We start from the raw sequence: 288,358 nt of genomic DNA on the forward strand, positions 1-288,358 counted from the left end.
GAGTATAAATAAAACACCTTTTATTTATCACCATATCAATTACTCATTATTTGTTGTTTCGTGTAATCAACTTCTTACTTGAATTATTACTACACTTGTCCCATGCTCCTAGAATGCACATAATGTTTACCTATGGTTCTTACTTTGTGAAATAGATCAAATGAACACATTTCCAATCATACTCATTTCACAACACCTAATCCTTTTCACAAGTGAAAGAATATCAAATTCTTGCCACTTATAAAACATGCTAGATTCTAATATTTTTATGCAATGATCCTTTCGTAATGTCACAACACAAAAGTCACAATGACTATTGCCAATTACAAGGTTCTCTATTTGCGATTGTTACAATACAATTCCATAGACGTGATGTCTCTCACTCAAGGTACATTCCTTGAACATCCTTTTGCATAAAATTTCTAATCCAGACACAGACTCTCAATCTGCAACTACCAATATGGAAACATTTCCATATTTTCCATATGACAACTCATTCTTATTAGAATCTTATCTATTCATAATAATGTCGATATGGTCCATCCAACACTATACTTCCAACTACTCACAAGCGACCAATCCTCAGCGAACTTTGGATCGTCCTTTGAAAGTTGTCTACTTATCTTAGTCAAAAACCGATTCTTGTCCTTTTTCCCTCTAAATGCGCTAGACATTTGGAAAATTTTAGAATGGTCAAATATTATAGCACTTGCAATCGATCCTATACCCGAAGCGTATGGGACACGATGCATAATGTCTTACATAAAGATATGATAATTTATCAATCTTCTGCCATAATATTTAATGTGTCACGTTCTCACAATTCGAACTATGAAGAGGGATGCAATAATCATAATCGAGATTTTGAGAACGCACTATGTATCTTTGACTAAATTTTTTAACATTCCACAACCTAAGCCTTTATATTTGAAATGAAGCATAATATTCTCTCCCTTAATTATAGCAAAACAACTTTTCAACCCTTGCGACTTTGCAATGTATAACTCTTGTTTTCTATAATTAATATTGCTAACTTGCAATACTTTCCATAATAATCATACAAGCACAACATTTATGCTTCCACTATCATGATGATTATTGTTATATAAGCATAACACTTATGCTCCCACTAGCTTTGACATTTGTTCAGAAACCTGCTTAACTTCCAGAAAAACAATACTTATTGAATTTCTTAAGTTCATGTTTCTAATACTTAATGCTTTGATAATCCTTTATCTAAGCTTATACACCTTTCCCTTAGATAGCTCATATGTGTGTCTAAACCATTTAGACTAATTGCCAAATCTCACAATTCGAATCATGGAAAGGGATACCGTAACCATAATCGAATTCGTGAATCCAATTATCACAATCACTATTTTCTTAAAATCTCTTTTAGTGAAAGCATTTCCTCACAGTCATTATTCATGAAGGAGGGAAACTTATGACACTTAGATTTTAATGGTGTATATGTTCCTATCCATGTGAATTTGTCAAAACCAAAGTTTGCAACAAATCCAAACTCATATGGACCGAACTTTCTCAATCTTGATTTCTTGCCTCATGGTAACACAGCTGCCCACCATGTCTTCCAAGTAGTTAAGCAGCACACCCTTTCCTATCAATGTACTTTTCATTGATCAAGGTCCTTGCCTTTTATGCATTCAAATGAGAACTCATAGTACTCACATGTATAATTAACTCAATTGGAATGGCACAGAAACAAGATAGTGTCAACACGATAGGTTGTAAACCTTAACTCGTGTGCTAGTAATGTTCAATAAGGTTTATTTTGATTTGTTCTTGAAACCTTTCAAGACCATTTAAGACTCCCACTGACTCCTTGACATATAATATTCTCTTGTCAATAAACATTTCTTGAAAAACAAATATTCAAGAGTTAGTGTAGCTTTTATTAAGACAAAACACTTCATAACATTAGTCCTAGATGGTCATTGTCTTATCCAAGACATCACAACTTTCCAATTTCAAATGAGAATAAGAAAATTCTTTTCCAAATTCTACATTTGATGAATGTTATAAACCTTCTTTAGACTTGTCACTCAATGTCACAATCTTAACTCTAAGACTTGTTTTGGAACGAAGTATGATTGACTTCCTGATTTAACCATTTCTTCAATTCTTGATTCCTCTTCTTAGACATACAATTGCACTAAGACCCACTTAGAGGATCAATTGAGATATCATAAAACATAATAAAAGGTACTCTCCCTTTTTCTTAGAATAGAGAAACTTTTATCTTTCTGCCTACTTGATTCTTTTTATTCGTTCTGCTATTGATTTAAACCCTTTTCAATCAATTTAGAATTATGCTTAATCTTATAAGTATAATCATATTTACTAAACCTTTAGTAAATCATGACGAATATCTTTGTTACTCTTGTGGTGGACTTGATCAACACACAACTTTGTGTACTCGATCTCCTAGTCTTTCACTTGACACTTTGTTAATGAATAAGTCTAATTTCCAAATATGAAAATTCTCATTCATCGTGCAACCAAGTTGCATGATTCCATGTTTCTATCCAATTGAAACTTGGGTGATGAGAAACTCTCCCTATTTGGTAAATTCTCAACATTTCCACAAACAACATAATTAAGAATCACATCCACTCGTTGTAGAAATATACGAACATCAATTTTTTCATAACGATTTCATTGCAAGGAAATAAATAAATAAATAAATGAGTCAAACCAAAATTTATTTTATTCATAAAAGCAGCGGACAACATTTGTCCTTACAATGCAAAATCATTGAAAAACTATGCTAATACATATTTCTTAGCAATCTTGTTGTAGCTCAAGAATCTAATCCATTTCTTCACGGTTAGATTCTGCTTACTTCTTCCCTTAAGCTTCCTCTCTTTTCTTCGATCCTACAAGACATGAATTGTAATCTTATCACATTATGTCTTAAGAATCTAGAATAGGAGCTTAAAAAAGTTAGTCAATGGATTTTACCTAAAGCAGAGCCATACTTTGACTCTCCCATCTCTTAGATCTCTTAGGTAAATAGGGAAGCTTCGTCTCCTATGCCCCTTCTCTTGGTAATAAAAGCAAATTGACTCTTTTGGAACAGCACATGGAACTACTTCAGACATTGCCTATCTCTTATGATCAAACTTTTCGATCATGGCATGCCTTTCGTTGCCATTGCCTATATCCATAGAGGTCTGGAAGGCAGATTCACCAATTAACTTTGCTTTTCCAGTGTGCCAAATCATTGCTGATTCAGCAGCAATAAGCATGTAGGTGAAATCTATAAGGGTCATGTAGTGGTTCATCATATAGTACTCTCTTACGAACTCACTATACGAGTTAGGAAGTGACTGAAGAACCCAGTCAACAGCCAGCTCCTTACAGAGAATGGATCCCAACATTCTTAACCTATCAATGTGTGACTTCATCTCTAGGACGTGTGAACACACCGACTTTCTTTCTTCATGTTTACTTGCCAAAAGGGCTTGAGTGGGCTTGAACTTTTCAAGCCTTCGAACTTGTGGGTTAGGGAGAATAATTGGAGGAGGTGGAGGTAGTGAAGCATGATCTCTTGTTCCTCCATCAAATCGTGGAATATCATCTTCATGTGGAATGCTTGTTCCATGGGATTTGGGAAGACCATAGTTGTCGTACTTCGACATCTACAAAACGGGAGAAAAATAAATTCAAGTTAGTTGATTGATTGAGTCCTTAATAAATCACCCAAATGAGATATTAAGGCTAGGACCCAACACAATATTCCACAACTCGGGAGAGGGATGCCGTAACCCAAATTGCAGAACATTTGAAGGTAAGTGAATGACGATTCACTAATTTTCCTCCATGAAAAACGAAAAACAGATTATGTTTTAAATGCTTTGAAAACTCCTAGATTCTTTGAGATTCATTGAACTTTTCAATGACATGTTTAAATCTCGATATGCCCCTCTAGTTTGTGACTGAGATGCCGAGGATCACAAAGTGGGTGTGAATAATCTTGCAAACTTACATGGTGCCCCCACATGTTATAGTCACCTATTTGATGTGCCGGTAAACCACACACTCTCCACCGAACTATGACAAACATTGAGTCACCCTTTGCTACCTTTGCTAAGAACCATTTAGTGTGTCGGTTAACCACACACACTCCACTAACGTCTTCGCAATGGCACAAAGTGTAATTTCATGGAATTGCATCAATTCACTTTTGCCTAAACTAACTAAGATTGGGAATTTGTAAACCATTTAGTTACTTTTGTACTTCAATATACTTATAATGGAAGGTTTCTATCCTATCCTACCCGTTTGGCTAACGACCCTCCACTAGTCAACAGTGTGGTGGGTAAGAGTGGATACCCCTTCAATCGCCATTTTATAGGCAATTTCCTGAAACACCCCTTATAGACCAGTTTCGTGAATGAGGCCTACTAACGGTAAGACTGACTTTTACTCATACATATATATAATGTTAGACTTTTAATGTTATATACATATACTATAGGGTGTATTTTTACACTTTTAAAATACTAGGTGGTCAAATTTAACAATTATACTTTTAAGTCAATTATATTGTAAACCAAAAACTATATGGATTTATTAGATCTCTTTTAATTATACACCTTAATTAATTAATAAAACCATAACGGTGTGATTTGAACTTTTCAAAACAATACTAGGATTTTAGAATTTAACATTCCTAAATTAAACTTGTAATTAACTTTTAAATTCCAAAAACTTGAGGGCAAGTTTTGAAACATTTCAAAACATTAGGGTTTCAACTATTTAAATTTCAAAAAAAAAACTTTTGAGTTCAAATTTAAACTATAAAACCTAAAGGGGAAAATTGAAACTTTTCATAACACAAGGAACAAATAATAAATAATATAAATTAAACAATTAATTTTATCATTATCTATATTTGACCTAATTTCAATTTCTTGCAAAATAAGTTACCCAATTAATACAAATAATCAACTATAATCATATAAGGAAGTTATTATCTAATCAATTGGTAATTATCTTTTGTTTAATCAAGGATACACTCATAAATATGTATAAAATCGGATTTTAATGATCTAAAACAGATAAGGCAAGTATCCATGAGTAAAACAACAAGAAATCCCGAAAATAGCTCCATCTGACGCTCGAACTCGCCGAGTACCACACTGGACTCGCCGAGTTGAGGCCTACTCGCCGAGTACACTGTGGTACTCGCCGAGTTCATTAGGCAGGGAGCTCAAAACTCGATTTTGCAACTTGAACAAACATACAAGGCATCAATACAATAGAAACCAATCAAGGATCTGATACCACTGATGTGTTTTTGGCCATAAGAACATCCGATGTGCTCATACAAACCCTAATGCCTGGATCTAGGTTTCTCTATTGTAAATGCAATTCATCCAAGACAATAAACCCTAGATCTAGCATACAAGTAATCATATTAACGTAAGAATGGGTTTAAGATATTACCTTGATTGTTATGTAGCAATAACAATATCAAATCCTTCTTGTATTGACTTTAGAAAGCTTAGAGTCACAAATGTCACTCCTCTAATTGTTCACAAACACCAAGAGCAAGAGGATGAAGAAGAGAAGAGAAGGAGGCTGCCCAAAATGTGTGGAAACCCTAGACAACAAGTTCACCACGTTTTTGAGCCTTAAGGGTCCTTTAAATAGAGAGGCTATTAGGGTTATCTAACAAGGATACCCTAATTTGGATGCTTAAGCCCTAAGCAACCCATGGACTCCTTCCTTAACAAGCCGTGGACGATTTCTAATGGGTTTCCCCATAGAATTCGTCCAACCTTATTTTCTAAGGTAATCCATAGCCCAATTGCAATTATCTTATAATTACAATTCCAGTCCCATAAGTTTAATTAATCTCTTTTAGCCACAAACTTAATTCTTATTAATTCTTGACTAATATTAATTAAACAATATGATTTCTCCTTTAATATATTATTCTCATAATATATTAATAAATCATATTTAATCCTTTCTCTCCATAATTCATCCTATCAAGTTGCTTTGGTGAAGGCAACCCAAAAGGACCATGCACCATCGGGTCAAGTACATACCAAAATAGTTATGGACTTAGACACTAATCCAACATTAAGTTGATAAATTGAAACATTATACAATGAATAATGAGTAATCATCATGGTGATTAGATAAAAGGGTTTTTATTTAAACTCAAAGTGTCGGGGCCATATAGGATTAATATTATTCTTATTTTCACTTTGCATGTTTTGACTTACCGAATAAGTCGGTTATTCAAACCGTCCAGAGTCAATCATACTTTGGAAGTAGGTATTGAGGCAAGACTGTCATGAATGGGTCTGTAGTTTGTCTAGGTGGCTAGACTTAGTTGCAGTGTTCATGAGTGCTATTGAAATAAGATTCGAGTATTGGATTAAATCCACACACATTTGTATCACTTCATGGATTTTATCACCAGTGAATCATGAGTAGATAATATCTTATATTCTTCAAACCTAGAGATTTGAGTGGTTGACTATGAGTTGGTTATACATTGATTGTATGAAAACGAATCAGTAAATTGATGTTATAAAACGTGCCTTTGTGTATGATTCAACAAGTAGTTAGTACAAGAATATGAGTCGGAGTTTATCCATTCCTTTTACCTCAGAAGTATAAAAGCGATATATGTGGGCCTCTCAATGATTTTGTGATGACATCCCTAAGTGCTTGGGCAAGTCTAAACTGATTTGATTTGTTCAATTAGTTTGTTGTCATAAATCAAAAATAGGGAAACAACAAATGGACAGAGAGAATGATTATAATCAATTTCTAAATCCATATGATATCTGGAATGGAGGAATATATGATCACTTATCTAATGGATGCATCATTGCTTTGTTCAGAGTTCGACAACGGATTTAAGAGCTACGATTTCTAGTTGGATTATAAAGACGTACTTGCAATAATAGTGTTAGACTTATCCAAGTGGGAGACTGTTGGATTAGATGTCTAAGCCCATAACTATTACCGGTATGTACTTGACCCGAGAAGAACATGGTCCATTTGGGTTGCATATAATCAGGACAATTTATTAGGATGGACTCTTGAGAGAAGGTTATATATAATTTATTAATATATTATAAGTACTAATATATTAATATGAAATCATATGGTTTTAATTAGTATTGATCAAGAATTAATTTCCCGCTACTAAGAAAGACATTCACTTCTTAAAATATCCTATATACGTAGGCGGAAACAGGGGTAGGGGCAAGATTTATCCTGACGGGAGCTAGAATCCTCGGGGCTTGACGTTTTACAAGCGGCTGCATTGCGTGTGCTCGGGGTAGAAGTTTTGTATAAATGTATCGCCATGCTATTAAGTATTTTGATTTATGTTCTTTTCGAATTGATTTAGTACCTTGGAAACACCATTACATGTATAATTAGTGAAAATATAAATCTAAGGTATTTAGGGTTGCATGAACACCTTAGGAGTGTTAGAACGCTCAAAACCCAACAAATGGGTCAAAGGCACCATTTTCAATCCATGGTTTATACGTTAGGATGGTAGATGTCTTTGTGACTCTTGCATGTGTTATATGTTGGTATGCTTATCGGGCGAGGCCCGATGCCAAACGAGGCCTGATGAATATTTTTTATGCTATTTATCTTTGTGATTATTGCATGTGTTTGTGTGTTTAAATGTTTACATGTTTATATGTATACTGGGAGGGGCCCGAAGCCAGGCGGGGCCTGATGACTGACATATTTGTATACTGAGCGGGGCTTAAAGCCCAGTGGGGCCCGATATCAGGTGGGGTCAACTATATGTTTGCTATGTTTGGTAGTGGTAGGGGTGAAATAGGCCCAGTATCCAGTTGAAATAGACCGAAGGGAATTGCAAGCAAGCAGATATGCTTCACTGTATATATGTATGGTATGTGGTATTTTAGGGAACTCACTAAGCTTTATGCTTACGACTTTCAGTTATGTTTCAGGTACTTCTGGTTTCAAAGGGAAGAGTTCGGCTTGATTGCAGCACATCTACCCTTGTTCCGCATCATGATGATTTTGGGATTGTACTTAGATAACTGTTTTCTTATAGAAGTACTTTTTGAATATTTGGATAACCAAATATTTAATGTTGATAACTAATCTTTTGGTTAAATTAAAAAAAATACCTCATAATTTTGGGTTGTTACAGGCTAGATCATGGTCTTTCATGCAAGTATCACAGAGAGAACTAGCATTCCACATAACAAGTAATGGACTGGCATTGGTGTCTTCGACCAATGGATATAGTGATAAAACTCACCTCATAGTATGGAACAATAGCTGCATCGATCAACGCTCTAAAAGCTATCTCTACCGGTCACCTATACAATTAACAGGAACCCAAATCTCAAACTATAAATCCAATTACCGAAAATGCCCTTAGGTCAAACTTGGTCAAAATCCTGGTAAAACTCAAAAGTCAACCGAGTTAGCCACGTGAAATCAGTTGCGTACGACGCCTTGAGCAGAAGTCGAGGGGCTGACTACGTATGCATAGCGTACCCTTTGGTACACCTAGTGTATGCAGCTATCATCCTCCCAATCCATTAAGAGCTTAAACCTTTAAGCTCTTTCGTCCAAAATCCAGATCTAACCCTTAAATGATATCCTTAACCATATTTTTTCCAACTTTATAGTCTTGTATGGCTATTAAGTCTTCAACATCAAGAAACCCTAATTTCCTAACCCATTAAGACATCCGAGACCATGGATGGAGGAAAAGTAGGGACCAAGGTCACATTTTTAATGTTCCTAATGACTCCATAATGGATGAATTTTCCATCTTTATCCATTAGAATGGTCCGAACAACCAAGATCTAGTCTTTAAGTCTCAAAGGGACCAAAAGTGCATCTTTTTCAAGTTAATCAATTAAGTCCAAGTCTCCAACCTTTAGATTTGAATCAATATGATGTTTAGATGGATAAAGTTTCCAACTTTATCCATATTAAGGTCACAAACTTTAATGATCTAAACTTTATGCACTAAAGTGACCAAAATCTCATAACACCCAAAACTAGCGAGATCTAACAAATGTATCATCAAGATTCAAGATTTTTACCTCTAGAAGAAAGATCATGGTGAAGAAAGTCTAGATCTACAAGCTCCAATGTAACCAACACATCTCTGATGAGCTCCTTCTTCTCCAAGATTCACCAAGAACACTCCAAAGCACTCAAGAACACCTTTTTTTTTGCTCACAGGGCTCAAACTGGTGTACGGGTTTGAAGGGAGGTTGTTGGAGAGGTGGAGGCTGAGAATGGAATGGTTTTGGGGAGTTAAAGAGCTTAAATAGGGATTAAACCATGAAAATAGTGTTTGGGATTTGATCGCGTATGCCCAACATACTCCTGGTACGCCCAACGTACTCCATGTATGCCTAGTATGCCAAACGTACATGTTGAGTACGCCCAACATACACAAATTAACCCAAAACTGCCCTAACTTCAAATGGTCATAACTTCTTCGTTTCAACTCCGATTTTGACGATCCTTATATCCACCAAAAGGTAATGAGACGATATATAGTCCTATCAATTCTCCTTTTCCTTAGAACATTCCAAAATTAAATCTAAAATTCATAAAGGCCTGAAGTATCACTTTACGGTTATACCCTTGGGCTCCAAAGAACCGAACGAACTCTCAAATTATCTAATCTACGTTACCCACATCCAAAGTGGTGTAAATCTCTCTTTACCCTAAGGCTCAAATCCTTATGATAACTGATCTTTGGGTCATGGCCCCGAGTTATGAAACGATTAAAAATAGGATGTTAGAACTTTCCCCAACTTAAATTAGATTTCGTCCTCAAAATCATGTCTTACCACCTTCCTTGTAGCTAGACAACCCAACCAATCCTCTAAAACCCCGCTACATTAAAGCGGCTGACTCATACTCATAGCGACCTTCCAATGCTACCACCGAAGCCTAACTTTAAAAGAACACGTACACCCTAATGGTGAACAACTGTTGACCCACTAATTAATAAACCAACACCTCATTGCTATAATCCCGAAACCCCCCACGAATTTACTTGACCTCCACACAGGTAGGACCATCTCAAAACACAATCATTAGAACATCTTACTGCAACTGAATTGAAAAACATCCTTTTGATCCTTAACTATCCAACTGATACCTTTGGTAGGTAGATTCCTTATCCATAACTTGCTGATAAAAATCTCTTTTATATGCATACAAAGACGACTCCCAATACGAATCTTGATCATTTTCTAACCCAGTGCATACCTCATATCCTAAAATCCAAAGATCAACACTTGCATTCTATCCGGAATTTTCCGATTCCATGGTAACCTTCCACTAAACCAAGATATCAAATCCCCAATCGACCGTTGAGATTGATAGTATCACACCTGGTCTCACCACCAGGCTCCTACTAGGAGTCTTATTGATAAGGGCTACCTTATCCTAAACATGATAAGGATACCAATTACTGACGATAGAGTCATCCCCTTTTAAACGTGATCGAATACCTTGCTCCAACAAATTTTCATCGGGTCTCACCCACCCTTATCATAATAATACTGGCCTCGCCCACAGGTTTCACCTAATCGAGTGTTCTTACAGGCCTAGCCTTGCCTTGCCTCGGATTCGACGATCCTTATCCCAAACAAAGATTAATCCTCCGATAATACTTTCCTCCTTGACCCAGGCATGTAGTGATCCTCTTTCAACACAACGACCATGGAACGTCCACAAATTTGGGCTAGAAAATTTAGAGACAATGAGCATCAAAATTAAGTTTTGATGGAAGATTATTTAGAAGGATTAATCTTAACCAAGTTATAGTATTGTTAGATAAGGTTTCTAAGTCCGTAACTATATTTGGTATTGTAACACCGAGAATTTTCAAAATAATTTTTCGCAATTATAAAAACATTTCTCATTTAATTTCATAAAAACATTAAGTTTCAAATTCCAATCCGTATCATACATATCCCAAGATCACATAAATATATCAAAAGTCCCCCGCGTGTGTACAGATCAAGCCGGCGCCTTCCCACGGTCATCGCTAGTACCTGAAACAACAACACTAACACTGTAAGCACGAAGCTTAGTGAGTTCCCCAAAATACCACACATAAAACACATATTAGCTACTCGAGGCTATAACTCTGTGGGTCCGTGCACCCAAACTCTGTGAACCCTTAGGTTCTAACTCTAGGAACCTTCCGGTCCCAACTCTGTAAACATGCACATCATAAATCACATAGAAATAATGCAGTACAACACATAGCATACACATAACATACATACACTAACACATAGCTCTGATTACCTACTCAAGGTAAAGTATAGTGAGAAGACTCACCTCGCGTATCTCGGTATCTCACGAATCCTGAAAATCCCTCATGCTCAATCCTCCGAGCTCTAATCCTCCTATAACATCACATGACTCTAATTAACACTTTTTATCTCTAAGGTTGACTATCCCTAAGAAGTCAACACATGTCAACTCTGGTCAACGGTCAACGGTCAACTTTTGCCGGACTCGGCGAGTGCACAAGGGCAACTCGGCAAGTCTAGACGTTTCCACCAACTGTCAAGGATTCCCTTTTTACACGTCGAGTACTCCCCCTGACTCGACGAGTTCCTCCTGGCAGAATCGCGGGGCCACCCCGACTCAACTCGCCGAGTCTCAAGAACAACTCGGCGAGTCCCAGCTCGACTCAGTCCCCCTGACAACCCTCTAACTCGCCCTGACTCACTAAGTCAACCCATGACTTGACTGGACCACTCATTGGCCGATTCAAGGCAATCATCAAGCTACTCGCCGAGTCTGCTCATCGGACTCGGCGAGTCCATGCCATGAAATCACTCAAACTCGCTTCTAAGGTCATATCTTGGTGTCCATAACACACCCCATGGCTCATAGATAACATTTTGACCTAAGGCATAAGGGTTCCAACCCAAAACCTCCATTGATTCCCAAAAAGGCTTGGGCAAAGGGACACTCTGGATCTACAAGGGTTCAGATCTATGGTCTAAATCTCTTAAAGGACCAAGGGAGCACAAGATCTAGCCACAAAAAGGGTTTAATAAACCCTAAATCAATGTAAACATCAACATAGGAGAGGATAACTCGAAAGTATTACCACAATAGTGATGCTCTGGACTCCAAACCTTCAGAAGATGGCTCCTCTTGCTTTCCCCTTAGCTGATTTTCCCTTTCCTTGCAAAATGACACCTCCAAGATCAATAATGGCCTCCTACTTTGCTCCAAACGCTCACACTCGATTAGGGTTTCACTCAAGGGACTGGTGAGCACAAATGACGGCCATAAGGCCCTTTAAATAGGTCCCAAACCCGAGAAATTAGGGTTTCATTAAACAACGCAGACTCGCCAAGTCCATATCCTGGACTCGCCGAGTCCAGACGAATCCCGCGTCCAGAATTGCGACCCTACTCGGCGAGTCTGAGCTCCAACTCGCCGAGTCCCCTCTCAAAACACCAAAAATCAAAACAATAAAGGATACCTGGAAATCCGAGCTGTTACAATTCTCCCCCACTAGAACTAGACTTCGCCCTCGAAGTCTCGCTCTGAAAATAGCTCCGAATGCTGCTCCCGCATCTCGCGCTCCGACTCCCAGGTCATCTCTGATCCCTTCCGGTGTTGCCGCTGAACCAACACCAGAGGTACCTCCTTGTTCCTCAGAACCTTGATCTTCCGATCTCTGATGGTCACTGGTCTCTCGGCATAATTCAGGCTCGCATCCACCTGAATATCCTCTAATGGAACCATTGCTGACTCATCGGCTATACACTTCCTCAATTGCGACACATGAAAAGTGTCATGGATCTGCCCCAACTCTGCTGGCAACTCCGAACGATAGGCTACCTGGCCTACCCTCGCGATCACACGAAAAGGCCCAATATACCGGGGCCCCAACTTGCCCCTCTTCCTGAATCGAATCACTCCCTTCCAAGGAGAGACCTTCAGGAGAACGAAGTCGCCGACCTGAAACTCAAGCTCAGACCGGCGTCTGTCTGCATAACTCTTCTGTCGGCTCTGGGCGGTCAATAACCTCTGTTTGACTTGTTGAATCTGCTCTGTCGTCTGAAGCACGATCTCTGTACTGCCCATCAATCTCTACCCAACCTCTCCCCAACAAATGGGGGTCCGACACCTCCTACCATACAACAGCTCAAATGGTGGCATACCAATGCTCGAATGATGGCTGTTGTTGTAGGAAAACTCTGCCAAGGGTAAATATGCATCCCAGCTACCCCCGAAATCCAACACACATGCTCGAAGCATGTCCTCAAGCGTCTGAATCATCCGCTCACTCTGACCGTCTGTCTGGGGATGATATGCAGTACCAAAATGCAATCTAGTACCCAACTCCTCATGAAATTTCTTCCAGAATCTGGAAGTGAAATGCACATCACGGTCCGAAACAATCGAGATCGGCACTCCATGCCTAGATACCACTTCCCTCACATATATCTCCGCCAACTTCTCCGCTGAAGAACTCTCACTGATGGCAAGGAAGTGAGCACTCTTCGTCAATCTATCCACAATCACCCAAATTGCATCAACTCCTCTGGCAGTCCTCGGCAATTTGGTGATGAAATCCATAGTGATCTGTTCCCACTTCCACTCGGGAACCTCTAATGGCTGCAACTTGCCATGCGGTCTTTGGTGCGCAGCCTTAACCCTGCGGCAGGTCAAGCATCTCTCAACAAACCAGGCGACTTCCCTCTTCATACAGGGCCACCAATACTCTTTCCTCAAATCCAAATACATCTTCGTAGCCTCGGGATGGATCGAAAATTTCGACCGATGAGCCTCCTCCATCAAAGTAGTGCGCGTACCACCCACAAACGGTACCCAAATCCGACCCTGAAAAGTCATAAGCCCTCGACCATCCGTAAAGAATTCTGAAACCAAACCAACGACCCGTTCCCTCTTCTGCATCTCCGGCTGCACAGCCTCGGCCTGTGCCCCACGAATGGTATCCAATACCGGAGCTATCACGGTCAATCTCAAACATACATCTCGCAGTGGAGTGCTCTCCGCCCTGCGGCTCAATGCATCGGCCACCACATTGGCCTTGCCCGGGTGGTACAGGATCTCACAATCATAATCCTTGACCACATCCAACCACCTCCTCTGACGCATATTTAGGTTGGGCTGATCCATCAAGTACTTCAAGCTCTTATGGTCCGTGTATATCGTACATCGAACCCCATACAAGTAGTGATGCCAAATCTTGAGGGCGAACACTACTGCCCCCAACTCTAGATCATGCGTGGGATATCTCGTCTCATGAGGCTTCAGCTGCCTCGATGCATAAGCTATCACATGTCCCAGTTGCATCAACACCGCACCCAGCCCCAAAATCGATGCATCACAATATACTACAAAATCCTCCATCCCTTCCGGGAGAGCTAATACTGGGGCTTCGCACAACCTTTGGCGAAGTGTCTCAAAGGAGGTCTGCTGCTCGGGACCCCATGAGAATGCAACACCCTTACGGGTCGATCTGGTGAGTGGCACTTCGATCTTGGAGAAATCCTTGATAAATCTCCGATAATACCCTGCCAATCCAAGGAAACTCCTGATCTCAGAGGGTGACTTTGGCACCTCCCAACTCATCACCGCCTCAACCTTGGCCGGATCGACCAATATCCCTTCCTGATTAACGAGATGTCCAAGGAACTGGACCTCCCGCAACCAGAAATCGCACTTGGAGAACTTTGCATAAAGCTTCTCCGATCTTAAAACCCCAAGGACCTCCCTCAAATGCTCCTCATGCTGCTCTCTAGATCTTGAATATACCAGAATATCATCGATAAATACAATCACCGACCGATCCAACATCGGCCTGCATACCCTGTTCATGAGATCCATGAACACAGCTGGGGCATTGGTGAGCCCAAAAGGCATCACCACAAACTCATAATGCCCATATCGCGTCCTGAACGCTGTATTCTGGACGTCCTCATCCCGCACTCTCACCTGATGATATCCCGACCTCAAATCGATCTTGGAGAACCAAGATGCTCCCTGCAACTGATCAAATAAATCGTCGATCCTCGGCAACGGGTAACGGTTCTTGACCGTCAGCTTGTTCAACTCCCGGTAGTCAATGCACATCCGGTGTGAACCATCCTTCTTCTTGACGAACAGAATAGGTGCTCCCCACGGCGAGCTGCTCGGCCGAATAAATCCCTTCCCCAGCAACTCCTAAAGCTGCGAGGATAACTCTTGCATCTCTGGAGCTGCAAGACGATAAGGCACCTTAGCGATAGGCGTGGCCCCCGGAACCAAATCAATACCAAACTCAACTTGCCTCACAAGAGGCACACCCGGCAACTCCTTGGGAAAAACATCTGGAAACTCACGCACCACCGGTACCTCCTCAACTGAACTCGGTCTCTCAGAAGTGGCTCGCGTATCCATCACATACGCCACAAAACCCTTACAGCCCTGCTGTAGACACTGCCTCGCCCTAGCGGCCGAACAAAAAGCTACTCCTGAACGTGTACCCTCGCCGTACACTGAAAGAACTCGTCCACTACGGTTTCGTATGGTCACCAGCTGACGTTCACAGTCGATAACCGTGCCGAATCGGCTCAACCAGTCCATGCCTACAATGACACAGACATCACCCATCGCAATAGGAATCAGATCAATCGGAAACTCAACCCCGAAAATCTCTAACACACATCCCCGGAAAACCTCCATGGCACAAATCACTCTATCATCAGCTATGGAAACTCTCAGAGGCCAATTCGATGCCTCACGACTAACACTGATATGTTGACTAAAGGCCAAAGATACAAAAGACTGACTCGCACCCGAGTCAAATAACACTAAAGCAGGTACAGAGTTCACAAGGAAAGTACCTACGCATAACATAATATAAGCATAATATCTCAATCATCAAAATAAATACATGAAAAGGAAACATACCAGCCACAACATTAGGCGCAGCGCGGACCTCCTCCGCAGTCAGCTGGAAGGCTCTCCCTCGAGCTCTCGGCGCCTCGGCCTTCATAGGCCGACTCTCTATAGCTCTGATGGCGGTATGAGCAGACCCCTGAGATGCTCCGCGCAACTGCGGACACTCGGCCTTCCGGTGTCCGGTCTGGTTGCAGTGAAAACACACTGCAAACCCCTTGGGGCAGTCCTTGGCCATGTGCCCCTCCTTGCCACATTTGTAGCAAGACCCCGCTCGGCAAACTTCGTCATGACCCTTGCCGCACTTCCCGCAAGTGCGACCCTTCTGGCTCCCTGGTTTGGGATCAACGGGCTTGACCCGCTTGGCTGTCGGCTGAGACTGTGCCGGTCGCCGATCCCTCCCCTGAGACTCCGCCTCCTCCCTGGCCTGAGTCTCAAGCTCAATCTCCCTCTTCCGGGCATTTGCCTGAAGCTCAGCAAATGTCCGATACGAGGAGTTCGCAGCGAACTCCCGAATATCCCGCCTCAGAATGCTCAAGTAGTGGCTCATACGTGCCTGCTCAGTGGACACGTGCTCAGGGCAGAACATCACTCTCTCATGGAACATCCTCGTGATCGCTGTAACTGACTCAGTACCCTGCTTAAGGGTCAGAAACTCCTGTGCTAAACACTCCCTCTCCACCTGGGGAACGTACTCATCCCGGAACATGGTGGTGAACCTCTCCCAGGTCACCGCAGAAAGCTCAGCAGGCATATAATGCGCCGTCACGAACTTCCACCAGTCCTTCGCTCCCAAGCGAAGCTGGTTCAGCGCGAACCGAACCTTCAAATGCTCAGGAGACGAGCAAGTGAAGAAACACCCCTCAGTATCAGATATCCACCTCATAGCTGCTACCAGATCCTGAGTACCATCAAACTCTGGTGGTTTTGTGTTGCTGAACTCACGGAACAGCAACGCATCACCACCCTGCGGCCTCGCAGCAGCAATCGCTGCGGTAGCCGCTGCAGCAGCAGCCTCAGAAAGGGCGGGATAACGCTCGTCAAACGTCTCAATCAATGTGGTCTTTATAGACCCAAACATCTCCGGTATCTCTGCCCTGATGGCCGCAGCCACCTCCTCCAGAATGATCCGGCGGATCTCCTCCTCACTGGTACCACTGCTCTCGGGCATCAAACGTGTCCTCACCATGATCTACCTATGAAATATAACATATGAAAAATTAGAATCCACACGAGCATGCTCACACTCGTCAACTCTTTCCTCCTTGTTTCCTGGCATTCCAAAGATTCTTACTTGGGCTGCACACCGCTCCGGTGCTTCCAGTAGTACGGGTTCAATACTACTGTCCGCACCGCACCAAAATACACTCCAAGTCCTCCTCTTCGGATCCCAAGTCTCAAGTACTCTATCATGCGTAGACCACTGTCTAATAGATCTCTCATAAGCCCCTCGCTGCTACCTACTCACTCTCAAGCATCTCATAGCAGCTCATATCTCCCTAGGCTAAGGCATCGCAAATCAGGCCACTCTAGTCCTAATAGCAATACCTAGCCTACTCTAACATGCAGATACATCATATCAATATCAATATCACATAATATAAAGGTATTTTGGGAAATCACCGTTCGGGCGCTGAGTGATCGTACACACATCTCTTGCTCTGCGTTTTTTTTTTCAAGAATCTTTTACTCTTTTTGAAGATACATCTTAAATCCTTAGTTTGAGTTCAAATACGCCCGAAGGTGTACTCGAATCCCTCAAACCAAGGCTCTGATACCAACTTGTAACACCGAGAATTTTCAAAATAATTTTTCGCAATTAGGAAAACATTTCTCATTTAATTTCATAAAAACATTAGGTTTCAAATTCCAATCTGTATCATACATATCCCAAGATCACATAAATATATCAAAAGTCCCCCGCGTGTGTACACATCAAGCCGGCGCCTTCCCACGGTCATCGCTAGTACCTGAAACAACAACACTAACACTGTAAGCACGAAGCTTAGTGAGTTCCCCAAAATGCCACACATAAAACACATATTAGCCACTCGAGGCTATAACTATGTGGGTCCGTGCACCCAAACTCTATGAACCCTTAGGTTCTAACTCTAGGAACCTTCCGGTCCCAACTCTGTAAACATGCACAGCATAAATCACATAGAAATAATGCAGTACAACACATAGCATACACATAACATACATACACTAACACATAGCTCTGATTACCTACTCAAGGTAAAGTATAGTGAGAAGACTCACCTCGCGTATCTCGGTATCTCACGAATCCTGAAAATCCCTCATGCTCGATCCTCCGAGCTCTAATCCTCCTATAACATCACATGACTCTAATTAACATTTTTTATCTCTAAGGTTAACTATCCCTAAGAAGTCAACACAGGTCAACTCTGGTCAACGGTCAACGGTCAACTTTGACCGGACTCGGCGAGTGCACAAGGGCAACTCGGCGAGTCTAGACGTTTCCACCAACTCTCAAGGATTCCCTTTTTACACGTTGAGTACTCCCACTGACTCGACGAGTTCCTCCTGGCAGAATCGCGGGGCCACCCCGACTCAACTCGCCGAGTCTCAAGAACAACTCGGCGAGTCCCAGCTCGACTCAGTCCCCCTGACAACCCTCTAACTCGCCCTGACTCACTGACTCAACCCATGACTCGATTGGACCACTCACTGGCCGATTCAAGGCAATCTTCAAGCTACTCGCCGAGTCTGCTCATCGGACTTGGCGAGTCCATGCCATGCAATCACTCAAACTCGCTTCTAAGGTCAGATCTGTTCCATCAATTCATAGATCTAGCCTTTCTAGACTGATTCACCACGTAAAGCCCCTATCTTGGTGTCCATAACACACCCCATGGCTCATAGATAACATTTTGACCTAAGGCATAAGGGTTCCAACCCAAAACCTCCATTGATTCCCAAAAAGGCTTGGGCAAAGGGACACTCTGGACCTAAAAGGGTTCAGATCTATGGTCTAAATCTCTTAAAGGACCAAGGGAGCACAAGATCTAGCCACAAAAGGGTTTAATAAACCCTAAATCAATGTAAACATCAACATAGAAGAGGATAGCTCGAAAGTATTACCACAATAGTGATGCTCTGGACTCCAAACCTTCAGAAGATGGCTCCTCTTGCTTTCCCCTTAGCTGATTTTCCCTTTCCTTGCAAAATGACACCTCCAAGATCAATAATGGCGTCCTACTTTGCTCCAAACGCTCACACTCGATTAGGGTTTCGCTCAAGGGACTGGTGAGCACAAATGACGGCCATAAGGCCCTTTAAATAGGTCCCAAACCCGAGAAATTAGGGTTTCATTAAACAACGCAGACTCGCCGATTCCATATCCTGGACTCGCCGAGTCCAGACGAATCCCGTGTCCAGAATCGCGACCCTACTCGGCGAGTCTGAGCTCCAACTCGCCGAGTCCCCTCTCAAAACACCAAAAATCAAAACAATAAAGGATACTTGGAAATCCGGGCTGTTACAGGTATGAACTTGACCCGAACCGGCATGGTCCATTTGGGTTGCACTTCACCTAACAAATCTATGGATATACGTTTCAGAATAAGATGATTATGATCTATTAATATATTATAAGTTATAATATATTAATATGAAATCATATTACTTAATTATTGTTGATCAAGAATTGATTTTTGGAATTAATTTAATGATCAAAAGAAGCTAAGTAAATATGGACTCTTACATATATATGGAATTAGCTAAGATTTATTTAGGATGGGCTAATAGTATATGGAAGTCCATGGATATTCCATGGAGCTTTTAACCCATGGATCGTAGGTAAATGAAGAGTCATGGGTAATAGGGTGTAACCCTAATCCTCCATAGTATATAAAGAGGTCCTTAGTTCTAGAATTGGCACTAATGTGTGTATGAAACAAGGGTGGACCGATTTTAGCAAGCACCATATTTTCTCAAGTATTTCCAAGTTGTTTTGGGTGATTTTTGACAACACTTGAGGCATCCACAATGTTGGTGCTAGGAACTAAAACTTCAAGCAATCAACCACAAAAGAAAAGTATGTTATTCTACTTAAAGTTTTATATTAAAAGTATACGATAACATGCTAGTTAGGTTATAAACCTTGGAAATCGAATTTTCATGTATTTTAGAGAAAACATAGATCCAAGGTTTTCAAGGGTTGCATGGACACCATAGGAGTGTTAGAATGCTCAAAACCCAACAGTGGTATCAGAGCCTAGGCTTGTTTTCTTAATAATTGATGCAAACTTGTTGAAAAAGCTCAAAAATCTACTATCTGCTGCATGAAATTGCCGAGTCCATGGGGGGACTCGACGAGTGCATGTGATAATTCATCCTACTCATCGAGTAGGTTCTTGCACTCGACGAGTAGGAGCCCCTGATTGCAGTTTTTTGAGTTTTGCTACTGGAAATGAACTAGAAACATTACCCTAAACTGTTTTGGTGTTTTAAAACTTGTTTTAGATGGTGTAATGGTTATGCAAATTCATTTAAAATGGCTAATGTCAAAATTCCATGTTTTATATGTGTTAATATGATTCTTCAAATTTTGATACGAATGTTTGAGTTCTTATGAGTTATTGTTTGATCACAAGAATTATTTTCTGAATTGTTTAATGATTAATTCTTGATCAATTATGTGTTTTAATGGAATCCATAATTTGTCCTCAAGTTATAGATTACCAAAAGTATCTCTGTTAAAGTCCATATTAAAAACACATAGGTTACATAATATGAAAACTCACTCACTTTAATAAACCATTAGCTCATAAGTTATGAAGTTGAAAAGTCTTGAATAGTTTCAAAGATTTCCCTCAAGTTTGAAATTTGAAAAGTCTCACACATTAATACTTTAATTCCAAATTGAACCTTAGAATTTTAAAATTTTAAAAGTTTAAAATTCAACCCTTATACTTCTATAATATTAAAAGTATAATTATTATATATATGTATAAGAATAAGTCAGTCTTACCGTTAGTAAGCCTCATTCACGAAGTCGGTCTATAAGGAGGGTATATGATTACTTCCTATAAAATGGCAGTTTAATGGGTGTCCACTCTCACCCACCGCTTCGTCGACTGGTGGAGGGTCGTTAGCCGAATGGGTAGGATTAGATCTTAATCCTTATTAAAAGTATAATGAAATGATAAAGTAACTAAAATGTAATAGCCCAAAAACGGAACAGTGGAAACGTTCGGGGGTGGAGGACGTCATGTTTAGTATCACAAGACATGCATCATAGTAATCAAAGTATTAAACAACCATTTCATTAGAAAGAAAGTGTGTACAAAGTACGTGGTTTACATAACATAGACAAAAGTAAATAACAAAACAAGACATGAAGCTATATTGCTCCACCTTCTGAATCCTAGTGCACGTACCTGTCTACTGGTCTCCTGGGAATACAAGTTATTTTGAAAGAGTAGATCAGCATTTAAGCTGGTGAGTTCATAAGATTTTAGTGATGTAAGTAAGTTGTAAAGGGTTGTAGTAAGTTGTAAGTTCTTTTAGAAATGTTCGCTTGTTCCTCCAAAAAATCCTATATGTCTGCATTGATGAAAGATAAGTAAAAATGACTCTACAATCCTTTCTATGAGTACTAATTGGATACAAGCTATATAAAACCCAGAGTAAACAAACAATTGATTGTGCGTATCTGCCCTAAGCCCACAACCAAACAAGGAAAAGGAAGTAAGGCGGAAAGCACACATCCCATTATTTGTTAGATCATCGTTGTGTATAACCCTGGCATATTCATTTGCTACTCATGGAGTTAACTGTAATAGTTCCTTTATATTTGATGAATAGATTCTTTAAGAAAACCTTTATTTCTTTTAGTGAAAATGATAACCACAGTGGTTTCTTCTATAAACACTTAGTTTATACTAGCTATATATAATCTAATATCGAATAGATTGTTAATTGTGTGGATCTACCCTAAGCCCACAACCAAACAATGAATAGGAAATGAAGCAGAAAGCATACATCCAACTACCTATCAGGTATTAATTATATATAACCTTGATGTATAAACTAAAATATTATAGATTTAACTACCTAAGGTCCTTTAAGTTTATACTGGTTTAATAAAATGGATTAAACCCTTTACTGGTAAGTTTCTAGTTTTGTATATCAAATGTTCTTATTGAAAAGTAGGTTTTGTACTAGAAAACGGTGCATTGAATTAGTGTCCTACGACCCGGCCCATACCTGGTACTCCTTATGATTACCTGGTGTATATGGAATATATATAAAGCTAATATCGAATAAATAGTAGGCTGGGTGAATCTGCTCTAAGCCCACAACCAAACAAGGAACAGGAAACGAAGCGGAAAGCACACATCCTTCTACCCGTCAGGTATTAATTATATATAACCCTGAATGAATACACTAAGGAATCATAAAGTTAGCATTATAGGCCCCCTTTTATACTGAATGTACTAGACTTAACTGTTCCTTTTGTCATTTGTAAAATATAAGTTTTCCCTAATTTATAATTATCTTGACTCGAAAATAGTTTGTATTAACTTTCAAGTGGAACTGTCATAATATGAATGTAATGGGAAAATGTAAGTACACATTTGTCTTTTGAATTGACATCTTGATATACTGATTACTTTAAAACATGTATGTTTTATTAAGGTCATAATGTGATGGATAGTACCCATACTATACGCTCTCCCTGCAAGAGATTCTGGGGACCAAATGTGACTTCCGCAAAAAAAATTCTAGGCCGTGTAAATTCACATTAAGGTTATATGATCAGGTATACCCAATTTACTATCACCTTTTGTTTAGAACAATGAGTTATTGATTATTGGTATAGTTAGATCATGTAGTGTTCTCCTGCTATATCATTTAGTATGCTCGTTCTGTTATAGTATCTCAGTATGTTCCTTCTGTTATCATGTATAGTGTATAGTATGTCTCTCTGATGTATTGTTACCTCCCTGTACCTCATTATAGTATGCTCTAGTATCTAGTATGAACTGAACCTCTAAACTATACCCCTTATAGTTTACTAATGTTTTACTTGAACTGCTATTGAAAAGACTCATTTTATTACTATGTTATCCTTGTAATTTTAAAAACGGGGTTTTGTTAAACTATAAAGTAACATAACTTTAAAAGAGTTGTTGAAAAGTTTTGATCACTTATAAAAGACAGAAGTAATCTTTTTGAAAGATGTTTATAACAAAATTTTAAACAATTAAGTAAAGCATGTAATGCATACCATATAAACGTGTATTAAACATGCAATGTATTCATAACCAACACATCAAAACATAACCATACATCATATTTCAAGTAACTTAAGCTAACATGTCGTCTACATCAAGTACATCAAAGTGTAAAGCAACATAGCAATTAGGTCATATCATGGCATTAGCACAAAGCGTATTTTAGCATCACAAATATCATATCATCATCAAGCACAAGTAACGACATGGTCATCCTAAAGTGAATCAAATCACCATCTACGGATTGCACGTTTCAATAATGCAACCTTAGTGACTTAAAACTATGAACTTACCTTTAGCCTTGATGAAATATTCCTTCTATTCCAAGTCTAGAACTTACTTGAAGTTCTCAAGGCTCCACCTAAACACCACACATAACATTCAATTAACAAATAAAGTATATGTTTCAAAAATACAATTGTATTCTAACATTTATATTAATTTTTATATTTTCCCTGCCTGGCCCCCGTTTAGTGTTTTAGTTATGAAAACTAATATACAACTCCAATTGGGATGAAATCTGACATTCTGGAAACTATATTCGATTTCCTATAACTTCATTAGATAGGAGAATCTCACAATTCTACCCGAATTAGCAGCTATAGCTCTCGCAAGATGGGGAAAAGTTGTTGTGCAGAATTCTAACATTAACCAAAAATCACTATATGATTCAAGACTTTAGGTAAATGATTATAGTTGCTCAATTTTACACACAGGATGATTGCATGGTAGTATTAACACATAAATTATGTACTTTTATGAGAATATCAAACAGATGACACAAAAACATTGAGAGTAGAATCCCTAAACATATAGACGAACGTTTAGAACAAAGTTCAAGATTTTGACCCGTAACAGCCACCTGTTCAAAGCCATTTTAACACCACCAAGAACTGTAATTATCACAATATTTTTGTATATTCCAGTATCTTATGCTTTTGTCTTTTCAAAAAGTACTTTTAAAAGTCCAAATGGTTTTTCTACAATTTTATAGAATTTTTACAAAACAATCTATCCGTACAGATAATTTCCAACTAGTCAGAGAAAAAGTTGACTTTCACCTAACTTGGAGGAAACAACAGGTGCTGCAAAAACTCATGGACAAACTAGACTCAAAATGAAAACTTTGAGAGTTCACAAATCACTGATGCGTGTTCTGATGATTTTTCTACGTTTTCTCAAAACAGGGGAAGAATGGGAAATTTTTAGAATTTCCCAGCAATGCATTCTAAGGACTTTTTGACTACTTAACCTATTAAGTCATAACTAAAAACACCCATAAAGATAAAAATGAAGTTCTTAACAGTAAAAACTTGTCAAGAAATATTAATAGCAATTTCATCCTCACACCAAGGTTCAAATTAGTAATCAACAAAGAAAACATGGTGTCCAAAACATGGAGTAATACATGAACATGAACTAAGAATTCTTGAGGGTGTTCATAACTACGTTTTGACAACAATAAACCATCAAAATACACCCAATAGAATTAGAATTAAACATATGAACTTTCAAAGGTTTCTAGGAAGAAGAAGATGAGATTGTAATCATCAAAAAGAAAGAGAATTGACAACCCTAGTCTTCAACTGAAAAGGAATTTGACATATGAACACAACAAAAGAGATTAGAAGGGAATTTTTTTACCAATTGTTGGCCAAAATCGCAGCCCTCTTTCTTCTCTCTATGATCGATCAAGCAAGGTTTCTTTCCTCCTTCCTCCTCCATTGTTGCGTTGATGTCTTCTTCCCCCTCAAGTCGTTTTTTCTTCTTCGTTCCTTGCAACTTGCGTCGCACGATCATACACACAAGGAGGGCCGATCGATCTCCTTCATGAATAAAATGTATATTTGAATTTTAGCATGGGGGTTATATTTGAATTTTACCATCTAGCCCCTTAATTCTCCATATTTTACCCTTTTATCCTAACCCTAGTTATTTTGCCAAATTAGATTTCTATAAATGACACCTTAGCCCCTTAACTCATAATAAACCCTAAAATGAATTATTTTTCCCCTAATAATTCCATAAATCAATTTCATTAATTCACGCACCATTTAATTTTTATTAATTGTTTTAGATATTTACTAATACTACTTTTAGTTAATTAATTACATTTTAACCTCAAGAAAGTAAAATACTTTGCATAAATAGTTCTTCGAGTAACGGAACAACTAACATTGTTTACGATAGGATTTTCGGGCCGTTTCAATTCTCCCCTCATTAAAAAGATTCCGTCCTCGGAATCTCTATTTTTGTGCTTCTTATTATTCCTATGTCGCCTCTTTGTTTTATACTCCATCACGAATCATTGTCAAAGTAAAAGTGTGTTCACCAAAAGAGATATCACACAAATCAAACTTTTCACTCATTATGACTAAATCAAACATAGCCACAAGAATATCTACATCGTCACTAATGGAGTCCGAGACACACCATAAATGACTACATAAATGCGATGATAGCAACTACTTACTATCACTAGAATCAAATAACACAAAAGCACAAATAACACATAAACATGTATAGAATTAAGTAGGAGGGTTCCCAAAAATTACATCATCAGTTGTCATATTGAAAGCACGAGCTTTCACCTTTAACGCTTCATGTTTCTTCTCACCAACTCCCATCTGAACCTTGGGGTTGGGACATTGCGTACTGATATGTTCCATTTGGCGACAGTTGTAGCATATAGGTTCAACACTCTTACAATCTTCATAACGGTGCCCCACTTTACCATATCACTTGCAACTCTTAGTACTGCTACTACATGGACCTCCATGAAAAGAGTGACACTTCTTACAAAATGTTGATTTTGCACCATTCTTCTGAAATTTCTGCTTCTTAGGGGACCACGATTGACACTCCCACTTGTGTTTTTCCCCGGACCTCGTTGTGGTACGATCCCGAATAGCTATATCATTCTCTATCTTGCGGGACTCATCCATGGCCTCGACCAAAGTGGTCTTCAATCTCACAACTGCACGGTACACAAATGGTAAACCCTCCACATAGTGACAAATCAACTTCTCCTCGGTCGGGTAGTAATCAGTAGTGAACTGTGAGTTCTCAGTAAAGGTGGTGTTATACTTAGCAATCGTCATGCTACCATTCTGAAGATTCAAAAACTCCCGTTGGGCCTGTTGTATGCTACCTTCACTACAAAAGTTGATTCATCTTCTTACTAATAATTTCCCAAGTCATAGCCCTCCGAGTGACCTCAGTGAGTCGTGCGTCAATATTGTCTCACCACTCGAATGCTTCCTTGTCAAACGTTCGCACCGCATAATTCACCTTCTGGTCCACAGTAAACTCACCGGATCAGAAGGTTTGGTCCATCTTTCTAATCCAAAGAAGGCATGCCACAACACTCTCTCCTCCCTCAAAGGTAGGCGGTTTATAGTCCATGATGGTTTTGAATGAACTCCCTAGGCCGCTGACAGCTCCAACGACCACCTGCCTTGGCACGAAATGACTACGTGCCTCCTCATCAAACGATTGATCTCCACCCTCGTTCTTTCCATCAGGTGGCAATAGTTCGATAGCATGCATCGTCTGTCGCATCTGCTCCAATGCCCTATCCTGCTCTTGGAGCTGCTCCTGAAGGTCAGCAATGATGGTGGCACTCCTTGTTCAGCGTGCACTCTACGATGGTTGGGCTTGTGGTTGGCAGTTAATGGGTAGGGTCTGAAACAAGAACAGCAGTGTCCTAGGAGTACGGTTGCTTTGGCTACCTCACGCACCTTCAACATTCACATTCTCCTCAACGTTCGACATTATCCTAATTTATAAAGATTTTCTTTTTAAATGCATATACAAATATTATAAAGGGAATGTTTATAAGCAATTATCCTACAACGCTCAACACACACCCTCCCCCCCCCTTAAGTACCTAAAGGTCCTAATTGAGTCTGAACACCAACATTTATATTTAGTTCCCTCACAACATGGCTCTGATACCAACTTGTAACGTCGTGATTTTTATCATAATTTTTGTTTTCTTATTAAAACATTTATTTAACAGAATAACTTTGCGGAAGACTTAGTTTTTTTTATTCAAAACATTTTCGAAACCAGAACGTTACTTCAAAAATTCAAACATAATTCCAAACCATTTAAAATGTAAACAATAGTACTTTAAAGTAAAAAATCAAAAATGTGTCCAAGATTGGTATCATTAATATAAATCTACTACCCATAAGAACCCCTCTCACGAAGGCTAATCTTCTAAACTGCCTACACCAATCATAAGGCACAAGAGAGAAAAGATACAAGTGTCAGCCCTTGCTAGGTGAGTTCAAAAAGTTGCACATAAAACATACAAAGACCAAATGGGTCAATCATTCATTTTATGATGAAGCATAAAAATGATAGACAAATACCACTTAGAAAACAACTGCATACATGCATATATGTTTAATCACAATTCTACCACATAACATATATGATCAACCAAATACCACATAAGCAACCACATAGCGTATAATTAATCACATTTCATATATAAGCAACCTTTAAATGTTCAACCTTTTATTAATAAGCAACTTTTGATATATATTCAACCTTTTAATATGCATCTAACCTTTCGTTACATGTTCAACCTTTTGTTAATAATAAACCATTGTTATATATTCAACCTTTTAATATACAACCAACCGGTTGTTACACTTTCAACCTTTTATTATATCTATCAAACCGATTGATAGAAAAGTGTCTCTTAGTGCCACCTAACCCAAGAGAAACACCCCGTTCACTACTTGTGTGCACAGCCAGCCGAATGCTCTAAGTGGCTCATGACTTCCACCCGAAACACCAACCCTGTGACTCCACTTTCGCTACTCTGACTTTGCAAAGTACAAGTAACCCGCAATGTCGTTCAGGATCAGTAGAAACGGTGCCAATTCCAACAATACACCTCCCGATTCCCACGTGATATTTGTGTTGGCCGTGAACGAGGGACCAACATCACTCCAGCCCACGAACACCGAAGTGCCCGCAAACCATGTGTCACACAGTCATCTAGGAAGACCGGCAACTAATCACCGTTGTGGCTATAGCTCTTCCTATAGGTACTTTTTCAACCTAGTAGGCACCCTCAATGATCCAGATAAGATTTTAGGCAAAGATCATCAAACTACCGAAATCCATTACGCATAACCCCGCAATGTCATTTATACATAACGTAAAGGATCTAATGCATACCATATATATCTATATTAAACATGCAATGTATTCATAATCAACACAACAAAACATAACCATACATCATATTTCAAGTAACCTAAGCTAGCATGTCGTATGCATCAAATACATCAAAGTGTAAGCAACATAGCAATTAGGTCATACCATGGCATTAGCACAAAGTGTATTTTAGCATCACAAATATCATATCATCATCAAGCACAAGTAACGACATGGTCATCCTAAAGTGAATCAAATCACCATTTATGGATTGCACGTTTCAATAATGCAACATTAGTGAGTTAAAACTATGAACTCACTTTTAGCCTTGATGAAATCTTCCTTATATTCCAAGTCTTGAACTTACTTGAAGTTCTCAAGGCTCCACCTAAACACCATATGTAACATTCAATTAAAAAATAAAGTATATGTTTCAAAAATACAACTTTATTCTAACTTTTATATTAATTTTTATATTATCCCTACCCAACCCCCGTTCAGTGTTTTAGATATAAAACCTAATATAAAGCACCAATTGGGATGACATCAGACATTCTAGAAACTAGATTCGATTTCCTAGAACTTCATGAGATAGGAGAATCTTCCAATTCTACCCGAATTAGCAACTATAGCTCTCACAAGATAGGGAAAAGTTGTTGTGCAGAATTCTAACATTCACCAAAAATCACTATATGATTCATAAATTTAGCTAAATGATTATAGTTGGTCAATTTTAAACACAAGATGATTGCATGGTAGTATGAAGACATCAATTATGTACTTTTATTAGAATACCAAATAGAAGACACAAAAACATTGAGAGTAGAATCCCTAAACATATAGACGAACGTTTAGAACAAAGTTCAAGATTTTGACCTGTAAAAGCCACCTGTTCAAAGCTATTTTAACACCTCCAAGAACTGTAAAATATACAGTATTTTTGTATATTCCATTATTTTACACTTCTAGCTTTTCAGAAAGTACTTTTAAAAGTCCAAATAATCTTTCTACAATTTTATATGATTTTTAGAAAACAGTCTATCCGTACAGATAAGTTCTGACCAGTCAGCGAAAAAGGCTACTTTCACCTAAGTTGGAGGAAACAACAGGTCCTAGAAAAACTTATGGACAAACTAGACTCAAAATGAAAAACAATGAGAGTTCACGGAAGACTGATACGAGTTTTGATAATTTTTCTACATTTTTTTCAAAACAGGGGAAGAATGGGAAATTTTCAGAGTTTCCCAGCAATGCATTCTAAGGACTTTTTGACTAGTTAACCTATTAAGTCATAATCAAAAACACCCATAAAGATGAAAATGGAGTTCTTAACAGTAGAAACTTGTCAACAAATATTAATAGCAATTTCATCCTCACACCAAGAATTCTTGGAGTAATACATGAACATGAACTAAGAATTCTTGAGGGTGTTCATAAGCATGTTTTGACAACAATAAACCATCAAAATACACTCAATAGAAGTAGAATTAAACATATGAACTTTCAAAGGTTTATAGGGAGAAGAAGATGAGATTGTAATCATCAAAAAGGAAGAGAATTGACATCCCTAATCAGCAATTGACAAGGAATTTGACATATGAACACAACAAAAAATATTAGAAGGGAATTTTTTTTACCAGTTGTTAGCCAAAATCGCAGCCGTCTTTCTTCTCTCTAGGATCGTTCAAGCAAGGTTTCTTTCCTCCTTCCTCCTCGTTTGTTTCGTTGATGTCTTCTTCACCTTCAAGTCGTTTTTTTTCCTTCTTTCCTTGCGGCTTGCTCGCATGATCATACACACAAGGAGGGCCGATCGATCTCCTTCATGAATAAAAGGTACGTAGAAAACGCACGCCCCTTGGCAATTGTCGATCCCTCTACATGGGTGTTATATTTGAATTTTACCATCTAGCCCCTTAATTCTCCATATTGTACCCCTTTAATCCCAATCCTCGTTATTTTGCCAAATTAGATTTCTATAAATGACACCTTAGCCCCTCAACTCATAATAAACCCTAAAATGAATTATTTTTCCCCTAATAATTCCATAAACCAATTTCATTAATTCATGCACCTTTTAATTTTTATTAATTGTTTTAGATATTAACTAATACTACTTTTAGTTAATTAATTCCATTTTAACCTCAAAAAGATAAAATACTTTGCATAAATTGTTCTTCGAGTAACGGAACAACTAACGTTGTTTACGATAGGATTTTCGGGTCATTACAATCCAGACACATTGACATAAAATATCACTTCATAAGACACAAGATAGAAGAAGGACTCCTCGTGGCAAAAAGGGTATCGACAGTAGAGAACCCAACAGATCCCCTCACGAAGGGACTGACTAGGGTTAGGCATTTGCAGCATGCGAGAAGCATCAGGCTAAGAGACGATATTTGTTTTAATAATTAGATAGCTATTTCTGAAACTTGTAAAATGTAATTGACATTTGATGACTAAATAAAATTTTTTGTTTACTTATAAGTGAATTGTTACTATCTTATGTTAATCATTTACTATTGTTTCAACTTTGCATGTTTTGACTTCCAGAATAATTATTTTATTCAAAACTCTCCGCAGTCAGTCATACGTTGGAAGTAGGTAGTGAATTAAGAATGTCATGAATTTGGCTTGTAAGATTTGTCTATGTTGCATTAGACATTGCAATGGTTGCTAAAACATTTATGAGTGGTCATAAGTTCTGAGAATTGGATTAAACCCATGCTCACTTGTATCACTTCATGGAATTTATCTCGAGTGATCATGAAACGGTAATATCATATATATCTTCAAACCTAGAGATGTGAGTTGTTGATTATGAGTTGGTTATCCATCAATTGTACGAAAATGCATCAGTAACTTGATGTCATAAAACTTGCTTTTGTGCATAATTCAACTAGTAATTAGTACAAGCATATGAGTCGAAATTTATCTGTTCCTTCTAGTAATAGAAGTGATATCTGGGACCCGTGCTGATTTAGTTTTGACTTATGTGTCGGGCCCGGTCAGAACCTAATTGATGTGTTATACTTAGTTCTATGTCAAACAAATTTGGGATCGAGAAACAACTGCTGGACAATAATGTGACAACCCGAAATTTCCATTCAAATCAAACAATTTCAACCCAATAGAAGTAGAGCAGTATAGTGAAAATTCAGACTTATGGAATAAGTTGGCAGTTTTCAGGGTTTTTACACCTAATGAGTTATTAGGGGAATGGATGCACTAGGATTGTGTGCAACACTGAAATTCCATTACTCTAGGTCATTAGAATCCATTCCGAGAATAGAAATATTTTCTTCCAAAAATCTCAGGACTATAAATAGAATTTTGAACCAAATTGGTTCATTAGTTGAATTCCATTTAGAGAAAAGCCAATTTCTCTCTCACGGATCTTCGGGTTTTCATCCCAGATTGTGAGTCTACTTTCATAGATGTGTTTTAATACTTGTTATATGCTAAATAACATTATTTACATGTCCAAAATACAAGATCTGGGAGTTTACCACCCAAGAACGTTCTTGGGGAGTAAACTCCAAAATCAAGCCTAAAGGCCATCTAGTCCCATTTCCGAGTTAGGCATCTAGCTAAGGACTTTATGTATGAGCATTAGAGGCTAGAAACAAATCAAAACCATTTAGTTTGAGGAGTTTACGGCCAAGGAAGATCTCTTGGGCCGTAAACTCCAAGTAAAGGGCACAAATGAGTGCCTAATGTTCCTTTAGCCTTAGAACAAAAACCTAGAAGACTTAAACTCATGATTTATGCCACCAAAACAATTAGAAATCAATTCTAGAAGGGAGTTTACGGCCAATAAGCTCTTTAGGCCGTAAACTCCAAGTTTAAGTGCCAAAATCCCTTCAAACACTTCCTAAGGCTTGGACTCTATTTTAGGCAAGTACCTTAATGTGTTTAGGACCTAGAAAACTCATTGAAAGCTCAAGTGTTGAAGAGTTTACGGCCAAGAGTATTTCTTGGGTCGTAAACTCCTTTAAAGGGGTCAAAGGACACCCTAAACACTTCCTTAGGCCAAGAGACAATTAGGGCATGTACCTAGATGAGTTTTGGACTAACTAAAACATTTAGAACCCCTTGTGTGAGGGAGTTTATGGCCCAAAAGATTCCAAGGCCGTAAACTCCATAAAATGGTATCATTTAGTGCCATAAAACCTTCCTAAAGCCAAGTGCTAAAGCCTAGACTTGTTCCTAGAAATGTTGGAGACTTGAAAGAACAATAAGAACCCTCCCAAGGGATTTTACGGCCGTAAACTCCAAGGGAAAAGGGTCTTTGGGCCGTAAACTCCCCAAAGGAGTCAATATGGTTCCCAAACACTTGCATAGGCCTTGAAACAATTCCACTCTAAGGTTGTAGTACTTCTAAGCTCCATTTCATGTCTTGGTTGAGAGTTTACGGCCAGGAGCTTACTCCCCTGGGCCGTAAACTCCAATGAATATGGTCTTTTGACCTTAAACATCCATTAGGGGCATTGCACTTCTTTGTTGCAACCCATTAGCCTCCTAGCACTTGACCAAAAGTGTTATCCTCGCGCTTAAATGTTATTACTTGTATAATTAGTGTTATAATCACTAATTATTTATATACATATGTTTTCATATGTAATTAGGATCATTGTGTGTGTCTAAGTCTCCACTTGACACCAAGCACTTGTCCGATCCTTCCGTACGATAACAGCCATTCAATTCCAGTCACATACTGCAGGTGAGTTCATACCCCGTAACTAATGTTTTAAACCATGCTACTTATTATGTCAATCACATGTGATTAGTAAGTAGGATTATATTACTTATTACATCAATCACATGTGATTAATATACAGCATCCAAAAGATTTGGCTACTCATTAGCCGTTTTACCAAACAGTTTCCTTCAAATGATTTTTATAAACATTTTATATGTTTCAAACTACTTATTACACTGTACCTCTTACTCTGTTTATCATATTTCAAACTTATTTACAACTGTGTTTTCAAACAAATGTTCCTGGTACTTATATTGTTTTATCAAACTTATGCTTTCAAATTGTTTTGTAGATTGAAATCAAGTTGATCTTTCCTTAAACTAATATTTATGTTTCAAATGTTTTACCAAACTTATTTATGCTTTTATATTATAAATTGCATGCCTCTATATGTATAGTTATATAAGAAATGTTTAAAAGACTTAGGAAGGCTATCCACCCTATTTCCTTTTCGCGCTTGAGATGTGGTCTGGTGGGATATCGGATACTCGTCCGAAGGTCGTTTAAATATTAGTTATATATCATGTGTACATATAAAGTCATAAAAAGGTCCTTCCAGATCATCCTATGCCCTTGGGTAGCAAGGGTATACATCCACGTGCATACGTACCACTTAGATTACTAGTAAGCTACCATATGGGTAGTTCAGGAAGATACTAGAACCATTACTAGAACGCAATATCATACAACGAGTCAGTTCATTCATGAGTCAATACTTTCTAGAACATTACTGTACATTACATATACGGCTATACTAGGATGAGAACATATACAACTATACTAGGACGAGAACATATACGACTATACTAGAACGATTACATTACTATACTTGCTAGATAGAGAGAACACACATTACAGCTAGCACACGTAGAACCTTATAGTACTCTACTATATTATTTACATGATCATACTTATAGGAGTACTTTTGCATAGATATATCAGGAGGAGTCCTATTACATTTTACATGTATCGACTCTGTTATCAAATCCACATTCTTACCTTTACCTTGTGATACAATCACATATTCGACGAGATAGAATGGATTTATTATCCTAGTACCAAAGGATACGATTGTGGGATTGACCATTCCTAGAACCTCTGTTAGCTACAGAGGTAAAAGCACATCCACGGATGTCAAACGGTTGGTACCATTACATGTATACGATTAATGGATTAACTATTCCTATACCCAGCTGTTAGCAACAGAGGTAAGAGTACGTCTACGGATGGCTTAAAGTTAATAATGATAGTTACCCTAGTACCAAAGGGTATTATTCGGATTAGTTATATTATTACCTATATTTTGTGACTCATTCACATAACCAATGAGGTAAATTATATTTAGGTATCCTAGTACCAAAGGATACAATTTCTTGTAATGATAATAATAGTAACATAGTTAGGTCTTGGTAGAAGATTACAATGAGAACAGTTAAGTCTTGGTAGAAGACTCCTTTTGTTACTAATAAGAATCATAGGGATTCTAGGGTTTTTCAAAACATTTACAGTTGATCTACAAACATTTTCATACTTATATGAGCTTTCCTTCAAAACAATGTCAAGTCTTAAAAATTATAAGTTTTAAAAATTAAGACACATTACTACTTATGATCTCACCAGCTTCAAAGCTGATACTCGCTTTCAAAATTACTTGTATCCTCAGGTCATCATAGACAGGTACCGATGCAAGGAGAAAGGAAGATGGAGCTTATTCAAGACTTATCTTTCATTTTGATTTATGCTTTAGTGTTTATCAAAATTTGACAGAACACAATTGTATAATAATTATTTTATTAATGCAATGGATGATGTTGTTGCTTGTTTACTACTTTACATTGTTGTTGATATTATACATGACGTCCTCCGCCCCAGAACGTTTCCACCGTTCTTGGTTTTGGGGTGTGACAAATAAGTAAGACATTGCTCCATGTGTTTGTCTGACTGATATCTTGAGAACAGAGGGTTATATGATCACTTATAAAAAATGGTGCTTCATAGTTCAATAGAGTTTTAAAGAGCTACGATTGCTGGTTGATTCCTGAAGTTGTACTTGCAACTATAATTATCAAACTTATCCAAGTGGGAGACTGTTGGATAAGGTATCTAAGTCCGTCACTATATTTGGTAACAACTTGACCCGACCCGGCATGACCCATTTGGGTTGCACTTCGCCTAACAATTTGTATGGATATACTTTTGAGATTAAGATTATGATCTATTAATATATTATAATTTATAAAATATTAATATAAAATCATATTATTTAATTAGTGTTGATCAATAATTGGTTTTTGGAATTAATTAATGATCAAAAGAAGCTATTTAAATATGGACTCTTACATATATATGGATTGGGCTAAGATTTATTTATGATGGGCTAAGAGTATATGGAAGTTTGTGGATAGTCCATGGAGCTTTTAACCCATGGATCCTAGGTAAATGAAGAGTCTTGGGTATTAGGGTGTAACCTAGTCATTGTTGTTGATATTATACATGACGTCCTCCGCCCCAGAACGTTTCCGCCGTTCTTGGTTTTGGGGGTGTGACAGATTTGTATCGGAGCATTGTTTATAGTGAATTAAGTATATCAGCCCATAAAAGATATACTAACTATAAATACATAAGGGATTAAAAATACTCTAACCAAGAGTTTATACTTTAAATAGTAAAATATTTAAGTAAGTATACGTGCTGCATTCATACTAAAATCAGTGTCATTAGGACAATACAAAAGAATTACGATTGTTGGGCAACACAAGTGGGCTTAGAGACATATGGTCAAAACTGGGAAGATATAGCCTGATCACCTATATTATCCAAGGGTTGACTAGCATGTGCCTAAGTTTAAGTCTGTGGTTGCAACAATGCTAAAATCTTACCAACCCTACCACAATGAGAATAATAGAACATAACAATAAATTTAAAATACTATAGGAGTATTTGGTGATACTATAAGTACTTTATCCTTGAGAATTAAAACGGGATCTTCATTACTAAGTTGATAGTTGCTAAGTGGATACACTAAGGCTACATGTAATTAGGATGTTATAGACTTAGAAACAGTGATAATTTTGCCTTACCTCTATTCTGTGTGAATTTGGAAATAAGGTCACTTATTCGAAGGTCTATCCTGTTTAGATTACACATAGCTGGTATGCACTTCACAAATAGCGATGTAACTAATGAAGGTTTTCTAAAATAATTATCTAGATAGTTTGTCTAATAATTATCCTCTTACCCTAAATTCTCGCATAGAAATCATAGCTGGACTCCATCCCCTTGACAACCAGTATCTTTCGAAAGAAGTCATAGCTGGTTGGTTTGGAGAAGAACCAGAAAATGATCATCCTATCCCCTTGGATGATCACCATGATGAAGACCTTTCGTATGATGCTAACTCTGAACTAGAGGTTGAGAACCTACCCCAAGCAGCTCCTTTCAAATTCCTAACCCTCGTCCGGCTTTTCGTCGCCCGACCCTGAGTGAGTGGAATGCTTGGAAACAGGGAGCCAAGGACAAGATCAGTTTATGCTATATGGTGGCGACCGAAGCTTCTACGACTTGAGCAATGAGGGCTTAGCAAATATGGTTTTGCCAATCTTGGTCCGCAGAGAGGCCCGAAATGAGATTCAAGGCAGGACAGCCCTACATCAGATTACAGAAGTAGTCGCCTATGCTAGAATGCATACCCTCCACGCCATTCATCTATAATATACTCACGAGAGATCAGTGAGAAACCATGAAACCCTGTTACAAGCACTGGCTAAATCACGAGCCGAAGTCATAGAGCTCCGAGTACGCCAGATGGTGTGCGAAAGACACCTACTTGACATGGAACGTCAATTGGTTGAACTAAGAGTTTACCAGAAGGATGACCGTCGCCAGTAGTAGATGTTTTACTTTATTTCCCTTATAAAAAGAAATCGTGTTTTCTGTCTATGCCCCAGGTGGCATTTTCTATGAAATTATATTGTACCGTAAGTACTTTAGTTAGGTCTTTATGCTGTCAGGAACTATCTTCTGTGGATATGATGTGAGACCTTTAAAAGGTCATTTTCCAGAATCGTTACATCGTGAATATCAAAGATATTGACAGCCGGCTAACTTCATTGTCATTCTTCATCCAAGTACTTTTATCTTACTTTCATTGGAGTCTATCTGAATCATACTTTAGTCAAGTCATTGGACTACAGTGATTTATCTCCAGAGGCATTTCCATGTCTCTTTTAGTGGTTGGATCTTGTTATTCACCAACCCACGATACCTCAGCTCGAACGAAAAACGTCTTGAGACCATCCTACGAACATACTCCCATTCCGTACTAGGACTGCATCATAGAGATGTAGGTCAAACCTTCGCAAACATACTTTCATTCTTTACCAGGACTGCATCATAGGGATGTAGGTCAAACTTTCGAGAACATACTTCTATTCTTTTCTTAAACAGTTAAATTAAGTCTAGGTTCAACCATGCTCTCTCACAAATTCGTTTTCTTTCCGTGAAACAGAATCATGTCGCCAAAGAAAGACGAACAACCCATCAACCAAGCACCAACCCTCCAGATTGATGCAGCTACCTTTCAAGCTGTCACACCCCAAAACTGAGAACGGCGGAAACGTTCTGGGGCGGAGGACGTCATGTATGCATCACAACAAATGTAAAGTAGTAAACAAGCAATAACATCATCCATTGCATTAATAGTATAATTTTAGTTACAAGTGTTTTCTTTCATAGTACAAGACATGATGATAACTTATCAAAATAAAAGACGAGTCTTGACTGCTCCGTCTTCTCTGAACCTTGTATCGACACCTGTCTATTTGTAACCTGAGAATACAAGTTATTTTGAAAGAGTAGATCAACATTTAAGCTGGTGAGTTCATAAGTATTTAATGTCATTGCTTTGATTAGTTGATATGAAAGACTGGTAAATGAATGATGAAACATTTAGTATAAGTATGAAAAGCTCTAGAAAATCCCATATTTCCTACTAGTATAAAAGTAGTCTTCTACCAAGACTCGAATGTTTTGAAAGTACGCATCTCTTGAAAATGTGATGGTTTTTCCTTGTTTAACTCTTAGTAGTAGTCCCTTAAGTATACCTGAAATGGTATCAACTTTAAAACATCCATAGATTGTTCATTTACCTCTGTTGCTAACAGCCGGGTTTAGGAATAGTTAGTCCCTTATGTATACCCACGATGGTATCAACCTAGAACATCCATAGATTGTTCATTTACCTCTGTAGCTAGCAGTGGTTGTCGGAATGGTTAGTACCTCAAAGTATGATGTGGTACTAGGAGATAAAGTCCCAGTCTATCTCGTCGATGATGTGATTGAATCACAATGTAAAGATAGAAAGGCGAACAATATAACCGTATCTAGACATATAACATGTAATAGTAATTTGCCATATAATGTCTATGTAAAAGTATTCATGTATAAGTATTCATGTAAGAGTATTCCTTCATATAACATGTAGTAGTAATTTGCCATATAATGTCTATGTAAAAGTATTCATGTATAAGTATTCATGTAAGAGTATTCCTTCATATAACATGTAGTCTAGACTCATGAATGAACTGACTCCAGTGTAATTTCTTGTAGTAGTGATAATGTTTTGTTTACTCTAAACTATTCCTATAATAGTTTACTAAAATGTAATTGATGAGTGTCCAAGTAGGTTTATATACCTTTGCTACCCAGGAGTATCGAAACTAAATTAACTGGTGGAACATTTATGACCATATATGTATACATGATATATAACTAATATTTAAACGACCTTCGGAGGAGTACCCGATATCCCACCAGACCACATCCAAATCGAGGAAAAGGAAACAGGGTGGATAGCCTTTCTAAGTCTTTTAAACATTTCTTATATAACTATACATATAGAGGCATGCAATTTATAATATAAAAGCATAAAGAAGTTTTGTAAAACCGTTGAAAAGTCTAATAAAGATTTGTGACTTGATGTCAGTTTATAAAATGATTGAAAGTATTTTGTTTGATAAGACAGTTTAAGTACACGTAGAACCATTGTTTGAAAACACCTTTGTAACCGATTTTGAAAGGAAGCTTACAGTATGTAAGACAGTTTCATAATGAGCTTTAATCATGTAAAAACGTTTAAGAAAGTCATTTGAAGTAATATGTTTAGTGAAACTGTTAAACTTGTAGTAAATCCATTTGTATACTAGTTATAAATCACATAAGATTGATTTATTAACAAGAAGTATCCCAAAATATTAATGTTTTTCGTGCCAAAATAATTGTATGTTTGTAGTATGATAGGTGGACACATATACATACAATATAAGCAGTGTGTTTGATTTATATATTGATAACAACACTTTTCATTTCAAAAGATATGATGTTATCGTGATACATTTTGCATACGTAAGTTTCTTTATAATAATTATAAATCACATGCGATTCCGTTGATAAAAAGTATAAAACGAAACTTTATATAACATACGATAATCATCGTGTGTTTTACTTGTATTCCCCCCCTTAAAAGCATATAAAAATATTTATAAAACATTTAAAAGTGTGGATTATAGGGGTATGAACTCACCTGAAAGTTTGAAGATAGCGAGATGGAAAACCGGACAGAGTTTCGTCTCGGGAAATGGATTTTTCTCGGGATTCTCGGGAATCTCGGGAGTAAAATCGACCCTCCGGACTTGAGCAAAAAGGCCAGAGCTTCGGGTTTGAACGGGCACGGAAAACGAGGCAAGACGCAAGAGAAAAGAGAAGAATTTAGCAAATTTCTCGGAAGCCCTCGCATCCCTTTTATAGGGGTGCTGAACCGCCTCGGTACGCTGGGCGTACGAGGGTACGCAGCGTGTACGAAACGTCACTGCTTACGTATTTCGGATGGAGCGGGTCGGACGGCGGGTCGGATGGCGGGTCGGTAGCTTCGCATAGGGCGACGTGGATGATCTGAGGCCTTCGATCTGAGTACGCAGGGCGTACTCCGGCCCTATCCGATGACTCCCCTTCGGATAATACCGGGAGTTGTTATTTAAATTTATAATTATATTAAATAAACTTCAAAAATTCATATCTCCTTCATACGAACTCCATTTTCGACGTTCTTTATATCCACGCGAAGGTGAGACTATGATCTACAACTTTCGTTTAGATTCCGTTGGCAAATTATGAAATAATTTTTATTATTTATTTATTAAAATGACGTGATTAAGGAATTTCTTTAAAAATTCATAACATCTTTATCTGACGTCGGTTTTTGCCAGACTTTTTACCGTTGAAATACCATTGACGAGACCTTCAATTCTCGTTTAGGTCATTTCGGCCAAAAGTCGCTCGATCTCCGATTCGAGTTTTTACGTAACTTCGTATTGTCGTTTTTCTTTTGGAAAACTTAGAATGGTCATAACTTCTTCGTTATAACTCGGATTTTAGCGTTCTTTATATGCTTGGAAACCTTTGTACGATTCCTTCTACATTATTTAACCCAACTAAGATTTTAGGAAAGTTAAATTTTGACCTTAATTTTACTTGCGTCCCAACATATCGTCTTGAAATATCGGGTTGTCACACAAGCTGCAGTGTCGGCTGCCGTGTCAGCTATTCTGACCCACCTTCACGCTAACGATGCGAATGTTAGCGGAGCTGTTAACAACAATGCCACTCTAGGTGACAATCCAATACCTCGACAAGCAACAAACTACCACAATACCCCGAGTGCCAGGACCAAGAGTAACAAACGGAAGTTTTGGGATAGAGAGAAGGACAAATCACGAAGAGGAACGAACAAGAAACAACCACCGGTAACGACCTTTATAGCTACTACATCTACACCTCCTACTACCATTCCTTCTGGTGTCCCAATTGTCCCTACACCAGCCAGGCAATATGCCGGAAGCCTACCAAAATGCTATAAGTGTAGCTTTCATCATCTGGGTAGTTGTCGTCCGTTACACTGTTTTAGGTGCAACAGGAATGGACATACTACCAGCTGCTGTAGGATTCCGATTCAACACATTACATTAACCACCAATGTCCAAACCTCTCAGATATGCCATCTATGTGGCGTCATGGGACACTTCAAGAGGGACTGTCCAGCAGAGAAGGACAACAACAAACCTGACGGAGTTTGATTGTAGAGTGGAAAGAGACGGTTAAGGACCCTAATATAGTATAGGTTCCCTCTAAATCGTCAGTTTTGTATGATCAAAAACATGTTTAAAACTAGTGCAACTAGAGTCTTACCTTTTGCGAGATCCTGTCTGTATAGGAATCCTCGTGCTGCGTATACTTGCCTTTTGTAGTATATCTTATTCGCAGCAATAGTCTGGTGGTAAATCTAAGTACTGTAACTCTTGTTCATGGTTTGCACGGTTGTGTTTAGTCTGTAAACGTATTCTATTCAAATCTAATGTCTTTAAGATTCAGTATGATTTCAACATTATCATACGACTCGATTTAATTTGATCCTCACAAAAACAACTTCATGCGTACATCTCCTTCTTCTAGATCACTTTTCCAGCGAATCTGTCATGTCAGAACACCGAAGTACTCATGCCAGGAGTACCTTATAGTTATTTTCTTTCCGAAGAAATCCCCGAAGTACTCATTCCAGGAGTACCTCCTAGTTAATTTCTTTCCGAAGAAATCCCCGAAGTACCACTCGTGCAGTACGCCAGGTTCAATCCAGGAATTCATGCGGATGATCTATCACTGAGGAAGGTATACGTAAGAGTTATATATAATCAAGCTTCTACAGGTTTAGAATTGATGATTCCACTTTAACTTCTTTGTCCCTGATGGGATGTGAGCTTAAAGAAGAATCAGTTATTCGACTATGTGACAACCGTCAATTTTCGGTCAAGTCAAAGTCAACTAAAGTCAACAAGTCAAACCGGTCAACTCAATTTGCCATGAGTACTAGAGTTTACGTTATGTAATTCCTAAACAACTATCTATTCTAATGAGAGATCGTAAATCGAAAAGTGCGTACATCTAGATCTCCTTAACCTAAAACGGTGGTACGTGGCGAGCCAAACCGATAAAACAATGTTACATACTCATCGGGAGTATGCAAGATCCCTAAACAAGGCTTAACGGGGTTTACGGACCTTGCAGTGCGTAGCCGGACACTCAAAAAGGTCACCAATGAAACCTCTCTCAATCGTTTTCACTCCATCTCCAAGTATGTCAAATCTCTCCCAAATCTCTCTAAGTATGTGAAATCTCTTCCAAATCTCTCTTTGTATGTGAAATCTCTCCAAGTATGTCAAATCTCTCCCAAATCTCTCTAAGTATGTGAAATCTCTCCCACATATCTCTTTGTATGTGAAATCTCTCCAAGTGTGTCAAATCTCTCCCAAATCTCTCTAAGTATGTGAAATCTCTCCCACATATCTCTTTGTATGTGAAATCTCTCCAAGTATGTCAAATCTCTCCCAAATCTCTCTAAGTATGTGAAATCTCTCCCACATATCTCTTTGTATGTGAAATCTCTCCAAGTATGTCAAATCTCTCCCAAATCTCTCTGAGAACGAGGAATCTCTCTCAAATCTCTCTTGAAATCTCTCCCAACTTTCTATAATCACTCGGGGCATCCCGACCCTCGAATTTGGCGAAAACGGCCCAAAAACGGAAGTCTACGCGAAAAACGGACCTTAGGAACCGAAACCCCTCTTAGGAACCGAAACCCCTCTTAAGGAACCGAAAGTACTATTCATCAATCGAACCGAGAGTACTGTTCATGAACCGAACCGAAGCTGCTGAGCCATGAACCGAACCGAAGGCACTGTTCATCCGAGCCGAACCCCGCATAGAAGGAAGGTCCGAACCGAAAGTACTGTTCATTATTGTTCACAACAGTTCCTTCGGTTCTGGCTTCTCTTCGGACCGAACTCCTGACCTTCGTTTCTGACTGCTTCTCGGACCGAGCCTCCGCTTCGCTTCCCGCCTCCGGATTCAGCCTCTCGCTTCCAAACCATGCCCCCTTCTGACCGAACCTCGGCCGAGATCCGAGGGGTCTCGCTGGAAAGTTCATTTTTCACCCGGTTTCGCGTAATTTTGCGTTTAAGACCTGTTTTTAATTGTTTGAACATGGGATTTTCACCCAAAACTTTATTTTAAAATATAAGACCCCTAAATTAATAATTTAATCATATTTTAAGGGTAAAATCTTATCCAAATAAGAGTATGTAAAGTACAAAGGTAGAGTGTTGACTTTACCTTATTTTATGACACAAGCAACCCCATACCCACTCCATGATTAACCCACACTCCTCCCCACCATACATTGTCACTTCCTTGTACTTTTTACCTCCCTCACAAGCCATCTCCACGTTTTGATAGCTGGATATTCATCCTCTCTCCTCATTTTCTCTCATTTGCTCTCATTTCACAAGAAGATCAAACTCTTTTCTCTCTCACTTTCTCTCTCTAGAAATCCGAGATTCAAGGGCTGATCTTGAGTTTTTTCCTCCACCTTTGGTAAGCATAATCCATTTCCTTTATGATTATCTCAATTATTTCCACTCAAATTATGGATATCTTACACAAACTCCATTATATTTGTGTTAGAGCTTCGAATCTTCAAGAGATTCTTCAAGTGTTCTTGGGTTGAACACTTATCTTCTTCAACACTTATCTACTGAAATCACACAAGGTGAGTTCATACCCCTACATTTTCATATTTTCTCAAGTTTTTAGGGGGGGAATATAAGTTAAAACACCAAGAACATAACTAAATTTTCTAACAGCTTTCATCAGAAAAGTTGAACTCCATTCACGGACTGTTTTGGACATCTTAAACATTTTAGTTTTCAAAACTGTTTTAGGTTCATGTAGTTCCACTTCTTGGCTTTAAAATGACTACTTGCACATCTCCATACGATTTTTCTACAATTTATGGTGATTTTTACAAAACTGCCTATCATTTCAAACACCAATCCGGACCAGTCTGTGATTATGGACTTTTTCACCTAAGTTGCAGGTCATTTAAAATCATGATAAAAATTAGGAGTAAACTAGACACATTTTGGGAACTCCCAGAATTTACGGATTTAGTTTTTGACTTCGTATGATTTTTCTATGAATTTTCAAAAACAGTGTAGAAAGGCTGAAAATTTGTTAACAGCTTGTAATTTTTATAACACTTTGTATTATGTTGAGCAAAGTGTATAATGTCAACTTCTAAGTATTGAATGTGATACGTTGTAAATTTTATCATCATAAACTGAAAATAAGTCATTCATGATAAGATTATTCATTCATTTAGAACACGCATATATATATATATATATATATATATATATATATATATATATATATATATATATATATATATATATATATGTAAACTATAATAAGCATAGTTTAATGGATTTCATAATCCTAACGCTTTTACATAAAAGAGTTCTTATATATTACAAACGTTTTGGATAAAACTATAATAGGTATAGTTTATGTATCATTACTTCTCAAACTTATTTATCGAAAGTTTTCCGTTTAGTTCACGTAAATCTGTTAATGAATAAATTTGTGAGTCATTCCCTTCGGGTTACTTCCAAAGTAACAAAGCCAAAAAGTCCTGTAAATTGTAACCAGAGCCTCTTGTAAGGAGAACATTATAGTTGTGTATAGATCTATATTGGGTTTGACAAACCCACACCAGAGCTGCTCGCTACAGCTAGACCGGCAGATCTGTGGTGACAAGTGTCATTTAACGGCGACGCCTGAAGAACGTCGCATTACGAGGCCACCCAAGTCAAGTATGGTTATAATAGCTCACATGTGGTATTAACAATCATAAGATTTACGGGTTCTAACTTTAAATTAGCGAGTTATGTCTATTTAGCTCACCGAAATTACTTTAAGTATAGAAAAAAAATACTTATACGCCTTCATATTAAAAAGGGTTTTATGTCGATTTAAAATCACTTTTTACATCAACAATTACATACTTTATTGTATACTTTTGGTCTTGGTATATAAGACTACACATTATTCATTACGGAATTTTTCTCACATTAGAAAGGGTTTTATGCCAATTTAAAACCACCTTTATATTTTTAAGTATGACAAATATTTGTTCATTTTCGGTCCTGGTATTTAGGGCTACATAACTTTTGTAAGGAAAATATTGGATTTTCCTGGTAACATACATCTCTTTACAAAGATCGATTTTCAAACTCTTACTGTCAAAATCTTATGAACTCACCAACCTTTGTGTTGACACTTTTCAAAACTACTTGTATTCTCAGGAATTCAGTGAAACAGGAAATCAACCACGTTTTGAGGATGGGACGATAAATCGTCGAACAGTTCATTTTGTATCATAATGTAATTGATTTGAATCATGTAAACATATACTTTGGTGTGACTTTTTCAATTATATTTATGATGGTTGTATTTACTTTGAGCACTATTATACTCGTTGTTGTGATACTTTACATGAAGTCCTCCACCCCTGGACGTTTCCGCCATCCTTGGTTTGGGGGTGTGACAGACTACCTTTTCAATCTTAATTATATACGACTCGTATACCCGAAGTTGTGATTGTGAAACCATGCATAAATTCTAAAATGGACTTCAGGATGGAGAACTGCCTAAGTATATGAGTAATCACATCGTCATGTGAACAAACCTAGAACCCAATACGACTCCCGTAAACAGATCACCCTATAGTTTAAACACCCACGGAGATACAAGAACAGTACAAACAACTTAGCGAACTACACGGAAATAGAATTAGAAGACTAGGCTTCTCACCCTAGAGAACCCTGGTCATATTCTTCCAAAGATCGACGGATCGCATTGTATGTACCTCGGATATCGAGGACTCCGTCAAAGATTTCCATAGAAATCGTTATTTCAGCCTCGCACAGACAAAATGGTTGAGCAAATGTAAGGAAAGAAACTACTTCCAGGAATGGACTTGAGATCCGAATATCACCAGTTCGATGTGTTAGGGAAGGATGTCTGGAAGACTATCTTCCGAATTCGATGCGGACACTTCGAGTCCGTAGTGATACCCTTCGGATAGGACCAGTACGCCCATGGTTTTCATGAGCTAAATGAATAGGGTTACGTCTTTCTTACTTGGATCAATTCTTCATTTTTCCATGAAATGACTTACTTATCTACCCTCGTAGTAAGAAGAAAGCCCATGGGAACATTCCTTCAGAGGAACTTCTCGTGAAGTTCTCTAGGCACGAGTTTTGAAATTGAAGAGTCAAATTTCTATGGCACACTATTAGTAATGTGAGAAATTTTGAGCACTCCTTCAATTTGCCAGAACCGTTGAGCATTTATCAACACCAGAGACACCGACAGTTTTCGCCAAATTCTAGGTCTTACCGACCTACCGCCTTAGTTCATTCAGAACTCCTCGCAAGCTACAGAGACTCGTACGACTTTGACCCAACAAGGGGTGGCCTTTGACTGGGAAGTTACGCAAGAAAAGGAAGCCCTAGAAGCCTTTGAAATTCCAACTGAGTGACCAAGATCTTTAGGATAACTCACTCTGGGAATGGCTTAATACGCTTTGTAAAGCGTGAAAAGCTAAATCCAAGTTAGACAGGACCTCCGAGATTCTTATCAGAATCGGTTCTGTGCCTCGCACAAACTAGACCTACTTCGCGAACTCAGTAGCATACATTCTACCCTTCGCATCTCAATCGTGAAACCATACCTTTCCATTAGGACTCTTGCAAGTCCACTCATTAAGATCCTTGCCTTCGTATTAGGACCGTAGTGACCCTCAACCGAGTGGTCAAGCGGACGAAGCAACGCCGTCGCCAGTTAGTGAAGGTTCGTTGGGATACCAACCGAGAGCCCGATTTCACTTTAGTGCGCTAGAAACAATCAATTAGGAGGTTTCCTCCTCACGACTCGATCATTCGTGCATACTTCCTTGCCTAAATTCTAATTTCGGGACGAAATTCCCTTTAACAAGGGGATGATGTGACAACCCGAAATTTCCATTCAAATCAAACCATTTCAACCCAATAGAAGTAGAGCAGTATAGTGAAAATTCAGACTTATGGAATAGGTTGGCAGTTTTCAGGGTTTTTACACCTAAGAAGTTATTAAGGGAGTGGATGCACTAGGATTGTTTGCAACACTGAAATTCCATTACTCTAGGTCATTAGAATCCATTCCGAGAATAGAAATATTTTCTGCCAAAAATCTCAGGACTATAAATAGAATTCTGAACCAAATTGGTTCATTAGTTGAATCCATTTAGAGAAAAGCCAATTTCTCTCTCACGGATCTTCGGGTTTTCATCCCAGATTGTGAGTCTACTTTCATAGATGTGTTTTAATACTTGTTATAAGCTAAATAACATTATTTACATGTCCAAAATACAAGATCCGGGAGTTTACCGCCCAAGAACGTTCTTGGGGAGTAAACTCCAAAATCAAGCCTAAAGGCCATCTAGTCCCATTTCCGAGTTAGGCATCTAGCTAAGGACTTTATGTATGAGCATTAGAGGCTAGAAACAAATCAAAACCATTTAGTTTGAGGAGTTTACGGCCAAGGAACATCTCTTGGGCCGTAAACTCCAAGTAAAGGGCACAAATGAGTGCCTAATGTTCCTTTAGCCTTAGAACAAAAACCTAGAAGCCTTAAACTCATGATTTATGCCACCAAAACAATTAGAAATCAATTCTAGAAGGGAGTTTACGGCCAAGAAGCTCTTTAGGCCGTAAACTCCAAGTTTAAGTGCCAAAATCCCTTCAAACACTTCTTAAGGCTTGGACACTATTTTAGGCAAGTACCTTAATGTGTTTAGGACCTAGAAAACTCATGAAAAGCTCAAGTGTTGAAGAGTTTATGGCCAAGAGTATTTCTTGGGCCGTAAACTCCTTTAAAGGGGTCAAAGGACACCCTAAACACTTCCTTAGGCCAAGAGACAATTAGGGCATGTACCTAGATGAGTTTTGGACTAACTAAAACATTTAGAACCCCATGTGTGAGGGTGTTTACGGCCCAAAAGGTTCCAAGGCCGTAAACTCCATAAAATGGTATCATTTAGTGCCATAAACCTTCCTAAAGCCAAGTGCTAAAGCCTAGTCTTGTTCCTAGAAATGTTGGAGACTTGAAAGAACAATAAGAACCCTCCTAAGGGAGTTTACGGCCGTAAACTCCAAGGGAAAAGGGTCTTTGGGCCGTAAACTCCCCAAAGGAGTCAATATGGTGCCCAAACACTTGCATAGGCCTTGAAACAATTCCCCTCTAAGGTTGTAGTACTTCTGATGGGATTAAAACAACTTTTAATCTATGAAGATCGATAAGATCTTGAACAAGTATATGAATATGAAACAGCAAGAACGCAATAAAAATAACAAAGCAGAACGCAATATTAAGAACAAAACAGCTTGAATCAATCGTGTCGAATGATTAAATGAAATCCTTAGAAGAGCTCGATTAAGAACATCAACTGTAAAGGATTAGAAGATTACAAGAACGATTACAGGAAATACAATACTCTTGATGAATCACTAAATCGATAATCTCTGCAATCTTAAATCTGAAATCTTAACCTAATATGCATGCAAGCATTTAACTTATATACAATACATAAAAGGCTCACGGTTGGACAGGCCCAAACCGGAGAATACAAGGCTAATCTAACGAGCCCAAAAGACGCAACATCAAATAAAACTTCAGCCCAACAATCTCCCCCTTTGCGTCAATTTGGAGCGAGACCTTCACTTCTTACTTGGGCCGGCAGCTGAAGCTGGTACCTTCTTCTTCACGGTACTAAACAGACACTTGGTTATTGAGAGGATGGTATGTCTAAACCGGATGTACCAAATGATCATATCATTGAAGTACTTGATGTCATCAGCCGAATTGTCCTTACACCGCTTGATGATTGATAAGACGTGTTCCAAGCAAGCTGTGGTGTAAAGGTGCTTGTCAGCTAAAGCGAATAGACATTTCTGTCCTTCGGCTCTGGTGAACATCACTGAGTTTCGCCTCGGATCTATCTTACCCATTTGCATTGTGTTTAGATCACTGGCCGATCCCACTAGTGCTACTTTCGGTTTCTTCTTGAAAATAGTGGCGACCTCCTGATCCATTTGGGCAACCTCCATGATGTAGCAAGCCAACATCCTTTTGACATGGTCTAAGATGGGACCATATTCGGCTTCGTTTTTCAGCAGGATATTGTACAAGACTATCCAGTCATGAGGATTCAGATTCGGCAGATCCGCCAGGGTGATGATGTGAGCAGTTCTTGCTGATCCTCGGATAAGCTTGAACTTGACATTTGTAAATTTCCCCACGGCAAAAGGCTTCAACACCTGAACATTAACAATCTTCTGGGCGCTCCATGTAAGGTATTGAGGGCGAGCGGCCTCCAGGTAGAAGTCAATGAGCTCCCTGTCAAGCTCATCGTTCGGATGCGGGACTTCAAAGATGTTAGAGAAGGCGTGGAAGATGAACGCCTTTCGAGTCAGTGGCATATTGAATTGCAAATCGATAGTGTTGTTGCAGTCGAACGATATCACCGGCTCGAGCCATAGTATGCTTGGAGTCTCTATGGCCTCTTTTATCAAACGATCCCTGGTCCAGGCAGGGAAGAGCAACTTTCGGCTCTCAAGGAGATCGTGGGCTTCTTTTTGCTTTCGTTCGGCTTCTTCAGCCTCACGCGCCACACGACTGGCATCGTCTTCAGCATTGCGACTGTTTTTCCGTTTCAACATGTCGGCAATGGTCTCCTTGTCTTCATCTTCATCTTCATCTCCTCCCTCAGCTATGTTTTTACCCTTGTTCTTCACACCCGAACCCGAGGCATGACCAGTTGGGGGTGGTTCGGTTGTGTGAGTAGCTTTGGAGGAAGGAGGTGGTTTCGATCCTTTCTTCTCATCTCCCCCTTTTTTCGGAATGGACACGAAACTCGGTAGGCCTTCAATTTTGCTTAAAAGGTCCATGACCGGGGAGAGCTTTTCAGCGAGGGTACGCCTCACTGAGTGGTTAAGGATGGGGTCGTGTGCTTCCAGGATGTTTGAGAGAGCGGCGTGGACATCCGAAACACACGTCTTTATGACCTCCCTCTCGGATCGAAGAGCTTCCAATTGTTCTTGAGAGTTGGAAAGTTGTGTGATCTTCACCTTTAGGGCGGTTGTTTTACTCGCCAAAACATCCATCAGAGAGTTCTCAGCTGCAAGATCCTCTTGTAGCTTTGCCAGGCGGGCATCAATGGAGGCACGAAGTGCCGAGTTGTCGTCGCTAAGAGTTTGTCTGAGAGTAGCGAACGAAGTCAACTCCGTCGAGACGAACTTGGCCAATTGCTGAACAATTGGTTCCAGAGTTGTCTTTGTGGCGTCGGCGCTTTCCTGCAAGGACTTCAGCAGGTCAGAAGCGTCTATCGCAGCAGTTGCTGAGGCCACTGAATCATGTTGAGCCCGGGAGAAGGCATCAACTATCTTCTGAAGGGCAGCTTCAGACAAAGATGACTGCTGGTTGGAAGAGGAGGCGAGAAGTTGATCAATCTTCTCGTTAAGCTCACGAAGATGCTTCTTTGTCACTGAAGCATCATCCTCCTCATCACTCTGAACTTGAAACGGACTATAGTAGACCGAGTCAAAATTCATGTGATCACCACCAAGGTATTGATCGTCGCCATCGGAGGCGTCTTCTGGAGATTGAGGTGGTGGTGAAGCTGGGGGTGTTATGGGTTTGGTTGGTTGAGGTTGAGTGGGTGGGGGGTTAGTTTCGGGTGGTGGTGATGTATGGGTTTCGGTTTGTGGAGGTTCGGTTACAAGTGGTGTTTCGGTTGATGTGGTGAATATGGGTGGAGGTATAGGGATGGAGGTTGGTGGAATAGTGGGGTTTATGGTGGGAATGGAAATAGCTATTGTGGGTGGAGGTGAAGGAACTGGAGATTGATGAAGTTCCATCTCCGGGGTTGGGGACCGAGGGGGCGTGTTGCCTCGTTAAGGAGATTCGTCTCCTTGTGATCCCTCAGAGTCTGAACTCCCACCTTCGGATTCGCTTGAAGAGGAGGGAATAAGGAGCTTTCGCTTCGGTTGGGTTTTCCTCCTTTTCGGTTGTGGGGACGGAGCAGCCTTCTGTTGTTTTCGCTTCTTGGGAGAAGGTCCCTTTGGAGCTTTGGACACTTGCTTCCCCTTGTCTGCCTTTTTGCCCCTGGCCAACGGTTTATCGGCATCATGAATTGATCGCAGCATGTCCGGTGTCAGTTCCCTCAGACCAGTTTGGCGAAACTCTTTGATCGTCCTGATCAGTCTGCTATCGGCGGGCACATCAGCATACATCGACTCTGGGATAGAGCCAATGAATGTGAACTTTGATGCATCGGATATGATGATCTTCTTGGTATGAAACGTACCAATAGAAGACATCGGTGCACCGTCGGCTGTTGGAACGTTAAACTTGTCCATGGCCCATCTTGTGATCAAGATCCAGAACCGGGCCAGCGACACCTCGGAGTGTCGGGAAGAGGAAGAGAGGCTCTGAATCAATTGTTGCCAAAGGACAAACCCATAGTCCAGATTTATCCCGTTGTACACCCCATACATAATCGATAGGAAAAGACGACTGGCCCCGTCCGATCCTGAGCTCCTCTCTGACAGTCCCTTGAAGAGAACTGTAGATAACCCATTCCACTGAGGCGGTAGGCAGGACTTCTTGAACTTGGCGACGGAGGTGAGAACCTCGGTGTAGCCCATGTTGTAAAACATGTTGTACAGCATACCAACCGGAATCGTCTCCGGGTGAACTCGCGACGGGTCAGCAGCAAACCCTAACATCGTGCAGAAACGGGGGCGAGAAATCGACGTCTTGTGTTCTGCCAATTCGAAGAATACCCTGTCGACAGCCTTGTCGTAGTAAGCCGTCGCGTAGACCTGAGATAAGGCCACCATTGGCACTGTTTCAATCCGTGACAGTGCAGGAGCAAGCTGGGAGTACTTGAGACACTCGATGATCGGCGACATGTAGGAGTCATACGCCAGTGGATTCAGATCAATGACCAGGCATTGCTGAGGTCGGATGGGAAGAATCTGAGAAGTTGCATGAACAGATGAAGATTCAGCCATTGTTGCAGGTTTGGTGAAGAAGATGACCGGGAGAGTGTTTAGAAGTATTTTTGCTTTGGAAATTATGGGAGCAGTAAAGAGGTAAAAGGTGGTGTTGATGGGTTTTTATAGTAGGTGATAGGAGAGAGAAAAATCGTTTCATATCTCTTATGGAAATACGAAACGGGTTTTTGAGTGACTGATTGGTGACAGTTGGGACGTGCGATGATCACGTAGGAGAGAGAGTGTCAGATTCCTAGGATCACGCCGCCCAATAAGCGCCGGTTCAGAGAGAGGAACCGTTTCCATTTCCACACGCGCCATTAATGCCAGATGGATGACGCTTCAATATCGCACACGCGTCCATAAGTGTCAGAAAAAGTGCGGCCGTTTCAAATTCACGCGCCCTCCTTTTTACCGTCGTTTGAATTTCTATCCATTTAACTTCCACCGAGTCAGCAACTTTTTGTCTTATCCCCTTGTAAACAACTGTTATCAATTAAAGACCCATGTGGCTAATTTTTGACCACCACTTCATTTGTAACCATCCAGTAATTATCCAGCCTGTAAAATAATTAGTAACGGAATTTTTGAAAATCAAGGATTTTCGTGCAAGGAGTGTAAAAGATAAAGAAATAAAGCAACTCTTTTTAGGATGATCTGTGATGTGAATAATGACACGAAATTGATGATCCCGGGCACGAATCTCTTCCTTCAAGGTCAAGAGAAACCCCGAAGTGTTAGTGTGGAATCCCGTTGAATTACGATCAAACATTTATTAATAAATGTTGAAAGGTTTCTTTTAATAAGGCTAATTAAGGGTGGCTTCGCTTTGATTCAACAATTCAGTTCTTGATATAAGAACGAATGTGAACAAAGTACTTGTGAGACCAGTGTAGTCTGTTGAACAAGTAGGTTGGAGTTGATTTTGTAGTGGCTTGGATTATTATGAAATCTCAAATAAAAATTTAAAACTGGATCCCCTGGGAAGAAATGTTATGGTGTGTAACAATTTCATTGGAATCACGCAAAAACAAAAAAAACTTGAGATTCCATGAAGGTACATTCGTCAATTCATTGGTGAAAACTTGATCAATTTAATCGGTCACCGTCAATTCGTTGGTATTGAATTTTGGGTTTCACTCAGCTCGTAGTGGCACGAAACTAAGATCATAAACACAGATGTTGTGTAACCATAAACCTCAGTGGTAGATTCTGAGAGTCTCAAGGGTTACAGTGATGAAACGAATGTAATGGAGAAGTGTAGTGGGGATGGTGAAAGAAAACATAGTACCTCTGTTGCGAAAATAAGGACCAAGCAGGAGACTCTGAACTCATGTGAGAAGAGAGTGAGGTAGCTCACGATTAGAATAAATGAGTTAGCCTTATTGGGAAGACAAGGTTTGTGTTTACCACGTCATGAAGGCTATTATTCAAAATCTTATGAGGCTTGGGACACATACAGCAGCATGCTTCTAGGGACACTTAAGTAAGCCATCAAATATATATCCCCATAAGCGAATGAGCACACGAAAAGAAAAAAATATTTTTGAAGTTTTGATATTTAAAAAATTTAAAAAAATAAAAAAAATAAAAAAAATAAGACTAAACAAACATTGAAAAGATGGGAAAGAAAAAAAAATACGATTAAAAAAAACTTGGAAAAAGATTGAAAAACCGAACCCGAACGTTCGGTTGGTTTCGGTTGGAGAAATTTTTGAAAAACCGAACCCGAACCTTCGGTTGATTTCGGTTCCACAAAATTTTGAAAAACCGAACCCGAACCTTCGGTTGGTTTCGGTTCCACAAAATTTTGAAAAACCGAACCCGAACCTTCGGGAGGTTTCGGTTTTGGAAAATTTTGAAGAAACCAAGGAGTTTAGATAAGCCATTTGGAAAAACTTTTTACACAAAGAAAAACAAATTTTGCACAAGAAATATACAACACAGAAAAAACTACCTTTGAAGTAATGAGCGAGTGAGATGGTTGAACCGAACCCGAACGTTCGGTTGGTTTCGCTTCTTACGTTTGAGGTTGAGTGGTAGTGTGAGGAACTGACTCTGATTCCATCATTCCTAGCCCTTGCAATATTTTATTAAACGATGCTTCTGGAAGAGCTTTGGTAAAGACATCAGCCAGTTGATCAGTGGTTCTTACGAAGTGAACTTCGACATTTCCATCTTCCACATGATCTTTGATGAAGTGATACCTCAGTGCTTTGTGTTTGGTTTTGGAGTGTTGCACTGGGTTATGACAGATCCTAATTGCGCTTTCAGAGTCACAATATAGAGGGATCTTCTTCATATTGAGTCCATAGTCACGAAGTTGACTCTGGATCCAAATCACTTGGGATATGCAGGATGCAGCGGCAATGTATTCCGCTTCGGCAGTAGACAGCGACACACACGTTTGTTTCTTGGATTCCCAGCTGACCAACTTCCCATCAAGAAATTGACAGCCACCAGTTGTGCTTTTACGGTCGAGTCCACATCCTCCAAGGTCAGCATCAGAATATGCTTGAACGAAGAAGCCTGAATTGGATGGATACCATAGACCTAAGGAGGCGGTTCGCTTGAGATAGCGTAGGATGTTCTTCACTGCCAGCATGTGAGGTTCGTGTGGGTTAGCCTGAAATCGAGCACAATAACACACAGAAAACATGATATCAGGCCTGCTAGCAGTTAGATACATTAACGAGCCTATCATTTGACGATAGAGGGTGATATCGACAGCCGGTTTATCTAGTGAAGGGGTAAGTTTGGTGCCGAATGCCATTGGGACTTTGACTTTTGAGTCTCCCATCATTCCAAACTTTGCTAGGAGAGTGTTCGTGTAAGCTTCCTGATTGATAAAGATGCCTTCGGGTCCCTGTCTTATATTTAAACCAAGGAAAAAGTTAATAGGACCCATTGAGCTCATTTCAAACTTAGTCTCCATCAACTTTCGGAATTCAGCTGTTAAGCTGGGATTCGTGGAGCCAAAGATGATGTCATTGACATAAATTTGAACTATCATAAGGTGGTTACCTTCCTTTTTGCGAAAGAAGGTTGGGTCAACCGAACCTTGTTTGAATTTGGACATCTTTAAAAATTTTGTAAGCGTTTCATACCAGGCTTTCGGAGCTTGTTTGAGGCTGTACACATCTTTATCCAGAATATAGCAATGATTTGGATACTTTTCGTTCACGAACCCAGGAGGTTGCTCCACATACACAGTTTCTTCGAGTTCTCCATTGAGAAATGCACATTTGACGTCCATTTGGAAAACCTCAAAGTTTTTGTGAGCAGCATAGGCCAGAAATATTCTAACCGATTCTAGCCTAGCTACTGGAGCGAACGTCTCTTCGTAATCTATTCCTTCCTCCTGACAGTATCCCTTGACCACCAGACGAGCCTTGTTCCTTATGACATTACCTTCCTTGTCCATTTTGTTTCTAAAAACCCATTTAAGACCAACAACCGAAGCATCTGGAGGAGTTGGAATGAGGCGCCAAACTTTGTTCCTTTCAAACTCGTTCAGTTCATCTTGCATTGCTTGAACCCAATCAGAGTGATCGAGGGCAGTGTTCACTGTCTTCGGTTCAACTTTTGAGAATGAGTTAAACATACAAAACCCAACCTTTGAAAATAAGGATGTCTGTTTTGCCTTCAGTTGAGATCGGGTCAGAACCTTTTCAGATACATCACCAACTACTTGAGAGATGGGATGATCTCTGGTCCATTTGGTAAGAGGAGGGTAATTTGGATCGAAGGTTGGATCTAGTTCAGCGTTGATCATCTCTTCTGGCTCAGATTGGCTATCGAAATCAAGCGTCATATCATCATGCTCCCCCTCAATTGATGAGTCTTGAGAAACATGAGGTTCAGGGGTTTCTTGCGGTGCTGGACTTTCAGGCATTGAAGCACCTTCGTTTGGAGGGGCATCTTCGGTTGGAGAGGTACCTTCGGTTGGTGAAGGACCTTCGGTTGAAGTAGTAGAGCTTGGCTCCCCCTGGACTTGTGAGCTTGGCTCCCCCTCGACTGAAGCATTGTTGGTTGGAGATTCAACAGTAGGCGTTTCTCCTTCATGCATTCTTCTTGTAGCATCTTCGACAATCTGCTTCATATGATCTATTTTGTTGTCAGCTGCACCTGCCTCTGAGAGAGAAGCTTTTTCCGGTTCGTCAAAGAGTTCCAGAAAATTTTCGTACAAATTGGCGATCGAGACTGTGACTTGGCCAGTTTGAGGAAAGATTTCCCTGGCAGTGTCATCTATGGCCTGTAGCTTCTTGACATAGCTATCATCGAAGGTCACATAGTATGTCTCTTCAATCCTCCTTGAACGTTTGTTGAGGACCCTGTATGCCTTGGATGTGAGTGAGTAACCCAGAAAAATTCCTTCGTCGGCTTTGACATCAAACTTGTTGCGGTGTTCTTTAGAGTTAAAGATGAAACACCTTGAGCCAAACACGTGGAAAAATTTCACATTGGGCTTCCTGTTGTTTAATATCTCATATGGTGTGAGTGTGAAGCGCTTGTTGAGATAGGACCTGTTTTGTGTATAACAAGCAGCAGAAATAGCGTCAGCCCAAAAATAAAGAGGTAAGGAAGCGAAACTTAACATAGTTCGGGCAGCTTCACACAGAGATCGGTTTCGTCTTTCGACTATTCCGTTCTGCTGTGGTGTGTATGGAGCTGAGAAATTATGACTAATTCCCTTTTCTGCCAGAAACTCTTCAAACTCCCTGTTCTTGAATTCGAGACCATTGTCGCTCCTGATGTTACGAATGACCTTCTTGAGCTGGACTTCAATTTGCTTGATAAACACTTTCAGCCTTTGAGTAGCTTCAGATTTGAGCTTTAGAAAGAACACCCATGTAAATCGTGAAAAGTCATCAACGATAACGAGAATATACTTGCTACCACCGATGCTTTCTATAGATGAAGGACCACACAAATCGATATGAAGCAATTCGAGTGGTTCAACAACTTTTGTGTTGATTACAGATGGGTGACTTTGACGACTCTGCTTTCCCATTTCGCATGCAGCACACAAATGTTCTCTGTCGAACTTGAGCAATGGAAGACCCCTAACATGACCTCCAGTGACAAGTCGGTTGATATCTTTGAAATTGAGATGAGAGAGTCTTCTGTGCCACAACCAGCTTTCGTCGGATTGAGCTTTTGATAGCAGACATATGGCTGGGTTTCCTTTGATGGGTTTCATGTTCAGAGGAAACATTTCACCCTTTCGCTCTGACTTCAGAATCACTTTCTTTGTCTTTTTCTCTATGATTTCAGAACCTTCATCATCGAATGAAACTTTGAGACCTGTACCTCCAACAAGCTGAGATACACTCATGAGGTTGTCTTGAAGTCCTTCCACATAGGCCACCTTCCTTATGGTAAAATCACCATTCGTTATCATCCCATATCCCTTTATGGTGCCGAAAGAGTTATTTCCAAACTTAACGTTGCCACCATCTGCAAGTGATCTGTATTCCCTGAGCTCCTCTTTCCTCCCTGTCATGTGACGCGAGCAGCCACTGTCGATGTACCATTCTTCATCAAACTGCTCGTCACTTATAACTTGCAAAAATTAAGCAGATTTAGGAACCCAAAGTTTCTTGGGTCCATGTGAGCTTTTCATGGGAACGGGAATAGTAAGAGAGATGTCAACTAGATATGTTCGTTTTATTAGAGTTGTTTCATCTTTCTTTTTAATGGTAAAGACTTTTATTTTGTTAGGATTGGGTTTGTTCGCTTTGGACTCAGGTTTGGATTCATCGACCTTCTGCTTTCCCTTCTGTTCAGCTTAAGAAGGAGGTTTTTGAGAGCATGCGTGATTAGCTTTAGAGCAAGATGGAGATGAATGAGTGGAAGTAGATGAACGAGAAGAATTAGAGCGAGATAAGTTGGATGGGGAGGACTTCCTGGCTGATAACTCTAGGTGACCCTTTTGCTTTTGATCATTGGAGGGACTAACCTTCGAGTCTTGCTCTCTGTTGACGTCAGAACCGAACCTCTGCGTTCGGTTGGAGTTGTTCTTGGAACCGAACCTTTGGTTTCGGTTGAAATCCTTTTCAGAACCAAACCTTTGCCTTCGGTTGGTATCTTCTTGTGAACCGAACCTTGGCTTTCGGTTGTTGGATCTTTCATGCTTTCTTACAGGATTGTTTTGATACTTCAGATTCTTGTCTTTGTGTGAATAGTATGCATTTTGGGAGTGCCAGAATTGTTTCCTTTCTGAAAGGTTTTTCCTGTATCTTTGGTTCCTCTCTATCTTCTTATCCCTCATCCGCTTAGGTTGATGATGAACATTCGCTCTCATTTTTGTTGTCACCTTGGCTGGTTCCTTTTGAACTTCAGGAGTTTTTCTTTGAGCCGAGGGAGCAGATGGAATATCTGAAGAAGATTCAGTTTGCCCTGAGGAAGTGGAAGGAGTATCTGATGAAGTTTTACTTCGAGCTGTAGGTGTTGAAGGAATGTCTTCTTTTGTTGAACGATCAACCTCTTGAGGAATATCTTTTGTACCACTTGTGCTTGGTTCACTGAAATTATCAGGCTTGTTCAAGGGTTCAGGAATGTATCTCCCTTTCTTCATCCAGGAGGTTCTTTCAGATAGGCCTACAGTTTCGTTTCCATTATCAATAGGAGCTTCCCAGAAGTACTCATCACAGCCATCAGCATTGTCTTCATTGACAATAGCCGTGAGTTCAGCTGTTTGATGTTCGGTTACTCCAGTCACCTTGTATACCTGATTCGGAGTGGTCCTGACCTTTTGATACACAACAGCTTTTTCTACTAGTTTCGGGGACTTTTGTTGGGACAATCTAGCGAATTCCACAGAGTTTTCAGAAATAAGATTTTTGTGGTTTTCAGTTTCGCTTTTAACAAATTCTGAGCAGTCAACCGTATCCTCTACAGAAATTTCACTCATGTTTTCGTCCTCGTTAAGCTCAGATGCATTTTCAACATCGATTTTATTTTATGAGCTTACGTTGGCGTTTAGAGAGTCAAACTTTTGTATGGTTTCGGTTCTCAGTTTAAGTCTGTCATTTTCGTCCAAAAGATTTTTGAGCATGTCCTTGTGGTCTTTGGATTTGATGAAGGACTCAATTTTGTCCAGTCCAATCATATAGGTTGGGTTGACATCATCAGACGATATTACACTCTCACAATTGTAGGCTTCGGCATCGATTTCATCCTCCTTAAATTCTAGGAAGGGCAAAATCATGCGATGGATCTTTTTGCCTATCTCACAGTCCAAGTGAAGTTGAGTAATATTGGAATATAAACGTTTAGCTATTAAACAAAAAACATTTCGTTGTTTTAACAATTTCAAATTGTCTCTCTGCAAATAAATGTTTTCGTCTTTAACTTTAACTAATTCCGACTCTTTTAACTCAATCCACATACGCCGCTCCTCACTCTTCGACGCCACCCTGCTTAATTGATCAGTTAGGTTAGAATTGGTGACTCGAGTTTGAGTTAAGCTACTATCTAAATGAGAAATTCTTGTATTAACATTTTTTAGTTCTTTCTCATATGAGGATGATGGTACTTTAGATGAAATAAAAAACAGATTGTACCTTCTTTATCAGTTCATCGAGTTCATTGAACTGCTGGCTGAGTGGTTTTGCCGTAAAGCACATATCCTCCTGCACCTTCGGTCCATTGCTTCCTCCATCGGTATTGTATCCCCTCATTTGAGATACGCCAGACACAATGAAGCATTTTCCACCGCTGCTTTCCTTCTTAGCCATATACGCCTTTCCATGGGTAGGCTTCCTCACTTCTTCGTCTTCTGAGTCAGTAGACCAAACTTCTGTGCTACCGAAATCATCGTCATTAACCGAACCCTGCACAATAAGAGCATTAATAGAAGGGTTAGCGGTAGACTTCTTCTTTCTCAACTCATCCAATCTCTTCTGCAGCACGGCTTCCTCATCCTTTCCATCGTCCTTTTCAGCCATCTTCTTAAGAACACAGTCCTTAGCATAGTGGTTCTTGCCCACACAGTAGAAGCAGCTTACTCCGGAATCGCCATCTGCTTTCGGTTCCTTCTTGGGCTCATCAGCCTTCGGTTCATTGTTTGCCTTTTTAGAGCTATAACTCCCCTGCCAGTTTCGGTTTTTGTTGCTGGGGAATCTCTTCTTTATGAATCTCTTGGGATTGGATACCATCATGGCATAATCCTCAGTTGTGAGGTCATACTCTTCCAAGTTGAGCTCTTCATCCTCCATCACAGCTTTACTTTTAGATAGGAGGGCCAACGAACCAAGACTAGAAACAACGTTCTTCTCTTGAACCACAATCTTCTCTTGGGACTTTAGAATACCCACCAGTTTCGCCAAAGAGTATGATTTAAACTGTTCATGGGCTTTGACTGTGGAAACTACTGCTCTCCATTCAGATCTCAGTCCGTTCAAGAAAGTAACCTTTTGTTCGATGAACTTCCTTTCAATGTCGTGTTTGATCATCTTGCTGAGAAGATGATTGAAGCGATCAAACGTCTGGGTCACAGTTTCTTCGGCCCCTTGCCTGAATTCTCCAAACTCAGATAGAAGCAAGGTTTGGATGGAATGTTCAAGATCTTCGTCTGTGGAATACAGTTCGCGAAGTCTATCCCATACTTCCTTCGCCGTAGTGCATGAGCTGACCAGTCTGAATGTGTCGGACTGAAGGGCGAATCTGATCAACCTTAGCGCCTTAATATTGCACTGGAATTTGTCTTTTTCATCTTGCGCAATATTCGTCACGTCCTTAAGCAGATCATTGTACTCTTTTTACGTCTTAATGATTCTGGATGTCGCAGAATGAGAAAATGGTCCATTGATGATGGCTTCCCATATGAGAAAACCATTGTCCTCCGATACAATCACGTAATCTTCAAAATGATGCGCCCATACTTCATAGTCATGGGTGTATAAGATTGGAATCTTTGTCGTCGAACCAATGCTGTTGGAAATATTAATAGGGTTTGATTGCGTCGCGTCCATAATGATCGTAAAACCTGTTCAAAGATCAGACTTGTAATAAAGCAGATTAGGGCAAAACAATAAATACTAAGATACATCAATTAAGATGATGGCTCAATAAATATCGATGATTGCGGAAAACCCTAATTGAAATCTTTTTCACAGAAAAGATGTGTATCGATTACACAGCCTCCTGCTCTGATACCAATTGATGGGATTAAAACAACTTTTAATCTATGAAGATCGATAAGATCTTGAACAAGTATATGAATATGAAACAGCAAGAACGCAATAAAAATAACAAAGCAGAACGCAATATTAAGAACAAAACAGCTTGAATCAATCGTGTCGAATGATTAAATGAAATCCTTAGAAGAGCTCGATTAAGAACATCAACTGTAAAGGATTAGAAGATTACAAGAATGATTACAGGAAATACAATACTCTTGATGAATTGCTAAATCGATAATCTCTGCAATCTTAAATCTGAAATCTTAACCTAATATGCATGCAAGCATTTAACTTATATACAATACATAAACGGCTCACGGTTGGACAGGCCCAAACCGGAGAATACAAGGCTAATCTAACGAGCCCAAAAGACGCAACATCAAATAAAACTTCAGCCCAACAACTTCAAAGCTCCATTTCATGTCTTGATTGAGAGTTTACGGCCAGTGTCACACCCCAAAACCATGAACGGCGGAAACGTTCAGGGGTGTAGGACGTCATGTACAGTATCACAACAGTGTAATATAATAAACAAGCAACAACATCATCCCTTATATTATAAGTAAAGTTTTATACATGTGTGTTCTTTCATTGTAATAAGACACCAAAAATATACAATCAAAATAAAAGACGAGACTTGTCTGCTGCGTCTTCTCAAAACCTGTCCTCCGTACCTGTCTACTGGCGACCTGAGAATACAAGTTATTTTGAAAGAGAGTATCAGCTTTAAAGCTGGTGAGTTCATAAGTATATAAGTGTCATTGCTTTGTTTGTGAAAACCTGCTATGAATGCCATGAAAACCTTTAAGTGAAAATGTTGAGGTAAGTAATGAAATCCCTAGAAAAACCCTTATTTTCTATAAGTATGAAGTGTAGTCTTCTACCAAGACTCAAATGTTTTGTATGTATGCAGTGCATTCTTCTACTAAGACTCGAATGTTTTGTATGTATGAAGTTCAGTCTTCTACCAAGACTCGAATGTTTTGTATGTATGAAGTGCAGTCTTCTACCAAGACTCAAATGTTTTGTATGTATGAAGTGCAGTCTTCTACCAAGACTCGAATGTTTTGTATGTATGAAGTGCAGTCTTCTACCAAGACTCGAATGTTTTGTATGTATGAAGTGCTTTCCTTTGTGTAGACTAGTACTAAAAGTGCTTAGTCTCACTCATCGTTTATGTGAATGTGTCACAAAATAAAGTAAACAGGAAAAATATGATATGGTAAGTGTTGTCACTGGGTACTAGGACCAACACTACATCGCATGAAGCGAAAGATAGACCCTGAGGAACATCCGAAGAGTGTCCCCTCATCCTCTGTAGCAGCAGCAGGATGGAAGGAGGGTTAGTCCCTGCATCGATCTCTTAACGTAGATCGTCAACCTAATGATCCTCCGAAGATTCACATCCGTAGACGCCATCTCTCACTGGCGCTAATCAGTGAGATTCGGAATGGTAAGTCCCGCTGAAAACATCCCCTCGAACGGGAATAGGAAAGACAATTTATACAGTAAATACTAATAAATCATCCTCTTAGATCTAAGTTCAAGTATCCAAGGTAAGTAAGTATAGAATAATATACTTATTAAGAAGTGTCCCTGTCTAGAATTCATGTAAGTGTGTTCATGTAACAGGTAAGTATATGTAAACATATTCATGTATCATATAATCCCAAGTACGTGTAATCATGTATCATGTAAGGCATTAGTATAGACTCATGATTGAACTGACTCTTGTTTGATATTCTCTGACTATCCCTATGATAGTTAACTGGAAAGTATGTTGTTGTTCAAGTAGGTTTATGCAAGGTATCTAGGAGCTTTGAACAATAATATAAAGTGACTTGAAGTCATTATACAATTCAAAACTAATACTTCTGTTGTCCAAGTATTTTAAGATAGAAAACCAATTCACGTGACTTCTTTTGAAATATGTGAAATCTACTGAGTGAAAACATAGTTATAAAATACATGAAACTGATTTAATAACATGTTTGGTTCTACTTGTATTCCCCCCCATTAAAGCATTTAAAATCCTTTAAAATATTGATTACGGGGTATGAACTCACCTGTAGTTGGTGATTGGAATGAACTGAACGGTATCGGATTGCTAGGTGTCAAGCGAGGACTTGTGCACACACTACGATCCTAATGAACATATAATCACACATATATGCACTCAATTAGACAAAAAGACTAATTGATAATGTTTAAGACATCTTAGATATAGATAACACTTTATGTAAGTGTTTTAAGCCGTAAGGACTCCATCTAAACTATTGTGGGACAGGGTACTTGAGTTTAGGGTTTCCAAAGGACCCCATATGAGAGTTTACTCTCCATAAACCATAACACATGGAGTTTACGGTTGTAAACTCTTGAGTTTACGGCCGTAAACTCCCAAACATGTGTGTTTGGTGTGTTTTGAAGTCTAATATGCTTTCTAGAATTATTCTAACCTAGTGGCTATGTTCTTGGAAGGGTTTAAGGCCTAGAAGTACTCCAAATAGGAGTTTACGGCCTAAAGGACATTTCCCCTTGGAGTTTACGGCTGTAAACTCCCTTGGGGTGATTCCTTGGTTGCTTTCAAGCCTCTGGTACTAGTGGGATGTGTTCTAGACTTTTAATCCTAGCATATGAAGGCATTAGGCACCACTTAGTGCCCTTTATAGGAGTTTACGGCCCAAGAACCATGTCTTGGCCGTAAACTCACTTGTTTAAGTGATTTTGGTGTGGTTTGGTCCTTCCATTTAGTGTGTACAATTTCTTGTAAAGGGCTAGGGCCTTAGGTGTCATGAAAACACCCTTTGAGACCATTTAAATGGAGTTTACGGCCTAGGAGAGTTCTGGGCCGTAAACTCACTTTCTTTTGTGTCATTTGAAGTGTTTAAGACCTTAAGCTACTTGGGGAATTAATCTAGATGCAAGCCTTAAAGTCCTTTAGTCCAAAAACCACCATTTAGCCCTTTGAAATGGAGTTTACGGCCTAAGAGAGTTCTGGGCCGTAAACTCCCAATCTTGGGTGGTTTTGTGTGTGATTTCATGTCCCTAATGTGTTTACCTAATGTCCTAAGGCCTTATCCTAGCATCAATGTCCGATTTGGCTTTGTTTTGGGAGTTTACCGCCCAAGAACACCTTGGGGAGTAAACTCCTAGATCTCATGATTTAGCCCACTAAATCATGTTATAAGCATCAAATATGTATTCTAGCACTACGAGAAAGAGTTACTCATAATCTGGGATAAAAGCCTGAAGATCTGTCAGAGAGAAAATGGCTTTTCTCTAGTTGGAATTGTGAATAATGAATTAAATAAATTCAGAAAACTATTTATAGTCCTGAAATATTTTGACAGAAAATAGTTTCATTCTTGAACTTAGGTTGTAATATTATGAAACTTGAAATGTCCAAATTTCACAAACTCAGGAGCATCCACTCTCCTGATATCTCCTAAAGTGTAAACCCTAAGGTACACTAATTGTTCGGAAAAGTCTGAAAATCACTGAAATTGGACTGACTTCTATTGAATAGATATTGTTCGTACAAATGGAAATTTTGGGTTGTCACATCATCCCCCCGTTAGAAGGAATTTCGTCCCGAAATTAGAATGTAAGCAATTAAGAAATTACAAATAACTAAGCAAAAAGGTGAGGGTATTTCAGTTTCATCTGATCCTCACGTTCCCAAGTGAATTCCGGTCTACGCTTTGCGTTCCAGCGCACCTTCACTATCGGGATACGGCTCTGCTTTGTTCGCTTGACCTCTCGGTCCATGATTTCTACTGGTTCCTCCACGAAGTTGAGGCTCTCGTTGATCTCTATTTCGTCGAGTGGAATGACAAGAGTCTCGTCAGATAGACACTTTTTCAAGTTTGACACGTGGAAGGTAGGATGTACGTTACTGAGTTCTTTCGGTAGATTGAGCTTGTAAGCTACAGGGCCGATTCTTGCGAGAATCTCGAAAGGCCCTATGTATCTTGGATTGAGCTTCCCACGCTTTCCAAAGCGTATCAAGCCCTTCCAGGGTGAGACTTTCAGTAGGACTCGGTCGCCCACCTGAAACTCCAATGGTTTCCTACGCTTGTCGGCGTAGCTTTTCTGTCGGTCTCTAGAGGCTTTTAGTCGTTCACGAATTTGAACGATCTTCTCTGTCGTTTCCCGAATGATCTCCGGACCCGTGAGAGTGCTTTCGGGAATGCGTCCCTTAGCTAACTGGGTATCACCCACTTCAGCCCAACACAAAGGGGATCTGCACTTTTGGCCATAGAGGGCCTCGAATGGAGCTGCCTTGATGCTCGTGTGATAACTATTGTTGTAGGAAAATTCAACAAGAGGTAAATGAGTATCCCAAGCTTTTCCAAAGTCTATCACACAGGTGCGCAACATATCTTCTAAGGTTTGGATAGTTCTCTCACTTTGCCCGTCGGTCTGTGGATGGTAGGCTGTACTCATGTCCAGCCTAGTTCCTAGGGAATTTTGTAATGACTGCCAGAACCTCGAAGTGAATCTACTATCTCGGTCTGAGATGATAGATAAAGGAACACCGTGCAGTCTTATAATCTCCCTAATGTAAGTTCTGGTAAGTTTCTCTATCTTGTCTGTTTCCTTGATCGGTAGGAAGTGTGCAGACTTGGTCAGTCTATCGACGATGACCCATATGGAATGAAGTCCACCCGTCGTCTTGGGCAACTTGGTTATGAAGTCCATAGTGATCCGCTCCCACTTCCATTCTGGTATCTCCGGTTGTTGTAGAAGACCGGAGGGTTTCTGGTATTCGACCTTGACCTTTGCGCAAGTAAGGCATTTACTCACGAAGGTAGCAATATCTGCTTTCATTTTAGGCCACCGGTATAGCTTTTTAAGATCCAGATACATCTTATCTGAACCCGGGTGGACGGAATAACGAGTGTTGTGAGCTTCCGTCATGACCAAGTCTCTGAACCCACCGTGTTTCGGTGTCCAGATCCGATCCATGAGGTATAAGGCTCCGCCACCCTTGGCTTCCAAGTTCTTATCCATCCCTCTAAGGGATTCACCCGCCACATTTTCAGGTTTCAAAGCGTCGAGCTGAGCCTCCTTTATTTGTGTGGAAAAGTGCGAATGGATGGTTAGAGTCAAAGATTTGACTCTACGACCAGTATATTCTTTCCGACTTAGGGCGTCGGCTATTACATTGGCTTTACCCGGATGATAACGAATTTCGCATTCGTAATCACTAAGTAGCTCGACCCACCGTCGTTGTCTCATGTTGAGCTCTTTCTGGTCGAAGATGTGTTGTAGACTCTTATGGTCTGTAAAGATCGTGCTTTTGGTACCGTATAGGTAATGTCGCCAGATCTTCAGAGCAAACACAACTGCTCCTAGCTCGAGATCGTGGGTTGTGTAGTTAACCTCATGTTTCTTCAGCTGTCTCGAGGCATAGGCGATTACTTTACCTCGCTGCATCAGAACACATCCTAGTCCTTGATTGGATGCATCGCAATAGACAATGAAGTCTTCTATTCCTTCGGGAAGGGATAGTATCGGGGCGGTGCACAAGGCTTGTTTGAGCGTTTGGAACGCTCTTTCCTGTTTCTCCTCCCAGTCAAAGGCCACGCCTTTCTGGGTCAGGGTTGTAAGAGGTTTCACTATGCTGGAGAAGTTCTGAATGAATCTGCGATAGTAGCCAGCTAGACCTAGAAATTGACGAATTTCAGTAGGTGTCTTTGGTGCTGACCAGTTCTCGATGGCCTTAATTTTGGAAGGGTCCACGTGTATACCTTCTTCGCTAACCACATGGCCCAAAAATTCGACTCGCCGAATCCAAAATTCGCACTTCGAGAATTTTGCGTATAGCTTCTCCGCACTCAATGTTTCTAAGATTTTTCGGAGATGTTGACCATGCTCCTCCTTACTTCGAGAGTAGATTAGTATGTCATCAATGAAGACGATGACGAACTGATCCAAGTAAGGACGACACACCCTATTCATCAGATCCATGAATACTGCGGGCGCGTTCGTTAATCCGAATGGCATCACTACAAACTCGTAGTGCCCGTAACGAGTTCGGAAGACTGTCTTGGGAACATCTTCCTCTAACACTCGTAGTTGGTGGTATCCGGATCGCAGATCTATCTTCGAGAAGTAGTTGGCTCCTTGAAGTTGATCAAATAAATCGTCAATGCGGGGCAAGGGATAACGATTCTTAATGGTAAGTTTGTTGAGTTCTCTATAGTCGATGCACATGCGAAACGATCCATCTTTCTTCTTGACAAAAATGACCGGTGCTCCCCATGGTGAGAAGCTTGGTCGAATGAATCCCTTCTTGAGAAGTTCGTTAAGTTGACTGGAAAGTTCCTGCATTTCAGCCGGTGCAAGACGGTAAGGAGATTTGGCTACGAGGGTAGCCCCTGTCACTAAGTCGATTCTGAACTCGACTTGGCGTTGTGGTGGTAAACCGGGAAGTTCTTCTGGGAATATGTCGGGAAAGTCGCGTACTTCTGGGATTTTCTGGATGTCTTTCTGTTCTTGGCTGGTATCGACGACGTGTGCGAGAAATGCATGGTACTCCTTCCGCAAACACTTTTGTGCTTGAATGCACGAAATGATGCGAAGGCTAGTACTAGGTTTGTCGCCGTAGATAGTTAAGGTTTCGTTGTTAGGAAGGTTAAGACGGACTGCTTTTTCGAAGCACATAATGTCGGCACGCAGAAGACTCAACCAATCCATACCGATGATAACGTCGAAACATTTAATGGTAACTGGCATAAGATCTATCTTGAAAGTATGGCTATCTAAAGTTAAAGTACAACCTATGTATATGCAGTTTGTACTTTCTGTTTTTCCGTTAGCCATTTCTACTGTGAATGAACTATCTAATGCACATGGTTTTTGTTTAAGCAAGTGTGCAAATTTGTGACTTACAAAACTTTTCTCGGCTCCACTATCGAAAAGTATGCAAGCGTAAGAGTTATCGAGGAGGAACGTACCAGTAACTATCGTTGGATCAGCTACTGCTTCCTTGTGGCCTAGAGCCATAACTCTTCCCACTCCTCCAGCCATCCCTGCTTTAGGGCAGTTCCTCTTGTAATGGCCCACTTCGCCACATCCGTAGCAAGCTTGGCCCATACCGGCGTTAGGAACTTGAGCAGCTCGAGCTGTTGGAATTTTGCAGAAGCGGACGATGTGTCCCTTCTTGTTGCAGTTAGAGCAATGCATCTCCCTGTAAGGTCCGAGGTGATGGAAGTTGCACTTCGGGAGGGTTCCAGCATATGCCCTTGCTGGTAAGAGGTTGGCAGGGGCAACAGGAGTAACTGTGGCAGCATTGATTGCCACATATTGTTGTTTCTTGGAGGACCCTTGCGGAGCCCCTCCTTTCCTCTTATTCCACCCCTTCGTGTGGTAGTCGGGGTTGGACTTTTGTGGTACAGGGGTAGGAATGGTTATGTTCTGAGGTTTCCGGTGATCGATAAGAGATTGTGCCAGTTCCTTGGCACTATCAAAAGTAATAGGCCTGGAAGCGATCACACTTGACTGGATCTGGGGTGACAGTCCCCAGATATACCTCTCGATCTTTTTACTCTGGAGAGCAACCATGTCGGGGCATAGGTTTGCCAAATCACAAAACCTATTTGTGTAGGTGGTGATGTCGGATCCAACCATTTGAAGACCCTAGAATTCCTGCTCGAGTTTTTGTACTTCGCCTCGAGGGCAGTATTCTTTCATGAGCATCTCTTTCAACTTGTCCCAGCCAATGGAATACGCCACCATCAGAGTTAGATAGTTAACATGGCTGTTCCACCATGTTAGTGCTCGGTCAGAGAAGGTACAAGCTGCGAACTTGACCTTGCTGCCTTCTTGGCATGAGCAGATCTTGAAGACAGATTCCATCTTCTCGATCCATTGTCTCGACACCATAACACCTCCAGTTCCGTTGAAGCTGCGAGGTTTGGCGTTAGTAAAATCCTTGTAGGTGCATTCCCGAGGGTATCCATGGCTTTCGCCGTGGTTTGAGGGTGGTGCACCTGTTCCTGATCCACTGGGGGCAGGAGCGTTGATTGCTGACACAGCAGCTGCAACTACTGCTGTGAAAGCTGCCTGGAACATAGTGGCATCAAAAGGATTTGGTGGTTGAAGAGGTACAGGTGGTGGTGGAGGTGGTGGTATAGGTGCTTCGTTGTTTGGATTCCTCCTAGGATTCCTGCATGGCGGCATCTTTAACTATACGTTTAAAAGATGACCACATGGATAAGAATAAATGATAAATGGATGTGTCTCATGGACTAAATCGCCATAGCCCAACAACAGAAAGAATAGCATGACTAAATGAAGAAGATAGCAGTTCGATATTAATTTCCATAAGATTAGATATCTGTCAATAAAACTGGAATTACAGATGTAACAAGTTCGGGAAAAATGGCCTAGAAGTAGGCCTTACATCAACCAAGATGGAAAATTTCGACAGACTTAAGATTAGACAAAGACCTAACAGTTCTAAGATTTATATAGACAGGAAATTAGACCATAGTTTTACATAACTAGGTTATATCCAAAAGATGAGATAACGGTATTCTATCGGCGACGAGAACTACTAGCATGAGTCCTTGATTCCGACAGTAGACGTTCGATGTCCCTTATACGCCTGTCCGACCTTGCTTGTTGAGCTCGAAGTTCTCTAACTTCAGCTCGGGTTTTAGCAAGTTCCCTTTGCAGATTTGCATTACGGACCAGAGTCCTTTCATGAGTAGACTCTAGCTGGCGAATGTGGACAGTGTTAACACCTGAGTTGGTGTCAACTTCCAAGACTTGATTGACAGCCGTCTGGGCTATTATCGAGTTCCTAGACATCCTACGCACCATGATTGGTAGGACTCTATCGGCAGAACCTCCTTCTGTGAGGTTGTAGAAACTTCGGTCTCCGTTGTAGGGAATGGGCTGACCCTGTTCATGACTCCATGTTATCAAGTTAGTGGCCCACAGGGGTGTGGGTCCTTGAAACACAGGGCAAGGGTTCAGGTTTGGGTTTTGAGCAGCCGGGGGTAGGTTATTGACTTCTGGCTCCGAGTCGGAACTATCGGAAAAGCCCTCAGCATGGTGATCATCCAAAGGGATTGGGTGATCATCTTCTGGCTCTGCCTCTAGCCAACCAACATTGCCTTGGTTCGGAAAGTACGGATCGCCGTGGTGAAATCCAGCCATCTTAATCTACGCGAGAAAAGGGATATAAGAAATAGCTAAAATAGACGAACTAACTAAAATAGTTATGGTAAGATCAAATACCCATATGGTATTTCTTTATGGTTGTGTTGGTAAGTTTTTAGACTTGTTGCCACATCACAACCATTCTTGGGCATATGCTAATCACTCCTTGGACCAGCATAGTTGATCAGGCTATGCCATTCCCAAGACTGACTATATATCCCCAGGCTTACTTGTGATATCCAACAATCGTAATACTTTTGTTCTTGTCGTTCTGACACTGATTTTAGTATGAATGCAGGCACGTATACTTTGTTAAATATTTTATTATTTAAAAGTATAACTCTTAGACAGAGTGTTTTAATCCCATGTATTTATAGTTAGTATATGTTTTATGGGTTGATATACTATATTCACTATAAACAATGCTCTGATACCAATCTGTCACACCCCAAAACCACGAACGGCGGAAACGTTCAGGGGTGTAGGATGTCATGTACAGTATCACAACAGTGTAATATAATAAACAAGCAACAACATCATCCCTTGCATTATAAGTAAAGTTTTATACATGTGTGTTCCTTCATTGTAATAAGACACCAAAAATATACAATCAAAATAAAAGACGAGACTTGTCTGCTGCGTCTTCTCAAAACCTGTCCTCCGTACCTGTCTACTGGCGACCTGAGAATACAAGTTATTTTGAAAGAGAGTATCAGCTTTAAAGCTGGTGAGTTCATAAGTATATAAGTGTCATTGCTTTGTTTGTGAAAACCTGCTATGAATGCCATGAAAACCTTTAAGTGAAAATGTTGAGGTAAGTAATGAAATCCCTAGAAAAACCCTTATTTTCTATAAGTATGAAGTGTAGTCTTCTACCAAGACTCAAATGTTTTGTATGTATGCAGTGCATTCTTCTACTAAGACTCGAATGTTTTGTATGTATGAAGTTCAGTCTTCTACCAAGACTCGAATGTTTTGTATGTATGAAGTGCAGTCTTCTACCAAGACTCAAATGTTTTGTATGTATGAAGTGCAGTCTTCTACCAAGACTCGAATGTTTTGTATGTATGAAGTGCAGTCTTCTACCAAGACTCAAATGTTTTGTATGTATGAAGTGCTTTCCTTTGTGTAGAATAGTACTAAAAGTGCTTAGTCTCACTCATCGTTTATGTGAATGTGTCACAAAATAAAGTAAACAGGAAAAATATGATATGGTAAGTATTGTCACTGGGTACTAGGACCAACACTACATCACATGAAGCGAAAGATAGACCCTAAGGAACATCCGAAGAGTGTCCCCTCATCCTCGGTAGCTGCAGCAAGATGGAAGGAGGGTTAGTCCCTGCATCGATCTCTTGACGTAGATCGTCAACTTAATGATCCTCCGAAGATTCACATCTCGTCCACTGTTGCAACAGCGGGCGGAGGGATAGTTAGTCCCGTCACTGACCACAAATCAAGTGACTACCTTAGACATCCGTAGACGCCATCTCTCACTGGCGCTAATCAGTGAGATTCGGAATGGTAAGTCCCGCTGAAAATATCCCCTCGAACGGGAATAGGAAAGACAATTTATACTGTAAATACTAATAAATCATCCTCTTAGATCTAAGTTCAAGTATCCAAGGTAAGTAAGTACAGAATAATGTACTTATTAACAAGTGTCCCTGTCTAGAATTCATGTAAGTGTGTTCATGTAACAGGTAAGTATATGTAAACATATTCATGTATCATAGAATCCCAAGTACGTGTAATCATGTATCATGTAAGGCATTAGTATAGACTCATGAATGAACTGACTCTTGTTTGATATTCTCTGACTATCCCTATGATAGTTAACTGGAAAGTATGTTGTTGTTCAAGTAGGTTTATGCAAGGTATCTAGGAGCTTTGAACAATAATATAAAGTGACTTGAAGTCATTATACAATTCAAAACTAATACTTCTGTTGTCCAAGTATTTTAAGATAGAAAACCAATTCACGTGACTTCTTTTGAAATATGTGAAATCTACTGAGTGAAAACATAGTTATAAAATACATGAAACTGATTTAATAACATGTTTGGTTCTACTTGTATTCCCCCCCCCCATTAAAGCATTTAAAATCCTTTAAAATATTGATTACGGGGTATGAACTCACCTGTAGTTGGTGATTCGAATGAACTGAACGGTATCGGATTGCTAGGTGTGAAGCGAGGACTTGTGCACACACTACGATCCTAATGAACATATAATCACACATATATGCACTCAATTAGACACAAAAGACTAATTGATAATGTTTAAGACATCTTAGATATAGATAACACTTTATGTAAGTGTTTTAAGCCGTAAGGACTCCATCCAAGCTATTGTGGGACAGGGTACTTGAGTTTAGGGTTTCCAAAGGACCCCATATGAGAGTTGACTCTCCATAAACCATCACACATGGAGTTTACGGTTGTAAACTCTTGAGTTTACGGCCGTAAACTCCCAAACATGTGTGTTTGGTGTGTTTTGAAGTCTAATATGCTTTCTAGAATTATTCTAACCTAGTGGCTATGTTCTTGGAAGGGTTTAAGGCCTAGAAGTACTCAAAATAGGAATTTACAGCCTAAAGGACATTTCCCCTTGGAGTTTACGGCTGTAAACTCCCTTGGGGTGATTCCTTGGTTGTTTTCAAGCCTCTTGTACTAGTGGGATGTGTTCTAGACTTTTAATCCTTGCATATGAAGGCATTAGGCACCAATTAGTGCCCTTTATAGGAGTTTACGGCCCAAGAACCATGTCTTGGCTGTAAACTCACTTGTTTAAGTGATTTTGGTGTGGTTTGGTCCTTCCATTTAGTGGGTACAATTTCTTGTAAAGGGCTAGGGCCTTAGGTGTCATGAAAACACCCTTTGAGACCATTTAAATGGAGTTTACGGCCTAGGAGAGTTCTGGGCCGTAAACTCACTTTCTTTTGTGTCATTTGAAGTGTTTAAGACCTTAAGCTACTTGGGGAATTAATCTAGATGCAAGCCTTAAAGTCCTTTAGTCCAAAAACCACCATTTAGCCCTTTGAAATGGAGTTTACGGCCTAAGAGAGTTCTGGGCCGTAAACTCCCAATCTTGGGTGGTTTTGTGTGTGATTTCATGTCCCTAATGTGTTTCCCTAATGTCCTAAGGCCTTATTCTAGCATCAATGTCCGATTTGGCTTTGTTTCGGGAGTTTACCGCCCAAGAACACCTTGGGGAGTAAACTCCTAGATCTCATGATTTAGCCCACTAAATCATGTTATAAGCATCAAATATGTATTATAGCACTACTAGAAAGAGTTACTCACAATCTGGGATAAAAACCCGAAGATCTGTCAGAGAGAAAATGGCTTTTCTCTAGTTGGAATTGTGAATAATGAATTAAATAAATTCAGAAAACTATTTATAGTCCTGAAATATTTTGACAGAAAATATTTTCATTCTTGAACTTAGGCTGTAATATTATGAAACTTGAAATGTCCAAATTTCACAAACTCAAGAGCATCCACTCTCCTGATATCTCCTAAAGTGTAAACCCTATGGTACACTAATTGTTCGGAAAAGTCTGAAAATCACTGAAATTGGACTGACTTCTATTGAATAGATATTGTTCGTACAAATGGAAATTTCGGGTTGTCACAGCCAGGAGCTTACTCCCCTCGGCCGTAAACTCCAATGAATATGATCTTTTGACCTTAAACTTCCATTATGGGCATTGCACTTCTTTGTTGCAACCCATTAGCCTCCTAGCACTTGACCAAAAGTGTTATCCTCGCGCTTAGATGTTATTACTTGTATAATTAGTGTTATAATCATTAATTATTTATATACATATGTTTTCATATGTAATTAGGATCATTGTGTGTGTCTAAGTCTCCACTTGACACCAAGCACTTGTCCGATCCTTCCGTACGATAACAGCCATTCAATTTCAGTCACATACTGCAGGTGAGTTCATACCCCTTAACTAATGTTTTAAACTATTTTAAATGTTTTATGGGGGGGGGAATACAAGTAGAATCATGCTACTTATTATGTCAATCACATGTGATTAGTAAGTAGGATTATATTACTTATTACATCAATCACATGTGATTAATATACAACATCCAAAAGATTTGGCTACTCATTAGCCGTTTTACCAAACAATTTCCTTCAAATGATTTTTATAAACATTTTATATGTTTCAAACTACTTATTACACTGTACCTCTTACTCTGTTTATCATATTTCAAACTTATTTACAACTGTGTTTTCAAACAAATGTTCCTGGTACTTATATTGTTTTATCAAACTTATGCTTTCAAATTGTTTTATAGATTGACATCAAGTCGATCTTTCCTTAAACTAATATTTATGTTTCAAATGTTTTACCAAACTTATTTATGCTTTTATATTATAAATTGCATGCCTCTATATGTATAGTTATATAAGAAATGTTTAAAAGACTTAGGAAGGCTATCCACCCTATTTCCTTTTCGCGCTTGAGATGTGGTCTGGTGGGATATCGGATACTCGTCCGAAGGTCGTTTAAATATTAGTTATATATCATGTGTACATATAAAGTCATAAAAAGGTCCTTCCAGATCATCCTATGCCCTTGGGTAGCAAGGGTATACATCCCCGTCCATATGTACCACTTAGATTACTAGTAAGCTAACATATGGGTAGTTCAGGAAGATACTAGAACCATTACTAGAACGCGATATCATACAACGAGTCAGTTCATTCATGAGTCAATACTTTCTAGAACATTACTGTACATTACATATACGACTATACTAGGATGAGAACATATACAACTATACTAGGACGAGAACATATACGACTATACTAGAACGATTACATTACTATACTTGCTAGATAGAGAGAACACACATTACAGCTAGCACACGTAGAACCTTATAGTACTCTACTATATTATTTACATGATCATACTTATAGGAGTACTTTTTCATAGATATATCAGGAGGAGTCCTATTACATTTTACATGTATCGACTCTGTTATCAAATCCTCATTCTTACCTTTACCTTGTGATACAATCACATATTCGACAAGATAGAATGGATTTATTATCCTAGTACCAAAGGATACGATTGTGGGATTGACCATTCCTAGAACCTCTGTTAGCTACAGAGGTAAAAGCACATCCACGGATGTCAAACGGTTGGTACCATTACAGGTATACGATTAATGGATTAACTATTCCAATACCCAGCTGTTAGCAACAGAGGTAAGAGTACGTCTACAGATGGCTTAAAGTTAACAATGATAGTTACCCTAGTACCAATGGGTATTATTCGGATTAGTTATATTATTACCTATATTTTGTGACTCATTCACATAACCAATGAGGTAAATTATATTTAGGTATCCTGGTACCAAAGGATACAATTTCATATAATGATAATAATAGTAACATAGTTAGGTCTTGGTAGAAGATTACAATGAGAACAGTTAAGTCTTGGTAGAAGACTCCTTTTGTTACTAATAAGAATCATAGGGATTCTAGGGTTTTTCAAAACATTTACAGTTGATCTACAAACATTTTCATACTTATATGAGCTTTCCTTCAAAACAATGTCAAGTCTTAAAAATTATAAGTTTTACAAATTAAGACACATTAATACTTATGATCTCACCAGCTTCAAAGCTGATACTCGCTTTCAAAATTACTTGTATCCTCATGTCATCATAGACAGGTACCGATGCAAGGAGAAAGGAAGATGGAGCTTATTCAAGACTTATCTTTCATTTTTATTTATGCTTTAGTGTTTATCAAAATTTGACAGAACACAATTGTATAATAATTATTTTATTAATGCAATGGATGATGTTGTTTCTTGTTTACTACTTTACATTGTTGTTGATATTATACATGACGTCCTCCGCCCCAGAACGTTTCCACCGTTCTTGGTTTTGGGGTGTGACAAATCAGTACGACATTGCTCCATGTGTTTGTCTAACTGATATCTTGAGAACAGAGGATTATATGATTACTTATAACAAATGGTGCTTCATAGTTCAATAGAGTTTTAAAGAGCTACGATTGCTGGTTGATTCCTGAAGTTGTACTTGCAACTATAATTATCAAACTTATCCAAGTGGGAGACTGTTGGATAAGGTATCTAAGTCCGTCACTATATTTGGTAACAATTTGACCCGACCCGGCATGGCCCATTTGGGTTGCACTTCGCCTAACAATTTGTATGGATATACTTTTGAGAATAAGATTATGATCTATTAATATATTATAATTTATAAAATATTAATATAAAATCATATTATTTAATTAGTGTTGATCAAGAATTGATTTTTGGAATTAATTAATGATCAAAAGAAGCTATTTAAATATGGACTCTTACATATATATGGATTGGGCTAAGATTTATTTATGATGGGCTAAGAGTATATGGAAGTCCGGGGATAGTCCATGGAGCTTTTAACCCATGGATCCTAGGTAAATGAAGAGTCATGGGTATTAGGGTGTAACCCTAGTCCTCCAGAGTATATAAAGAGGTCCTTGGTTCTAGAATTGGCACTAGTATGTGTGAGAAACAAGGGTGGGTCGAATTTAGCAAGCATCATATTCTCTCAAGTATTTCCAACTTGTTTTGGTTGATTTGTGACACCATTTGAGGCATCCACACTATTGGTGCTAGGCTCTAATACTCCAAGCAATCAACCACAAAAGAAAGGTATGTTATTCTACTAAAAGTTTTATAGTACAAGTACTCCATAACATGCTAGTTAGGTTGTAAACCTTGGAAATCAGATTTGCATGTATTTTAGAAAAAAACATAGATCCAAGGTTTCTAGGGTTGCATGTACACCATAGGAGTGTTAGAATGCTCAAAACCCGACAAGTATATTCTACAAGGGTTCCGTACAGATAAAGAATGCCGAAATCCAAGTTATAACGAAGTAATTATTGCCCGTCGAAGTCTTACGGCGAAACCGGCACGACACCGCATAACATAAAAAGTGAATTTTTGATAAACTAATTTTTTGCTTTAGATATCTAACTGAAAGTTATAATATACGTTAAACCAAGAGTGTACATAAAAAGAATGTCAAAATCTGACTTCGTATGAGGAAGTTATGATTTTTCTAAGATTTGGGATAGAAGTTCCCAGCCCGAAATTTGAATTTTAGATCGATCGATTTTTGGCCAACGCAATCTAAATGAGAATTGAAGATATCATTAATATTAGCACAATGGTAAAGAGACAGATGAAAACGGACGTCAGATGAAGAAGTTATGAATTTTTAATGGACTTTACATGTCCCGGCATGTTAAATATATAACTTTAAAAATAAAGTCAAAATTAGTCGATGGAGTCTAAAGGATAGTTGTAGAGTATGATGGGTTTTAGCCATAAGAACTTTCATATGTGCGCATGCAAAACCCTAATACTTGGATTTAGGTTTTCTAATTAAACATGCTTTGAATCCAAGACTTCTAATGACTAATTAGGTATAAGAACAATACAAAATCAGATCTAGAAGTTTACCTTTGAATCTCTTGTTTGATCTTGTTGTCTTGGAGCTCTAGAGTCACAATTGTCACTCCTCTAATGGCTTACAAACACCAACTAGCAAGGAGGATGATTTAAGATAGAGTGGAGAGGGAAGATTCGGCAAGGGTTTCCTTTTTTTTTTCAAGAGATGCCGAATTTCCTTGCTCTAGGGGTCTATTTATACTTGTAGACTCCTAGGGTTTCACCTTTAAACCCTAGCTGGATAATCTTTCCTTAAAGCAATTCATATCCTTACCATAGATATGCCTTGGACGATTTTGAGCTATCCCAAGCCCTAGAATCCGTCCAACCCTTATCCCTTAAGGATTTACAGTCTAAAGTGTAACTATCAAACAATTGACAGTTTATACCCTCTTATTTAATTAATCTCTTTAAGTCACCAGATTAATTCTAATTAATTCTATGACTTATATTAATCAAATAACAATATTATTATTCCTTATATTATTCTCATAATATACTAATAATATTTATTCTCTCATAATAAATCATCCTATCAAGTTGCTATGGTGAAGGCAACCCAAAAGGACCATGCACAATCGGGTCAAATACTTGCCGAATATAGTTGCAGCCGTAGACACTATTCCAACAGTCTCCCACTTGGATAAGTCTAGTAACTATATGCACAAGTGCAATCCGATTTGCAATCATAGCTCTCAAAGACGCTGTCAAACTCTGATCTAATCAATCTTGTCCTTTAGATAAGGGATCATACAGTCCTCTGTTAGATATCATGCTGACAATTCTATGGAATGATTAGTCTGTTGGATTAATGTCTAAGTCCATAACTATAATTGGTAAGACTTGACCCGACCCGGCATGGTCCATTTGGGTTGCATGGCATCATGCACTTGGATAGACTAAATGAGAGAAATAAGACACTTATGGTTATTAATATATTATAAGTTCTAGTATATTAATAATAAGAATAATAAGATTATTTAATTAGTATTGATCAAGAATAAATCTAGGATTAATTAAGTGATCAAAAGAAGACTAATTAAATATATGGGTTGATTGTGCAAATCATCCATACTTATATAGTGGGCTAATGCTCCATGGATTATCTAGTTGGGCTAAAACCCATATGACGCTCCATGGATGCTCCATGGTGTATTTGTAGCCATGGATTATGGAAATGAAAGGCCGTGACAATTACGGTTTACATGGTGTAACCCTAACTATATAAGCATATTATTATTGACCAAAATCAGCCACTAGTGTCATTCTAGAGAGGGCTAGCCGATTTATGAAGTGTAGATTTCTCTTAAGTTATTCCAAGTGTATTTGGTGTTGTGTGAACCATTTGAGGTGTCACACTTGGGGCACTAGGCACTCAAGCTTCATGAAGACTTCCAACATCAAAGGGGTATGTATTCTATCTTGTTATATTCATTATTTTATATGCTAGATTAGGATAATACCTTGGATGTTCATATTTGTATGTATAATAGAGAAAACATAGATCCAAGGTATTTAGGGTTGCATGTATACTTAGGAGTGTTAGAATGCTGAAAACCCAACAGTGGTATGAGAGCCTAGGCTTGTTTTCTTGTTATACTTGCAAAAGAAGCTGGAAAATCGAGTTTTGATGCTGTCTGCCCAGCAGACTCGCCGAGTCCATGAATGGACTCGCCGATTCCAAGGCAAAAAGCATCCAACTCGTCGAGTTGGTTCGTGCACTCGACGAGTTGGACCCCCTGACAACATAAATTCGACTTTTTTGGCTGGAATTGGACTAGGAACATTACCCTAAGATGTTTTTGGACTTATAAACTTGTTTTTGATGTGGTAATGTTCATGCTAATCCAATTTCAAAGATAACTGTCAATATATTCATGTTTTTTTATTAGTTTAAGGTTTAGACTAATTACATGAAAAAGTTTGATTTGAATTATCTTGTTCTTATGAGTTTCTTAGATTAATAGAAAAGTTGAGTGAAATAGTTTTTTTCAATCCAAATTAATCTAAGAGTTGATTCTAAAATGTGTTTTTGTAACTTGTCCTCAAGTTATATGAAAAGTCACATTTAAGTTTCATAAAACTCATAATTGTTGGCAAAGGTTACAAAAATGAAGAGTCTAGTTCTAATTAAATGGGTTTATGACTCCATAATGATGGGATTAAAAACCTTCAATCTATGAAGATCGATTAGATCTTGAACAAGTATGTAAATATAAAACTATAAGAACACGTAAATAAGAACGAAACAAGATTGAATGAAACGAGTCGAATGATTAAAACAAAATCCTCAGAAGAGCTCGATTAAGAACATTAACTGTAGAGGATTAGAAGGTTACAAGAACGATTAAAGAAACCTGCAATGCTATCGTTAAGCTCTAGAATAATTGCTAAAATCGTTATCAATCCTTAACCTAATATGCATGCAAGCATATACTTTTATATTAAACATAATGGGCTCTCGGTTGGACAGGTCCAAACCGGAGTGTAAACAAAATAACTAAACAATCGAGCCCAAAGGACACAATCTTCAAAATAATCTTCAGCCCAACAATCTCCCCCTTTGCGTCAATTTGGAGCGAGACCTTCACTTGTTACTTGGGCCAGCAGCTAAAGCAGGTACCTTCTTCTTCACGATGTTAAACAGACATTTGGTGATGGAGAGAATGGTCTGTCTAAACCGGATGTACCATTGGATCATGTCATCGAAGTACTTGACATCATCAGCCGAATTCTCTTTACACCGTTTGATGATCGATAACACATGCTCCAAACAAGCTGTGGTGTAAAGGTGTTTGTCAGCTAAAGCGAAGAGACATTTCTGTCCTTCCGCTCTAGTGAACATAACCGAGTTACGTCTCGGGTCGATCTTGCCCATTTGCATTTGGTTGAGATCACTGGCCGATCCCACAGGAGCTATCTTCAGTTTCTTCTTGAAGACTGTGGTGACCTCCTGATCCATTAGGGCAACCTCCATGATGTAGTAGGCTAACATCCTTTTGATATGGTCTATAATGGGACCATATTCGGCTTCATTTGTCAAAAGGATATTATACAGGACAATCCAATCATGAGGATTTAGGTTCAGTAGATCTGCCAGGGAGATAAGATGAGCAGTTCTTGCAGATCCCCGAATGAGCTTGAACCGAACGTTTGTGAACCTCCCTTCGGCATAAGGCTTCAGTACCCAAACACTTACAATCTTCTGGGCGCTCCAGGTAAGGTATTGAGGACGAGCAGCCGCCAGATAGAAGTCAATGAGCTCCCTGTCAAGCTCAGCGTTCGGGTGAGGGACTTCAAAGATGTTAGAGAAGGGGTGGAAGATGAACGCCTTTCGAGTCAGCGTCATGTCGAACTGCGAGTCGATAGTATTATTGCAGTCAAACGAGATAACTGGCTCGAGCCATAAGATGCTGGGAGTTTCTATGGCCTCTTTAATTAAACGTTCCCTAGTCCAGGCAGGGAAGAGAGTCTTTCGGCTCTCAAGGAGATCGTGGGCTTCCTTTTACTTGCGTTCGGCTTCTTCAGCCTCTCGCGCCACACGACTGGCATCATCGTCAGCATTGCGACTGTTCTTTCGTTTTAACATGTCAGCAATGGTCTCCCTGTCTTCATCTTCATCTTCATCTTCATCTTCATCCTCAACTATGTTTTTGCCTTTGTTCTTCACACCCGAACCCGAAGCATGACCAGACGGAGGTGGTTCGGTTGTGTGAGTTGCTTTGGAGGAAGGAGGTGGTTTCGATCCGTTCTTCTCATCTCCCCCTTGTTTCGGAATGGACACAAAACTCGGTAGGCATTCGATTTTGCTGAGAAGGTCCATGGCCGGAGAGAGCTTTTCAGCGAGGGTTCGCCTCACCGAATGGTTTAGAATCGGATCATGTGCTTCAAGGATGTTGGATAGGGCAGCGTGTACATCCGAAACACATGTCTTGATGACCTCCCTTTCGGATCGAAGAGCTTCCAGTTGTTGTTGTGAGTTTGAAAGCTGTGTGCTCTTGACCTTTAGGGCGGTTGTTTTGGTCGCCAGAACGTCCATCAATGAATTCTCGGCTGCGAGATCCTCTTGTAACTTAGCGAGGCGCGCATCGATGGAGGCACGAAGGGCCGAGTTGTCGTCGCTTATGTTTTGGCGAAGGGTAGAGAACGAAGTCAACTCCGTGGAGACGAACTTGGCCAATTGCTGAACAATCGGTTCCAAAGTTGTCTTGGTGGCGTTGGCGCTTTCCTGCAAGGACTTCAGCAGGACAGAAGCGTCGGAGAATAGTTTATCGACTTTTGCGGTCGCTGCCTCAGAGGCTCTGGTGGAGGCGTCAATCGCAGCAGTTGCTGAGGCTACCGAATCATGTTGAGCCCTGGAGAAGGCGTCAATAATTTTCTGAAGGGCAGCTTCAGAGAGAGAGAGGACTGCTGGTTGGAAGAGGAGGCGAGAAGTAGATCAACCTTCTCGTGAAGCTCTTTGAGATGTTTCTTTGTCACTAGAGCATCATCCTCCTCATCACTCTGAACTTGAAACGGACTATAGTAGACCGAATCAAAGTTCATGTGTTCACCACCAAGGTAAGGGTTTTCGCCATCAGAGGCATTTTCTAGAGATGGAAGTGGTGGTGAGGCTGGGGGTGTTGTGGTTGGGGTATGTTGAGATTGATTATGGGGTGGGGTAGTTTTGGGTGGTGGTTGGGTTTCGGTTTGTGGTGGTTCGGTTACAGGTGGGGTTTCGGTTACTGGTGGTGTTTCGGTTGCAGTGGTGAAAATGGGTGGTGGTATAGGGAAAGAGGTTGGTGGAATAGTGGTAGTGGGGATTATGGTCGGAATGGAAGTAGGAATTGTTGGAGGAGGGGAAGGAACTGGGGAATTATGAAGTTCCATTTCTGGGGTAGGGGACCGAGGTGGTGTGTTGCCTCGTTGTGGGGTTTCGCCTCCTTGAGAGCCGTCCGAACCCGAACTCTCGCCCTCAGAATCACTTGAAGAAGAGGGAATAACAAGCTTGCGCTTCGGTTGTGTCTTCCTCCTCTTCGGCTGTGGGGACTGTGCAGCCTTTGTCGGTTTCCTCTTCTTGGGAGAAGGACCCTTAGGAGCTTTGGTCGCTTGCTTCCCTTTGTCAGCCTTTTTGCCCCTGTTCACCGGTTTGTCTGCATCGTGGATAGACCTGAGCATATCCGGTGTCAATTCCCTAGGACCAGTTGCCCTGAATTCCTTGATCGTCCGGATCAGTCTGCTGTCAGAAGGCACGTCGCCATACATTGTCTCCGGGATGGAGCCAATGAAGGAAAATTTCGATGCATCTGAGACGATGATCTTCTTGGTATGAAACGTACCAACAGAAGACATCGATGCACCGTCAGCAGTGGGAACTTCAAACTTGTCCATCGCCCATCTTGTAATCAAGATCCAGAACCGGGCCAACGACACCTCAGAGTGTCGGGATGATGAAGAGAGGCTCTGGATGAGCTTTTTCCATAGGACCAACCCATAGTCCAAGTTAACTCCGTTGTAGACCGCGTACATGATCGACAGAAAGAGGCGACTGGCACCGTCGGACCCTGAGCTCCGTTCCGACAAGCCCTTGAAGAGGACTGTGAACATGCTGTTCCACTGTGGCGGCAAGCATGACTTCTTGAATTTTGCAATGGAGGTGAGGACCTCCGTGTACCCCATGTTGTAAAACATGTTATACAGATACCCAACCGGAATCATCTCCGGATTTATTCTTGATGGGTCAACAGCCAACCCTAGCATTGTGCAGAAACGCTGGCGAGAAACGGATGTCTTGTGTTCAGCAATCTCGAAGAACACCCGGTCAACTGCTTTGTCATAATAAGCAGTCGCATAAACTTGCGATAGGGCCACCATGGGAACAGACTCGATCCTGGAGAGAGCGGTGGCAATTTGAGAGTACTTGAGGCACTCGATTATCGGCGACATGTAGGAGTCGTACGCCAGTGGGTTAAGGTCAATCACCAGACATTGCTGTGGACGGATGGGGAGGATCTGTGAAGTAGCATGGACGGAAGAGGATTCAGCCATTGTTGAAGGTTTGGAGAAGATGATGAACAGTGAAGCTGTTTGGGAGTATTTGTGCTTTGGAAATTTCGGAGGCAGTAAAGAGGTAAAATGTGGTGTAGACAGCCTTTTATAGTGGGTGATAGGAGAGAGAAAAATCGTTTCAAATCTCTTATGGAAATACGAAACGGGTTCTTGAGTGACAGATGGATGACAGTTGAGGCGTGCGATGATCACGTAGGAGAGAGAGTGTCAGATTCCTAGGATCACGTCACCCAACAAGCGCCGTTTCAAAGAGAAAACCGTTCCAATTCCTCACACGCCTTTAATTGCCAGAGGGATGACGCTTGGATTTTGCACACGCGTCCACAATGTCAGTAAAAGCATGGCCGTTTCAAATTCACACGCGTCCACTTTTTACCGTCGTTTGAATTTCAATCCGTTTAACTCCCGCCGAGTCAGCAACCTTTCATCTTATTGTTTTAAATGGCTCCTTTGAATTAAATGCCCACGTGGATTGTTTTAGACCACAGCTCCATAATTAACCATCAACTAATAATACAGCCTGTAAATAATTAGTAACGGAATTTTGGAAAATCAAGGATTTTCGTGCAAAGAGTGTAAAAGAAAAAGAAATAAAGCAACTCTTTTAAGGATATTCGGTGATTTCAATAATGACACGAAACTGATGATCCCGGGCATGATCCCGTTGAATTACGATCAAACATTTATTAATAAATGTTGAAAGGCTTCTTTTAATTAGGCTAAATAAGGATGGCTTCGCTTTGATTCATCAATTATATTCTTGATATAAGAAAGAAAGTGAACAAAGTACTTGTGAGACCGGTGTAGCCTGTTGAACAAGTAGGTAAGAATTTATTTTGGATTGGCTTGGAAAAATATAAAATCTCAGATAAAAAAAAAATTAAAACCTGGATCCCAAGGGAAGAAATGTTATGGTGTTTAACAATTTCATAGGAATCACACAAAATAAAATTTGAGATTTCATGAAGGTACATTCGTCAATTCGTTGGTGAAAACTTGAGCAAATTAATTGTTCACCGTCAATTCATTAGGTGTTGAATTTTGGGTTTCACTCAGCTCGTAGTGACACGAAACTAAGATCATAAACACAGATGTTGTGTAACCATAAACCTCAGTGGTAATTTCTGAGAGTCTCAAGGGTTACGATGATGAAACGAATGTAATGGAGAAATAAAATGGAGATGTTGTAAGAAAACATAATACCTCTGCTGCGAAAATAAGGACCAAGCAGGAATCTCTTAACTCATGTGAGAAGAGAGTGAGGTAGCTCACGATTAGAAGAAACGAGTTAGCCTTATTGGGAAGACAAGGTTTGTGTATACCAGGTCATGAAGGCTATTATTCAAAATCTTATGAGGCTAGGGACACATACAGCAGCATGCTTCTAGGGACACTTAAGTAATTCATCAATTATATCCCCATAAACAAACGAACGTACAAATTTTTTTTTTGAAGTTTTTGAGATTTATTAAAGAGATAAAAAAAATTAAAAGACATAAAAAAAGAATAAAAAAAATAACAATAAGTAAGGAAAAAAAATTAAGACTTAAAAAAAACTTTGGAAAAAATATGAAAAACCGAACCCGAACGTTCGGTTGGTTTCGGTTGGGGAAAAGATGAAAAACCGAACCCGAGCGTTCGGTTGGTTTCGGTTCAGGAAAATTTTAAACAACCGAACCCGAGCGTTCGGTTGGTCTCGGTTCCAGAAAATTTTGAAAAACCGAACTCGAGCGTTCGGTTGGTCTCAGTTCAGGAAAATTTTGAAAAACCGAACCCGAACCTTCGGTAGGTTTCGGTTTTGGAAAATTTTGAGAAACCAAGGAATTTAGACATATAATTGGAAAATGCTTTTAACATAAAGAAAAACAAAATTGTACAAGAAATATACAACAGAGAAAAACTACCTTTGAAGTGATGAGCGAGTCAGATGGTTCAACCGAACCCGAACGTTCGGTTGGTTTCGCTTCTTACGTTTGAGGTTGAGAGGTAGTATGAGGTACTGACTCTGATTCCATCATACCTAGCCCTTGCAGTATTCTGTTGAATGATACTTCAGGAAGAGCTTTGGTAAAGACGTCAGCCAGTTGATCAGTGGTTCTTACGAAGTGAACTTCGACGTTTCCATCTTCCACATGATCTTTGATGAAGTGATACCTCAGTGCTATGTGTTTGGTTTTAGAGTGTTGCACTGGGTTATGACAGATCCTAATTGCACTTTCAGAGTCACAATATAGTGGGATCTTCTTCATATTGAGTCCATAGTCTCGAAGTTCACTCTGGATCCAAATCACTTGTGATGTGCAGGATACAGCGGCAATGTATTCCGCTTCGGCAGTAGACAACGACACACACATTTGTTTCTTGGATTGCCAGCTGACCAACTTCCCGTCAAGGAATTGACAGCCACCAGTTGTGCTTTTTCTGTCGAGTCCACATCCTCCAAGGTCAGCATCAGAATAGGCTTGAACGAAGAAGCCTGAGTTGGATGGATACCATAGACCTAAGGAGGTGGTTTGCTTGAGATAGCGTAGGATGTTCTTTACTGCAAGCATGTGAGGTTCGCGTGGGTTTGCCTGAAATCTAGCACAATAGCACATAGAAAACATGATATCAGGCCTGCTAGCAGTAAGATACATTAGTGAGCCTATCATTTGACGATAGAGCGTGAAATCGACAGCCGGTTTGTCTAGAGATGGGGTAAGCTTGGTGCCGAATGCCATTGGGACTTTGACTTTTGAGTCTCCCATCATGCCAAACTTTGCTAGGAGAGTCTTCGTGTAAGCTTCCTGATTTATAAAGATGCCTTCGGGTCCCTATCTTATATTTAAACCAAGGAAAAAGTTAATAGGACCCATTGAGCTCATTTCAAACTTACTCTCCATCAGCTTTCTGAATTCAGCTGTTAAGCTGGGATTCGTGGAGCCAAAGATGATGTCATCGACATAAATTTGAACTATCATAAGGTGGTTACCTTCCTTTTTGCGAAAGAAGGTTGGGTCAACCGAACCTTGTTTGAATTTAGACATCTTTAAAAATTTAGTTAGCGTTTCATACCAGGCTCTCGGAGCATGTTTGAGGCCGTACACAGCTTTATCCAGAATATAGCAATGATTTGGATACTTTTCGTTCACGAACCCAGGAGGTTGTTCCACATACACAGTTTCTTCGAGTTCTCCATTGAGAAATGCACACTTGACGTCCATTTGGAAAACTTCAAAGTTTTTGTGGGCAGCATAAGCCAGAAATATTCTAATAGATTCTAGCCTAGCTACTGGAGCGAAAGTATCTTCATAGTCTATCCCTTCCTCCTAACAGTATTCCTTTACCACCAGACGAGCCTTGTTCCTTATTACATTACCTTCCTTGTCCATTTTGTTTCTAAATACCCATTTGAGACCAACAACCGAAGCATCTGGAGGAGTTGGAATGAGGCGCCAGACTTTGTTCCTTTCAAATTCGTTCAGTTTGTCTTGCATTGCTTGAACCCAATCAGAGTGATCGAGGGCAGTGTTAACTGTCTTTGGTTCAACTTTTGATACAAATGAGTTAAACATACAAAACTCAACCTTTGAAAATAAGGATGTCTGTTTTGCCTTCAGTTGTGATCGGGTCAGAACCTTTTCAGATACATCACCAACTACTTGAGAGATAGGATGATCTCTGGTCCATTTGGTAAGAGGAGGATAATTCGGATAAAAAGTTGGGTCTAGTTCAGCATTGGTCATTCCTTCTGGCTCAGATTGGCTATCATAATCAAGCGTCATATCATCATTGTCCCCCTCGAGTGATGAGCTATGAGAAACATGAGGTTCAGGGGTTTCTTGTGGTGCCGGACTTCCAGGCGTTGAAGCACCTTCGGTTGGAGAGACACCTTCGGTTGAAGTTGTAGAACTTGGCTCCCCCTGGACTTGTGAGCTTGGCTCCCCCTCAACATTTGAGCTTGGCTCCCCCTCGACTAAAGCATTGTTGGATGGAGAGTCATCAGTCGTCGATCCTCCTTCATGCATTCTCCTTGCAGCATCTTCGACAATCCGCTTCATGTGATCAACTTTGTTGTCTGCGGCTCCTGCTTCTGAAAGAGAAGCTTTCTCTGGTTCGTCAAAGAGTTCCAGAAATTTATCGTATATGTTAGCGATCGAGACTGTGACTTGGCCAGTTTGAGGAAAGATTTCCCCAGCAGTATCTTCTTTGGTCTGCAGCTTTTTGACATAGCTATCGTCAAAGGTCACATAGTATGTCTCTTCAATTTTTCTCGAACGCTTGTTTAGAACCCTGTATGCCTTGGATGTGAGTGAGTAGCCCAGAAAGATTCCCTCGTCGGCTTTGACATCGAACTTGTTGCGGTGTTCTTTAGAGTTAAAGATGAAACACCGAGAGCCGAACACATGGAAAAATTTCACATTGGGCTTCCGGTTGTTTAGTATCTCATATGGTGTGAGCGTGAATCTTTTGTTGAGATAAGACCTGTTATGTGTAAAACAAGCAGCAGAAATAGCATCAGCCCAAAAATAAAGAGGTAAGGAAGCGAAACTTAGCATAGTCCGGGCAGCTTCACACAAAGATCGGTTTCGTATTTCGACAATTCCGTTCTGTTCTGGTGTGTAGGGAGCTGAGAAGTTGTGACTAATTCCCTTTTCTGCAAGAACCTCTTCAAACTCCCTGTTCTTGAATTCCAGACCATTGTCGCTTCTGATGTTGCGAACGACCTTCTTGAGTTGTACTTCAATCTGCTTGATGAATACTTTCAGCTTATGAGTCGCTTCAGATTTGAGCTTTAGAAAGAACACCCATGTAAATCGTGAAAAGTCATCAACAATAACAAGAATGTACTTGCTACCACCAATGCTTTCGATAGATGAAGGACCACACAAATCGATATGAAGTAATTCGAGTGATTCAACAACTTTTGTGTTGATTATAGATGGGTGACTTTGACGACTCTGCTTCCCCATTTCGCATGCAGCACACAGATGATCTCTGTCGAACTTGAGGAATGGAAGACCCCTGACATGACCTCCAGTGAAAAGTCGGTTGATATCTTTAAAATTGAGATGAGAGAGTCTTCGGTGCCACAACCAACTTTCGTCAGATTGAGCTTTTGATAACAGGCATATAGCTGGGTTTCCTTTGATGGGTTTAAGGTTCAGAGGAAACATTTCACCTTTTCGCTCCGACTTGAGAATTACCTTCTTTGTCTTTTTCTCAATAATTTCAGAACCTTCATCATCGAATGAGACTTTTAGACCTGTACCTCCAACAAGTTGAGATACACTGATGAGGTTGTGTTGGAGTCCTTCCACATAAGCCACCTTCCTTATAGTAAAGTCACCATTTGTTATCATCCCGTATCCCTTTATGGTGTCGAAAGAATTATTTCCAAACTTGACGTTGCCACCATTTGCAAGAGATCTGTATTCCCCGAGCTCCTCTTTCCTCCCTGTCATGTGACATGAGCAGCCACTATCGATGTACCATTCTTCGTCGAACTGCTCGTCACTTATAACCTGCAAAAATTAAGCAAATTTAGGAACCCAAAGTTTCTTGGGTCCATGTGAGCTTTTCATGGGAACACGAACAGTAAGAGAGATGTCAACTAGATATGTTCGTTTTATGAGTGTTGTTTCATCTTTCTTTTTAATGGTAAAAACTTTTATCTTATTAGGATTGGATGCGTTCGGTTTGGACTCTGATTTGTATTCATTGACCTTCTGCTTGCCCTTTTGTTCAGCTGACGGATTAGATTTTTTAGAACGAACAGAATTAGCTTTAGAGCAAGATGGAGATGAATTGGTAGAAGAATTAGAAGAAGTAGAAGAATTAGAAGAACTAGAAGAGGTGGGTTTAGAATGAGAGGACTTTTTGGCTGGAAACTCTAGGTGACCCTTTTGCTTTTGATCATTGGAGGGACTAACCTTAGAGTTTTGATCTCTTTTGACTTCAGAACCGAACCTTTGCTTTCGGTTGGAATCGTCTTGTGAACCGAACCTTGGCTTTCGGTTGAAATCTTTCTCAGAACCGAACCTTTGCTTTCGGTTGGTATTTTCTTGTGAACCGAACCTTGGCTTTCGGTTGTTGTGACTTTCAGACTTTTCGACAGGATTGTTTTCATACTTCAGATTCTTGTCTTGATGTGAGAAGTATGCATTCTGGGACCGCCAGAATTGTCTCCTTTCAGAGAGATTCTTCCTGTATCTTTGGTTCCTTTCTCTCTTCTTATTCCTCATTTGGTTTGGTTGATGATGAACATTCGCTTTCGTTTTCGGTTTCTCCTTGGCTGGTTCCTTTTGAACTGTAGGAGTTTTACCTTGAGCTGAGGGAGTAGAAGGAATGTCTTCCTTTGCCGAACTTTCATCTTCCTGAGGAATATCTTTCGTACCACTGGTGCTAGGCTCGTCGAAATTGTCCGGTTTATTCAAGGGTTCAGGTATGTATCTTCCTTTACTCATCCAGGAGGTTCTTTCAGACAAGCCAACGGTTTCGTTTGCATTATCTATTGGAGCTTCCCAGAAGTACTCATCACAGCCATCAGCATTATCTTCGTTTACAATAGCTGTGAGTTCAGCTGTCTGATGTTCGGTTACTCCAGTCACCTTGTATACTTGATTCGGAGTAGTCCTGACCTTTTGATACACAACTGCTTTCTCTGCTAATTTTGGGGACTTCTGTTGGGACAATCGAGCGAACTCCACTGAATTTTCAGAAATAAGATTCTTGTGGTTTTCAGGTTCGCTTTTAACAAATTCTGGGCAGTCAACCGTGTCCTCTACAGAAATTTCACTCATGTTGTCGTCCTCGTTAAGCTCAGATGCATTTTCAACATCAATTTTGTTTTCTGAGCTTACGTTGGCGTTTAAGGAGTCAAATTTTTGTATGGTTTCGGTTCTCAGTTTAAGTCTATCATTTTCATCCAAAAGATTTTTAAGCATGTCCTTGTGGTCCTTGGATTTAATGAAGGACTCAATTTTGTCCAGTCCATACATGTAGGTCGGATTGACATCATCAGACGATATCACACTTTCACAATTATAGGCTTCGGCATCGATTTCATCCTCCTTAAACTCAAGGAAGGGCAAAATCATGCGATGGATCTTTTGTCCTATTTCACAGTCCAAGTGAAGCTGAGTAATATTAGAATATAGACATTTTGCAATTAAACAAAAAACATTTCGTTGTTTTAACAATTTTAAATTATCTCTTTGCAAATAAATGTTTTCGTCTTTAACTTTAACTAATTCAGACTCCTTCAACTCGATCCACATTCGCCGCTCCTCACTCTTCGACGCCACCCTGCTTAATTGATCAGTTAGGTTAGAATTGGTGACTCGAGTTTGAGTTAAGCTACTATCTAGATGAGAAATTCTTGTATTAACGTTTTTTAGTTCTTTCTCATATGAGGATGGTGGTACTTTAGATGAAATGAAAACCGATTGTACCTTCTTTATTACTTCATCGAGCTCATTGAACTGCTGGCTGAGTGGTTTGGCAGTAAAGCACATGTCCTCCTGTACTTTCGGTCCATCGCTTCCACCATCGGTGTTGTATCCCCTCATTTGAGATACGTCAGACACCATGAAGCATCTTCCTCCACTGTTCTCCTCCTTAGCCACATAAGCCTTTCCATGCGTAGCCTTCCTTACTTCATCGTCTTCTGAGTCGGTAGACCAAACTTCCGTGCTACCGAACTCGTCATCAGCAACCGAACCCTGCACAATAAGAGCATTAATAGAAGGGTTAACGGTAGACTTCTTCTTTCTCAACTCATCCAGCCTCTTCTGCAACACAACTTCCTTATCCTTTCCATCATCCTTTTCAGCCATCTTCTTAAGGACACAATCCTTAGCATAGTGGTTTTTCCCACCACAGTAGTAACAGCTTACTCCGGAATCGCCATCCACCATCGGTTCCTTCTTGGGCTCCTCAACCTTTGGTTCATTGTTCACCTTTTCTAAGCTGTAACTCCCCTGCCAGTTTCGGTTTTTATTGCTGGGGAATCTCTTCTTTATGAACCTCTTGGGATTGGACACCATCATGGCATAATCCTCAGACGTGAGGTCATACTCCTCCAAATTGAGGTCTTCATCCTCCATCACAGCTTTACTTTTGGATAGGATGGCCAACGAACCAAGGCTTGAAACGACGTTCTTTTCTTGCACCACAATCTTCTCTTGGGATTTGAGAATACCCACCAGTTTCGCCAAGGAGTATGATTTAAACTGCTCATGGGCTTTGACTGTAGAAACCACTGCTCTCCATTCAGACCTCAATCCATTTAAGAAAGTAACCTTCTGCTCGATAAGCTTCCTTTCAATATCGTGTTTGATCATCTTGCTGAGAAGATGATTGAAGCGATCGAACGTCTGGGTCACTGTTTCTTCGGCTCCTTGCCTGAATTCTCCAAACTCAGATAAGAGCAAGGTTTGGATAGAATGTTCAAGATCCTCGTCTGTAGAATACAGTTCACGAAGTCTATCCCAAACTTCCTTCGCCGTTGTGCATGAGCTGACCAACCTAAAGGTGTCGGATTGAAGGGCAAATCTGATTAACCTTAACGCCTTGATATTGCATTGGAATTTGTCCTTCTCGTCTTGTGCAATATCCTTAACATCCTTTAGCAGATCATTGTACTCCTTTTGTGTCTTAATAATCCTGGACGTTGCAGAATGAGAAAACGGTCCATTAATGATGGCTTCCCATATGAGGTATCCATTATCCTCAGATCCGATCATGTAGTCTTCGAAGTGATGCGCCCATACTTCATAGTCATGGGTGTATAAGATTGGAATCTTTGTCATCGAACCGATGCTGTTGGAAATATTAATAGGGTTTGATTGCGTCTCGTCCATTATGATAAAAAAAAACTTGTTCAAAGATCAGACTTGTAATAAAGCAGATTAGGGCAAAAGAATAAATATCAAGATACGTCAATTAATGAGATGACGGCTCAATAAATATCGACAGCTGCGGAAAAACCCTAATGGAAATCTTTTTCACAGAAAAGATGTGTATCGATTACACAGCCTCCTGCTCTGATACCAATTGATGGGATTAAAAACCTTTAATCTATGAAGATCGATTAGATCTTGAACAAGTATGTAAATATAAAACTGTAAGAACACGTAAATAAGAACGAAACAAGATTGAATGAAACGAGTCGAATGATTAAAACAAAATCCTCAGAAGAGCTCGATTAAGAACATCAACTGTAGAGGATTAGAAGGTTACAAGAACAATTAAAGAAACCTGCAATGCTATCGTTAAGCTCTAGAATAATTGCTAAAATCGTTATCAATCCTTAACCTAATATGCATGCAAGCATATACTTTTATATTAAACATAATGGGCTCTCGGTTGGACAGGCCCAAACCGGAGTGTAAACAAAATAACTAAACAGTCGAGCGCAAAGGACGCAATCTTCAAAATAATCTTCAGCCCAACACATAACTTGTCCTCAAGTTATGGAGAACCAAGAATCTCTTCATTAAATAATAAAAAAAAATTAAATAAAAAAATGTGTAACCTTAATTAATTCCATAAGTTATAAAATAAAGAAAAGTTAATTCTTTTATAAGTTGAAAGTCTTCCATAACATATCCTCAAGTTATGGAACTTGAAGAGTTTTTGGATTAAAACTACTTTAAACACATAAGTTATGGAATTAATTAGTTTTGCAGAGTTTCAAAACTTGCCCTCAAGTTTTGGAATTTGTAAAGTTTTCTCTTATGATTACTTTAATTCCAAGTTATCCCTTAGAATTTTAAAAGTTAAAATTCAACCCTTATACTTTATAATATTATAAGTTAATAATATTTATATATATGTATAAGAGTAAAGTCAGTCTTACCGTTAGTACGCCTCATTCATGAAGCTGGTCTCTAAGGTGGGTATAAGGTTGTTGCCTATAAAATGGCACCTTAATGGGTGTCCACTCTCACCCACCGCTTGCTTGACTGGTGGAGGGTCGTTAGCCGAACGGGTTTGACAGGACTATAATTCTCCCTTCATTAAAAGTATTAATGATAAATACTAAGTAGCTAAACTCTTAATAATACCCAATCTTAGTTACTTAGGAAAATGTGAAACAGGTGCTAATCCATGAAATTACACTTTGCACTTTGTTTAAGTCGGTTAGTGGAGCGTGTGTGGTTAACCGGCACACTAACTCGTATTTAACATGGTAGGCAAATGGTAACATAATTTTTATCATAGTATCGATGGAGCGTGTGTGGTTAACCGGCATATTGATTGACGGGTAAATACTTAAGGGTACCAAGTAATTTGCATGGTTACTTCACACCTTGTTTTGTGATCCTCGGCATCTCAGTCACAAAACCTGAAGGGCACACTCGAGATTGAAACATGCCATTGAACAGTTCAATGAATCTCAAAGATCTTGGAGTTTCAAAACCAATTAAAACCTACTAATACATTTTGTTTATCTTGGTGGAAATTGGTGAATCGTCATTCACCTACCTTCAAATATTTTATAGCTTGGATTACGGCATACCTCTTCTAAGTTATAAAATAGTTTGTTGGGTCCTAGCCTTAATATTTCATATTGGGTGTCATTTTAAGGACTTAAGATCAACTATCTTGAATATCTCCCAAAAGATGTATGGTTTAAACATTTATGATCTTCCCAAATATCTTGAAACAAGCTTTCCTAAATGAAGATGATGTCCCATGGATATCATACTTCTTTCACCTCTGCAAGTTATTCTCCCCAACCCACAAGTTCTTGAAAAATTTAAGGTCACTCAAGCCCTATTGGCAAGGCAAGGTCTAGGTGTGGTCACATCTTGGAGATGTAGTCACATATTGACAAGCCGGGAGAGTTGGGTGTCAAAGTCTTGAGAAAGTTGGTGGTTCAACTACTTTCTAAGTCACATAGTGAGTTTTGTTGGAACACCTATGAAACAGACTATGACAAGACCCTTAATGATCTTATCTATTTGATAAGATCAACTTCCTAAAACTTTATGGACATTGACAATGATGACATTGGGTATGTAGTAAAGCATTCTCTTCCCAATGGAAAGAGATCGGCCATAGTCAACTCGGTTGACCAAATGGTAAAGAGAAAAGCTAAGTCTGTGATAGTCTCGTGTAGCATTATCAAAGGGTCCATATGTTTATATTGCCAAAGGAAGCGGCATTGGTTGCGAAGCTGCCAAATTTACCTAAGGATGTTAAAGTCAATTAGTTGGACTCTACTTTAGGTAAAGTCCACTATCTAACTCTGTTAAGTTTCTATTATGAGATTCTTGATACATGATGTGACTGGATCACATGGTGATATTTTAAGAATCAAAGAAAAGTGAAGAAACTTAAAGAAAGAATATGCTGAATCTGATCGCGTAGAGGGATTTCTATCGCATAGTTTGAAGATCGGATTTGTGAGCTACTTCTTAGGAGTTATGAGATATTGCTTAGGAATAGATAACAACAAGTTTTCATATGGATTGTAAGGACAAATTCTTCCGCAAATCCTTACAATGGCATTTGTGAAAATCTGTGTTGCTTATAAGATTCCATTAATAGCAAGAGTGGAAATATGAAATTGATTCTTTCAGTTGTGGTAATGTCTAAATTTACCAAATAAGGAAAGATTCTCATCACCTAAGTTTCAATTGGACCGGAACATGGATGAGAACTTTCAAGTATTGGAAAACATTAAGACTAATTACTCGGTCACATGGATGTGTGAGTCAAGTAAAGGACTGATGGATCGAGTACACATTCTTGTGCACTGGTCAAGTTCACTACAAAAGATCAATAAGATTATTCGTCATAATTTACTAAAGCTCAGTAAATATGATTATACTTACAAGCTTAAGTGTAACTCTGAGACATTGGAAAAAGGTTGCAATGTATGACAGAGCGAATAAGAAGAATCAAATTAGGCAGAAAGATAAAAGGACTGTCATGGGTTGGGTTGTAGAGGTCTAAGGTGTTGGAAAAAGGGCTACAACACTCATGAGTGCTCATAAGTTCTGAGTATTGGATTCAACCCGCGCTCATTGGAATCACTTCATGGATTTTATCACGAGTGATCATGAGACAATAATATATTATATTCTTCAAACCTAGAGATATGAGTTGTTACTATGAGTTGTTTGTACATTGATTGCACGAAAACGCATTCGGTAACTCGGTGCTATAAAACGTGCCTTTGTGTATGATTCAAAAAGTAGTAGAACAAGCCATATGAGTCAAAGCTTATCCATTCCTTTTACCTTCGGGATAAACGTGATATTTGTGAGCCCCTCGATGATTTGATGATGACAAATGGAAGTGCTCGGCCGGGCTAGGACTGATTTGATTTGTTCAATTAGTCAGTCGTCATAAATCGGAAATCGGGAAACAACAAATGGATAGAGAGAATAATTATAATCCATGTCTCATTCCATATGATATCTAGAATGGAGGAATATAAGATCCCTTATCTAATGGACAAGTCACTAACAAAGGTCAGAGTTCATCTACAACGTCAGAGTTCGACAGAAGCTTTTGAGAGCTACGATTGCCAGTCGGTTCCTGAAGTCATACGCAATATTAGTTTTAGACTTATCCAAGTGGGAGACTGTTGGATTAATGTCTAAGTCCATAACTATAATTGGTAAGACTTGACCCGACCCGGCATGGTCCATTTGGGTTGCATGGCATCATGCACTTGGATAGACCAAATGAGAGAAATAAGACACTTATGGTTATTAATATATTATAAGTTATAGTATATTAATAATAAGAATAATAAAATTATTTAATTAGTATTAATCAAGAATTAATCTAGGATTAATTAAGTGATCAAAAGAAGATAATTAAATATATGGGTTGATTGTGCAAATCATCCATACTTATATAGTGCGCTAATGCTCCATGGATTATCTAGTTGGGCTAAAACCCATATGATGCTCCATGGTGTATTTGTACCCATGGATCATGGAAATGAAAGACCATGCCAATTAGGGTTTACATGGTGTAACCTCAACTATATAATCATTTTATTATTGACCAAAATCGGCCACTAGTATCATTCTAGAGAGGGCTAGCCGATTTCATGAAGTGTAGATTTCTCTCAAGTTATTCCAAGTGTATTTGGTGTTGTGTGAATAATTTGAGGTGTCACACTTGGGGCACTAGGCACTCAAGCTTCATGAAGACTTCCAACATCAAAGAGGTATGTATTTTATCTTGTTATATTCATTATTTTATATGCTAGATTAGGATAATACCTTGGATGTTCATATTTGTATGTATAATAGAGAAAACATAGATCCAAGGTATTTAGGGTTGCATGTACACTTAGGAGTGTTATAATGCTCAAAACCCAACATAGTCAAGCTTTTAGGATTCTCGATCTCCGATTTATTTGACATAGAACTTAATCGAACACATCAATTCAGTTCTGACCGGGCCCGACACATAAGTCAAATCAAATCATCGAGTGGCCGAGATATCGCTTTTACCCTCTTGGGATAAAAGTTACAGATAAACTTCGACTTATATGCATTTACTTATTCATTAATCAACTATACATAACAATGCGTTTTATAACACCGAGTTACCGATGCGTTTTCGCATTATCAATGTACAATCAATTAACAAATAACAAACCATATATCTAGGTTTTAAGACTATATGATATTGTCGTCTTGCGATTACCCTTTTATATCATATTCCATAAGGTGATTCCAGCAAGCACAGGTCTGTTCCAATGCTCAAAACCAGTTCATAAGCACTCATGAACGTTGCAGCAACCCTTTGCTTTGTCTAATACCATTTAGACAATCTACACACCAACTCATGACAATCTTCATTCATATCTACTTCCAACATATGAACGATTGTGGACAATTTGAATAATTTGATTATTCTTAATAAACTCAATTATTCTGGAAATCAAAACATGCAAAATGAAACAATAGTTAAACAATTAACGTAAGACAGTAACATTACTCATAAATAATACTCTTTTATTTATTCATCAAATGTTAATTACATTTATCTATTACACGTTTCTACTACTATCTAATCTATGCTAATATCATCCTTCAGCCCAATACTCCTAGCATGCTACAAGTGCTTAACCCTACTCAGTCCCTTCGTAAGCGGATCTGCTGGGTTATCTTCTGATGATATCCTCTTCACTACGAGTTGTCCTTCTTCTACACGATGTCTAATAAAATGATATTTTTTGTCGATATGTCGTGATCTACCATGATCTCTCGGTTCCTTGGTCAAGGCAACCGCTCCTTCATTATCACAGAAAATCTCCATGGGCTCCTTTATGGCAGGTACAACTCCAAGATAACCAATGAAGTTCTTCAGCCATATTGCCTCCTTCGACGCTTTGCTCGCTGCAATGTACTCTGATTCATACGTTGAATCAGCTACGGTTTCCTGCTTGGAACTTTTCCAAGTCACTGCTCCTCTATTCAGGGTAAAGACCCAGCCCGACTGCGAACGGTAGTTGTCCCTGTCGGTCTGAAAGCTGGTGTCACTATACCCTCGCACCTTCAATTCATCACTCCCTCCGAGGACTAAGAACCATTCCTTCGTCCTCCGAAGGTACTTAAGGATATTCTTCACCGCAATCCAATGGGCTCTGCCAGGATTCCCTTGATATCTGCTAACCATGCTCAAAGCAAAGGCTACATCAGGGCGAGTACAAGTCATAGCGTACATGATTGAGCCAACTGCGGAAGCATATGGTACTCGGCTCATTTCTGTTATTTCAGCTTCGATACTCGGACTTTGAGTCTTACTCAACTTGGCATTACTTTGTATCGGTAATTCTCCCATCTTCGAGTTTTCCATACTAAAACGTTTTAGTACCTTCTCTAAGTAAGTGTTCTGACTAAGTCCTATTAGTCTCTTACTTCTTTCTCTCACTATCGTTATTCCCAAAATGTAAGAAGCCTCTCCAAGGTCCTTCAGAGCGAAGCACTTCCCGAGCCAGGACTTAACTTCCTGCAGAGTCGGGATGTCGTTTCCTATGAGTAATATGTCATCGACATATAGAACGAGGAAGCTAACTATACTCCCACTGACTTTGACATATACACATGATTCATCTTCGCTTTGTACAAATCCAAAATCTTTGACCTTCTCATCGAAGCAAAGATTCCATCTGCGAGATGCTTGCTTAACTCCATAAATGGACTTCTCAAGCTTACATACTCTATTCGGATGCTTCGGATCCACAAACCCCTCTGGCTGAGCCATGTAAACATCCTCAGCCAACTTCCCATTAAGGAAAGCGGTCTTGACATCCATTTGCCAAATCTCATAATCATGAAATGCGGCAATAGCTAGCATCACTCTAATAGATTTTATCTTCGCAACTGGTGAGAAGGTCTCATCATAGTCAACTCCGGGAGTTTGAGTAAAGCCCTTCACAACCAATCGCGCCTTATAAGTGTGTACGTTTCCATCCACGTCGGTCTTCTTCTTGAAGATCCATTTGCACCCAACGGTCTTACGTCCGAGCACATTATCAACCAAATTCCAAACTTGGTTATCATACATGGATTAGATTTTGCTATCCATTTCCTCTTTCCATTTCCCAGACTCCAGGCCTGCCATGGCTTCCTTATAGCTATTAGGTTCATCAAGGTTTATTAGTGTACCATCACTAATATACGTGTCCCCTTCGGTAGTAATATGAAAACCATAAAACTGGGGTTGAACTCTAACTCTTTCAGAACGTCTAAGAGGTAAGGACTCGTCAATTGGTTCAACCGGAGTTTCCTCCTAGGGTTGAGTGCCAGCGGTAGAGGTTCCTTCATCTATCGACTCTTGAATCTCTTTAAGCTCGATTTGCCTCCCACTGTCTCCTTAGCCTATGAGTTCTCGCTCGCAACAAAGACAACAATGTCCTTCGGTCTATAGAAGAGATATCCAAAGGATTTCTGCGGGTAGCCGATGAAAATACATCGCTCACTACGAGGTTCGAGCTTGTCGTGAGTATCTCGTCTTACGAAAACCTCGCAACCCCAAACCTTGATGTGTGCTAACGAGGAAGCTTTCCCTGTCCACATCTCGTGAGGTGTTTTGGCAACCTTCTTAGTAGGGACTCAGTTAAGGATATGGGAGGCAGTCTTTAAGGCATACCCCCAAAAAGAGATAGGTAGTGAAGCACGACTCATCATAGAGCGAACCATGTCCAACAAGGTTCGATTATGCCTTTCTGCCACACGATTCAATTGTGGTGTCCTAGGTGGCGTCAATTGTGAAACTATTCCACACTCCTTGAGATAATCGTGGAATTCAAGACTTAGGTACTCTCCTCCTCGATCGGATTGAAGCATCTTGATTTTCCTGCCCAATTGATTCTCCACATCATTCTTGAACTCTTTGAACTTTTCAAAAGTTTCTGACTTTTGCTTGATTAAGTAGATATACCCATATCTACTATAGTCATCGATAAAAGACACGTAGAAGCGGTTCCCATCCTTCGTGGTTGATCTAAACGGTCCACATACATCGGTATGTATTAGGTCCAATAGACCCTCACCCCTTTCGCAAGAACCAGCGAAGGGTGACTTAGTCATCTTTCCAAGCAAACAAGACTCGCATGTGTCATCTTCCCTAAGGTCGAATGACTCCAACACTCCATCCTTTTGGAGTTGGGCTATGCATTTCTTGTTGACATGTCGAAGACGACAATGCCACAAGGATGCTTTATCCATACTATTGGAAGAATCTATGTTCAAAACATCATTTCCTAAGTTATCAACAATCATAACAGTTTCATAAATTCCATTACACGGTATTGCTTCAAAATAAAAGACACCATTTAGATAAGCTAAAATAGAACCATTCTCATTATTAAAAGAAAATCTAAAACCTTGTCTAAACAAACCATGAAATGAAATGATGTTTCTAGCCATTTCCGGCGAATAGGAACAATTGTTCAAATCTAAACTGAAACCATTCCTAAGCACTAAAGAATACACTCCAATCTTGGTCACAGGAGACGATCTTCTGTTCCCCATGATTAGATTTATTCTTCTAGCCTCCACATCCCTATTTCTTCTTTGTCCCTGCACATTACAACAAATGTGGTAACCACAACCGGTATCAAGAACCCAAGAAATAGCATGAAAATGAATCGTTAGATTTAATTGTGTATATACCTGCGAAAGACCGCTTGATCTTTCCTTCCTTGATGGCTTGCAGGTACTTTGGGCAGCTTCTCTTCCAATGTCCTATTGTGTGGCAGTGGTGGCACTCTGCCTCCTTTGGGTTAGGGCAGGGCTTAGCAGGATCAACTTTGGTCCCACTAGAAGAGGCACCATCTCGGCCTTTAACCTTACGATAGTTCTTAGACGAAGCCTTCCTCTTCTTTCCCTTTCCTTGTCCAATAGCCAAGACAGGAGCAGCGGGTGGATTGGGAGTTGGTGCAGCAGACTTGTCCTTGAAGTTGCTCTCAGCGACCCTTAAGAGACCTTGGAGTTTGCTTAGGGTGACCTCCTCTTTCTTCATGTGGCAGGTCATCCTAAATTGATTGTAGCTTGGAGGCAAAGAGTGAAGCACCATTTCGATCGCCAAGTCTTCCCCAAAGTCAACATTCAACTTGCTAAGATGGTCGACATACCTTTGCATCTTTTGCAGGTGCACGGTAAGAGACTCTCCATGACCCATCTTAGCGGAAATCATGTTAGTGAAAATCTCATAATGCTCTTGTCTCGCGTTTTGGTGGTATCTTTCCAATAAGTCTTGATGCATCTCGTACGGGTACATATCCTCATAGGTCTTTTGGAATTCGGAGTTCATGGTGGCTATCATGATGCAATGTACCTTCGTTGCATCGCGCTCATGAGTTTCAAAAAGTGGTCATTTCAGCCGGAGTAGCGATTTCAGGGTTAATCTTCTCGAGCTTCTCATCGAGGACATACTCCTTATCCTCATAGCGAGCAATGGTGTGAATGTATCTTATCCATTTGCTAAAGTTCGTCCCAACGAAAGTGACCTTTTGACAAAGGCTCATCAATGTGAAAGAACTAGCAACAGCGTTGTTTGCGTTCGACATCTACAAATAGAAAGGACAAAGATAGATTAGAATATGAATCCCTAATTATCACCCAATAAGAAAAATTAGGGCTAGGATCCAACAACAATATTTACATATTAGAAAAGGGATTCCGTAATCCAACATGCAAATAATATGAAGTTAAGTGAATGACAATTCACTAATTCTCCACCATAAAACATAACATTAAGTCCTAAATGTATTGAGAATTCCTAGGTTTGGAAGAGATTCATTGAAACTATTTAATGGCATGTTTAAATCTCGATATGTCCCTCTTGTTTGTGACCGGGATACCGAGGATCACAAAGCGGGTGTGAATTACCATGCAAATTCACATGGTGCCTTCATTGTAACGATCACCTATTCGATGTGCCGGTAAACCACACACGCTCCATCGAACTATGATAAACAATGAATCACCCTTTGCCACCTTTGCTTAGAACCAATTAGTGTGCCGGTAAACCACACACGCTCCACTAACTTCTTAGCAAGCGTGCAAAGTGTAATTTCATGGGATTGCATCAATTCACTTTTCCTAAAGTAACTAAGATTGAGAAATTTTAAAAACATGTAGTTACTTCGTATTTCATATTATAATTTTAATGAGAGGATGAGGTTGCCGTATCCTACCCGTTTGGTTAACGACCCTCCACCGATCAAGCAAGCAGTGGGTGTGAGTGTACGCCCATTAAGCGTCATTTTATAGGCCGCAACCTTATACCCACCTTATAGATCGGCTTCGTGAATGAGGCCTACTAATGGTAAGACTAGCCTTTTAGTTATATATATATATATATATATATATATATATATATATATATATATATATATATATATATATATTAATCTAGTAATATTATATTAGTATAGGGTTGTATTTTAAACTTTTAAAAATCTAGGGTTTTAAATTTAAATTATCTAAATTAAAACTTTTAATCACAAAACATAAATTTCAAAACTTGTGGACAAGTTTTAAACATTTAAAACATGGACGATCAAATAACAAATAAGTTTAATTAACAATTAATTCCATAATTATCCATATTTGATTTATTCAAGATTTCTTGCAAGATAATTACCAATTTAATCAAAATAATTAATTAATTATCATATAAGGAAATTAAATATTTTATTAGTTGATAAATATCTTTAATTAAATCAAGATTATAGTCATATATATCAAAAAATCGGATTAAGGTTGATCTAATATGATAAAGGCAAGTTTCCATAAGATAAATACCAAAAAATCCCGAATCTGGCCCTTCCTGACGCTCGGACTCGCCGAGTACCCACTCTGGACTCGCCGAGTAAGGCCAACTCGCCGAGTCCACTATGGGACTCGCCGAGTCCATGACTCAGAAACACAAATTTCAAATTTTGCAAGTAAGATTCAAACAATCAAGTAGCAATTTAATAGAAACGAATCTAGGCTCTGATACCACTAATGGGTTTTAGCCATGAGAACTTTCCTATGTGCGAATGCAAAACCCTAATACTTGGATCTAGGTTTTCTAATTAAACATGCTTTGAATCCAAGACTTGTAATGACTAATTAGGTATAAGAACAATACAAAATCAGATCTAGAAGTTTACCTTTGAATCTCTTGTTTGATCTTGTTGTCTTGGAGCTCTAGAGTCACAATTGTCACTCCTCTAATGGCTTAGAAACACCCACTAGCAAGGAGGATAATTTAAGAGAGAGAGGAGAGGGAAGATTCGGCCGAGGTTTCCTTTTTTTTTTTGAAGAGATACCGAATTCCTTGCTCTAGGGGTCTATTTATAGTTGTAGACTCCTAGGGTTTCACCTTTAAACCCTAGCTGGATAATCTTTCCTTAAAGCAATCCATATCCTTACCATAGATAAGCCTTGGACGATTTTGAGCTATCACAAGCCCTAGAATCTGTCCAACCCTTATCCATTAAGGATTTACAGTCTAAAGTGTAACTATCAAACAATTGACAGTTTATACCCTCTTATTTAATTAATCTCTTTAAGTCACCAAATTAATTCTAATTAATTCTATGACTTATATTAATCAAATAACAATATTATTATTCCTTATATTATTCTCATAATATATTAATAATATTTATTCTCTCATAATAAATCATCCTATCAAGTTGCTATGGTAAAGGCAACCCAAAAGGACCATGCACAATCGGGTCAAATACTTGTCTAATATAGTTGCAGCCTTAGACACTATTCCAACAGAGTACGTCTCCCCCTGTGCGTGGATATAAAGAGCGTCAAAAACAGAGTTCGTATGAACGAGTTACAAATTATAATAGCATATTTTAGTTATTGAAATAAAGTATAAATCATTTATACGTATATATATATATATATATATATATATATATATATATATATATATATACATACATATATATATATATATATATGTATATATATATATATCATTATAAAGGTATTGATGATGCGGTCATTATAAGACTTAATGTTGAATACTTTCGACATTAGTTTTGTGTAAATATCGTTAAATCTATTTAAAATAATATTATAAAGAGGTGTTTAGTTGTTTATATAACTAGAAGGTCATTAAGTAACTATGATGGTAGTTTTTGAAAATTTAATTACAATAAATAAGAGCCTTGGTCTCTCATATTTCTTGCACCATTCTCTTGATTCAAGAGTCTTTCTTTTCTTATCCCACGAGCATTTCAGTCCCTCGTGATTCGACTTCTCTTTCTGGTGAGCGCAGAAGCGCTACACGAATCTTTCTTAGAGATATTCAACAATGAAGTTCTGCCCCTACAGAGCTCGGATCCTAGCTAAAACCCCCTTGTAAGTACGTTATCCTTACCCTATTTTAAATATAGCTTAGATTTAAAATTAGTATTGTTATTATGAACTTATAATAAATAGTTTGGCTATTATTATGACTTATATAAGTGTCGTTATAATATCTTTTTAACTACTCGCGGTACGGGGAATCTGGTTTAAAAGGCCGCATTAGGTTGCTGTATTTTAGAAGTCTTATATGCCAAAATGGTCCTGTCCTCCGGTGTTTTATGTCTAGCCCTGTCTGTACATAGTGGTTGGAAAATATTGTATAAATGTTTATATAATAATCATAATAATAATAATAATAATAATAATAATAATAATAATAATAATAATAATAATAATAATTAGTCACAGTAAATATTAGACTAAAATCTAGTGGTAATAATACTGGGTTTCGTTAAAAGAAATTATGTTTAAGAAGCGAAGTGCTGTCTGAGTTCGGAATCACTATCTTAACAAGTGAGTGCACATTTGTCACACCCCAGAACCATGAACGGCGGAAACGTTTTGGGGCGGAGGACGTCATGTACAGTATCACAACAATGAAAAGTAGTAAACAAGCAACAACATCATCCATTGCATTAATAATATAATTTTAATACAAGTGTGTTCTATCAAATTATGATAAACATTAAAGTATAAATCAAAATGAAAGATGAGTCTTGAACGAGCACCATCTTCTCGAAACCTTGCATAGGTACCTATCTATTGTTGACCTTAGGATACAAGTTATTTTAAAAGAGAGTATCAGCTTTAAAGCTGGTTAGATCATAAGTATTTTAGTGTCTTAATTTGTATGTAAGTATTTTTATGTATATGAACTGTAAGTATTTGTATGTAGATGAACTGTAAGTATGAAAACATTTTGAACATCCTAGAAAACCATGTGCTTCCTACTAAAAGTATCCTTCTACCAAGGCATCTAGTATCTGTGTGGGTGTCTCTTGTAAGAGTGTGTATATTCCCAAATCCGACTATCATTATTCAAAATATAGCTTCCACATTACCGTGCATCATGTGAATGTTCACGAAGTGAATGTAATGGGAAAAGGAAATAGTACTATGGTGTAGTATAAAAACTACAACCGTACTAACTACCTTAAATCTATTGTAATCTCGTAAGTACTGTAGTATTTGTAATAAGTGACTACTTATGTATTAATTTTGCCTTATTTGAGGGATAAGGCATAATGTGAAGGCAAGATCCTAGGCTAAACGCTCCCGTGTCAAAGAGATTTTGGGACCCATACACGACCCCTGCATGTTTGCAAGCCGTGAACATCCAGATTACTATGATCATGTATACCTAATATAACTATCACAATGCGTTGTGATTCATTGGTATAGTTAGATCCTGCAATTATCCCGTGTTATAGCACCTAGTGATGTCTGTCATATTATCGTATATGTAAACACACTCATGTAAACATACTCATGTAAGCGTAATCATGTAAACATAACCATGTAAACGTAATCATGTAAACATATCTATCTAATAGTATAATAATGTACTGTGTGTACTAGTTGTGATGTGTGTTCTCTCTCTATCTACCCTGTATAGACTCATGAATGAACTCACTCGTGGTATGATTCCACATTCTAGTAAACGTATTAGTATCTTCCTAAACTACCCATATGGTAGTTTACTAGTAATGTAACTGGTACGTATAAACATGGAAGTCTACCCTTGCTACCCAAGGGTATTGAAATGACTAGAAGAACCTTTATGACTATATATGTACACATGATATATAACTAATATTTATACGACATTCGAACGGAAACCCGATACCTTACCAGACCACATCCCAACGGGGAAAAAGAAATAAAGTGGCTAGCCTTCCTAAGTCCTTTAAACATTTCTTATATATCTATACATACATAGGCATGCAATTGACAATATCAAGGCATCAAATAAGTTTTGTCAAACCTTTGAACATGATTACTATCTAAGAAAAGATCGACTTGATGTCAATTAATAAAACGGCTTGAAAGCATTTGTTTGATAAAACAGTTTAAGTATAAAGAAACATATGTTTGAAACACAATTGTAAATGAGTTTGAAGTGAAACATACAGTGTATAATGAATAGTTTAATAAGGAGTTTTAAACATATAAAACGTTTATGAAACTCATTTGAAGACAACTGTTTGGTAAAACGGCTAATGAGTAGTAAATCATTTCAATGGTGCTTATTAATCACATGTGATTGATATAATAACTAGCATGATTCTACTTGTATCCCCCATATGAAAGAGTTTTAAAACATTTAAAACATTGATTAAGGGGTATGAACTCACCTGTAGCAAGTGGTTGGAATTGAACGGACTGTATCGGATGCTAGGTGTCAAGTGAAGACTAGGACGCGCACAATGATCCTAATAACATATGAAGACATATGTATATAAACAATTATTGATTATAACACTAATTAAACATGTAAAAACATCCTATTGCGAGGAAAACACATTGGTCAAGTGCTACGATGCCATCGGGTTGCAACAAAGGAGTGTAAGGCTTTGTAAGTGAGTTTATGGTCCATAGACCATACTTGTTGGAGTTTACGGCCCAGGGGAGTTTACTCCTGGACGTAAATCTAAAATGGGTCACCAAATGAAGCTTAAAGCTATGATATCTTAAGTGGTTAAGTGTTCCAAGGCTTAAACAAGAGGATATGTGAGTTTAAGGTCCAAGAATGACCTTAACTTGAGTTAGCGGCCCAAGTACCACTTCACCATGAGTTTACGGCCATAAACTCGTGGTTGGAAGTACCATTTGATGGTTTGAGGTTCCTAGCTCATTGGGGATTGGTTCTATGTTAAGTTCTAGCCATGTGGAAGCATTAGGGGCATAATATCACCCCTTTATAGAGATTACGGCCTAAGGACCAATGCTTATGAGTTTACGGCAGTAAACTCTATGGGAACATGGTTTTTTGGATGCTTAAGGTCCTTAACACTTCAAGGATATGATCTAAGCTGGGTTCTTGGCATAAGGAAGGAGTTAGGGTGCAATTTGCCCCATCTATAGGGGTTTACGACCCAAGAACATGTCTTGGCCGTAAACTCCTTTGTTCTTGTGTTTCCTTATGATTTCTAGGCTATCAACATGTTATACCTAGTGTACCACGAGTTAGAACCAGAGCACTTACGATCTAGAAGTTTGAATGGTCGTTTCTGGCCAAGAACACTAGTGTGTGTTCTTGGTTTAACTTGAAAATCTACAAAACGGAATGATTTCACGGATGAAATCATGTAAGATCACTAGGTCATCAAAGATATCAACTAGTTAGGGCAAGATACTTACGAGTTTTGAAGATCGGGATGATACTTGAGAGGATTTGGGCCAAGGGAATGAATGAAATGACAAATGACCTTCATCTTCACCATATATGATGAGTTTACTGCCCACATGGAGTTTACGGCCGTAAACTCCCATGTGGTGGCCGTGAACTCATGGTTAATGTGCTTAAGGCCATTTCTTTGTGCTAGAACTTTAGCCGATTAACCTCGACACTTATTCCTTAAGTGTACAAGGCTCAGAATGCTCAAATAAACTTCTAATTGTGCTAAAAGATAACAACAATGAGTTTGACTTTCAAAGAAGTGTTAGGCTGAACTGGATGGAAAAATTTCGGGTTGTCACATCATCCCCCTGTTAGAGGGAATTTTGTCCCGAAATTAGAATTTAGGTAAGGAAGTAGGTATGAATGATCGAGTCATGAGGTGGGAACTTCCTAATCGATTTGTTTCTCTCGCTCATAAGTGAATTCGGGTCCTCGGTTGGTATCCCAACGAACCTTCACTAATGAGCGACGGTGTTTGCCTCATCAGTTTGAACATTCGCTCGAGGGTCACTACGGTTCTTTCACGAAGGCGAGGATATCGTGAATTTCGATCTCGTCGAGTGGACTTACGAGAGTCCTAATGGAAAGGTATGGTTTCAAGATCGAGAGGCGAAGGTTAATATGTATGTTACTACGCTCGCGGAGTAGATCTAGTTTGTGAGATACAGGACCGATTCTGGTAAGAATCTCGGAGGTCCTAGCCATCTTGGATTCAGCTTCCCACGCTTTACAAAGCGTATTAAGTCGTAAGGGTTTCTGTAATTTGCGAGGAGTTCTGAATGGACTACGACAATAGGTCTGCAAGACCTAGAATTTGGTGAATTTCTGTTGGCGTCATCGGTGTCGACAAATTCTCAACGGTTTTGATAAATTGAAAGAGTACTCAAGAATTTCCACATCACTAATAGTGTGTCTTAGGAATTTGACTCATTATTTCCAAAACACGTGTTTAGAGAACTTCGCGAAGAGTTTCTCCGAGGGAAATGTTTCCATGGTTTCCTTCTTACTAATAGAGTTGATAAGTAAATCATCTACAAAGAGGATGACGAACTGATCCAAGTAAGAATGGCGTACCCTATTCATTAAACTCATGAATGCTATGGGCGTATTGGTCCTATCCGAGGGGTATCACTACGGACTCGAAGTGTCCGCATCGAGTTTGGAAGGTAGTCTTCCGGACATCCATCCCTAACACTCAAACTGGTGATATTCGGATCTCAGGACCATTTCTGAAACTAATTCTTTCCTTGCGTTTGCTCAACCAATTCATCTATGCGAGGCATAGATAACGATTTCAAATGGAAATCTTGACGGAGTCCCTGATAGTCGAGGCACATATGATGCAATCCGTCTACTTCTGGAAGAATAAGACTGGAGCTCTCCAGGGTGAGAAGCCTAGTCTTCCAATTCTATTTTTGTGTAGTTCGCTAAGTTGTCCGGACTGTTCTTGTATCTTCGTAGGTGTTTAGACTGTAGGGCTATTTGTTTACAGGAGTCATACTGGGTTCTAAGTTTGTTCACATGATGATGCGATTACTCGTAGTCTTGGGCAGTTCTCCATCCTGAAGTTCATATTAGAATCCATACATGGTTCAACAATCACAACCTCGTGTATACGAGTCGTATATAATTAAGATTGAAAAGATAGTCGAATAATTGATTTTTTTTAACGTTCACATCCCCATGAGGAAAGGAAGTTAAAATGGAATCATCAATTCTAAACCTGTAGAGCCTTCATTATATATCATCCTATGTATACATTCTTCGACGACAGATCAACCATATGGATTTTTGGATTGAACTTTATGTACTGTACGAGTGGTACTTCGGGTAGGTTTGTTTAGTTTTCTTCAGAAATAATAAGAGACATGAGGTACTCTATGCATGAGTACTTCCATGTTTTGAAATGACATCTTCATTAAAAAGACATTTACGGAGAAGGAGATGTACGTATGAAGCTGGTATTGTGCGGATCAAATTGAATCTAGTCGTATGGTAATGTCGGAATCATAAGGAAACTTAAAGACATTAGATTTGAACATAAGGCATTACATACAAAAGATAACCGTGCAACCGTCAACAGACTTACAGTACTTTAGACTTACTACAAGACTATTGCTGCGAACAAGGTATACTACAAAAGACAAGTATACGCAGCATGAGCATCCCCTTACTGATGGGATCTCACAAAAGTTAAGACTCTAGTTGCACTAGTTTTGGATGGTTTATAAGTCTGTTATAATGAACCGCCTTAATTACATTAACGTGGGTCCGTAGTAGGTTCTCCTACAGCTGTGATCCTAAGAATCTTCCCATCTGTGCCCAAGTTCTTTGTTATTGGACAGTCCTTCTTGAGATGTCCCATCTCTCCATATAAATGACATGTCTGGCTAGTGCCAGCATCCGTTGAGTACGAGTTAAGGGGATGCGGGTTCTTTCCTTGATCTCCCTTTTCGGGAAATTTCTTTTATAGTGCACAATCTCACCACAATAATAGCAACCCTGGTTGGCTCTAGTGGTGGTGGTTCCACAGAAACGGGCAATGTGTCCCAGTATGTTGCAATTGATACATTGCAATACTGGGCAGGCTCCATCATGATGATAGCTACACTTGCTACACTTCGGAAGCGTTCCCTTATATTGCTTTCATTCTTTCTAGGCTTGGTGCTATCGTTTCTTGTTCTCTGTTTTTTGGCTTTGCGAGCCTGCGGCTGTTATCACTTGACTTCCTGGATTGCTACTACGATCGGCGTTTTCAACCCCATCATCAGTATTGCTTGTGATGATAGCGCTACGATTTGCAAGGACAACTGTCACGGCAGCCATCACGACAGCTGTAACTGCAGTTTAAAAGGTAGCGACGTCCATAAGAAAGGCAGGGGTTTCGTTGTTCAGCTGACTGTTTCCGGATGACGACATGATTCTGTAACACGAAAGATAAGGATTTTGTGAGCGATTCTGGTTGACCCTAGAGGTACTTCGATTGCTCAATTAAAGAGTAAGAGTATGTTCTCGAAAGTTTGACCTACATACCTATGATGCAGTCCTAGTACGGATTGGAAGTATGTTTGCGAAGGTTTTACCTACATCCCCATGATGCAGTCCTAGTACTAAGTGGAAGTGTGTTCATGAAGGGTTGACCTACATCCCTATGATGCAGTCCTAGTAATGAGTGGGAGTAAGTTCGTAGAATGGTCTCAAGACGTTTGTCGTTCAAGCCGAGGTATCGTTGGTTGGGGAATAACATGATCCAACCACTGAAAAAGACTTGGAAATGTCTCCGGAGTTAAATTAATATAGTCCAATGTCTTGACTAAACCTGTTTCAGATAAACTCCAATGAAAGTATGATGAGAGTACCTGAATAAAGAATGACATAGAAGTTAGCCGGCTATCAATATCTTTGATATTCATGACGTAAAAGTTTGGGAAAATGACCTTGTAAAAGGTCTTACATCATATCCAGAGAAGATAGTCCTTGACAGCATATAGACCTAACCAAAAGTACTTACAGTACAAGATAGTTTCATAGAAAATGCCACATTGGGCATAGATAGAAAAACGATTCCTTTTTAACAAGGAAAAGTAAAGTAAAGCATCTACTACTGGCGACGGTCATCCCTCTGGTGAAGTCTCAGCTCAGCCAGTTGACATTCCACATCATGTAGGTGTCTTTCGTACACCCTCTGGCGTACACGGAGTGCTATGACCTCGGCTCGTGATTCTGCCAATGCTTGAAGCAGGGCTTGATGGTCTCTCTCAGATCTCTCACGAGCATCTTCTAGACGAATGGTGTGGAGAGTATGCATTCTCTTATTTGTGACAACTTCTGTGATCTGCTGTAGGGCTGTCCTGCCTTGAATCTCATTTCGAGCCACTCTGCGGACCAGGATTGGCAAGATTCTGTCTGTTGAGCCCCCATTGCTCAGGTCATAAAAGCTTTGGTCACCATTAAATGGAATGGGCTGATCATGTCCTTGGCTCCATGTTTCCAAGCATTCCACCCATGGAGGCATCGGGCCATGAAAAGTCGGACGAGGGTTAGGATTTGGAACGGGAGCTGCCTGGGGTAGGTTCTCAACCTTGGGTTCGGAGTTAGCACCATCCGAAAGGTCTTCATCATGGTGATCATTCAAAGGGATAGGATGATCATTCTCTGGTTCTTCTCCAAACCAACCATCAACGACTTCATTTGGAAGGTACTGGTTGTCGTGGGGATGGAGTCCATCCATGTTATCTATGCGAGAATTGGGGTAAGAAAATAATTATTAGACGAATTATCTAGATAATTATTTAGAAAATATTCATTAGTTACATCACTATTTGTGAAGTGCATACCAGTTATATGTAATCGAAACAGGATAGGCCTTCGAATAAGTGAGCTTAACTCCAAATTCACAAAGAGTAGGGGTAAAGCAAAATTTTCACAGATTCTAAGTCTATAACATCCTAGTTACATATAGCCTTAGTGTACCTACTTAGAAACTATCAACTTAGTAATGAAGATCCTTTTTAGCTCTCAAGTATAAAGTACCTATAGTAACACCAAATACCCCTATAGTATTTTAGGTTTATGTTATGTTTTTCTCATTGTGGTATTGTTGGTAAGATTTTAGACTTGTTGTAACTACACTACTACACTTAGGCACATGCTAGTCAACCCTCAGAATATATAGTTGATCAGGCTATATCTTCCCAGTTTTTACTATATGTCTCAAAGTCCACCTGTGTTGCCCAACAATCATAATTCTTTTGTACTGTCCTAGTGACACTGATTTTAGTATGAATGCAGGCACGTATACTTAACTAAATATTTTATTATTTATAGTATAAACTCTTGGTAAGAGTATTTTAATCCCATTGCATTTATAGTCTGTATATCTTTTATGGGTTGATATACTTAATTCACTATAAACAATACTCTGATAGTAATCGGTCACACCCTAGAACCATGAACGGCAGAAACATTCTGGGCGGAGGACGTCATGTACAGTATCACAACAATGAAACGTAGTAAACAAGAAACAACATCATCCATTGCATTAATAATATAATTTTAATACAAGTGTGTCCTGTCAAATTGTGATAAACACTAAAGTATAAATCAAAATGAAAGATGAGTCTTGAACGAGCACCATCTTCTCTAAACCTTGCATCGGTACCTATCTACTGTTGACCTGAGGATACAAGTTATTTTTAAAGAGAGTATCAGCTTTAAAGGTAGTGAGATCATAAGTATTTTAGTGTCTTAATTTGTATGTAAGTATTTGTATGTATATGAACTGTAAGTATTTGTATGTATATGAACTGTAAGTATGAAAACATTTTGAACATCCTAGAAAACCATATGTTTCCTAATAAAAGTATCCTTCTACCAAGGCATCTAGTATCTGTGTGGGATTCTCTTGTAAGAGTGTGTATTTTCCCAAATCCGACTATCATTATTGAAAATATAGCTTCTACATTACCGTGCATCGTGTGAATGTTCACGAAGTGAATGTAATGGGAAAAGGAAATAGTACTATGGTGTAGTATCAAAACTACAACCGTACTAACTACCTTAAATCTATGGCAATCTCCTAAGTACTGTAGTATTTGTAATAAGTGACTACTTCTGTACTAATTTTGCCTTATTTGAGGGATAAGGCATAATGTGATGGCTAGATCCCAGGCTAAACGCTCCCCTGTCAAAGAGATTTTGGGACCCATACACAACCCCTGCATGTTTGCAAGCCGTGAACATCCACATTACTATGATCATGTATACCCAATATAACTATCACAATGCGTTGTGATTTAGTGGTATAGTTAGATCCTGAAATCGTTCCATGCTATAGCACCTAGTGATGTCTGTCCTATTATCGTATATGTAAACGCCCTCATGTAAACGTATCTATGTAAACGTACTCATGTAAGCGTAATCATGTAAACGTAACCATGTAAACGTAATCATGTAAACATATCTATGTAATAGTATCGTAATGTAGTGTGTGTACTAGCTGTAATGTGTGTTCTCTCCCTATCAAGCATGTATAGACTCATCAATGAGCTAACTCGTGGTATGATTCTGTATTCTAGTAAACGTATTAGTATCTTCCTAAAGTACCCATATGGTAGTTTACTAGTAATGTAACTGGTACGTATGAACATGGAAGTATACCCTTGCTACCCAAGGGTATTGAACTGACTGGAAGAACCTTTATTACTATATATGTACACATGATATATATAACTAATATTTATACGACCTTCGAACGGATACCCGATACCTTACCAGACCACATCCCAACGGGGAAAAGGAAATAAAGTAGCTAGCCTTCTGAAGTCTTTTAAATATTTCTTATATAACTATACATACATAGGTATGCAATTGACAATATCAAAGCATCAAATAAGTTTTGTAAAACCTTTGAACATGATTACTATATAAGAAAAGATCGACTTGATGTCAATCTATAAAACGGGTTGAAAGCATTTGTTTGATAAAACAGTTTAAGTATAAAGGAACGTTTGATTGAAACACAACTATAAATGAGTTTGAAGTGAAACATACAGTGTATAATGAACAATTTAATCAGGAGTTTTAAGCCTATAAAACGTTTATGAAACTCATTTGAAGACAACTGTTTGGAAAAACAGCTAATGAGTAGTAAATCATTTGAATGTTGCTTATTAATCACATGTGATTGATATAATAACTAGGATGATTCTACTTGTATCCCCCCATGAAAGCATTTTAAAACATTTAAAACATTGATTAAGGGGTATGAACTCACCTATAGCAAGTGGTTGGGATTGAACGGACTATATCAGATACTAGGTGTCAAGTGAAGACTTGGACACACACAATGATCCTAATAACATATGAATACATATGTATATAAACAATTAGTGATTCTAACACTAATTAAACATGTAAAAACATCCTATTGCGAGGAAAACACTTAGGTGAAGTGCTAGGATGCTATCGAGTTGCAACAAAGGAGTGTAAGGCTTTTTAAGTGAGTTTATGGTCCATAGACCATACTTGTTGGAGTTTATGGCCCCGAGGAGTTTACTCGTGGCCATAAACTCTCAAATGGGTCACCAAATGAAGCTTAAAGCTATGATATCTTAAGTGGTTAAGTGTTCCAAGGCTTAAACAAGAGGATATGTGAGTTTAAGGTCCATGAATGACCTTAACTTGAGTTTGCGGCCCAAGTACCACTTCCCCATGAGTTTACGACCGTAAACTCATGGTAGGAAGTACCATTTGATGTTTTGAGGTTCCTAGCTCATTGTGGATTGGTTCTATGTTAAGTTCTATCCATGTGGAAGCATTAGGGGCACAATATCACCCTTTTATAGAGTTTATGGCCTAAGGACCAATCCTTATGAGCTTACGGCCATAAACTCTATGGGAACATGGTTTCTTGGATGCTTAAGGTCGTTAACACTTCAAGGATATGATCTAAGCTGGGTTCTAGGCATAAGGAAGGAGTTAGGGTGCAATTTGCCCCATTTATAGGGGTTTACAGCCCAAGAACATGTATTGGCCATAAAATCCTTTGTTCTTGTGTTTCCTTATGATTTCTAGGCTATAAACATGTTATACCTAGTTTACCACGAGTTAGAACAAGAGCACTTACGATCTAGAAGCTTGAATGGCCGTTTCTGGCGAAGAACACTAGTGTGTGTTCTTGGTGTAACTTGAAAATCTACAAACGGAATGATTTCACGGATGAAATCATGTAAGATCACTAGATCATCTAAGATATCAACTAGTTAGGGAAGGATACTTACGAGTTTTGAAGATCGGGGACGAAGATCGGGATGATAATTGAGAGGATTTGGGCCAAGGGAATGAAAGAAATGAACAAATGACCTTCATTTTCACCATACAAGATGAGTTTACGGCCGTAAACTCCCATGTGGTGGCCGTGAACTCATAGTTAATGTGCTTAAGGCCATTTCTATGTGATAGAACTTCAGCCGATTAACCTCGACACTTATTCCTTAAGTGTACAAGGCTCAGAATGCTCAAATAAACTTCTAATTGTGCTAAAAGATAACAGCAGTGAGTTTGACTTTCAAAGAAGTGTTAGGCTGAACTGGATGGAAAAATTTCAGGTTGTCACAATATTCTCTTTCATGAACATGATTTTAATACAAGTATTAATTGAAGTATTAAGTAAATGTTTATGTGCGAGTTATTTGATGTTGCCCGAAATACGTGTTAAACAACATTCCTTATTATATATGATGATTTAGGATAAAGAGTAAACCTAAATTAATTATGTGGAATATTGGGTAGTATCTTCTTATGAGTACGAGTGAGTTATAGGCAAATAATAGAACTTTAAAATATGTCATTGATCTAGGGGGATGGATTAGACTGTCATTGTCCCTAGTTCGAGAGTATGGATTGGACATAATCAATTGTCATTAATACGGGAGTATGGAAAAAGACATAATCAATTGTCCTTAGTCCAGGAGTATAGATAGGACATAGTTATTTCACATTAATCTGGAAGTATGGATTTAAACATTTGTCCCTAGTTCGAGAGTATGGAATGGGCACAATTATTGATCCGAGAGCATGGAATAGATCCAGGAGTGAGAGGTAAAGTGTAAGGTCCGAGAGTATGGATAGTGTTGTCGTGAGCATTGAAGGGGTGGGGTAATAGATGATTATATATGTGGGAAAATTGTATATTTTATGAGATATAAATTATATATATGATATAACATTGTGGGATTGAAATCCCTATGTACTCACCAGGTTTCCCAACCTGACCCACTCAAGCTTATTTGTATCACAGGTGTTGATATGAAGCTACTTTACACTGAGAGATTTAAAAGAGATGTGGATCACTAGTGTAAATGAATGTAAGTTTTGTTTATGCTTTTGTTTATGTATTGACAATGGCATCCTAATGTTTTAAAATGAATAAAATACATTTCTTCGGAAATGATTTGATAATGTATTTATCATGTTTTTCTGGGAACAAATTCCGCAACACATTTCTTTAAAAGATACTCTAATTTTCAAAGTAAAGCATAAACAAATCGGTCTTTTCTGGACGTGAAAATGGGGATGCTATAGTTGGTATCAGGGCATTAGTTTAAGCGAACTATGAATAAGGATTTATTTCTAGACTTAAACTTAGAATGCTAAGAGATGATCGTGAGGAGTGTGTCTAATATATTTTAGGTAGCACACTTGAATATACACAAGAACTAGCTTATTTTAGGAATGATGCCTAAATTACTTTCATGTGCTAGATGATTTGTGATGCTTTATGCTATCGTTTGATCAGATCTATGATCTATTGCCGACTAGATCTGGAAAATTTATGTGTTCAGATTTGTAAACATTTAATTACGGTATTAGAACCGACATGTAACTTTTTGGAGTAATAAGGAGGATTACACGTCTAAATATTCTTTATCTAGATTCTCGTCTTGATGCACTGAACGCATGCTTTCATGAACAAAGCATCATGGTGAAGACTCATTGAGAATTGAGTAAATTGAGGAAATGAAAAGGATTATGATAGTGAACGACACCTATCAGAAGATGTCATAAGAGTGGTATCTTGCCTCTAGAATATATGATAAGATCACAGTACATTCAGAGGAGTATGGTACGTCTGAGGTACACCTTCGATTGGTGGGATGATGGAACGATTAGTGTAATTCCTAAAGTTGTCCCATCGTATGGCATTTCCACCACCAACCGAGTTGAAGCAGAATTGATGATTGAAGATACGCATGAAAGAAGTCCTAGTAGAGTCTAGGGAAAATTATATGATTGTTTGGACACATTTGTATGAGTTAAAATTGTTTTTGTGATAATAACTTGGAGAACTGCGAGACAATACTTGAGACGAGTATGAGTAGATGTGAATGGTAGTAGAGGCATATACTATCGGAAGCACAGAACTTGCACTTGGATTAGGGAAAGCCACAAGGTTACCAAGAAGCTAGTAATTGATTTTGTTTTATTCAAGTATGTCGTTACCATTTTATTCGGTAATGATTTAGAAGATGATTGTTATTTCGACCCTAGTGCTCATATCAAATCGAGTCTGACTAAGATGAGTATATTATGTGGTTCAGAGAACTAGGTTCGATGTCACATTTGACTTAATCCGGAAGATTGAAATAATAGATAATCAAAGCGATCATTAGAGGTATCGTGATAATTTCTTGTAGCTAGAAATGCTACCTTTTAAAGTGTGATTATATCACAATAGAACATGAAGGAAGGTATAGTCTATTCTGGAAAATTGACTCTAAGAGACCTAAGTATAAGCGTTGCAACATATGATGATAGGTCATTAGAAGATGAAACATCCATCCATTGTAGTAATAGAAGAACTTATCTTAAGTTTGTCTCCAATAAGGATCAAGATTGTGACTAGAAGGTCAGAATTATGAGTCTAACAATAGGTAGAGAGCAGGTGCAAGATTGAGCAATACTTGCAGTCAAGAAAACCAGTAGTTAGATAGTCATTCAAAGAAACATAGAGTTACGATTATTACCTAGGATAACGTATAAATTCATTAAACAAGCTCTGTTTCGTTGATGATTCCGGGACGTAATCATCCTAACGGAGAAATAATTGTAATGCCCACAGATCTGGCCTAGTCAATTTAGAGACAATGAGCATCAAAAATAAGTTTTTAATGGAAGATTATTTAGAAGGATTAGTCTTAACCAAGTTATAGTATATGTTACAAGGGTTCCTTACATATAAAGAACGCTGAAATTCGAGTCATAAAGAAGAAATTATGGCCCATCAAAGTTTTACGTCGAAACCGGCACGCCACCGTGTAACATAAAAAGTGAATTTTTGATAAACTAATTTCTTGCTTTAGATATCTAAATGAAAGTTGTAACATACATTAAACCAAGAGTGTCCACAAAAAGAACATCAAAATCTAACTTTGTATGAGAAAGTTATGTTTTTTCTAAGATTTGGCAAAGCAGTACACGGCCCGAAATTCGAATTATATATCGATCGATTTTTGGGCAACTCAACCTAAATGAGAATTCAAGATCTTGTTAGTAGTAGCAGAAAGGTAAAAAGACGGACGAAAACAGACGTCGGATGAAGAAGTTATGAATTTTTAACAGACTTTTCCTATCCCGACCTGTTAAATGAAAGTTGTAGAGTACGTATCTGCCTACGTGTGGATATAAAGATTGTGAAAAACGGAGTTCGTATGAACGAGTTACATTTTATAATAGTATATTTTTGTATTTAAATAAAATATAAATCATATATACGTATATATATATATATATATATATATATATATATATATATATATACATATATATATATATATATATATATATATATATATCATTAGAAAGGTATCGACGATGCGGTCATTATAAGACTAATATTGAATACTTTCGACATTAGTTTAGTACAAATATTGTTAAATCTTTTTAAAATAGTACTATAAAGGGGTGTTTAGTTGTTTATATAACTATAAGGTCATTAACTAACTATGAGGGTAGTTTTTGAAGATAGTATTATAAATGGGTGTTTAGTTGCACGATTATCTTGATTCAAGAGCCTTTCTCTTCTTATCCCCCGAGCATTTTGGCCCCTCGTGATTTGCCTTCTCTTTCTTTAGTTTTAGTATTCTAAAGTGAGCGCTACACGAATCTTTCTTAGAAAGATTCAGCGACGAAGTTTCTGACCCTGTAGGGCCCGACTCCTAGCTAAAACTCTCTACTAAGTAAGTTGTGCTTACCCTATTTCAAATATAGCTTATATTTAAAATTAGTATTGCTATTATGAACTTATAATAAATATTTGGGCTATTGTTTTGACTTATATAAGTGTCGTTATAATGTCTTTTTAACTACTCACGGTACGGGGAATCTGGTTTAAAGGGCCGCATAGGGTTGTTGGATTTCAGAAGTGCTATATGCCAAAATGGTCCTGCCCTCCGATGTTTTATGTCTGACCTTGTCTGTACATAGTGGTTGGAAAATATTGTTTAAATGCTTATATAATAATAATAATAATAATAATAATAATAATAATAATAAGAATAACAATAATAATAATAATAAGACTACTAATTAGTCACCGTAAATGTTAAACTAAAATGTAGTGGTAATAATACTAGGTTTCGTCTAAGGAAATTATTTTTAAGAAGCGAAAAGTTGTCTAAGTTCGGAATCACTACCTAAACAAGTGAGTGCATAGTCTCTTTCATAAACATGATTTTAATACAAGTATTGATTGAAGTATTAAATAAATGTTTATGTGCGAGTTATTTGATGTTGCCTGAAATACATGTTAAAGAACATACCTGATTATATATGATGATTTAGGATAAAGAATAAACCTAAATTAATTAAGAGGAATATTGGTTAGTATCTTCTTATGAGTACGAGTGATTTATACACAGGGAAGAGAACTTTAAAATATGTCATTGATCTGGGAGCATGGATTAGACATAGTCATTGTCCCTAGTCTGAGAGTATGGATTAAGACATAGTCATTTGTCCTTTGTCCGGGAGCATGATAGGACATAGTTATTTGACATTAATCCGGGAGTATGGATTTAGACATTTGTCCCTAGTTCGATAGTATGGAATGAGCTCAATTATTGATTAGAGAGCATGGATTAGATCCAGGAGTTAGTGGTAAAGTGTATGTAACAACCCGAAATTTCATGTCACTTCTTGTACCACAACTTGTAATCCAATCCGATCAACTAGACGTCATTTTCAATTTCGTTTCCAATTTCGCCATTGTATTAAGTCATTTGTTTATATTGACCTAAAATGACTTAATGGGTGTCTTAATACATTTAGAAATCATTTTTAACACCCCACTTTAATAATCGGAATAAGTATAGAATCGACCGTATCGAGTCACGACAATTTGGTCGGGTATGACCAAAAGCCTCACTTAACGTAGGTATTGGGTAGAATTCCATCGTGTCCAATTCCCGAGCACTATATAAAGTGTTTTAAGACTTCATTTGAAGCCTTTGGCCAATTTCTCATTAAACTTTCACAACCTCTCTCCTCATCCCAAAATCAAGGTCCAAAACAATGATTTAAGGCTTGAAATCAAAGAGGTAACTCCCCTAACTTGTTATTCAACCTCTTTAGCCTTCAAATTGATGTTTAATTTGTGTTTTGGGACCAAGAACATGAGTTTACGGCCAAGGAACAAGCTTGGGCCGTAAACTCCTAAAGATGGGGTTTTTAAGCCCTAAAACCCCTCCTAAGCAATGTTGGACATTAGATATGGCTTAATGACTTAATGGAAAGGACTTATAACATTTGAAACATTAATTTTAAGCCATTTGAAGGAGTTTACGGCCAAGGCATAAGCTTGGGCCATAAACTCATATTCAAGGGGTTTTTGAGCCAAATAACCCTTCCAAATCATAGTTGGGACTTAGATATGACCTTAAGGCTTACTAAACTAGGCTTGGAACACCTTAAACATGATTTTTGGGGGACAAAAGTGAGTTTACGGCCAAGTCATATTCTTGGGCCGTAAACTCCACTCAAAAGGGGATTTAATGCCTTAAAACATGTCCAAATGCCTTAAAACTCAACCAATGGCCTTGTGGTAAAACCTAGATGCATCTAAAAATAGTTTAAAGGTTTGAAACATATCAAAAATGTCATTTATAGGAGTTTACGGCCTAGGAACACACCCTTGACCGTAAACTCATAAAATCATGTTAATGATGCATCAAATACACTCAAATGTCTTGTATAAATTTCTAGAATCACATGTGATTGTTTTAAGCATCAAAAACTATGTTTTTCAAGGGTATAAGAGAGTTTACGGCCTTAGAACATATCTCTAGGCCGTAAACACCAAAAAGTGTGTTAAATGGTGTTCTAAATTCATTTCAAGGCTTGGAAAATTAACTAGAATCACATGTGATTGTCCTTTGTAGCTTAAACTAACCATTCTTGGCCATGGGTGAGTTTACGGCCGTAAACTCTAAGAGTGTGGCCATAAACTCATGTTTTAAATGATGTAAATTCATTCCAAGTGTTCCAAGGCATTTTAGATAATCCATTCTAGCAATCCCCATGTCCATTTAAGCCCTTAAACCATCAAAATCACACCAACATCAGTTTACGGCCGTAAATTCATGTGTGGGTGTGTTTTGTGGTTGCAAACTCATTTAAATGTTTACTTATGGAGAGTAAATTCAAGTCCCAAGTCCCTAGTGCCATTACACGTCCGAAGATGTCACCCGGGTCACTCCAAACGCTCGTTTTGAGGTATTTAACCTCATTGGAGTGTAATGTTCCATATGATTAGTGAATGTATCCCTAATTGTATATATATGGACATTATTGCATTTTACATAGGGACATCGCGAGTAATCAAACCCCGAACCAACGTCTAGTATCCAAAACCGACACGTTTCCGAGTCCGGTGAGTTCATACCCCTACCCTTTTTCACTGTTTTTCACTGTTTTCAGGGGGAACACAAGCAAAGTACAAGGGTTTTCTTGTACTCAAAACATATTTTCATGTGTTTATTTCACATTTCATATGCTTTTAATATTGATTACACAACTGATAACGAGTTGAATACACAGATTACTTAAACATTTATTTGTGAAATGAGTTTTATAAACTGTTATGTTATATATATATTTCACAAATGGTTTCCACACTTTGTCTGTTAAAAGCATGAATTTATAACTCATGAACAATATATTTAGTACACTGTCTTGTCCTCGGTAACATTCCACAGAGATACGCGAATGGAGGATTATCCTATTATTACTAGTAAATTTGTTATTCTGTATGATTGGAGACATGTCCTCGGCAAACACTCCACAGAGATACGCGAGTGGAGGACTACACCCGTAACCAGAATCTCTGGAATTTAGAGAGTGTGACTTGAGTGTATAGATCTATACGGGGCTGACTACCCCACACCTGGCTGCTAGCTACAGCCGAACCGAAATGGTTCAAGGGTGACGAAAGTCATAAGGATTGTGGACTACTTATTGCCACAAGGTTGTGGACTACTTATTGCCACAGGTTCAGTCTTTAGTATGGTTATGGAACTCGCAACTAGGAATACAGAGATTTACTTATAGTAATAATGAACCACATACTACATTTTATAGATAACCAGGATTCAGTTTACATCTTTTACATCTTTTACATCTTTTACAAATGATAACCTACATTCAGGAAGGTATGGGACCTTCCTGGGGAAAACTTTGTACATAACCAAGTTTAATAGAATACATCTTTCACATTGAAAACCAACATACAGGAAAGCATGGGGCATTCCTGGGTAACATACACATAACCAGAAAAGTGTAACCAACTGAATAACATTACAATTTATACAGTAACTAACAATTCAGGAAAGTATGGGACTTTCCTGGGAATACACTGGTACATAAAAGGAATAGAACAATAAAATGGATAATCTAACTATACTTTAGTTTTGTGATTCAACAACCAACTTTTAAGAAATTATGGGATTTTCTTGGCGTGTGTTACATTTTCAGAAACAGAAAGGAAACATAAACATTTTCAAAACTACTTATGAACTCACCAGCGTTATGCTGATTTTCAAACTGCTTGTGTTCTCAGGTCATCGATAGTACAGGTACCCGAAGACTTACTTGGTTCAGGATCGTGTGCGTGCAAGGCTCGTTCATTTTGTTTATACCTAAATTATGTATCACAACTGTATAAACTGTGTCTTTTGAAACAAATTGTAAAACTTTTAATATGTAATGTAATGTTTGTTTCGCTTTACTTACTATGTACATTGGATTTGATACTCAACGTGGATTCAACCCCGGAAATGTTTCCGCCTCCGGTTTTCGGGGTTTGACAGTGTATGGTCCGAGAATATGGATAGTGTCATCGTGAGGATTGACGGGGTGTGGTAAGAGTTGATTATATATGTGGGAAAATTGTATATTTTATGAGATCTGAATTTTATATATATATATATATATATATATATATATATATATATATATATATATATATGATATTGTTGGATTAGTGTCTAAGTCCACAACTATTTTGGTATGTACTTGACCCGATGGTGCATGGTCCCTTTGGGTTGCCTTCACCAAAGCAACTTGATAGGATGAATTATGGAGAGAAAAGATTAAAAATGATTTATTAATATATTATGAGAATAATATATTAAAGGAGAAATCATATTGTTTAATTAATATTAGTCAAGAATTAATAAGAATTAAGTTTGTGACTAAAAGAGATTAATTAAACTTAAGGGACTGGAGTTGTAATTATAAGATAATTGCAATTGGGCTATGGATTGCCTTATATTATGTCACACCCCCAAACCAGAACGGTGGAAACGTTCGGGGGCGGACGACGTCATATTCAGTATCATAACAGTTCATAGAAAGGAAAGTACACACCACCATAATATAAATATATTTGAAAAGTTTACATGATTGTATATGTTACATGTTTGCAAAAGAAATCAAATACAATATGGTGATCCAAAATATGTTACTAACGCCAGCGCGTTAGTCTTCAAAAGTAGTTGCTACCTGGTCTAGCGGTTTCCTAAGAATACAAGTTATTTCAAAGAAAAAGTGTCAACATTTAAGTTGGTGAGTTCATAAGTGGTGTTTTGAGAAAATGTATGCCATTCGAAAGTGCTTGTATGTTTTCCAGAAAATCCCTTATTTTCTATTAGAGGTATGAAATGAGTTTGAAAGATTGTTGTATGTACTATATGTATTTGAACCAGGAAAAACCCTTATTTTCCTAAAAGTGAAATGCAGTCTCAAATGACCAAGACTGTAAGCTATAAGAAACTATGACATGCTCAAAAGAATGATGTTGTAAATCGTTATTGTACAAAATGAATGTATTTGAACCAGGAAAACCCTTATTTTCCTAAAAGTGAAATGTAGTCTTCTACCAAGACCCGAATGTTCTGTACGTATGAAGTGTAGTCTTCTACCAAGACCCGAATGTTTTGTAAGTATGAAGTGTAGTCTTATTGGTAAGTAAAACTAGTTGTGGAAGTGTTTTAACCTGAGTTTTGATCATGCCGATAATACCCTAGAATATAGTTATTACCCCTTGAGCATGATTGAGTTAAGTATTACTACGTGCACGAGTCATTGTTTCCGCGGGTTGTGAGTTCCTCATAACCATACTAGACGCAGTACCTAATGTTGACGTTTGTCACCCCAAATGACGGACTGTAGCTAACAGTCAGGGTGCGGAGTTGTCAGCCCCGTATAGATCTATACACAACTTGTCACACTCTCCCTCCAGGAGACTCTGGTTATATGTGAGGACTTTCGTTTGGTACAAACAAAGCCATATGCCATCACATGATTGCTAACAACAAGTTCACGAGTAATATGATGAAAATCGTTCGTATGAAATGATTCCGTTTTCTACCGTGTTACAAAAACGTGATGATGAGTTGAGTTTTCTTGTAAAAGCATCATGTTATATTTGAAATGGTTACTCTTGATATGATGTAGTATGCAAATGTATAAATAAAACCTATTTCTATTTATAAAACATATTGTATCCCAAGAGGGTAAAGTTGTGTTGTGAGGTGTTTTGCATGATAATAACTTCATAAGATAGTTTAAAACAACAGTATGAAAAGTATATCAAAAGGTCGATGTTTCACACGATTATAGTTGTGTGTTTACTCGTATTCCCCCCCTTAAAAGTGTTTCAAAAGCATTTAAAGTGTGGTTGTAGGGGTATGAACTCACTTGATTGAAGTGGTTGATTTGAAGTAGTCGAGAGGAGAATCGAGCAGAACTTCGACAGGAAGAGTTGAAAACGCGGGAAAATCTCGGGATTCTCGGGAATCTCGGGGACCTCGGGAACACAAATCCTTCCTTCGGGACTTGAAGGTGAAAACCGGGGCTTTGGGAGGGTCTCGGGGTCTTAAACGTAGAGTTTCGGCGCGAGAAAGAAAGGAACTGAACAATGGAACTCGGAGCCCTTGAAATCTACTTATAGGGGCATTTTTGGGGTGTGCCACGTCGTGGCAAGTGATGGCCACGTCGTGGGGAGTCAAACCTATCCTCTTCCATTGATTGGACGCCCTCAGTCACTTGCCGGGTCGCGGCAAGCTTGTGCCAAGTCGTGGGGCCTGACAGCCTCGGATTTTGGACCCCGAACTTGTAAAATCCATAACTTTCGCATACGAGCTCCGTTTTCGACGTTATTTATATGCACGCGTAGCTAAAAATATGATCTACAACTCTCGTTTAGACTTCACCGGCAAATTTTGACTTTATTTTTAATTATTTATTTTTAACGGTCCGGGACACGAAAAGTCCGTTAAAATTCCATAACTTCTTCATCCGATGTCCGTTTTCGTCAGGCTTTTCGCCGTTGCGCTACTAATGTTGAGACCTTCGATTCTTATTTAGGTTGTTTTGGTCAAAAGTATCTCGAGCTCTATTTCGAGTTTTTAGCTGTCTACTGCTATACCCGAACCTTGGAAAAATCATAACTTCTTCATACGAAGTCAGATTTGGACGTTCTTTTTATGTACGCTCACAGTTTGATGTTATCTATAACTTTTATTTAGATACTTAAGGCTAAAAACTATTGTATTGAAACTTCGCGTTTTTCGTTTTATCGGTGTTGTCGGTTTTGTCGGGAATTTTAGAATGGTTATAACTTCCTCGTTATAACTCGGATTTTTGTGTTCTTTATATGTATGAAAACCTTATTACAATATTTACCGCCTAGTATAATCAATTATGGTTTTATAAAAGTTTAAATTTTGACCTGAATTTTGCTGTTGTTACATATTATAAGGTTGGACGAATTCTATGGGGAAACCTATTAGAAATCATCCTAGGACTTTAAGGAAAGGAGTCCATGGGTTGCTTAGGGCTTAAGCATCCAAATTAGGGTTTCCTTGTTAGATAACCCTAATAGCCTCACTATATATAGAACCCTTATGCTCCAAAAACATGGTGAACTAATTTTCTAGGGTTTCCACATGTTTTTGAGAGCGTCCTTCTCTTCTCCTCTTCATCCTCTTGCTCTTGGTGTTTGTGAACCATTAGAGGAGTGACATTTGTGACTCTAAGCTTTCTAAAGTCAATACAAGAAGGATTTGAGATTGTTGTTGCTACATAACAATCAAGGAATGATCTAAACCCTAATTATATGTTATATTGATTATCATATCATAGATCTAGGGTTTATAGTCTTGGATAAATTGCATGTATAATAGAGAAACCTAGACCCAAGCATTAGGGTTTGTATAAGTACATAGGATGTTCTTATTGTTGGGTTTTGAGCATTCTAACACTCCTAAGTGTACATGCAACCCTAAATACCTTGGATCTATGTTTTCTCTATTATACATGCAAATAAGAACTTCCAAGGTATTATCCTAATCTAGCATACAAAACAATGAGTGTAACAAGATAGAATACATACCTCTTGATGTAGAAAGTCTTCATGAAGCTTGAGTGCCTAGTGCCCCAAGTGTGACACCTTAAATGGAATCACAAACATCAAAACACTTAGAATAGCTTGAGAGAATTCTACACTTCATGAAATCGGCTAGCCCTCTCTAGAATAATACTAGTGTCCGATTTTGCCAAGAATAATATCTTTATATAGTGTTACAATTAGGGTAAACTCTTAATTATCATGGCTTTCCATTTCCTTGGATCCATGGGTTCAAATACACCATGGAGCATCCATGAACCATCCTATGGCTTTTAGCCCAACTTGATTATCCATGGAGCATTAGCCCACTATACAAGTATGGATGATTTACACAATCAACCCATATATTTAATTAGTCTTCTTTTGATCACTTAATTAATCCTAGATTAATTCTTGATCAATACTAATTCAATAATCTCATTATTCTTATTATTAATATACTAGAACTTATAATATATTAATAATCATAAGTGTCTTATTTCTCTCATTTAGTCTATCCAAGTGCATAATGGTATGCAACCCAAATGGACCATGCCGGGTCGGGTCAAGTCTTACCAATTATAGTTATGGACTTAGACATTAATCCAACAGTCTCCCACTTGGATAAGTCTAAAACTATTATTGCGTATGACTTCAGGAAACAACTGGCAATCGTAGCTCTCAAAAGCTTCTGTCGAACTCTGACCTTGTAGATGAACTCTGACCTTTGTCAATGACTTGTCCATTAGATAAGGGATCATATACTCCTCCATTCTAGATATCATATGGACTGAGACATGGATTGTAATCATTCTCTCTGTCTATTTGTTGTTTTCCGATTTCCGACTTATGACGACTGACTAATTGAACAAATCAAATCAGTCCTGGCCCGGCCGAGCACTTTTATTTGTCATCATCAAATCATCGAGGGGCCCACAGATATCGCTTTTATCCCGAAGGTAAAAGGAACGGATAAACTTCGACTCATATGGCTTGTTCTACTACTTGTTGAATCATACACAAAGGCACGTTTTATAGCACCGAGTTACCAAATGCGTTTTCGTGCTATCCATGTACTATCAACTCATAGTAACAACTCATATCTCTAGGTTTGAAGAATATAAGATATTATCGTCTCATGATCACTCGTGATAAAATCCATGAAGTGATTCCAATGAGCGCGGGTTGAATCCAATACTCAGAACTTATGAGCACTCATGAGTGTTGTAGCCCTTTGTCCAACACCTTAGACCTCTACAAGCCAACTCATGACAATCTTAATTCATATCTACTTCCAACATATGACCGACTGTGGATGGTTTGAATAACTTAGTCATTCCGGAAGAATAACCCAGTTTATTTGGGAAGTCAAAACATGCAAAATGAAACACAATAATAATAGAATCCAATAAGGTATCAAAACCTATCACCATATGATTACACATTATTCATTGTATACTGTTTCAGCTATCAACTTTATTCTTGAATTTAAAACAATAGTTGTCCCATGCTCCAAGCATGTACACTATGTTTTCTAAACACTAGTTATGCCATACACCAAGTATGCATACTATGTTTGTCTATGACCTTTACTTTGTGAACTAGATCAATTGAACATAACTTCAATGATTCTCTTTTCTCACTCCCAAATCCTTACCGCAAAAGCAAGAATTCCAAATTCATGCCATTTACTGAAATCTGTTAGATTCTAAACTTATATGCATTGAATCTCTTGTAACGATTATGCACAACCTCACAAAGACTTGGCAACAATCATTACAGAGTATTCCAAAGGAGATCAGTTCCTTGGAAACATCCTTCTTGCATTAAGTTTCCTTAATCTTACACAGATCGAAAATTCTAACTTTGAAACATTTTCAGATTCCATTTTGACTATCACTTCTGATCAAGAGTTACCTCCTTACAGATTATGTCAATATGGTCCTTGCAGAATTATCACTATACTTCCAACTGTCCTTGAGCAACCAATCTTTGGTAAACCTTAGATTGTCCTCGACAGTTGCTTAATCATTTTAGTCATCTCCAGTTCTAGACCTTTTCACTTCTTAATGCCTAAGGCATTTGGAAAATTTTAGAAAGGATGAATAGAGCACATGTAATCGATCCTATATCTGAAGCATATGGGACACGATTCATGATGTCTCACATAAAGACTAAACCAGTCTTTTGCTATAATATTTCCATTTCAATTTGCCAAGTTCTCATAATTCAGATTATGAAAAGGGATGCCGTAATCATAATCGAATTTTAGAACGCAAATAATGGACCCATATACAGAATTTCCTTATGTTGAGCCATTCCAACATGAAATTCATATATATATCCTTGATTAAATGATTAAAACCTCACGATCTAAGCATATAGATTTGAGATGAAGTATAATTTCCTCTCCCTTAATTATAGCAAAACAACTTTTCCCAATTGAAACCTTTTGTTTTCTATAATTAACATTGCTAACTTGCAATACTTATCATAATTATCATGCTCCCACTAACATGATGATCATTAGCAGAACACTTATGCTCCCACTAGCTTTGACATGTTCTCAAAAATCACCTGGACTTCTAGAAATCAATACTTCATTGACTTTCTTACCAAAGTTCAGATTTCTGATGCTAGATTGTTTTGATAAAACTTTATCAAAATCATACACCTTCCCTTAGATAGCACACTTGTGTGTCTAAACAGTTATGAAGAGGTTTGCCGTAATCATAATGGTTAGACCTTTTTGCCACTTCTCACAAGTCCATATTAGTGTGTCGGTTAACCACACGCGCTCCACTAACGACTTTGAGAATGCAAATATCACAATTGCTATCTAGCTAAAATCTACTTAGTGAAAGTGTTTCCTCACCATCATTTTCATGAATCGGAGAGAAACCTTATGACACTTAGATTTAATGGTGTATGTGTTCTTATCCATGTGAATTATCAAAACCATAGTCACAAGACAAGGATAATGACAAATCCAAAACCATATCGATTGAACTCAATCTTAATTTCTTGCCACCTGGCAGCTCAAGGGCCTGCCATTTCTTCCAAGTAGTTGTGCAACCAATTGAGAACTCTAAGAACTCATATGCAAAGCCAACTTTAACTTGAATAGGCACAGAATATGTCAACACGATAGGTTATAAACCGCAAGTCGTGTGCTAGTGAAGAACTTCAGGTTCTATTCTTGAATAGTTCTTGAGACTTTCAAGACCTTTAAGACTCCCACTATCCTCTTGACCTATAAGACTCCCTTGTCAAACATCCAGGAGATAGTGTGGATTCAAATCAAGACAAACACTTCACAAAATTGGTCTTAGTTGGTCTTTGTTTTATCCAAAACATCACAACTTACCAATTTCAAATGTACAAGAGTAGAAAACTTTTACTCTTACATTTGACAAGTGTTTTAAACCTTCTTTAAGACATGTCACTCAAGTTACAATCTTGAAGTATGACTCTAAGACTTGTATTGGAACGAAGTATGACTCATCTTCTTGATTTAACCACTTCAACAATTCAAGTTCCTCTTCTTAGTTATAAGAATGCACTAAGATTTACCTTAGAGAACTAATTTTGATATGGTTTCTTAATCATTAAGATGATCACAAAACTGATACTAAAGTACTCTCGCATCTTTTCAGATTTGAGAATCTTTTATCCTTCTACCTAATTTGATTCTTTTTATTCGCTCTGCCTTACATTGGAACCTTTTTTCCAATGTCTCAGAGTTACACTTAAGCTTGTAAGTATAATCATATTTACTGAACTTAAGTAAATCATGACGAATAGTCTTATCAATCTTTTTGTGGTGGACTTGACCAGTGCACAAGAATGTGTACTCGATCCCTTAGTCCTTTACTTGACTCACACATCCATGTGAACAAGTAATTAGTCTTAATTTTCCAAAACTTGAAAGTTCTCATTCATCATGCTATACAACTTGCATGATTCCAAGTTCCGGTCCAATTGAAACCTGGGTGATGAGAATCTTTCCTTATTTGGTAAATTTAGACATTACCACAAATGAAAGAATCAATTTCATATTTCCACTCTTGCTGTTAATGGAATCTTATAAGCAACAATTTTCTTTCCAAATGCCATTGTAAGGATATTTTAAAATAAATAAAATCAAAAAAATTTCCTTTTTATTTTAAAACTTTGCGGAAAAACTTATCCTTACAATCCATATGAAAACTTGTTGTTATCTATTCCTAAGCAATATCTCATAACTCCTGAGAAGTAGCTCAAGAATCCGATCTTCAAACTATGCGATAAAAATCCATATACGCCATCAGATTCAGCATATTCTTTCTTTAAGTTTCTTCACTTTTCTTTGATTCTTAAAACATCACCATGTGACCCAGTCACATCATGTATCAAGAATCTCAGAATAGAAACTTAACAGAGTTAGATAGTGGACTTTACCTGAAGTAGAGTCAAACTTATTGACTTTAACATCCTTAGGTAAATTTGGCAGCTTCGCAACCGATGCCCCTTCCTTTGGCAACATAAACATATGGACCCTTTGATAATGGTACACGGGACTATCACAGACTTAGCTTTTCTCTTTACCATTTGGTCAACCGAGTTGACTATGGCCGATCCCTTTCCATTGGGAAGAGAATGCTTTTCTGGATTTCCTGTGTCACTATTGTCAATGTCCATAAAGTTTCAGGAAGTTGATCTTAGCAAATAGATAAGATCATTAAGGGTCTTGTCATAGTCTGTTTCATAGGTGTTCCAAAAGAACTCACTATGCGACTTAGAAAGCAGTTAAACCACCAACTTTCTCAAGACTTTGACACCCAACTCTCCCGGCTTGTCAATATGTGACTACATCTCCAAGATGTGATCACACCTAGACCTTGCCTTGCCATTAGGGCTTGAGTCACCTTAAACTTTTCAAGAACTTATGGGTTAGGGAGAATAATTGGAGGAGGAGAAAGAAGTATGATATCCATGGGAGATCATCTTCATTAGGAACCTTGTTTCAAGAGATTTGGGAAGATCATAGGTGTCTATTACAGACATCTTTTGGGAGATATTCAAGATAGTTGATTTAAAGTCCTTAATATGACACCCAATATGAAATATTAAGGCTAGGACCCAACAAACTATTTTATAACTTAGAAGAGGTATGCCGTAATCCAAGCTAGAAAATATTTGAAGGTAGGTGAATGACGATTCACCAATTTCCACCAAGATAAACGAAATGTATTATTAGGTTTTAATTGGTTTTGAAACTCCTAGATCTTTGAGATTCATTGAACTTTTCAAAGGCATGTTTCAATCTCGAGTGTGCCCTTCAGGTTTTGTGACTGGGATGCCGAGGATCACAAAACAAGGTGTGAAGTAACCATGCAAATCACTTGGTACCCTTAATAAATTACCCCTCAATCGATGTGCCGGTTAACCACACACGCTCCATCGATACTTTGATAAATATTAAGTCACCCTTTACCTACCTTGTTAAGTCCAAGTTAGTGTGCCGGTTAACCACACACGCTCCACTAAGATTGGGTATTATTAAGAGTTTAGTTACTTAGTATTTGTCATTAATACTTTTAATGAAGGGAGAATTCTAGTCCTGTCAAACCCGTTCGGCTAACGACCCTCCACCAGTCAAGCAAGCGGTGGGTGAGAGTGGACACCCATTAAGTTGCCATTTTATAGGCAACAACTTTATACCCACCTTATAGACCGGCTTCGTGAATGAGACGTACTAGCGGTAAGACTGACTTTACTCTTATACATATATATATTATTAACTTATAATATTATAAAGTATAAGGGTTGAATTTTAACTTTTAAAATTCTAAGGGCTAACTTGGAATTAAAGTATTCATACTTGAAAACTTTTTCAAATTCCAAAACTTTAGGGCAAGTTTTTGAAACTATTCAAAACTAATTAATTCCATAACTTATGTGTTTAAAGTAGTTTTAATCCAAAAACTCTTCAAGTTCCATAACTTGAGGACAAGTTATGGAAGACTTTAAACTAATAAAAGAACTAACTTTTTCTTTATTTTATAACTTATGGATTTAATTATGGTTACATATTTTTCTTTAATGAAGTGACTCTTGAACTTCCATAACTTGAGGACAAGTTATGGAGTCATAAAAAATTATTCAATGACACAAGACTCTTCATTTTGTAACCATTGCCAACTTTTATGAATTTTATGAGTCTTTAATGTGACTCTTCATGTAACTTGAGGACAAGTTACACAAACACATTTTATACTCAACTCTTAGATTAAAATGGATTGAAAACAACTATTTCAATTAGTTTTTCTATTAATCTAAGCAACTCATAAGAACAAGATACTTCAAATCAAACTTTTTCATGTAATTAGTCTAAACCTTAAACTAATACAAAACATGAATCTATTGACAATTATCTTTGAAAATGGATTAGCATGAACATTACCACATCAAAAACAAGTTTATAAGTTCAAAAACAACTTAGGGTAATGTTCCTAGTCCATTTCTAGCCAAAAACGTCGAATATATGCTGTCTGGGGCTCCTACTCGGCGAGTGCATGAACCTACTCGGCGAGTAGGATGGTTTTACTCATGGACTCGGCGAGTTCATCAGTGGACTCGACGAGTCCAGTGCCCAGAAAGCTAGAAAATCGAGTTTTTCAGCATTTTTCAGCAATTTGCATCAAGTATAAGAGAAAGCAAGCCTAGTCTCTGATACCACTGTTGGGTTTTGAGCATTCTAACACTCCTAAGTGTACATGCAACCCTAAATACCTTGGATCTATGTTTTCTCTATTATACATGCAAATAAGAACTTCCAAGGTATTATCCTAATCTAGCATACAAAACAATGAGTGTAATAAGATAGAATACATACCTATTGATGTAGAAAGTCTTCATGAAGCTTGAGTGCCTAGTGCCCCAAGTGTGACACCTCAAATGGAATCACAATCATCAAAACACTTAGAATAGCTTGAGAGAATTCTACACTTCATGAAATCGGCTAGCCCTCTCTAGAATAATACTAGTGTCCGATTTTGCCAAGAATAATATCTTTATATAGTGTTACAATTAGGGTAAACTCTTAATTGTCATGGCTTTCCATTTCCTTGGATCCATGGGTTCAAATACACCATGGAGCATTCATGAACCATCCTATGGGTTTTAGCCCAACTTGATTATCCATGGAGCATTAGCCCACTATACAAGTATGGATGATTTACACAATCAACCCATATATTTAATTAGTCTTCTTTTGATCACTTAATTAATCCTAGATTAATTCTTGATCAATACTAATTAAATAATCTCATTATTCTTATTATTAATATACTAGAACTTATAATATATTAATAACCATAAGTGTCTTATTTCTCTCATTTAGTCTATCCAAGTGCATGATGGTATGCAACCCAAATGGACCATGCCGGGTCGGGTCAAGTCTTACCAATTATAGTTATGGACTTAGACATTAATCCAACATTTATGACTAAAACCCATCAGTGGTATCAGAGCCTTGATTGGTTTCTATTGTATTGATGCATGATGTAGCTGAAAATCGTATTCTGGCTTACTGTTCGACCTGACTCGGTGAGTCACTACTTGGACTCGGCGAGTCAGCCCTACTCGGCGAGTTTCAAAGTGTGACTCGGCGAGTCGGAGCGTCAGACAGAGGAAATTTCGGATTTTGTTGCTGTTTTGCTTAAGGATAATTACCATATTCATTTCAAACCTATAAAATACTAATTTAATTGTTTCTTAAAGAATATCCTTGCCAAAACACAAGATAATTACCAATTGATTAGATAATAACTTCCTTATATGACAAAGATTGGATTATTTGTATTAATTGGGTAACTTATTTTGCAAGAAATTGAAATTAGGTCAAATATACATAATGATGAAATTAATTGTTTAATTTATATTATTTGTTATTTGATCCTTGTGTTATGAAAAGATTCAATTTTTCCCCTTTAGGTTTTATAGTTTAAATTTAAACTCAATGTTTAGTTTTGAAATTTAAAATAGTTGAAACCCTAATGTTTTGAAAAGGTTTCAAAACTTGCCCTCAAGTTTTGGAATTTAAATTTTGATTAAAAATTTAATTTTGATGTATATTTAAATTCTAAACCTAAATGTCTCAAAACTTGCCCTCAAGTTTTGGAATTTAAAAGTTGAATAAAAGGTTTAATTTAGGAATGTTAAATTCTAAAACCCTCGTATTGTTTTGAAAAGTTCAAATCACACCCTTATGGTTTTATTGATTAATTAAGGTGTATAATTAAAAGAGGTTTAATAAATCCATAAAAGTTTAGGTTTACAATTTAATTGAATTAAAAGTATAATTGTTAAATTTGACCTCCTAGTATTTTAAAAGTGTAAAATACACACTATAGTATATATAACATTAAAAGTCTAACATTATATATATGTATGAGTAAAAGTCAGTCTTACTGTTAGTAGGCCTCATTCACGAAGCTGGTCTATAAGGGGTGTTTAAGGAAATTGCCTATAAAATGACGATTGAATGGGTATCCACTCTTACCCACCGCACTCTTGACTAGTGGACGGTCGTTAGCCGAACGGGTAGGATAGGACAAAAAACTTCCATTATAAGTATAATGAAGTACAAAAGTAACTAAATGTTTTACAAATTCCCAATCTTAGTTACTTAGGCAAAAGTGAATTGATACAATTCCATAAAATTACACTTTGTGCCCTTGCGAAGACGTTAGTGGAGCGTGTGTGGTTTAACGACACACTAAATGGTTCTAAGCAAAGGTAGCAAAGGGTGACTCAATGTTTGTCATAGTTCGGTGGAGCGTGTGTGCTTTACCGGCACATCAAATAGGTGACTGTAACATGTGAGGGCACCATGTAAGTTTGCATGGTTATTCACACCCGCTTTGTGATCCTCGGCATCCCAGTCACAAACTAGAGGGGCATCTCGAGATTTAAACATGCCATTGAAATGTTCAATGAATCTCAAAGGATCTAGGAGTTTTCATAGGTTTAAAACTTAAATTTCTTTTTCGTTTTTAATGGTGGAAATTAGTGAATCATCATTCACTTAGCTTCAGATATTCTGCAACTAGATTACGACATCCCTTTTCTAGGTTGCAGCATATTGTGTAGGGTCCTAGCCTTAGTATCTCATTTGGGTGATTTACTAAGGACTCAATCAATCAACTAACTTGAATTCATTTTCTCACATTTTGTAGATGTCAAAGTATGACATCTATGGTCTTCCCAAATCCCGTGGAACAAGCATTCCGCATGAAGATGATATTCCACGATTCGATCGACGAACAAGAGATCATGCTTCTCTTCCTCCTCCTCCTCCAATTATTCTCCCTAACCCACAAGTTCAAAGACTTGAAAAGTTCAAGCTCACTGAAGCCCTTTTGGCAAGTAAATATAAAGAAGGAAAGTCGGTGTGTGCACACGTCCAAGGGATGAAGTCACACATTGATAGGTTAAGTGTCACACCCCCAAACCAGAATGGCGGAAACATTCGAGGGTGGATGACTTCACGTAGTATCACAACAATTGGATATTGTAAAGAAAGTAACATAACCATCATATATATATATATATATATATATATATATATATATATATATAATGAAAACGTATATTGTTGCGTTATACATATTAGCAAAAGAATATTACAATATGATGATAAATGTTCATAAATGAAACGTCCTTAGCGTTCTTTCTTCAAAAGCTGGCAGTTACATCTATTACTGATTCCTTCAGAAATACAAGTGGTTTTGAAAAAGTGTCAACAATTAAGTTGGTGAGTTCATGAGCGTTTTGAGTTGAAAAGTATATCCTTTTTAGTAACAAATCAGTAACCGAGGTTTTCAGAAATTCCAATATTTTCTATAAATGATTCGAAAAGTTTCCAGAGTTGGAATATGTTCCTATCTTTGGTACATGAATGATCAAGATAACTTTGTATGAAAAATAATGTAGATAACTGCAATGCATATATGAATCTTGTAAATCAATCTTGTTTTTATACTTTTTATGTGAGTTTTATAACCATGCTATTGACACTGACAGCCTGTAACATCATTCTTAAGGTGTTGTAGTGTTATGACATTTGTCACCCCAGACCTGCCGGTCTAACTATAGCTAATAGTTTAGGTGCGGGGTTGTCAATCCCGTATAGATCTATACACAAGTATCACGCTCTCCCTCCAAGAGATTATGGTATATAATACAGGACTTGAAATGCATACATACAAGTACATTGAAGTTTGAAATTCTCACATTACTTTGTATAAACGGATTTACGATAAAAATGTCTTTACTTCATTTGAAAAGTATTTCATTTGTCAAGATGTATATGTGAAATGTATTAATAACTTGTTAACTATACTCAATATAGTTTCTCAAAAGTATGTTTCCATTTAGTAAGAATAACTAATTGATATAATAGCCCTTGTTAAACATAAAGATGTTTGTATCAATATCCTATAAAATAGATGTTATAATTTGATTATAAAACGATACTTTGACTTGTAATGTACTTGTATTTCCCCCTAAAACATGAAAAGAATTGAAAATTAGGGGTATGAACTCACTCGTTAAGTTTGAAGAGAGAGGCTAGAGTTGAGCAAAATTTCGACCGCGGGAAGTTGCGTCTTCGGGCTCTTCGGAGATCTCTGCAGCGTAGATCTTTCGTCGGAGGTTCGGGTGCGGAAATCGAGGTCGTCGGGACAACTTCTGGTGCTTGGAAGTGTGTGGGAGTAAATGGAAGTTTGAGAAGGTGTGCTTAAAACTCGTAGCTTATGCCATCTATTTATAGTGCTGGAGAGGTGAGTACGCGGGGCGTACTCACGTACGCAGCGCGTACCTCGTTACGCTGGGCGTAAGAATGCGTCATGGCTTACGACTCGGGTCTAGCTAAGTGTAGAGGGGGCTGCCGATGGGACTCGACTCTAGGTCTAGTACGCGGGGCGTACTCCCATATTACGCGGGGCGTAATCCGGTCTGTCATCTTCTAAATTCCGTAACTTTCGCGTCCGAGCTCCGTTTTTCGTGTTCTTTATATCCACGCGTAGCTGAGATTATGCTCTACAACTTTCATTTAGACTCCGTCGGCTAGTTTTGACTTTATTTTTAATGATATAATTTTAATAGGTCGGGCCTCCTAAAGTCCGTTAAAATTTCATAGCTTCTTTATTCGACGTCGGTTTTCGTTTGTCTTTTTATCGTTTTATTACTATTGTGGAGATATTCAACTTCCGTTTAGGTGGCGATAGCTAAATAACACTAAATCTTCAATTTGAGTTTTTAGCCCCCTACTACTATTACGAAACTGAGGAAATTTGTAACTTCTTCATATGAAGTCCAATGTGGGCGATCTTTTTATGCACGCTCACCTTTCAACGAGATCTACGACTTTTGTTTAGATACTTAAGGCTAAAATGCATTTTATTGAGATTTTACTTTTTACGTCAAATAATGTTTTAACGGCGTGTCGTAAATATACGAGTGGTTATAATTTCTTCAATGTAACCCGGTTTTGAGCGTTCTTTATGTTTTTGGAAACCTTAGCATGATATCTAATATTTGATGCATCCCAACTTAGATAATTTAACACCTTAATTTTTGAGGTTAATTTCGTTGTATTTGACTTTTGAGCGATACACTGCTTCTGGAAAATATAGGGTTGTCACATCATCCCCCTATTAAGGGAATTTCGTCCCGAAATTTAATCTAAGATAGAGTTTACAGTTTAGGAAAAAGATGCGGGTACTTTTGTTTCATCTGATCCTCACGTTCCCAGGTGTATTCAGGTCCTCGCTTGGCGTTCCAGCGGACCTTTACAATAGGTATGCGGCTTTGTTTAGTTCTTTTGATTTCCCGATCCATGATTTCTACTGGTTCCTCTACAAATTGGAGGTTTTCATTTATTGCAATTTCGTCTAGAGGGACGACAAGGGTCTCATCGGATAAGCACTTCTTTAGGTTTGATACGTGAAAGGTAGGGTGTACGTTATGGAGCTCCTGAGGTAGTCTAAGTTTGTAAGCCACTGGGCCGATCCTGGCAAGGATCTCGAATGGTCCGATGTATCTAGGGTTCAGTTTCCCACGTTTTCCGAAGCGTATTAATCCTTTCCAAGGCGAGACTTTTAGTAGGACATGGTCTCCAACCTGGAATTCCAAGGGTTTTCGTCTCTTATCTGCGTAACTCTTTTGTCTATCCCTTGATGCTTTTAGACGTTCTCGAATTTGAACAATCTTCTCCATGGTTTCCCTTATGATTTCTGGTCCACTGAGCGTGTTGTCAGTTGCTTGTCCTTTTGCTAGTTGTGTGTCCCCCACTTCGGCCCAGCACAAAGGTGACCTGCACTTGCGGCCATAGAGGGCTTCGAACGGGGCAGCTTTGATACTGGTGTGGTAGCTATTGTTGTACGAGAACTCGACCAAGGGTAGATGTGTGTCCCATGCTTTGCCAAAATCGATTACGCAAGCTCTCAGCATGTCTTCTAGGGTTTGTATGGTTCTCTCGCTCTGGCCGTCGGTTTGTGGGTGATAAGCGGTACTCATGTCTAGTCTTGTCCCCAAAGTTTTTTTTGTAGCGACTGCCAGAACCTTGAGGTGAATCTACTATCTCGGTCCAAGATAATGGATACGGGCACACCATGTAGTCGTACAATTTCTCTGAGGTACGTCCTTGTTAACTTCTCCAATTTATCCGTCTCTTTGATCGGTAGGAAATGCACAGATTTAGTTAACCTGTCGACAATTACCCAAATGGTGTCGAGTCCGCTTGTCGTTTTGGGTAACTTGGTTATGAAATCCATGGTTATCCGCTCCCACTTCCATTCGGGTATTTTGGTTGTTGTAATAAACCCGAAGGCTTTTGGTATTCCACCTTGACTTTGGCACATGGCAGGCATTTGCTCACGTAGGTAGCAATTTCGGCTTTCATGTTCGGCCACCAGTACAACTTCTTGAGGTCGAGATACATCTTATCGGAGACGGGATGTATGGAGTATCGTGTCTTATGGGCTTCGTCCATGACGTTTTCTCTGAATCCACCAAACTTCGGTGTCCATATTCGATCCATGAAATAGCGAACTCCGTCGCTCTTGGTCTCAAGGTTCTTATCCATTCCTCTTAGGGCTTCTCCTGTCACATTTTCGGATTTCAAGGCTTCTGTTTGGGCTTCCTTGATTTACGTGGACAAGTGTGAATAGATTGTCATAGTTTGGGACTTCACTCGGCGACCTGAGTATTCCTTCCGACTGAGTGCATCAGCTACTACATTAGCCTTTCTGGGGTGATATCGAATTTCGCATTCGTAATCACTTAGTAGTTCTACCCATCGTCTCTGTCTCATGTTGAGTTCCTTCTGGTTGAGGATATGTTGGAGGCTTTTATGATCGGTGAAGATTGTACATTTTGTGCCGTAGAGGTAGTGCCTCCGTATCTTTAGAGCGAAGACGACTGCCCCTAGTTCATGATCGTGCGTTGTGTAGTTCACTTCGTGCGTCTTTAGTTGCCTTGAAGCGTAGGCGATGACCTTCTCTCTTTGCATTAGGACACACCCAAGTCCTTGGTTTGATGCATCACAATAGACCACGAAGTCCTCCGTTCCCTCTGGCAGGGTTAGGATGGGCGCACTACATAAGGCTCGCTTTAGTGTCTGAAATGCGTTGTCTTGTTTTTCTCCCCAGTCGAAGGTCACATTTTTCTCAGTTAGGGTGGTAAGTGGCTTGGCAATCTTTGAAAAGTTCGGTATGAATCTTCAGTAATACCCGGCTAGTTCCAAAAATTGCCGGATTTCTGTAGGGGTCCTTGGAGTAGTCCAACTATCTATTGCCTTTATCTTGGAAGGGTCCACGCGTATTCCTTTTTTTCTTACAACATGTCCAAGGAAATCCACTTCCCGAATCCAAAATTCGCACTTGGAAAATTTTGCGTAAAGTTTCTCTGCCCTTAATGTTTCTAGGACTTGGCGGAGATGTTGGCTGTGTTCTTCCTGGCTTCTGGAATAGATGAGTATATCATCTATGAACACGGTCACGAATTTATCCACGAAGGGACGACATACTCGGTTCATCAAGTCCATGAACACTGCTGGAGCATTTGTCAATCCGAAGGGCATTACCACAAACTCGTAGTAGCCATAACGTGTTCGAAAAGCCGTTTTGCGGATGTCTCCTTCCAGTACTCGCAGTTGGTGATAACCAGATCTTAGATCGATCTTTGAGAAGTAGCTTGCTCCTTGTAGTTGGTTAAATAGATCGTCTATGCGTGGTAAGAGATATCGGTTCTTGATCGTGAGTTTATTTAGTTCCCGATAATCGATGCACATGCGAAAGGATCCGTCCTTCTTTTTCACGAATAGGACTGGTGCTCCCCATGGTGAGAAGCTCGGCCTAATGAAGCCCTTGCTCAGCAGTTCGTTTAATTGACTGGACAGTTCCTGCATCTCGTCTGGGGCTAAACGGTAAGGCGACTTTGCTACTGGAGTAGCTTCGGGGATTAAGTCGATTCTGAACTCGACTTGACGTTCCGGTGGGATTCCTGGAAGATCTTCTGGGAAGATGTCTGGGAAATTACAGACTTCTGGAATATCTTTAATGTTTTTTGATTCTCGTTTCTTGTCTACTACGTGGGCTAGAAAGGTATGATATTCTTTGCGAAGATATTTTTGTGCTTTAATACAGGAAATGATTTGTAAATTTGAACTAGGTTTGTCGCCATAAATGACAAGAGTTTCGCCGTTTGGCAGATTTAGGCGAACGGCCCTTTCGTGACAAAGTATATTGGCATGGTGAAGGCTCAACCAGTCTATACCAATGATGACATCGAAACTTCATATGGAAATGGGCATAAGATCGACTCGCAACAAGTGCTCGTTTAAATTTAGTGTGCATCCTACGTACAAGTCACTTGTGTTTTCCGTTTTACCGTTTGCCATTTCTACAGTGAAGATTTTATTGATTGGTTGGGGTTTTTGACTAAGTAGGTGTTTGAATTTATGACTCATAAAACTTCTCTCCGCTCCGTAGTCAAAGAGTATGCATACATAAATGTTGTCGAGTAGAAACGTACCCGTAACCACCGTGGGGTTTGCTATTGCTTCATTCTGTCCTATTTCCAGCACTCTCCCCACACCGCCAACATTCCTTTCCTTGGGACAATTCCTCCTGAAGTGTCTAGTTTCTCCGCACCCATAATACGCCTGGCTTACTCCAGTACCAGAAACTTGAGTGATCAGTCGTGCCGGTGCTTTATAGAAACGAGCTGTGTGCTCTTTCCTGTCACAGTTCTTGCAGTGCATCTCGCGGCAAATACCGTGGTGATGGTAGTTGCACTTACTGCACTTGGGCAGATTCCCAGCATATTGTTTTGTTGGCGCAGGGGTAGCAGGAGTTGCAGCGGGGGTAGTAGCGGCATGGACCGCCACCATTTGTTTCTTTGAAGGTTCTTGCGAAGTTTGCCCCTTTCTCTTGTTCCAGAATTTCTTCTTGTTGTTGTTGTTGGCATTGATCTCGTAGTTGTTGTTCCCTTTGGTTGGTTCAGCCATGATATCCGTGACTCCTTGACAGACACCCTGATCAACGAGAGATTGCGCCAGTTCCTTGGCGCTGTCGAAGGTCATGGGTTTTGAGGCTAACACACTTCCTCGAAGTTGGGGTGATAGTCCGTAGATGTACCTCTCGACCCTTTGGCTTTCCAAGGTCAGTATTCCTGGGCAAAGTGTTATCAAATCATTGAACATGTTGGTGTAACCTGCTATGTCCGAGCCTACCATCGAAAGGCTCCACAGTTCCTGTACAAGCTTCTGAATCTCGCCTCTTGGGCAGTACTCTCGAAGGAGCATTCGCTTCAAGTTTTCCACACCCATGGAGTTCGCCACCACTAGGGTTAGTGTCTTGACGTGGCCGTTCCACCATGTCAGGGCGCGTTCAGAGAAAGTACAAGCAGCAAACTTTACTTTGCTCTCTTCAGGGCATCTGCAAATTTCGAATACATCTTCCGTTTTCTCTATCCATTGAGATAGAGCCAATACTCCCCCAGTTCCATGAAAGGAAGTAGGTTTTCCGTTTGTGAAGTCCTTGTAAGTGCATACCCCTGCACGGCCTTGACCTTGGCCATTTGTAAAGCTGTTTGTGGAGGTGGTGTTGAATTTGAGTTCCTGTGTGTTGATCTACGAGGAGGCATGTTCTGGTAGAGAAAATAAGAGTGAATACTATAAGTTTCTAATGTTTGCACAATAGTGTGTTAGTTGTATTTTGTAATTTGTTTTGACCTTAGTTTATGGTTCTAAGGTAAGTATGGAAATTTTTAGTGAAACCCATAAGTTTCCGAGAGGTATTATAAAGAAGTACTTCATATCAATATATATTGGTCACACCCGTGGTGTGTTACATATCTTGCTTGGAATATTTGACCTACCTAGAGGTCCCCGATTACAGTTACAAAAGGAAATAAGCGAAAAGAAAAACTTTTATCCGAAATCCTATTTTATAACAAAATTGTTGGGGCTTGAACAAGCTCTATTTGCGGCGTTTGGAGCTAGATTCGGCATCCGACCGTTTGACTCCCATCAGTTGCCTCTCGAGATCTGCTTGTTGTTCCTTCATCTCTCTTATTTCTGCTAGATCCGTTATCATTTGGTTCTGAAGTGTCCCCGTGTAGATTTGGCTATTCTCATGTAGTCCTTCCAAATGGCGGATGTCAGCGGCGATACCTTGGGTAGCAGCATTGATCTCGCGAACTCTGGCTGCTTGTTGGTCCGCCTGGTAGTTCTGGTTAGCTATAGTGTTCACGACGACAGGAAGTGCTCGATCAGCTGAGCCTCCCCCACTTACGTTGTAAAAATCCTGACACATGCCGAATGGAGGGCGTACACCATGCTGGCGGCTCCAATAGTAGAGGTGGCTTCCCCAGATGGGGATGGGTCCCGGTTGAGATGGTCTGATTACGGGAGGATGAGGGATGGGAGGGTCGATTACTTCCGGCTCGGAGTTTGTTCCACTAGAAATTTCCTCGATCTCTTCGTCGACTTCGAATCCCTCTCCGACTTCGACTTAGAATTCTTCTTCGATAACCCCTTCGGGTTCTTCCTCGACCTCCTCCTCGATTTCTTCTGGGTCTTCCTCCGGGTCCTCTTCTATCCAGCCGTCGTTGCCTTGGTTTGGGTAGTAGGGATCTCCTGGTAAATGGAATCCGGCCATTTGTCTGTACTAGGATAGAGGTATGAGAATTTTAATAAGAAAAGAAATTTCTATTTTTAATGAGTTCCTATGTCTAACTATATTTTTACGGAGCGCAAATATTTTATTGTAAACTATTTTTTTTTAACAATGCACCTATAGTATTTTAACTTAGCGAAATAATTTGTATTTGGTAAGTTTTTGGCTTATTGTCCACTACGACCATTCCTCGACGTACGTTGGTCAAACCTAGGATAATTATAGTTGATCAGGCTATATTTACTCTCGATTTGATTACATACCTCGAGGCCCAATCATAGTGTCGCAACTTGCCTTAATACTTTATTTGAAAATTTTACATAATACAAGACTGATGCATGCGAGTAGAATGTATATTGTTTATGAAAAGCATTTTGTCAGAGGGTTTTTGGTCCCCTTTGCATTTATAGTTTGTATATCTTATGTGGTTTGATGTACTTAGTTCACTATAAACAATGCTCTGATACCAATCTGTCACACCCTCAAACCAGAATGGCGGAAACATTCGAGGGTGGATGACTTCACGTAGTATCACAACAATTGGATATTGTAAAGAAAGTAACACAACCATCAAATATATAATGAAAACGTATATCGTTGCGTTATACATATTAGCAAAAGAATATTACAATATGATGATAAATGTTCATAAATGAAACGTCCTTAGCGTTCTTTCTTCAAAAGCTGGCAGTTACCTGTATTACTGATTCCCTGAGAAATACAAGTGGTTTTGAAAAAAATGTCAACAATTAAGTTGGTGAGTTCATGAGCGTTTTGAGTTGAAAAGTATACCCTTTTTAGTAACAAATCGGTAAACGAGGTTTTCAGAAAATCCAATATTTTCTATAAATGATTCAAAAAGTTTCGAGAGTTGGAATATGTTGGTATATTTCGTACATGAATGATAAAGATAACTTTGTATGAAAAATAATGTACAAAACTGCAATGCATATATGAATCTCGTAAATCAATCTTGTTTTTATACTTTTTATGTGAGTTTTATAATCATGCTATTGACACTAACGGCCTGTAACAACATTCTTCAGGTGTTGTAGTGTTATGACATTTGTCACCCCAAACCTGCCTGTCTAACTATAGCTAATAGTTTAGGTGCGGGGTTGTCAATCCCGTATAGATCTATACACAAGTATCACGCTCTCCCTCCAAGAGATTATGGTATATAATACAGGACTTGAAATGCATACATACGAGTACGTTGAAGTTTGAAATTCTCACATTACTTTGTATAAACGGATTTACGATAAAAATGTCTTTACTTCATTTGAAAAGTATTTCATTTGTCAAGATGTATATGTGAAATGTATGAATAACTTGTTAAGTATACTCAATATAGTTTCTCAAAAGTATGTTTCCATTTAGTAAGAATAACTAATTGATATAATAGTCCTTTTTAAACATAAAGATGTTTGTATCAATATCCTATAAAATAGATTTTATAATTTGTTTATAAAACGATACTTTGACTTGTAATGTACTTGTATTTCCCCCGTAAAACATGAAAAGAATTGAAAAGTAGGGGTATGAACTCACTCGTTAAGTTTGAAGAGAGAGGCTAGAGTTGAGCAGAATTTCGACCGCGGGAAGTTGCGTCTTCGGGCTCTTCGAAGATCTCTGCAGCGTAGATCTTTCGTCGGAGGTTCGGGTGTGGAAATCGAGGTCGTCGAGACAGCTTTTGGTGCTTGGAAGTGTGTGGGAGTAAATGGAAGTTTGAGAATGTGTGCTTAAAACTCGTAGCTTATGCCATCTATTTATAGTGCTGGAGAGGTGAGTACGTGGGGCGTACTCACGTACGCAGCGCGTACCTTGTTACGCTGGGCGTAAGAATGCATCATAGCTTACGATTCAGGTCTAGCTAAGCGTAGAGGGGGCAGCCGATGGGACTCGACTCTGGGTCTAGTACGCGGGGCGTACTCCCATATTATGCGGGGCGTAATCCGGTATGTCATCTTCTAAATTCCGTAACTTTCGCGTACGAGCTCCGTTTTTCGTGTTCTTTAAATCCACGCGTAGGTGAGATTATGCTCTACAACTTTCATTTAGACTCCGTCGGCTAGTTTTGATTTATTTTTAATGATATAATTTTAATAGGCCGGGTCTCCTAAAGTCCGTTAAAACTTCATAGCTTCTTTATTCGGCGTCGGTTTTCGTTTGTCTTTTTATCATTTTATTACTATTGTGGAGATCTTCAACTTCCGTTTAGGTGGTGATAGCTAAATAACACTAAATCATCAATTTGAGTTTTTAGCCCCCTACTACTGTTACGAAACTTAGGAAATTCGTAACTTCTTCATACGAAGTCCAATATGGGCAATCTTTTTATGCACGCTCACCTTTCAACGAGATCTACGACTTTTGTATAGATACTTAAGGCTAAAATGCATTTTATTGAGATTTTACTTTTTACGTCAAATAATGTTTTAACGGCATGTCGTAAATATACAAGTGGTTATAATTTCTTCAATATAACCCGGTTTTGAGCGTTCTTTATGTTTTTGGAAACCTTGGCATGATATCTAATATTTGATGCATCCCAACTTAGATAATTTAACACCTTTATTTTTGAGGTTAATTTCGTTGTATTTGACTTGTGAGCGTTACACTGCTTCTGGAAAATATAGGGTTGTCACATTAAGAATGTTGGGATCCGTTGTCTGTGAGGAGATAGTTGTTGACTGGGTTCTTCAGTCACTTGCTAACTCATATAGTGAGTTCGTAAGAGAGTACTATATGATGAACTGCGACGTGACCCTTATAGATCTCACCTACATGCTTATTGCTGCCGAATCAGCAATGGTTTGGCGCAATAGAAAAGCAAAGTTGATTGGTGAATCTTCTTTCAAGACCTCTATGGATATAGACAATGGCAACGAAAGAGATGCTATGATCAAAAAGTTTGATCATAAGAGAAAGGCAATGTCTGAAGTAGTTCCATGTTCTGTTCCAAAAGAGTCAATTTGCTTTTACTGCCAAGAGAAGGGGCATTGGAGGCGAAGCTGTCCTATTTACCTAAGAGATCTAAGAGATGGGAGAGTCAAAATCTATGGCTCTGCTTTAGGTAAAATCCATTGACTAACTCTTTTAAGCTCCTATTCTAGATTCTTAATACACAAGGTGATAAGATTACAATTGATGTTTTGTAGGATCAAAGAAAGGAGAGGAAGCTTAAGGGAAGAAGTGAGCATAATCTAACCGTGAAGAAATGGATTTCGATCGCATTACTTGAAGATTAGATTCTTAAGCTACTACTTAGAGTTAGAATTAGATTGCTAAGAATATGTATTAGCATAGTTTTTCAATGAATTGCATTGTAAGGACAAATTTTTCCGCAATAAAATAAATTTTGATTTTATATTATCCTTGCAATGGCATGCATGAAAATTGATGTTTGAAGGTTTCTAATATTAGCAATAATGGATTTGATTCTTAATTATGTTGTTTGTGGAAATGTCGAGAATTTACCAAATAAGGAGAGTTTCTCATCGCCCAAGTTTCAATTGGACAGAAACTTGGAATCATGCAACTTGGTTGCACGATGAATGAGAAATTTCATATTTGGAAATTAGACTAATTCATTGACAAAGTGTCAAGTGAAGGACTAGAAGATCGAGTACACAAAGTTGCGTGTTGATCAAGTCCACCATAAGAGTAAATAAGATATTCGTCATAATTTTCTAAAGGTTTAGTAAATATGATTATACTTATAAGATTAAGTGTAATTCTGAATTGATTGAAAAAGTTTAAATCAATAGCAGAATGAATATGAAGAATCAAGTAGGCAGAAAGATAAAAGTTTCTCCATTCTAAGAAGAAGGGAGAGTACCTTTTATGCTTTATGATAGGTCTTAACGATTAAGAACCATATCTTAATTGTTCCTCTTATTACAATTGTATGTTTAAGAAGAGGAATCAAGAATTGAAGAAATGGTTAAATCAAGAAGTCAATCATACTTCGTTCCAAAACAAGTATTAGAGTTAAGATTGTGAAATTGAGTGATAAGTATTAAGAAGGTTTATAACATTCATCAAATGTGGAAAGTTGTGATGTCTTGGATAAGACAAAGACCAACTAGGACCAATTTATGAAGTGTTTTGATAAAAACTACACTAACTCTTGAATATTTGTTTGTCAAGAAATGTTTATTGACAAGAGAATCTTATATGTCAAGGAGTCAGTGGGAGTCTTAATGGTCTTGAAAGGTTTCAAGAACAAATCAAAATAAACCTTATCGATCATCACTACCACACGAGTTGAGGTTTACAACCTATCGTGTTGACACTATTTTGTTTATGTGTCATTCCAATTGAGTTGATTATGCATGTGAGTTCTATGAGTTCTCATTTGAACGCATAAAAGGAAGGCACCTTGATCAATGGAAAGTACATTAATAGGAAAGGGTGAGCTGCTTAACTACTTCGAAGACATGGTGGGCAGCAGTGTTACCATAAGGCAAGAAATCAAGATTAAGAAAGTTCGATCCATATGAGTTTGGAATTTATCGTAAACATTGGTTTTGAGAAATTCACATGGATAGGAACACATACACCATTAAAGTCTAAGTGTCATAAGATTCCCTCCTTCATGAAAATGACTGTGAGGAAATGCTTTCACTAAGAAAGATTTTAAGAAGATAGTGATTGTAAAATTGTATTCTCGAATTCGATTATGGTTACGGTATCCCTTTCCATGATTCGAATTGTGAGATTTGGCAATTGGTCCGAATTGTTTAGACACACATATGAACTATCTAAGGAAAAGATGTATAAGTTTAAGAAGCCTTGATAAAAGATTATCAAAGCATTGGGTATTAGAAACATGAACTTAAGAAATTCAATAAGTATTGTTTTTCTGGAAGTTAAGCTAGTTTCTGAATACATGCGAAAGCTAGTGGGAGCATAAGTGTTATGTTTATAATAATCATCATGATAGTGGGAGCATAAATGTTATGATCGTATGATTATTATGGAAAGTATTGCAAGTTGTCAATATTAATTATAGAAAACAAGAGTTATACTTTGCAAAGTCGCAAGAGTTGAAAAGTTGTTTTGCTATAATTAAGGGAGAGAATATTATGCTTCATTTCAAATTTAAAGGCTTAGGTTGTGAAATGTTAATAAATTTAGTCAAGAATACATAGTGTGTTCTCAAATTTCGATTATGATTACGGCATTCCTCTTCATAGTTCGAATTTTGAGAACGTAGCACATAAAATATTATGGCAGAAGATTGATAAAGTATCAAATCTTTATGTAAGACATTATGCATCATGTCCCATATACTTCGGGTATAGGATCGATTGCAAATGCTATAATATTTGACCATTCTAAAATTTTCGAAATGTCTAGCGCATTTAGAGGGAAAAAGGACAAGAATCGGTTTTGACTAAGATAATTAAACAACTATTAAATGACAATCCAAAGTTCGCCTAGGATTGGTCACTTGTGAGTAGTTGGAAGTATAGTATTGGATGGACCATATCGACATTATTATGAATAGATAAGATTTTGTTGAGAATGAGTTGTCATATGGTAAGTATGGAAAGTTTTCCATATTGGGAATTGAATATTGAAAATCTATGTCTAGATTAGAAACTTTTATGCAAAAGGATGTTCAAAGGAATGTACTTTGAGTGAGAGACATCATATCTAAGGAATTGTCTTGTAACAATCTTCGATAGAGGACTTTGTAATTTCATTGGTAATAGTCATTGTGACTTTAGTGCAGTGACATTACAAAAAGGATCATTGCATAAAATGTTAGAATCTAGCATATTCCATAAGTGACAAGAATTTGATATTCTTTCACATATGAAAAGGATTGGGAGTTGTGAAATGAGTATGATTGGAAGTGTGTTCATTTGATCTAATTCACAAAGTAAGAACCATAGGTAAACATTGTGTGCATGCTAAGAGCATTGGACAAATGTTGTAATAATTCAAGTAAAAGTTGATTACCTGAAAAAACAAATAATGAGTAATCGATATTTTGATTAATAAAAGGTGTTTTATTTATGCTCAAAGGTTTGAGGCCATATGGGATTAGTATTATTCTTGTGTTTCACTATGCATGTTTTGACTTCCTGAATAATTTAATTTGTTTAGAACAGTCAAATTATTCGAACGGGCCACAGTCGTTCATATGTTGGAAGTAGGTATGAATAAAGACTGTCGTGAATTGGTGTGTGGATTGTCTAAAGAGTATTAGACATAAGCAAATGTTCACTGCAACGTTCATTAGTGCTTATGAATATGATTTGAGCATTGGATTAAACCCATGCTCACTTGGATCACTCCATGAATTGTATCACGAGTGATTGGTGAGACGATAATATCTTATATTCTTGAAACCGAGATGTGTGAGTTGTATCTTGCAAGTCGGTTGCATATTGATAATATGTAAACGCACCAGTAACTTGGTGTCATAAAGCATATTGTTGTTTGTGATTCGGTGAGTAAGTGCAAGCGAGCATTGAATCAAAGTTTATCCCTTCATTTTATCCAAAGCAGGATTAAAGTGATATCTTTGGGCCCCTCGATGATTTAGTGATGACAAACGTAAATGCTCGGCTGGGTTAGGGCTAATTTGATTTGTTCAATTAGTCAGTCGTCATAAATCAGAAGTCAAGAAATAGAACAAAGAGAATGATTAGAAATCATGTCTCATACGATATCTAGAATGGAGGAATATATGATCCCTTATCTAAAGGACACGCGTATCTGATAGGATTAGAGTTTGCAACGGCTTTGGAAAGCTACGATTGTATATCAGGATCTGAAGTCATACGCATAATAGTTATTAGACTTATCCAAGTGGGAGACTGTTGGATTAGTGTCTAAGTCCATAACTATTTTGGTATGTACTTGACCCGATGGTGCATGGTACTTTTGGGTTGCCCTCACCAAAGCAACTTGATAGGATGAATTATGGAGAGAAAGGATTAAAATGATTTATTAATATATTATGAGAATAATATATTAAAGGAGAAATCATATTGTTTAATTAATATTAGTCAAGAATTAATAAGAATTAAGTTTGTGACTAAAAGAGATTAATTAAACTTAAGGGACTGGAATTGTAATTATAAGATAATTGCAATTGGGCTATGGATTGCCTTATATTATAAGGTTGGACGAATTCTATGGGGAAACCCATTAGAAATCGTCCAAGGCCTTTAAGGAATGGAGTCCATGGGTTGCTTAGGGCTTAAGCATCCAAATTAGGGATTACTTGTTAGATAACCCTAATAGCCTCACTATATATAGAACCCTTATGCTCCAAAAACGTGGTGAACTAATTGTCTAGGGTTTCCACATGTTTTTGAGAGCCTCCTTCTCTTCTCCTTTGCATCCGCTTGCTCTTGGTGTTTGTGAACCATTAGAGGAGTGACATTTGTGACTCTAAGCTTTCTAAAGTCAATACAAGAAGGATTTGAGATTGTTGTTGCTACATAATAATCATGGTATGATCTAAACCCTAATTATATGTTATTTGATTATCATATGATAGATCTAGGCTTTATAGTCTTGGATAAATTGCATGTACAATAGAGAAACCTAGATCTAAGCATTAGGGTTTGTATGAGCACATAGGATGTTCTTATGACTAAAACCCGTCAGATATAACATTGTGGGATTGAAATCCCTATGTACTCACCAGGTTACCCAACCTGACCCACTCAAGCCTATTTGTATCACAGGTGTCGATATGAAGCTACTTCACACTGAGAGATTTAAAAGAGATGTAGATCACTAGTGCAAACGAATATAAGTTCTGTTTATGCTTGTATTTTTGTATTGACGATGGCATCCCAATGTTTTAAAATGAATAAAATACATTTCTTCGGAAATGATTTGATAACATATTTATCATGTTATTCTGGGAACAAATTCCGCAACACATTTCTTTAAAAGAGACTCTAATTTTCAAAGTAAAGCATAAACAAATCAGTCTTTTCTGGCCGTGAAAATGAGGATGTCACAGACCACTCCGACCGTGGTCATCCTCAATCTAGTGAATGCTATGACTATATCGCAGACTTACATCACTTCCCTGACAGTCTATCATCCTTGTGTATGCTACAGATACCCCATAGTCTTACAACACTCCTCCAACTTCCTAAAAACCTTGTTAATGATACGGCTTCCCTGTAGTCTTACAACATAGCCATACTGCCATGGACCCACCCCATAGTCTTATAGTCTAACTACCAAGCCAACCATGATCATCATGAGTTGAGCGCACGTTATCTATGTCCTAATCAGGTGTTGGGGTCATGCTTCGAATCCCAAATCCTTTATCAGACAAGAACTAGCAGAGAGGCTCTAACATATCAAGTCAAGAGAAGTCAGAACAGTTGCTGTTAATTTTCAGACTTTTTAGAATAAGTTTGAGTATTTCAAGATTCACACTTTAAAGATATCAGGAGAGAGGATGCACTAGGGTTATTGTGCAACACTGTTATTCAAAAACTCTAAGAAATTAGAGTTTACTGCCTGAATAAAATATTTGCTACTAAAATCCCTAAATTTGGGAGTATATATATATATATATATATATATATATATATATATATATATATATATATATATATATATATATATGAGAACTTATCATTATTTACACTTTTTCCAAAAACTCAAGATCCAAACCCATTTCTCTCTCAAGTATCATCCAAAAGATTTTCAAGATCTTCAAACTAGTAAGTGATTCTAGCTTTCTTAAGTGATAATATGGCTTAATCTAGTGTTTTAACACTCTTCTAACCGTGAAATCATTCCAAAAGGTTGATTCTTCCATTTACACCAAGAACACCAAGAACAGACACTAGTGTTCTTGGACTTTTAGCTCATTTCAAGCTTCCATATAGTAAGTACTTCTATCCTAGAGTCTTATAAAGCTTTTTATACATCTTTACATCAAGAAAATGTCCCAAGAACAACATCAACCAGGTGTTTACGGTGCAAGAAGTTCTTGAACCGTAAACACCAAGTAAAGGTGCCAAAGTGTGCTTAGTCCCTTCCTATGCCTTAGTAACTAACATGGATCCATTCTTTGATGAGCTAAGGACTTGAAAATCCCCAAGATACCATAAAACTGATGATTTTATCATTGTAACTCAAAGGAAAATGGTTTAGGAACCGTAAACTCCAAATAGGAGTGAAATGGTGCCCTAGTTCCTTCCTTAGTCACATACTTCAAGTAGAAAAACTTCTAGGGACTTTTAAGGCTTCAAACAAGAAATGGTCAAAAGTGTGTGAGCTTACGGCTGTAAAATCAAGGGTTTACGACCGTAAAATCTTTTGGTTGTGACCACAAAACCGTAAACTCCTTAATGGAGTTTTCCTTACCCCAAGCATACTAGCCTTTCCCTACAACACTTAGGTGCAATCCTTGGGACTTATAACACCTATATAAGGTGTTTAGCATGTCCTAGGGTGTCTTAACTTTGTTTATTAGTTGTTTAAAGACTAATTGGATTCATATATGTGATATTATATGTTAACTAGGATCATAGAGTGTGTTCAAGACTTCACTTGACACCTAGCAATCCTACATCTTCAGTTCATCCGTACCACTCACTACAAGTTAGTTCATACCCTTAATCAATGGTTTAAATGTTTTTAAATGCTTTTATGTGGGGAAGGGAATACAAGTTGAATACTTATAGTTATTATATCAATCACATGTGATTAATAGCTACCAAACCAGTAGTTTGCTTACTATTCAAACTGTTTATCAAACTGTTTTGCTTCAAACTGTTTTACTAACTCTTTTACTTATCAAATACTTTTACTTAAACTCTTTTATACTTATTATCAAATGCATGCCTATGTATGTATAGTTATATAAGTAATTTTTAAAGGGCTTAGGAAGGCCAACTCGCTTTATCTCCTTTTCCACGTTGGGGTGCGGCTTTAGGGCATCGGCTATCCGTCCGAAGGTCATCTATCTATTAGTTATATATTATGTATACATATATAGACATAAAAGTTCTTTAAATTAGTTCCATACCTTTGAGTAGCATGGGTCTACAATAATGATCATACATTACTAGTAAGCTACCATACGGGTAGCGAAGAAAGATACTAATACTATTACTAGAACAATGAAACATACAATGAGTTAGTTCATTCATGAGTCAATACGAGTAGCACACACAGTACATTACTATACATGCTAGATAGAGAGAGAACACACATTACAGCTAGCACACGCAGAACATTACAGTACATACAGGCTAGATAGAGAAAGAGTACACTTTACAGTAGCACATTCATTACATGTACAATCATGCAGTTATGTGAGCCATTAAACGGGTCATGCCAACTTCCTGCCATGACCATTTTTGTATCCAGAATCTCCTTAATTGGGGAGCGTATGAGTTTGCATATAGATCTATATTGGATTGACTATCCTACACCTTGTTGCTCGCTACGGTGGGACTTGCAAGTCTACGGGTGCCAAATATCATTTCTTACGGCGTCTTACATCGTCGTTTTACTAGAGTCAGTAGTAGGATACAGGTCGATCGCATGTTACTTTAAACACCTTTTGTTTTTAAGGTAGTTAGTACAGCAGGAGTCACTAATTACAAATACTACAGTACTATGATATTTTCCCATTACATCCACTTCTTGAATATTCACACGATGTGCGGTAATGTAAACACTATATTTTTGGTTAATTATAGTGGGATTTGGGAAAATACACACTCTTACAAGAGACATACACACAGACACTAGATGCCTTGGTAGAAGGCTACCATTAGTAGGAAACATAGGGTTTTCTAGAAGAGTTCAAACATTTTACAAAACATTATACAAAACATCTTACAAATGCTTTCATACAAACATAGACATTAAGATACTTATGATCTCACCAGCTTTAAGCTGATACTCGCTTTCAAAATAACTTGTATTCTCAGGTCTCCAATAGACAGGTACAAGTGGCAGGTTTTGAGAAGATGGAGTTCGTTCAAGACTCGTCTTTTATTTTGATATGTATATTTTTGTGTCTATATAACTTGACAGAACACACATATATGAAATTATATTATTAATGTAATGGATAATGTTGTTGCTTGTTTACTATTATTCATTGTTGTGATACCGTACATGACGTCCTCTGCCCCAGAACGTTTCCGCCGTTCATGGTTTTAGGGTGTGACAAATTGGTATCAGAGCATTGTTTATAATGAATTGAGTATATCAACCCATAAAAGATATACTAATTATAAATACAATGGGCTTATAATACTCTGACCAAGAGTTTATACTTTAAAAATATTAAAATATTTAATTAAGTATACGTGCCTGCATTCATACTAAAATCAGTGTCACTAAGACAGTACAAAAGTAGTACGATTGTTGGGCAACACAAGTAGACTTAGAGACAAATAGTCAAAACTGGGAAGATATAGCCTGATCAACTATATTATCCGAGGGTTGACTAGCATGTGCCTAAGTGTGGTTGTGAGGTTGAAACAAGTCTAAAAACTTACCCACAATACCACAATGAGAACAATAGAACCTAAACTTAAAAATACTATAGGAGTATTTTGCATTACTATAAGTTACTTATTTGCTAGATCCTTATACCTCTCTTCTTGCGTAGATTTAATGACTGGATTCCACCTTCCCAGAGACCCGTGTTAGGAGACCACGGCAATGTAGGATGGCTGGAAGATGAACCAGAAGATGATCACCTAATTCCCTTGGATGATCATGAAGCTGAAGGCTTTTTCTGATGGTTCTGACTCAGAGCCAAAAGTCAACAACCTACCTCCAGCTGATCAAAATCCAAACCCTCGCCCATCATTTCAAGGACCCACACCCTTGTGGGCAACCAACCTGAATCCCTGGAGCGACGAGCAGGGTCAACCCTTACCTTACTTTGGGGACCGAAGCTTTTACAACCTCAACGAAGGTGGCTCTGCTGATCGAGCTCTGCCCATCATTGTCGGTAGAATAGCTCATAATGTTGAGCAGGCTCGAGCAGCCATCAATCGAGTCATGGAAATAGATGCCAACTCTGGTGTCAACACTGTCTGCATTCTCCAGCTAGAGTGTGCTTACGAAAGGGCTCTGGTTCAGAATGCAGCTCTTCGGAGGGAACTTACTGAAACCCGAGCTGAAGTCAGAGAACTTCGAGCTCAGCAAGCAAGAGCTAATAGGCGCATGAGGGACGTAAAACATCTCCTGTCGGGATCAAGAACTCACTATGGTAGCTCTCGTCGCCGATAGATTCTCATCAACTTCTCTCTTTTGGATATAACCTAGTTATGTAAAACTCTGGTCTAATTCCCTATCTTTGTAAATCACAGGCCTGTTAGGTCTTGGTTAGGTTGTAATTCTGTCAAAACTTTCCCATTTTGGTTGATGTAAGGCCTCTTTCTGTTGGCTGTATTTCCCGAACTTGTTACATCTGTAATTCCAGTAATATTGACAGGTACCTAATCTTATGGGAGTTACTATCCAAATGTGATCATCTATTAGCTCTAGATCTACATTCAATCGTATTGTTGCGCTATGAAGGGATAGTCCATGAGTCATTTTCATCAATTCTTCCATTAGATTCTTATTAGTGTTTTCATCTTCATAAACTTATAGATCAAAGATGTCGCCTCACAGAAATCCAAGGAGAAACCTCAATAACGAAATACCACCTCCTCCACCTCCTCAGCCACCAACTCCTCAGTTCGACACGACAGCCCTAAATGCTGCTGTAGCTGCAGGTGTGGCTACAGCCATGGCTCAATATCATTCATCTGGTTCCACTGGAGGAGGAACCCCTGTCCTGTTAACTCATGGTGAAATCATGGTGCGCTTGAAAGAGTTCTTCTACAAGGACTTCACCAACTGCAAGCCATTGTCCTTCAAGGGGACTGGCGGTGTCACTGCCCTCTCGCAATGGTTCGAGAAAACCGAATCGGTTTTTGAAATATGCTCTTGTCCTGACGAGAGCAAGGTGATGTTCGCTGCTTGCACCTTCGAAACGAAAGCCCTAACGTGGTGGAACAACCATGTTAAGTCACTATCTCTTATAGTGGCTAATGCTATGGGCTGGGAAACTTTAAAAGACCTCATGATTGAGGAGTACTGCCCAAGGGTCAAGATTCAGAAGTTAGAGGAAGAGCTATGGAGCCTAACCTTGAAGGGCTCCAATGTAATCGCCTACACCGCCAAATTCTGCAAGCTGGTGGCCCTCTGTCCCAACATGATTCCATCAGAGTGAAAGAAAATCAAGAGATACATATGGGGGCTAGTGCCACCATACAAGGGAAATGTTTTGGCATCACACCCCACTACATTTGATAGTGCCAAACGATTGGCACAGCGGCTCATAGACCATGGGGTTCGTACCCCGGCCGCAACAACTACCATGGCCATCTCAGAACCTGCAAGAACTACTGATTCCAAGCGAAAGTTTTGGGATGACAAGAAGAAGGCTAAGGATGCCAAAAAGTAGTAGGTCGTGGCAGTACATGCTGCGATAGCACCTGTCGCTGCTGCTCCGGTAAAGCAGTATGCTGGAAGTTTGCCTAAGTGCAACAAGTACAACTTCCATCACGTCGGTGCCTGCCGGGAGATGCAGTGTCTGAACTGCAACGCGAAGCGGCACACTGCCCATTTCTGTAAAGCTCCGGCGAAGCCAATCAACCAAGCCCCCGGTGATGGAATGGGCTAAACTTGCTACGGATGTGGCGAGGTAGGCCACTTCAAAAGAAACTGCCCGAAGGCAGGGTTTGCCGGTGGAGCGGCAAGTCTTCTGGCCATAGGCCACGAGGAAGCGGTTGCCAACCCCATAGTGGTCACTGGTATGTTCCTCCTCGATAATTCTTATGCATGCATTCTATTTGATAGTGGAGCAGAGAGGAGTTTCATGAACCAAAAATTTGCTCATTTACTTAAGCAAAAATCACGAGCACTTAATGAATCGTTCACTGTAGAAATGGCTAATGGAAAGACAGAGAGCACTAGCAGTATATTCATAGGGTGTACCCTAACTTTTGATAGCCATTCATTTTCGATCGATCTCATGTCAGTCTCCATTAAAAGTTTCGACGTCATTATCGGCATGGATTGGTTGAGTCTTCATCGTGCCGATATCATATCTTACGAAAAGGCTATTCGCCTTAATCTACGGTCTGGCGAAACCTTAGTAGTTATGGCGACAAACCCGGCACGAACCTTCGTATCATCTCAATCATCCAAGCTCAGAAATTCTTGCGAAAGGAATTTCATGCATTCCTTGCTCATGTGGTCGATGTGAGCCATGAAACGAAGGACATTCAGAACATTCCAGTAGTACGCGACTTTCCCGACACCTTTCCAGAAGAACTCCCAGGAATACCTCTGCAACGTGAAGTTGAGTTCCGAATCGACTTAATTCCAGGGGCTACCCCAGTAGCCAAATCGCCCTATCGTCTTGCACCTGTAGAGATGAAAGAACTGTCCAGTCAACTTAACGAACTGCTCAGGAAGGGTTTTATAAGAACAAGCTTCTCACCCTGGGGAGCTCCAGTCTTATTTGTCAAGAAGAAAGACGGATCGTTTCGTATGTGCATCGACTACAGGGAGCTCAACAAGCTAACGGTCAAAAATCGTTATCCGTTGCCTCATATCGACGATTTATTTGACCAACTTCAAGGAGCGAACTTCTTTTCAAAAATCAACTTGAAATCCGGATATCACCAACTATGAGTGCTAAGGGACGATGTTCAAAAGACAGCCTTCCGAACTTGTTATGGGCACTACGAATTCATAGTAATGCCGTCTGGATTAAAAAACGCACCCGCTGTATTCATGGACTTAATGAATAGGGTGTGTCATCGTTACTTGGATCAGTTCGTCATCGTCTTCATCAATGACATACTTATCTACTCTTGACGTAAGGAGGGGCATAGTCAACATCTACGACAAGTCCTCGAAACATTACGTTCGGAGAAGATCTACACAAAGTTCTCGAAATGCGAATTTTGGATTCGACGAGTCGAATTCTTAGGGCACGTGGTTAGCGAAGAGGGTATACATGTGGACCCTTCCAAAATCAAGGCCATTGAGAACTGGTCACCACCAAAGATGCCTACCGAAATTCGTCAATTTCTATTCCACGCTGGCTACTATCACAGGTTCATTCAGAACTTCTCCCGCATTGAGAGACCTCTTAAAACACTGACCTAGAAGGGCGTGGACTTTGACTGGGAAGAGAAGAAGGAGAGAGCGTTTTAAACGCTCAAACGAGCCTTGTCCACCGCACCAATACTATCCCTTCCCGAAGGAATAGAAGACTTTGTTGTCTATTGCGATGCGTCGAATCAAAGACTCGGATGTGTGCTGATGCAGCGAGGTAAGGTCATCGCCTATGCCTCGAGACAGCTAAAGACACATGAGCTCAATTACAAGACCCACGATCTTGAACTGGGAGCAGTTATGTTTGCTCTGAAGATCTGGAGACATTACTTGTACGAAATCAAAAGCACTATCTTTACACACCACAAAACGTTACAACACATATTCGACCAGAAGGAGCTCAACATGAGACAACGACGATGGGTCGAGCTACTCAGTGATTACGAATGTGAAATTCATTATCATCCGAGTAAAGCTAATGTAGTAGCTGACGCCCTAAGTCGGAAAGAACATTCTCGTCGTAGAAGCAAATCATAGACTATGACTATCCATTCACACTTGTCCACACAAATTAAGGTGGCTCAGCTCGACGCTTTGAAGCCTGAAAACATGACGGGTGAATCCCTGAGGGGGATGGATAAGAACTTGGAGGTTAAGGGTAGCGGAGCTTATTATTTCATGGACCGGATCTGGACCCCAAAACTCGGTGGTTTCAAAGACTTGGTCATGAACAAGGTGCACAACACTTATTATTCCGTGCACCCGGGATCAGATAAGATGTATCTAGATCTAAAAAAGTTATACTGGTGGCCTAACATGAAAGCAGAGATTGCTACCTTCGTGAGTAAATGCCTTACTTGCGCAAAGGTGAAGGTCGAATACTAGAAACCCTCTGGTCTATTACAACAGCCAGAGATACCAGAAAGGAAGTGGGAGCGGATCACTATAGATTTCATAACCAAGTTGCTCCAGACAACGGGTGGACTTGATACCATATGGGTCATCATCGACAGATTGACCAAGTCTGCACACTTCCTGCCGATGAAAGAAACAGACAAGATTGAGAAACTTACAAGAACTTACATTAGGGAGATTGTACGACTGCACGGTGTTCCCTTATGCATTATCTCGGACAAAGATAGTAGATTCACTTCGAGGTTCTGGTAGTCGTTACAATGTTCCTTAGGAACTAGGATGTACATGAGTACAACCTACCATCCATAGACCGACGGGCAAAGTGAGAGAACTGTCCAAACCTTGGAAGATATGTTGCGAGCTTGTGTGATCGACTTTGGGAAAGCATGGTATACTCATTTACCTCTTGTTGAATTTTCCTACAACAACAGTTATCACTCGAGCATAAAGGCTGCTCCATTTGAGGCCCTCTATGGCCGAAATTGCAGATCCCCTCTGTGCTGGGCTGAGGTGGGTGATACCCAATTAGCTAAAGGACAAGTTCCTGAAAGCAGTCTCACAGGTCCGGAGATTATACGGGAAATGACGGAGAAGATCGTTCAGATCCGTGAACGATTGAAAGCCTCCAGAGACCGACAGAAAAGCTACGCTGATAAACGTAGAAAACCGTTGGAATTCCAGGTGGGTGAGCATGTTCTACTGGAGGTCTCACCCTGGAAGGGCTTGATACGCTTCGGAAAGCATGGAAAGCTAAACCCAAGGTACGTTGGGCCTTTCGAGATTATCACAAGAATCAGCCCTGTAGCTTACAAACTTAATTTACCTCGCAAACTCAGTAACATACATTCTACCTTCCACGTATCGAACTTGAAAAAGTGTCTGTCCAACGAGACTCTTGTTATTCCACTCGACGAGATCGAGATCAACAAGATCCTCAACTTCGTGGAGGAACCAGTAGAGATCATGGACCGAGAGGTCAAGCAAACGAAATGAAGTCGTATCCCGATGGTGAAGGTTCGCTGGAACACCAAGCGAGGTGTAACGACCAAAAAATACAACCAATTTTAAATTTTTCAAAAACATTTCGATTCCAATAATTCTTTACAAAAAGGTTTTCAATACAAAACATTTATCGTATTCCCAGAATCATAACACCACGAAATCATGAGGAGCGGTACGATCACGCCTTCGCCTTGCCACGGTCTCCTGAAGAACCTGAAAAACATGAAACCACAACTGTAAGCCCGAAAGCTTAGTGAGATACCCCCAATATACCAACCACAAATACCATACACGCATAACATGCCATAACATATCCGATCATAGAACAGCCATGCTCTTCGGGTCTACTGTGTGACTGGTCCGCCGCACCGGCCAACAGTCCACCTGGTCCACTCTCTGAGTCTACAGTATGACTGGTCCGCCCGCACCAGGCCTTCAGTCTGTCTGGTCCACTCTCCGAGCCTTCAGCACGTCTGGTCCGCCCCTATCGGGACCTACAACCTATCTGGACCGCTCGCTGGGCCTACGGGACAACCGGTCCGCCCTGGGTATCTTGACCTACTGCACACAGCAGGACCCGTCTCAACCCAACTCCAGTCCAAACATCCATGTGCACATATACATACAATCATCTAACAATTCACAGTCAATAAGCAGATCAACAGATCACATAACATACCACCATCCTAACCAGGATACCGACCTAACAGGTCACTAACATAGCATCTCCCTATCTCTCAGGATACCGATCTCAATCAGGTCTCTAGCATATACCATCCTAACTCACAGGATGCAAACATGTCAAAGCAGTAACATAATAACAACTACCTGGATCTCAATCCGATAAGGGCCGACCTTGGTGCCTTAGACCCCGTTGATATAGTGAGGATAACTCACCTCGAAACTGCCGACTGAACAGATAATCCAAGCTACTCCGATCACTGATACGACCTCCACCACTGGCCAACCACCAATGCACTGAACTCAAAACAATAATCAACAATTACTAAAATACCCCTGGAAACCACTGATCAACCCTTGGACAAAGACAAGGTCAAAGTCAACCCCTGACTGACCCTACTCGCCGAGTCAACCCTATGACTCGCCGAGTTCCCATACTCAGAACTTCTCTTAACCAGCGACCTAACTCGCCGAGTCACCCCGAGACTCGCCGAGTCCAACAACTCAGAGTCCACTCGCATACAACTCACCGAGTCATCCCTTGACTCACCGATTCTCGACTCATCTAGAGAATATCGGAACTCTTCGACAAGACTCGCCGAGTCCAAGAACAGACTCGCCGAGTCTAAGGCTATCATCAACCTACTCGCCGAGTTGTACATACAACTCGCCGAGTTCCAGGCTATCTTCATCCGACTCACCGAGTTGTTCTTCCAACTCGTCGAGTCCCAGCTCATCTTCAAGCAGCTCGCCGAGTCCACCCATGTGACTCGCCGAATACCACCGATCTGAATCCACTCAGAAGCATTCCAGGCCATGCAAATGATCCAAAACATAGATCTAGCCTTATACAACTCATCCATCACGTAAAGTGGAAAACTTTACGTGAATCCAAAGAGATCTAGGCCTTATTCACTTATAACTAGGGTTTGGGACTGTTGGGTTTTGAGCATTCTAACACTCCTAAGTGTACATGCAACCCTAAATACCTTGGATCTATGTTTTCTCTATTATACATGCAAATAAGAACTTCCAAGGTATTATCCTAATCTAGCATACAAAACAATGAGTGTAACAAGATAGAATACATACCTCTTGATGTAGAAAGTCTTCATGAAGCTTGAGTGCCTAGTGCCCCAAGTGTGACACCTCAAATGGAATCATAATCATCAAAATACTTAGAATAGCTTGAGAGAATTCTACACTTCATGAAATCGGCTAGCCCTCTCTAGAATAATACTAGTGTCCGATTTTGCCAAGAATAATATCTTTATATACTGTTACAATTAGGGTAAACTCTTAATTGTCATGGCTTTCCATTTCCTTGGATCCATGGGTTCAAATACACCATGGAGCATCCATGAACCATCCTATGGGTTTTAGCCCAACTTGATTATCCATGGAGCATTAGCCCACTATACAAGTATGGATGATTTACACAATCAACCCATATATTTAATTAGTCTTCTTTTGATTACTTAATTAATCCTACATTAATTCTTGATCAATACTAATTAAATAATCTCATTATTCTTATTATTAATATACTAGAACTTATAATATATTAATAACCATAAGTGTCTTATTTCTCTCATTTAGTCTATCCAAGTGCATGATGGTATGCAACCCAAATGGACCATGCCGGGTCGGGTCAAGTCTTACCAATTATAGTTATGGACTTAGACATTAATCCAACAGTCTCCCACTTGGATGAGTCTAAAACTATTATTGCGTATGACTTCAGGAACCAACTGGCAATCGTAGCTCTCAAAAGCTTCTGTCGAACTCTGACCTTGTAGATGAACTCTGACCATTGTCAATGACTTGTCCATTAGATAAGGGATCATATATTCCTCCATTCTAGATATCATATGGACTGAGACATGGATTGTAATCATTCTTTCTGTCCATTTGTTGTTTCCCGATTCCCGACTTATGACGACTGACTAATTGAACAAATCAAATCAGTCCTGGCCCGGCCGAGCACTTCCATTTGTCATCATCAAATCATCGAGGGGCCCACAGATATCGCTTTTATCCCGAAGGTAAAAGGAACGGATAAACTTCGACTCATATGGCTTGTTCTACTACTTGTTGAATCATACACAAAGCACGTTTTATAGCACCGAGTTACCAAATGCGTTTTCGTGCTATCAATGTACTATCAACTCATAGTAACAACTCATATCTCTAGGTTTGAAGAATATAAGATATTATCGTCTCATGATCACTCGTGATAAAATCCATGAAGTGATTCCAATGAGCGCGGGTTGAATCCAATACTCAGAACTTATGAGCACTCATGAGTGTTGTAGCCCTTTGTCCAACACCTTAGACCTCTACAAGCCAACACATGACAGTCTTAATTCATATCTACTTCCAACGTATGACCGACTGTGGATAGTTTGAATAACTTAGTCATTCCAGAAGAATAACCCAGTTTATTCGGGAAGTCAAAACATGCAAAGTGAAACACAATAATAATAGAATCCAATATGGTATCAAAACCTATCACCATATGATTACACATTATTCATTGTATACTGTTTCAGCTATCAACTTTATTCTTGAATTTAAAACAATAGTTGTCTCATGCTCCAAGCATGTACACTATGTTTTCTAAACACTAGTCATGCCACACACCAAGTATGCATACTATGTTTGTCTATGATATTTACTTTGTGAACTAGATCAATTGAACATAACTTTAATGATTCTCTTTTCACGTTCCCAAATCCTTACTGCAAATGCAAGAATTCCAAATTCATGCCATTTACTGAAATCTGTTAGATTCTAAACTTATATGCATTGATCCTCTTGTAATGATCATGTACAAAGTCATAAAGACTTGGCAACAATCATTACAGAGTATTCCAAATGAGATCAACTCCTTGGAAACATCCTTCTTGCATCAAGTTTCCTTAATCTTACACAGATTTAAAATTCTGACTTTGAAACATTTCTAGATTCCATTTTGACTATCACTTCTGAACAAGAGTTGCCTCCTTACAGATTATGTCAATATGGTCCTTCCAGAATTATCACTATACTTCCAACTGTCCTTGAGCAACCAATCTTTGGTAAACCTTAGATTGTCCTCGACAATTGCTTAATCATTTTAGTCATCTCCAGTTCTAGACCTTTTCACTTCTTAATGCCCAAGGCATTTGGAAAATTTTAGAAAGGATGAATATAGCACATGTAATTGATCCTATATCTGAAGCATATGGGACACGATTCATGATGTCTCACATAAAGACTAAACCAGTCTTTTGCTATAACATTTCCATTTCTATTTGCCAAGTTCTCATAATTCAGATTATGAAAAGGGATGTCGTAATCATAATCGAATTTTAGAATGCAAATAATGGACCCATATACAGAATTTCCTTATGTTGAGCCATTCCAACATGAAATTCATATATATATATATATATCCTTGACTAAATGATTAAAACCTCACGACCTAAGCTTATAGATTTGAGATGAAGCATAGTTTCCTCTCCCTAAATTATAGCAAAACAACTTTTTCCCAATTGAAACTTTTGTTTTCTATAATTAACATTGCTAACTTGCAATACTTATCATAATTATCATGGTACCACTAACATGATGATTATTAGCATAACACTTATGCTCCCACTAGCTTTGACATGTACCCAGAAATCAGCTGGACTTCTAGAAATCAATACTTCATTGACTTTCTTACCAAAGTTCAGATTTCTGATAGTAGATTGTTTTGATAAGACTTTATCAAAATCATACACCTTCCCTTAGATAGCACACTTGTGTGTCTAAATAATTATGAAGAGGGATGCCGTAATCATAATGTTTAGACCTTTTTGCCATTTCTCACAAGTCTAGGTTAGTGTGCCGGTAAACCACACACGCTCCACTAACGATTTTGAGAATGCAAATATCACAATTGCTATCTAGATAAAATCTACTTAGTGAAAGTGTTTCCTCACCATCATTTTCATGAATCGGAGAGAAACCTTATGACACTTAGATTTATATGGTGTATGAGTTCTTACCCATATGAATTTGTCAAAACCATAATCACAAGACAAAGATAATGACAAATCCAAAACCATATGGATTGAACTCAATCTTAATTTCTTGCCACCTGGCAGCTCAAGGACCTACCATTGCTTCCAAGTTGTTGTGCAACAAATTGAGAACTCTAAGAACTCATATGCAAAGCCAACTTTACTGGAATGGGCACAGAATATGTCAACATGATAGGTTATAAACCTCAAGTCGTGTGCTAGTGAAGAATTTCAGGTTTTATTCTTGATTAGTTCTTGAGACTTTCAAGATCTTTAAGACTCCCACTGTCTTCTTGACATATAAGACTCCCTTGTCAAATATCCAAGAGATAGTGTGAATTCTAATCAAGACAAACACTTCACACAATTGGCCTAAGTTGATCTTTGTTTTATCCAAAACATCACAACTTACCAATTTCAAATGTACAAGAGTAGAAAACTTTTACTCTTACATTTGACAAGTGTTTTAAACCTTCTTTAAGACATGTCACTCAAATTACAATCTTGGAGTATGACTCTAAGACTTGTATTGGAACGAAGTATGACTCATCTTCTTGATTTAACCATTTCAACAATTCAAGATCCCTCTTCTTAGTCATAAGAATGCACCAAGATTTCCTTAGAGAACTAATTTTGATATGGTTTCTTAATCATTAAGATGATCACAAAACTGATACTAAAGTACTCTCCCATCTTTTCAGATTTGAGAAACTTTTATCCTTCTGCCTAATTTGATTCTTCTTATTCGCTCTGCCATACATTGAAACCTTTTCCAATGTCTCAGAGTTACACTTAAGCTTGTAAGTATAATCATATTTACTGAACTTAAGTAAATCATGACGAATAGTCTTATCAATCTTTTGTGGTGGACTTAATCAGTGCACAAGAATGTGTACTCGATCCCTTAGTCCTTTACTTGACTCACACATCCATGTGAACAGTATTTAGTCTTAATTTTTCCAAAACTTGAAAGTTCTCATACATCATGCTATACAACTTGCATGATTCCAAGTTCCGGTCCAATTGAAACTTGGGTGATGAGAATCTTTCCATATTTGGTAAATCTAGACATTACCACAAATGAAAGAATCAAATCCATATTTCCACTCTTGCTCTTAATGGAATCACATAAGCAACAATTTTTCCTCAAATGCCATTGCAAGGATATTTTAAAATAAATAAAATCAAAAATTTTCTTTTATTTTAAAACTTTGCGGAAAAACTTATCATTCTCTCTGTCCATTTGTTGTTTCCCGATTTTCGATTTATGACGACTGACTAATTGAACAAATCAAATCAGTCCTGGCCTGGCCGAGCACTTCCATTTGTCATCATCAAATCATCGAGGGGCCCACAGATATCGCTTTTATCCCGAAGGTAAAAGGAACGGATAAACTTCGACTCATATAGCTTGTTCTACTACTTGTTGAATCATACACAAAGGCACGTTTTATAGCACCGAGTTACCAAATGTGTTTTCGTGCAATCAATGTACTATCAACTCATAGTAACAACTCATATCTGTAGGTTTGAAGAATATAAGATATTATCGTCTCATGATCACTCGTGATAAAATCCATGAAGTGATTCCAATGAGCGTGGGTTGAATCCAATACTCAGAACTTATGAGCACTCATGAGTGTTGTAGCACTTTGTCCAACACCTTAGACCTCTACAAGCCAACCCATGACAGTCTTAATTCATATCTACTTCCAACATATGACCGACTGTGGATGATTTGGATAACTTAGTCATTCTGGAAGAATAACCCAGTTTATTCGGGAAGTCAAAACATGCAAAATGAAACACAATAATAATTGAATCCAATATGGTATCAACCCTTTGAACATAAATAAAACACCTTTTATTTATTACCATATGATTACACATTATTCATTGTATACTGTTTCAGCTATCAACTTTATTCTTGAATTTAAAACAATAGTTGTCCCATGCTCCAAGCATGTACACTATGTTTTCTAAACACTAGTCATGCCATACACCAAGTATGCATACTATGTTTGTCTATGATCTTTACTTTGTGAACTAGATCAATTGAACATAACTTCAATGATTCTCTTTTCACACTCCCAAATCCTTACCGCAAATGCAAGAATTCCAAATTCATGCCATTTACTGAAATCTGTTAGATTCTAAACTTATATGCATTGATCCTCTTGTAGTGATTATGCACAAAGTCATAAAGACTTGACAACAAACATTACAAAGCATTCCAAAGGAGATCAGTTCCTTGGAAACATCCTTCTTGCATTAAGTTTCCTTAATCTTACACAGATTGAAAATTCTAACTTTGAAACATTTCCAGATTCCATTTTGACTATCACTTCTAAACAAGAGTTTCCTCCTTACAAATTATGTCAATATGGTCCTTCCAGAATTATCACTATACTTCCAACTGTCCTTGAGCAACCAATCTTTGGTAAACCTTAGATTGTCCTCGACAATTGTTTAATCCTTTTAGTCATATCCAGTTCTAAACCTTTTCCCTTCTTAATGCCCCAGGCATTTGGAAAATTTTAGAAAGGATGAATATAGCACATGTAATCGATCCTATATACGAAGCATATGGGAATCGATTCATGATGTCTCACATAAAGACTAAACCAGTCTTTTACTATAACATTTCCATTTCTATTTGCCAAGTTCTCATAATTCAGATTATGAAAAGGGATGTCGTAATCATAATCGAATTTTAGAACGCAAATAATGGACCCATATACAGAATTTCCTTATGTTGAGCCATTCCAACATGAAATTCATATATATATCCTTGACTAAATGATTAAAACCTCACGATCTAAGCTTATAGATTTGAGATGAAGCATAATTTCCTCTCCCTAAATTATAGCAAAATAACTTTTTCCCAATTGAAACTTTTGTTTTCTATAATTAACATTGCTAACTTGCAATACTTATCATAATTATCATGGTCCCACTAACATGATGATTATTAGCATAACACTTATGCTCCCACTAGCTTTGACATGTACCCAGAAATCAGCTGGACTTCTAGAAATCAATACTTCATTGACTTTCTTACCAAAGTTCAGATTTCTGATAGTAGATTGTTTTGATAAGACTTTATCAAAATCATACACCTTCCCTTAGATAGCACACTTGTGTGTCTAAATAATTATGAAGAGGGATGCCGTAATCATAATGTTTAGACCTTTTTGCCATTTCTCACAAGTCTAGGTTAGTGTGCCGGTAAACCACACACGCTCCACTAACGATTTTGAGAATGCAAATATCACAATTGCTATCTAGATAAAATCTACTTAGTGAAAGTGTTTCCTCACCATCATTTTCATGAATCGGAGAGAAACCTTATGACACTTAGATTTATATGGTGTATGAGTTCTTACCCATATGAATTTGTCAAAACCATAATCACAAGACAAAGATAATGACAAATCCAAAACCATATGGATTGAACTCAATCTTAATTTCTTGCCACCTGGCAGCTCAAGGACCTACCATTGCTTCCAAGTTGTTGTGCAACAAATTGAGAACTCTAAGAACTCATATGCAAAGCCAACTTTACTGGAATGGGCACAGAATATGTCAACATGATAGGTTATAAACCTCAAGTCGTGTGCTAGTGAAGAATTTCAGGTTTTATTCTTGATTAGTTCTTGAGACTTTCAAGATCTTTAAGACTCCCACTGTCTTCTTGACATATAAGACTCCCTTGTCAAATATCCAAGAGATAGTGTGAATTCTAATCAAGACAAACACTTCACACAATTGGCCTAAGTTGATCTTTGTTTTATCCAAAACATCACAACTTACCAATTTCAAATGTACAAGAGTAGAAAACTTTTACTCTTACATTTGACAAGTGTTTTAAACCTTCTTTAAGACATGTCACTCAAATTACAATCTTGGAGTATGACTCTAAGACTTGTATTGGAACGAAGTATGACTCATCTTCTTGATTTAACCATTTCAACAATTCAAGATCCCTCTTCTTAGTCATAAGAATGCACCAAGATTTCCTTAGAGAACTAATTTTGATATGGTTTCTTAATCATTAAGATGATCACAAAACTGATACTAAAGTACTCTCCCATCTTTTCAGATTTGAGAAACTTTTATCCTTCTGCCTAATTTGATTCTTCTTATTCGCTCTGCCATACATTGAAACCTTTTCCAATGTCTCAGAGTTACACTTAAGCTTGTAAGTATAATCATATTTACTGAACTTAAGTAAATCATGACGAATAGTCTTATCAATCTTTTGTGGTGGACTTAATCAGTGCACAAGAATGTGTACTCGATCCCTTAGTCCTTTACTTGACTCACACATCCATGTGAACAGTATTTAGTCTTAATTTTTCCAAAACTTGAAAGTTCTCATACATCATGCTATACAACATGCATGATTCCAAGTTCCGGTCCAATTGAAACTTGGGTGATGAGAATCTTTCCTTATTTGGTAAATCTAGACATTACCACAAATGAAAGAATCAATTCCATATTTCCACTCTTGCTCTTAATGGAATCACATAAGCAACAATTTTTCCTCAAATGCCATTGCAAGGATATTTTAAAATAAATAAAATCAAAAATTTTCTTTTATTTTAAAACTTTGCGGAAAAACTTATCCTTACAATCCATATGAAAACTTGTTGTTATCTATTCCTAAGCAAAAAATATCATAACTCCTAAGAAGTAGCTCAAGAATCCAATCTTCAAACTATGCGATAGAAATCCATCTACGCGATCAGATTCAGCATATTGTTTCTTTAAGTTTCTTCACTTTTTCTTTGATTCTTAAAACATTACCATGTGACCCAGTCACATCATGTATCAAGAATCTCAGAATAGAAACTTAACAGAGTTAGATATTGGACTTTACCTGAAGTAGAGTCAAACTTATTGACTTTAACATCCTTAGGTAAATCTGGCAGCTTCGCAACCAATGCCCCTTCCTTTGGCAATATAAACATATGGACCCTTTGACAATGGTAGACGAGACTATCATAGACTTAGCTTTTCTCTTTACCATTTGGTCAACCGAGTTGACTATGGCAGATCCCTTTCCACTGGGAAGAGAGAGCTTTACTAGATATCCAATGTCATCATTGTCAATGTCCATAAAGTTTTAGGAAGTTGATCTTAGCAAATAGATAAGATCATTAAGGGTCTTGTCATAGTCTGTTTCATAGGTGTTCCAAAAGAACTCACTATGTGACTTAGAAAGTGGTTGAACCACCAACTTTCTCAAGACTTTGACACCCAACTCTCCCGGCTTGTCAATATGTGACTACATCTCCAAGATGTGATCACACCTATACCTTGCCTTGCCATTAGGGCTTGAGTGACCTTAAACTTTTCAAGAACTTATGGGTTAGGGAGAATAATTGGAGGAGGAGAAAGAAGTATGATATCCATGGGACATCATCTTCATTAGGAAACCTTGTTTCAAGAGATTTGGGAAGATCATAGGTGTCTAAACCAGACATCTTTTGGGAGATATTCAAGATAGTTGATTTAAAGTCCTTAATATGACACCCAATATGAAATATTAAGGCTAGGACCCAACAAACTATTTTATAACTTAGAAGAGGTATGCCGTAATCCAAGCTATAAAATATTTGAAGGTAGGTGAATGACGATTCACCAATTTCCACCAAGATAAACGAAATGTATTATTAGGTTTTAATTGGTTTTGAAACTCCTAGATCTTTGAGATTCATTGAACTGTTCAAAGGCATGTTTCAATCTCGAGTGTGCCCTTCAGGTTTTGTGACTGGGATGCCGAGGATCACAAAACAAGGTGTGAAGTAACCATGCAAATTACTTGGTACCCTTAAGTGTTTACCCCTCAATCGATGTGCCGGTTAACCACACACGCTCCATCGATACTATGATAAACATTAAGTTACCCTTTGCCTACCTTGTTAAATACGAGTTAGTGTGCCGGTTAACCACACACGCTCCACTAACCGACTTAAACAAAGTGCAAAGTGTAATTTCATGGATTAGCACCTTATTCACATTTTTCCTAATTAACTAAGATTGGGTATTATTAAGAGTTTAGTTACATAGTATTATCATTAATACTTTTAATGAAGGGAGAATTCTAGTCCTGTCAAACCCGTTTGGCTAACGACCCTCCACCAGTCAAGCAAGCGGTGGGTGAGAGTGGACACCCATTAAGTTGCCATTTTATAGGCAACAACCTTATACCCACCTTATAGACCGGCTTCGTGAATGAGGCGTACTAGCGGTAAGACTGACTTTACTCTTATACATATATATATTATTAACTTATAATATTATAAAGTATAAGGGTTGAATTTTAACTTTTAAAAATCTAAGGGCTAAGTTGGAATTAAAGTATTCATACTTGAAAACTTTTTCAAATTCCAAAACTTGAGGGCAAGTTTTGAAACTATTCAAAACTAATTAATTCCATAACTTATGTGTTTAAAGTAGTTTTAATCCAAAAACTCTTCAAGTTCCATAACTTGAGGACAAGTTATGGAAGACTTTAAACTAATAAAAGAACTAACTTTTTCTTTATTTTATAACTTATGGATTTAATTATGGTTACATATTTTTCTTTAAGGAAGTGACTCTTGAACTTCCATAACTTGAGGACAAGTTATGGAGTCATAAAAAATTATTCAATGACACAAGACTCTTCATTTTGTAACCATTGCCAACTTTTATGAATTTTATGAGTCTTTAATGTGACTCTTCATGTAACTTGAGGACAAGTTACACAAACACATTTTATACTCAACTCTTAGATTAAAATGGATTGAAAACAACTATTTCAATTAGTTTTTCTATTAATCTAAGCAACTCATAAGAACAAGATACTTCAAATCAAACTTTTTCATGTAATTAGTCTAAACCTCAAACTAATACAAAACATGAATCTATTGACAATTATCTTTGAAAATGGATTAGCATGAACATTACCACATCAAAAACAAGTTTATAAGTTCAAAAACAACTTAGGGTAATGTTCCTAGTCCATTTCTAGCCAAAAAACTCGAATATATGTTGTCTGGGGCTCCTACTCGGCGAGTGCATGAACCTACTCGGCGAGTAGGATGGTTTTACTCATGGACTCGGCGAGTTCATCAGTGGACTCGGCGAGTCCAGTGCCCAGAAAGCCAGAAAATCGAGTTTTTTCAGCATTTTTCAGCAATTTGCATCAAGTATAAGAGAAAGTAAGCCTAGGCTCTGATACCACTGTTGGGTTTTGAGCATTCTAACACTCCTAAGTGTACATGCAACCCTAAATACCTTGGATCTATGTTTTCTCTATTATACATGCAAATAAGAACTTCCAAGGTATTATCCTAATCTAGCATACAAAACAATGAGTGTAACAAGATAGAATACATACCTCTTGATGTAGAAAGTCTTCATGAAGCTTGAGTGCCTAGTGCCCCAAGTGTGACACCTCAAATGTAATCACAATCATCAAAATACTTAGAATAGCTTGAGAGAATTCTACACTTCATGAAATCGGCTAGCCCTCTCTAGAATAATACTAGTGTCCGATTTTGCCAAGAATAATATCTTTATATAGTGTTACAGTTAGGGTAAACTCTTAATTGTCATGGCTTTCCATTTCCTTGGATCCATGGGTTCAAATACACCATGGAGCATCCATGAACCATCCTATGGGTTTTAGCCCAACTTGATTATCCATGGAGCATTAGCCCACTATACAAGTATGGATGATTTACACAATCAACCCATATATTTAATTAGTCTTCTTTTGATCACTTAATTAATCCTAGATTAATTCTTGATCAATACTAATTAAATATTCTCATTATTCTTATTATTAATATACTAGAACTTATAATATATTAATAACCATAAGTGTCTTATTTCTCTCATTTAGTCTATCCAAGTGTATGATGGTATGCAACCCAAATGGACCATGCCGGGTCGGGTCAAGTCTTACCAATTATAGTTATGGACTTAGACATTAATCCAACAGGGACATGCAAGCTCCACTAAACACTCCAACACAGGGACTTTCATGCTCTCTGATTCTCCTCCCATCCAGATCTGAGGTAGCAACCTCAGATCTAACCTCTAGACTTCCATTTACATCCTTAGAAAAGATCCCACAACCCCAAAATGAAGAAACAACATACAATCAGTCCAAGAACGAGATATTACCTCCAATGGACACCCCAACTGCAATGTAAGTCGAATGCAAGCAAAGCCCCTTGCCCCAACCCTTCAATCTCACAAAATTCCTTCAACAAACTCCTCTAATGCTCCAAACACACTCCAATCTCCTTCAATCGCACTTTCTAGGGTTTCTGGACTTCAAAGGGAAATAAAGAGGCTGGGGGAAGGGTATAATGTTCTTTAAATAGGGCTCAACCCCGATAATTAAGGTTTTCTCCACTCAGCGCCTACTCGCCGAGTCCATCTCATCGACTTGCCGAGTCGGCTACTTAACACACGACCAAGTCGCGACTCTACTCGCCGAGTCCATCCATGGACTCGCCGAGTCACTCTTTCCTCAAATAACACTTTTAGCCCTTCAACTCTACTCTTGCTATTTCAGGATGTTACACGAGGACCATAATTCACTTGGGAGCATGAGGATTAGATGAAACTGAAATATCCTCGTCTTTTTACTTAGTTATTTGTAACTACTTATTTGTTTAAATTCTAATTTTGGGACACAATTCCTTCTAAGGAGGGGATGATGTGACAACCCGAAATTTCAGTTTTGTACAAAAATATAAAGTCAATAGAAGTCAGAACAGTTGTTGTTAACTTTCAGACTTTTTAGAATAAGTTTGAGTATTTCACGATTCACACTTTAAAGATATCAGGAGAAAGGATGCACTAGGGTTATTGTGCAACACTGTTATTCAAAAACTCTAAGAAATTAGAGTTTACTGCCTGAATAAAATATTTTCTGCCAAAAACCCTAAATTTGGGAGTATATATATATATATATATATATATATATATATATATATATATATATATATATATATATATATATATATATATATGAGAACTTATCATTATTTACACTTTTTCCAAAAACTCAAGATCCACACCCATTTCTCTCTCAAGTATCATCCAAAAGATTTTCAAGATCTTTAAACTAGTAAGTGATTCTAGCTTTCTTAAGTGATTATATGGCTTAATCTAGTGTTTTAACACTCTTCTAACCGTGAAATCATTCCAAAAGGTTGATTCTTCCATTTACACCAAGAACACCAAGAACACACACTAGTGTTCTGGGACTTTTAGCTCATTTCAAGCTTCCATATAGTAAGTACTTCTATCCTAGAGTCTTATAAAGCTTTTTATACGTCTTTACATCAAGAAAATGTCCCAAGAAAAACATGAACAAGGTGTTTATGGCTCAAGAAGTTCTTGAACCGTAAACACCAAGTAAAGGTGCCAAAGCGTGCTTAGTCCCTTCCTATGCCTTAGTAACTAACATGGATCCATTCTTTGATGAGCTAAGGACTTGAAATCCCCCAAGATGCCAAAGTGTGAGCCTACGGCCGTAAACTCAAGGTTTTACGACCGTAAAATCTTTTGGTTGTGACCACAAAACCGTAAACTCCCTAATGGAGTTTTCCTTGAACCCCAAGCACACTAGCCTTTTCCTACAACACTTAGATGCAATCCTTGGGACTTATAACACTTGTATAAGGTGTTTAGCATGTCCTAGGGTGTGTTAACTTTGTTTATTAGTTGTTTAAAGACTAATTGGATACATATATGTGATATTATATGTTAACTAGGGTCATAGAGTGTGTTTAAGACTTCAGTTGACACCTAGCAATCCTACATCTTCAGTTCATCCGTACCACTCACTACAGGTGAGTTCATACCCCTTAATCAATGGTTTAAATGTTTTTAAATGCTTTTATGGGGGGGGGGATACAAGTTGAATACTTATAGAATAATACTAGTGTCCGATTTTGCCAAGAATAATATCTTTATATAGTGTTACAATTAGGGTAAACTCTTAATTATCATGGCTTTCCATTTCCTTGGATCCATGGGTTCAAATACACCATGGAGCATCCATGAACCATCCTATGGCTTTTAGCCCAACTTGATTATCCATGGAGCATTAGCCCACTATACAAGTATGGATGATTTACACAATCAACCCATATATTTAATTAGTCTTCTTTTGATCACTTAATTAATCCTAGATTAATTCTTGATCAATACTAATTCAATAATCTCATTATTCTTATTATTAATATACTAGAACTTATAATATATTAATAATCATAAGTGTCTTATTTCTCTCATTTAGTCTATCCAAGTGCATAATGGTATGCAACCCAAACGGACCATGCCGGGTCGGGTCAAGTCTTACCAATTATAGTTATGGACTTAGACATTAATCCAACAGTCTCCCACTTGGATAAGTCTAAAACTATTATTGCGTATGACTTCAGGAAACAACTGGCAATCGTAGCTCTCAAAAGCTTCTGTCGAACTCTGACCTTGTAGATGAACTCTGACCTTTGTCAATGACTTGTCCATTAGATAAGGGATCATATACTCCTCCATTCTAGATATCATATGGACTGAGACATGGATTGTAATCATTCTCTCTGTCTATTTGTTGTTTTCCGATTTCCGACTTATGACGACTGACTAATTGAACAAATCAAATCAGTCCTGGCCCGGCCGAGCACTTTTATTTGTCATCATCAAATCATCGAGGGGCCCACAGATATCGCTTTTATCCCGAAGGTAAAAGGAACGGATAAACTTCGACTCATATGGCTTGTTCTACTACTTGTTGAATCATACACAAAGGCACGTTTTATAGCACCGAGTTACCAAATGCGTTTTCGTGCTATCCATGTACTATCAACTCATAGTAACAACTCATATCTCTAGGTTTGAAGAATATAAGATATTATCGTCTCATGATCACTCGTGATAAAATCCATGAAGTGATTCCAATGAGCGCGGGTTGAATCCAATACTCAGAACTTATGAGCACTCATGAGTGTTGTAGCCCTTTGTCCAACACCTTAGACCTCTACAAGCCAACTCATGACAATCTTAATTCATATCTACTTCCAACATATGACCGACTGTGGATGGTTTGAATAACTTAGTCATTCCGGAAGAATAACCCAGTTTATTCGGGAAGTCAAAACATGCAAAATGAAACACAATAATAATAGAATCCAATAAGGTATCAAAACCTATCACCATATGATTACACATTATTCATTGTATACTGTTTCAGCTATCAACTTTATTCTTGAATTTAAAACAATAGTTGTCCCATGCTCCAAGCATGTACACTATGTTTTCTAAACACTAGTTATGCCATACACCAAGTATGCATACTATGTTTGTCTATGACCTTTACTTTGTGAACTAGATCAATTGAACATAACTTCAATGATTCTCTTTTCTCACTCCCAAATCCTTACCGCAAAAGCAAGAATTCCAAATTCATGCCATTTACTGAAATCTGTTAGATTCTAAACTTATATGCATTGAATCTCTTGTAACGATTATGCACAACCTCACAAAGACTTGGCAACAATCATTACAGAGTATTCCAAAGGAGATCAGTTCCTTGGAAACATCCTTCTTGCATTAAGTTTCCTTAATCTTACACAGATCGAAAATTCTAACTTTGAAACATTTTCAGATTCCATTTTGACTATCACTTCTGATCAAGAGTTACCTCCTTACAGATTATGTCAATATGGTCCTTGCAGAATTATCACTATACTTCCAACTGTCCTTGAGCAACCAATCTTTGGTAAACCTTAGATTGTCCTCGACAGTTGCTTAATCATTTTAGTCATCTCCAGTTCTAGACCTTTTCACTTCTTAATGCCTAAGGCATTTGGAAAATTTTAGAAAGGATGAATAGAGCACATGTAATCGATCCTATATCTGAAGCATATGGGACACGATTCATGATGTCTCACATAAAGACTAAACCAGTCTTTTGCTATAATATTTCCATTTCAATTTGCCAAGTTCTCATAATTCAGATTATGAAAAGGGATGCCGTAATCATAATCGAATTTTAGAACGCAAATAATGGACCCATATACAGAATTTCCTTATGTTGAGCCATTCCAACATGAAATTCATATATATATCCTTGATTAAATGATTAAAACCTCACGATCTAAGCTTATAGATTTGAGATGAAGTATAATTTCCTCTCCCTTAATTATAGCAAAACAACTTTTCCCAATTGAAACCTTTTGTTTTCTATAATTAACATTGCTAACTTGCAATACTTATCATAATTATCATGCTCCCACTAACATGATGATCATTAGCAGAACACTTATGCTCCCACTAGCTTTGACATGTTCTCAAAAATCACCTGGACTTCTAGAAATCAATACTTCATTGACTTTCTTACCAAAGTTCAGATTTCTGATGCTAGATTGTTTTGATAAAACTTTATCAAAATCATACACCTTCCCTTAGATAGCACACTTGTGTGTCTAAACAGTTATGAAGAGGTTTGCCGTAATCATAATGGTTAGACCTTTTTGCCACTTCTCACAAGTCCATATTAGTGTGTCGGTTAACCACACGCGCTCCACTAACGACTTTGAGAATGCAAATATCACAATTGCTATCTAGCTAAAATCTACTTAGTGAAAGTGTTTCCTCACCATCATTTTCATGAATCGGAGAGAAACCTTATGACACTTAGATTTAATGGTGTATGTGTTCTTATCCATGTGAATTATCAAAACCATAGTCACAAGACAAGGATAATGACAAATCCAAAACCATATCGATTGAACTCAATCTTAATTTCTTGCCACCTGGCAGCTCAAGGGCCTGCCATTTCTTCCAAGTAGTTGTGCAACCAATTGAGAACTCTAAGAACTCATATGCAAAGCCAACTTTAACTTGAATAGGCACAGAATATGTCAACACGATAGGTTATAAACCGCAAGTCGTGTGCTAGTGAAGAACTTCAGGTTCTATTCTTGAATAGTTCTTGAGACTTTCAAGACCTTTAAGACTCCCACTATCCTCTTGACCTATAAGACTCCCTTGTCAAACATCCAGGAGATAGTGTGGATTCAAATCAAGACAAACACTTCACAAAATTGGTCTTAGTTGGTCTTTGTTTTATCCAAAACATCACAACTTACCAATTTCAAATGTACAAGAGTAGAAAACTTTTAGTCTTACATTTGACAAGTGTTTTAAACCTTCTTTAAGACATGTCACTCAAGTTACAATCTTGAAGTATGACTCTAAGACTTGTATTGGAACGAAGTATGACTCATCTTCTTGATTTAACCACTTCAACAATTCAAGTTCCTCTTCTTAGTTATAAGAATGCACTAAGATTTACCTTAGAGAACTAATTTTGATATGGTTTCTTAATCATTAAGATGATCACAAAACTGATACTAAAGTACTCTCTCATCTTTTCAGATTTGAGAATCTTTTATCCTTCTACCTAATTTGATTCTTTTTATTCGCTCTGCCTTACATTGGAACCTTTTTTCCAATGTCTCAGAGTTACACTTAAGCTTGTAAGTATAATCATATTTACTGAACTTAAGTAAATCATGACGAATAGTCTTATCAATCTTTTTGTGGTGGACTTGACCAGTGCACAAGAATGTGTACTCGATCCCTTAGTCCTTTACTTGACTCACACATCCATGTGAACAAGTAATTAGTCTTAATTTTCCAAAACTTGAAAGTTCTCATTCATCATGCTATACAACTTGCATGATTCCAAGTTCCGGTCCAATTGAAACCTGGGTGATGAGAATCTTTCCTTATTTGGTAAATTTAGACATTACCACAAATGAAAGAATCAATTTCATATTTCCACTCTTGCTGTTAATGGAATCTTATAAGCAACAATTTTCTTTCCAAATGCCATTGTAAGGATATTTTAAAATAAATAAAATCAAAAAAATTTCCTTTTTATTTTAAAACTTTGCGGAAAAACTTATCCTTACAATCCATATGAAAACTTGTTGTTATCTATTCCTAAGCAATATCTCATAACTCCTGAGAAGTAGCTCAAGAATCCGATCTTCAAACTATGCGATAAAAATCCATATACGCCATCAGATTCAGCATATTCTTTCTTTAAGTTTCTTCACTTTTCTTTGATTCTTAAAACATCACCATGTGACCCAGTCACATCATGTATCAAGAATCTCAGAATAGAAACTTAACAGAGTTAGATAGTGGACTTTACCTGAAGTAGAGTCAAACTTATTGACTTTAACATCCTTAGGTAAATTTGGCAGCTTCGCAACCGATGCCCCTTCCTTTGGCAACATAAACATATGGACCCTTTGATAATGGTACACGGGACTATCACAGACTTAGCTTTTCTCTTTACCATTTGGTCAACCGAGTTGACTATGGCCGATCCCTTTCCATTGGGAAGAGAATGCTTTTCTGGATTTCCTGTGTCACTATTGTCAATGTCCATAAAGTTTCAGGAAGTTGATCTTAGCAAATAGATAAGATCATTAAGGGTCTTGTCATAGTCTGTTTCATAGGTGTTCCAAAAGAACTCACTATGCGACTTAGAAAGCAGTTAAACCACCAACTTTCTCAAGACTTTGACACCCAACTCTCCCGGCTTGTCAATATGTGACTACATCTCCAAGATGTGATCACACCTAGACCTTGCCTTGCCATTAGGGCTTGAGTCACCTTAAACTTTTCAAGAACTTATGGGTTAGGGAGAATAATTGGAGGAGGAGAAAGAAGTATGATATCCATGGGAGATCATCTTCATTAGGAACCTTGTTTCAAGAGATTTGGGAAGATCATAGGTGTCTATTACAGACATCTTTTGGGAGATATTCAAGATAGTTGATTTAAAGTCCTTAATATGACACCCAATATGAAATATTAAGGCTAGGACCCAACAAACTATTTTATAACTTAGAAGAGGTATGCCGTAATCCAAGCTAGAAAATATTTGAAGGTAGGTGAATGACGATTCACCAATTTCCACCAAGATAAACGAAATGTATTATTAGGTTTTAATTGGTTTTGAAACTCCTAGATCTTTGAGATTCATTGAACTTTTCAAAGGCATGTTTCAATCTCGAGTGTGCCCTTCAGGTTTTGTGACTGGGATGCCGAGGATCACAAAACAAGGTGTGAAGTAACCATGCAAATCACTTGGTACCCTTAATAAATTACCCCTCAATCGATGTGCCGGTTAACCACACACGCTCCATCGATACTTTGATAAATATTAAGTCACCCTTTACCTACCTTGTTAAGTCCAAGTTAGTGTGTCGGTTAACCACACACGCTCCACTAAGATTGGGTATTATTAAGAGTTTAGTTACTTAGTATTTGTCATTAATACTTTTAATGAAAGGAGAATTCTAGTCCTGTCAAACCCGTTCGGCTAACGACCCTCCACCAGTCAAGCAAGCGGTGGGTGAGAGTGGACACCCATTAAGTTGCCATTTTATAGGCAACAACTTTATACCCACCTTATAGACCGGCTTCGTGAATGAGACGTACTAGCGGTAAGACTGACTTTACTCTTATACATATATATATTATTAACTTATAATATTATAAAGTATAAGGGTTGAATTTTAACTTTTAAAATTCTAAGGGCTAACTTGGAATTAAAGTATTCATACTTGAAAACTTTTTCAAATTCCAAAACTTGAGGGCAAGTTTTTGAAACTATTCAAAACTAATTAATTCCATAACTTATGTGTTTAAAGTAGTTTTAATCCAAAAACTCTTCAAGTTCCATAACTTGAGGACAAGTTATGGAAGACTTTAAACTAATAAAAGAACTAACTTTTTCTTTATTTTATAACTTATGGATTTAATTATGGTTACATATTTTTCTTTAATGAAGTGACTCTTGAACTTCCATAACTTGAGGACAAGTTATGGAGTCATAAAAAATTATTCAATGACACAAGACTCTTCATTTTGTAACCATTGCCAACTTTTATGAATTTTATGAGTCTTTAATGTGACTCTTCATGTAACTTGAGGACAAGTTACACAAACACATTTTATACTCAACTCTTAGATTAAAATGGATTGAAAACAACTATTTCAATTAGTTTTTCTATTAATCTAAGCAACTCATAAGAACAAGATACTTCAAATCAAACTTTTTCATGTAATTAGTCTAAACCTCAAACTAATACAAAACATGAATCTATTGACAATTATCTTTGAAAATGGATTAGCATGAACATTACCACATCAAAAACAAGTTTATAAGTTCAAAAACAACTTAGGGTAATGTTCCTAGTCCATTTCTAGCCAAAAAACTCGAATATATGTTGTCTGGGGCTCCTACTCGGCGAGTGCATGAACCTACTCGGCGAGTAGGATGGTTTTACTCATGGACTCGGCGAGTTCATCAGTGGACTCGGCGAGTCCAGTGCCCAGAAAGCCAGAAAATCGAGTTTTTTCAGCATTTTTCAGCAATTTGCATCAAGTATAAGAGAAAGTAAGCCTAGGCTCTGATACCACTGTTGGGTTTTGAGCATTCTAACACTCCTAAGTGTACATGCAACCCTAAATACCTTGGATCTATGTTTTCTCTATTATACATGCAAATAAGAACTTCCAAGGTATTATCCTAATCTAGCATACAAAACAATGAGTGTAACAAGATAGAATACATACCTCTTGATGTAGAAAGTCTTCATGAAGCTTGAGTGCCTAGTGCCCCAAGTGTGACACCTCAAATGTAATCACAATCATCAAAATACTTAGAATAGCTTGAGAGAATTCTACACTTCATGAAATCGGCTAGCCCTCTCTAGAATAATACTAGTGTCCGATTTTGCCAAGAATAATATCTTTATATAGTGTTACAGTTAGGGTAAACTCTTAATTGTCATGGCTTTCCATTTCCTTGGATCCATGGGTTCAAATACACCATGGAGCATCCATGAACCATCCTATGGGTTTTAGCCCAACTTGATTATCCATGGAGCATTAGCCCACTATACAAGTATGGATGATTTACACAATCAACCCATATATTTAATTAGTCTACTTTTGATCACTTAATTAATCCTAGATTAATTCTTGATCAATACTAATTAAATATTCTCATTATTCTTATTATTAATATACTAGAACTTATAATATATTAATAACCATAAGTGTCTTATTTCTCTCATTTAGTCTATCCAAGTGTATGATGGTATGCAACCCAAATGGACCATGCCGGGTCGGGTCAAGTCTTACCAATTATAGTTATGGACTTAGACATTAATCCAATAGGGACATGCAAGCTCCACTAAACACTCCAACACAGGGACTTTCATGCTCTCTGATTCTCCTCCCATCCAGATCTGAGGTAGCAACCTCAGATCTAACCTCTAGACTTCCATTTACATCCTTAGACAAGATCCCACAACCCCAAAATGAAGAAACAACATACAATCAGTCCAAGAACGAGATATTACCTCCAATGGACACCCCAACTGCAATGTAAGTCGAATGCAAGCAAAGCCCCTTGCCCCAACCCTTCAATCTCACAAAATTCCTTCAACAAACTCCTCTAATGCTCCGAACACACTCCAATCTCCTTCAATCGCACTTTCTAGGGTTTCTGGACTTCAAAGGGAAATAAAGAGGCTGGGGGAAGGGTATAATGTTCTTTAAATAGGGCTCAACCCCGAGAATTAAGGTTTTCTCCACTCAGCGCCTACTCGCCGAGTCCATCTCATCGACTTGCCGAGTCGGCTACTTAACACACGACCAAGTCGCGACTCTACTCGCCGAGTCCATCCATGGACTCGCCGAGTCACTCTTTCCTCAAATAACACTTTTAGCCCTTCAACTCTACTCTTGCTATTTCAGGATGTTACACGAGGACCATAATTCACTTGGGAGCATGAGGATTAGATGAAACTGAAATATCCTCGTCTTTTTACTTAGTTATTTGTAACTACTTATTTGTTTAAATTCTAATTTTGGGACACAATTCCTTCTAAGGAGGGGATGATGTGACAACCCGAAATTTCAGTTTTGTACAAAAATATAAAGTCAATAGAAGTCAGAACAGTTGTTGTTAACTTTCAGACTTTTTAGAATAAGTTTGAGTATTTCACGATTCACACTTTAAAGATATCAGGAGAAAGGATGCACTAGGGTTATTGTGCAACACTGTTATTCAAAAACTCTAAGAAATTAGAGTTTACTGCCTGAATAAAATATTTTCTGCCAAAAACCCTAAATTTGGGAGTATATATATATATATATATATATATATATATATATATATATATGAGAACTTATCATTATTTACACTTTTTCCAAAAACTCAAGATCCACACCCATTTCTCTCTCAAGTATCATCCAAAAGATTTTCAAGATCTTTAAACTAGTAAGTGATTCTAGCTTTCTTAAGTGATTATATGGCTTAATCTAGTGTTTTAACACTCTTCTAACCGTGAAATCATTCCAAAAGGTTGATTCTTCCATTTACACCAAGAACACCAAGAACACACACTAGTGTTCTGGGACTTTTAGCTCATTTCAAGCTTCCATATAGTAAGTACTTCTATCCTAGAGTCTTATAAAGCTTTTTATACGTCTTTACATCAAGAAAATGTCCCAAGAAAAACATGAACAAGGTGTTTATGGCTCAAGAAGTTCTTGAACCGTAAACACCAAGTAAAGGTGCCAAAGTGTGCTTAGTCCCTTCCTATGCCTTAGTAACTAACATGGATCCATTCTTTGATGAGCTAAGGACTTGAAATCCCCCAAGATGCCAAAGTGTGAGCCTACGGCCGTAAACTCAAGGTTTTACGACCGTAAAATCTTTTGGTTGTGACCACAAAACCGTAAACTCCCTAATGGAGTTTTCCTTGAACCCCAAGCACACTAGCCTTTTCCTACAACACTTAGATGCAATCCTTGGGACTTATAACACTTGTATAAGGTGTTTAGCATGTCCTAGGGTGTGTTAACTTTGTTTATTAGTTGTTTAAAGACTAATTGGATACATATATGTGATATTATATGTTAACTAGGGTCATAGAGTGTGTTTAAGACTTCAGTTGACACCTAGCAATCCTACATCTTCAGTTCATCCGTACCACTCACTACAGGTGAGTTCATACCCCTTAATCAATGGTTTAAATGTTTTTAAATGCTTTTATGGGGGGGGGATACAAGTTGAATACTTATAGTTATTATATCAATCACATGTGATTAATAACTAACAAAACTAGTAGTTTGCTTACTGTTCAAACTGTTTTGCTTCAAACTGTTATACAAACTCTTTTACTTATCAAATACTTTTAATTAAACTCTTTTATACTTATTGTCAAATGCATGCCTATGTATATATAGTTATATAAGTAATGTTTCAAGGGCTTAGGAAGGCCAGCTCGCTTTTTCTCCTTTTCCATGTTGGGATGTGGCTTTAGGGCATCGGCTATCCGTCCAAAGGTCGTCTATCTATTAGTTATATATTATGTATACATATATAGACATAAAAGTTCTTTAAATCGGTTCCATACCTTTCAGTAGCATGGGTCTAAAATCATGATCATACATTACTAGTAAGCTACCATACGGGTAGCACAGGAAGATACTAATACTATTACTAGAACAATGAAACATACAATGAGTCAGTTCATTCATGAGTCAATACGAGTAGCACACACAGTACATTACTATACATGCTAGATAGAGAGTGAACACGCATTACAGCTAGCACATGCAGAACATTACAGTACATACAGGCTAGACAGAGAAAGAGTACACTTTACAGTTGCACATTCATTACATGTACAATCATGTACTTATGTGAACCATTAAAAGGGTCATGAAACTTCCTGCCATGACCGTTTTTGTATCCAGAATCTCCTTAATTGGGGAGCGTATGAGTTTGTGTATAGCTCTATAACGGATTGACTATCCTACACCTTGCTGCTCGCTACAGTGGGACTTGCAAGTCTACGGGTGCCAAATGTCATTTCTTACGGCGTCTTACATCGTTGTTTTACTAGAGTGAGTAGCGAGATATAGGTCGATCACATGTTACTTTAAACGCCTTTTTTTATTAAGGTAGTTAGTACAACAGTCGTCACTTATTACAAATGCTGCAATACATTGATATTTTCCCATTACATTCACTTCGTGAATATTCACATGATGTGCGGTAATGTAAAAACTATATTTTTGGTTAATGATAGTCAGATTTGGGAAAATACACACTCTTACAAGAGACATACACACAGACACTAGATGCCTTGGTAGAAGGCTACCATTAATAGGAAACATAGGGTTTTCTAGGAGAGTTCAAACATTTTACAAAACATCTTACAAATGCTTTCATACAAACACATACATCAATATACGTATGATCTCACCAGCTTTAAGCTGATACTCGCTTTCAAAATAACTTGTATTCTCAGGTCACCAATAGACAGGTACAGGTGCCAGGTTTTTGAGAAGACGGAGTTCGTTCAAGACTCGTCTTTTATTTTGATATGTATATTTTGGTGTCAATATAACTTGACAGAACACGCATGTATGAAATTATATTATTAATGCAATGGATGATGTTGTTACTTGTTAATATTATTCATTGTTGTGATACTGTACATGACGTCCTCCACCCCAGAACGTATCCGCCGTTCATGGTTTTGGCGTGTGACAGTATTCATATACCAAGTAAGGGAGATACCTTTATTAGTGATAATACACTAATAAATTTGGATGAACCAAACAGCTACAAGGAAGCCTTGGCAGGCCCGAAGTCTGCGAAATGTAAAGAGGCTATGGACAGCGAGATTCAGTCCATGTATGACAACCATGTTCAAAATTTGGCTGACAATGTGCCAGGTCATAAGACGGTCGGGTGCAAGTGGATCTTCAAGAAGAAAACTGACATGGATGGGAAGGTACACAATTACAAGGTGCAATTGGTTGCGAAGGACTTTACAGAAACTCCTAGAGTTTATTAGGGTGAAGATAGCCATTGTGGCATTTCAATACTGTGAAATATGACAGATGGATGTCAAAACCGCTTTCCTTAATGGGAAGTTGGCTACGAATGTTTACGTGAGTCAGCCCGAGGGTTTTGTCGATGCGAAGCATCCTAATTGAGTGTGTATGCTTGAAAAATCCATTTATGGATTGAAACAAGCATCTCACAGATGGAATCTTTGTTTCGACGAGAAAGTCAAAGAGTTTGGCTTCCTGCGAAGCGAGGATGAATCATGTGTATATGTCAAAGCTAGTGGGAGTACAGTTAGCTTCCTCATATCATATGTCAATGCATACTACTCATAGGAAACGACATCCCGACCCTGCAGGAAGTCAAGTCCTAGCTTCGGAAGTGTTTGCTATGAAGGACCTCAGAGAGGCTGTCTATATTTTGTGAATAAGGATAGTGAGAAACAGGAGTAAAAGACTAATAGGACTTAGTCAGAATACTTACTTGGACAAGGTACTAAAGTGTTTTAGTATGGAGAATTCCAAGAAAGGGGAGTTGCCGATCCAAAGTAATGCCAAGTTGGGTACGACTCAAACCCCGAGTACCGCAGTTGAAATAGTAGTGATGAGTCAAGTACCTTACGCTTCTGCAGTTGGCTCGACCATGTTTGCTATGACTTGTACTCGCCCTGTTGTGGCCTTCGCTTTGAGCATGGTCAGTAGATATCAAGGGAACCCTAGCAGAGCACATTGGACTACAGTCAAGAATATTCTTAAGTACATTCAGAGGACCAATGAATGGTTTCTAGCCCTCAGTGGGAGTGATGTATTAAGGGTGCAAGGATATAGTGTTGCAAGTTTTCAGACCGACTGAGACAACTACCGTTCTCAGTCGGACTGGATCTTTACCCTGAGTGGAGGAGTAGTGACATGGAAAAGTTCCAAGCAGTAGACCGTAGGTGATTCAACGTGGGAATCATAGTTTATAGAAGCGAGCAAGCTTCAAAGGAGGCAATATGGTTGAAGAACTTCATCAGAGACCTTGGAGTTGTGCCAACCATAAAGGATCCCATAGAAATTTTCTACGATAATGAAGGAGTTGTTCCCTTGACAAAGGAACCGAGGGATCATGGCAGATCCCAACATATTGACAGGAAATCTCACTTTATTAGACATCGGGTGGAAGAGGTACTCCTCATAGTGAAGAGGGTGTCATCAGAGGATAACCCAACAGATTCCATTACAAAGGGACTGAGTAGGGTTAAGCACTTGCAGCACGCTAGGAGCAATGGGCTTAAGGACGATATTAGTTTAGATTAGATAGCTTCGAAACGTGTAATAGATAAATTGTAATTAACATTTGATGAATAAATAAAGGAGTATTATTTATAAGTAAAGTTGTTGTCTTGTGTTAATTATTTACCTAGTGTTTCACTTTGCATGTTATGACTTCCTGAATAATTAGATTATTCGAACGGTCCACAGTCGCTCATACTTTGGAAGTAGGTATGAAAGAACACTATCGTGAATTGGTTTGTAGAATGTCTAAAGTGTATCAGACATAGCAAAAGTTTGCTACAACGTTCATGAGAACTTATGAATAATATTTGAGCATCAGATTAAACCCACGCTTGCTGGCATCACTTCATAGAATTTATCACGAGTGATCGCAAGACAATAATACCATACAGTCTTAAAACCTAGATATATGGTTTATTGTTTGCAAGTTGGTTGTGCATTGAAAATGCATAAACACATTAGTAACTTGATGTTATAAAACGAATTGGTGTGTATGATTCGATAAGTGAATGGTAAATGTAAATAAGTCAAAGTTTATCTGTTCCTTTTATCCTAAGAGGGTAAAGCTATATCTAGGCGCCTCGTTGATTTGGTTTGAGTTATGTGTCGGACCCGGTCAGGACAGAAATGATGTGTTAAATAAAGTTCTATGTCAGACAAATCAGAGATCAAAAAAAAAACTACTAGACAATAAGTATGACTATGTTCCATCTAACTGTCCGCACAATATCTAGAACGGAGGACTATACGATCTCTTATCTAAAGGACAAGTTATTGATAAGATTAGAGTTCGACAACGTCATTGACAGCTACGATTGTTAATCGGATCCTAAAGTTGTACTTGCATTTATAGTTATTAGACTTATCCAAGTGGGAGACTATTGGATTATTGTCTAAGTCCATAACTATATTTGGTATGTATTTGACCCGATTGTGAATGGTCATTTTGGGTTGTCTTCACCAAAGCAACTTGACAGGTTGATTTATGGAGAGAGAAAGGATTTTATGGTTTATTAATATAATATATGAATAATATATTAAAAGATAGTTTAATTAATATTGGTAAAGAATTAGTTAATAATTAATTTTGTGGCTAAAAGAGATTAATTAAATAAGGCGGACTGGAACTGTGAATTATAAAATGATTGAATTTGGGCTGTGAATCCTTATGGATATAAGGGGGACGAAATTTAGAGTTGAAGCCCACTCTAATTTCATCCAAGGGGCCTTATTCCAAAAGGTTCTTGAAGCTGCTTAGGGCCTAAGTCATCCAATTAGGGTTTTGACTGAAACCTTAGCAGCTCAGCTATTTAAGGGACCCCAGGGCTATAGGTTTCGACTACGCAAGAAACCCTAAAGTTCCTAAGAACCGAAATTGTGCCTCTCTCTTTCTCTCTTCTACATCATCTTCTTGCGTTTGTGTTTGTAGGCCATTAGAAGTATTACACTTGTGATTCTAAGCTCTTGAGGATTGAAGATTCTTGCAACTATTGAATGTTATCATCTAAACTTGTTTTATTATAGATCTCGTTTTCATAGTATAATAGATTAGGGTTTGCAAGCTTTGGATAAATTTGCATGTAAAATTGAGAAACCAAGATCCAAAGCTTTAGAGTTTTTCATGTGCACATAGGATGTTCTTTTGCTCAAAACCCATCAGTTACCAATAACTTACAATTTTCTAATGGATTTGCCATTTTTGATGAGAGGGTTTTTTTAGAAAAGGTATGTAAATGTATAAAACTAATAATATAGGTTTGAGTGAATATATTTTGGTTTTTGTTTGTATACATAGTGGTAAGGAAAATTGAAAAATAAAAAATAAAAAATAAAAAAAAAAATATGCAACGGTCCACATTGGACAATCGACGGTGAAAACCACTCAACATCCTTTAGTCTAATTACAACTTTTCTATACAAGAGACCAACATGATGCCAAGGTCCTTTTTATTACTTATTTATTTAGTATTGCACCAAAAATCTTTACCCACCAGGCAACCGACATGCGTCCAAATGACTTTAGTCAAACGCCTCAACCTCTAGACACATGTCCATACTCCCTTTTTAATCCTACTGTCATACTCTATCCAATCACCAAGTACCTGACAAACCTTACCTTTTTAATTTTATTATTTTTTTTATGCCATGATTATTGCAGATCAACTGTGGTCACTCACCTTTCAACCAATCTAATACCGCAGACGACTTTAAAAAAAATCTTAACTACAATCAATTATCTATAACTGAGTTCACTCAAGAAACCCCCACCATAGTTACAAACTCCACCCTCACATTTCAAACTCCTCGCATAATACTCCATTTATACCGAAGTTTCATCTATGACCCCTTCACTTCAGTGCATCCTGTAGAGTAGCACACCTATACCGAAGAGTTCATCTCCCACCCCTAAACTTCGGTCCCAGCTATAGGAAGGCCCCTTTTCACTGCAGTTACACATTCAACCCCTAACTTTGCAACTTTTGTCCATTTTTACCGCTGGGATTATGTTTTAGCCCATTTATTTTCTCACTCTTTTATTTTTATTAAAACCCATTTTTTTTAATACTCGTTATTTTTTGTCACCAATTTTTATTATAACACCAGTTCATTCTTTTATATTAAAACCAATTATTTTTATTGACACCAATTTATACCGCTGCAACCCATGATCTAAAGCACTTTTGTGAAGAATAATTTTTACATGACTTGATTTAAGTATGTAGTTATCCGAAATTTATGCAAGCTTCGATCGTCACGATTGATTACTTTTTGTTGATTATATTAGAAGAATTTTATTATTCTTCGCATGAGGATTTCCCTTTAATCAAGGTCTTTCGACCAGCATTCCTTGGATCATTGTCTTTGGACCGGTTATCCTCCATATCGCAGTCGGACATCATTTTTTCTTTGTGAGTTTTGCATCGCAGTTGCATCTGATCAACAAACTTGCTTTGCAATCTTCTCTCTATGAATACTTTCTATGACTTGTTGTTCTTGATATTTGGTTGATGAACCATGTGTCTTGAAAAATGGACTTTATTATTGAAGACCACTCAGGAGTTCTGGCACCACAGTTTGGGTACATCAACATTTTTCAGTAGATCAGAGATTTTTCTTGTAAATTTCTTATTGTTACTTCGTTACTTGTTCAGACAGTTTTCAACGACAGAATCAACCGGCTACTTATGACTTTGGACGTATTAATATACTTTTCGTCTTTTGTTTTATCAAGACCCTTCATACATTTAGGGAGAGCATGCGAAGCTCTTGGCATCTGACACCCTCCATCTAGATTTATTTATTTACTAGGTTATAACCCGTTTAATACACGGGATAAATGTGTAAAACAACTTTAATAAATAAATAAACATTATAATTAATAATACGTTTGCAAAACAGTAATACATACTTTTAATAACTTTAACTTTCTAATTTTACGTCTTATTTTCATTTTTTGTTATCAAATTACTATAATAAACTTCAATAACACATGAATAAATACTTCTAAAAGTACTTTCATGTATTTGTGTAACAACTCGAATTTCCAAAACTATTTTTGATATTTAATCATAATATATTTCATAAGAACAATTTCAAAACCCATTGTATCACATATTATCTCAATAAACAGCCGCAGAATCTCAAGTACATAAATCTCCATCAATGTGTATAGATCATACCGGCGCCTTCCTGCGATCCTCGCTAGTACCTGAAACACATATCACATAACACGGTAAGCATAAATGCTTAGTGAGCTCCCCAAAATATCATATACAACACATATGCCACTCGAGGCTATATCTCGGTACGACCTTTCGGTTGATGTGTCTCAGGGGGACCCTCCAGTCCCATAACTCATTGGAACCTCATGTCCGGTCTATATCGTTGGACCCTCCGGTCTGGTCTATATCGTTGGACCCTCCAGTCCGGTCGATATCGTTGGACCTTTCGGTCGGGTCTATACAACACATAACATACATATATCACAAGGCACATAATCTCCAACATACACATAACACATAAGACCCTCCGTTCTGCACATAAATACCACTCTAGGTAATGTATAGTGAGAAGACTCACCTCGTATGATGTTTAGTAACTCTCGTGCTGAATATCCCTGATCTAGCCTCCGCCTCTAATCACATAAATTAATTTATCTAAAATTAACAATGATTCTCATAGGCTAGAATAATCCCTTCCTATAATCTCCCAGAAGGGAAAAAACACCATTTTACCCCTCCAATCTTCCAGTTATCCAAATGCTGACCAACCCTAGAAGTCAACGAAAGTCATCTCCAGACAATGGTCCAACTCTGACCAGACTCGCCGAGTGCACCCGTGCGACTCGTCAGGTCCCATCGATTCTTCGTGAACTCAGGAAGACCCAGCTCGTCGTGTTAACCACTAACTCGTCAAGCTATCGCACGATTCAACTCATTGGGAAAAACCCTAAGCTACTCACCGAGTCGGCTGATCACTCGGCGAGTTTGTTAAGACACTTCTAGCATTCAGATGATTTTAAGATGGAATACTTCCTCAAACTCCAGATCCATACTATAAGGGCTCTTTTACCACGTAAAGTCATAAACTTTACGTCCATGCATGGCATTTTGGGCAACAAATGCCAAGAACATGATCTAAATGGGCTTTTCACTCATAAATACCAACAAGGTTGAATAAAGAAGGAACCTTTGGGCGATAGAGACCTCCTAAGGTCCAGATCTGAAGTTCATGCCTCCTCATGAACCCTAAATCCTCAAACTCCCAAAATGAAAGGAAAATTAGCCCCGTTTTCAAAATGAGAGATCTACTCAAATAAAAGGGAAAGGTTCGAACTTGATACCTCCAATAGAAGCTCTTGCACGAATAAGCAGTAGATCTATCAGCCTCTTCTCAATCCTAGCTTGAAATCTTCCTTTCCTTCACTAAAATGCACTCAAAATTCTCAAGTAAGGCTCAAATCTCTCTCACAAGGTCAAGGGGAGATTAGGGTTTCTTCTCTGGGAGGTGTGGCCTCAAATGAGGCTATAAGTGCCTTTAAATAGGTCCCAGACCCGGGGATCTAGGGTTTCCACTTACAGCGCCTACTCGGCGAGTCTACTCTTGGGCTCGTCGAGTAATTCATTAAACTCAGGAGGCCACCCCGCTTCTACTCGACGAGTTAGAGCACCAACTCGTCGAGTAGATCAAAGATTCTCAAAATAAATAATTAGAATAACATACCTGGAAATCCGGATGTTACAATTTGTCTCTTAAAGCATTCAAAGGTATTTCATTTATTGAGAGAATACTTGTTTATCTCAATTACCAAGCCCCTAAAATGAAACAATTTGCACCAATTAACAATTAAAAAAAAATCATTTAGATGTAAAAAATATTCAATCTCAAGTTACGTACGAAGTAAAACAAGCAAAAAAATAAATAAATAAAATAAAAATAAAATCCATCATCAAGTCGATTGTTATGTTTACTCCATCTACTATAAGAGTCATACATGAATAAATTGACATAGTTCTTACTAACAAGAGATTGCTCCTATAATTATAAAGTTTAATTGGTCATTTTAAAAAATAGTAGTTTTGAAATGCAAGTTAACATAAAGTTAAGAGTTTCTCAGTTACAAATTTATATTTATATTTAGAGCTTTACAACAGGTTTACTTTTTCCCCTATCAGAATATGCTACCTTCCATCTGCACAAAAAAGGATAAACTAACTTTGAAACAAATCACACTATTAGAAAAACAATATCTGAATAAAAAAATGTGCGTACATCTACAAAAGTTGGTAAGCTTACCGGTAGCATTATAACATTTGTCCCTCTCAACTACATGTACATAATACATTTGTTATATACCCACCCAACCTGTCAACATATTGCATGTTCATTATCTTTTCATATCACATTTACTTTAAGGGATAAATGCAAGACCATTTCCTCTTGTTTAAGCATGACCAGTTCTTTGCATGTTTAAAATTGAAATTTAACTACAAAAGACTCTAAAAATCTTTATACTATTAAGAAATGGTGCTTTCTTTCAATGTTGCATTACTTGCAACTGCTCATAAGCTTTTAGGACAAAATAAGAAATTTAACTGCAAAAGACTACCTCCCTGTTAGTGTAGCAAAAACCTACAATTTCAAAAAATCCAATACAAATTTGTTAGAACAAAAGTTCTTTAAGGATCTTTAGATTCTATGCAAGCAAACAATTATGAAAGTAAATAAGAACACGAGTATGGCTTTGAATGTGTCGAATGATTAATACTTAAACACCTCAGAAGAGCTCGATTAAGAACTTCGACTGTAGAGGTGTTTTGGGTTACAAACAATGAATGTAATGATTAACTTATAATTACGCATACATGCATGCATAATTATACTATAACCCTACTAGACAATTACGGATGGACAGGCCCAATCTGGATACAAAACATGAGGCTCATGACGCAACACAAATAGACTCAACAATCTCCCCATTCGCGTCTTTGGAGACGAAACCTCAATTCTTCTTAGCAACAGAAGACTTCTTCACTGTCTTGAACACCCTCGGTATGATGGACAAAAAATGATAACGAAACGTAATGTACCTGTAACAACCCGAAATTTCATATCGTTGCTTGTAACCCTTTTCGTAATCCATTTCGATCAACCAATCGTCGTTTCCAAATTCGTTTACGATTTAGCTATTTAATTAAGTCATTAAATTGTAATCATCTAAAATGACTTAATGGGTGTCCAAATACATTTAGAACTCATTCTAACACCCCGTATTAGTGATCAGAACATTTCTAGAATCGACCATATCGGGTTCCGGCAACTTGATCGGGTGCAACCAAAAGCCCCGTCTAAAGTCGGTATCGGGTAGAATTCTACCGTGTCCAAATCCCAAAAACTATTTAAAGTGAATCAAACTTCCATTTGAAGCTTTTTCATCATCTCACTACTCTCTCTCTAACCTCTCTCCTCAACCAAAGATTCAAGGTCCAAAACATTGAATTAAGGCTCCAAATCTTTGAGGTAACATCCCCAACTTGTTCTATAACCTCTTAGGCCTTCAAATTCGTGGTTAAACTATCAATTTGGACCTGGAACATGTGTTTATGGCCAAGGAGCATGCTTGGGCCGTAAACACCTAAAAACATGGGTTTTTGAGCAATTTAACCGCTCCAAACCAACATTGGGACTTAGATACGACCTTATGGCTTACAAATCCGGACTTAGAACACCCTAAACATGAACTTTGAGGATCAAATAAGATTTTCTGGCCAAGGAACATGCTTGGGCCGTAAACTCCTCATTCATGGGGAGTAAACTCATTTAAACATGTTTAAAAGCCATATAACTACACCAATAGCCTTGGAAGAAATCCTAGAATCATCTAAAAATAGTTTGGGGACCTTAAACATGACAAACACCCTCCAAATGAGAGTTTACGGCCATGACACCCCAAGGACAAGTTCCAGGGCCATAAAATCCTCTTTATGTGTCAAATGATGCCCAAAACTCATACCAAGGCTAGGAAAAATAGTTGGAATCACATGTGATTGTCCTAGCCTCACCAAATGAATTAAGTTTGGAGGGAGTTTGTCACACCCCAAAAACAAGAACAACAGAAACGTTATGGGGCGGAGGACTGTTGGGTTTTGAGCATTCTAACACTCCTAAGTGTACATGCAACCCTAAATACCTTGGATCTATGTTTTCTCTATTATACATGCAAATAAGAACTTCCAAGGTATTATCCTAATCTAGCATACCAAAACAATGAATGTAACAAGATAGAATACATACCTCTTGATGTAGAAAGTCTTCATGAAGCTTGAGTGCCTAGCCCCAATAGTGTGGAAACCTCAAATGGAATCACAATCACCAAAACACTTAGAATAACTTGAGAGAATTCTACAACTCATGAAATCGGCTAGCCCTTTTACTTCACACTCTAGTGGCCGATTTTGGTCAAGAATAAGATGCTTATATAGTTAGGGTTACACCATGTAAACCCTAATTGACATGGCCTTTCATTTCCATGATCCATGGGTACAAATACACCATGGAGCATCCATGGACCATCCTATGGGTTTTAGCCCAACTTGATTATCCATGGAGCATTAGCCCACTATACAAGTATGGATGATTTACACAATCAACCCATATATTTAATTAGTCTTCTTTTGATCACTTAATTAATCCTAGGTTAATTCTTGATCAATACTAATTAAATAATCTTATTATTCTTATTATTAATATACTAGAACTTATAATATATTAATAACCATAAGTGTATTATTTCTCTCATTATAGTCTATCCAAGTGCATGATGGTATGCAACCCAAATGGACCATGTCGAGTCGGGTCAAGTCTTACCAATTATAGTTATGGACTTAGACATTAATCCAACAGTCTCCCACTTGGATAAGTCTAAAACTATTATTGCATATGACTTCAGGAACCAACTGGCAATCGTAGCTCTTAAAAGCTTCTGTCGAACTCTGACCTTGTAGATGAACTCTGACCTTTGTCAATGACTTGTCCATTAGATAAGGGATCATATATTCCTCCATTCTAGATATCATATGGACTGAGACATGGATTATAATCATTCTCTCTGTCCATTTGTTGTTTCCCGATTTGCGATTTATGACGACTGACTAATTGAACAAATCAAATCAGTCCTGGCCCGGCCGAGCACTTCCATTTGTCATCATCAAATCAACGAGGGGCCCACAGATATCGCTTTTATCCCGAAGGTAAAAGGAACGGATAAACTTCGACTCATATGGCTTGTTCTACTACTTGTTGAATCATACACAAAGGCACGTTTTATAGCACCGAGTTACCAAATGTGTTTTCGTGCAATCAATGTACTATCAACTCATAGTAACAACTCATATCTCTAGGTTTGAAGAATATAAGATATTATCGTCTCATGATCACTCGTGATAAAATCCATGAAGTGATTCCAATGAGCGTGGGTTGAATCCAATACTCAGAACTTATGAGCACTCATGAGTGTTGTAGCACTTTGTCCAACACCTTAGACCTCTACAAGCCAACCCATGACAGTCTTAATTCATATCTACTTCCAACATATGACCGACTGTGGATGATTTGGACTACTTAGTCATTCCGGAAGAATAACCCAGTTTATTCAGGAAGTCAAAACATGCAAAATGAAACACAATAATAATTGAATCCAATATGGTATCAACCCTATGAACATAAATAAAACACCTTTTATTTATCACCATATGATTACACATTATTCATTGTATACTGTTTCAGCTATCAACTTTATTCTTGAATTTAAAACAATAGTTGTCCCATGCTCCAAGCATGTACACTATGTTTTCTAAACACTAGTCATGCCATACACCAAGTATGCATACTATGTTTGTCTATGATCTTTACTTTGTGAACTAGATCAATTGAACATAACTTCAATGATTCTCTTTTCACACTCCCAAATCCTTACCGCAAATGCAAGAATTCCAAATTCATGCCATTTACTGAAATCTGTTAGATTCTAAACTTATATGCATTGATCCTCTTGTAATGATTATGCACAAAGTCATAAAGACTTGACAACAAACATTATAGAGCATTCCAAAGGAGATCAGTTCCTTGGAAACATCCTTCTTGCATTAAGTTTCCTTAATCTTACACAGATTGAAAATTCTAACTTTGAAACATTTCCAGATTCCATTTTGACTATCACTTCTAAACAAGAGTTTCCTCCTTACAAATTATGTCAATATGGTCCTTCCAGAATTATCACTATACTTCCAACTGTCCTTGAGTAGACATGCACAAAGACCCGATCCGATCCGATCCGATCCGGATCCGGATCCGATCCGGTTTGATTATGTCACGCCCAATCCGATTCAGCATCTAATCCGAACCGGTTTCAAACCGGTTTTGACCGGATTTGACCGGTTTTCCGAGCCCCGCATCCGATTCGGTGTAATCCGATCCGGATCCGATCCGATCCGAAATCCGATCCGATTTTCTCTATTTTTTTTTTTTAAATAGACATTTTTTGGACTTCAAATATAACACAAAATGCAACATGGGTACATTAAAATAGTTAAAACATACATCAAACGTCGAATTAGAAAGAGTTTTTAAACTAGTTAAATAATAATAATAATAAAGTGGCGTTATAACATTTAGCCAAATGGAAATAGTTTTTGTGGTCTTCCACTTCGTGTCGCCTTCATTTAATTATTCTTCAACCGCCACGCAAGTAACTAGGGGTCTCATCAATGCCATATTCTTCATCCCCGTCTTCATCTTCGACTTCATCGTCATCGTCTTCGCCTTCCGGAGGTGTTGATAAGCCTTGTGCATATTCTTCATCCATGATCTCCGGTTCAACATTTTGTGATAGTGGGCCTTCTAGTGATGCCAAGTGTTGTATACGTTCCACAGAATCCAAGTAATCCTTCAAGCAAACGCAAACCTCTACCGCAACCGGGGTAAGATTCGTCCTCAACTTTGATAAAACTCTTCCACTAAAAGAAAAAGCGGATTCCGAAGCTACCGTGGAAGCTTGGACGGTTAGTAAATCACGGGCCATGACGGAGAGAATAGGAAATTGTGCTTCCTTTTCTCTCCACCAAGCCAAAAGATCCAAATTTTTAAATTGTGGTGCACTCATGAATTTTAAAAAGTTTGAACCCATATAAATTCCAAGTTCGCTACTAGGCGTTAATGTGCGTGCTCTTTTGTTTTGCTCCTCCAAAAGGTAGTTATAGAGGTCGATATGAAAATCCGTTCGACCCCCACCACTACCCGATGCACCGCTAGTAGAGTCGGTTACACTTGCAAAAGTGTTTGACATATTGCCATATTTTGTAGCGTAAATGTCAAACAAATTAGTAAAAGTATCATTAAAAATGTTTATTTGGTTACGGATGTAGTTTGAGTTATCTTTGTGCAAATTTAAAGACATAGCAATTTTGGTAATCAAAGCCTCTACACCCGTAACATTGATACATGGGTTTAATGCTGCGGCACAAGTAAAAAGTGGTGGCATTTCTTTGAAATATTTGACTAGTTTTTGTCTCATTGGTCTCGTAACCAAAACAAATATTTCACTTCTTTGTTCAAAACGTTCCAATTGTGCGGACATCAACCATAATTCATTTAGTAACAACGGACTGGTAGGGTAATACACACCCGATAGAAAAGTGGTTGATTGTTTAAAAACTTTTAACATTTCCACAAACTCTTCCATCAAATCCCAATCATAATCCGAAACCGGGTTTTTTCCTTTTGAAATTGTGTCGTAAAATAATTGCAAAGCGATTCTTTGACGTGTCAAACTTTCAAACATCATGCATGTTGAACTCCATCTAGTGTCACAATCCCAATGAGGACTATATGGAGTTACGTTAATGGAAATGGCAAACTTTCGATATTTTTCCATTGTAGCTTTATTTTTTCCAAAAACTCTAGTTAACACAATTTTGAATTTTTCAATCGTCGAATCTATCATTTTTAAACCATCTTGTACCGCAAGATTAATAATGTGACAAACACATCTGGTATGAAAAAACGAGCCATCCAAAATAGGTTTATATTTTGCAATTAATCTTTTTGCCGCGGCGGTATTGTTACTTGCATTGTCAAACGAAATAGAGAAGATTTTGTCGCGTAAATTATAAGTCTCTATAACGCTTACTAAAATTGCAAATAATCTTGCCCCCGTGTGAGGATGCGCAAAAAGTTCAAAAGCAATAACTCGTTTGTTCATTACCCAAGTAGAGGGATCTATCCAATGTGCCGTGACACAAAGATAGCTTTTGGGACAACTACCGGCGGAGGACCAAACGTCACAGGTTAAGGAAACACCGGTTTTTATATTTAAAAATCCCAATTGCATATCTTTTTTGGCTATATCCCAATACTTTAAAGCATCACGTCTAAGAGAAGTGCGACTTACTTGTCGGTATTGCGGTTGCATTTTTTCCCGCAAAATCTTTGTTAATCGTGGGTTGTCGAAGTGGTTGAAAGGATAGCCCTCTTGAATCACGAACTTGCAAAAGCTTTCACGAAGGTCATCATTGTTGTAAATGAAGATCGACCCGTCGGGAGTAATATTTGGTTGACTTGGATCGCTTTGACCTTTTACAGCCGGACAAGTTTTTGTTGTATGACTCCTTAACGTGCTATTGCCATCTTTTCCCAAAAACATTCCGCACTTCTTGCATCTCGCTTTTTCCTTGCCGTTCGACAACAAACACAAATCGTAATGTTCCCACACTTCTTTACTCCGAGTGGTTGGTATGATTTTAACCACCGTTGCATCCGAATCCTGACCCGCGGTTGAATTTCTCGAGCTCATTTTTTTTAGTATTATGAGAATAAGTAGTAAATTTTTTGTGTAAAATTGAAATGTAGCAAATGAAAGGTATATATAGGTGTTTAGAAGTGCCAAAAAGTCAAAAAAAGTCAAAGTAGCCGTTTTTTTTAAGTTCTAACGGCTAGTTTTTTTTTAAAAAAAAAAAAAAAAAAAAAAAATCAAATTTTCCCGTTTTTTAACGGTAACAAAAAAATCCGGTTTCAAACCGGTTTTGGATCCGGTTCGGTCAAAATCCGGTTCTCGATCCGAGGGTCTAATCCGATTCACCATCCGAAGTATCGATCCGGTTTCAATCCGGTGGCCGGTTCAATCCGATCCGGTTCGGTCAAAACCGGTTTTGACCAATATTTGAGCATTCTAACACTCCTAAGTGTACATGCAACCCTAAATACCTTGGATCTATGTTTTCTCTATTATACATGCAAATAAGAACTTCCAAGGTATTATCCTAATCTAGCATACAAAAACAATGAATGTAACAAGATAGAATACATACCTCTTGATGTAGAAAGTCTTCATGAAGCTTGAGTGCCTAGCCCCAATAGTGTGGAAACCTCAAATGGAATCACAATCACCAAAACACTTAGAATAACTTGAGAGAATTCTACAACTCATGAAATCAGCTAGCCCTTTTACTTCACACTCTAGTGGCCGATTTTGGTCAAGAATAAGATGCTTATATAGTTAGGGTTACACCATGTAAACCCTAATTGACATGGCCTTTCATTTCCATGATCCATGGGTACAAATACACCATGGAGCATCCATGGACCATCCTATGGGTTTTAGCCCAACTTGATTATCCATGGAGCATTAGCCCACTATACAAGTATGGATGATTTACACAATCAACCCATATATTTAATTAGTCTTCTTTTGATCACTTAATTAATCCTAGATTAATTCTTGATCAATACTAATTAAATAATCTTATTATTCTTATTATTAATATACTAGAACTTATAATATATTAATAACCATAAGTGTCTTATTTCTCTCATTATAGTCTATCCAAGTGCATGATGGTATGCAACCCAAATGGACCATTCCGGGTCGGGTCAAGTCTTACCAATTATAGTTATGGACTTAGACATTAATCCAACAAGGACATCATGTAAATCATCACAACACAGTATATGTAAATAAGGAAACAACATCATCAATTGAATTAAATATATAATTTTAAGACAAGCGTGTTCTGTACAGTTTTAGACACCAAAAATAATATGTAAATCAAAATACTATGATGAGCCTTGAATGCGCTCCATCTTCTCAAAAGCTGGCATCGGTACCTGTCTACTGATGACCTGAGAATACAAGTTATTTTTAAAGAGTTTATCAGCATTAAGCTGGTGAGTTCATAAGTATTTTAGTGTCGATGTTTGTTGTCAAAAACATTTGAACCTGTCTTAATGTATAAGTTTGTAAAAATGTAAGTAAGTGTTTGAAAGTGTTTGTAAAAGTTTGAATCTCTCAGAAAAACCTATACTTTCTATTAAAGTAGCCTTCTACCAAGGCACAACTGTTTTGTATGTTCGTTTGATGTAAAAGTGTGTAATTTCCCAAGTGTAACTATCTTTTAACAAAATATAGTTTGTACATTAATGTTTAAGTGAGGTTATCACTAAAAATGTAATGGGTAAATCGTTGTAGTACTGTAGTTTTGTATTATAGGAACTACTGTTATACTAACTACCTTAAACCGGATTTATATTAAGGTATAATGTGATAATTGCACCATACTATCGACTGATAACAACGACATAATGAATGGTCGTAATAACGAAATGACGTTTGGCACCCGCAGACCTGCAGGTCCGGCTGTAGCTAGCAGCAAGGTGTAGGATAGTCAATCCAGTATAGATCTATACCCAAACTCACACTCTCCCTCCAAGAGAATTCTGGCTACAACTCGGGCCATGACATTTAAGGCATGCTCCTACACAGTGGATCATAATTGTTAACCTGTTCATGTCTATGTAATGTTTCTCGTTCTAGTATAGTTGTATATGTTCTGTTTCTAGTATAGTTGTATATGTTCTGTTTCTAGTATAGTTGTATATGTTCTCTCCCTAGTATAGTTGTATATGTTCTCATAGTAATGTAATGTATAGACTCATGAATGAACTGACTCATTGATCTAGCAGTTGTAATAGTATGATACTGTGTTACCCCGATGGTAACTTACTAATGATGTGTCTAGTACGTATGAATATGGAAGTACTTTTATGTTTATATATGTATATTTCATATATAATTAATATGGAAACGACCTTCGGATGGTCACCCGAAATTCCACCAGACCAGATCCAAATCGAGGAAAAGGAAATAGGGCAGATGGCTTTCCTAAGTCCTTTAAACATTATTTATACATCTATACATATATGGGCATGCAATTTATAAGAAGTAATAAAAAGTTTAAATAAAAGCATTTGATAAGTAAAAGAGTTTATAAAACATTTTGAAGTAAAACAGTTTGATAAATAGTTTGAACAGTGATAAAATCATTGGTTTCTTAGTTATTAATCACATGTGATTAATGCAATCACATGTGATTGAAGCAATAACTATATGTATTTACCTTGTATCCCCCCATAAAGTATTTAAACATTTAAAATCATTTCAATGGTTGATTTAAGGGGTATGAACTCACTTGTGGTGAGCTGTTTGGATTGTAGTGTCGGATACCGTGCTAGGTGGCAAACGGAGACTTGCTTACACGCACGAGCCTAGTTATCATATAATAAGCATATATATAACTAATTAGCCAAATAATAACTAAATAAAATAAGTTGGGACACTCAGGAACATGTAAACACTTTGTATAAATGTTATAGGTCCTAAGGGTTGCATCTAAGTCGATACGGGACAAGGCAAAAGGGTTTAATGTACCAAAAGACCTTGTATAAGAGTTCACCACCCAACAAACCCCACCTTTGGAGTTTACGGTAGTAAACCCTTGAGTTTATGGCCGTGAACTCCACACTTGGTGGTTTTGGGTGTTTTGAAGTGTCAAATGAACTCTAGAATAAGCCTAGCATTGTTGGAGTAATCCTTGAAGTAGTTTAAGGCCCTAGAATGCTCCATAGAGGAGTTTAGGGCATAAAGACCATATCCCCTAGAGTTTACAGCCGTAAACTCCTAGGGGGTGTTGGTTTTAATTCTTTTAAGTCTCTTGCACATAAAGGATAGCTTCTAGGTTTTTGTTTAAGGCTAAAGGGGACATTAGGCACACATTTGTGCCTTCACTTGGAGTTTACGGCCCAAGAGATGTTCCTTGGCCGTAAACTCCCTTTAAAGGATAATTTTGATGTAATTTACTCCCCATTCAAGTCATAAGTATTAGAGGGTAATTGTCTTAAAGCCTTAGGGGTGTTTAGGGCACTCTTAGCCCTTGAAAAAGGTGTTTACGGCCTAAGAGCATAACCTTGGCCGTAAACTCCTAAAACTAAATGTTGTTGATTGATTTCTAGCCCCTAATGTTCATACATAAAGTCCCTAACTAGACACCTAACATGGAAATGAGACTCGGTAGCTTTTATGCCTTGTTTTGGAATTTACACCCCAAGAACGTTCTTGGGTCGTAAGCTCCCGGATCTTGTATTTTGGACATGTAAATAATGTTGTTAAGCATATAACAAGTATTAAAACACATCTAGGAAAGTAGACTCATAATCTTGGATGAAAACCCGAAGATCCGTGAGAGAGAAAATGGCTTTTCTCTATTTGGAAATGTGAATAATGAATTGATTAAATTCAGAAATCTATTTATAGTCCTGAAATATTTTGACAGAAAATTTTTTTGTTCTGGAAATTGGACTATAACATTATGACACTTGGAATGCTCAAATTTCACAATACCAGGAGCATCCACTCTCCTGATATCTCCTTAAACGTAAACCCTACTGTACACAAACTTAAACGGAAAAGTCTGAAAATCACTTAAACTGGACTAGCTTCTATTGAATAGATAATGTTCGTACAAAATGGAAATTTCGGGTTGTCACATCATCCCCCCGTTAGAAGGAATTTCGTCCCGAAATTAGAATTTAAGAGAATACGAAGTTACAACAATTAAGCGAAAAGATGAGGGTATTTCAGCTTCATCTGATCCTCGCGTTCCCAAGTGAATTCCAGTCCTCGCTTGGCGTTCCAGCGAACCTTCACGATAGGGATACGGCTTTGCTTCGTCTGCTTGACCTCATGGTCCATGATCTCCACTGGTTCTTCCACGAAGTTGAGGCTCTCGTTGATCTCGATCTCGTCGAGAGGAATTACAAGAGTCTTGTCGGACAGACATTTTTTCAAGTTAGATACGTGGAATGTGTTGGGTTTTGAGCATTCTAACACTTCCTAAGTGTACATGCAACCCTAAATACCTTGGATCTATGTTTTCTCTATTATACATGCAAATAAGAACTTCCAAGGTATTATCCTAATCTAGCATACAAAACAATAATGTAACAAGATAGAATACATACCTCTTGATGTAGAAAGTCTTCATGAAGCTTGAGTGCTTAGTGCCCCAAGTGTGACACCTCAAATGGAATCACAATCATCAAAACACTTAGAATGACTTGAGAGAATTCTACACTCACCAAAATCGGCTAGCCCTTTCTTGAATACTACTAGTGGCCGATTTTTCCTCAATAATAAGATGCTTATATAGTTACACAATTAGGGTAAACTCTTAATTGTCATGGCTTTCCATTTCCTTTGATCCATGGGTACAAATACACCATGGAGCATCCATGGACCATCCTATGGGTTTTAGCCCAACTTGATTATCCATGGAGCATTAGCCCACTATACAAGTATGGATGATTTACACAATCAACCCATATATTTAATTAGTCTTCTTTTGATCACTTAATTAATCCTAGATTAATTCTTGATCAATACTAATTAAATAATCTTATTATTCTTATCACTAATATACTAGAACTTATAATATATTAATAACCATAAGTGTCTTATTTCTCTCATTCAAGTGCATGATGGTATGCAACCCAAATGGACCATGCCGGGTCGGGTCAAGTCTTACCAAATATAGTTATGGACTTAGACATTAATCCAACAGTCTCCCACTTGGATAAGTCTAAAACTATTATTGCGTATGACTTCAGGAACCAACCGCCAATCGTAGCTCTCAAAAGCTTCTGTCGAACTCTGACCTTGTCGATGAACTCTGACCTTTGTCAATGACTTGTCCATTAGATAAGGGATCATATATTCCTCCATTCTAGATATAATATGGACTGAGACATGGATTATAATCATTCTCTCTGTCCATTTGTTGTTTCCCGATTTCCGATTTATGACAACTGACTAATTGAACAAATCAAATCAGTCCTGGCCCGGCCGAGCGCTTCCATTTGTCATCATCAAATCATCGAGGGGCCCACAGATATCGCTTTTATCCCGAAGGTAAAAGGAATGGATAAACTTCGACTCATATGGCTTGTTCTACTACTTGTTGAATCATACACAAAGGCACGTTTTATAGCACCGAGTTACCAAATGCGTTTTCGTGCTATCAATGTACTATCAACTCATAGTAACAACTCATATCTCTAGGTTTGAAGAATATAAGATATTATCGTCTCATGATCACTCGTGATAAAATCCATGAAGTGATTCCAATGAGCGCGGGTTGAATCCAATACGACTTATGAGCACTCATGATTGTTGTAGCCTTGTCCAACACCTTAGACCTCTACAACCCATCATGACAGTCTTAATTCATATCTACTTCCAAAATATGACTGACTGTGGATGGTTTGAATAACTTAGTCATTCCTGAAGAATAACCCAGTTTATTCGGGAAGTCAAAACATGCAAAGTGAAACACAATAATAATTGAATCCAATATGGTATCAACCCTTTGAACATAAATAAAACACCTTTTATTTATCACCATATGATTACACATTATTCATTGTACACTGTTTCAGCTATCAACTTTATTCTTGAATTTAAAACAATAGTTGTCCCATGCTCCAAGCATGTACACTATGTTTTTTTTTTCCAAAACACTAGTCAAGCCACACACCAAGTATGCATACTATGTTTTTCTATGATCTTTACTTTGTGAACTAGATCAATTGAACATCACTTCAATGATTCTCTTTTCACACCCCCAAATCCTTACTGCAAATGCAAGAATTCCAAATTCATGCCATTTACTGAAATCTGTTAGATTCTAAACTTATATGCATTGATCTTCTTGTAATTATTATGCACAAAGTCAGAAAGACTTGACAACAATCATTACAGAGTATTCCAAAGGAGATCAGCTCCTTGGAAACATCCTTCTTGCATTAAGTTTCCTAATCTTAAACAGATTGAAAATTCTAACTTTGAAACATTTCCAGATTCCATTTTGACTATCACTTCTGAACAAGAGTTGCCTCCTTACAGACTATGTCAATATGGTCCTTCCAGAATTATCACTATACTTCCAATTGTCCTTGAGCAACCAATCTTTGGTAAACCTTAGATTGTCCTCGACAATTGTTTAATCCTTTTAGTCATATCCAGTTCTAAACCTTTTCCCTTCTTAATGCCCCAGGCATTTGGAAAATTTTAGAACGGATGAATATAGCACATGTAATCTATCCTATATCCGAAGCATATGGGACACGATTCATGATGTCTTACATAAAGACTAAACCAGTCTTTTGCTATAATATTTCCATTTCAATTTGCCAAGTTCTCATAATTCAGATTATGAAAAGGGATGCCGTAATCATAATCGAATTTTAGAACGCAAATAATGGACCCATATACAAAATTTCCTTATGTTGAGCCATTCCAACATGAAATTCATATATATCCTTGACTAAATGATAAAACCTCACGATCTAAGCTTATAGATTTGAGATGAAGCATAATTTCCTCTCCCTTAATTATAGCAAAACAACTTTTTCCCAATTGAAACTTTTGTTTTCTATAATTAACATTGCTAACTTGCAATACTTATCATAATTATCATGCTCCCACTAACATGATGATTATTAGCATAACACTTATGCTCCCACTAGCTTTGACATGTACTCAAAAATCAGCTGGACTTCTAGAAATCAATACTTCATTGACCAAAGTTCAGATTTCTGATGCTAGATTGTTTTGATAAAGTTGTATCAAAATCATACACCTTCCCTTAGATAGCACACTTGTGAGTCTAAACAATTATGAAGAGGTATGCCGTAATCATAATGGTTAGACCTTTTTGCCACTTCTCACAAGTCCAGGTTAGTGTGCCGGTTAACCACACGCGCTCCACTAACGACTTTGAGAATGCAAATATCACAATTGCTATCTAGATAAAATCTACTTAGTGAAAGTGTTTCCTCACCATCATTTTCATGAATCGGAGAGAAACCTTATGACACTTAGATTTATATGGTGTATGAGTTCCTACCCATATGAATTTGTCAAACCATAATCACAAGACAAAGATAATGACAAATCCAAAACCATATGGATTGAACTCAATCTTAACTTCTTGCCACCTGGCAGCTCAAGGGCCTGCCATTGCTTCCAAGTTGTTATGCAACAACCTGAGAACTCTAAGAACTCATATGCAAAGCCAACTTTAACTGGAATGGGCACAGATATGTCAACACAATAGATTATAAACCTCAAATTGTGTGCTAGAGAAGAACTTTAGGTTTTATTCTTGATTAGTTCTTGAGACTTTCAAGACCTTTAAGACTCCCACTGTCCTCTTGACATATAATACTCCCTTGTCAAACATCCAAGAGATAGTGCGGATTCTAATCAAGAAAAACACTTTACCCAATTGGCCTAAGTTGGTCTTTGTTTTATCCAAAACATCACAACTTACCAATTTCAAATGTGCAAGAGTAGAAAACTTTTACTCTTACATTTGACAAGTGTTTTAAACCTTCTTTAAGACATGTCACTCAAATGACAATATTGGAGTATGACTCTAAGACTTGTATTGGAACGAAGTATGACTCATCTTCTTGATTTAACCATTTCAACAATTCAAGTTCCTCTTCTTAGTCATAAGAATGCACTAAGATTTCCTTAGAGAACTAATTTTGATATGGTTTCTTAATCATTAAGATGATCACAAAACTGATACTAAAGTACTCTCCCATCTTTTCAGATTTGAGAAACTTTTATCCTTCTGCCTTATTTGATTCTTCTTATCGATCTTTAGTGGTGGACTTAATCAGTGCACAAGAATGTGTACTCGATCCCTAAGTCCTTTACTTGACTCACACATCCATGTGAACAAGTAATTAGTCTTAATTTTCCAAAACTTGAAAGTTCTCATTCATCATGCTATACAACTTGCATGATTCCAAGTTCCGGTCCAATTGAAACTTGGGTGATGAGAATCTTTCCTTATTTGGTAAATTTAGACATTACCACAAATGAAAGAATCAATTTCATACTTCCACTCTTGCTACTAATGGAATCTTATAAGCAACAAAAATTTCCACAGATGCCATTGTAAGGATATTTTAAAATAAATAAAATCAAAAATTTCCTTTTATTTTAAAACTTTGCGGAAAAACTATCCTTACAATCCATATGAAAACTTGTTGTTATCTATTCCTAAGCAATATCTCATAACTCCTAAGAAGTAGCTCAAGAATCCGATTTTTCAAACTATGCGATAGAAATCCATCTATGCGATCAGATTCAGCATATTCTTCCTTTAAGTTTCTTCACTTTCCTTTGATTCTTAAACCATCACCATGCGACCCGGTCACATCATGTATCAAGAATCTCAGAATAGAAACTTAACAGAGTTAGATAGTGGATTTTACCTGAAGTAGAGTCAAACTTATTGACTTTAACATCCTTAGGTAAATTTGGCAGCTTCGCAACCAATGCCCTTTCTTTGGCAATACAAACATATGGACCCTTTGATAATGGTACACAGGACTATCACAGACTTAGCTTTTCTCTTTACCATTTGGTCAACCGAGTTGACTATAGCCGATCCCTTTCCATTGGGAAGAGAATGCTTTACTGGATATCCAATGTCATCATTGTCAATGTCCATAAAGTTTTAGGAAGTTGATCTTAACAAATAGATAAGATCATTAAGGGTCTTGTCATAGTCTTTTTCATAGGTGTTCCAAAAGAACTCACTATGTGACTTAGAAAGTAGTTGAACCACCAACTTTCTCAAGACTTTGACACCCAACTCTCCCGGCTTGTCAATATGTGACTACATCTCCAAGATGTGACCACACCTAGACCTTGCCTTGCCTAATAGGGCCTGAGTGACCTTAAAGTTTTCAAGAACTTATGGGTTAGGGAGAATAATTTGAAGAGGTGAAGAAGTATGATATCCATGGGACATCATCTTCATTAGGAAACCTTGTTTCAAGAGATTTGGGAAGATCATAGGTGTCTAAACCAGACATCTTTTGGGAGATATTCAAGATAGTTGATTTAAAGTCCTTAATATGACACCCAATATGAAATATTAAGGCTAGGACCCAACAAACTATTTTATAACTTAGAAGAGGTATGCCGTAATCCAAGCTATAAAATATTTGAAGGTAGGTGAATGACGATTCACCAATTTCCACCAAGATAAACGAAATGTATTATTAGGTTTTAATTGGTTTTGAAACTCCTAGATCTTTGAGATTCATTGAACTTTTCAAAGGCATGTTTCAATCTCGAGTGTGCCCTTCAGGTTTTGTGACTGGGATGCCGAGGATCACAAAACAAGGTGTGAAGTAACCATGCAAATCACTTGGTACCCTTAATAAATTACCCCTCAATCGATGTGCCGGTTAACCACACACGCTCCATCGATACTATGATAAATATTAAGTCACCCTTTACCTACCTTGTTAAGTCCAAGTTAGTGTGCCGGTTAACCACACACGCTCCACTAACGACTTAGACAAAGTGTAAAGTGCAATTTCATGGATTAGCACCTTATTCACATTTTTCCTAAGTAACTAAGATTGGGTATTATTAAGAGTTTAGTTACTTAGTATTATCATTAATACTTTTAATGAAGGGAGAATTCTAGTCCTGTCAAACCCGTTCGGCTAACGACCCTCCACCAGTCAAGCAAGCGGTGGGTGAGAGTGGACACCCATTAAGTTGCCATTTTATAGGCAACAACCTTATACCCACCTTATAGACCGGCTTTGTGAATGAGGCGTACTAGCGGTAAGACTGACTTTACTCTTATACATATATATATTATTAACTTATAATATTATAAAGTATAAGGGTTGAATTTTAACTTTTAAAATTCTAAGGGCTAACTTGGAATTAAAGTATTCATAAGGAAAACTTTACAAATTCCAAAACTTGAGGGCAAGTTTTGAAACTATTCAAAACTAATTAATTCCATAACTTATGTGTTTAAAGTAGTTTTAATCCAAAAACTCTTCAAGTTCCATAACTTGAGGACAAGTTATGGAAGACTTTAAACTAATAAAAGAATTAACTTTTCTTTATTTTATAACTTATGGAATTAATTAAGGTTACACTTTTTTTTTATTTTATTTTATTTTATTAAATGAAGAGACTCTTGGTCCTCCATAACTTGAGGACAAGTTATGGAGTCATAAAACCATTTAATTAGAACTAGACTCTTCATTTTGTAACCATTGCCAATTTTTATGAGTTTTATGATTCTTAAATGTGACTTTTCATATAACTTGAGGACAAGTTACAAAAACACATTTTTGAATCAATTCTTAGATTAATTTGGATTAAAACCAACTATCACATAATTTTCATCATTAATCCAAATTCACTCATAAAACAAGATAACACAAAAAACTTTTGGTGATCCATAAGTTATTCTTAAGTTATGTAATCCTTTAAAACATTAACACCAAATTTTGTAACTCCAAAAAAAACTTTGAATCAATTTTTTTTTAAAACCTTTTCAAATCCATAACATATGGAGGTTTCAAAAAAATAAAACTTTTTAGATCAAACTTTTAAAACTAATAAAATAATCATATTATTTTATCTTTTATTAAATTTGACCTAATTCAACTCATAAAGCAAATTATTCAAATTTTACAAATAATTAGTTTTTCACAAGAACAAGTAATTATCTTAAAATTTGACAAACTTCATGGTTTTTTTTTTTTTCCAACTTTGAAAATAAAATATTTGCATCAATATAACAGAAAACAACCCGTGGCTCTGATACCATTGTTGGGTTTTGAGCATTCTAACACTTCCTAAGTGTACATGCAACCCTAAATACCTTGGATCTATGTTTTCTCTATTATACATGCAAATAAGAACTTCCAAGGTATTATCCTAATCTAGCATACAAAACAATAATGTAACAAGATAGAATACATACCTCTTGATGTAGAAAGTCTTCATGAAGCTTGAGTGCCTAGCCCCAATAGTGTGGAAACCTCAAATGGAATCACAATCACCAAAACACTTAGAATAACTTGAGAGAATTCTACAACTCATGAAATCAGCTAGCCCTTTTACTTCACACTCTAGTGGCCGATTTTGGTCAAGAATAAGATGCTTATATAGTTAGGGTTACACCATGTAAACCCTAATTGACATGGACTTTCATTTCCATGATCCATGGGTACAAATACACCATGGAGCATCCATGGACCATCCTATGGGTTTTAGCCCAACTTGATTATCCATGGAGCATTAGCCCACTATACAAGTATGGATGATTTACACAATCAACCCATATATTTAATTAGTCTTCTTTTGATCACTTAATTAATCCTAGATTAATTCTTGATCAATACTAATTAAATAATCTTATTATTCTTATCACTAATATACTAGAACTTATAATATATTAATAACCATAAGTGTCTTATTTCTCTCATTCAAGTGCATGATGGTATGCAACCCAAATGGACCATGTCGGGTCGGGTCAAGTCTTACCAAATATAGTTATGGACTTAGACATTAATCCAACAGAATGTAGAATGTACGTTACGAAGTGTGTCGGGTAGGTCGAGTTTGTAAGCTACGGGGCGACTCTTGCAAGGATCTCGAAAGGCCCTATGTACCTCGGATTAAGCTTCCCACGCTTGCCGAAGCGTATCAAGCCTTTCCAGGGTGAGACTTTGAGAAGGACTCGGTCTCCCACCTGAAATTCCAAAGGTTTTCTTTGTTTATCGGCGTAGCTCTTCTATCGGTCTCCAGAGGCTTTCAATCGTTCACGGATCTGAACGATTTTCTCTGTCGTTTCCTGAATGATTTCCGGACCGGTGAGAGTACTCTCAGAAGCTTGCCCCTTGGCTAATTGGGTATCAACCACCTCAGCCCAGCACAGAGGGGATCTGCACTATCGGCCGTAGAGAGCTTCAAATGGAGCATCCTTGATGCTCGTGTGATAACTGTTATTATAGGAAAATTCGACAAGGGGTAAATAAGTATCCCATGCTTTCCCAAAGTCAATCACACAGGCTCGCAACATATCTTCTGGTGTTTGGATGGTCCTCTCACTCTGTCCGTCGGTCTGTGGATGGTAGGTTGTGCTCATGTCCAGCCTTGCTCCTAGGGAATGTTGTACTGACTGCCAGAATCTTGAGGTGAACCTACTATCTCTATCGGAGATAATGGACATAGGTACACCATGCAGTCGTACGATTTCCTTAATGTATGTTCTCGTAAGTTTCTCCATCTTGTCGGTTTCTTTGATAGGCAGGAAGTGTGCAGACTTGGTCAATCTATCGACGATGACCCATATGGTATCAAGTCCACCCGTTGCCTTGGGCAACTTGGTTATGAAATCCATAGTGATCCGCTCCCACTTCAATTCTGGAATCTCTGGTTGTTGCAGTAAACCAGAGGGCTTCTGGTACTCGACCTTAACCTTTGCGCAAGAAAAGCATTTACTTACGAAGGTAGCAATCTCTGCTTTCATATTAGGCCACCAGTATAGCTTTTTAAGATCCAAATACATCTTATCTGAACCTGGGTGGACGGAATACCGAATGTTGTGCGCCTCGGTCATGACCAAGTCTCGGAAACCACCGTGTTTCGGTGTCCAAATCCGGTTCATGAAATATAAGGCTCCGTTACTCTTGGCTTCTAAATTCTTGTCCATTCCTCTAAGGGATTCACTCGTCACATTTTCAGGTTTCATGGCTTCAAGTTGAGCCGCCTGAATTTGCTTAGACAAGTGCGAATGGATGGTTATTGATAATGACTTGACTTTGCGACCAGAATATTCCTTCCGACTTAGGGCGTCTGCCACTACGTTGGCTTTACCCGGATAATAACGAATATCGCATTCGTAATCACTGAGTAGCTCGACCCACCGTCGTTGTCTCATGTTGAGCTCCTTCTGATCAAAAAGGTGTTGCAAACTCTTGTGGTCGGTAAAGATAGTGCTCTTCGTTCCATACAAGCAATGTCTCCAGATCTTCAGAGCAAACACTACTGCTCCTAGTTCGAGATTGTGGGTTGTGTAGTTAACCTCGTGTGTCTTTAACTGTCTCGAGGCGTAGGCGATGACCTTACCTCGCTGCATCAGAACACACCCGAGCCCTTGATTTGATGCATCGCAATAGACTACGAAGTCTTCTATCCCTTCGGGAAGGGATATTATTGGTGCGGTGCACAAGGCTCGCTTGAGCGTTTGGAATGCTCTTTCTTGTTTCTCTTCCCAGTCAAAGGCCACACCTTTCTGGGTCAGGGTCGTAAGAGGTTTCGCTATTCGGGAGAAGTTCTGAATGAATCTGCGGTAGTAGCCAGCGAGACCTAGAAATTGACGAATTTCAGTAGGCGTCTTGGGTGCTGACCAGTTCTCAATGGCTTTAATTTTGGATGGGTCCACGTGGATTCCCTCTTCGCTTACCACGTGTCCTAAGAATTTGACTCTTCGGATCCAAAATTCACATTTTGAGAACTTCGCATAAAGTTTCTCCTTTCGTAAAGTCCCTAGAACTTGTCGCAGATGATCACCATGCTCTTCCTTGCTTCGAGAGTAGATCAGGATATCGTCAATAAAAATGATGACGAACTGATCCAAGTAAGGTCGGCATACTCTATTCATCAGATCCATGAAGACTGCGGGCACATTGGTCAATCCGAATGGCATCACCACGAACTCGTAGTGTCCGTAACGAGTTCGGAAGGCTGTCTTTGGCACATCCTCCTCTTGCACTCGTAACTGGTGATATCCGGATCTCAGATCAATCCAAGAAAAATAGTTCGCCCCTTGCAGTTGGTCGAATAGATCATCTATGCGAGGCAGAGGGTAACGATTCTTGACCGTCAATTTGTTGAGTTCTCTGTAGTCAATACACATACGGAATCATCCGTCTTTCTTCTTAACGAACAAGACCGGTGCTCCCCAAGGTGAGAAACTTGGTCTTATAAAGCCCTTGCTGAGCAGTTCGTTAAGTTGACCAGAGAGTTCCTGCATCTCAGCTGGTGCTAAACGGTAGGGCGACTTGGCTACTGGGGTAGCTCCTGGGACTAAGTCGATTCTGAACTCGACCTGTCGTTGCTGAGGTTATCCAGGTAGCTCCTCTGGGAAAATGTCGGGGAAGTCGCTCACTACTGGGATGTTCTTTAGTTCTTTCGTTTCGAGGTTCGTGTCGACGACGTGAGCAAGGAATGCGTGGTATTCTTTGCGCATATATTTCTATGCTTGAATACTTGATATAATGTGAAGACTCGCACCAGGTTTGTCGCCGTAGACTATAAGAGTTTCGTTAGACGGGAGGTTTAGTCGGACTGCTTTCTCGTAGCACATGATGTCAGCGCGATGAAGACTTAACCAATCCACGCCGATAATAATGTCGAAGCTTTTTATTGAGACCGGCATGAGGTCGATTGGGAATGAATGGTTATCTAGAGTTAGGGTACAACCTAAGTATATTTCTATTCGTACTTTCGGTTTTCCCATTAGCCATTTCTACGGTGAATTGTTCCCTAAGTGTGTCTGGTGGTTGTTTAAGCATGCGAGCAAATTTATAGTTTACGAAGCTTCGCTCCGCTCCACTATCGAACAGAATGCATGCATAGGAGTTATCAAGGAGTAACGTACCAGTCACCACGGTCGGGTCAGCAACTGCTTCCCCGTGGCCTATAGCTAGTACCCTCCCTGCTCCTCCAATATTTCTCGCTTTGGCGTAGTCCCTCTTTAAGTGGCATGCCTCGCCACATCCATAGCAAGTTGGGCTCGCGCCAGAGCCAGGGACTTGGTTGATCGGTTGTGCCGGGAATTTACAGAAACGGACGGTGTGTCCTTTCCTGTTGCAGTTAGAGCACTGCATTTCATGGCAGGAGCCGTTGTGGTGGAAGTTGCATTTGTTGCACTTAGGCAAACTTCCAGCATACTGCTTCCCCGGAGCAGTAGCAGCAGTAGGGGTTACCGTGGCATGCACTGCCACGATTTGCTGCTTCTTGGCAGCTCGCTGCTGTTTCTTGCCATCCCAGAATTTCCGCTTAGTGTCAGCGGGTTTGGAGGGTTCCGAGATGGCTAGGGTTGTTGTGGTTGCAGGGGTTTTGACTCCATGGTCAATGAGTTGTTGTGCCAGTCGCTTGGCACTGTCGAAGGTAGCGGGGTTTGATGCTAGGACATTCCCCTGATACAGAGGCACTAGCCCCCATATGTACTTCTCGATCTTTTTCCCCTCAGTGGGAACCAAGTTGGGGCAGAGGGCCACCAATTCGCTAAATCGGGCAGTATAAGCGACCACATTGGTGCCCTTCATAGTCAGGTTCCAAAGTTCCTGTTCCAATTTCTAGACTTCGCCCCTTGGGCAGTATTCCTCCATCATGAGGTCTTTCATCGCTTCCCAGCCTATGTCGTTGGCTATGACGAGGGTTAGAGCTTTCACGTGGCTGTTCCACCACGTCAGGGCCTTTCCCTCAAAGGTGCATGCGACATATTTGACATTGCTCGCAGTAGGGCATGAACACATTTCGAAGACTGATTCAGTCTTCTCGAACCATTGTGAGAGGGAAATGACTCCGCCGGTGCCATAGAAAGGCTTCGGCTTCCAATTGGTGAAATCCTTGTATGAGCACTCTCTCGAGCGCACAGGGGTTTCAACCGGGGTTTATTCAACAGGGGTTCCACCTCTACTGGCGTTAGAAGAGTGATACTGAGCCATGGCAGTTGCCACTGCTGCGGCTACGACAACATTCAGGGCTGCAATATTGATGACCGGAGGCGGTGGAGGTGTAGGGTTATTCCTGGGAGATTTGCGAGGAGGCATCTTTCAGCTATAAGTTTATAAAGATAAGAAAAATGGTAAGAATCAATTTGTAAGAAATCGTGAGAGTGACACATGGACTAACTAACCATAGCCCAAGAGTTGAATGAGTGTTTGAAATCACATCAAGGAATATTAGTAGGAAAACACAAGTGTATAGATTTCTCCCATAGATAGGTAGATGTCAATCATACTGGTATTACTGATGTAATAAGTTCAGGGAAAATCGACCTAACAGTAGGTCTTACATCATACCATAAAGAAAGTTTGACAGTTCTTAGATTCCTAATTAGAGTACTGAAAGTTAGGAGTATTTTACAGACAGGTGCTACTTAGAGCACATATGTTCAAGGCTATTCCTAATTCAAAAGACAGAGATGTAGTAGACATCATCTAACGGCGATGGGAATTTCTCGGGCGAGCCCTGAGGTTTGTCACTTGATGAAACAACTCTTGAAGGTGTCGATCCTGAGCCCTCTGACGGGCTCGATATTCCAAGACTTCAGCACGGGAGGCAGCTAGCTGTTGCTGTAGGGTTTCATTGGTTCTCTGGGTCCGTTCCATGTCTTCTTCAAGACGGCGGATGCGGACTATGTTGACACCTGAGTTGGCATCAATCTCCATGACCCGGTCGATGGCTGCTCGACCTTGCTCGACATTTCGAGCTATTCTGTGGATAATGACAGGCAGAGCTCGGTCAGCAGAGCCACCATCACTAACATTGTAAAAGGTTCGGTCCCCAAAGTATGGTAAGGGTTGACCCTGTTCATCACTCCAGCGATTCAAGTTGGTTGCCCACAAAGGAGTAGGACCTGGAAAAGCTGGTTAGGGGTTGTTGTTCGGGCTCTTCTTCCAAAAGGATTGGATGGTCATCTTCGGGCTCTTCTTCCATCCACCCGGCATTGCCTTCATTTGGAAAGTACGGGTCGCCATGATGGAATCCAACCATTTAATCTACGCGAGAAGAGAGGTATAAGGATATAATATACATGTAACGAGTAGTACAAAATACACCTATAGTATTTTAAGTTTAAGTTCTACTGATCTTCTTGTGGTATTGTTGGTAAGTTTTTAGACTTGTTAACACATCACAACCATTCTAGGGCATATGCTAATCACTCCTAGGACCAGCATAGTTGATCAGGCTATGCCATTCCCAGGACTGACCATACATCCCCGAGCTCACTTGTGATATTTAACAATCGTAATACTTTTGTTCTTGTCATTGTGACACTGATTTTGGTATGAATGCAGACTAGTATACTTAATTAAATATTTTAATATTTAATGTATAGACTCTTGGTCAGAGTGCTTTAATCCCTATTGGGTTTATAGTTTAGTATATCTTTGATGGTTTGATATATACTTGATTCACTATAAACAATGCTCTGATAGCAATCTGTCACACCCCAAAACCAAGAACGACGGAAACGTTCTGGGGCAGAGGACGTCATGTAAAGTATCACAACACAGTATATGTAAATAAGCAAACAACATCATCCATTGCATTAAATATATAATTTTAATACAAGCGTGTTCTGTACAGTTTTAGACACCAAAAATAATATGTAAATCAAAATACTATGATGAGCCTTGAATGGGCTCCATCTTCTCAAAAGCTGGCATCGGTACCTGTCTGCTGATGACCTGAGAATACAAGTTATTTTGAAAGAGTTTATCAGCATTAAGCTGGTGAGTTCATAAGTATTTTAGTGTCAATGTTTGTTGTCAAAAACGTTTGAACCTGTCTCAATGTATAAGTTTGTAAAAATGTAAGTAAGTGTTTGAAAGTGTTTGTAAAAGTTTGAATCTCTCAGAAAAACCTATATTTTCTATTAAAGTAGCCTTCTACCAAGGCACAACTGTTATGTATGTTCGTTTGATGTAAAAATGTGTAATTTCCCAAGTGTAACTATCTTTTAACAAAATGTAGTTTGTACATTAATGTTTAAGTGAGGTTAACACTAAAAATGTAATGGGTAAATCATTGTAGTACTGTACTTTTGTATTATAGGAACTACTGCTGTACTAACTACTTTAAACCGGATTTATATTAAGGTATAATGTGATAATTGCACCATACTATCAAATGATAACAACGACATAATGAATGGTCGTAATAACAAAATGACGTTTGGCACCTGCAGACCTGCAGGTCCGGCTGTAGCTAGCAGCAAGGTGTAGGATAGTCAATCCAGTATAGATCTATACGCAAACTCACGCTCTCCCTCCAAGAGAATTCTAACTACAACTCGGGCCATGACATTTAAGGCATGCTCCGACACAGTGGATCACAATTGTTAACGTGTTCATGTATATGTAATGTTTCTCGTTCTAGTATAGTTGTCTATGTTCTGTTTCTAGTATAGTTGAATATGTTCTGTTTTTAGTATAGTCGTATATGTTCTCTCCCTAGTATAGTTGTATATGTTCTCATAGTAATGTAATGTATAGACTCATGAATGAATTGACTCATTGATCTAGCAGTTGTAATAGTATGATCCTGTGTTACCCCGATGGTAACTTACTAATGATGTGTCTAGTACGTATGAATATGGAAGTAATTTTATGTCTATATATGTATATTTCATATATAATTAATATGGAAACGACCTTCGGATGGTCACCCGAAATTCCACCAGACCACATCCAAATCGAGGAAAAGGAGATAGGGCAGATGGCTTTCCTAAGTCCTTTAAACATTATTTGTACATCTATACATATATGGGCATGCAATTTATAAGAAGTAAAACAAAGTTTAAATAAAAGCATTTGATAAGTAAAAGAGTTTGTAAAACATTTTGAAGTAAAACAGTATGATAAATAGTTTGAATAGTGATAAAATCATTGGTTTCTTAGTTATTAATCACATGTGATTAATGCAATCACATGTGATTGAAGCAATAACTATATGTATTTAACTTGTATCCCCCATAAAGTATTTAAACATTTAAAATCATTTCAAAGGTTGATTTAAGGGGTATGAACTCACTTGTGGTGAGCTGTTTGGATTGTAGTGTCGGATACCGTGCTAGGTGGCAAACGGAGACTTGCTTACACGCACAAGCCTAGTTATCATATAATAAGCATATATATAACTAATTAGCCAAATAATAACTTAATAAAATATGTTGGGACACTCAGGAACATGTAAACACTTTGTATAAATGTTATAGGTCCTAAGGGTTGCATCTAAGTCGATACGGGACAAGGCAAAAGGGTTTAATGTACCAAAAGACCTTGTATAAGAGTTCACCACCCAACAAACCCCACCTTTGGAGTTTACGGTCGTAAACCCTTAAGTTTACATCCTTGAACTCCACACTTGGTGGTTTTGGGTGTTTTGAAGTGTCAAATGAATTCTAGAATAAGCCTAGCATTGTTGGAATAATCCTTGAAGTAGTTTAAGGCCCTAGAATGCTCCATAGAGGAGTTTACGGCCTAAAGACCATATCCCCTAGAGTTTACAGCCGTAAACTCCTATGGGGTGTTGGTTTTAATTCTTTTAAGTCTCTTGCACATAAAGGATAGCTTCTAGGTTTTTGTTTAAGGCTAAAGGAGACATTAGGCACACATTTGTGCCTTCACTTGGAGTTTACGGCCCAAGAGATGTTCCTTGGCCGTAAACTCCCTTTAAGGGATGATTTTGATGTAATTTACTCCCCATTGAATTCATAAGTATTAGAGGGTAATTGTCTTAAAGCCTTAGGGGTGTTTAGGGCACTCTTAGCCCTTGAAAAAGGTGTTTACGGCCCAAGAGCATAACCTTGGCCGTAAAATCCTAAAACTAAATGTTCTTGATTGATTTCGAGCCCCTAATTTTCATACATAAAGTCCCTAACTAGATACCTAACATGGAAATGAGACTAGGTAGCTTTTAGGCCTTGTTTTTGAGTTTACACCCCAAGAACGTTCTTTTGCCGTAAGCTCCCGGATCTTGTATTTTGGACATGTAAATAATGTTATTAAGCATATAACAAGTATTAAAACACATCTAGGAAAGTAGACTCACAATCTAGGATGAAAACCAGAAGATCCGTGAGAGAGAAAATGGCTTTTCTCTATTTGGAAATGTGAATAATGAATTAATTTAATTCAGAAATCTATTTATAGTCCTGAAATATTTTGACAGAAAATATTTTTATTCTGGAAATTGGAATATAACATTATGAAACTTGGAATGCTTAAATTTCACAAAACCAGGAGCATCCACTCTCCTGATATCTCCTTAAACGTAGACCCTAATGTACACAAACTTAAACGGAAAAGTCTGAAAATCACTGAAACTGGACTAGCTTCTATTGAATAGATAATGTTCGTACAAAATGGAAATTTCGGGTTCTCACAGAGTTTACAGCCGTAAAATCCATGTTTACTGCCGTGAACTCCCATAAATGATATTCATGCAATTTCAATCCATTCCAAGGCTTTAGAAAAATCCATACCATCATTTCCCATGAATAATCAAGCCATTTAGCACCTCAAAACACCCAATCATGAGTTCACGGCCGTGAACTCATGTATGTATGGGGTATATGGCCGAAAACTCCATAGGGAGTTTACTCTTGAAGAGTAAACTCAATTCCCAATCCCTCATATCATTACAAGTCCATAGATGTCACTCGGGTCACTCCAAACACTTGTTTTGAAGTGTTTCCACTCATTGGAGTGTAGTATCCCATCTAATTAGTATTTTTAAATATAATTAGATATATTTGGATATTATTTCATATTACATAGGAACCTGACGTTTAATCAAGCCCCGAACCAACGTTTAGTGTCCAAAACAGTTGCATTTCCTCATCTGGTGAGTTCATAACCCTACCCTTTTTCACTATTTTCACTGTCTTCAGGGGGAGAATACAAGCAAAGTACAATGGAAAATTGTACTTAAAACTTGTTTTACATGTGTATCTTTCAAAACTTATATGCTTTTAATACTGATAATCACAACCGATAACCGTTTAAAACATGCAAGGTAATCATATACATTATTTGTGAAATTAGTTATAAGTTGTTATGTTTATTATTTCACAAATGGTTTCCACATTTTTTTTATCAGTTAAAAAGCATAACTTTAGAACCAACATTCACATTTGGTAACCAACATTCAGGTTTTCAGATAACCAGGTTTTCAGAATACATCTTTCACATTTGGTAACCAACATTCAGGAAAATATGGGATTTTCCTGGGAACATTTGTACATAACCAGAAAAGTGTAACAAACCAGATAACTTACATTTCATAAGAGTAAACACGTTTGCAGTGTACAACTTTACATTACGTTTTGGGAATCAATAACCAACCTTTTAAGAAAATATGGGATTTTCTAGGTGTGTGTAACATTTTCAGAAAACAGAAAGGAAACTTGTACATTTTTCACAAAACAAAATCGCTTATGAACTCACCAGCGTTATGCTGATTTTCAAACTGCTTGTATTCTCAGGTCAGCATTAGACAGGTACCCGAAGATCCTTTTGTTCGAAGATGGTGTGCACAGAAGACTTGTCTCGTTTTGTTTATATATACTATGTATCACAACTGTACAACTTACTTTTGAAACAAATGTAAAATTTTCTATATGTAATGTAATGGTTGTTTTACTTTACTTACTATGTGCATTGGATTTGATAGTCAACGTGGAGTCAACCCCGAAAATGTTTCCGCCTTCGGTTTTCGGGGTGTGATAGATTGGTATCAGAGCCCTTGTTTATAGTGAATAAAGTATACCAAACCTTACATAGTATAAAACTATAAACACTAAAGGGCCTAAGTGCTCTGAGTTAAAAGTACCTTCAAACTATAAGTATCTTCAAAAGTATACAAGTATACAGAACCACCGAGATCCGTAACTACAAGTAGAACAAAACATAAGTAAATGGGTGTTGTGTACTGCAGTTAAACCTGGGCAGTTATGTAGTCGTGTCTAGGATCAATATAGCCTGGCCAACTATATTCATTCGAGACACAGCCAACATGTGCTTGGGAGTGACTGTGGTATGCGGCATGCCTAAAACTTACCCTAATACCACAAACATCGAACCAGTGTCGCAACGATTAAACGTCAGGTTCCTATGTAATATGAAATAATATCCAAATATATCTAATTAGATTTCAAAATACTAATTAGATGTGATACTACACTCCAATGAGCGGAAACACTTCAAAACAAGTGTTTGGAGTGACCCGGGTGACATCTACGGACGTGTAATGATACGAGCGACTTGGGAATTGAGTTTACTCTTCAAGAGTAAACTCCCTATGGAGTTTTCGGCCATATAGCCCATACATACATTAGTTCACGGCTGTGAACTCATGATTGGGTGTTTTGAGGTGCTAAATGGCTTGCTTACTCATGGGAAATGATGGTATAGATAGGGTGCGTGACTTGAGTGTATAGATCTATACGGGGCTGACTACCGCACACCTGGCTGCTAGCTACAGCCGAACCGAAATGGTTCAAGGGTGACGAAAGTCATAAGGTGATGTGGACTACTTTATGCCATATCTAGTCAATTGTATGGTTATGGAACTCGCAATTAGGATAACAGAGATTTACATAATAGTAATAATAAATAAAGTAATTAATTTACTTTGTAAATATTAGTTTTATATACGTGTTAAAACTAATACATTTCACAAGATAACCAGGTTTTCAGAATACAACTCTCACATTTCGTAACCAACATACCGGAAAATATGGGATTTTCCTGGGAACATTTGTACATAACAAAAAAAGTGTAACAAACCAGATAACTTACATTTCATAAGAGTAAACATGTTTTCAGTGTACAACTTTACATTACGTTTTGGGAATCAATAACCAACCTTTTAAGAAAATATGGGATTTTATTGGTGTGTGTAACATTTTCAGTAAACGGAAAGGAAACTTGTGCATTTTTCACAATACAAAATCGCTTATGAACTCACTAGTGTTATGCTGATTTTCAAACCGCTTGTATTCCCAGGTCAGCATTAGACTGGTACCCGAAGATCCTTTTGTTCGAAGATGGTGTGCACAGAAGACTTGTCTCGTTTTGTTTATATATACTATGTATCACAACTGTACAACTTACTTTTGAAACAAATGTAAACTTTTCTATATCTAATGTAATGGTTATTTTACTTTACTTACTATGTGCATTGGATTTGATACTCAACGTGGAGTCAACCCCGGAAATGTTTCCGCCTTTGGTTTTCGGGGTGTGACAGTACCACCGAAGCATATTCGTAAAGTTCTTCTTGTTAGCTTCAGAGTTCTGCTTGCACCGATGAATTATGTTGATTATGTGCTCCAAGCAGTCGGTAGAAAACAAGTGTTTATCCACAAAAGAGAATAAAAACCTATAAGCTTCGCCTATGGTAAACATCACAGCCAAATGTGTTGAATCGATTTGACCCATCTTCATGTTGTTTACATCTCCAGGTTTTGGTGAAAGCTTCAAATTAGGCTTCATATTCATAATCTTCGCAATCTCCTGATCCATAGTTGCAACTTCATAGATATAGGAGGCCAACATTCTCTTTAAATGTTCCAGAATCGGCTCATATTCCAACGGATTAGTAAGCAGAATGTTGTATAGCAGAATCCAGTCATGGGGATTCAAACTAGGAAGGTATGCCAGAGAGATAGTTGACACCGAGTTTGCAGAACCTTGAGTGATTTTAAAATTGACATTGACAAACCTCCCAGCAGGTGAGGGTTTGAGCACCTTAACCGTTACAATCTTCTGAGCACTCCATATTAGGTACTGAGGTTGGCCATAGTTCATATAGAATTCAATCAGCTCTCTGTCAACCTTCAGATGAGGAAAAGGAACCTCAACAGTCGAGTCAAAGCAATGAAACGTGAATGCTTTTCTTATTATTAGCATATCGAACTGCGAGTCCTTTGAGTTATCACAGTCAAACGATGCAACAGGTTCCAACCAATAAATGCTTGGAAACTCTATAGCTTGATTGATAAGTACATCTCTGGTCCATAAGGGAAATAAGGCCTTCGTACAGTTCAAGGCTTCTTCTTCTTCCTTGTTTCTCCTTTCCGTCTCCTCTGCTTCCTTTGCAACTTTGAGAGTTTCATCCAACTCTCGTCCCTTCTTCTTTCTCTAGAGAGCCTCAGCAATAGTTTCACCAACATCACTATCACTATCATCAATGGTCTCCTTTTGCTTATCATGTGTACCAGAACCTGAAGCTACATTATCCTTCAGTTCGGTTGTGACTTTGACTTCTGGGTGTGTATTTTATGTTTCTATTTTCACAGTCACTCTCGGTTGAGCACTTTCTCCCCGTTGTTTTGGAGGTCGGACTCCCTCCGAAACACCCTTCATCTCATGTAACATGGCAATGGTAGGAGTCAGTTTTGTGGTGAGATGATTCCGAATGGTCAAAGTTAGAATAGGATCATGAGCACCAAGAATGTTGGTGAGCATATCCTTAACATCCCCTGCACAGCTGCGGAAAACAGCCCTTTCAGTCTTTAATAATGAAATTTCTTTTTCTACTTAGGCGACCTGCATTTTCTGTATTTCAATTGTAGAGGATCGTCGTGCTAGATCTTCCTTCAGAGCACTTTTGGTTTCAAGATTAGCATGAAGAGATTCTAGCTTTGAAGTGACTGACCTGATAAGCAAAGAATTCTCAGCTTGGATAGAGGAACACACAGCTTCAAACTTTGACTGCTCTTCTTGAAGAGACTTAGAGAAAGAATCTACAAAATCTTGTATCTTGACTGTATTTGTGTCGGCATGCCCTTCCAGAGACTCAAGAAAAATATGAGTTGTTTGAACAATCTCAGTAACAATAGTTGAGGCCTTTTTGCAGGAGGAAGTAGAAGCATCAACAACTTTAGTTGATTTTTCAATAAACTATGTATATTGTTCCAAAGCAGTTTCTAGAAAAGCTTTGAGGACCACACCACATTAGGCTTTGTTGTCCTCAAGCAATCGATCTAGTTTCTCATTAATGCTCTGAAAATGTTGGCTAGTGATAGGAGCATCATCATCCTCATCAGTTGGAAGTCGATATGGACTAAAGTACGTAGAGTCATACTCGTCTCTCTCACCACTGAGAGTGGCACCAGAATCGGTTGAATGGGTGGGTGAAAGAGGTCTACTGATGATTGGAGTTTCAGTTACAGTAGTGGCTCCCGTATCAGATACATTGACCCTCACTATCGGTTCAGGAATCGTAGTGGTGGTGGTTTGAGAAATTATAGGATTTGGTAATTGAGTTGTAGAAATAGGAGTAGAAGTAACTGGTGGAGGTGGTGGGAAAGAAGTTGTTGTTTGTGATGAAGTAGTAATAGGAAGAATGGTAGCTACCGAAACTGGAATAGTCTATTTTGGTGATGGAGGTGGGGTATGAATTTTTTCATGAATGGGTTCGGTTGGAGTTGGGGATCTGGGAGGTGTTTTACCTCTCGGTGATTCATGATGACTCTCCTCTTCTTCATCTTCCTTGTCATTTTCTGAGCTAGGAGGAGTGGGACTCTTGGATCTTCTTGCCATTTTCTTAAGCTTCTTGGGCTTGGAAGAATCTCCTTTATCAGACTTTCGTTTCCATGACTTAGAAGCTTTAGTCTTATCCTCCTCTGTTGACTCCTTCTTTGTGGTAGTGTGTTTCCTTCAGTTCCCAGGCTTTTCTACATATTCCAGGGCAGCTTGCTATTTTGGAGTAAGGACTCTCGGTCCCTTAAGAGTAAGTTTTCTGTATTCCACCATAACATGACTTTCAGCTGAGACACAAGGATACATGGATTCAGGAATGGAGCCATTGTGATGGAACTTTGTTGGATCAGTGATGATGATCTTCTTCGTGTGAAACGTAGCAATGGACGCGACTAGGGCATCCTTCATCACAGGAATGTCCAAAGTGTTAATCGCCCTTCTTGTAATAAGTGTCCAAAAGTGCCCACATGATATCTCTGAATGCCTCGTAGATGTATTGAGACTCTACACCACTTGAGACCAGATAATCGTCCCATAATCAAGGTTGATGCCATTGTAGAGACCGTATAAAAGGGTTAGAAAACCCTTGCTAGTGCCATCCGATCCACCACTCCTTTCTGCCAAACTCTTGATGAGAAGAGTTACCAAACCATTCCATTGTGAAGGTAAACAAGACTTCTTAACTTTTGTGACTATGGTAAGCACATTCGTATATCCCATTTCGTAAAGCATTGAGAACAACTGTGTAGTCGTGATAAAGTATGGTGAGATTACTGAGGAATCAACAACAAGATTCATCAACTAACAAAACCTACCCTTTGAAATAGAAGCCTTCTTATATGTGTTTGAAAGAAAATACGTTCTTTGTTCTTGACATATGAGGTCGCAGAGTAGACCTGCGATAATAGTGACATCGGAATGGCTTCAACTTGAGTTAGGGCTACAACTAGTGGATAATACTTCAAACACTCAACAACATGAAGCATATATGAATCATACAAAACGGGTTAAGTTCGATGATCATATTTTGATTTGGATTGATTGAAAGCAATATAGACAAAGCAGTCTGATCGTGAACGGATGAAGAAGTCGCCATTGTTGAACGAAGAAGGAAGATAAACAGTTGGAACTTGCCTTATAATCTTGAGAGAATTTGTTGTTGGTAAAAGACAAATAAAGGAAAATCTCTTTATATATCGTTGCCAGGAGAGAGAATGTACATGACGATAATGACGTGATCACTACAAAGTCGCCTGAAAAAGCATGATGTGACAGGTTGGGTACTCCCAAATAAACGTCAGCACGCGTGGGTATAGAGACCGTTCAAATTCACACGCCCAAATTCCTATCCTCAATCGTCGTTTGAAATTCAGTGTTACTTCAAGACATCTGATGGCCCCTGTGTAAACAAAACTTGAAGCAACATCAACTAGTGTTTTGGAAAATAAAATTTTCGTGCAATAGTGTGACAAACGATAAAGAAATAAAGCAAATGTGTATGGGATGTGAGTGATGTCTCATTATAGGACAGAAAGCAGGTGATCTCGAGCAAGAATCGCTTCCTCCAAATTCAGGATAGACTTGAAGTGCCTGTGTGGTTTCCCGAAAAATACGATCAAGTGTTTGTTGAGAAACAATGAAAGGCTTCTTTTTGAAGTCATAGGCTTAAGGTGGCTTAACTTCAACCGAACGTCGATTCTTAATGTAAGACCAAACATTGGAAAAAGTACTTGTGAGACCGATGTGGTCTATTGAACAAGTAGGTAGGATATATTTTATAATGACTAAAGAAGTTATAGAAATCTCAAAAAAATAATTAAACTGGATCTTTATGGGAAGAAAATCCTTGGTGTGAGACAAATGCATAAAAGATCACGAAAAAAAATAAGATTTCAATGGGTAACCAACAAGAACTTGAATGCAATGATTCACCATCAATTCATTATTGGTGTTGGATTTTGGGTTTCACTCAGCACGTGGTGAACGTATCTAAGATAAAAAAACAAAGAATTTATGTAACCCTAAACCTCAGTGGCAAGGACCGAGAGTCTCAAGGGTTACAGTGGTGAACCGAAAGTTGATGGAGAATGTAGGGAGGATGGCTAAAGAACCAAAAGTACCTTATGCTATAAAGACATGACAAAGCAGATAAACTCTTCACTCATATGAAAAGAGTAAAGTAGCTCTAGACTGAGTGATGTTAATAGCCTGATTGGGAAGATACGATAGGTATAGATCGAATCATTAAGGCATTGCTCTAAGTCGTAGAGACGTTGATCAACATACAATAGCATGCTTCTAGGGACTCTTAACTAGTTCTTACATAAAAGATTGTACCTGCCTTAGCTCCAAATTCTGTTATACTGGCACCCTGGTGACCTAATTAAAAGACAGAGCAAACAAACACACCACACATACAAAACAAGCAAACAAACAAAAGAAAATGTTTTTGGAATTTTTTGAAGTTTTCTGAAAAATAATAAAAACAGAAAGTAGTTAAAAGAATAGAGATTATTGAAAATACAGAATATACAACCGAAACCTTATCTTTAAGGAGTGAAGTGAAATAGACCGAGCGTTCGGTTCATTTCGAATCCTTAAAATTCCAATGCCGAAATGGACCGAGCGGTCGGTTCATTTCGGTTCCCGAAAATTAATGAGCTGAAATAAACCGAGCGTTCGGTTCATTTCGGTTCCTTAAAATTCCAGAGTCGAAATAGACTGAGCGATCGGTTCATTTTGGTTCCCGAAAATTAATGAGCCGAAATAGACCGAGCGTTCGGTTCATTTCGGTTCCTTAAAATTCCAAACTCGAAATAGACCGAGCGATCGGTTCATTTCGGTTCCTAAAAATTAATGAGCCGAAATAGACCAAGCGTTCGGTTCATTTCGGTTCCTTAAAGTTCCAGAGCCGAAATAGACCGAGCGATCCGTTCATTTCGATTCTCGAAAATTTTGGAGCCGAAATACACCGAGCGTTCGCTCCATTTTGCCTGTTTAAATTTTTAGTGCAAGATTGGAGAATTCGGTACTGACTTTGCTTCCATCATTCCTAGACCTTGTAATATTTTATTGAAACTTATTTCAGGTAAGGCCTTCGTGCATATGTCTGCAAGTTGATCAGAGGATCGAACAAAGTATAGTTCCATGTTCCCATCTTCTACACGATCCTTGATGAAATGATATATGAGTGTAATGTGCTTTGTTTTTGAGTGGTGCACTGGATTGTGACATATCCTTATTGCACTTTTTTAATCACAATAGAGAGGAATCTTCTTCATACTCAGCTCGTAATCTCTTAGTTGACTTTGAATCCATATTACATGAGAAGTGCAAGACGCTGCAACTATATACTCAGCTTTTGTTGTTGAAAGTGACACACATGTCCGCTTCTTGGACTGCCAGCTAACAATTTTTCCATCAAAAAATTGGCATCCACCTGTAGTGCTCTTTCTATCTAGACCACATCCTCCAAGATCAACATCAGAAAAAGATTGAATGAAGAATTCAGATCTTGTAGGATACCAGAGACCGAGAGATGAGGTTTGCTTCAGGTAACGGAATATATTCTTCACTGCCACCATGTGAGGTTCTCTTGTATTAGCTTGAAACCAAGCACACTAACAAATAGAAGACATAATATCCGGTCTACTAGTTGTTAGATACATAAGGGACCCTATCATTTGACAATTTAGTGTTATGTCAACAACATGTTTTTCCAGAGATGGTGTTAACTTAGTGCCAAATGCCATAGGAACCTTCACTTTTGAGTCACCCATCATACCAAATTTCGTCAGTAAGTTCTTTGTATAGGCCTCCTGGTTGATAAATATACCTTATGTTACCTGTCTAATATTTAAACCAAGGAAAAAATTAATTGGACCCATTACGCTCATTTCAAATTTAGTCTCCATCAACTTCCTGAATTCAACTGTTAAGCTAGGATGTTCGCCTTCTTTCTTTCGGAAGAAGGTTGGGTCAACCGAACCCTGTTTAAATTTTGACATTTTTAAGAAGCGAGTTAAAGTTTCGTACCAGGCTCTCGGTGCTTGCTTTAATCCATAGACTGCTTTATCCAGCACATAGCAGTGATCAGGGAATTTCTCGTTCACAAACCCGGGTGGTTGCTCAATATAAACAGTTTCTTCCAATTCTCCATTCAAAAAGGCACATTTGACATCCATTTGGAAAACTTCGAAGTTTTTATGAGCAGCATACGCCAAGAAGATTCTAATTGATTCCAACCTAGCTACAGGAGCGAAGGTTTCGTCATAGTCTATTCCTTCCTCCTGGCAATAACCTTTGACAACCAACCAAGCCTTACCGCAAATGACATTCCCTTCCTTGTCCAATTTAGTTTTGAAGACCCACTTTAAGCCAACCACAGACGCATCCTTTGGTTTAGGGATCAGCCTCCATACTTGGTTCCATTCGAATTCATGAAGTTCACCTTGCATTGCTTGAACCCAATCAGAATGATCAAGTGCAACTTTTATAGTTTTCCGCTCAATCTTGGAAACAAACGAATTAAACATACAAAGTTCAACTTTAGAAAATAATGCAGTTTGTTTTGCTTTCAATTGAGAACGGGTAAGAACTTTTTCTGAAGTTTCACCAATAATTTGTGCTTTGGGATGGTCCTTGGTCCATTTTACTAATGGAGAATACTTTGGATCATATGTCGGATCTATCTCAGCGTTCACTTCAACTTCAAATTTTGATTGATCATCATCACCTTCGTCAGTTGTATTTCCATTCTCCCCCTCGACTCGCGAAGTGTAGTCTGTGGCAACATCAAAGGTTGCATTCTCTGTGGGAGTGGGATTCTCCCCCTTGATAGGACTACTATTGGGTGGTATTTGAGCAGAACTTTCCCCTTCGCCTGAACCTTTAAGAGGTGGGAAAGGAATTGGATCCTCGCCCACGAAAGATACATTGTTTGTTTTTGATGCAGTTGAACTTTACACCTGAAACTTTGAGTAAGTTGATGGTGGATCACCCTTAGCATTAGGAGGTTTAATTTCCATCTCTTTGGCCGTTTCATCTATAATCTTCTTGAGATTATCAATTTTGTTGTCTGCTGCTTTTGCTTCTGAGTATGCTGATTGCTCTGGTTCATCAAACAGCGACATGTATTCTTCAAACAGGTTGGCTATTGGAACCAAGACTTGTCCAGATTCTGGAAAAATTTCTCCTAATTCACTTTCACTTCTTTCAAATTTCTTCATGTAATAATCATCGAAAGTGACATAATAGGTTACTTCAATTCGTTTTGAACATTTATTCAACACTATGTATGCTTTTGATGTTAGGGAATAACCTAGAAAGATTCCCTCATTGTCTTTTACGTCAAACTTATTTCGGTTCTCTTTAGAATTGAAAATAAAGCACCTTGAACCGAATATGTGGAAAAATTTGACATTTGGCTTTCGGTTGTTTAAGATCTCATATGGAGTAATGGAGAATCTCTTGTTTAGCAAGGACCGATTCTGATTGTATCATGCGGTTGTAATAGCATCAGCCCAAAAATATAACGGAAGTGAAGCGAAACTGAGCATGGTTTTGGCTGCCTTACACAAAGAACGGTTTCGTCTTTCAACAATCCCATTCTATTGTGGTGTATAAGGGGCCGAAAAATAGTGAGTTATCCCCTTGTCAGCCAGAAATCTCTCAAAATCATTATTCTTGAATTTCAGACCATTGTCACTTCTGATATTCCTTACCATATTCCTCAGCTGCACTTCCACTTGCTTGATGAATGTCTTCAACTTAGGAGTTGCATCTGATTTCTGATTAAGAAAGAAAACCCAGGTGAAGCGTGAAAAGTCATCTACAATAACAAGAATGTACTTACTACCACCGAAGCTTTCTATAGCAGAAGGTCCACATAAGTCGATGTACAAGAGTTCAAGAGCTTCAATAATCTTTGTATTGATTCGTGTAGGGTGGCTCTTTCTGCTTTGTTTTCCCATTTCACATGTTGCACAAAGATGTTCCTTGTCGAACTTGAGAAGAGGAAGTCCTCGAACATGATCACCAAGCACCAACTTATTAATGTTTTTGAAGTTCAGGTGGGATAATCGTCGATGCGACAACCAGCTTTCATCTGTATTTGCCTTTAACAACAAACATATTGCTGGTTTTTCTCGTATAGGGTTGAGATTTAAAGGTTATATCTCTCCCTTGCGTTCAGATTTCAACAGATGCTTCTTGGATTGTTTCTCATTTATCTCAGAGCCCTCATCATCAAATGATACTTTCAGACCTGTGCCCACAACTAACTGTGACACACTAATGAGGTTATGCTGCAATCCTTCCATATATGCCACTTTTCGAATCGCGAAATCTCCATTAGTTATCATACTGTATCCATTGATTCTTCTATAAGAGTTATTTCCATATTTTACACACCCACCATCTTTCAGGGACCGAAACTCCCTTAGCTCTGCCTTCCTTCCTGTCATGTGACGCGAGTAGCCACTGTCTATATACCATTCATCATCGAACTGCTCGTCACTAATTAGCTGCAAATTCAAGTAGATTTAGGAACCTAAAGTCGCTTGGGTCCTGGTGAGTCATTCACAGAAAACAGAATTGCAATAGAAATATCAACTAAATATGTTCTTTTTACTATAGTGGTTTGATCTTTTCTTTTAATTGTATACACTTTGATTTTAGTTTTATCTTGTTTAAATTTTAGTGCATTGGTTGGTTTGTTAGATGGTATTTGATTTTTCTTTTGACTCCTAGGGTTAGATGATGATTTCTTATTATGGGACTTAGAATCTGATGTTAGCTTTCCCTTTCCTTTGATGTCCGTCATGGATTTTGCTTTGCATTGGGACTTGGAGGGACCGAAACTGGTTTTAGGACCGAAACTGGGTTAAGGACTGAAACTGGGTTTTGGACCGAAACTAGACTGTGGACTGAAAGTTGACTTTCGGTTCTGAGTGACATTTGGACCAAAACTAGACTTTCGGTTCTGAGACTTTGAATAGTAGGAACTTGGACTGAAATTTTCCTTTAGTTTTTCCTCTCCTTTATCCGATGATGCTCTCTTAGGAGGGACATAATTTGGATTTTGAGATTGCCAATAACTTTTTCGCTCATTCAGATTCTTTGCATCTCTTTGATTTCTTAAGCGTTTCTATTCAACTAGCTCCTTTTGTGATTTGTGGATGTTGAAGCTGACCTTTGGCTTCTCCTTTTGAGTTTCGGTTGTTTTGACTGGAACTTTCGGTTCTTCCTTTGGTTCTTTATGGATTTCTTTGGTTCCATTTGTGCTTGGTTTGTCAAAACTCAAGGGCTTGTTTACGGGTTCAGCAACATATCTTCCTTTAACCCTCCAAGAAGTCTGCTCAGACAAGCCTACAGTTTCGCCTGCATTATCAATAGGTGCTTACCAGAAGTAGTCGTCGCACCCTTCAACATTATCATTGTCAACCATGATTCTTAATTCTGAAGTTTGTATTGGAATGACCCCTGTAACTCCATAAACCTGATTTGGCACAGTTTGAACCTTTTGATAAACCATAGCCTTTTCTTTGAGTTTCTGTTTCTTATCTTTTGACAGTCGAGCGAATTCAACCGAATTTTCTGAAATTAGGGGTTTCTCATTCTCGGTTTTGCTCTTCATGAACTCAGAGCAATCAACCACGTCTTCTACTGAGATCTCACTCGTCTCACTTTCTTCATCAAATTCAAACGTATTTTCTAAGTCCATTGTAATATCTGAAGTTAATTTGGCATTGGATTGGTTAAATGATTAAATAGTGTCTGACTTAATTTTCAACCTATCATTTTAATCTAAAATATCTTTTAGCATACATTTGTGTTCCTTAGAATCAATGAAGATTTCAATTTTGTCCAATCCAATTTTGTAGGACATGGATGTCTCTTCTAATGACACTTCGGATTCACATTCTGCTATGATCTCATCTTCCTTAAATTCAAGAAAGGGTAAAATCATCTTATGAATTTTCTTTCCTATCTCACAACTTAAATGCAATTTAGCTATATTAGTATATAAACGCTTAGAAATTAAACAAAAAACATTCGTTTGTTTTAAAAACTCCTGCTGCTTCAGCTCTATCCACATTCTTCTCTCCTCACTCTTTGTTGTCACCCTGCTGATTTGGTCAGTTAGGTTAGAATTCGTTAACCGAGTTTGCATGAGACTACCGCTTAAATTAGAAAATTTAAGTTTTAATTCATTTAGTTCTTCTTCATATTCTGTTATTGGAACTTTAAGAGATTCTAGAATAGATTGTACCTTTTTGATCAAATGATCGCAGTCGTTGATCTACTCACTAACTGACTTTGCTGCAAAACATTTGTTTTCAGTCAGGTTCGGTTCCTCACTTGCACTTTCAGTTGATGAACTACCTGTGACAATCAAGCACTTTCCACCAAACTCGTCTTCATCAGCATTCTCCTGTACAATCAAGGCATTCATAGAACAGTTAGTCGCCTTCTTTTTCTTGATCTCTTCCAACTTGCGCATATAGTACGCCTCATCATCTTCACCATCTCTATTCTCAGCCATGTTCCTTAGCATTCATCCTTGGCAATGTGGTTCTTGTCGTGACACTAATTGCAATCGTATCTTGAGTCTCCTGCAAGTTTGTTCTCTTTCCTATCTTCATCCTTTTTATAGGAGATTTTCGTTTCATCCTTCACCTTCTCATAGCTGTAACTTCCCTGCCAATTTCGGTTCTTGTTGACGGGAAATTTTCTCCTTGCAAACTTTCTTGGATTGGTGACCATCATAGCATATTCCTCGCTTGTAAGGTCACACTCAGACATATCAAACTCTTCCTCTTCTTCTGCAACACTTTTTCCTTTTCATACAAGAGCCAACGATCCCACACCAAAAACCACTTTCGCTTCTTTGGTTACGACACTTTCATGGGACTTAAGTATTCCCACATGTTTCGTTAGCGAATAAGATTTAAAATCTTCATGCGCTTTCACCGTAGAAACAACAACCATCCATTCCGGTCTCAACCCGTTCATGAAAGTCACCTTCTGCTCAATCAACTTTCTTTCTACTACGTGTTTGATCATCTTGCTTAGGAGATGATAGAACCGATCGAGAGTTTGTATGAGTTTCTCCTCTGGTTTCTGTTCGAAAACTCCAAACTCTGACATCAACAAGGTTTGAATGGAGTGTTCCAAGTCTTCATCAGTTGAATAGAGTTCTTTCAACCTATCCCAGATTTCTTTAGCCGTTGTGCATGAACTAACTAAATGAAACGTGTCAGATTGCAAGGTGAATCTTATCACTCTCATGGCCTTCACGTTACACAATAGCTTGTCTTTCTCATCCTGTGGCATCTTCTGTTCATCCACCACCAGCTTGTTATATACTTTTTGGGTCTTAACTATCGTGTTCGTTCCTGAATGAACAAACGGTCCATGTATGATGGCTTCCCAGATGAGATATCCATTATCTTCTGGTCCAGCCAAGTAGTCTTCAAAGTGATGCACCCATACTTCATAGTCTTGAGTGTAGAGTATGGGTATTCTGGTAGTAGATCCAATGTTGTTTGAGATGTTGATGGGACTTGTTTGCGAATCTTCATGAGACATGGTGAGCCTCTAGAATCAAACCTGTAAACTTGAGATTAGGGTTTTATTTGAAATAGAGTTTTCGTCAAAACAATGAAGACGACATCTATTTATACGAGAAAAGTAGATATCCTAAGGAATTCTGAATACAGAAGGAATGTGTATCGATCACACTGTCTCCTTCTTTGATACATGTTGGTAGAACAGAAGTTCTTTAAGGATCGTTAGATTCTATGCTAGCAAACAATTATGAAAGTAAATAAGAACACGAGTATGGCTTTGAATGTGTCGAATGATTATTTATTCAACACCTCAGAAGAGCTTGATTAAGAACATCAACTGTAGAGGTGTTTTGGTATACAAACAATGAATGTAAATATTAACTTATAATTACGCATACATGCATGCATAATTATACTATAACCCTACTAGATAATTACAGATGGACATGCCCAATCCGGATACAAAACATGAGGCCCATGACGCAACACAAATAGACTCAACAAAATTAAAAACCTAAACCCTGATCATTAAATTCTTGGAAACTTTAACGCTTTCCAGGAGGTGAACATGCAAACGTAGTAAGCAAAGGAAATTTAAGAGGAAACATTGACAATTTCCGTGAGATCAACCCGTGAAGCCTTGTAATCGTAGAGAAGTAAAGAAATTAAAGAAAAAATATCATGAGAAAGATGATAGAGAGAGAAAGAAGTATATAATGTTAGCATCCAGATCAAAAGTGAGGAAAGAATATTATGTTAGCATCCATATCAAATTTTATGATTGTTTGAGATTGGATTTTCTAGACTTCTGAAGATCATGATTTATTTAGTGATACGGCGTGGCACTAATTTTTGGTTATCTTTGATCAAATTTATGGCTGCACTAGATGTTTCCTAGATCCAAATTATTAATCATTCAAACTCTACTTCAGGATGTTTCATATTTTTAGCATGTTATTCTTTTGAAAATTTTGGGTGTATTATGATTTGAGAACTAGAGATGTTTCAGACTTTTGAAGTCGAAGTGTGACTTGATTACGGGACGTTCAGTTCATATGTTATTGGTACACTTTTGAAGTTGATCAGCTTGGTTCATTGATCACATATGTAGACTGGAATCTCACTCTTCAACACCAGATATGATTAACTTTGTTACTTAAAAGACTTTGACTACAAATATCTCATCACCCTGTCTCATACATTATAGACACTTCAGAGTTCCAGAGATATTTCAACATTTGGTTCTCATTACGTATCATTTTATTGCCGCACTTACTAGTTGGTTACTATGATTTTAACCTTTTATCATTGTGTTTGTATCCCTCATCATTTGTGAGCACTCAGAGAGAGATTATTGAACCATGGAAATGCTCTACAAATTATGAGTGATAGTTAGGTTATTTTACTTTGTTTATTGTTTGTAAGGTGCATCTCTCTAGGAAAAGAGAGGGAGTGGTCATTTTTTAAATGTGTACCAAACATATAGACCTCTAGTTAGAGAGAGTATGGTGAGATCTCTCCCAACAAGTGCTCTTCATTTATCATATTGTAACTCTTTCTTTCTAGTAAAATATTGGATTACTCATCTCTTTATGTTCTTCATATGTTTTGTTAATGTTGAATCTCAAGATCATATTATTCCCCACAAGCTGGTTGTTGAAAATAAGATCCGACAATATATATATATATATATATATATATATATATATATATATATATATATATATATATATAGATTCAGGTTTATAATGCTTATATAATATATATACATAAGTATATATTCTCATAGCTATAGCTTTTAACCAAAAAATATGTGTATTTATACACATATGGTTAAATCTATAAATTTTTAACAATTTATACATGTAAACATATATACATGGCTAAATTTGCTTGTTATTAACTAGTCTTAATATGTTTTTAACACAAAAGTCAAACTATATAAACTTTTAGTTGCAAAATAACAAGTCTCTATAAATAAACAACGATTCACATTTATTTTCTCCAAAAATATTAGATATCAAAAGAGGGGTCGTAGAAACTCACCCTCAAAGCATATGAACTTCCGTTGAGAAAATCAAGTCATTTTTGTGTGCTTTCAACATTTGAATTAGGTACATTTTGGATGAATCGATTTCACAAGAATATAGATCATCTCAAGAGGAACCTTTAAAACAATGTTTCTCAATCAATAGGGTGCCGGAGGGGGGTTCGGAATAGTTGTTAGAGATTTGCTGGTCACGGAGGTGTATGTGCGGCTATTTAGGCCTCGTTTGCACTTGATTCCATCGAAAATAGTTGGATTTTAAAAGGGAAAAGGATGGTGTTGGTGTAGGGCGATGTTTGACTGGCGGATTGGGGTTGTAATAGCCAGTGATTGGTAGTCAGTTCTTCTCCTTCGTCACCGGTAAATGTAAGCCGAGAGAGAGAGAGAGAGAGAGAGAGAGAGAGAGAGAAAGAGAGAAAGATTCCAAGAAAGAGAAAGATATTTGGAGAGAGGGTGGAGTGATCTTCAAGTGAATGAAATCTGATTTTGGAACTGCATACATGTTCTCGTGTACTTGGTGATGACGTCATGGTGGTAACATCATCGTGATATCATCACCATCTTGTCTCGATTCGCATGCTAAACAATCCCAACTTCGCATTGATTTCTCGAAAGTGCCTTTCGATAGTCTTAGGTGTGGTGATTTCAAAAATGCTAATGGAATTTAAATTCGGAATACAGAACTAGGTGAAAACGACGTTTAAAGTATCGCGTTTATCAAGTTCCAGTTAGGCAGTTTACGTAAATTTGCCTAACTTCAGGTTAAAAGTATTGTAAAAATATAAGACAAAATTGCAAAAATGGTCCCTGTGGTATGCATTTTTTTGGGATTTTGGTCCAAACCACGAGTTTTTTGGTTTTGTGGTTCTTTTGGACTGGTTTATTTGTGAGAATGGTCCCTATACTTAACACCCGTTAAAAAAAATCCGTTAACCCCTTCATGTGCCTTGCACATGAGAGTATTTCTATCTTTTTACTTACAGGGACCATTTTGGCATACAAATGTCAACACTTCCTTCTATCTTTTATCCCTCATTTACAATCCGAAACACCCGTCAACTCCCCACCTCCCTCCTTCTTCCTTCTGCTCCATTAAAGCTGCAAAAAAATAAATATTTCGTTATCCAAAGAACCTAATCGAAGCAAAAAGAGACAAGGTCATACTTTAAAGTCGAAATGGTGTACATAATGTGGCAGATCAGACCAAGAAATGAAGTTGTCGATGTATCATCCTTATATGGTAAGTTGCTCTATTTTCTTAAACATTCCTATTTTTCATTTTACCCTTGATTTATACAAAAATCCGCCAAATTTTGACTTTTTTATCATGTACAATTTTGACTTGTAGCGGGTGCACCCACATGGTTTAGTATTAAGCTTCATCATGGTGGGAAGTTTACTAAGTTACCTGACATAAAGTATACTGGAGGTGAAGTGTGTTATGTTGATTATGTGGACATGGATGAGTTTTCTGTACATGAACTTGATGCCATGATTCTTGACCTAGGTTACCCAGACCCACGGATGATTGAAATGAGTGTTGAATCCCCAGTGATATACTACCATTTCAGGATACCCAATGGTGACTTTCAATTTGGTCTTAGAGCTTTAGGGAATGATCAGGATGTTATCAATCTTTCTAAATTTATTCAAAATAACAAGTTGATTGAAGTGTACACAGAACATGGGAAGACAAATCTACTCACATACTTCATGTCTCCAAATGCAAAGGGTAAAGTTGTCATTGAGGAATTACCATAAAATGATGATCAAGGGGCTAAATATGAGGCTGAAGTTCATGTAGAATCTCCATTGAGAAATACGAACCATGTCAATGATGAGCCAATTGGTGAGTACATGTCTTTGATTCTTTTTGGGAGTAAAACTGATACATTCTCTCCAGAGTATAGAAGGGGTAGAGTTGGGAATTCAAAAAGAGAGGAAGGTTCTTGTAGCAAGAGGCTTAATTTAGAGGATATTGATGATTTAAAAGAGAAGGAAAACACTAATGAGGGTGTTAAGGAGGTTCATGAGGCTGCAACTGTTGTTGAAGGATGCTACAATCCATTTACTTCAAATATTGCTAATGTAGGGGATGAGATGATTGGGGTTCATGATAATGACCATATTGATGGATGCTACAACACCCTACCCATTAATGATGATGAACAATATAATGAGATTTTTGACAACCTGATGGAAAATTTAAATGGAAGTGATGAGTATGTTGAAGAGTATGAAGGGGATGTTGAATCTGAAGAGAGTGATGAAGAGTATGATAAGGATGAAGGCTTAGGGCACGCACTAGAAACAAGAAGGAATCTATTCTTTAAAAAAAATGACAGTCAAAGGCTTAGGGCACAGTGCAGAGGAGTTGTACCTGTCATCAATAAAGGTCAAGTGGGGACTCAACCTACCACTTCAAAATGAAAGGGCAAAGAAGTAAAGACACAAAAAGAAACATGTGGTTGGTATATACATGCATCTAGGTCAAACCCCGAATCTGACTGGTTTATAAGGACCTTAAACCAAACTCATACATGCTTACAAACAAGAAAACTCAGAGCTTGTACTGCTTCTTTAATCTGGAAGAAAATCATAGATCAAGTTGAGGCAGATCCGAAGATTCCTTTGAGAGCCATACAAGATCACTTTCAAAAGACCTACCAGGTGGGTATTTCGATGGATAAGGTGTTTAGGGCAAAAGATATGGCAAGAAAGCATGTAACTGGGGACTACACAAAACAGTTTGATTTGTTGAGGACTATGCTCTTGAACTTCAACCTACAAACCCAGACACAACAGTCAAAGTAGATGTGTGTCCTAATGGCAACCCTGCATCCCCAACAAGGCAGTTTAGAAGGATTTATGTATGCTTGGGTCCACTGAAAAAAGGTTTCAAATCATGTCTTAGAGACTTAGTAGGTTTGGATGGTGCCTTCATGAAAGGCCCATTCCTAGTCAGGTTCTTACAGCAGTTGGTCTAGATTCCAACAATGGAATTTATCCCTTAGCCTATGCAATTGTTGAGTCTGAAAACACAGCTAGCTGGAAGTGGTTTTTAGAAAACCTTGGGGATGAGTTGGAGCTTGGGAGCAACTCAAACTATACTTTCATAAGTGACAGGAAAAAGGTAAATTACAGTTCATCAATTGATCATTTAGATTGTGTTTTTTTTACCAAGAAATTAATTCTAATTATTGTATGTTGAGTCATGTAGGGATTACAAATTGCAGTTGATCAATTGTTTCCCAATGATGAGCATAGGTATTATATTAGACATATTCATGACAATATGAGAAAGAAGTGGGGGCAAACTGAGTACAAGGACTATTTATGGAGGTGTGCATCAGCAACCACCATTCCTGAGTTTGAACCTTTGATAAAAGAGTTTAGTGAGTATGATAAGGAGGCATGTCAATGGTTGAAGCAAATTCCTCCTGTACATTGGGCAAGGAGTCATTTCTCAGGTAATTGTATATGTTTGCATATGGTAATGATTATGTGTTTCAGTTATTTATCAACATTAATTGTATGTTATTGTAATGTGTAGGAAGAGCTGTTTCTGATGTGTTGATTTCAAACATGTGTGAAGTGTTTAATGGGAAGATAGAGAAAGGCAGGGACAAACCTGTAATTTCATGTTTAGAGTTCATTAGGGAGTATCTAATGAAGAGGATATGCAATGTCATGAAGGCAATGAAGAAGGCTAAAGGTCCACTAACACCTACAGCAACAGACATCCTAGATGCAAGGAAAAAAGGTGCTTCACAATATATTGCTAGGTGGAATGGGGCAAACAAGTATCAAGTCACTGGAGCATTGCAAGATCATCATGTGGTGGATGTTAGGAACCAAACCTGTACTTGCAGAAAGTGGGAATTAATGGGAATACTTTGCAGGCATGCAATTGCAACTCTGAATGAAATGAGCAAAGACCCTGAGGCTGAGCTTGACATTTACAAGTGGGTACACAAGGTGTATTGGCTAGAGACATGGCAAAAAGCTTATTCATTTAAGGTGGAACCAATTAAAGGGAGACCCATGTGGCCTAAAAGTAATTGTCCAACAAAGCTAATCCCTCCTCCACATCGCACTCAGGTGGGAAGGCCTAAGAAAAAAAGAAGACAAAGTGAGGGTGAAAGGTTAAGCAAAAGGCAGAAGGCAAGTGAAGGTGATGGAGTCAATGAGATGCAAGGAGAACATTCCCAAGGGCCAACAAATGATGGAGTGCAGAAGCTATCAAGGAAACATATTAGTGTTACTTGTAGCAAATGCAAGAATAAAGGACACAACTCTAGGACCTGTAAAGGGCAAGGAGGGAATCAATCTAAGAAGTGAATATGGTTATTTGTTCTGGTGCAATGACTATTTAGTTTCATGTTGTTAAAAACTGTTTGTTTTTGAAAACTTTAGTTATGGCTTGATGATGTGGTTATGTATGGTGCACAGACACTTGTATGCTTAACTTGGTAATGGTTTTTGGTTCCACTCATGTGGTTAATGGAATGTTCATTTTGGTAAATGTATGACATGTGTTTTGGTAATCTACTTTTGTTACATTTTGGTTCTATTTATGTGCTTATATTTGACAACTGATACACATTTTGAACACATTTTCACACTTGAATATCATTTATATCATTAACAACATTGGAATTCATTACAAACATGATGAAGTCAAATTACAACAAAATTATACCATTTTAACGCTGCATCACTTGATCAACAAAAATCCCCACATTTTCCTAACCCTATCCCTTACATAGACCAAATACTAAAGATAACAATCACAAACATAAACCAACTTGCACATAAATACATCTTCAACTTGAAACCTTCATCCTTCAATGCATCACACCTTGCCTCCAACATGTTGTTCCGGCTCAAAAGTCCATTGCACTGTTCCTGTAACATGTTGATACTTCTTACCAGCCCATTACATCTTTCCTCCAACATATTTATGTTTCTTAGAAGACCAGGTATGATGGTTTTACTCATAGCACACATAGGCGGGTCAACCCACCCGATAAACCCACAAACAGAATCCTTAGTAGGGCAAGCATAAAACCTCCTGCCGGGATTCAGTTGTGTCCAAGACGTTTTCACCAAAGCAAGCTTTCCACAAAAACAAACCACCATTGTTCAATTTCAAGTCAAGAAAGGAGAAATGGAAGATAATAGTCGTTGGGGAAGAACAGTTAAGAACGTTGGGGAAGAAGATTTGTTGGGGAAGAAGCTGGGAAAAGAAAACGATATATAAAGGATGTTTTATTTTTCCATATGCAAAAATGGTCCCTATAAGTAAAAGGACAGAAATACCCTCATGTGCAAGGCACATGAGGGGGTTAACAGATTCTATTTAACGGATGTTAAGTGCAGGGACCATTCTCACAAACAAACCAGTCCAAAAGGACCACAAAACCAAACAACTCGTGGTTTGGACCAAAACCCCAAAAAATTGCATACCACAGGGACCATTTTTGCAATTAAGTCAAAATATAATCAAATGATAGACCTAAGTTTGGCTTCAAAAACTTGCTCGAAAACAATTTACGAGATGTGTTTCTATCCCAACGATGACATGTAGAGTTTGTTTCTGGGAAAATCAGTTAAATACTGATTTTTCAACCTTAAAAAGGGCATAACTACTTTCTATGATCTCCTTTTTTAACGTTCTTTATTTCCACATAGTCGTGAGAACATAATCTATCCAATTTTCTCACCAATTGTTCCTAAGTACACCTAATACATCAATTTAAATTTTAGGACATTAAATAGTACTTATTTTCTGAATTGTTTCCTATTTGTTAACGATTGTAAACTTTTCAAGAAATTTGAAGTAATCCACGTGTACATATAAGTAATATAACTTCAATTGCATCCAAAAATATAGAACAACATACACTAGGTCCTATTACAAAGGGGTTCATGGTGGTTTGACCGAAAAAAATTGACATAGTTTTACTAATTTTTACACTTTGTTTCAATAACAAAGTTCAAAGAGTTTGGATTTCGAGAAACGATGATAAGCTATACTAATGGAAGTAACTGGGAGAGTTGTTTAAATGAGAAATTTCAATAATATTTGAATTTTGAGAAACGAAGATGATTCATGGGTGTTACAATATTAGTGGTAGAAATAATACACATAACTGAATGTGTTGATCTATGGAGATGGATAATGGGTAATTCACTAGGATAAGGCAAACTATATGAAATCCCGAGGAAACACAAAATAGTTCATTATGAGTGGCATGAAATTAAGTTAATCTCATAGTTATAGTATTGAGCTAGAAGAAATAAATCATGCCCCTCATGCTTTTGCTTATCGGATCAAGCACGTATGCCAAGACACATACTAGATCTGATAAATCATATTCTTCAAGCGTGATACGTCAGATCTAATCAACTTGGATGGAAGCTATGAATCAAAATAAAGATAATTTGTTAGTGTCCTATGAGGAAAAAGGATATGACCATATCATGCAAAAGTTCATTATAAAAGTTACATTGATTCTAAGTTTCACACTAATAAGAAAATTTTGTTTGCATTCAAGATTCATGTCTTTTACTAAATAGTGAAGTGTTAGCTTCGAAGAGAACCAAGTAATACATCATACTAGACTTAATAATTAACTTAAAGTGTATTGTAGTTAGTTAGAATGAAAAGGAAGCTATTTAAATCGAAGAAATTCATTGGTGGCATATTTTTAGTAATTCAATCATTGATGAACCATGTGAAAGATTCTTATGATTGAAAGGGTGAACTTACGTCAAGTATGGATCCCAAATTCATGCAAGCTAACAAGTTTATACTCAGTAAGAACCGCCGCATTGGATAGTTGTTCAAATGTGAAGAAGTCATAGTTAATAAAGTCATATTGAAAGAAGGTTTTGTTGATCCATTCGTTAAATCAACATGTCTAACAGTAATCTAATTCGTAAAGGATTTGACTAGAGCTCATTTAAAATATGTTTGTTTTATATTTGAGAAATTAAATAGTTTAATATGATTTGACAATTATTAAATAGATATCTCAATATACGATGGAGATGGGTCATTTAAATTAATGTATCATTGTTTTCACCTTATGCGTGTTTAGAACCCAAATCCTAAATAATAACTTATTCAAAACTCCACAATTTTTCATACTCTGGGAAGTGAGTATTTAGTTAAGATTGTCATGAAATGGAACAGCCCATGCTTAGAGAGATTACTTCAAAGATTAAATCAAAGAAAGATTAATTCATAGATTCAATCACAAATACTCTTAGACGATAATATCTTTTATTCTTAAAACGGAGATGTCACAACTACTATTTTAGGGCTAGAAATATCTACCCATGTGCAGATAGTTTCCTTGTGTAACTAAGTGACACTACGCATAGTACAAATTAATTTCAATATTATACAAGTTTATACATCCAAAATTTTGTTTCAAGTCATACCTTCCTCGTGTAAGCCCAAAAATCTTTCCCAATAAGGTAAGTTCACTCAAAAATCTTTCCTAATAAGGTAAGTTCACTCAACCTTTGGGCCTCATCGCAAGCTTCTCGGCCTAAGTCCCTATTGGGACAAGACTTTTTATTGGGCATTAATGGGCCAATAAACTCTCAGGCATAATCTTATGCGCCGGAAACTTATATTTAACATTGTTTGGGCCCTAAAACTCTTATTGGGCCTTATTTGGGCAGTAAACATCTTCCTTAGACTAAAGTGGGCCAAATACCTCCATAGGGTGTTATTTGGGCCGAAAACCCTTTAATTAGCCTTCCAAGACCGAAAAAATTATTCCCGGTTACCCCTCAAGCCCAAAAAAAATCATTTCCTCTCTTTCTCCTATTGGGCCGATCAGATTTCACACAAAAGAGAAACCAAAGAAAAACAAATAATATAGGGGTTGACTTTTAGTGCCACCTCCATGTTATTTATCATGTAACAAAGCATTATTTTTTCATACATCAATGTAAGCTATTATTACTAAACAAGCTTCTATACACTCATATCTCTCCTCTATCTTCTCAATATACGGCCAATCACTATCCCATATCCCCCTTCATTCTTCATTTCAAACACACATAATCCTTCATCTCTCTCTCTCTCTCTCTCTCTCTCTCTCTCTCTCTCTCTCTTTCTCTCTCTAAAACCCAAAGAAATCCATTCCTTCCTTCTCTAAAAATCATGTGAAGTGTGTCTGCTTCAAAGGGTTTCTCTTCCAAAGATCATCAACTTGGTAATTTTATATAACATTAAATTTGTTTTATTTCCAAATTCCTCTAAGTTGAATTCGCAAACAACATGATTTTTGTATTTATGCTCATAGAACTACCTCAACTTCGAAAACCTTTTCAAGGGAGTAATCTAGGCTGAAAATCACCTTCACTTTCCTCCTCAAATCGAAAAAGCCCCGAAGGTGAGCTTTATACCCCTATTTTTGAGCTTTTCTTTCTTTTGGAGGAGGATACAAGTCAAAGTCTTGTGTAAATCTTTGTATATTTGCTTCTATGTGCATGTGTTGTACGATATGTGTGTTAGATGTTCTGAAATTCATGCTAAGAGTCCATGAACTCGAGATATTTGGTTGAATCTGAAGTTTTTGGACTTACTTAACTTAAAATGTTTTTAAAAATGAAAAACTAGTTACTACATGAAATATACTTTATTTGTTGCATGATAAAATACGGAAGTTTTCACTAAAAATGGTCCATTTTCGGCCATAAAGACAACCAAGGGCCATTTTTGACCATTTTAATAAGATGCACCGAAAATGGGCCTTTTTAGTAATTATGGATCATTTTTGAACAATTTGATAAACTTAGGCCATTATTGAACATTTTAGTAAACATGGGCTGAAAATGGGCTTTTTAATAAACTTGGGCCGTTTTTTAGCATTTTAGTGAAAATGGGCCGAAAATGGGCTTTATAGTAAACTTAGGACATTTTTTTAGCATTTTAGTATAAATGGGCCGAAATGGGCTTTATAGTAAACTTGGGCCATTTTTGAACATTTTTTGTAAAAAATGGGCCGAAAATTGGATTTATAGTAAACATGGGTCATTTTTGAACATTTTGATAAACTTGGTCCTTTATTGAACATTGTAGTATAATATGACATCCCCAAAATCACGGCCAGAAAAGACCGATTTTGTTTATGCTTTATAAAAATCAGAGTACTTCATTTTATAAAAAGGTTGCGGAATTTGTTCCCAGAAAAACATGGTAAATACGTTATTAAAACATTTTCAAAGAAACGTATTTATCTCATTTTAAAATGTTTGGGATGTCATCGTTAATACCGAAACATAAGCATAAACAGAACTTACAATGATTTACACTAGTGATCTACATCTCTTTTAAATCTCTCAGTGTAATGTCACTTCACTTCGTCACCTGTGATATACATAAACTGAGTGGGTCAGGTTGGGAAACCTGGTGAGTACATAGGGTTTTCAACCCACAATAATATAATTATTATGTTCAATCAAACAATCAACCCAATTACCCATCCCCATTATCTTCTTTACTCTTTAAGGATTTAACCTAAGAGTCATCTATCCTGCATTCGTTTATTCCGAAGTCCCTTACTTCCAGGGTTATAGGATTGGCACTAAATCCATAGCCGCCAATGTTCGTTCATAAAGCACTAATTCCATAGCTGCTATAGTCTATTCATCGGGTACTAAATCCATAGCTACCAGTCTTTATCTAATAGGTACTAAGTCCATAGCTACCAATGTTCAACAGGTACTAAGTCCATAGCTACCAATTCCTACAGGTACTAAATCCTTAGCTACCCGCGTCTAACTAATAGGTACTAAGTCCATAGCTACCAATTCCCAACAGGTACTAAATCCATAGCTACCAACGTCTAAAAGGTACTAAGTCCATAGCTACCGGTGTTTTTCCCATAGGCATTAAGTCTATAGCTGCCAATGTATACTCACGTCATCTTCTATCTCTCATCATTCATCTACCCATCTCATACCCAACATTTTCGTATATATAAGATACGTATACAGTTTAAGTCCTTTAAAACATGTATAAAACGTTCAACCAGCATAGACAACAAGTATTCAGATAATATGCACACATAGCACGTAGGTTATATAAAATACTTCATATCTATGTGTAAGATGAAAGGGACTATGCACTCACTTGAAAGGTGGTGAGTCGGCACTCGGACAGCACTTCGTTACTCTTAAAACAATTATCCCTTGACGAAACCTAGTATCATTACCACTAGAGTTTAGTCTAACGCTTGACGAGACTAATTTAATAGTCTAGCTATTATTACTATTATATAAGCGTTAAATAACACTCAATATAACTCATAATAATAGCCTAAATAATTATTTTAAGGTCCTAACAATGTTACTATAATTAAATAAAATCTATATTAAATATACTATAGGGGTAGCTCACTTACAGCGGGTTTTTATTAAAAACCGGGCTTCGCTGGAGCAGCGTTTCCGAGCCGAAAGCTTTTCTTCTCGGAGCCGTCGGGCGCTCCGGGGCTTTCTTCTCGTGATAGGGAGGTTCCCTAGACTTGGGAGGGGTTTAGGGAGGTTAGAGAGAAGTTAGAGAGAGAAAGAAAGGCTTATGGTGTGAAGAAAATATGAGGAGTTCACCCTTGTATTTATAGGAAGTGTATAGTAAAGTAGTCTCCAAGCTTCGTCCGTAACTTTTGCATACGAGCTCCGTTTTTGTCTGTCTTTTTACTGTTGAGTTCCTATTAATGAGATCTTCAACTTTCATTTAGACCTCGTCGGCTAATTCTCATTCTATCTCGGATTTACAAAACTGTATCAAATTCGCCGCGCTCGAAAAGTAGGGACTAAGCTTCGTCCATAACTTTTGCATACGAGCTCCATTTTTGTCTGTCTTTTTACCGTTGAGTTCCTATTAATTAGATCTTCAACTCTCATTTAGACCTCGTTGGCTAATTCTCATTCTATCTCGTATTTACAAAACTGTATCCAATTCGCCGAGCTCGAAAAGTAGGGACTAAGCTTCGTCCATAACTTTTGCATACGAGCTCTATTATCGACGTTCTTTATATCCACGCGTTGGTATTTACGAGTACTACAACTTTCATTTAGATCCCGTCGGCTAAAAATCGACCGATCTAAAATTCAGATTTCGGGCTGTGCACTAATATGCTAAATCTTAGAAAAAATCATAACTTCCTCATACGAAGTCAGATTTGGGCGTTCTTTTTATCGATGTTCTTAGTTTAACATATTCTACGACTTTCGTTTAGATCGCTAAGGCTAAATCTCGCTCTATCGTAAATTCACTATTTGCGCTTCTCGGTATCGTGCCGGTTCCGTCGCGAAACTTCAATGGGTCATAACTTCTTCGTTATAACTCGGTTTTCGGCGTTCTTTATATGTACGAAAACCTTGTAACATACTCTACAACTTGATTAAGATTATTTATTCTAAATAATCTTTTGTCGAAAAGTCGTTTTCGACCCCTATTGGCTCTAATTTGACTAGCCCAGATTTGCGGGCGTTACAATTATCTCCCCCTTAGGATGATTACGTCCCGGAATCATCAACGAAACAGGGTCGTATAATGACTCCATACGTCATCTCTTCATCCTAGGTAATAATTATAACTTCTACATTCCTTCGATTCTATCTCTTAAACTCATTGACTGTAAGAGTACTCGATCGTGCACCTGCTCTCTACCTCAGGTTAGACTCCAAATTATGACCTTCAAGTCACAATCTAGATCCTTGCTGGATACGGACTTGAGATAAGTTCTTTTATTACTACTATAGATCGATGTGTCATATTCTAATGACCTATCATCGTATGTTGCAACACTTAGACTTAGGTCTCTTAGAGTTAAATTCTAAAACAGACTATGCCTTCCTTCATGTTCTAATGTGATATAATCACACTTTAACATTAGGCATTTCTAGCCACTAACTTCTTTAACAACGAGTGCGATACTTCTATTGATCGCTTTGATTTCAACCGTTTGGTTTAAGTCGGACGCTACATCAAACTTGGTTCTCTGAACCACACAACATACTCATCGTAGTCGGACTCGATTCGATATGACCACTAGGGTCGGAATATCAACAATCTTCTTAGTCATTACTGAAACGATGGTAACAACACACTTGAATAAAACGAAATCAATTACTAGCTTCTTGGTAACCTTGTGACTTTCCCTGATCCAAGTGTGAGTCCTGTGCTTCCGGTAGTATAGGCCTCTACTACCATTCACACCTACTCATACTCGTCCCAAGTATTGTCTCGCAGTTTCCCAAGTCACCATGCAGCAAATCACACAATCATTCGACACATCAGATAACAAAACGAAGGTTTTATATTAATTCTTGAAACGATTACATAGGTGTTCAAGTTCACCCTAGACTATGCCTCTACTAGGCTACATCATAAAATACTATGGCTACTACATAACTTGCTCTTCTGATATGAAGTCCTCATCCGTGATTCCTCGCACGGTTTTCTGCTTCGTCGAGGATCATGTGAAATGCCCTTGGCCTTGGTGGCGTTTCTGGTCTTACTGCTTTATTTTTCTTTGGGCAGTCTCTGGACATATTCCCCTTGCCTCCACATCCGTAGCATACTTTATCATCATGTGTGCAGTCTTTGGAATAGTGGCCAGTCCTCCCACACTTGTAACAAGTCACTTCTTCATTGCACTTCCCACCATGCTTCTTCTTGCATCTATCACACCATCTTGCTTCACCTCCATCTGCTCCTCCAAGTTTTGAGAATTTTCTTTCCTTGTTCGACCTCGAAGATCCCTCAAACTTTCGCTTCTCTCCTGCCTTATCTTTTTCTAGACCCTTTTCTCTTATCTGGGCCTCTACGTTGTTAGCTGCCCTAACAGCTGCTTTCAAGGTAGTTGCCATTTTGACCATTGGGCCAAAGTCAGTGGGCAGTCCGTTAGCAAACCTATCAATCTTGGAGAGTTCAGTAGGCACCAAGTAGGGGAATAGCTTCATCCTCTCGGTGAATGCGGTGGCATACTCATCAACACTCATCTTCCCTTTCTTCAGGTTCTGAAACTCGTTGTTTAGGTCTATCAGATCTACCTCTGAGCAGTACTGCATTTTCAACTGTTCCAAAAACTCTTCCCACGACATCCTTAAGGCTTCTCCTCGTGGCATCGTATCTGCCAATAGCTTCCACCAGCTCAAGACTCCAGTTTTCAGTTGTCTTACAGCGAAGACAGTCTTCTGTTTCTCGTTACAGCTGCAGCTCTCAAACACCATCTCCATCTCAGAGATCCAATCCATAATCTCAACCGGTTTCGGGCTTCCTGAGAGACTTGGGGGTTTCGCACCCAAGAAATTCTTGTACATCCGCCCATCCTTGTTGTTTCTCCCTTCTGGGCCATCCCTTTGCTCACCTTGAGTCCCAACTTGACTCACTTGGCGGCTGTAGTTCCCTTCCTCAGATTGCTCGGGAATCAGTTCGGGTTGCTCAATGGGCATAGTAGGTCCGTCCCTATTCAACATCCGTCTCATTTCTTCCCTTTGTTCAGCCAACATAGCCCGAATCATGGCTTGAACTCCAGCCATGGTGACTGGCTCAGGCGCAACTTCTTCTACAACAGGTATTTGCTGAACCACTGGGGGTTGGTTCCTGTTCCCATTTGCGTTTACGTTTCCGCTACGGGTCCTTACCATCTCGATCTATACACCGAATAAGGTGAATTTAGACCTTTACTTGACGTTTAAATCATCCTTATCACTCCGAAACGTTTACATGCTAGTTCTAATACCGTAGTCGTACGTTTAGAATCCTAAACACATAAGGTTTCCAGATCCGGTCGGCAACAGACCATAGATCCGAACAATTAACAACATATCATACACAAAGCATTTAGCACATAAAAGCATTTTAGGCACAATTCCTAAAATAAGCTAGTGCTCACACCTCACAATCATCGCTTAGCATTCTAAGTTTAAGTCTAGAAATAAATCCATATTCCTAGTTCGCTTAAACTAATGCTCTGATACCAATTATGACATCCCCAAAATCACAGCCAGAAAAGACCGATTTTGTTTATGCTTTATAAAAATCAGAGTACTTCATTTTATAAAAAGGTTGCAGAATTTGTTCCCAGAAAAACATGGTAAATACGTTATTAAAACATTTTCAAAGAAACGTATTTATCTCATTTTAAAATGTTTGGGATGTCATCGTTAATACCGAAACATAAGCATAAACAGAACTTACAATGATTTACACTAGTGATCTACATCTCTTTTAAATCTCTCAGTGTAATGTCACTTCACTTCGTCACCTGTGATATACATAAACTGAGTGGGTCAGGTTGGGAAACCTGGTGAGTACATAGGGTTTTCAACCCACAATAATATAATTATTATGTTCAATCAAACAATCAACCCAATTACCCATCCCCATTATCTTCTTTACTCTTTAAGGATTTAACCTAAGAGTCATCTATCCTGCATTCGTTTATTCCGAAGTCCCTTACTTCCAGGGTTATAGGATTGGCACTAAATCCATAGCCGCCAATGTTCGTTCATAAAGCACTAACTCCATAGCTGCTATAGTCTATTCATCGGGTACTAAATCCATAGCTACCAGTCTTTATCTAATAGGTACTAAGTCCATAGCTACCAATGTTCAACAGGTACTAAGTCCATAGCTACCAATTCCTACAGGTACTAAATCCTTAGCTACCCGCGTCTAACTAATAGGTACTAAGTCCATAGCTACCAATTCCCAACAGGTACTAAATCCATAGCTACCAACGTCTAAAAGGTACTAAGTCCATAGCTACCGGTGTTTTTCCCATAGGCATTAAGTCTATAGCTGCCAATGTATACTCACGTCATCTTCTATCTCTCATCATTCATCTACCCATCTCATACCCAACATTTTCGTATATATAAGATACGTATACAGTTTAAGTCCTTTAAAACATGTATAAAACGTTCAACCAGCATAGACAACAAGTATTCAGATAATATGCACACATAGCACGTAGTTTATATAAAATACTTCATATCTATGTGTAAGATGAAAGGGACTATGCACTCACTTGAAAGGTGGTGAGTCGGCACTCGGACAGCACTTCGTTACTCTTAAAACAATTATCCCTTGACGAAACCTAGTATCATTACCACTAGAGTTTAGTCTAACGCTTGACGAGACTAATTTAATAGTCTAGCTATTATTACTATTATATAAGCGTTAAATAACACTCAATATAACTCATAATAATAGCCTAAATAATTATTTTAAGGTCCTAACAATGTTACTATAATTAAATAAAATCTATATTAAATATACTATAGGGGTAGCTCACTTACAGCGGGTTTTTATTAAAAACCGGGCTTCGCTGGAGCAGCGTTTCCGAGCCGAAAGCTTTTCTTCTCGGAGCCGTCGGGCGCTCCGGGGCTTTCTTCTCGTGATAGGGAGGTTCCCTAGACTTGGGAGGGGTTTAGGGAGGTTAGAGAGAAGTTAGAGAGAGAAAGAAAGGCTTATGGTGTGAAGAAAATATGAGGAGTTCACCCTTGTATTTATAGGAAGTGTATAGTAAAGTAGTCTCCAAGCTTCGTCCGTAACTTTTGCATACGAGCTCCGTTTTTGTCTGTCTTTTTACTGTTGAGTTCCTATTAATGAGATCTTCAACTTTCATTTAGACCTCGTCGGCTAATTCTCATTCTATCTCGGATTTACAAAACTGTATCAAATTCGCCGCGCTCGAAAAGTAGGGACTAAGCTTCGTCCATAACTTTTGCATACGAGCTCCATTTTTGTCTGTCTTTTTACCGTTGAGTTCCTATTAATGAGATCTTCAACTCTCATTTAGACCTCGTTGGCTAATTCTCATTCTATCTCGTATTTACAAAACTGTATCGAATTCGCCGCGCTCGAAAAGTAGGGACTAAGCTTCGTCCATAACTTTTGCATACGAGCTCTATTATCGACGTTCTTTATATCCACGCGTTGGTATTTACGAGTACTACAACTTTCATTTAGATCCCGTCGGCTAAAAATCGACCGATCTAAAATTCAGATTTCGGGCTGTGCACTACTATGCTAAATCTTAGAAAAAATCATAACTTCCTCATACGAAGTCAGATTTGGGCGTTCTTTTTATCGATGTTCTTAGTTTAACATATTCTACGACTTTCGTTTAGATCGCTAAGGCTAAATCTCGCTCTATCGTAAATTCACTATTTACGCTTCTCGGTATCGTGCCGGTTCCGTCGCGAAACTTCAATGGGTCATAACTTCTTCGTTATAACTCGGTTTTCGGCGTTCTTTATATGTACGAAAACCTTGTAACATACTCTACAACTTGATTAAGATTATTTATTCTAAATAATCTTTTGTCGAAAAGTCGTTTTTGACCCCTATTGGCTCTAATTTGACTAGCCCAGATTTGCGGGCGTTACGTATAAAAGGGCTGAAAATGGGCTTTTTAATAAACTTGACCCATTTTTTTGAGCATTTTAGTAAAAATAGGCCAAAAATGGGCTATGTAGTAAAATTGGGACATTTTTGAGCATTTTAGTAAAAATGGGCTTTATAGTAAACTTGGGCTATTTTATGTTAGCATCCAGATCAAATTTTATGATTGTTTGAGATTGGATTTTCGAGACTTCTGAAGATGATGATTTATTTAGTGATACGGCGTGGCACTAGTTTTTGGTTGTCTTTGATCAAATTTATGGCTGCATTAGATGTTTCCTAGATCCAGATTTTTAATCATTCAGACTCTACTTCAGGATGTTTCATATTTTTAGCATGTTATTCTTTTGAAAATCTTGGGTGTAATATGATTTGATAACTAGAGATGTTTCGGACTTTTGAAGTCAAAGTGTGACTTGATTACGGGACGTTCAGTTCATAAGTTATTGGTACACTTTTGAAGTTGATCAGCTTGGATCATTGATCACATCTATAGACTGGAATCTCACTCTTCAGCACCAGATATGATTAACTTTGTTGCTTAAAAGACTTTGACTACAAATATTTCATCACCCTGTGTCATACATTACAGACACTTCAGAGTTTCAGAGATATTTCAACATTTGGTTCTCATTACGTATCATTTTGTTACCGCACTTGCTAGTTGGTTACTATGTATTTTAACCTTTTATCATTGTGTTTGTATCCCTCATCATTTGTGAGCATTTAGAGAGGAATTATTGAACCAAGGAAATGCTCTACAAATTACGAGTGATAGTTAGGTTATTTTACTTTGTTATTGTTTGTAAGGTGCATCTCTCTAGAAAAAGAGAGGGAGTGGTCATTTTTTAAATGTGCACCAAACATATAGCCCTCTAGTTAGAGAGAGTATGGTGAGATCTCTCCCACCAAGTGCTCTTCATTTATCATATTGTAACTCTTTCTTTCTAGTAAAATATTGTATTACTCATCTCTTTATGTTCTTCATATGTTATGTTAATGTTGAATCTCAAGATCATATTATTCTGCACAAGGCGGTTGTTGAAAATGGGATCCGACAATATATATATATATATATATATATATATATATAGATTCAGGTTTATAATGCTTGTATAATATATATACATAAGTATATATATTCTCATAGCTATATCTTTTAACCAAAATATATGTGTATTTATACACATATGGTTAAATCTATAAATTTTTAACAATTTATACATGTAAACATATATACATGGCTAGATTTGCTTGTTATTAACTAGTCTTAATATGTTTTTAACACAAAAGTCAAATTATATAAACTTTTAGTTGCAAAATAACAAGTCTCTATAAATAAACAACGATTCACATGCATTTTCTCCGAAAATATTAGATATCAAAAGAGGGGTCGTAGAAACTCACCCTCAAAGCATATGAACTTCCATTGAGAAAATCAAGTCATTTTTGTGTGCTTTCAACATTTGAATTAGGTACATTTTGGATGAATCGATTTCACAAGAATATAGACCGTCTCAAGAGGAACCTGGAAAACAATGTTTCTCAATCAATAGGGTGCCGGAGGGGGTTCGGAATAGTTGGTAGAGATCTGCCGGTCACGGAGGTGTGTGTGCGGCTATTTAGGCCTCGTTTGGACTTGTTTCCAACGAAAATAGTTGGATTTTGATAGGGAAGAGGATGGTGTTGGTGTAGGGCGATGTTTGAGTAGCGGATTGGGGTTGTAATAGCCAGTGATTGGTAGTCAGTTCTTCTCCTTCGACACCGGTGAATGTAAGCCGAGAGAAAGAGAGATAGAGAGAGAGAGAGAGAGAGATTCCAAGAAAGAGAAAGAGATTTGGAGAGAGTGTGGAGTGATCTTCAAGTGAATGAAATCTGATTTTGGAACTGCAGACATGTTCTCGTGTACTTGGTGATGATGTCATGGTGGTAACATTATCGTGATATCATCACCATGTTGTCTCGATTCGCATGCTAAACAATCCCAACTTCGCATTGGTTTCTCGAAAGTGCCTTTCGATAGTCTTAGGTGTGGTGATTTCAAAAATGCTAATGGAATTTAAATTCGGAATATGAACTAGGTGAAAACGACGTTTAAAGTATCGCGTTTATCAAGTTCCAGTTAGGCAGTTTACGCAAATTTGCCTAACTTCAGGTTAAAAGTATTGTACAAATATAATCAAATGATAGACCTAAGTTTGGCTTCAAAAACTTGCTCAAAAACAATTTACGAGATGTGTTTCTATCCCAACGATGACATGTAGAGTTTGTTTCTGGGAAAATCAGTTAAATACTGATTTTTCAACCTTGAAAAGGGCATAACTACTTTCTATGATCTCCTTTTTTAACGTTCTTTATTTCCACATAGTCATGAGAACATAATCTATCCAATTTTCTCACCAATTGTTCCTAAGTACACCTAATACATCAATTTAAATTTTAGGACATTAAATAGTACTTATTTTCTGAATTGTTTCCTATTTGTTAACGATTGTAAAATTTTCAAGAAATTTGAAGTAATCCACGTGTACATATAAGTAATTTAACTTCAATTGCATCCAAAAATATAGAACAACATACACTAGGTCCTATTACAAAGGGGTTCATGGTGGTTTGACCGAAAAAAATTGACATATTTTTACCAATTGTTACACTTTGTTTCAATAACAAAGTTCAAAGAGTTTGGATTTCGAGAAACGATGATAAGCTATACTAATGGAAGTAACTGGGAGAGTTGTTTAAATGATAAATTTCAATAATATTTGAATTTTGAGAAACGAAGATGATTCATGGGTGTTACAATGTTAGTGGTAGAAATAATACACATAACTGAATGTGTTGATCTATGGAGATGGATAATGGATAATTCACTAGGATAAGGCAAACTATATGAAATCCCGAGGAAACACAGAATAGTTCATTATGTGTGGCATGAAATTAAGTTAATCTCATAGTTATAGTATTGAGCTAGAAGAAATAAATCATGCCCCTCATGCTTTTGCTTATGGGATCAAGCACATATGCCAAGACACATACTAGATCTGATAAATCATATTTTTCAAGCGAGATACGTCAGATCTAATCAACTAGGATGGAATCTATGAATCAAAATAAAGATCATTTGTTAGTGTCATATGAGGAAAAAGGATATGATCGTATCATGAAAAAGTTCATTATAAAAGTTACATTGATTCTAAGTTTCACACTAATAAGAAAATTTTGTTTGCATTCAGGATTCATGTCTTTTACTAAATAGTGAAGTGTTAGCTTGGAAGAGTACCAAGTAATACATCATACTAGACTTAATAATTAACTTAAAGTGTATTGTAGTTAGTTAGAATGAAAAGGAAGCTATTTAAATCGAAGAAATTCATTGGTGGCATATTTTTAGTAATTCAATCATTGATGAAACATATGAAAGATTCTTATGATTGAAAGGGTGAACTTACGTCAAGTATGGATCCCAAATTCATGCAAGCTAACATGTTTATACTCAGTAAGAACCGCCGCATTGGATAGTTGTTCAAATGTGAAGAAGTCATAGTTAATAAAGTCATATTGAAAGAAAGTTTTGTTGATCCATTCGTTAAATCAACATGTTTAACAGTAATCTGATTCGCAAATGATTTGACTAGAGCTCATTTAAAATATGTTTGTTTTATGGGACATCCCTATATTTCCCAAAAGCATTGTAAACACTCGAAAGCTAAAAACAACAAAATTAACCTCGAAAATAAAGTGTTCAAGTATCTAAGTTGGGATGCATCAAATATTAGATATCATGCCAAGGTTTCCAAAAACATAAAGAACGCTCAAAACCGGGTTATATTGAAGAAATTATTACCACTCGTATATTTACGACACGTCGTTAAAACATTATTTGACGTAAAAAGTAGAATCTCAATAAAATGCATTTTAGCCCTAAGTATCTAAACCAAAGTCGTAGATCTCGTTGAAAGGTGAGCGTACATAAAAAGATCGCCCAAACTGGACCTCGTATGAAGAAGTTACGGATTTTCAAAGTTTCGTAACAGTAGTAGAGGGCTAAAAACTCGGACTGAAGATCGAGTGTTAATTAGCTAACGCAACCTAAATGAGAGTTGAAGATCTCCACAATAGTAATAAAACGATAAAATGACAAACGAAAACCGACGTCGAATAAAGAACCTATGAATTTTTAACGGACTTTAGGAGGCCCAGCCTATTAAAATTATTTCATTAAAAATAAAGTCAAAACCAGCTGACGGAGTGTAAATGAAAGTTGTAGATCATATTTTCAGCTACGCGTGCATATACAGAACGTCGAAATCGGAGTTCGTACGCGAAAGTTATGGATTTTACAAGTTCGGGGTCCAAAATCCGAGGCTGTCAGGCCCCACGACGTGGCACAGCTTGGCCGCGACCCGGCAAACGACTGAGGGCGTCCAATCAACGGAAGGGGATAGGGCTTGCTCCCCACGACGTGGCAAACCCTAGCCACGACGTGGCACTCAAAAAATACCACCTATAAATAGATGGCATGAGCTTCGAGTTTTGGCACACCTTCACCATTTCTCAGCCATTCTCCCAGCTCCAGAGACCATTTTCTTACCTTGGTTTCCGCACTCGAGCCCCGACGAAAGATTTACGCTGCAGAGATCCCCGAAGAGCCCGACGACGCAACCATCCGCGGTCGAAGTTCTGCTCAACCCTAGCCTCTCTCTTCAAACTTAACGAGTGAGTTCATACCCCTAATTTTCAATTTTTTTCACGTTTTAGGGGAGGAATACAAGTTCATACAAATAAAAGTATCATTTTTATAATATCGTTCTTATAGGGTTTTGATACAAAAATAACTTTATGTTTAAAGGGCTATTATATCACCAAGTTGTTATTACCAAATGGGAACATACTTTTGAGAAACTAAAATGAGTGTAGTATTCAAGTGATTCATACATTTTACATATACATCTCGACAAATGAAATGCTTTCAAAAGAAGTAAAGTCTTTATTATCGTAAATCTGTCTATACCAAGTAATGTGAGACAGCTTCACGTACGTTCGAGTATGCATTATTAAGTCCTGTATTATATACCATAATCCCTTGTAGGGGGAGCGTGATACTTGTATATAGATCTATACGGGATTGACAATCCCACACCTAAGCTGTTAGCTACAGCTAGGCCGGCAGGCCTAGGGTGACAAATGTCATAACAGTTCCAACGCCTGAAGAACGTTGTTACACGCCATCATTGTCAATAGCATGGTTATCAAACTCACATAAAAGTATAAAAACAAGTTTGATTTACGAGATTCATATATGCATTTCAGTTTTCCATTTTATTGTTAACACAAAGTTTATCACTATTATTCAAGCATGGAAAACACTAATGCACTCCAACACGGGAAACTTTTCAAATCATCTATATAAAATATTGGATTTTCTGAAAACCTCGTTCATCGAGTTACTATCAAAAGGACATACTTTTCAATGCAAAACACTTATGAACTCACCAACTTAATTGGTGACACTTTTTCGAAACCACTTGTATTTCTCAGGGAATCAGTAATACAGGTAACCACCAGCTTTTGGAGAAAGGAACACTAAGGATGTTTTATTATTGAACATTATCATCTCATTGTAATATTCTTTTGCTAATATGTATAACGCAACAATATACGTTTTCATTATATATGTGATGGTTGTGTTACTTTCTTTACAATATTCAATGGTTGTGATACTACTTGAAGTCATCCACCCCCAAATGTTTCCGCCATTCTTGTTTGGGGGTGTGACAGATTGGTATCAGAGCATTGTTTATAGTGAACTAAGTATATCGAACCACATACGATATACAAACTATAATTGCAAAGGGGACCAAAAACCCTCTGATGAAACATTTTCATGAACAAAATACTTTCTTTTAAAGATATACATTTTTACAAGCATGCATTAATCTCGTATCATAACAAGTTTTACTAAAATGCATTAAGGCAAGTTACGACGCTACGATTGAGCCTCGGGGTATGTAATCAGGTCGAGAATAAATATAGCCTGATCAACTATATTTATCCTGGATTTGACCAACGTACGTCGAGGAATGGTCGTAGTGGACAACAAGCCGAAAACTTACCCAAATACAAAATTATTTTAGTTTCTCCAAGTTGAAATAGTATGGAAGTATTATTAAAAATAGTTGTAAAAATAAAAATTACAGTTAAAAATAATAAGTCGCTAGATGGAAATTTCTTTTCTTATAACGTTCACATACATCTATCCTAGTACAAACAAATGGCCGGATTCAATTTACCAGGAGATCCCTACTACCCAAACCAAGGCAACGGCGGTTGGATAGAAGAAGACCCGGAGGAAGACCTAGAGGAAATCGAAGAAGAGGTCGAGGAAGAACCCGAAGGGGTTATCGAGGAAGAATTCGAAGTCGAAGTCGGAGAGGAATTCGAAGTCGATGAAGAGATCGAGGAGATTTCTAGCGGAACAGACTCCGAGCTAGAAGTGTACGACCCTCCCATCCCTCATCCTCCCGTAATCAGACCATATCAACCGGGACCCATCCCCATCTGGGGAAGCCACCTCTACTACTGGAGCCGCCAGCAAGGTGTACGCCCTCCATTCGACATGTGTCGGGACTTTTACAACGTCAGTGGGGGAGGCTCAGCTGATCGAGCACTTCCTGTCGTCGTGAACGCTATAGCTAACCAGAACTACCAGGCGGACCAACAAGCAGCCAGAGTTCGCGAAATCAATGCTGCTACCCAAGGTAACGCCGCTGACCTCCGCCGTTTGGAAGGACTACATAAGAATACCCAAATCTACACGGGAACACTTCAGAACCAAATGATAACGGCTCTGGCAGAAATAAGAGAGATGAAGGAACAACAAGCAGATCTCGAGAGGCGACTGATGGGATTCAAACGGTCGGATGCCGAGTCTAGCTCCAAACGCCGCAAGTAGAGCTTGTTCGATGCCCAACAATTTTGTTATAGATTAGGATTTCGGATAAAAGTTTTTCCCTTATTTCCCTTTTGTATCTGCAATCGGAGACCTCTAGGAGGGTCAAATTTTCCCGAACAAGATATGTAATGTAACACACCTCAGGTGTGACCTATATGTATAAATATGAAGTATTTCTTATTATATACCTCTAAAAAATTATGAGTTTTAAATTTCTATGCCTACCTTGAAACCATAAACTAAAGTCAAAACAAATTACAAGATACAACTAACACACGATTGTCAAAACATTAGAAACTTATAGTATTCATTCTTATTTTTCTCTACCAGAACATGCCTCCTCGTAGATCAACACGCAGAAACTCAACTTCAACACCACCTCCACCAACTCCCCCAATTATGGACACCGTTATGTTCCAGACTGCTGGAACCGTTGCTGTAACTGCAGCAATGGCTCAAATGAGCAACAACGGATCGGGGGGAGGAACAAACAGTTTTACAAATGGCCAAGGTCAAAGCCGTTCAGGGGTATGCACTTACAAAGACTTCACCAACGGAAAACCTATTCCCTTTTACGGGACTGGGGGAGTATTGGCTCTATCTCAATGGATAGAGAAAACGGAAGCTGTATTCGAAATCTGTGCATGTCCTGAAGAAAGCAATGTAAAGTTCGCCGCTTTTACTTTCTCCGAACGCGCCCTGACATGGTGGAACGGCCACGTCCAGACACTAACCCTGGTGGTGGCGAACTCCATGGGTTGGGAAAACCTGAAAAGAATGTTCCTTCGAGAAAACTGCCCAAGAGGCGAGATTCAGAAGCTTGAACAGGAACTGTGGAACCTCTCGATGGTAGCATCGGACATAGCTGGTTACACCAACAGGTTCAGTGACTTAATAACACTTTGCCCAGGAATGTTAACCCTGGAGAGCCAAAAGGTCGACAGATACATCTGGGGACTATCACCCCAACTTCGAGGAAGTGTATTAGCCTCCAAACCCTTGACTTTCGCCAGCGCCAAGGAACTAGCGCAATCTCTTGTTGATCATGGTGTCTGTCAAGGAGTCGCGGCGATTATGGATGAACCAACCAAAGGGAGCAACAACAACGAAATCAATGCCAACAACAACAAGAAGAAACTTTGGAACAAAAGGAAGGGGCAAACTTCGCAAGAACCTTCAAAGAGGCAAATGGTTGCGATTCATGCTACTACTACCCCCACCACAACTCCTGCTACCTCTGCGCCAACAAAACCATATGCAGGGAATCTGCCCAAGTGCAACAAGTGCAACTACCATCACCATGGTATTTGTCGCGAGATGCACTGCAAGAACTGTGACAGGAAAGGGCACACAGCTCGTTTCTGTAAAGCACCGGCACGACCAATCACTCAAGTTTCTGGCACTGGAGTAAGTCGGGCGTGTTATGGGTGCGGAGAAACTGGACACTTCAGGAGGGATTGTCCCAAGGAAAGGAATATTGGTGGTGTGGGGAGAGTGCTGGCAGTAGGACAGAGAGAAGCAATAGCGGACCCCACGGTGGTTACGGGTACGTTTCTACTCAACAACACTTATGCATGCATACTTTTTGACTGCGGTGCGGAGAGAAGTTTTGTGAGTCATAAATTCAAACACCTACTTAATCAAAAACCCCAACCACTCAATAAAATATTCACTGTAGAAATGGCAAACGGTAAAACAGAACACGCAAACGATTTATACGTAGGGTGCACACTAAATTTAATCGAGCACTTGTTTCGAGTCGATCTTTTGCCCATTTCCATAAGAAATTTCGATGTCATCATCGGTATGGACTGGTTGAGCCTTCACCATGCCGATATCCTTTGCCACGAAAGAGCCGTTCGCCTAAATCTGCCAAACGGCGAAACTCTTGTCATTTACGGCGACAAACCTAGTTCAAATTTGCAAATCATTTCCTGTATTAAAGCACAAAAATATCTTCGTAAGGAATATCATGCCTTTCTAGCCCACGTAGTAGACAAGAAACAAGAATCGAAAAACATTAAAGACATTCCGGAAGTCTGCAACTTCCCGGATATTTTCCCAGAAGATCTTCCAGGAATCCCACCGGAACGTCAAGTCGAGTTCAGAATCGACTTAATCCCCGGAGCTACCCTTGTAGCAAAGTCATCTTACCGTTTAGCCCCAACCGAGATGCAGGAACTATCCAGTCAATTAAACGAGTTGTTGAGCAAGGGATTCATCAGACCGAGCTTCTCACCATGGGGAGCGCCAGTCCTATTCGTGAAAAAGAAGGACGGATCCTTTCGCATGTGCATCGATTATCGGGAATTAAACAAACTGACGATCAAGAACCGATATCCCTTACCGCGCATAGACGATCTATTCGACCAACTGCAGGGAGCAAGCTACTTCTCAAAGATCGATCTAAGATCTGGTTATCACCAACTGCGAGTACTGGAGGGAGACATCCCCAAAACGGCTTTCCGAACACGTTATGGTCACTACGAATTTGTAGTAATGCCCTTCGGATTGACGAATGCTCCAGCAGTGTTCATGGACTTGATGAACCGAGTATGTCGTCCCTTCCTGGATAAATTCGTGATCGTATTCATAGATGATATACTCATCTATTCAAGGAGCCAGGAAGATCACAGCAAACATCTCCGCCAAGTACTGCAAACATTAAGGGCAGAGAAACTTTACGCAAAATTTTCCAAATGCGAATTTTGGATTCGGGAAGTGGATTTCCTAGGACATGTTGTAAGTAAAGAAGGCATACACGTGGACCCTTCCAAGATAAAGGCAATAGATAATTGGACTACTCCAAGAACCCCTACAGAAATCCGACAATTTTTGGGACTCGCCGGGTATTACCGAAGATTCATACCGAACTTTTCAAAGATTGCCAAGCCACTTACCACCCTAACCCAGAAGAATGTGACCTTCGACTGGGGAGAAAAACAAGACAGCGCATTTCAGACACTAAAGCGAGCCTTATGTAGTGCGCCCATCCTAACCTTGCCAGAGGGAACGGAGGACTTCGTGGTCTATTGTGATGCATTAAACCAAGGACTTGGGTGTGTCTTAATGCAAAGAGGGAAGGTCATCGCCTACGCCTCAAGGCAACTAATGACGCACGAAGTAAACTACACAACGCATGATCTTGAGCTAGGAGCAGTCGTCTTCGCTCTGAAGATATGGAGACACTATCTCTACGGCACAAAATGTACCATCTTCACTGATCATAAAAGCCTCCAACATATCCTCAATCAGAAGGAACTCAACATGAGACAAAGACGATGGGTAGGACTACTAAGTGATTACGAGTGCGAAATTCGATATCACCCTGGAAAGGCTAATGTAGTGGCTGATGCACTCAGTCGGAAGGAGTACTCAGGTCGCCGGGTGAAGTCCCTAACTATGACGATCCATTCACACCTGTCCACACAAATCAAGGAAGCCCAAATAGAAGCCTTGAATTCCGAAAACGTGACAGGAGAAGGCCTAAGAGGAATGGATAAGAGCCTTGAAGCCAAGAGCGACGGAGTTCGTTATTTCATGGATCGAATATGGACACCGAAGTTTGGTGGGTTCAGAGAAATCGTCATGGATGAAGCCCATAAAACACGATACTCCATACATCCCGGCTCTGATAAGATGTATCTCGATCTCAATAAGTTGTACTGGTGGCCGAACATGAAAGCCGATATTGCTACCTACGTGAGCAAATGCCTGACATGTGCCAAAGTCAAGGTGGAATACCAGAAGCCTTCGGGTTTATTACAACAACCAGAAATACCCGAATGGAAGTGGGAGCGGATAACCATGGATTTCATAACAAAATTACCCAAAACAGCAAGCGGACTCGACACCATTTGGGTAATTGTCGACAGGTTAACTAAGTCAGAACATTTCCTACCGATCAAAGAGACGGATAAATTGGAGAAGTTAACAAGGACATACCTTAGAGAAATTGTACGACTGCATGGTGTGCCCATATCCATTATCTCGGACCGAGATAGTAGATTCACCTCAAGGTTCTGGCAGTCGCTACAAAAAGCTTTGGGGACAAGACTAGACATGAGTACTGCTTATCACCCACAAACCGACGGCCAGAGCGAGAGAACTATACAAACCCTAGAAGACATGCTGAGAGCTTGCGTAATCGATTTTGGAAAAGCATGGGACACACATCTACCCTTGGTCGAGTTCTCGTACAATAATAGCTACCACACCAGTATCAAAGCTGCCCCATTCGAAGCCCTCTACGGCCGCAAATGCAGGTCACCCTTGTGTAGGGCCGAAGTGGGGGACACACAGCTAGCAAAAGGGCAAGCAACTGACAACACGCTCACTGGGCCAGAAATCATACAGGAGACTACGGAGAAGATTGTTCAAATCCGAGAACGTCTAAAAGCATCAAGGGATAGACAAAAGAGTTACGCAGATAAGAGACGAAAACCCTTAGAATTCCAAGTTGGAGACCATGTCCTACTCAAGGTCTCGCCTTGGAAAGGTTTAATACGCTTCGGAAAACGTGGAAAACTGAACCCTAGATACATCGGACCATTCGAGATCCTTGCCAGGATCGGTCCAGTGGCTTACAAACTTAGACTACCTCAGGAGCTCCACAACGTACACCCTACCTTTGACGTATCGAATCTGAAGAAGTGCTTATCCGACGAGACCCTTGTCGTCCCTCTAGACGAAATTGCAATAAATGAAAACCTTCAATTTGTGGAGGAACCAGTAGAGATCATGGATCGGGAAATCAAAAGGACGAAACAAAGCCGCATACCCATTGTAAAGGTCCGCTGGAACGCCAAGCGAGGACCTGAATACACCTGGGAACGCGAGGATCAGATGAAACAAAAGTACCCGCATCTTTTTCCAAAAACTGTAAACTCTATCTTAGATTAAATTTCGGGACGAAATTCCCTTAACAGGGGGATGATGTGACAACCCTATATTTCCCAAAAGCATTGTAAACACTCGAAAGCTAAAAACAACGAAATTAACCTCGAAAATAAAGTGTTCAAGTATGTAAGTTGGGATGCATCAAATATTAGATATCATGCCAAGGTTTCCAAAAACATAAAGAACGCTCAAAACCGGGTTATATTGAAGAAATTATTACCACTCGTATATTTACGACACGACGTTAAAACATTATTTGACGTAAAAAGTAGAATCTCAATAAAATGCATTTTAGCCTTAAGTATCTAAACCAAAGTCGTAGATCTCGTTGAAAGGTGAGCGTACATAAAAAGATTGCCCAAATTGGACCTCGTATGAAGAAGTTACGGATTTTCAAAGTTTCGTAACAGTAGTACAGGGCTAAAAACTCGGATTGAAGATCGAGTGTTAATTAGCTAACGCAACCTAAATGAGAGTTGAAGATCTCCACAATAGTAATAAAACGATAAAAAGACAAACGAAAACCGACGTCGAATAAAGAACCTATGAATTTTTAACGGACTTTAGGAGGCCCGGCCTATTAAAATTATGTCATTAAAAATAAAGTCAAAACCAGCCGACGGAGTCTAAAATAAAGTTGTAGATCATATTTTCAGCTACGCGTGCATATAAAGAACGTCGAAATCGGAGTTCGTACGCGAAAGTTATGGATTTTACAAGTTCGGGGTCCAAAATCCGAGGCTGTCAGGCCCCACGACGTGGCACAGCTTGGCCGCGACCCGGCAAACGACTGAGGGCGTCCAATCAACGGAAGGGGATAGGGCTTGCTCCCCACGACATGGCAAACCCTAGCCACGACGTGACACTCAAAAAATACCACCTATAAATAGATGGCACGAGCTTCGAGTTTTGGCACACCTTCACCATTTCTCAGCCATTCTCCCAGCTCCAGAGACCATTTTCTTACCTTGGTTTCTGCACTCGAGCCCCGACGAAAGATTTACGCTGCAGAGATCCCCGAAGAGCCCGACGACGCAACCATCCGCAGTCGAAGTTCTGCTCAACCCTAGCCTCTCTCTTCAAACTTAACGAGTGAGTTCATACCCCTAATTTTCAATTCTTTTCACGTTTTAGGGGAGGAATACAAGTTCATACAAATCAAAGTATCATTTTTATAATATCGTTCTTATAGGGTTTTGATACAAAAATAACTTTATGTTTAAAGGGCTATTATATCACCAAGTTGTTATTACCAAATGGGAACATACTTTTGAGAAACTAAAATGAGTGTAGTATTCAAGTGATTCATAAATTTTACATATACATCTCGACAAATGAAATGCTTTCAAAAGAAGTAAAGTCTTTATTATCGTAAATCTGTTTATACCAAGTAATGTGAGACAGCTTCACGTACGTTCGAGTATGCATTATTAAGTCCTGTATTATATACCATAATCCCTTGTAGGGGAGCGTGATACTTGTATATAGATCTATACGGGATTGACAATCCCACACCCAAGCTATTAGCTACAGCTAGGCCGGCAGGCCTAGGGTGACAAATGTCATAACAGTTCCAACGCCTGAAGAACGTTGTTACACGCCATCAGTGTCAATAGTATGGTTATAAAACTCACATAAAAGTATAAAAAACAAGTTTGATTTACGAGATTCATATATGCATTTCAGTTTTCCATTTTATTGTTAACACAAAGTTTATCACTATTATTCAAGCATGGAAAACACTAATGCACTCCAACACGGGAAACTTTTCAAATCATCTATATAAAATATTGGATTTTCTGAAAACCTCGTTCATCGAGTTACTATCAAAAGGACATACTTTTCAATGCAAAACACTTATGAACTCACCAACTTAATTGTTGACACTTTTTCGAAACCACTTGTATTTCTCAGGGAATCAGTAATACAGGTAACCACCAGCTTTTGGAGAAAGGAACACTAAGGATGTTTTATTATTGAACATTATCATCTCATTGTAATATTCTTTTGCTAATATGTATAACGCAACAATATACGTTTTCATTATATATGTGATGGTTGTGTTACTTTCTTTACAATATTCAATGGTTGTGATACTACTTGAAGTCATCCACCCCCAAATGTTTCCGCCATTCTGGTTTGGGGGTGTGACAGATTGGTATCAGAGCATTGTTTATAGTGAACTAAGTATATCGAACCACATACGATATACAAACTATAATTGCAAAGGGGACCAAAAACCCTCTGATGAAACATTTTCATGAACAAAATACTTTCTTTTAAAGATATACATTTTTACAAGCATGCATTAATCTCGTATCATAACAAGTTTTACTAAAAAGTATTAAGGCAAGTTACGACGCTACGATTGAGCCTCAGGGTATGTAATCAGGTCGAGAATAAATATAGCCTGATCAACTATATTTATCCTGGATTTGACCAACGTACGTCGATGAATGGTCGTAGTGGACAACAAGCCGAAAACTTACCCAAATACAAAATTATTTTAGTTTCTCCAAGTTGAAATATTATAGAAGTATTATTAAAAATAGTTGTAAAAATAAAAATTATAGTTAAAAATAATAAGTCGCTAGATGGAAATTTCTTTTCTTATAATGTTCTCATACATCTATCCTAGTACAGACAAATGGCCGGATTCAATTTACCAGGAGATCCCTACTACCCAAACCAAGGCAACGGCGGTTGGATAGAAGAAGGCCCGGAGGAAGACCCAGAGGAAATCGAAGAAGAGGTCAAGGAAGAACCCGAAGGGGTTATCGAGGAAGAATTCGAAGTCGAAGTCGGAGAGGAATTCGAAGTCGATGAAGAGATCGAGGAGATTTCTAGCGGAACAGACTCCGAGCCAAAAGTGTACGACCCTCCCATCCCTCATCCTCCCGTAATCAGACCATATCAACCGGGACCCATCCCCATCTGGGGGAGCCACCTCTACTACTGGAGCCGCCAGCAAGGTGTACGCCCTCCATTCGGCATGTGTCGGGACTTTTACAACGTCAGTGGGGGAGGCTCAGCTGATCGAGCACTTCCTGTCGTCGTGAACGCTATAGCTAACCAGAACTACCAGGCGGACCAACAAGCAGCCAGAGTTCGCAAAATCAATGCTGCTACCCAAGGTAACGCCGCTGACCTCCGCCGTTTGGAAGGACTACATGAGAATACCCAAATCTACACGGGAACACTTCAGAACCAAATGATAACGGCTCTGGCAAAAATAAGAGAGATGAAGGAACAACAAGCAGATCTCGAGAGGCGACTGATGGGAGTCAAACGGTCGGATGCCGAGTCTAGCTCCAAACGCCGTAAGTAGAGCTTGTTCTTTGCCCAACAATTTTGTTATAGAGTAGGATTTCGGATAAAAGTTTTTCCCTTATTTCCCTTTTGTATCTGCTATCGGAGACCTCTAGGAGGGTCAAATTTTCCCGAACAAGATATGTAATGTAACACACCTCAGGTGTGACCTATATGTATAAATATGAAGTATTTCTTATTATATACCTCTAAAAAATTATGAGTTTTAAATTTCTATGCCTACCTTGAAACCATAAACTAAAGTCAAAACAAATTACAAGATACAACTAACACACGATTGTCAAAACATTAGAAACTTATAGTATTCATTCTTATTTTTCTCTACCAGAACATGCCTCCTCGTAGATCAACACGCAGAAACTCAAATTCAACACCACCTCCACCACCTCCCCCAATTATGGACACCGTTATGTTCCAGACTGCTGTAACCGCTGCTGTAACTGCAGCAATGGCTCAAATGAGCAACAACGGATCGGGGGGAGGAACAAACAGTTTTACAAATGGCCAAGGTCAAAGCCGTTCAGGGGTATGCACTTACAAAGACTTCACCAACGGAAAACCTATTCCCTTTTACGGGACTGGGGGAGTATTGGCTCTATCTCAATGGATAGAGAAAATGGAAGCTGTATTCGAAATCTGTGCATGTCCTGAAGAAAGCAAAGTAAAGTTCGCCGCTTTTACTTTCTCCGAACGCGCCCTGACATGGTGGAACGGCCACGTCCAGACACTAACCCTGGTGGTGGCGAACTCCATGGGTTGGGAAAACCTGAAAAGAATGCTCCTTCGAGAATACTGCCCAAGAGGCGAGATTCAGAAGCTTGAACAGGAACTGTGGAACCTCTCGATGGTAGGATCGGACATAGCTGGTTACACCAACAGGTTCAGTGACTTAATAACACTTTGCCTAGGAATGTTATCCCTGGAGAGCCAAAAGGTCGAGAGATACATCTGGGGACTATCACCCCAACTTCAAGGAAGTGTATTAGCCTCCAAACCCTTGACTTTCGCCAGCGCCAAGGAACTAGCGCAATCTCTTGTTGATCATGGTGTCTGTCAAGGAGTCGCGGCGATTATGGCTGAACCAACCAAAGGGAGCAGCAACAACGAAATCAATGCCAACAACAACAAGAAGAAACTTTGGAACAAAAGGAAGGGGCAAACTTCGCAAGAACCTTCAAAGACGCAAATGGTTGCGATTCATGCTGCTACTACCCCCACCACAACTCCTGCTACCTCTGCGCCAACAAAACCATATGCAGGGAATCTGCCCAAGTGCAGCAAGTGCAACTACCATCACCATGGTATTTGTCGCGAGATGCACTGCAAGAACTGTGACAGGAAAGGGCACACAGCTCGTTTCTGTAAAGCACCGGCACGACCAATCACTCAAGTTTCTGGCACTGGAGTAAGCCGGGCGTGTTATGGGTGCGGAGAAACTGGACACTTCAGGAGGGATTGTCCCAAGGAAAGGAATATTGGCGGTGTGGGGAGAGTGCTGGCAGTAGGACAGAGAGAAGCAATAGCGGACCCCACGGTGGTTACGGGTACGTTTCTACTCAACAACACTTATGCATGCATACTTTTTGAATGCGGTGCGGAGAGAAGTTTTGTGAGTCATAAATTCAAACACCTACTTAATCAAAAACCCAAACCACTCAATAAAATATTCACTGTAGAAATGGCAAACGGTAAAACAGAACACGCAAACGATTTATACGTAGGGTGCACACTAAATTTAATCGAGCACTTGTTTCGAGTCGATCTTATGCCCATTTCCATAAGAAGTTTCGATGGCATCATCGGTATGGACTGTTTGAGCCTTCACCATGCCGATATCCTTTGCCATGAAAGAGCCGTTCGCCAAAATCTGCCAAACGGCGAAACTCTTGTCATTTACGGCGACAAACCTAGTTCAAATTTGCAAATCATTTCCTGTATTAAAGCACAAAAATATCTTCGTAAGGAATATCATGCCTTTCTAGCCCACGTAGTAGACAAGAAACAAGAATCGAAAAACATTAAAGACATTCCGGAAGTCTGCAACTTCCCGGATATTTTCCCAAAAGATCTTCCAGGAATCCCACCGGAACGTCAAGTCGAGTTCGGAATCGACTTAATCCTCGGAGCTACCCCTGTAGCAAAGTCACCTTACCGTTTAGCCCCAGCCGAGATGCAGGAACTATCCAGTCAATTAAACGAGCTGCTGAGCAAGGGATTCATCAGACCGAGCTTCTCACCATGGGGAGCGCCAGTCCTATTCGTGAAAAAGAAGGACGGATCCTTTCGCATGTGCATCGATTATCGGGAATTAAACAAACTGACGATCAAGAACCGATATCCCTTACCGCGCATAGACGATCTATTCGACCAACTGCAGGGAGCAAACTACTTCTCAAAGATCAATCTAAGATCTGGTTATCACCAACTGCGAGTACTGGAGGGAGACATCCCCAAAACGGCTTTCCGAACACGTTATGGTTACTACGAATTTGTAGTAATGCCCTTCGGATTGACGAATGCTCCAGCAGTGTTCATGGACTTGATGAACCGAGTATGTCGTCCCTTCCTGGATAAATTCGTGATCGTATTCATACATGATATACTCATCTATTCAAGGAGCCAGGAAGATCACAGCAAACATCTCCGCCAAGTACTGGAAACATTAAGGGCAGAGAAACTTTACGCAAAATTTTCCAAATGCGAATTTTGGATTCGGGAAGTGGATTTCCTAGGACATGTTGTAAGCAAAGAAGGAATACACGTGGACCCTTTCAAGATAAAGGCAATAGATAATTGGACTACTCCAAGAACCCCTACAGAAATCCGACAATTTTTGGGACTCGCCGGGTATTACCGAAGATTCATACCGAACTTTTCAAAGATTGCCAAGCCACTTACCACCCTAACCCAGAAGAATGTGACCTTCGACTGGGGAGAAAAACAAGACAGCGCATTTCAGACACTAAAGCGAGCCTTATGTAGTGCGCCCATCCTAACCTTGCCAGAGGGAACGGAGGACTTCGTGGTCTATTGTGATGCATTAAACCAAGGACTTGGGTGTGTCTTAATGCAAAGAGGGAAGGTCATCGCCTACGCCTCAAGGCAACTAAAGACGCACGAAGTAAACTACACAACGCATGATCTTGAGCTAGGAGCAGTCGTCTTCGCTCTGAAGATATGGAGACACTATCTCTACGGCACAAAATGTACCATCTTCACTGATCATAAAAGCCTCCAACATATCCTCAATCAGAAGGAACTCAACATGAGACAAAGACGATGGGTAGAACTACTAAGTGATTACGAGTGCGAAATTCGATATCACCCTGGAAAGGCTAATGTAGTGGTTGATGCACTCAGTCGGAAGGAGTACTCAGGTCGCCGGGTGAAGTCCCTAACTATGACGATCCATTCACACCTGTCCACACAAATCAAGGAAGCCCAAATAGAAGCCTTGAAATCCGAAAATGTGACAGGAGAAGCGCTAAGAGGAATGGATAAGAACCTTGAAGCCAAGAGCGACGGAGTTCGTTATTTCATGGATCGAATATGGACACCGAAGTTTGGTGGGTTCAGAGAAATCGTCATGGATGAAGCCCATAAAACACGATACTCCATACATCCCGGCTCCGATAAGATGTATCTCGATCTCAATAAGTTGTACTGGTGGCCGAACATGAAAGCCGATATTGCTACCTACGTGAGCAAATGCCTGACATGTGCCAAAGTCAAGGTGGAATACCAGAAGCCTTCGGGTTTATTACAACAACCAGAAATACCCGAATGGAAGTGGGAGCGGATAACCATGGATTTCATAACAAAATTACCCAAAACAGCAAGCGGACTCGACACCATTTGGGTAATTGTCGACAGGTTAACTAAGTCAGAACATTTCCTACCGATCAAAGAGACGGATAAATTGGAGAAGTTAACAAGGACATACCTTAGAGAAATTGTACGACTGCATGGTGTGCCCATATCCATTATCTCGGACCGAGATAGTAGATTCACCTCAAGGTTCTGGCAGTCGCTACAAAAAGCTTTGGGGACAAGACTAGACATGAGTACTGCTTATCACCCACAAACCGACGGCCAGAGCGAGAGAACTATACAAACCCTAGAAGACATGCTGAGAGCTTGCGTAATCGATTTTGGAAAAGCATGGGACACACATCTACCCTTGGTCGAGTTCTCGTACAATAATAGCTACCACACCAGTATCAAAGCTGCCCCGTTCGAAGCCCTCTACGGCCGCAAATGCAGGTCACCCTTGTGTAGGGCCGAAGTGGGGGACACACAGCTAGCAAAAGGGCAAGCAACTGACAACACGCTCACTGGGCTAGAAATCATACAGGAGACTACGGAGAAGATTGTTCAAATCCGAGAACGTCTAAAAGCATCAAGGGATAGACAAAAGAGTTACGCAGATAAGAGACGAAAACCCTTAGAATTCCAAGTTGGAGACCATGTCCTACTCAAGGTCTCGCCTTGGAAAGGTTTAATACGCTTCGGAAAATGTGGAAAACTGAACCCTAGATACATCGGACCATTCGAGATCCTTGCCAGGATCGGTCCAGTGGCTTACAAACTTAGACTACCTCAGGAGCTCCACAACGTACACCCTACCTTTCACGTATCGAATCTGAAGAAGTGCTTATCCGACGAGACCCTTGTCGTCCCTCTAGACGAAATTGCAATAAATGAAAACCTTCAATTTGTGGAGGAACCAGTAGAGATCATGGATCAGGAAATCAAAAGGACGAAACAAAGCCGCATACCCATTGTAAAGGTCCGCTGGAACGCCAAGCGAGGACCTGAATACACCTGGGAACGCGAGGATCAGATGAAACAAAAGTACCCGCATCTTTTTCCAAAAACTGTAAACTCTATCTTAGATTAAATTTCGGGACGAAATTCCCTTAACAGGGGGATGATGTGACAACCCTATATTTCCCAAAAGCATTGTAAACACTCGAAAGCTAAAAACAACGAAATTAACCTCGAAAATAAAGTGTTCAAGTATCTAAGTTGGGATGCATCAAATATTAGATATCATGCCAAGGTTTCCAAAAACATAAAGAACGCTCAAAACCGGGTTATATTGAAGAAATTATTACCACTCGTATATTTACGACACGACGTTAAAACATTATTTGACGTAAAAAGTAGAATCTCAATAAAATGCATTTTAGCCTTAAGTATCTAAACCAAAGTCGTAGATCTCGTTGAAAGGTGAGCGTACATAAAAAGATTGCCCAAATTGGACCTCGTATGAAGAAGTTACGGATTTTCAAAGTTTCGTAACAGTAGTACAGGGCTAAAAACTCGGATTGAAGATCGAGTGTTAATTAGCTAACGCAACCTAAATGAGAGTTGAAGATCTCCACAATAGTAATAAAACGATAAAAAGACAAACGAAAACCGACGTCGAATAAAGAACCTATGAATTTTTAACGGACTTTAGGAGGCCCGGCCTATTAAAATTATGTCATTAAAAATAAAGTCAAAACCAGCCGACGGAGTCTAAAATAAAGTTGTAGATCATATTTTCAGCTACGCATGCATATAAAGAACGTCGAAGTCGGAGTTCGTACACGAAAGTTATGGATTTTACAAGTTCGGGGTCCAAAATCCGAGGCTGTCAGGCCCCACGACGTGGCACAGCTTGGCCGCGACCCGGCAAACGACTGAGGGCGTCCAATCAACGGAAGGGGATAGGGCTTGCTCCCCACGACGTGGCAAACTCTAGCCACGACGTGACACTCAAAAAATACCACCTATAAATAGATGGCATGAGCTTCGAGTTTTGGCACACCTTCACCATTTCTCAGCCATTCTCCCAGCTCCAGAGACCATTTTCTTACCTTGGTTTCTGCACTCGAGCCCCGACGAAAGATTTACGCTGCAGAGATCCCCGAAGAGCCCGACGACGCAACCATCCGCGGTCGAAGTTCTGCTCAACCCTAGCCTCTCTCTTCAAACTTAACGAGTGAGTTCATACCCCTAATTTTCAATTCTTTTCACGTTTTAGGGGAGGAATACAAGTTCATACAAATCAAAGTATCATTTTTATAATATCGTTCTTATAGGGTTTTGATACAAAAATAACTTTATGTTTAAAGGGCTATTATATCACCAAGTTGTTATTACCAAATGGGAACATACTTTTGAGAAACTAAAATGAGTGTAGTATTCAAGTGATTCATACATTTTACATATACATCTCGACAAATGAAATGCTTTCAAAAGAAGTAAAGTCTTTATTATCGTAAATCTGTTTATACCAAGTAATGTGAGACAGCTTCACGTACGTTCGAGTATGCATTATTAAGTCCTGTATTATATACCATAATCCCTTGTAGGGGGAGCATGATACTTGTATATAGATCTATACGGGATTGACAATCCCACACCTAAGCTGTTAGCTACAGCTAGGCCGGCAGGCCTAGGGTGACAAATGTCATAACAGTTCCAACGCCTGAAGAACGTTGTTACACGCCATCAGTGTCAATAGTATGGTTATAAAACTCACATAAAAGTATAAAAAACAAGTTTGATTTACGAGATTCATATATGCATTTCAGTTTTCCATTTTATTGTTAACACAAAGTTTATCACTATTATTCAAGCATGGAAAACACTAATGCACTCCAACACGGGAAACTTTTCAAATCATCTATATAAAATATTGGATTTTCTGAAAACCTCGTTCATCGAGTTACTATCAAAAGGACATACTTTTCAATGCAAAACACTTATGAACTCACCAACTTAATTGTTGACACTTTTTCGAAACCACTTGTATTTCTCAGGGAATCAGTAATACAGGTAACCACCAGCTTTTGGAGAAAGGAACACTAAGGATGTTTTATTATTGAACATTATCATCTCATTGTAATATTCTTTTGCTAATATGTATAACGCAACAATATACGTTTTCATTATATATGTGATGGTTGTGTTACTTTCTTTACAATATTCAATGGTTGTGATACTACTTGAAGTCATCCACCCCCAAATGTTTCCGCCATTCTGGTTTGGGGGTGTGACAGATTGGTATCAGAGCATTGTTTATAGTGAACTAAGTATATCGAACCACATACGATATACAAACTATAATTGCAAAGGGGACCAAAAACCCTCTGATGAAACATTTTCATGAACAAAATACTTTCTTTTAAAGATATACATTTTTACAAGCATGCATTAATCTCGTATCATAACAAGTTTTACTAAAAAGTATTAAGGCAAGTTACGACGCTACGATTGAGCCTCGGGGTATGTAATCAGGTCGAGAATAAATATAGCCTGATCAACTATATTTATCCTGGATTTGACCAACGTACGTCGATGAATGGTCGTAGTGGACAACAAGCCGAAAACTTACCCAAATACAAAATTATTTTAGTTTCTCCAAGTTGAAATATTATAGTAGTATTATTAAAAATAGTTGTAAAAATAAAAATTATAGTTAAAAATAATAAGTCGCTAGATGGAAATTTCTTTTCTTATAACGTTCTCATACATCTATCCTAGTACAGACAAATGGCCGGATTCAATTTACCAGGAGATCCCTACTACCCAAACCAAGGCAACGGCGGTTGGATAGAAGAAGACCCGGAGGAAGACCCAGAGGAAATCGAAGAAGAGGTCGAGGAAGAACCCGAAGGGGTTATCGAGGAAGAATTCGAAGTCGAAGTCGGAGAGGAATTCGAAGTCGATGAAGAGATCGAGGAGATTTCTAGCGGAACAGACTCCGAGCCAGAAGTGTACGACCCTCCCATCCCTCATCCTCCCGTAATCAGACCATATCAACCGGGACCCATCCCCATCTGGGGAAGCCACCTATACTACTGGAGCCGCCAGCAAGGTGTACGCCCTCCATTCGGCATGTGTCGGGACTTTTACAACGTCAGTGGGGGAGGCTCAGCTGATCTAGCACTTCCTGTCGTCGTGAACGCTATAGCTAACCAGAACTACCAGGCGGACCAACAAGCAGCCAGAGTTCGCAAAATCAATGCTGCTACCCAAGGTAACGCCGCTGACCTCCGCCGTTTGGAAGGACTACATGAGAATACCCAAATCTACACGGGAACACTTCAGAACCAAATGATAACGGCTTTGGCAGAAATAAGAGAGATGAAGGAACAACAAGCAGATCTCGAGAGGCGACTGATGGGAGTCAAACGGTCGGATGCCGAGTCTAGCTCCAAACGCCGCAAGTAGAGCTTGTTCGATGCCCAACAATTTTGTTATAGAGTAGGATTTCGGATAAAAGTTTTTCCCTTATTTCCCTTTTGTATCTGCAATCGGAGACCTCTAGGAGGGTCAAATTTTCCCGAACAAGATATGTAATGTAACACACCTCAGGTGTGACCTATATGTATAAATATGAAGTATTTCTTATTATATACCTCTCAAAAATTATGAGTTTTAAATTTCTATGCTTACCTTGAAACCATAAACTAAAGTCAAAACAAATTACAAGATACAACTAACACACGATTGTCAAAACATTAGAAACTTATAGTATTCATTCTTATTTTTCTCTACCAGAACATGCCTCCTCGTAGACCAACACGCAGAAACTCAACTTCAACACCACCTCCACCACCTCCCCCAATTATGGACACCGTTATGTTCCAGACTGTTGTAACCGCTGCTGTAACTGCAGCAATGGCTCAAATGAGCAACAACGGATCAGGGGGAGGAACAAACAGTTTTACAAATGGCCAAGGTCAAAGCCGTTCAGGGGTATGCACTTACAAAGAATTCACCAACGGAAAACCTATTCCCTTTTACGGGACTGGGGGAGTATTGGCTCTATCTCAATGGATAGAGAAAACGGAAGCTGTATTCGAAATCTGTGCATGTCCTGAAGAAAGCAAAGTAAAGTTCGCCGCTTTTACTTTCTCCGAACGTGCCCTGACATGGTGGAACGGCCACATCCAGACACTAACCCTGGTGGTGGCGAACTCCATGGGTTGGGAAAACCTGAAAAGAATGCTCCTTCGAGAATACTGCCCAAGAGGCGAGATTCAGAAGCTTGAACAGGAACTGTGGAACCTCTCGATGGTAGGATCGGACATAGCTGGTTACACCAACAGGTTCAGTGACCTAATAACACTTTGCCCAGGAATGTTAACCCTGGAGAGCCAAAAGGTCGAGAGATACATCTGGGGACTATCACCCTAACTTCGAGGAAGTGTATTAGCCTCCAAACCCTTGACTTTCGCCAGCGCCAAGGAACTAGCGCAATCTCTTGTTGATCATGGTGTCTGTCAAGGAGTCGCGGCGATTATGGCTGAACCAACCAAAGGGAGCAGCAACAACGAAATCAATGCCAACAACAACAAGAAGAAACTTTGGAACAAAAGGAAGGGGCAAACTTCGCAAGAACCTTCAAAGACGTAAATGGTTGCGATTCATGCTGCTACTACCCCCACCACAACTCCTGCTACCTCTGCACCAACAAAACCATATGCAGGGAATCTGCCCAAGTGCAGCAAGTGCAACTACCATCACCATGGTATTTGTCGCGAGATGCACTGCAAGAACTGTGACAGGAAAGGGCACACAGCTCGTTTCTGTAAAGCACCGGCACGACCAATCACTCAAGTTTCTGGCACTGGAGTAAGCCGGGCGTGTTATGGGTGCGGAGAAACTGGACACTTCAGGAGGGATTGTCTCAAGGAAAGGAATATTGGCGGTGTGGGGAGAGTGCTGGCAGTAGGACAGAGAGAAGCAATAGCGGACCCCACGGTGGTTACGGGTACGTTTCTACTCAACAACACTTATGCATGCATACTTTTTGAATGCGGTGCGGAGAGAAGTTTTGTGAGTCATAAATTCAAACACCTACTTAATCAAAAACCCAAACCACTCAATAAAATATTCACTGTAGAAATGGCAAACGGTAAAACAGAACACGCAAACGATTTATACGTAGGGTGCACACTAAATTTAATCGAGCACTTGTTTCGAGTCGATCTTATGCCCATTTCCATAAGAAGTTTCGATGGCATCATCGGTATGGACTGGTTGAGCCTTCACCATGCCGATATCCTTTGCCATGAAAGAGCCGTTCGCCAAAATCTGCCAAACGGCGAAACTCTTGTCATTTACGGCGACAAACCTAGTTCAAATTTGCAAATCATTTCCTGTATTAAAGCACAAAAATATCTTCGTAAGGAATATCATGCCTTTCTAACCCACGTAGTAGACAAGAAACAAGAATCGAAAAACATTAAAGACATTCCGGAAGTCTGCAACTTCCCGGATATTTTCCCAGAAGATCTTCCAGGAATCCCACCGGAACATCAAGTCGAGTTCGGAATCGACTTAATCCCCGGAGCTACCCCTGTAGCAAAGTCACCTTACCGTTTAGCCCCAGCCGAGATGCAGGAACTATCCAGTCAATTAAACGAGCTGCTGAGCAAGGGATTCATCAGACCGAGCTTCTCACCATGGGGAGCGCCAGTCCTATTCGTGAAAAAGAAGGACGGATCCTTTCGCATGTGCATCGATTATCGGGAATTAAACAAACTGACGATCAAGAACCGATATCCCTTACCGCGCATAGACGATCTATTCGACCAACTGCAGGGAGCAAACTACTTCTCAAAGATCGATCTAAGATCTGGTTATCACCAACTGCGAGTACTGGAGGGAGACATCCCCAAAACGGCTTTCCGAACACGTTATGGTCACTACGAATTTGTAGTAATGCCCTTCGGATTGACGAATGCTCCAGCAGCGTTCATGGACTTGATGAACCGAGTATGTCATCCCTTCCTGGATAAATTCGTGATCGTATTCATACATGATATACTCATCTATTCAAGGAGCCAGGAAGATCACAGCAAACATCTCCGCCAAGTACTGGAAACATTAAGGGCAGAGAAACTTTACGCAAAATTTTCCAAATGCGAATTTTGGATTCGGGAAGTGGATTTCCTAGGACATGTTGTAAGCAAAGAAGGAATACACGTGGACCCTTCCAAGATAAAGGCAATAGATAATTGGACTACTCCAAGAACCCCTACAGAAATCCGACAATTTTTGGGACTCGTCGAGTATTACCGAAGATTCATACCGAACTTTTCAAAGATTGCCAAGCCACTTACCACCCTAACCCAGAAGAATGTGACCTTCGACTGGGGAGAAAAACAAGACAGCGCATTTCAGACACTAAAGCGAGCCTGATGTAGTGCGCCCATCCTAACCTTGCCAGAGGGAACGGAGGACTTCGTGGTCTATTGTGATGCATTAAACCAAGGACTTGGGTGTGTCTTAATGCAAAGAGGGAAGGTCATCGCCTACGCCTCAAGGCAACTAAAGACGCACGAAGTAAACTACACAACGCATGATCTTGAGCTAGGAGCAGTCGTCTTCGCTCTGAAGATATGGAGACACTATCTCTACGGCACAAAATGTACCATCTTCACTGATCATAAAAGCCTCCAACATATCCTCAATCAGAAGGAACTCAACATGAGACAAAGACGATGGGTAGAACTACTAAGTGATTACGAGTCCGAAATTCGATATCACCCTGGAAAGGCTAATGTAGTGGCTGATGCACTCAGTCGGAAGGAGTACTCAGGTCGCCGGGTGAAGTCCCTAACTATGACGATCCATTCACACCTGTCCACAAAAATCAAGGAAGCCCAAATAGAAGCCTTGAAATCCAAAAACGTGACAGGAGAAGCCCTAAGAGGAATGGATAAGAACCTTGAAGCCAAGAGCGACGGAGTTCGTTATTTCATGGATCGAATATGGACACCGAAGTTTGGTGGGTTCAGAGAAATCGTCATGGATGAAGCCCATAAAACACGATACTCCATACATCCCGGCTCCGATAAGATGTATCTCGATCTCAATAAGTTGTACTGGTGGCCGAACATGAAAGCCGATATTGCTACCTACGTGAGCAAATGCCTGACATGTGCCAAAGTCAAGGTGGAATACCAGAAGCCTTCGGGTTTATTACAACAACCAGAAATACCCGAATGGAAGTGGGAGCAGATAACCATGGATTTCATAACAAAATTACCCAAAACAGCAAGCGGACTCGACACCATTTGGGTAATTGTCGACAGGTTAACTAAGTCAGCACATTTCCTACCGATCAAAGAGACGGATAAATTGGAGAAGTTAACAAGGACATACCTTAGAGAAATTGTACGACTGCATGGTGTGCCCATATCCATTATCTCGGACCGAGATAGTAGATTCACCTCAAGGTTCTGGCAGTCGCTACAAAAAGCTTTGGGGACAAGACTAGACATGAGTACTGCTTATAACCCACAAACCGACGGCCAGAGCGAGAGAACTATACAAACCCTAGAAGACATGCTGAGAGCTTGTGTAATCGATTTTGGAAAAGCATGGGACACACATCTACCCTTGGTCGAGTTCTCGTACAACAATAGCTACCACACCAGTATCAAAGCTGCCCCGTTCGAAGCCCTCTATGGCCGCAAATGCAGGTCACCCTTATGTAGGGCCGAAGTGGGGGACACACAGCTAGCAAAAGGGCAAGCAACTGACAACACGCTCACTGGGCCAGAAATCATACGGGAGACTACGGAGAAGATTGTTCAAATCCGAGAACGTCTAAAAGCATCAAGGGATAGACAAAAGAGTTACGTAGATAAGAGATGAAAACCCGTAGAATTCCAAGTTGGAGACCATGTCCTACTCAAGGTCTCGCCTTAGAAAGGTTTAATACGCTTCGGAAAATGTGGAAAACTGAACCCTAGATACATCGGACCATTCGAGATCCTTGCCAGGATCGGTCCAGTGGCTTACAAACTTAGACTACCTCAGGAGCTCCACAACGTACACCCTACCTTTCACGTATCGAATCTGAAGAAGTGCTTATCCGACGAGACCCTTGTCGTCCCTCTAGACGAAATTGCAATAAATGAAAACCTTCAATTTGTGGAGGAACCAGTAGAGATCATGGATCGGGAAATCAAAAGGACGAAACAAAGCCGCATACCCATTGTAAAGGTCCGTTGGAACGCCAAGCGAGGACCTGAATACACCTGCGAACGCGAGGATCAGATGAAACAAAAGTACCCGCATCTTTTTCCAAAAACTGTAAACTCTATCTTAGATTAAATTTCGGGACGAAATTCCCTTAACAGAGGGATGATGTGACAACCCTATATTTCCCAAAAGCATTGTAAACACTCGAAAGCTAAAAACAACGAAATTAACCTCGAAAATAAAGTGTTCAAGTATCTAAGTTGGGATGCATCAAATATTAGATATCATGCCAAGGCTTCCAAAAACATAAAGAACGCTCAAAAGCGGGTTATATTGAAGAAATTATTACCACTCGTATATTTACGACACGACGTTAAAACATTATTTGACGTAAAAAGTAGAATCTCAATAAAATGCATTTTAGCCTTAAGTATCTAAACCAAAGTCGTAGATCTCGTTGAAAGGTGAGCGTACATAAAAAGATTGCCAAATTGGACCTCGTATGAAGAAGTTACGGATTTTCAAAGTTTCGTAACAGTAGTATAGGGCTAAAAACTCGGATTGAAGATCGAGTGTTAATTAGCTAACGCAACCTAAATGAGCGTTGAAGATCTCCACAATAGTAATAAAACGATATAGAGACAAACGAAAACCGACGTCGAATAAAGAACCTATGAATTTTTAACGGACTTTAGGAGGCCCGGCCTATTAAAATTATCTCATTAAAAATAAAGTCAAAACCAGCCGACGGAGTCTAAAATAAAGTTGTAGATCATATTTTCAGCTACGCGTGCATATAAAGAACGTCGAAATCGGAGTTCGTACGCGAAAGTTATGGATTTTACAAGTTCGGGGTCCAAAATCCAAGGCTGTCAGGCCCCACGACGTGGCACAGCTTGGCCGCGACCCGGCAAACGACTGAGGGCGTCCAATAAACGGAAGGGGATAGGGCTTGCTCCCCACGACGTGGCCAACCCTAGCCACGACGTGGCACTCAAAAATACCACCTATAAATGGATGGCATGAGCTTCGAGTTCTGGCACACCTTCACCATTTCTCAGCCATTCTCCCAGCTCCAGAGACCATTTTCTTACCTTGGTTTCCGCACTCGAGCCCCGACGAAAGATTTACGCTGCAGAGATCCCCGAAGAGCCCGACGACGCAACCATCCGCGGTCGAAGTTCTGCTCAACCCTAGCCTCTCTCTTCAAACTTAACGAGTGAGTTCATACCCCTAATTTTCAATTCTTTTCATGTTTTAAGGGAGGAATACAAGTTCATACAAATCAAAGTATCATTTTTATAATATCGTTCTTATAGGGTTTTGATACAAAAATAACTTTATGTTTAAAGGGCTATTATATCACCAAGTTGTTATTACCAAGTGGGAACTTACTTTTGAGAAACTAAAATGAGTGTAGTATTCAAGTGATTCATACATTTTACATATACATCTCGACAAATGAAATGCTTTCAAAAGAAGTAAAGTCTTTATTATCGTAAATCTGTTTATACCAAGTAATGTGAGACAGCTTCACGTACGTTCGAGTATGCATTATTAAGTCCTGTATTATATACCATAATCCCTTGTAGGGGGAGCGTGATACTTGTGTATAGATCTATACGGGATTGACAATCCCACACCTAAGCTGTTAGCTACAGCTAGGCCGACAGGCCTAGGGTGACAAATGTCATAATAGTTCCAACGCCTGAAGAACGTTGTTACAAGCCATCAGTGTCAATAGCATGGTTATAAAACTCACATAAAAGTATAAAAACAAGTTTGATTTACGAGATTCATATATGCATTTCAGTTTTCCATTTTATTGTTAACACAAAGTTTATCACTATTATTCAAGCATGGAAAACACTAATGCACTCCAACACGGGAAACTTTTCAAATCATCTATAGAAAATATTGGATTTTCTGAAAACCTCGTTCATCGAGTTACTATCAAAAGGACATACTTTTCAATGCAAAACACTTATGAACTCACCAACTTAATTGTTGACACTTTTTCGAAACCACTTGTATTTTTCAGGGAATCAGTAATACAGGTAACCACCAGCTTTTGGAGAAAGGAACACTAAGGATGTTTTATTATTGAACATTATCATCTCATTGTAATATTCTTTTGCTAATATGTATAACGCAACAATATACGTTTTCATTATATATGTGATGGTTGTGTTACTTTCTTTACAATATTCAATGGTTGTGATACTACTTGAAGTCATCCACCCCCAAATGTTTCCGCCATTCTGGTTTGGGGGTGTGATATTTTATATTTGAGAAATTAAATAGTATAATATTATATGACAATTATTAAATAGATATCTCAATATACGATGGAGATGGGTCATTTAAATTAATGTATCATTGTTTTCACCTTATGCGTGTTTAGAACCCACATCCTAAATAATAACTTATTCAAAACTCCACAATTTTTCATACTCTTGGAAGTGAGTATTTAGTTAAGATTGTCATGAAATGGAACAACCCATGCTCAGAGAGATTACTTCAAAGATTCAATCAAAGAAAGATTAATTCATAGATTCAATCACAAATACACTTAGACGATAATATCTTTTATTCTTAAAATGGAGATGTCACAACTAGTATTTTAGGGTTAGAAATATCTACCCATGTACAGATAGTTTCCTTGTGTAACTAAGTGACACTACGCATAGTACAAATTAATTTCAATATTATACAAGTTTATACATCTAAAATTTTGTTTCAAGTCAAACCTTCCTCGTGTAAGCCCAAAAATCTTTCCCAATAAGGTAAGTTCACTCAACCTTTGGGCCTCATCGCAAGCTTCTCGGCCTAAGTCCCTATTGGGACAAGACTTTTTATTGGGCCTTAATGGGCCAATAAACTCTCAGGCATAATCTTATGCGCCGAAAACTTATATTTAACATTGTTTGGGCCCTAAAACTCTTATTGGGCCTTATTTGGGCACTAAACATCTTCCTTAGACTAAAGTGGGCCAAATACCTCCACAGGGTATTATTTGGGCCGAAAACCCTTTAATGGGCCTTCCAAGACCGAAAACCTTTAATGGGCCCCTTTTTGGGCCTAAAACTCTTCAATTAACCCTTTGGGCGGAAAACCTTGCCATTTAGCCTCATCGGATCGAAAATTAATATTGGGCCCATGTATTCCTGGTTACCCCTCAAGCCCAAAAAAAATCATTTCCTCTCTTTCTCCTATTGGGCCGATCAGATTTCACACAAAAGAGAAACAAAAAAAAAAAAACCAATGATATGGGGGTTGACTTTGAGTGCCACCTCCATGTTATTTATCATGTAACAAAGCATTTTTTTTCATACATCAATGTAAGCTAGTATTACTAAACAAGTTTCCATATACTCATATCTCTCCTCTCTCTTCTCAATATGCGGCCAATCACTACCCCCTATCCCCCTGCATTCTTCATTTCAAACTCACATAATCCTTCATCTCTCTCTTTCTCTCTCTCTCTCTCTCTCTCTCTCTCTCTCTCTTTCTCTCTCTAAAACCCAAAGAAATCCATTCCTTCCTTCTCTAAAAATCATGTGAAGTGTGTGTGCTTCAAAGGTTTTCTCTTCCAAAGATCATCAACTTGGTAATTTTATATAACATTAAATTTGTTTTATTTCCAAATTCCTATAACGTCAATTCACAAACAACATGATTTTTGTATTTATGCTCTTAGAACTACCTGAACTTCGAAAACCTTTTCAAGGGAGTAATCTAGGCTAAAAATCACATTCACTTTCCTCCTCAAATCGAAAAAGCCCCGAAGGTGAGCTTTATACCCCTATTTTTGAGCTTTTCTTTCTTTTGGAGGAGGATACAAGTCAAAGTCTTGTGTAAATCTTTGTATATTTGCTTGTATGTACATGTGTTGTACGATATGTGTGTTAGATGTTCTGAAATTCATGCTAAGAGTCCATGAACTCAATATTTTTGGTTGAATCTCAAGTTGTTGGACTTACTTAACTTACAATGTTTTTAAAAATGAAAAACTAGTTACTACATGAAATATACTTTGTTTTTTGCATGATAAAATATCGATGTTTTCACTAAAAATGGGCAATTTTCGGCCATAAAGACAACCAAGGGCCATTTTTGACCATTTTAGTAAGATGGACCGAAAATGGGCCTTTTTTAGTAATTATGGATCATTTTTGAACAGTTTGATAAACTTAGGCCATTATTGAACATTTTAGTAAACATGGGGTGAAAATGGGCTTTTTAATAAACTTGGGCCGTTTTTTAGCACTTTAGTGAAAATGGGCCGAAAATGGGCTTTATAGTAAACTTAGGACATTTTTTTTAGCATTTTAGTATAAATGGGCCAAAATAGGCTTTATAGTAAACTTGGGCCATTTTTGAACATTTTTTTAAAAAATGGGCCGAAAATTGGATTTATAGAAAACATGGGACATTTTTTAACATTTTGATAAACTTGGTCCTTTATTGAACATTGTAGTATAAAAGGGCTGAAAAATGGCTTTTTAATAAAGTTGGCCTATTTTTTGAGCATTTTAGTAAAAATAGGCCAAAATGGGCTATATAGTAAAATTGGGAAATTTTTGAGCATTTTAGTAAAAATGGGCTTTATAGTAAACTTGGACTGTTTTTTAAGCATTTTACTAAAAATGGGCCGAAAATGGGCTTTATAGTAAACTTGGGACATTTTTGAACATTTTTAGTAAATATGAACCATTTTTGAACACTTTTGTGAAAATGGGCCTTAAATGAATATTTTGGTAAAAATGGGCTATTTTTGACAAGTCTATTAAAAATGGGCCACTTTCGACATTCTTGATAATAATGGGCCATTATTGACACTTTGTTTAATATTGGGCAGTTTGTGAACATTTTAATAAAAATGGGCCTCTTATAACTATTTGGGTCAAATTTGGCCCGATGCGACAATTCTATTTTATTGGGCTTTACATGCCAAATTTTATGTTAATTAGGCCATTAGTAACAATGTGATATTTTGACACCTTCAGTAAAAACGATTATACTTTTATCATCAATGGTTTGTACTAAAAAATATACACTAGTA

General features: G+C 38.5%; 1 protein-coding gene across 1 annotated transcript; it reads left to right on the forward strand.

Moving 5' to 3' along the window:
* The first annotated feature begins 241,354 nt into the window (after positions 1-241,354).
* On the forward strand, positions 241,355-243,013 carry LOC111880012 (uncharacterized). The gene is made up of 4 exons (XM_023876430.3): positions 241,355-241,482; positions 241,598-241,805; positions 241,893-242,142; positions 242,226-243,013. The coding sequence occupies exons 1-4, from the start codon at positions 241,355-241,357 to the stop codon at positions 243,011-243,013; spliced, it is 1,374 nt and encodes a 457-aa protein (XP_023732198.2).
* The last annotated feature ends 45,345 nt before the right edge of the window (positions 243,014-288,358 follow it).

The sequence above is a fragment of the Lactuca sativa genome, chromosome 7 (genome assembly GCF_002870075.4).
Source record: "Lactuca sativa cultivar Salinas chromosome 7, Lsat_Salinas_v11, whole genome shotgun sequence".
NCBI lineage: Eukaryota > Viridiplantae > Streptophyta > Magnoliopsida > Asterales > Asteraceae > Lactuca > Lactuca sativa.

Bases quoted from the DNA above. Each gene is read 5' to 3' on its own strand.
- LOC111880012 (XM_023876430.3), top strand. From the start codon at position 241,355: ATGGATAAGGTGTTTAGGGCAAAAGATATGGCAAGAAAGCATGTAACT. The intron at 241,483-241,597 runs GTAGATGTGTGT...GAGACTTAGTAG, and splicing joins ACCCAGACACAACAGTCAAA to GTTTGGATGGTGCCTTCATG. The intron at 241,806-241,892 runs GTAAATTACAGT...TGAGTCATGTAG, and splicing joins TCATAAGTGACAGGAAAAAG to GGATTACAAATTGCAGTTGA.